Source organism: Diceros bicornis, chromosome 2 (assembly GCF_020826845.1).
Source record: "Diceros bicornis minor isolate mBicDic1 chromosome 2, mDicBic1.mat.cur, whole genome shotgun sequence".
Classification (NCBI taxonomy): Eukaryota; Metazoa; Chordata; class Mammalia; order Perissodactyla; family Rhinocerotidae; genus Diceros; species Diceros bicornis.
The window spans coordinates 11621985-11893850 of record NC_080741.1 but is presented as its reverse complement, the minus strand read 5'-3'; the positions used below and the strand labels follow the sequence as shown (position 1 = coordinate 11893850).

Below are 271866 nucleotides of genomic sequence, written 5' to 3'. Positions count from 1 at the left end.
GGAATCACAGTGGTTGATTGCACCTACCCTGGGGCCAGCCGGCCTAGGTTTGAATCCTGGATCTGTCACTTACTAGTTGTGAGACCTTGGGCAAGTTGCTTGATTTTTTTTGGCTTCAGTTTCCCCATCTCTAAAATAGGGTAATGATGCTAATAATAGCACTACCTTTCAGGGTTGTTGTGAGGCTTAAAGAGTGTATATGTACGTAGTGTTCAAACAGCGCCTGGCACAGAGTTGGTGCTCTATATTTATAAGCTATTGCTGTTATTATCGTTGTTAGAACCTCTGAACATCTCAGTGTGGTCCTGGCTCTCTGCCCCTGGCCACAGGGAAGTGGCTTGACCCAAGGCCCACAGACAGAGGCCTCTCCAGATTGTATGACTGAGAGCAGTGAGACTCCCTGTCTCCTTTGCTGAGAGCTGTGAGCTAAGTTCCTGGGACTCAGGTCCGAGGCATGAGAGAAGGAGTAGGCTCGAGGCCCCGGGGACCCTCTGCCTCCGTCAGCTACCTTCACCTCTACCCGCCCTCCCATGGGATCAAAAGAGCCTACTGCTTCCCATATTCACTGTTAGAGGTGGGGTTCAGTCACTTGTATCAGAAGCTAGTCTTTTTTTTTTTTTAATAATTTTATTTATTTTTTTTTCCCCCAAAGCCACGGTAGATAGTTGTATGTCATAGCTGAACATCCTTCTAGTTGCTGTATGTGGGATGCGGCCTCAGCACGGCCAGAGAAGTGGTGCATCAGTGTGCGCCCGGGATCCGAACCCAGGCCGCCAGCAGCGGAGTGCGCGCATTTAACCGCTAAGCCACAGGGCCGGCCCTCAGAAGCTAGTCTTGACTGGAAGTTTGCCTGATGAAGACCTGGTCTAGGTCTGTGCAGAACGGCTCTGACTTGCCCCTGACATGATTAAAAATGTAATGCTCTGGATCACTGTGACTCTTGAACTAATTTCTTTATTATTTGTTCTATAGTTGGAACGAAATGAATGATAATTCCTTTTGTTAGAATCTTGAAAGTTGCTTTGTTTTTTTGTTTTTTTTTTTGCTGAGGAAAATTCACCCTGAGCTAACATCTGTGCCAATCTCCCTCTATTTTGTATGTGGGTCACCACCACAGCATGGCTGTCTACGAGTGGTGTAGCTTCATGCCTAGGAACTGAACCAAGCCACCGAAGTGGAGCAAGCTGAGCTTAACTACTAGGCCATGGGGCCTGCCCCTCTGAAAGCCTTTTTTTTTTTTTTTTTTTTTTTGTGAGGAGGATCAGCCCTGAGCTAAAATCCAGGCCAATCCTCCTCTTTTTTAGCTGAGGATGACCGGCCCCGAGCTAACATCGATTGCCAATCCTCCTCCTTTTTTTCCCTTTTTTCTCCCCAAAGCCCCAGTAGATAGTTGTATGTCATAGCTGCACATCCTTCTAGTTGCTGTATGTGGGACGCGGCCTCAGCATGGCCGGAGAAGCGGTGTGTCGGTGTGCGCCCGGGATCCGAACCAGGGCCGCCAGGAGCGGAGCACGCACTCTTAACCGCTAAGCCACGGGGCCAGCCCCCTGAAAGGTTTTTAAAGTAGTTTTTTTTTTCCTGCTATTAAAAAGTAATACAAGGGGCCGGCCCCATGGCGTAGTGGTTAAGTGCATGCGCTCTGCTGCTGGCAGCCCTGGTTCGGATCCCAGGCATGCACCAAAGCACCACTTGTCAGGTCACGCTGTGGCGGCTTCCCACTTAAAGTGGAGGAAGATGGGCACAGATGTTAGCCCAGGGCCAGTCTTCCTCAGCCAAAAACAGGAGGATTGACACGGATGTTAGCTCAGGGCTGATCTTCCTCACAAAAATAAATAAGTAAGTAATACAAGGTGAAGCAAGGTTCATCATGAGTTAATAATTGCTAAAATTCAGTCATGGGTACGTCGGGGGGGCTATCAATTTTTTTGTCTTTTTGCTGTTGTTTTAATTTTTCTAAAACGGAAAGTTCAGAAAAAACACATGTTCATTGGGCAAAATTAGTAAAAAAAACTAAACACAAAAAAGAAAATACCTATCATTATCTTGAGATAAGCACTGTTTATATTTTGGTGGATTTGGGTGGATATGTTTAGTGGACTGGTTATATATTTGGGGTATTTGGTGGAAATATCTATATTGGTTTTTAACCACTCTGGGGTCATTGTATACATATTGTCTGATAATTTGTTTTTTCATTTAATAATATATTGTAAGCATCTTACCATGCCTAAAAAACTCCTTGTTAATCATTTTTTATAATTTCATTCCATAGATACACCATAATTTAACCAATCCTCTGTTTTGATTATCAACACTTTTCCAGTTTTTTCTTATTATAAACAATTCTATAATGAACATCCTTGCAGCCATCCTGCAACATCCTTAAGTATTATTTATCATTGCCCTAGGATAAACTCCTAGAAATAGAATTGTCCAGAAACTCCTAGAAACCTAATTTTAAGGCTTGTGGTAAATATTGCCACATTGACCTCCAGCAAAGTTGCACCAGGTTGCACTCCCATGAGCCCTGGGTTATGATCTTCCGATAAGCTAATAGAAGACTAGAAGCACTGAGGGACTGCTGGCCGGCTCCCCCTCAGCCTCCCTGTCACTGGGTTACCACGTGTCCAGAACAGGTGCTGCTTGTATGCCCACGTATTTCCATCAGGAAAATGCAGCGAGTGTAATTCTAGGCTGTTAAAGTCTCTTTAGACCTTATCTGATCCAACTCCCTCATTTTACAGACGCGAAAATTCAGCCCCAAGATCACACAGCCAATTCAAAGCTTTCTGGAATTTCTATGCTACAGAAGAGCTGTTGTGATGTTGTAGCCCTAATGACAGTAACGTTAACTTCTGTTGAGCTCCTACTCCACGCTGTCCATTAATTAATCACTTGATCCTTCTCCAGCCCTGTGGTGTTGGCATCATTTTATCCCCATTTTACATTTAGGTTCAGGGCGCACCAAGAGGTGAACTAACTAGATAAAGTACACACAACAAATACTTTGAAGATCCCAGGTTCAAATCCAGGCAAACAATGTTCAAAACCCAATTTTTGTGTGTGTGTGTGTGTGTGTGAGGAAGATTAGCCCTGTGCTAACACCTGTTGCCAATCCTCCTCTTTTTTGCTGAGGCAGATTGGCCCTGGGCTAACATCTGTGCCCATCTTTCTCTACTTTGTGTGGGATGCCCCACAGCATGGCTTGATAAGCGGTGCATAGGTCCATGCCCAGGATCCGAACCAGTGAACCCCCCGCCGCCAAAGCTGAGTGCATGAACTTAACGACTACGCCACCGGGCCGGCCCCCAAAACCCAAATTTAGCCACAGATTATCAGCAGATCCCTTATTTTTTTATCGTGGAAGGGAAATTTAATCTACAGTTCCTTTCAGGCCAGGCTGGTCCCTAGCCACTTCTCCAGGAGCACATCTGGGACTGGAATATTGTCCCTGCTATTCTACACCCCCTCCTACCCCCACGCCTGTCCCTCACCTCCTCGTAATGGAAGGATTTTTATCCTACTTCATGTTTTTTAAACTTCTTTTCTGATTGATGATAGAAACTACTATTCTTGAAACAAATCCTCCGGATAGAGCCTGAGGGGACAATGTTTGCGATTCCTCTCTCCTTAATTTGGTCAGAGGTGGATGTCCACACTTTTAGCTCTTCAGTAGTACTGGAAATGCAAGACACGCACCAATTGTGTGTTGTGAACAGTTACTAATGAACAGCTCTTCCTGGGGTCTTCCTGTCAGAAGAAACGAGTCCTGGCTGCTCCTAGATTATTATTTGCTTACAACAATGAAAGCGCTCACAGTAGCAATGAGGAAAAACTTACTGGGCCCAGAAACAATGTAACTTGCAAATAATCTCCAGGTCTCTTTGGAGCAAACCAGGGGAGAATTTTAAAAGTTCTTTCCTCCTCGTGTCTTCCAAGGTGGCAAAACACGATGAATCGCGTTGCCTGGGCAGGGGCAACCGCCACTCGGTTGCAGGGCTGCCGCTGCCGGCGTGTCCGCAGCGCTCACAGGAAGGGAAGGCAGAGGCAATTGTAATAAAAGTCCTCCAGTTCAACCCTTTTCCCCGTTCCCGGCACTAACCTACATTTAGAATCCTGCAAGAGAACGTGGTCATTAAAGAACAAGGCAGCCGCCAGCAGATTACAATCTTATAATCATATTATTTTTTTGCCAGAAAGGAGCACTCCACCTCATGAATCATCCAACCACTATTCTTTGTTTGGCTTTTTCTCAGCTCGTTTCCTTAGTTCTATCGATTGCCAATTTTTTTTCTGCTTGAGGAAAAACCTCACTTCAAGTGACTCCCCTGTCTCTGGTGTCTCAAAGCCTCTGCCAGCAGCACAGCCCACCCGAGGGAGGGCGTGTCTCAGTCATCTGGAGCAGAAAGGAGCGGTGGGTGACAGGCTCTGTGACGTCTGGGGCTGCGAGCTGGGGGACAGAGAGCCTGGACACCCTTGACTTTCTCCAGGTCATCAGCAGAGCCGGCCACACAGCTTACAGCCACGGGGTGGTTGTGAAGTCACCTACTTCTGGTAGAAGCTCAGAAGGCAATTTAGGAAGCGAGGCTAAGAAGGCAGGATAGAGAATATCCTGGATAAACCAGCCAAATTGTCTTTACCTATCTATGTGTTCTGGTGGGCTGTTCTAGCAGATCTTAGGGGTTAGTAATTAAACACTATTGTTTCTGTCAGTGTGCACAATGTTATCTCCAGCACCCCCCATTACAAGAAATTGCTGATTCTTCTGTCAGGTGAGGCCCGGTGCTCCCAGGCTCTGACTCACTCCCAGGCTCTTCTTCTTCACTCTTTTCTCTCAGTCTTCACCGTCACCACAGAGCTTCATTTCAGTCCCTGCCCATTTTCTCTTTCCTCGGTGGTTTCATTAGGATTTCTCAAAGTTCTTGAACCTGCGTCAGCCATTTTTATAATTTGAAGCTCTCAAAATTTTGAACAAGTAAGTAAACATTCAGAAACACCTCTCAGAGGTACAGGTGACCCTCACAAACATTCCACGCTCTGCGTTGAATGCGGAGTAGGTGACCAAAGTTTGACTTTAAGAAGCATGAAGATTCTAGGCTGAATTCCAAAACGAAAAAGTAAATAATGAGAGTCTTTTCTTATAAATGGTCGCTGTTATTAATAAATTAAGCAGGCTGAAAGACAGTAGAGAGAAATGGATAAGCTTGTGGACTCCAGAATCAGACCTGCCTGGGTTCAAATCCCACCTCTCACCAGCTATGTGACATTGGCCAGGTTACCTAAGGTCTCCCCATCTGCAAAATGTAGGTGAGCAAAGTAGCATATCTCACAGCATTGTTGTGACAATTAATAATGTTTTTATAATTAATTATTAATTTAATAGTAACACATCGTACAAAGTACTTATAAAAGTGTATGACACATAGTAAGGAAGTGTTAGCTATTAACGTTTTCAGAGGATCACAAGATCCAGGAGAATGTGAATGATTTTGCTAATGAAAGTCAATCCTTTGTACGTGGAGTTTTCCCAGAAGATGGGCTCATCCTTGCCCCCTTAAATTGATATGTGCTGCCAGCAGATCCTGGATATCCTCGAGTTTGTGTTAACAATTCCATACTTATTAACAATAAATTCTGATTACCAAAGTTTGGCATAACATTATAGATATACTCTAGGCTTGATTGGATGTGCCAAGTAACTTCCAGGTCAGTATTCCCAGGATTTTCCCTTTATTCTCCCATGTCCTAGGCTTGGGAGTGGTCTCCATAGGTCAAAAGGTGAGGTCATGATTTCCTCTTTTCCTCCAAGATGTAAACCAAGTTTAAAATTTTCCCTTGGGTACACAGACACACACACACACACACACGTACACTTGTATAATACCGAACAGTTTATGAAGAACTTTCAAATGTGCTCTCCTTTGATCCTTGGAATAACACTTTGAAATAAGCAGGGCAGCTACTCTTACCTCATTCCATGCATGAGGAACCTGATGCTTAGAGAAGTCCAGGGACTTCATAATTCACCCACCACTCCCCTGTGGTTATGTGAATTTTCGCATCTGCTTGGCTGGTCTGCGCTCACTTTTCTGCCTAGCATGCCTCTCCTCTTCTTCAAGGTCAGCTCAAAGTCACATCTTCTGTGACATGCCTTCCTACTCAGCCCATGCAACTGCTCCCTCCCCTGAGGTCCCTCAGGAAAATTCTATTACAACATGTTGAGGGAGGAGGTGCCAAAAAGCCCAGATTTGAATCTCTAGTCCTCCCCTTGCTGGTTGGGTGACCTTGGGCAAGTCCCAACCCAACCCGGGCTCTGTGTCTTCTTGAGTAAAATGAGGGTAATATTTCTACTGTTTATTATCTGTGTGTGTCAGGCACTTTACAAATTAGCTCCTTTATTCCTCCCCGAAGCCCTAGAAGGACGGTTATTCTACTCAACTTTATAGCTCACTCAGGCTTAGACAAGGTTTGACCCCAGGCTTTCTGACTCCAACCAATTTCTTTCTAATAGATTATCCTCCACCTTTTAAACTGGAGCGATTCTCTTGTGGTTCCTGCTGCCCTTGTCTTTGAGAAGGTTGAATAGGTAAGGATGTAAACACTCTGTGACTCAGTGGTTGGGTTGGTCTCCTTCTTTCTCTGCCCTGTCACACAGTCTTGACTGTCGTCCTCCAGAGCATTCTAACGAGGTGCAGCCTCAACGTCCTGGATGTACATCACAGACAGACATCACAGAGAGAGAGTGTTTATGTCAACTGGTGACTGACTCCAGAAAATACGGACCACCCTTAATCTTTCTAAACAGACGCAGTCACAATTTTTAAACTGTGAAAAATAATATACATACCTAAAAATGGACAAAACAGAAAATACGAGCTTAAAAAATTGTCATAAAGTAAAACCCCACGTAACTACCTCCCAGGTCAAGAAACAGCTCATCACCAGCGCTCAGAAGCCCCGTCGTGCCTCTTCCCAATCATGACCTCCGCCTCTCTTCTACCAGAGGTAACCACTACACTGACTTTTATGGAAAGAGCTTCTTTACCTTTCTTTACAGTGTACTGCCCAATAAGCATTCCTAAACAGTATAGTTACATTCGTACCTGTTACTGAACTTTCTATAAATGGAGTTAGGCAATATATATTCTTCTGGGTCAGGTTTTTCTCACCCAACATTATGGTTGTGAGAGCCATCCGTGTTCTATGTGAATGTAGTTTATTCTTTTTCATTGCTGTATAGTAGTCTATTGTGTGAATATACCACAATTTATTTATCCATTCTACTATGAATAGATATTGGGATCCTTCCAGTTTGGAGCTATTTTGAAGACTCCTAGTATATTGAATCTAATGGTGTTTTTCACTAATCCACAGGAGTTTCCTATCTCTTTACTGTCCAAAAATGATACTTTCTCCCCAACACCTGCTACCCCATCCCTACCACTTCATCTGCTGTTTAGCTTGGAGATGTCAAAACATTACAGTACAAGCTGGGAACCAAAAGCTATTGAAGAAAAAGGAGGTCAAAGACTTTCCGGAGGCCTCCCTTCCTTTCTGCTTCAGATTTGACTTCTGATAACAATAGTAATAACAACAAAAAATACTTAAAAGCATGAAAAGAATTCTTATTCATTTCCTCCAAGTCTTGGGGGGAAACTGGGGAGAAAGGGCTGAGCTTGTTGGAATTGCTAGTAAGGCTGGGCCCAGGTTCTTAAAAACCTCCAGAAGGGAGGGGGTCCACTTCTGGGAGGGGAGGGGAGAAGAGGCTGGAGCACCCCCTGCTGTCTGGGCTTCTGCTCCCATGTGGGGCTCAATCCACAGAGAGCTGTCAGATCACTGGTGGGGGGAGGACAGCGAGGCGCTCATTCTAGCTGCAGGCCGTGCCAGAAGCTGGTGGGGCTCTGCTGGGCCGTCGGCTCACTCCATCCACTTCGCTCAGAGAAGGCGGGCCTGGGTGAGCTGGAGGGAGGGTCGCCTTTCCTGCTCATGCCAAGAGGTGCCTAAGTGAACTTCACCACAGTATGTATCTGACCTGCTGGGCTTCTCACTGGGGAGGTCAAATGCAGACGACTTGAAGTAGTTTACAGATGTCAAGGCTTCAGTAGAGTAAGATTTCCTTACAGGGTCTGAACCAGCCCATGAATCTCTCTTCTCAACTTGAAGTTGCCTGGGTCATCTGATAGAGAAGCCATCCAGGTGCTGTGGTTTTATTTCAGATTTCCATTGTTTCAGTGTATCAGACTTAAACTTTTCTGACAATACATTGCTGGCAGAAACATAATTGGTACTGTAGAGGGTACTGCCTCTACCCTCTAGGTCCTTCTGGCTGGTCTAAAAAATAAATTGGCATGAGACAGAATAACAGGAGAAAATCAAACAAAGTTTAATAACATGTATACGTGGGAGAAACCCAGGAAAACTGAGTAACTCGCCAAAATGGCGGAATCCCACCACCTTAAACACCATCTTCAGCTAAAGACAAAGGAGGATGTTGGGGGGAGTGGTTTGGGACCTCAAAGGGGAGGAAGGCAATTTACATGAAGATGGAAAAGCAAATGTTTGATAAACAAATGTTGTCTGGGCCATCTATAGACAATATAGGAAAGAAAATTTTAATAAAAATGGGCTTAGCAAGGATCCTCCCAGGCTATCATACCCAGAGTTATCTACGGTGATGTCCTGCCCTGGGGATAGGGCTTTTATCTTAAATTCTTTTAGGCAGTTAGGGAGAAGATCCAAATTTCTTTCAGAGTCTCTTGTCCTTAAAAATAACCAAGCCAAAGAGACACATTTTGGGGTGGCCAATTCTGATCCCCCACAGTACCATCTGTCTGGAGGCTATTTGATAATAAGAATCATAAGGCTGGAGGGCCAGCCTGGTGATGTAGTGGTTAAGTTTGCTTGCCCCACTTTAGCAGCCTAGGGTTCACAGGTTCGGATCCCAGACGTGGACCTATGCACCACTTATCAAGCCATGCTGTGGCAGGCATCCCACATATAAAGTAGAGGAAGATGGGCACAGATATTAGGTCAGGGCCAATCTTCCTCAGCAAAAAGAGGAAGATTGGCAACAGATGTTAGCTCAAGGCTAATATTCCTCACCAAAAAAAAAAAAAGAATCAGAAGCCTGGAAAAATGTGCTTTCCCTTTGACCCAGCAATTCTACTTCTAGGAAACCATCCTAAGAGAATAATCAGACAGTGGACACAAGAATATTTATTATGTATTGTTTATAATATGGAAAAACTGGAGACAACCCAGACAGCCACAATAAGCAACCAGTTAAGTAAATCTCCATACATTCTTATAGGAATGGTATCAAAGAATGTTTAATAGCATGGAATGATGTCAACTCATATTATAAAAGGATAGTTCATGGTATCATCCCAAAGCGGGAAAAGACTGAAAGGATATACGTCTTCATAGAAATGTATCTATAGATTCACATGTAATTACAGAATCAGTATGTACTATATGTAATATCTTTAAATCTTTATTTTTTTTATCGCAAAAGTAATACATGCTCATTGAAAACATTCAAAGGTCTTTATTAGGCCACTCCTTGGAGGTAACTATTGTCAACAGTCTGGTTTATTTCCTTCCAGACCTATTTAAATTTTCAAGTGCTTTACAATTTACAAAACAAAAAATCTCTTAATTCTCACAATAACCCCTGTAATGTAGTATTTTTATTTTCCTAATTTTTACAGCTGAAGAAACAGACTCAAAATGGTAAATCTGGAACAACATCACTATTTTCTGGAATACAAAATGGACATCAACATAAAGAGACGTATCCTTGGCTGGTCCTGGACCACTTTGAAGTGTCAGTTCTTGCGCCCTTGGGAAATTAGATTCGGAAGAGACTTTCAAGGTGATGCCCTTCAACCTCTTCATAGTGCAGGAGTTCCCTCTGCTCCCTTCAGAGAGGTGGCCCTCTAGACACTTCTTGCATATGCTCAAAGACAGGGTCTCTGCTTTCCAAGGGAGCCTCCTTCACTTCATGAAGCTGAGATCTACCCACCTGCAACTCGAACTCCTGGTTCCCGTTTCTCGTCTGAGTCCAGGTCCTAAATCGGTGAGTCGTGGCAAACTTAGCAGAGTATTTACCCAGAGGGCTGGAGGCAGCATTCTAAGAGGAGAAATGTAATCATGATGAAGGAAAAAGTTGCTAGACCAGAGGCTGGGCCAAGGGTCAGGTTTGAGAGCCAGCTTCCAGGCCCTAAGTAGAAAATGAGTCCAATGAACTGGGGGCTGAAGAAATAAAAAACCAGTTCAGAAGTTGCCTGTGTGTTAGGGCAAGCATGCTGGTGTTAGACTGCCCCCAACATCAAGCCCTGTGTAGAGTTGGGCTAGACACTCTGGAATGATACAGAAATGCACTCACTCTTCCACATAAGAGCCCTCCAAATATTTGCACCCCCCATCATGACTCACCTTGATCTTCTCTTCTAAACACCCTGCAAGGATCTGATGTTCTTTCTCAACCAGTTAATATTTGTAGGTATATGGTGCATTGAATCTTTTCCCTATAAATTTGGTTTTAATTAGCCATGCTCACCAATTGCTGGAATAAAGTTCTATTCTATACTTTGTTCATTGGGGGTGGAGCACAAGGGACTTTACTTGCATTAATAAGGGATGGTAGGTATCTGAGCATTTGTTGTATTGTTCTTCATAATCTTTGTGTCGTATTAAATATCTCACTAAAAAGACCTCAAGTCTCCTTAGAGGTTGTGAGAGCTCAATTTCTTCCACTCACACGCAAACTACCATGCTAGCTAAATGACAGCCTGGTAAGCTTCCTTCTTTCCTGGGGCTACAAAGGAATACACTTCACACTCTAAAGGCTGGACGGCCTCCACTTCTAAGGAAAGCAGATTCTTTAATGAAACAGCTGGTTGACTTTTAGGTCTTGTTCTTTCCTTGAGCTTCCTCCTGATTTAGTGTATTATAAGAAGTTAGTTGATTATGCCAAACCATAGAGTGAAATATTTGATACTGAACACCAAGTGGTCCTTTCCCCTCCATATACACACACACACACATACATCTGCCTGATGGGCAGTATCCAAATGAGATTCAATATCTTAGGTTGATAATATGGCAAGATAGAAAATTCCAAGTTACATTCCTTTTACAGATGAGAAAATAGAGAGTATGAAAGTTAATATTGTCCAGTTTAAATATTCTAGTCCCTATATTTCTGATCTAAAGCAGAACACCCTGAAGATGGAAAATGGCCATCAACCTAGGTATGTGGGGTCTTGAAGACCAAAAATCCTCTAAAGAGTGTCTTGATTGAAACCACCCTTTTGCTCAAGATATAGACTAGTAACAACAACAACAAAAAGATATATGCTAGTAACATAATACTATTACAGTTATAAAAAGTGCAGCTTTCAAATCATTCATTGATTCATTTGTTCATTCATTCGATCCTGAATGATAAAGAGCCAGCCGTGCACAGATCTGGGAAAGAGCATTCCAGAGAGGAAACAGCAAGGTCTAAGGCGCTAAGTGCAATTGAGCTTGAGAGTTCCTGAGAAAGCAAGGGGCCAGTGAAGCTAGAGCATAGTAAGGGGAGGGGAGGAGAGGTAAGAGATGAAGTCATAGGAGCGAGCAACTGCACATAGGTCAGGGGAGAGGTCCATACTGGAGATATAAACTTGGAACTCACAGCAAACAGGTGGTATTTAAACCCCTACTGAGCATGTTCAGAGCCCTGGGATACGTCACCCTTTAGAGATTTGGAATGATGAGAGGAGGCAGAGGAGGAATGACCAGAGTGATAGGAGAACTGACTGGAGTCTCAGAAGTCAGATTAAAAAGAGAGAGTGATCCTGGTGTCACACGCTGCTGAAAACGTTTAGTAAGAAGGAGCACTGAGAAATGCCCAGTGGATTTGGGACCACAAAGGTCCTGGGGACATTGACTAGAGCTATTTCTGTGGAGGAGAGGAGATAAAAGCTTGGCTGGAGTGGATTCAAGGGAGGAGAGGATGTGCAGACAGAAAGTATAGATAACTCAAGAAGTTTTGCTGAAAAGGGGAGCAAAGAATTGGGGCTGGGGTCAAGAAAAATTTTCTTTTTTTTTAAGATGAGAGAAAGTGCAGTATGCTTGCATATTGATGGGAATGATCCAGGAGAGAGGGAAAAGCTGGTGATGGTGCATATACCCAAGAGAAATGAGGGAGTTCGTCTACCAAAAGACACATACAACAATGTTCATAGCCACATTATTCATAATAGCCAAAAACTGGAAATAACCCGAATATCTATCAGTAGTTTTCTGATTATCTGTTGTTGTGTAACAAACAGTTCCAAAACTTAGAGGCTTAACATAACAATATATCAGTATTATTATATCTTATGGGTCCATGGGTCAAGAAATCAGACGGGGCAGAGTAGAGACAGCTCATCTTTGCTTTACTATCTCTGGGGCCTCGGCTGGGATGACTTGAATGTGTAGGGGCTGGGAGGACATCTCTCTTTTTCTACCTTCAGCCTCTTCGTGGCTAGCTTGGGCTTCCTTGCAGCATGTTGCCTTCAGGGTAGTAAGTCTTCTCAAATAGTAGTTTCAGGCTCCAAGAAGAAGGAAGCAGAAACTGCCCAACCTCTTGAAAGCTAGGCCTGGAATTAGCAGAGGCTCACTTCCTCCATTCTGTTGATCAAAGCAGTCACAGGCCAGCCCAATTCAAGAGGACACAGAACCCACTCTCAATGGGAGGAATGACAAAGAACTTGAGGCCATCTTAAATCTGCCACAATCAATAAAATAGGTAAATAGATTGTTGTACACTCCTACAATGGAACACCGCACAGCAATAAAAAAGAATGAACTACTGCTACCTATAGTGAGTGAAGTCCACAGACATAATGCTAAATGAAATGCCAGACAGGAAAAAATACATTCTGTAGTCTCCATTCCATGTTTGTTGATGGGGTGGGGGTGAGAGTCAGCTCCCTGTAGTCATTCAGGTCCTGGGCGCTTTCTATGGCACCTCAGACCTGGGGCCATGCCTTCCAATACTGAGCACTTGAAATGTGACTTGTGCAACTAAGGAACTGAGTTTTAAATTTTATTTATGTTTAATTAATTTAAATATTTGAAAGAATGTTTGGAACTATTTGGGTATGTCCATCTACTTTATGAAATTAAATACAGATCAAGAATTTTTTATGATAATTTACCACCTGTTGATATGTGTTAAAAGTATAAATCACACACCAGATTTAAAAGAAAGATGAAAAAAGAATATAAAATGACTCTAATAATTTTTATACTGATTGCGTGTTGAAATGATAATTTTTTATATATTGGGTTAAATAAAACGTATTGTCAAAATGAATTTCACCTGATTCTTTTTACATTTTTTAATGCAGCTACTAGAAAATTTAAAATCCCATGTGTGGCCCTCATTACATTTCTACTGGACCACACTGTTCTAGGGCTTTGTAACCCTCCGCTGGATCCTCTCCATCTTGCTGGCAGATAATGAGAGAGAGAGAGCAAGCCAAGGCCTGCAGGGCGGTTTCCATATTCCTTTGGCTCTCAGTCAAGATGCCACACCCAGCTGCAAAGAAGGAGGGAAATAGACTTTGTGAGCAACAAGCTGGCCTCTAGCACAGGGAGTGTGGAAGGACCAGATCACTGAAGAGAGGCGGTTGGTTGAGTTGCTTGCAGGCAGGGTATGGGCAAGATGGTTCAAATGGGTTTTGAAATTACCATGAATTTAGAAAGAGTGACAGGGAACAAAAATCTTCAAGATCCCCAGGGTCTACAGTTGATTTGACAAAGAGGAATGTTTAGAAATAGAGTCTCATAACATGTGCTTCAAAGCTATGAGCTGTTGAGGAGAGAGAGACAATGATCTTGAAGCAGCAATCGGGAGACATGGGGACACCTACCCACCCCGGGCCCAGTGCTCCAGGGTGTGTAGGGGAGATAAGAAGAGCTCCTCCTGAAAGGGTTTCTGGGGAAGTAGTATCTTTACCAGAGACTAGGGTTCAGTGTGGGACCTTTAGCAAGTTATTTAACCATTCTGTTGGAGGTTTCCTTATCTTAAAATCAGGACTATAATTGTACTTATCTCATAGGGTTGCTGTATTAAATACTAAAATACCTGTAAAGTATTTATCATGTAGAAATGACTGTATAAAATAATTTCCTAACGTACTAAAGTGCACTGTCTCTCCTTTGTTCGTATCTTCTCCCTTTGTGTTTTTACTCTCCTTTGTGTGTCCTACATCTGACCTTGCCCTCAGACAAATGAAAGCAATCTGTTAGCTCTGCCCTTGTTCTGGGACACGATTCACTAGCAAAAGTCACCAGTTCCATGTAAATTGACATTGCCCTTCAGAAGAAAGGGTCAGCTTTGACATGATGTAAACCGATTCAGTTCTAGACTATAGTTTGAGAAAGGAGCACACATTTCTGCTATAAATAGAATAAAAATCTCATTTTCAAAAGGAAAAAGCTTTGTGTGTGAAGAGGGAAGTCCTGGGAGGAGGGTGTGGCTCCCTTCCAGCTCACAGTTGATGACATTGCACAGACTTTTTTCCTATTGCCTAATATGGACTTGTATATAAATGGCAAAATGAGAAAAGATGTTGGGCAGTCCTTCCAAAGTTCCATTTTTTTCGTACCATTTCCTGAGCAGTACCCAGAGACTCAATGGCTCCCATTAATGTCGTCTATAAAAAGATATCTAGGCAGAACCTCTGGCATAAGAACTAAATTAGTGCTCTGTATTACAGTTTGCTTTCCAGAGGGGACATCCCACAAATCACTCTTCCAATCTAACACCAGAAACTAAAGAGTTCTTTAGAACTTCCTCTGAAATGTGACTATGCTAGGGGACAGCTGCTGGTCAAAGGTGCAGGCGAGGAAACGAGGTACTGGATTCTTCCGTCCCATGGCTTGATAAGAACAGCAAAACCCGGCCTATCAGTCAGAAAGCTTCATCCTGTGCATAATTTTTAAACAATCTCTTATCAGTTACTTGGTCTGGGAGAGGGGGAATCTGACTCTTTGTGACGGTTTGTGAGTTTCCTTCCACTGAGTCTGGTATGCCAAGGCACTCTGCCCACAAGCAGTGGGTAGGTCTGCCCAGCCTGCACCATCCACCCTCACTGCTCTGCACCAGGAAGCCACAGGCGAGTCTCAATCTTTTTTTGTTTTTTTTGTGAGGAAGATCAGCTCTGAGCTAATAACCATGCCAATCGTCCTCTTTTTTTTTGCTGAGGAAGACTGGCCCTGGGCTAACATCCATGCCTATCTTCCTTGCCTTTATGTGGGAGGCTGCCACAGCATGGCCTGACAAGTGGTGCATCGGTGCTCGCCCGGGATCCGAACCCGGGCCGCCAGCAGCAGAGCACGCGCACTTAACCGCTAGGCCACGGGGCCGGCCCCCACGAGTCTCAATCTTAAAAATCAAAACTGAATCCAAAAGTTCCAGGCATTTCCAGAACATGAAACGTTTTTACTTACTAATTTTTCAAAAGTTTCATTTACATGGTACTTCACATAAGTTTTCATCAAACCCCTGTAAGGCAGGTGTTCTGGTCTTTATTTCACAGAGGAGGGAGTTGAATCTTGGAGCAGCTCTGTCTTTCCTAAGGTCACATGGTGTTAAGAAGGGAGCAGAGGGCCAGCCCCCTGGCTTAGCGGTTAAGTGTGTGCGCTCCGATGCTGGCGGCCCGGGTTTGGATCCCAGGCGCGCACCGACGCACTGCTTATCTGGCCATGCTGAGGCCGCGTCCCACATACAGCAACTAGAAGAATGTGCAACTATGACATACAACTATCTACTGGGGCTTTGGGGGAAAAATAAATAAATAAATAAAATTATAAAAAAGAAAAAAAGAAAGGAGCAGAGGGGCCGGCCCCGAGGCGTAGTGGTGAAGCGCAGGCGCTCCGCTGCTGGCAGCCCAGGTTCACATCCTGGGCGTGCACCGAGGCACTGCTTGTCAAGTCATGCCGTGGCGGCATCCCATATAAAGTGGAGGAAGACGGGCACAGATGTTAGCCCAGGGCCAGTCTTCCTCAGCAAAAAGAGGAGGATTGGCATGGATGTTAGCTCAGGGCTGGTCTTCCTCACAAAAAAAAAAAAAAAAGAAGAAGAAGGGAGCAGAGGCTGGATCAAGCTGGCCCTCTGATATCCGGTCCTGTGTTCTCAAACCATGCCCACCCTCTCATGATTAAAATCTAAACTAAACCAAAATGAAATTAAGTACTGCTTCCTCATCTAGCTAATTTTATCGCAGAATCACTGTGAGCAGTGATTCCGAGTACGTGGCACCCACTTTCTCCACTAGACAGCAGCCGCAGCCACTAGCGTCTCTTGGGTCCTCTGAGATATTCTCTGTGTGTGAAACCTTAGGTGTTGCGTATCTAATACAAGTGGAAGAAAACTGTACATGCTGCTCTGCACGTTTTTTTTCTGCTTAATGTTTTCTCAATCATCCCTGCATGTTAGTTACTAGTAATTTATACAGTGTGTGTGAGGGGGATCTATTTCTGAGCCTGATCATTAAACACTTAAATTCAAGAACCTGGCCATTGATTCCTCCTCGTCATGCTGAAAACTCCATACCAGTTCCCTATTACTTAGAAAATCCCATCTAAATTTTAGCCAAGAATTCACAGGCCTACATAACCTGGCTCTAACCTGCCATTCAGAGTTTATTTTCCTGGAATCCTGTATAAAACTGTCTGCCCTCTCCAGATTGTGCTCCCTGCCCTCCCAACCCACAGCTTCCTAGTGAGCTACTTCCTAGACTTCAGGGCCTCATTCCAGCCCAGGCTCTGTCAGTGAAACTCCCTTGACCTCTGCAGCTAAAAGAGATTCCTCCCTCTTGTGAATCGCAGCAGTACTGATGGTTTGAGAGCTAACATTTATTGCCCCATCATCTTATCTTGTCAATAAATATTTGTTAACCGAATGAGTATTCCCAATTGGATTGTAAAATCACTGGAGATGCGTAACTAGTTCTTTATTTCACCAACATGATGTATCTGTTTAAAGGGAATGTGTTGATTAATTGACTGATTCCTCCTCTGGTATTTGCTGTTTGCACTCCAGAGATAAACCCACCACCCTGGCTCGGGAGCAAGAGCTGGGGGAAACAGTTTGGCCATTCTGGTATATCTGATAAACAATGGTGATTCTCACTTCCATCAAGGTGATTCTTTCTAAGAGCTAATGGTGTCTGTGGCCTTCCATTCTTTGGGTTGTTATACAAAGAGACAAATGAGATCCTTCTTGTTCACAGTAATGCACTGTGCACCTCTCTCTGGAAAATGGAGACCTGTGGCTATTGTCCTAGCTATCTGTCCTGTGTTTGTCCCCTTTCTGACCTTTCCATTGATTTACTGAGTCCAATGACTTCTGTTTCATTGCTTTTGTTTCCCTATGTGAAGGATTCTACTACAATTAATAATTTCATTAGGAATTGCATTAGAAACAATTTAAACATGGAAAAGAGAAATACAATAGTTGATTGAAACACATCAAATCTCAGAAAATCCAGGCCGGCCCCGTGGCTTAGCGGTTAAGTGCGTGCACTCTGCTACTGGCGGCCCGGGTTCAGATCCCGGGCGCACACCGACGCACCGCTTCTCTGGCCATGCTGAGGCCGCGTCCCACATACAGCAACTAGAAGGATGTGCAACTACGACATACAATTATCTACTGGGGCTTTGGGGGAGAAATAAATAAATAAATAAATAAAATTAAAAAAAAAAAAAAGAAAATCCAGAAGTTCACAATGACAAGAGAAATCCAGGGAAAAACTCATTTATCACCATTTGAACCAACTATTTACTTTGGAAATGGGTAACTAAAAGGAAAGAATTAAGCGTTTATCCTGCCTTTCCAGCAGCAACTCTATTGCAGAAACCAAATGGCTCCAGTTGAGAAGGGAAAGCTCTACTTTACAGAAGAGTCATGTTATACTCCCTAATGAAATTATTGATTCAGGCAAGGACTACCAATTGTTAAAACCTCTATGGATGAGTACTGGTTATTCATATGGCACCAAAGTGATAACACTTGGGTTACTTTCTGGTCATAAGAGATAAAAATATAACAATATAATGGAGGCATCAGGCTGTTCCCACCTTAACCTAGTGGTCATCTATACCGTTAGCAGCAGGAATGGTGAGATAACCAGCTATGATGTGTCTTCTGATGTGATACAATATGAAGTACACAATTTCATGTATATTGTATTCTAGCCAAAAATGTTTAACTTGAATCTAACCAAATGTTTATATCTAACTTATTTACATGAAATATAGAGGATATAGGGACAAGGTGAACAACAATATGGGGAAGTCAACAAATCTAAAAGGTGGCACATTCTTTAGAACAACTGGCTTGGGCTCTTCAACAAATCAGTGTAATAAGAAAAGGGACTATTCTGGGTTAAAAGACAGTTTAAAAACATAATTAAATGGAATGTGTGGTTCTGAATTGGTTCGTGGTTTGTACAAACCAACCATAAAGGGCACTTTGGGGCCAAAACAAGAAATTTGAATATAAATTAAGTATTAGATAATATTAAGAAATCATCATTAATTTTGTTAGATGTGAAACGTCATTTTTGGCTATATAGGAAGATATTCTTTAGAAAGGCTTACCGAAGTATTTAAGGCTGTGTCAGGAGTTTAGAACAACAAAGATTTATTTCTCACTCACACTACATCACCATCCCAGGTCAGCTGCCACTCTCCTTGTCATCGTCAGTCTGGTATGCAGGCTGAAGGAGCAGCCCTGTCTAGGGCATTGCTGATCTTATTGCAAAAGGAAAAGAAACATGATGGAACCACACTGTAACTTAAAACATGGGCTTCACTTCCATTCATATTTTATTGGCCAAAGCGAGTAGCAATGCCAAGACTAGCATCAATGGAGTAAGGAAGTATAATTCTCCCACAGAGTGAGGCAGTAGAATTATTTAGAAACCCGTGACAATGAGAACAAAGCGTCTCAAACTCTGAGTCATACATAGCAAAATTGTTTCTCAGGGAGCAAATTATAATGTTAAATCCAGATGTTAGAAAACAAGAAAGGTTGAAAATAAATGAACTTGGCTTTCAACTCCAGAAACTAGAAAAGAAATAACAAATAAACCAAAGAAGGTAGAAGGAAGGAATTAATGAAGATAAAATAGATAATATGAAATAGAAAACCAAAAACAATAGACTTAATTTCTATGTTTTCACAAGATCAAAACATAGAAAGCCTTTGGCAAGTATGACCCAGAAAAGAAAGAAAGCAAAAAGACACAATAACATTAGGAATGAAAATAGGATGCAGAGATTTTTAAAAATTTTTAATGCTATGTACAAATTTATTCCAATGACTTTAAAAATCTGAACCATGGGGAATGACTTTCTAGAAAAATACAAATTACTGAAATTGACTTGAGAAATAGAAAGCCTGAGCTTACCAATAATAACATAAGAAATAGGTGCAAAGATCTGCCTTCAAAAAAGAAAACAAGTCCACATGGCCCATAAGGTTGAGTACTACCAAGACTTCAAGGAGGAGATAAACTCCATATAATCTGAAATGTCACATGGCTTGGTAAAAGGTAGAAAGCTTACCAACAGAGATTATCACCTTTAGTTAAAGATACCATATGACTAAGTTTTGGTCAATGAGATGAAAGAAGAGTAGCATATGTGCTTTTGCAAAAGGTTTTCTTCTCCAATATAAAGAGGGATGGTGAGGACACCCACCTCCTCCCTCTCTGCTTGGGGACATGGACTGTGGATCTGCTGCCACCATCTTGTGACCCTGAGGGAACACATGGCTGACCCACTGAGAGTAAGATGGGAAGAACTTGTATTCTCTATGATGTTATTGAGTGCTGAACCAACTCTGGGAACTCCTACAGGAGAAAAATATCTTCTTGCTGTATAAACCACTTTTCTTTGATTTTTTTCTTACGGGCACCTGAAAATACTCTAACTAAAATCTGTGAGCTCTCTCAAACTTTTACAGCCTAAATACCCCAGATAATATCAATGGTTTCAGAGCCCAGAAGAAGTTCAAGAACTTTACAGCTCATTTTGCACGTGTTGGTTTTCCATAATCCTGGTACTACAACTAGATACTTCCATATACCATTTCTAAATGGAATTTTTTCTTTTAAATCCTGTACTACAGTCAGTCTATTGAATGGTTTCAATTACAAAACAGAGACAGAAACCCCTGTCTTTAAGAACAGATGCTTCAAACAAGTTATCTGCAAAGTTGAAGCACATTTTTTTTTTTTTTTGCTGAGATAACCTAGAGACAAAACAGAATATATCAATGTTTTTTCCCTCCTGTTTTAAACAGCAAAGATGATTATGGCAACTGTTATGACTATGATCCTTAATGTGTAAGCTTTTGATCTCTTATAAAAACTGAAACGGGATGCTTGACCAGATGGCCGTTACAGCAGGTTCACATTCTATTAAAATGTTTGCACTGGTTGTTGTCCATGTCACACTGATATCTAAGCTTCCTCCTGCTTATGTTATGAGGTGTTAGGTGACTGTCCAGTTTGCTGAGCCCATCTTATTCGTGTTCCTGTCAGCTGATATAATTTGATGTTAGCAAGTTAATGAGTTGTTTTCAGTGAGATTCAGAGCATTCAATAATCTAATAACTCAGGTAGGAAATTTTCTGCTTATTAAAAATTAAAACTAAGTGAAACATATGTCACAGACGAAAATATTAACACTCTTACCCCTGTGTTAGGCGAGTGAGTCCGTGCTAAGGAAGAGTGGAATACATGCAGATGGCACAGACACAGGAGTTCAGGACTCAGGCTTAGACAAATCTAGCTACTGGAGGGAACAGAGGACAGTAATCTCACTGAGGAACTGGGAGGGAAATACAATTACTAGGGATTTAGGAACAGAGCAAAGGTCAGCCAGGAACAAGATGGTGAGCAGATATTTGGTTACTAGAAACCCGGAAACCGAGGTCAAGGCAGTGGCAGGAAAGAGCCAGAGCAACTCCATCCTGTGCCGGTGAGTTTCTGACTAGGGCTCCGGAGGCCTCCTGCCCGCAAGTATTGTCCTGGAGTTGGAGGCAGTGCTGAGCCTGGAGGTGGGAAGTGGAGGTAGTTAGGAGCCAAGCAAAAGCTCCAAGACAAGTTCATTACAACAGACAAACGAACTGCTTCCTCAGAATCTCGACTGCAATCAGAAAAGGCTGACAAACTACCACTACGAGAAGACCCATTTATCTCCCGAGTCTAAAAGGAGCTGAAAAAATTATGAAGTCTTGTGTTTAGTGTGTGTGAATCCCCCTCCAACCCCCAAGTTTGCTGCAGAAATCAAAACACGTTCACTTTAGAAGGTGGCTCACCCAAGAAGTCCAAAGTGCTTGACATCACCCAACCAAGCCCGTCTTACAAAGACTTGCAAGTACACATTTTGCCCTAACTTCCAAAGTGACTGCTTGAGGATCAGCTCTATTTGTAAATCTGGGGACACAAAAGGAAGTTAATCTCTGCTGGCATTAGCCTGTTTGAGATGATTCATCCCTAAAGGCCACGGGTAGCAAGTGGAAGTGTGAGCTCAAGAGCCATGCTCTTGGGGGACGTCCTGCAGAAGAGCATGGGGCCAAGATTCGGACTAAAGCTTGGATTTGAGTTTTCTCCTGGCCAACTAGCATTTCTCTTCAACATAAGATCCCACCTTTCTTTTTCTCCCATTTTCTGCCATTTTCTCTCTCAACAACACCCAAAAGACTTCATTAAAATATTTACTGTAGACATAGAGTCAAATCTTGGTAAGAATCAGAGGATGCCTTATTTCCTACCATTTTGCTGAGTTGGGTCAAAAGCCTGCTGTTGTCTTTCTCTACTTTTCCAATTTGTCTTCTCTTTTGCATTTCCTCTCCCACCTTCCAAGTTTACTTTAGGTCTGCCTGCCCTCAAACAAGGGCACTGGAACAAGTTCCACAGTCTACACTAGGGGGATCAGAGCATCTCGTTGAACACCAAAACATTTCTTCCTCCTAGAAAAGGAAACATAAATGGATCCTCAGGGTCCACAGATTTAGTGAGCTAAAAAAAAAGGAGAGAGAGAGCTGTGCCCAACACTAGTACATAGTACAATCACCAGGCCCTCCCTCTATTCATGATATCCTAGATGTGTAGCAACTTCATTATGTTATTTCAGAATGCTCTGTAAACAGGGCAGGCACAGTGAAAGCATGGTTGAAAACATTTCAGTTGTACTTGTCTCTCATGTTCTGCACATGTTTTCCCAAAGGCTGCTTTCTCAAAGGGAGCCTAAGAGACCTTAATCATCTGTTATCTCTCTTGCTGCTTCCTGCTCAGTTAGTGGGAACATCCAAAGTATATGAACACTTCCTGTCCCTTCCTATTTTGTATAACCTACATGCTAGAGAGATTAAGTTTTCTGATCTAACTCCACCGGGGACTTGGGTGGCATTTGGGAACTTAAGTCCAACCACTATATGCTGTAACTACTCCTCTCCTCAATTTAGGTAAGGGGTGATTTCTCCCAAGAAGTAGAATTTGCTTGTCTTTCCTTAGCCTTTCAGAAAAGTAAGATTGTTTCAAATCTCACTGTCACATCATAATATTATTGTACATCTTATATCCAGATGTGGATCACTTACATATCTTAATGATCATATAGCCCAAATGTTCTTAATGGGCTTGAAGGAGTCTATTAACTCCCCAGTTTGTGAATGGTATAGCCAGAATGGTGCCTGGGTAGGGTATGTGGATAGTGGGATGGCTGTTTTTCTTCCTTTCCCAGAAACCTGAAAATGTAAGGAACAAGCCCTAAAAATATGGAAGTACTTGGGAGACCGGTTTTCCTAATCTGTCTCATAATTCTGCCCCCAGTCTGAGATCCAGTTCTCAGTGCAAGCCCTTAAAGGGGAGCCTAGAAACGGAGTGCAAAAGAATGGACTCAAGACTTCACATGTAGTGAGCCCTGAAGAAATGTTAGTTGAATGAATCACTGAATCAAGAATGACTCTAGGTTGAGATGCTAGTTTTTGAAGGCATTTAAATAGAAGGTTGTAGGGCCAGCCCCGTGGCTTAGCAGTTAAGTGCTCGCACTCCGCTACTGGCGGCCCTGGTTCGGATCCTGGGCGCGCACGGACTCAGGGACGGGACGCACTGCTTGCCTGGCCATGCTGAGGCCGCGTCCCACATACAGCAACTAGAAGGATGTGCAGCTATGACATACAACTATCTACTGGGGCTTTGGGGGAAAAATAAATAAATAAAAATTAAAAAGAATAAATAAATAGAAGGTTGTAGAATTTATCTCCCTTTTCCGCTTCCTAACACTATTCCAAATTTCTGAACCATGTATTTGAGAGGAATTGACCCCACCCCCAGGTCAAGAGTGGACTCTCCTGGGCTTGACCCAATCAGCATATCCCATCTCCCTGGCCTTCACAGTTGGTTTAGGACAAACACAGTACCCAAGTCAGTGCAGTGGGGGGCCAATGAGAGGACATTTGGGAGTTTTATTTAAGCTATTGAGGATGCTGAGTCTCTCTTTTCTGCTGAATTTGAACCTGGAAGTATGTAGGCCCAGAAGCTTCTGGAAACCAAGCATAAGGTAATGGAACCAATAAATGGAAAGCAAGAATCCAGGATTTCTTTACTTCATTTAGGCCCCAGGTCAAACCTTTCCTGAAGCCAATAACCTCTGGACTTTAAGTTCACCTATAAGTTCTCCTTACTGTTTAAGTCAATTTGAGTTTGCTTTCTGTTTTCTTGATATGGAAAGATCATTAATTAATATAAGCTTATGTGATTTGCAGAAAGTTGAAACACAGTATGCACTTATGGGGATTTCCTAACTCCCAAACCATCATTTAACCAAGAGACCGTTTTCCTCATAATATCCCCAGTGAGGCAGAGTTATATACTGTATACAATGCATTAGAGATAATGAATCTGTGTAAAAGTATTTAATCTATGGTCATACAGTGAGTCGGTTGCAACACAATAATTAGAATCAAGGAACTGGAATTCCTACGCCCCTGGAGACAATATCAAGTCTCTTAGGAAATAATGTTGCGATATTGCCTAAAGTGACGTTTACATTTTTCCTCATGTTCCTCTTGGTCAGATTGTGACAGATGGTTCCTGCTTAAAAGAACCTAGTCACTTCTCTGACACAATTATTTTCCACTAAACAAAACAGCAAACTGAAAGGAAAAGAGATTATTTAAATAATGTCAGTTATGTATTAATACTTTCAGATAACGCAGTTCTGGCAACTAGAAAATTGGATTCAAGTTTTGAATTGCTCAAACGTTGCCCTAGGAGTTGTCTGGCAAACACACCAGAAGCCCACAGCTTATCTGAATAGAGAGAAATGAGTCCTGATTGCCATTTGTGAGACATCTTTGTTCAAATAAAGATGGATTATGGAAAGATAGGACTACTATTCTTTTATCCCACATTTCCTTATTCGTAGGATGCCCTAGACTTCGGGATATGGAAAGTATTTTGTTTACTATCATTATTCCTGACCTCTGAGGAGCAACATTTTTTTATTCATAGAATTTCTGGAGAATCATGATTTTCCAGGTTTACGAAAGCCCATTTTTAAATAATTTCTTTTTTTTCTGCACTGATATTTTTGATGGTGAGTTTCTTTTTTTTTTTTTAAGTGACAGTTTTTTGGGTGTTTTTTGAAGAAGATTGGCCCTGAAATAACATCTGTTGACAATCTTCCTCTTTTTCTTTTTTCTCCCCAAAGCCCCAGTACAGAGCTGTGTATCCTAGTTGTGGGTCCTTCTAGTTCTTCTATGTGGGATGCCACCTCAGCATGGCTTGACGAGCCATGCGTAGGTCTGTGCCCAGGATCCGAACCGGAGAACCCCAGGCCACTGAAGCAGAATGCACAAACTTAACCACTGCGCCACCAGGCCGGCCCTGATGGTGAGTTTCTGAGTTAAGAAAACCACACAGTATAACAGAAGGAAGGTCTCACCAGGAGGTGAGTGTTCTTTGGTAGCTTCATGTATGTCACTAACTTTGAGTGTAGACTAAATTTCTCAGTCTCTCTCACCTGTGAACAGAGAGGCTTAGACCAGCTGATCTTGAAGGTCCCTTCCCTAGAAACAGAGCAATCTCTGAGCAATATGCTTATCTTACTACAATATCAAGAGGTATAATTTGAAATTACATATTATCCATAGCTTTTAGTCCTTCATGGAAACAATTAGAAATAAGTTGTCGGGTTTAGAAAGACAGTACTCATGAAGGATTCTTGATTAGGGAATCAAATACCTCAAATTTGGCAAGAGCATATTTTAAAAAAAGGCCCAGGGCTAACTTTTGATATTCAGACACTATGGAGGTTTGCTGTAAGACAATGGTTAAGTATGAGACATTATTCTTAAGTCGGCTTTGCCCTTGTACAAAGAAATTCTTTTCGGTCCCTCTTTAGTTAGTGTCCTTCATGACAAAATAGAAAAATTGTAGTATGGATTACTTCAGCATATTACATATCCAAGGGGCCTGATTATTTAACAGATGTCTTCATGTGACATCCTTTTTGTTTCAAATTTGTGTTAAATTAACAGGCCGCTTTGTAACAGATTAAACAAAAGTCAACCAAAACTCACTGGAGACTGAGGGCTTAGCCCTTTCTATGATTGAAAATAGTTTTGAGTTTTTGACAGAGCTCTGTGGGGTTTAAAAATATTTTTTTTTAGTTAAATTAAGTAGAAAAACCAATATAAAACACTAAATGTATGGTGTATAACAGGCCATAATTGCAGTTTTGGCTTCATTTGCAATTTTTTAGTGAAAAGAGCATATTTTAAGTTAAGCCATATGAAATTGCTATCTTCATAGGTCAAAATTTCATTTGGTTTCACCTAATACCTTGCAACTCATTTATTTAAATGTTAGTTCTTACCCTGTTACTGAAGAACTTAAATCTTCCTTTAAGGAGGAAAAAAAAGTTTGCAGTTGGGGATTGTGGGTCTCAGAGTTTGTAATGGGAGAAGCCAGTTATACTACAGTTTTTTTTCCCCAACCATTTAATATAAACTACCAAAGTAGGCCGGCCCTGTGGCTTAGCAGTTAAGTGCACGTGCTCCGCCGCTGGTGGCCCCGGGTTCGGATCCTGGGCGCACACTGATGCACTGCTTCTCCGGCCATGCTGAGGCCGCGTCCCACATACAGCAACTAGAAGGATGTGCAACTGTGACATACAACTATCTACTGGGGCTTTGGGGGAAAAATAAATAAATAAAATTAAAAAAAAAAAATAAACTACCAAAGTAGTACAACATGTACTAAAAAAATATGGTTTTTTTCCTTAAAATCAAGCAGTAGAAAAGAACTAAAAATGAATATTACACATATCCTGTCCCCCGTCCCACTGGAAAAACATACATGACCTTCATTGAACTCCCTAGATGCCATCACTGTAGATCTTCCTTAGCTTTATCTCACTAGGTCACCACTATGATCCGAATGTTTGTGTCCCCCAAAATTCATATGTTGAAACCTAATCCCCAAGGTAATGGTATTAGGACTTGGGCCTTTGGAGGTAACTGGGTGATTAGGAATGGGATTACTGCCCTTATAAAAGAGACTCCAGAGAGATCCCTCCCCACCTTCGGCCACGTGAGGGCACAATTAGAACCTGAAAGGGCTCTCCACCATGTTGGCACGCTGATCTTGGACTTCCAGCCTCCAGAACTGTGAGAAATAAATTTCTGTTGTTTATAAGCCACACAGTCTACGGTATTTTGTTACAGCAGCCGGAACAGACTAAGACAGTCACTCTCTCCTTAGCTCTAAATAATATATTTATATATCTATTTTTTTATTTGTCAGCATTAAACACTATGAACTCCCTGCCAAAGAAGATGATCAATGAGCCATTTATGTCCTATCTCCCACTTCATCTTCCATTTCATATTTTGTTAGTCAAAGTATTATTTTTAGTATTAATAATACATGGTGTTACTTAGTATTTACTTTGTTTTTCTACTGGTTTTATTTATAACTTTAAAGAACATACTTAAACCCCCATTTCCAGCTCTGCCTTTAAAACTTTTTAACTCTTAACATCTCTTACCTCCTTATCTCCTCACCATGTAAGAAAAAGAACACTTCCTCATTTCCATTCAACTTTCTTCCTCTGACTCTCTCTCTTCTCCATAGACTTCTTGACTTCTGTCAACTGCATCATTACTTTATACTGTCAGTTTATAACATTCAATTTTGTTCTACGCATGGTCCTTCAGTTGACTCTAAGTCCTGAAAGTTGCAATTACGCTATTTTGATTATGTAAATAGTATTCACTGTAGAACAAAATGCATCAGTTAGAATAGAAAAGGTAAATCTCAATCACTGGCCCTGTGCCAATAGAAAGGATGCTCCACAAACATCAAGATCAAATAAGTACATTTTCAAACACTTCATTAGTTGCTCAAAATAATACCACACTTTAGTTTGCTTTATATTTGGAACACAGTTTTGGGCTGTTTTTAATTGCTTTCTATTTTCCTTCTTAACAAAAGAAGCATATGCCTTCATCGTATGACTAAATTTATCCAGAATCTTAATTCCAGTCTCTGTGGCATGGAATCCACTTTCTGCTTGAAGACATTCTTTTCCCTTCAAAACCAGTTGCTCTCACGCCCTGCTGTACAGCTGTCATTCTAGGCCTTCCCTTCATTGCACTCCAGGGTTAGGACTAGTGTTTCTTAGATTCCAGGTTTTTCTCATTCTTGGATTCCTTTTTCTTTTCATGGGTCCATCTTTAATGGACTTTTTCAGAAAGGATTTTTAAGAGGAGGACATGTCCAAACATGTCTTCGTTTTATCCTTACAGCTGAGTGATAGCTTGGCTGGGTATGGTATGCAGAGCCTCAGAACTCTGAAGGCGGTGTTCCACTGTCTTCTGGCACTGACTGTTGTTGATGAGAAGACTGGTGCCAATCAGACTGTTGTTCCGTTGCAGTTGACCTGTTGTTTGTTCTCTGGAAGCTTTTAGGATCTTCTCTTAGTATCCGACTTACCATAAAATCACAAGGTCATGGTTAAGTATGAGTCTATTTTTATTTATTTTGCTTGGAACTCAGTAAATTCTTTCAGTCTGAAGACTCCTATCTTTCCTTAACTCTAGGAAATCTTCTATTATTTCTCTCATTATTTTCTCCCCTGCATTTTCTTGTTTCCTTCTGCAACTATCAGTGGAATACTGTCCCTCCTGGATTGACCCTATATAGTCTTAGGACTTTCAAAAATATTTCTTTTCCTTTGTCTTTTTGCTTTACACTTTGGGAGATTCCATTGACCTTTTTGTTCACCCCTTATGTTGATTTTTTTATTTTAGGAATTATATTTTTAATTTCCAATAATTCTTTTTTGTCTCTGATTATATATACACATATATATGATTTTACATATATATATAAAATTTATATAGACATATATTTGCGCTATTTGTATGTATATTTATATATATATATATTCACATATATATATGTCATCTCAACTTGTTCTTGTTTTATGGCTACAATAGCTTCTCAAATTTTCCAGATCACTAATTAGAATTAAAAAAAATTCTCTTGTGTTCCCAGAATTGTTGTTTCCTATGAGGTCAGCTTTTTTCTTTTTTTAATCGTTTTTTTGAAAATATTAAATCTATATCTTCTTTTGGTTATTTTTCAACTAAGTGAACCAGAAAAATGCATCAGGAGAATTGCCTATCCTTTGCCCTCAATATTTAAAAACTTTCTATTACAGAAAATTTCAAGGATATACAAGTAAACAAAGTATAATGGACCCCACGAACCTATCACCCAGCTTCAATAAATATCGCCATTCTGCCACCCTTGTTTCACCTATGCCTCTGCCCACTCCTGTAAATTTTTATAACGAAATTATTAATTAAATAATCTTTCACATTGAGTTCGTCATTTGAATTTATTTTTCATTTAGCAAATTATCCTGTTAGATCCTATCATACACTTTTTCATAAAACATCTAACACAGTGGATGACAGTATTAAAAATTATAACAATAGGAAAAAAATGGTTCATTTAATTTAAGATGATCAATAAGGCAAGCATCTGCCCTTTAACATGCGAAGGATGTAGAGATGCTCTTTGCTAAAGGATTAGTAAAAGCATTCAATATTCAAACCAATGTGTGGAAAAGGACATTTTCAGTGAAGAGGAGCATGTAGTCACGACTGGGTTTCTCAGATACAATAAAACGCCAACACAATTATAGCTGCTGCTTGTGGGGCAGGACTACTTCCAAGGAAATCTTAATATCTATTCTCTGAGGGACAAATGATGGTCTTTCAGAGATCCAATACCATAGTCACATCAGTTATAACACCAAGTTATAAATAAGATGCTGCTATAAGAACTGAAATACTTTTTTCTGCACACGACTCGAAAATTCAGGAATAAACTAAGAGTTTTAGCAAATTAAGAGCCAAAATATCTTGTTTATCCCCATAGAATGGAAAATGGATTCTACCGACTGGAGAATATACTCAACCAGTGGTCCACAACTCTGTCTCTCATTCTGCCTCTTTCAGCTCTGTGATATGTCCTCACAACTCCGCCATCCTTCACTGCAGGGGCAGTACTGGCTGGTGCAGGAGATGGCTATTTGAATCCATGGGCAGTTGTTTGATAGTCTTTTGACCATGGGCGAGTTACTTAATTTCTCTAAACCTCAGTTTCCTCATTTACAAAATTAGGGAAACAATACCTCCTTCTTAGGGTGTTTGTAAAGATTAAGAAATAAATTACACTAAGCGAGAAGTAGAAGGCCTAGGACTTCAGTATGTATAAACAATCATCGTTTTTATTACTGTGGAATTCATAGGTATCCTCTACAGGTAGTGTAGCCAGATTTAGCAAATGAAAACACAAGATAACCAGTTAAACTTGAATTTAAGATAGACAAGAATAATTTTTTTAGTCTAAATATGTGTCAAATATTGCTGGAATATACTTGTACTAAAAAATTATCCATCGTCTATCTGAAATTCAAATTTAAGTGGACAGCCTGTATTTTATCTGGCAAAATAACTTCTCTTTTAAAAGGGAGCCTTGGGTCCCGCCCCGTGGCTTAGTGGTTAAGTGCGCACGCTCTGCTGGTGGCGGCCGCGGGTTCGATCCCAGGCGCGCACCGACGCACCGCTTCTCTGGCCATGCTGAGACCGCGTCCCACATACAGCAACTAGAAGGATGTGCAGTTATGACATACAACTATCTACTGGGGCTTTGGGGGGAAAAAATTAAAAATTAAATTAAAAAAATTAAATTAAAAGGGAGCATTGGGTATAGTGAAGTGAACTGCAGAGAATAAAGCTGTGATTAAATTTGATATTTCACCTGCTCATACTCAGTAGGCCAACATTCCCCAATACACTCAGGATTTTTTCTTCCAGGTAGTGTTCAAGTATCACCTATTAGAGAAACAGATAGTTCCCATGTTCTGGAGGAGAATGTAAAATTTTCTCTGAACTGAAATCTGTTGGATCTAGTTACTATTCTAAACTAGGCATGGATTTTGAAACTACTGACTGAATTATATTTGTATTTAAATCCTTATTTGGAAAACCACAAAGTGCTAAATATGAAAGTCATATTAATGACTACTAAAAATATACAACTACAACTCTCTGACAGCATTCAACATCGTTGGAACACTGTTTCATAATGTTCTTGTTTACTACATTTTCTTTGTGTGCCAAGTAATTACTTCTCAAAGTGTGCTTGTTATTAGCACACACACACAATAAATAAAGCAGATGGGTTTGTATTTTATTTCAAACTGACTCTATATCTTCCCTCTCATCTAAACTAAAAAACCCATTATCAACTCCACCACTATTTTAGCTCTCCTCTGATTTGTAGTCAGATTTTTAATGAGATAAAAATAGTTAACCACTTCCATTCCTAAGGTCTGTTTCAACCTTGCTTATGAACCAAAGAAGCGCATTCTAGTCTGCTTGCACAATGTTGTGCTATTTCTAATACTAATTTTATGCCAAATTTTACAAAATGCTTCTACAAATCTTTTGATGTCATTGGCTCAAAAAAGTAACTGGATTTTGCTTATCATTTCCAAGGTCATAATTATAAATTTAGCTTTCCCAAGCGGGGGGGGGGGGGGCCGGACCACTTTGTAGTAATATATTCTCCTATCTCTTTTCCATCTGCGAGAGATGTAATTCATAATTCCTTGCTTTGATAAGCAGTGAGGAAACAAGAGAAATGCCAGAATTTCGTTATCCATTTACTCCTTTAAAAAATTGCAGGCTGTATTTAAACTTCCAGATGGATTAAAAGGCATCATTCCAAACAAGATGCATGCTACATTTCTTCATTCATATCTTTTTTATTTGCTAATAAAACAGAGGCAGTGCTCCATTTCTTTTTTCTAAAAAACGCACCTTTTGCCTAAACTCCTATTTAAGTCTTTTCCTGCTGTCGCCCAGTCGCAGGGCACTTCAGCTCCATCTCGTGTAGGAAAACGTTGACTGCGCCCTCACCTCGACCAAGGGAAGCATCCACTACAGTGGAAGAGACAGAAGGCCGGTGACATTATGTAGACCTTAATACTAAACGAAGAATTGATTTCCTGTACATTAAGAGTCTGAGTGCCTGAGAAAAAGCAGGTCTTTTCGCTGCCAGGAATCTCAGGAAAGCATGTATATTGATTTCATTGACAGTCGCAACTAAATCTGGAGAAAAATTATACTCCATTTAGTTACTGGCATATTTAGAATGAAATTCCCGTTGACCCGAGATTCCTGGTTAAATCCGTCAGAAGAGCCGAGCGAGGACAGTCTGAGCGCAGTACGTAATACACTAGCATACACGGCCGAGTGTCTTTTCGTCACGTCATAGAGCCCAAAGGACAACGCCCGGAGGTGGTCTGGGAGGCAGCACGGGCAGAGGGAGGTGAAGGCCCCTCCCGGGGCAGACGCCTTGGGCAGAGCCGAGTCGTTTCCGTGCTCTCCTCGTCCCGTGCCGCCGCAGGCAAGGAGCCGGGGGTGGGGCGCCGGGCCCGCCTGCCGGCAGCATCTCCCCAGAGTCCTCCTCCTGGGAAACCTGCTGGTCGGGGACGCCCACCTTTCGCCTCTTATTATAAATTTGCTTTTTAGTAAGCCCTCAAGATCTCCTAAGCTGCTAGGTGTAGCCTTTGCTTCCCGCGACCGAGGCAGAGGCGCGCGGAACGTCCCCCGAGCGGGGCCGGGCGGGGCCGGGGCCGGGGGCGGGGCGTCCTCGCCGAGCGGGCCGCGCCGGGCGGCGAGGGGGAGGCGGGCGCGGCGGCGGCGGCAGCGGCGGCGGCGCCGCGAGCCGAGCGGCGCGGGGATTGGCTGCGGTGGGCGGAGACGTCAGGCTCCCGCGGCCCGAGCGGCCGCCCGGCCCGGCGCGGCGCAGTCGGCTCCAGCGCGCACCGCGGCGTGGAGGTGTCCTCGGCTGTGCCGCCTTCCGCCGCCGGGCTGCGCTGCCAGAGCCGGGACGCGCCTCCGCGCTCCTCGCCGCCTCCACCCCGCGGGCGCCGCTCGCCTCGCCGCCGGCGCGGACAGCATGACGAAGAAAGAGAAGAAGTCTTTCAGCCAGTGCATGGCCGAGTGGAAGCTCTTCGTCTACAACCCGACCACCCGGGAGTTCTTGGGGCGCACCACCAAGAGCTGGGGTGAGCGGGCGGCGGGGCGCCGGGCGGGGCCGGGGGGACGGGGCGGGCGGGAGGCGGCTCCCGGCGCGGGGCCCCCGGAGCCGCCGCCGCCCGCAGCGGGGCTCGCCGCCGGCCTCCACGCTTCCCCGGGCGGCGGCGGCGGAGCGGCGCGGCCCCATTCATTTTTCGCGGGGCGGGCGGACCGCGCGGGTTCCTTCCTCCGGGCCCGGAGTGGGGCTCACGTGCTGCCCGGGCCTCCCGCCCCGAGCGGCGCCGGAAGCCGGGGACCCCTGCCCGGAGCCGAGCCCCGAGCGTGCGGGGGCCGAGCGCCCGGCCTCCTTGTACGAGCGCGCCGGCCGGAGAGGCCCTGGCGGAGGCGCCGGGCGCGCAGAGCGGTCCGGGGAAGCCGGCCCCTGCCCCGTGCCCGCGGAGAGGAAATTTCCACTCCCGCCGCTATCTTGTGACTCGACCACGCTGCCACCCCAGCCGGTCGGAAGAGCGCGAGGGAGGGTTCGGCGTGTGGGGTGCATGAGTGTGCGGCGGGGGGTGAATCACAAGTCTGCGGGGCTCGAAAATGCGCTTAAATTGGGGCAGTGAAAAACCCCTGAAAAGGTTGGTTCCTCCCTAATTCCTTTTTAATTGCAGAGGTTTTCTTTCTTACAAATATGCTGCTTTGGGGGAAAGTAAATCCTGTCTGAATGGCACAGTTTTCTTCTGTGCTCTCAAGACGTGTGATGGTTGTGTATGTTAGCAGTTTTTCTATGCATGAGTTCTTTGTTTTAAGAGAAATATTCAAACCATCCACCAGTGTAGTGCGGCTGCTTTAGGATGCCTCCTTTTTCCGAAAAATTATATTAACGTCTGAATAAGGACTAGTGCTCCTTTTTTTTTACCTTTATACTTAAGTAAACTAACTTTTTTTTTTTTTGCCTTTTGAAAAATGTTTTGTCAGTGGGTCTTTATAGACCTTTTCTTCTTAGTGAGAATAAATTTCTAGAGTTGAGAACTCCTTGTGCACGACATTTTTGAGAGAAGCATGGAGAGAGTAAATTGGCTATGACTCAGAAAATAAACTTGCTGCTGACTGAAATCGGCTCCTCCAGAAGGGAAAGGCGACTTCCAGTCCCGTCACAAGCTGAAGGGGCCTCGGAGGTTTTGTGAGTCCAACCCCCACTTCGGAGATGAGAAAAATGAGACCCAGAGAGGTTGTGATTTTTGCTTTGTGTACAATTACATATTCCACAGAGCCAAGAAAAGAACCCAATTATCCTTTAATCCTAGTCCAGCGGTTGTATTATTTTACAGATGCTTTGCCTAACTGCATGGTAATCACTCAGGATTTTTATTTAAATAGCTGTCTTTTGGGAACCCACTGGTGTGGTAAGGAAATAAATCTTGCATCCAGAGTTAAATGGGGGAAAATGGTGAACAATTGTTATTGTTTCTAGAGTGTACTAACTTTTTGCTGAAGGATTTTTTGAGTGGTGGAGAGGGATTAATTTCTGCAGATTACCTTCCTCAGTGCCTCCTCATTTCCAGTGATGAGGATCTTCACTTTGTGTTAGAATGACAGTTCTTACTGCAGGCAGTGCTCTCTTTCTGACCTTGTGTTGTATGATGTGGTTGTAGAGATTTGATTTGGTATATGCATTTTAAATAGATAACATGTGCACAAATTATCAAAGTATAAGGCCTGATATAAGGGCAGGAGGAGTAGTACAAGTAAGGTTGGGAGTAGTTTTAGAAGGATTAAGGCAAGACCTTTTTTCAAAATGGAAAATGAGTATTAGTCTTATCAACAAATAGAAAACTCCTGTGTTTATTGTAGTACTAGTAAGCCAGTGCAGAATGGCATAAACAGGTGAAAACTCTCCATAATCCTCTCCCAACTGTAAGAGCATCCTTCCCAGGATATGTGGGGGAGTGATGGGTGGAGGCTGAAATGCCTACTCAGCTGACGAGGTCCTGGACCCTGGAGCATGCGGGTCTGCCTGGAGGAAGAGTATCTTGTTCTGATTCTCGAGAAGGCACTGTATGGGCTAGCTGCCTGATCTCATCACCAGAGATTCCTACTATTAGTATTTCAGTATATATCTAGGCAGACTTAAGAAATGTGTATAACATTAAATTTTTTTTTCTTTTTTTACAAGAAGAGTGCATACAGTAAGCGTTGCTTTATAATCTTTTGAGGATATTGTGGGCATCTTCCCATGTTAATAAATAAAGATCTATGCCACTTTTAATAGCTGACTGGTGTTCCATTGCATGGTTAGATGTACTATGATTTTTTTTTTTTTAGCAAACAAGTTTATTAACTCATGTGTGCATGGGAGATAATGCAAGGAAATATGAGTAACTCCTGATTTTTTTTTAACTAGTGCATTATTATAGGTACTGGTCCCTCCTCTTCCCATTCCCTTCACCCTTGCATGTACATTTTGGCAAATTTATTTCCTTGACATAGGTTTCTGCTGGTGGTATTTCTAGGTGATGTATGATTTATGTACCTTTTATGTTTTGAAAATGTTAGTGCCTTTTTTTTTTTTTTTAAAGAAAAAAACTCATTTGTGGGACTTTTTTCTACTTGCTTTTGAATTTAATATAGGAGGTGGTGGTGGTGAGGGGGATTACATCTTTTTTTGACCTTGAAAAAGTTGCTAGGTCTGCTGGTGTGTACAGAAAGGCCTTCTCTACCTCAAGGATTTTATAAAGACATTCCTTTAAGATGTTTCCTGATTTTATTTTTTACATTCAAGTTTCTGGTACATTGTCCCATTTAGCCTGAGGTTCCTCTCCAAGTGCATTAGATATATTAAGCACACGTATTTAAAAAGCAATTTTGCCGTTTACATTTGGGATAAAGTGAAAATACTTTGCCTTATGTAAAATAGCTGTATAAAGGTTTTGAGGAGCTTCTTGTATATTTGGCTGATATCTTACACTTGGTTACAGCAGTTTCAAAATGCGTACATGCATATAATCACCTCATTTGATTTTCACAGCAGCCTTCTAAAGCACGCCATGCTGGTGATCGTAGTGTCCCCCGAGCTGGTTTCTCAGGCTGAACAGTAAGGACACATTTAGGAGTAAGTAGACGCCATTTATGAAAACACAGGACAAAGAAAATTTACCACCTTGCAGCCGATGTTGCAATTAAACCTAAATGCATTCAATACAGTGAGAGCCAAAGAAGCTCAGAGATCCTCTAGCCTTATTTAAACTGTAAGTAGTGGGCCCTGTGTTGCAATTAACATTTTTAAAAATAATGAAATAGTATAGCAGAAATATCAGAGTTTGTTCTACCTAAGAAGTTTATTCTAAGGAGAATTGTTGTTCCTGTGTTGCAACTTTTCTGTATTTTGTATGTATAGATATCCTGATGTGAAATGTATTTCTTATTGTGGCTCACAGTGGCAAAAAGCTTGAAAACCGCTAAATCTAGCCCCATGCCCTCATTTCGTAGTTGAGAAGATTGAACCCACAGATCTGATTTATCAGTTCAGTCACTCAGTTAGAGATAGACTCCTTGGCCTGCAGACTCCCTCCAAGCCAGAACCTTTGTTTTTTAAACTAAGCCATGACGTGATGTCATTTAATGACATCTGCTTGTGGGTTTCTTTGGAGTTCATTATCTTAAGGTTATCTGTCAGTAGATGCTTTATATTAATGTTATCTTAAAACTTGAGTTACGGATTTCCAAGCATAGTCAGGATTCTGGACCAAAACTATTAACACCTGCTTTTTGTTCATGTGCCTTTTCTTTTATTATAGGTCCATGAAGTGCCATTTTCTCAGTCACCTGCTCCCATTCTGGGTCATGCCTCAGTAAAGGCTCTGCTTTGGAGATCAGACTCCATCCCACCTTGGGTGTCTGACTGTAGGGGAGAAGGCAAGTGTGTTTATTTTCCCAGTATCACATAGTTTTGTAAGGTGTTGTTCTTTGTCCTGTGGAGTGTGACATATTAAAGAAACTTTACAAAAATATGCATCGTTGGGAAAGGAACAGGACTTGCCTTACCCTGTGTGCAGGCTATAAATGAAGGTCAGTGGTGGGTGTGGCGGCGGCGGCAGCAGAGGCCTACTGAGCCATCACCCAGCAGGAGAAGCACTTCTGGACTGGTAGTGGAAGGGAGGGAAAGGGGTAAGTGTATGTGTTGTGTTCCAGATGCCATTGTAACTATGCGAGTGTGTGCTTTACTATCGTTAAAGCACAGCCTCCCCTCACCCCGGAAATAATTTGATTTCTTTGAAATTGACTTGAATTTATATGTGTAGAATTAAATTAGTTATATTAAAAGAAGTTTAAAAGTCTCCTGTCTTTAGTAACAACTTTTCCATGATTTATCATCATATTTGATTAAGGACCAATCATTTAACCTTGATTATGTAATAGGAGGAAAAAAACATTTAACTTTGAAAGAAATTATTTCTAATTATGCATTCGTGACATGGACTTTAAAATCACCTGTAATCTTTAACTACTTAGAATAACTACTCTTAACATTTTAATAGTATTTTTCCTTTATATAAATAAATTTTTTTTAATGTATAAATGAAATTTAAAAATACACAGATACCTAGTTTTATCACTTAACGTTTAAGGGGAATGGTTTTTATTCCTCTGCCACCTTCTTAGAGGTTGATGTGTTGGGGGAGTCCCTGGCCTTCTCTGTCACCTCTTTGGGGACTGCCCACACTTCCTGCTAGAACTTGTGTATTCTGTTGGCTTTAGTTACTGTCTCCATGGTGAGACTCCCACATCTGCATCTCTAGTCCATGTGGCTTTTTTGTATTCTTATAACCAACTGCCTGTCAGAAATCTTCAGTTGGGTGTTTCATAGGCACATCTTCATGCAAATCTCTGTTGTCTTCAGGGCTCCTTAGCATGACATACAAACTCTTTATCATCTCGCTGGTTTATTTCTCTCCTGTCACCTCTCTCTACCGTTCCACATGGTTCTCTCCTGCCCCTTCTGGGCCTGTTTCCTAACATCTGAGTCTCTTCCCTTCACCTTGGCCTGGCTATTCAGCTGTCAGCTTTGATAGCCTGATCTCTGGCAAACATCTTTGAACCCCTCTTTGCCTTTAGACGGGGTCAAGTGCTCCTATGTGAGCCACAATACCTTTTTTTTTTTTTTTTTGTGAGGAAGGCTGGCCCTGAGCTAGCATCTGCCAATCCTCCTCTTTTTGCTGAGGAAGACTGGCCCTGGGCTAACATCCATGCCCATCTTCCTCCACTTTATATGGGATGCTACCACAGCATGGCTTGCCACGCAGTGCATCAGTACACACCTGGGATCCGAACCAGCGAACCCCGGGCTGCCGCAGCAGAGTGCGCACACTTAACCGCTTGCGCCACTGGGCTGGCCCCAACAATACCTTTTTTTTTAATAGCATTTTATGTAGTATGATTGTTGCCCGTTTACTAGACTGTAAGCTTCTTATTCATGTCTTACTCATCTTTGATTTCCTAACACCTAACCTGATGCCTGGCACTGGGTAGGAATGTAATAACAATTGGTAGAATGATCCAGGGGTATTATGAAATGTTCCCGTTTAATTAGTCTTCTGCAACATTGTTTTTAATGTCTTTGATGGTATTGGTGCATCACAGTATAAAGATTCCCCCGATGTTTGGGCATTTTCCTTTTTTTCCTCTCTTTTTCCTCCAGTACTGTGGGTTTTCATAGAAGTTCAGTGTTGGGAAGAAGTTTCCACTAACTTTCTCATGGGAGACTCAGCTGAGTTGGTGACATGCCTGGGTCGTGCATCTGAAGAGGATGACAGAGCAGTGTTATTATCCAGGGCTCCTGCTTCTTAGACTGCGCTTATGCGACCCTCATGAAGGCCTTTTTTTTTTTTTGACTTACCTGCTCTCAAGTTGAATGAGTTTATTTAACTGTATTGTCCTCTCCCCTAGAGGGTGCTATTACTAGTAATATTTCTGAGTAGAATTCTCTAACTTAATGGCCTCCCACATCTCCTGTTTAAATTGTTACTGAGTCATCTGTGGAGCTGGCTTTTGTTTGTGAATTCTGTGTAGTATTTTGCTGATACCCTGGTGAGGTCTGGCTTTGGAACTGACCCTCGTCCAAGGCATAAGGTACTTTTCTCTTGGCAGTTTCTGGCCCACGAAAAGTGGCCCTTTATACCTGTACCCCAGCTCCATACTGCTGTAGTCATTTCCTGGTCCCTTCCTATCTGTTATTCTTCTCTTTTTTCCTGAATGTGTATTTCCCAGGTGCTGGTTGCCCCTGTTTTCTCTTCATCTTCATTCCAGCAGTCTCATAAAACAATTGCAAAGATCACTCACAAATTTTACTTCTCAATTAACATCTCTGAGATTCTGGTTGCATCCTGCATATTCCATAAACCCGAGAGTGAGCCTTAGCTGTCTTAACTAGCTCTCTAACTCTCATACCTTGTGTGTCACCTGGTAAAGAGAGCTCTTGCCCCTTCCGCCACTGAGGTTCTGAGTTGCTCCTATATTTGCAGTTTTTGAAAACAGTGTCCTTTCTGTCATTTGGGCTCTAAACCTGGCCAAATAGTGCCAGTTCTACTTCCACACATTGCTTGAATCTGTTTGTGATTCACACCCTCATTACCCTCATTACCACTATGCAGTTAATTCAGGAATTAACTTCTTCTGACCCGCTCACCACTCCCCTGCCCACCCCCAGGATCTTGTGATAGCACACATTCAGAGGGAGCCTGGGGTGCTCATTTTTCCTGGCTTCATAACGCTAACCACCTGTTTCGAATGTCATAGCCCTTAACAGCCCCACCAACCCTGTCCTCATTATATCAGGATCTGGTAGGACCTTTTGTTATAAATTCTCTGATTATAAAACTTAAGGTGCTGACCGAGTGGCACAGTGGTTAAGTTCGTGCGCTCTGCTTCGGTGGCCCAGGGTTCGCAGGTTCACATCCCAGGCGCAGACCTATGCACCGGTTGTCGAGCCATCCTATGGTAGGCATCCCACATGAGGTGTGGAGGAAGATGGGCATGGATGTTAGCCCAGGGCCAATCTTCCTCACCAAAAAAAAGCCCCACAAAACTTCAAGCACCAGATGAAGAGCTGTTGTAACTTTTTCAAAGTTGTTCCAAGTTCAAATAGACCATTGGCTCTCCAGCTTTTATCTGCTCCTTTAAAAAAAGTGTAGTGTTGTTCACTCTGGGGAAGCTGAGCTCTTAACATCCTGATGCATCCCCAGAAAGATCCGAGGAATCAGTTGGCGTTCTTGTGACCTAAACCAGTGTGACCTCACTCCCATCGTGTTATTTCTAAGGCTGCAGCTTTGATCATGCTACTCGCCATACTCTAAAACTGTTTGGATCCCCACTGCTTTCAGAGGGTTTAAATAAGTTCCAGACAGGCTGGCATTCCAGGATTATTATATATCAGCTTAGAACTAAGTTTCCAACCTAATAACCTATCATTTCCCACCTTCCTCCTCATACTCCACGTGTCATAGCCATAGTGGTGTATCTTGGGCCCCTTGGTTTGGAATGCCCTGCTCATTCCCTCCTCCGTGCCCCTCATTCTCTGCACTGTAAATTCTTCCCTCCTCCACAAACCTAGCTTGAGTGCCAGCTCTGCCATAAGCCTTCTGTGATATGCCTAGGGGAAAATAATACCACCTCCTGTAACACCTACAGCCATCCCGGATTATAGTTTATGGATGTTGCTCCTACTAACTGGATGTTCTCACGAAGCAGGATTTACATCTGCAGTTTATATCCCTACAGCGTAGCACATAGTAAGCATGTGCTATTTTTCTGATGAACAAATTGTCATTTAATCAGTTTCAGCTTGTGATTCACCTCTTCCTTGGGCTAAAGTTGAGGGTATTGTGGGTTAATTAGTATAGCTCCACACTGTGAAAGTCTTATTTCTGGAGATACTTGTACATAAAGGCATAGTTCCCTTTAGCTCACCATGATTCTGTTTCACTAAACTTCTAATTCATTTTGAAGTTTCCAGATAGGGCGTCATAGTCGAAGTGAGCCTGTGGGCGTATGTATTTTCACTTGATGAATCTTAGAAGTATACCAAAATGTTGAAGATGACCGGACTAGGACTCGGAGTATAGACTAAACTCTAGTTCCACATCTCCATCTAGGCTTAGATTACTCATTTAAAGTCTCTTGGTCTTAGTTTCCTCTGTAAGAAAAAAGTTGCATGAGATAGTTTCAAATGTCACTTTGAAATGAAAAACAAAGCCTATATAAATGCTTTAGAACAGGAGGCAGGGCCGGCCCCGTGGCTTAGTGGTTAAGTGCGCGTGCTCCGCTACTGGCGGCCCAGGTTCGGATCCCGGGCGCGCACCGACGCACCGCTTTTCCGGCCATGCTGAGGCCGCGTCCCACATACAGCAACTAAGAAGGATGTGCAGCTATGACATACAACTATCTACTGGGGCTTTGGGGGCAAAAAAAAAAGGAGGAGGATTGGCAATAGATGTTAGCTCAGAGCCGGTCTTCCTCAGCAAAAAGAGGAGGATTAGTGTAGATGTTAGCTCAGGGCTGATCTTCCTCACAAAAAAAAAAAAAAAAAAAAGAACAGGAGGCAGAAGGACCAGATAATATTTTAGGCTTTGCCAGCCATATGGTGTCTGTTGCAAGTACTCAACTCTGCCATTGTAGCTTGAAAGTGGCCACAGACAATATGTAAACTGCTGGGCCTAACTCTGTTTCAATATTTTATTTCTAAAAACAGGCAGCTGCTGTGGTTTGCTGACCTCTGCTTTAGAAGTTAGAGTTAGTGGTCAGTGTAGGCTGACCCAAGAAACCTGAACTGGTCTTAAATGGGATGTGGACTCTTGGCTTTGTTCTTTTCATATAACAAACGTAACAGCATTGTTTGGATTTTTACAGTACAGATGTGGATACAGTCATGAGTTGCTTAACAACGGGATACCTTCTGAGAAATGCGTCATTAGGGGATTTCGTCATTGTGCAAACATAATAAGAGCGTATTGAAGGGGAACAAAATTTGCCACCCCGAAGTGTGTCTCTTTAGCATGAGGATTATTTTAGGCTGATTATTATTATTATTATTTATTTATTTATTTATTTAATTTTTTGGTGAGAAAGATTAGCTCTGTGTTAACTCTGTTGCCAGTCCTCCTCGTTTTGCTGAGGAAGATTGGCCCTGAGCTAACATCTGTGCCCATCTTCTATTTTATGTGGGACTCCTGCCACAGCACGGCTTGATGAGTGGTGCGTAGGTCTGTGCCCGGGATCCGAAACCGAGAACCCCAGGCCGCCAAAGTGTAGCAGGCAAACTTAACCATTACACCACCAGGCCAGCCCCAGGCTGATTATTTTTAAGAAACAAAAGACTCAAAAGTTTTTCTTGTTACTCCCCCTTAGCTGCCTGAAAGAATTCAGATAAATAAACCTGTCTCAGGAAGGGAACTATCACCTTAGCACAACATGAACTAGGTGGCAGACAGGCAGGAACCTAGAAAAGCCTGTTTGTTGGGCTCCCCTCTGTGTTCTTCTGTTTCTGTGTGGCCAAACACTTGTTTTCCAAACGTTTGCTCCTTTTCACCTACCTGTGAATTGCCTTCCTTCCCTTTGAAGTCCCTGACTCTCCCCACCCCCAACATTTCTTTTGTCTTTAGCTGAGGATGGTGTTTATAAAGTGAGGGCTTTAGCCATTTTGGCAAGTTACTCAGTTTTCCTGAGTTTCTCGCATGTACACATGTTATTAAACTTTTGTTTGTTTTTCTCCTATTAATCTGTCTCATGTCAACTTAAATCTTAGACCAGCCAGAAGAACCTGGAAATGTACAGGAAAATTTCTTCCTCCCCTACAGTACTTAACACAAACCTAGATGGTACAGCCTACTACACACCTAGGCTATATAGTACTAATCTTATGGGACCACCGACCTGTATGGGGTCTCATGACCAAATGGTCGTTATGTGGCACATGACTGTAATCAGTAAGTCCACTGTTATCCTCAGCTTCTTCTCTGGTAACCACTGTCAACTAGAATACTTTTTAAATGTAATATGTGATATATCCACTTTGGATAAAGGTCTGGCAATTTCTTTTTTTTTTTTTTTTCCCTTTTCTTTTTTGTGAGGAAGATCAGCTCTGAGCTAACATCCATGCCAATCCTCCTCATTTTTGCTGAGGAAGACCGGCCCTGAGCTAACATCTGTGCCCATCTTCCTCTACTTTACATGGGACGCTGCCACAGCATGGCCTGACAAGCAGTGCATCGGTGTGCGCCGGGGATCGGAACCAGGGCCGCCAGCCACGGAGCGCACGCACTTAACCGCTAGGCCACAGGGCCGGCCCCTGGCAATTTCTTACAAAAGTACCTACCCCATGACTCAGCAGTTCTACTCCTAGGTGTTTACCTAGGAGAAATGAAAACATATGTCCACAAAATAGTTGTACAAGAATATTCATAGTAGCTCCAAACTGGAAACAGCCCAGGTGTCTGTCAGCAGGAGAATGGATAAACAAACTGGTATGTCCACACGGTGAAGTACTACTCAGCGGTAGAAGAGCGAGCTATAGATACACAAACACTGGTGAATCTCACAATTAGGCTGAGCAGAAAAGAAGAATACATGGTATGATTTCATCTGTATGAAATCCTAAAATAAGCAACACTAATCTCTGCTGGGAAAAGCCCAGAATGGTGTTTGTCTGTAGGGCAGTGGGCGTGGAGCTTGGCTGGGAAGGAGCGTGAGAGACCTTGGTAGGGTGGTGGTCATGTTCCACATCTTGGTCTAGGGGTTTTGAACGATACAGGTGAATGCACTTGTCAAAACCCGTCTGATGCTACGCTGGAGATTTGTGTATTTCACTGAAAGTTTTTTCCCTCAATTTTAGTTAATATGCATGCTGAAGTGTTCAGGAGTAAAGTGACTGACATCTGCAACCTGAAACGCATAAAAAATAGATGGTGAATAGATAGGAGATAAATATAGTAGAATTTTAACTGTAGAATCTAGGTGGCTTTATGCATGTTAATTTACATTTCATTCAACCTTTCTGTGTATTTGTAAATATTCCTGATTGAATGTTGGAGAAAAAATACACGAATACATTCATGTGTTTCTCTTGACTCCTTCCACCAATCACGGAGTCTTTCCTACAGATGATGATTATCTGTTTTCCTACTAGTCCTTTTTCAATGCATTTATATATGTGCATGTCTGTATATGTGTGTGTGTATATATATATGGACTATGTAGGAATAAGTAATTTTCTACTTTTACATGAATAACAGGAAAAAATGTATGTTCTAGCACTTGCTTTTTTTTTTTTTTTTGCATTTAATATATCTGCTGTGTTTCCATGTGTATATATAGATTTATCGCATTCCTTTGAATCATTGCATGATATTCCATGGTGTAGAGAGATATATCCAAGACGTATATATCTCTTTGTGATGAATATTTAGATTCTTTCCAGTTTTTCTCTTAAAAGTTGCTGCAGTGTGTGTGTACAACTGTTTATCTAGGGTAGACACTGAGAAATAGAATCAGCAGTTTATAATATATGCTTATCTTTGTATTAATAGATTGTTCTCCAAAAAGGCTGTCCCAGTTTATGCTCCCACCAGCCGTGGATAAAAGTACCTGTTTCCCTTCAACTTCCTGAGCGTTGGCTGTTACCAGTCCTGAACCGTGTTTGTCCGTTTGCTGGGTGCTGGTGTCTGGCGGGTGTCACTGGCAGTGGCAGTGTCTCTGCTAACTGCCCTGCGCGCATCTTCACGTCTGCTCAGTCTGCGTTTCTTCGCAGTCACTTGCTCGTCTGCTTGCTCTCTTTGGTCTCTTAACTCTCTTACTTTAAAAATCGCACTTGTTTTAAGTTAACATTATCATAAATTTAACCATCCTTTGTGGCCTGTTTCTAATCACTTATCCCAAAATATATGGAATAATCCATCATTTCCTCACTGATGTGAATTGCCAACTTTGTTACATGCACAACTCCATTTCATATGGATCCTCTCTTGGATGTTGTGTTGATCTGTCTCTCCTGTCCTATGTCATGATCACACTAGTACGTAAGCTCTATATAAGGGTTTGTAAAATAAAATAAATGTGTGAAATTTGTGTGAGGACTCGCTATCCAGTTTTGGTATCTGGATAGAGCTAGCCCTATAAAAACCATTTAGGTAACTTATGGAGCATACAAAAAGCATAGTTTATGTATAGAAAAAGAGTCTTCCTTGAAAATTGGGAGAACCAACTAAAGCCATTTGGACATGGTGTCTCTTTTAGGGGTAGAGCTCTGTTTATTTTTTGTAAAAACTTCTGATTTGAAAATGTTTCTTCTCCTAAAAATATCATCTATTAATCTATTTTCAAATTTACTAATTGAAAACTGGTTTTAATGATCAAATTAAATGATTTAGATTTTTGATTTTTTTTTTGCATTTTTCATTATTTGTACTTTTATCTTAATATCTCCTACTTTCCTTGAATTTATTTTATTTTATTTTTATTTTGTTTTGGGGGTAGGAGGAAGAAGATTGGCCCTGGGCTAAAATCTGTTGCCAGTCTTCCTCTTTTTGCTTGAGGAAGGTTGTCACTGGCACAGCTAACATCTGTGCCACTCTTCCTCTATTCTGTATGTGGGACACAGCCACAGCATGGTGTGAGGAGCATTGTGTAGGTCTGCACCCGGGATCCGAACCCGTGAACCCTGGGCCGCCGAAGTGAGGTGCACGAACTTAACCACTACGCCACCAGGCTGGCCCCTCCTTGAATTTATTTTAGTCTTGAATTAAAAACCCAGCTTTTTTGTTAGTCTTACTTGTTTTTAGTGACTGCGTTTAAGGCTATGGATTTTCCTTTGTGTTCTGCTCTGACTACCTTATTGTTGTGAATTTTGAATATTTCCGGTTTTCTTGTCTTTTAATTCAAGGATTATTTAGAAGTCCATTTTCTAAATTTTTGTTTTGATTTCTAACATATTTGATTTCAGAGGATGTGGAGAGTTTTTTTATTTAGATTTTTATTTTGTTTTGTTTTTGTTTTTTGTACTTTGTCGTGGTCAGTTTGGGGCAATGTCCCAAGTTTGTAAAGAGTATATTTTCTGGTGACTATAAAGTTCTATTAGATAATTGTTAGTTGTGTTTTAAAAATACTTACTGTCGGGGCCGGCCCGGTGGCGCAAGCGGTTAAGTGCGCGCGCTCCGCTGCAGCGGCCCGGGGTTCGCTGGTTCGGATCCCGGGCGCGCACCAACCACTGCTTGGTAGGCCATGCTGTGGCGGCGTCCCATATAAAGTGGAGGAAGATGGGCACAGATGTTAGCCCAGGGCCGTCTTCCTCAGCAAAAAAAGAGGAGGATTGGCGGATGTTAGCTCAGGGCTGATCTCCTCACAAAAAAAAAAAAAAAAAATACTTACTGTCCTTTTCATTATTGTTTACTCCATCTGTGGATTTCTGGAAGAGGTATGTTAAAATCTCTACATGATTGTGATAAATTTTGTAAATCTCCTTTTGTTTTACATATTTTAAGCCACTTAGCATCACGAAGGTTCATGGCTGTTATGCTGTATCTTCTTGATGTATTTTTATTTACTTCTTATTAATACAAACACCTTTGCCCTTTTATTGCTTTTTGACTTGAATTTTAGTTTGCTTGCAGTAATAATGCCACATCTACATTTCTTTTTGTTAGCCAAGACCTACTTTATTTTCCACCATTATGTATTATAATTTTAGGTTTTCTTCTATAAAAGCATTTAGTGGATTTTAACCCACTTTGAGAATGTATTTTATTATTTGACTACTATTAAATTATTCCTGCCATATTAATTTTGGAATTTTAATGTGATATTAAATTTCAACATTAAAAATTTTAACTTTATGTAAAATACAAACTAATCTAGTGACAAAAGGAGATCATTGGCTGTTGGAGGATTTGTGGATCGCAAAGGGACACAGGGAACTTTTTGGAGGTGACAGGAATGTTCTGTGTCTTTAGTGTACTGGTTATTTCACACAGGTTATGCAACTGTCAAAACTCATTGGGATTGTGCACTTGAAATCAATGAAAGTTATTGTGTGTAAATTATTCCTCAGACCTGATAAGGAAAAGAAATTAAAATCAACAGTTACCTTGGGCCGACCTCGTGGCGTAGTGGTTAAGTGCATGGGCTCTGCTGCTGGTGGCCCAGGTTCGGATCCTGGGGCGCACTGATGCACCGCTTGTCAGGCCATGCTGTGGCGGCATCCTATATAAAGTGGAGGAAGATGGGCACAGATGTTGTTAGCCCAGGGCTGATCTTCCTCACACACACACACACAAAAGTCAACACTTACCTAGATGTTCCCCAGTAAGTTTTATTGGTTTCTTTGGTCACCATTGCTTTATATATTTTTCCTCTGTCTTAGATTTTGGTGTGTGAGCTTTGTCCTTTTTTCCGAGTTAGACAGATATTATATAAATAAGTTTTTCTTAAAAAAAAAGGAAAGGAAATTAAGACTGTAGCTAAAACTCAAATTATCCTTGACCACATCCCCAATCGTAATCCCAATCCCAGTCCCCACCTCTCTTATTCAGAGGGAACCACTGTTTATGAGTTTTATTTGTAAGTTTCTGGTCTATTAACAAACACTCTATATGCATGTATTTATAGAATTCTGTAACTCTTTTGAGTGTTTTAATTTTAAGCATGTGGTGTGTGTATCATTCTGAGGTTACTTTTTTCCACTTGGGGTTTTTGTGATTTCTTTCATTCCTTTTTAACTACTGTTTATAGTTTTCCATTATGCATTATGTTTTATTTATTTTTTGCTGTGTTTGAGGATAGTTAGGTTGTTAGCAATTTTTTGCTATTGCTCTTCAATTTTTTTGTATTCCATGACCAGTTCTTTTCAGGTAGGATTTGAGCGTAGTAAATTTTCTGAGTCCTTGTATGTCTGGAAGTGTCCTTTTGTTTTCTTGGTTGATTGATTGTTTAGTTTACCATCATTTCTCCTCAATTTGAATATATTGTTTCACTTTTGGCTGGTGAGATGTGTCAGTCATATTTCTCTGTCTTACGTAAAATCTGTTTTATCTTTTTAGAAGCTTTAAGAAATTTTCTGTTAATTCTTAGTATTCCGAAATTTTACCTGTTTGTGTCTGGGTAGAGAACGTTTTCCAATCTTTTCCAATCTAGACACAAAATTTGTTATTTCTTTGAGCATTCTTCCCCCTCCTCCCATTTCTTGTGGAATTCCTATTAGATTTGTTGATTTTCTGGTTCTGTCCCCCATGTCTCAACAATTTCCAAACATTCCCTCTCTGTCTTCTTGCCCAGTGTTGCAGAATACCTTGGCTTGATCTTTTAGCTCACTGAATTTTTCTTCAGTTTGGCCAATTCTGTAGGTTAGCTCTTCTAAATTTTTGTTTTTTTAAACAGCTTTATTGAAGTATAATTGACATACAGTAAACTGTACATATTTAAAGTGTACAACTTGAGTTTTGACATATACTCATTTATGCATATACATATATTGTACTATGAAACTGTCACTCTAATCAAGACAGTGAACGTATTCATCACCCCAAAATTTTCTCTTACCCCTTTGTAATCTACCTCTCTCCCTACCTTCCCAGTCTCCAGGCAAAAATAGAACTACTTTTTGACACTTTAGATTAGCTTGTATTTCCTGAAATTTTAAATACCATAGAATCATGTAGTGTATACTCTTGAGTTGGGAAGGGGCTGACTTCTTTCATTCAACACAATTATTTTGAGGAATAGTTCATGAATAGTATTCCATTGTATAGATATACCAGAATTTATTTATTAATTCCTCTGTTGATGTGCATTTGGGTTGTTTGCAGTTTTTAGTGATTACCAATAAAGCATCTATGAATATGCATATGCCTTTCCCTTGTGAACATGCGCTTGCAGTTTTCTTGGTTCAATAGCTAGGAATGGATTGGCTGGATCCTATCATAGGTGTATGTTGCTAACTTTTCGAAAAATTGGCAAACTGTTTTCCAAAATGGTTTTGTGTTGTTATCTTGTACATTCCCACCAGCAGTGTATGAGAGTTTCAGTTGCTGCACTCCTGGGCCATCACTTGCAGTGGTCAGTCTTTAAAATGTCTAGCATTCTGGTGAGTGTGTGATGGTAGCTCATTGTTGTTTTCATTTGCCCTTCCCTGATGACTAGTGATGTTGAGCACCTTTTCATGAGCTTATTTTTGCAATCCTTACATCTTTGATAAAGCATCTATTCAAAACTTTTGCCATTTAAAAAACATTTATTTTGTTTTAACAGTTCTTCAGATAATCGAGATGCACGTAAGTCCTGTGATGGTTATATGTTTAGCAAAAATTTTCTCCCAGTCTTTGGTTTGCTTTTTAATTTTCTTAAGTGTCTGGATTTTCCCTTAGTTTCTTTTCCAATTCAGCTTATCTACTAAGTTTTTTTCATAATCGAATATGAAATCTGATTTTTAAAAATTATCCTTTCACCTTCTACTCTGTGTTTTAATTATACTTATGATTTTTTCCCTTGTTCTATTTGCTGTTATAACCCAGTTTTTTCGGATGTTAGTTTACTTTCTTTGTTGAGTTTGATACTTTATTGGATTAGTTTTTTCTCAAATGTTTGGTAATTATTGGTTCTGTGCTCCTCTTCTTTGTATTTAGACTTCCCTGTCACAGCATTCAGGGATGTAGGTAGCATATGTAGCCAAGAGCTGGTCTAGGTATGGACACTTCTTTAGGTTTTCACCAACCCATCTAGGACATTGCCCAGTTTTTCATTGCCCTGTGCTCTCTGTTCCCACTTCAGAGTAGATGCTACTGCTACAAGTCATTGCTTGGCACCAGGGGGCATGTGTGTACTGGCAATAGAAGCAAGGTTATACTGACCTGCTGTGGAGTCATCTAGTGTTTGACCCAGAGCTCCCTCCTGTTCTCCATCTTTGTGAGCCAACTCACTTATTTCTGGGAGGGCTTTTCTGATGAAATCCCTTTCCTTCCTCTCCCTGCTAGGGACAGTTAATACTTTCTCTGTTTTTTTCCTAGCACTTGATATCTGTAATTCTTTGTTTATATGTCTGTCACATGTGATAACTAAACCCTTGGAGAGAAGGAACAGATCTTATTCTTGTCACCTAGAGTAACACCAAATGCTTGAATGATATGTTATTCAGAGAATGGGAATTTTGATTACAAAAGGCAACAACAGCTTGAGGCTTCCAGGGAGAGCAGGCCAGGTTGGCACCACATGGAGAGGTACCGGTCTGGGTGTTTATCTTATTGGTAGGTTAATCTTTGGCAGGTTATTTAATCTTATTTAATCTTTTTATACTACCATGATTTTAATAAATATGTAAAATGTGAGTGCATGTGTATATATACATATATATTTTTTATTATAAAAACAGTACATGCTCATTAGTTTAAGAAAATTCACTCTTTCAATGGGGAACAAATGGTGTTTTAAATAGACAGTACAACTGGATATCCACATGCAAAACAGTGAAGTTGAACCCCTTGCTCATACCACCTATAAAAGTCAACTTAAAATGGATCAAAGACCCAAACAAAAGCTAAAACTATAAAATTTTTAGAAGAAAACATAGATGCAAGACTAAATGACTTTGGATTAGGCAGTGGTGTCTTAGATATGACACCAAAAGCACAAGCAACTAAAGAAAAAGATAAATTGGATTTCATCAAGAATAAGAACTTTTCTTGGGAGCCAGCTGGTGGCATAGTGGTTAAGTTCCAGGGCTCTGCTTTGGCAGCCCAGGGTTTACCGGTTCGGATTCTGGGTGCGGACCTATGCACCACTCATCAGGCTATGCTGTGGCAGCGTCCTGTGTACAAAATAGAGGAAGATGGGCACAGATGTTAGCTCAGGGCCGATCTTCCTCACCAAAAAAAAAAAGATTAAGAACTTTTCTGCTTTAAAGGACACTATCATAAAAGTGAAAAGACAGTCCACAGAATGAGAGAAAATAATTGCACATCATATATCTGATAAGAGGCTTGTATCTCTAATGTAGAAGGATCTCTTAGAAATCAAATAAAAAGACAGCTCAGTTTAAAAATGGGCCAAAGATCTGAATAGGCAGTTCTCCAAAGAAGACACAGTGGCCAGTAAGCTCGTGAAAAGATGCTCGACATCATTAACCGTTAGGGAAATGCAACTTAAACCCACAATGAGATACCACTTCACACCCCCAGGATAGCTGTATAAAAAGACAGTAAGAAGTGTTGATGATGTGGATGCATTGGAACCCTGCTGGGGGGGATGCAGAATGCTACAGCTGCTTTGGTGAACAGTCTGGCACTTACCCAAAAGGCGAAACACAGTTACCGTATGACCTAGCAATTCCATTCATAGGAGAATGGAAAGTAAATTTTATCTCAATAAAAAGTTACTTTTAAAAATTCAAATATACAACAGATTTTAAACTTGTGCTTGTCTATATAATTGAGTTTTTAAAAAATGTATACCTGCCTCTGCCTTGAATTTTTTAAACTAAACAGAAAGCTATTTTATTTACCTGAGGAAGTAGTTTCTAGTCATCAGAATTCTCTGAAGAGAGGCACAGTCTTTCTAGTATCTTGGTACCCTCAGGTAATTAGGAAGTTTGCAGGGGTAGGGAGTTAGATCAGAGGGTCTTGAAGTGTGTTGAGTGGGTGTGTATGTCCAGGCCTTCATGAAGCCTAATGACTCCCCCCGTGCCCAGATTGTATGTTCATGTTATATAAAGAATTTGGGCAATCTTTGTCCGAGGTTCCTGGCACAGAGCATCTAAAAACCCGTGGAGTTTCTGTGGGGCCGGCTCGGTGGCATAGTGGTTAAGTTTGCGCACTCTACTTTGGCAGCCCGGGGTTCATAGGTTTGGATCCCGGGTGCGGACCTACGCAACGCTCATCAAGCCGTGCTGTGGCCATGTCCCACATACGAAAAATAGAGGAAGATGGGCACAGATGTTAGCTCAGGGCCAGTCTTCCTCACCAAAAAAAAAAACCTTGGAGTTTCCTGAGTGGTAGGAGTGTCTTTATTATGCTAATAGACGACTCATGGTGGGCCCCTAGATAGCTTCTGTGGGGGCTGGTCTCCAGAAAGACCAATCATGTGATCAGAGGGTTGGGACTTTGAGCTAGTCTGACTCCTAGGGAGGGAAGAGCGGGGGGCTGGAGATTGAGCCCAATCATGTGGCCAATGATTTAATCATTCCCACATAATGAAACTCCAATAAAAACTCTAGACACTGAAGCTTAGTGGAGCTTCCAGGTTGGGGACCACATGAGTGTGCTAGGAGGGTGATGTGCCCTCATTCCATAAGGGAGGGCGTGGAAACTGCATTTCCTCCTAGACCCCACCCTGTATGTATCCTGTTGACCTTAAACAAATAGCCAGTTATTTCTCCAGCAAAAATGAGTTTATTTGTGATCAACAAAGAATTGCAGTGCAGGATCTGCAACCACAGCAAGCCACGTGCAAATTCTGAGCAACAAAAGGAAGAGAAACTTTATAGAGGGGAAGAGGAAGTTGGGAAGGCTATTGTGAACAGAGTCCATTGGAGGAATTGCGAGTTCCAAGTATAGTGGCTTTTCATTGGCTAAATTGTGACACTCCTCCTGGTCAAGAAGATGAAGTTTTTCTTCTTCCTGTTGAGCTCTGCCTTCGGCATAGGGTGTGAGAGCTCCCCCTTCTGGCCTCCCAACTTTATTTTAAGTGAGTTTTCTGTTTTTTCACAATCCTTTATAACAAAACTATAATCCTAACTAAGTATAGCCCTTTCCTGAATTCTGAGTCATTCTAGTGAATTGTCAAACTGAGGGGGTGGTGGGAACCTCCCAGATGGGTAGCCAGTTGGTCAGAAGCTGGGGTGGCATCTGAAGTGAGGACATTCTTGTGGAGGACAGAACTCTAACTAGTGGAGTCGGCTACTCCAAGTGGTTGGTGCCAGAACTGAATTGTCACCTAGTTGGGGCTGAAACAGAGTGGCAGGACAGGACCCATTTCTCCTCCTGGGTGACACAGGGTAAACCTTGGCCGGGTTTCTTACTGCTTAGTTTCTTTTATAGAGTCCACGTGAATCAAACCTCATTTGTATAAAAACATTTTTTGAGAGTAAAATGCAATTGATTAAGTTAAGCTTTAAACTTTAAGTTTGGCCTTAAAGCTTAGTTGCAGTATTTCAGAAATGTTTCTAGTTTGTTTTTGGCCTTTTTTCCCCCCTGAAGAGTTTTGTTTTTATGTCATCAAATCTCTTGACTTTTATTTTCTTTTCTAAAATGTGAATAACTAGGTAGATACTACTGTTACTCCTTTTTTCAGGGGGGAGTAGATTAGGATGCTGCCCCAGGTCACAGTGGGAGGGTGGCCAGGCCGGCATTGGAGCTGGAGTCTGGCTCTAGCATAGCCTGTGCGTATAACCACCATGCTGCACGGCCTCCACCACATCTATCCTACCACTCGTCCCCTTACCAACAATATGACGAGAGGGAGGAGAAGGGTCCACAGATGGGCTTGTCAAGGAACAGAAATGGAGAGAGAGGAGGAGCGTCAATTTCTATGTTAGGGAGGGGCAGAAGTTTTTCGGTGTTTGATGGTTGTTCTAGTATGTGCCCTAGGTCTCAGAGTGAAAGTATAGAAGTAGCATTGTTGTGCCTCTATGCTGTTAGGACCACAATGTGCTGATATAAAAATGTCAGAGCATTAAACTTTTGGGTATTTATTTGAGTAAACATCTGTTTTTACCTTCTGGTGTTTTTTCTTAGTAGGAGAAAGGAGGTTAAGTTGATAAAGTATTGCTACCCTTGTGAGTGGTCTTTCATATAAGATATGTATAAGTGAAGTTAATTTTATTTTTTAAATATTAGGTTTGCATCTTGGCAAAAGTATCTTATACAAGTAGGAAAAACTCGCTTCAGTGCTGGAAATCACTTATTTACTTGTTTTTACAATCCCCGCATTCAAAATTGACTTAATGGCCACTAGTATATGACATCAGATTTGGGACACGGATATTAATTTGTGTGTCTATTTTATGACTGTAACTCTTTACGGAAAATTTTGACACTTTTTCATTGTGTATTGGTTCTTTGGAAAGTGTATTTGGATACAGCTTGCTCATGTCTGCTATATGTTTATTTGCTTTGTAACTGTTGTTATAAATTCCATTTACATTATTTTTCCTGGAAATTTAAAATCAAATTTTGAAAATGATACAAGAATATTTTGAGATGACTTAAAAACACAGCTAAATTATTAAACTCTTAGCACTTTTGTTTCAAACTTCTTCAGTTTAATATCTACCGCATCGATTGACAAACTACTGTGGCCCCAATCCACGTGTTTTTGTAAGTGGAGTTTCACTGGAGCTCAGCCCACACTCTTACTTATGTATTTGTTGACCCTGGTCTGCAGTGTGGAGGATTTTATCCGTTAGTTCCTACAAACATCTAAATCGGAAAGAATCGGTTCTCGCCTGTGTCTCATTCAACTAGCCTTTGCTCTTTGCATGTTTCATTTCCCTCTGTAGTCAACTGATCGCTTCTTTGAGACTGGTCTCCCTTTTCTTTCTCTGCAACAGAATTGCTGTGTGTGGTAGGGAGTGATGCTGTCTGAAGTGACACGCTGTCCTGCTTTCTTCCTTCTGTCCCTGTTTTGGCCTCCTGGTAATGGGGGCGGGGGAAGGAGGGAGGTATACTAGTCTAAATTAAAATGAAATTGCTTTAACTATTTCCCCTTTACTTGAAAAGGAGGGGATAGTTTCCTGGCTCACAATTAAGAAATAAAAGTTATCTAGCTTTTGGCACAATGTGTTTTGAGGTCATAGGATCAGAAGAACATTGTAGAGCCTGCTCCCCAGGAAAAAAAAATGGATATATTCAGAAATACATTATTACAGAAATCCTGGAAGCTCTGCAGTTAATCCTTCCTAACCGTAGATTCCGGGTTAGGAACCCCTGCTCCAGCCCCTGCTAGGAAGAGTCGGGCAAACAAAAAAGTAGGTTATTGGGCCGGCCCCGTGGCTTAGCGGTTGAGTGCGCGCGCTCCGCTGCTGGCGGCCCGGGTTCGCATCCCCGGCGTGCACCAACGCGCCCGTTCTCCGGCCATGCTGAGGCTGCGTCCCACATACAGCAACTAGAAGGATGTGCAGCTATGACAGACAACTATCTACTGGGGCTTTGGGGGAAAAATAAATAAATAAAATCTTTAAAAAAAAAAAAAGTAGGTTATTAAGACTGGGAAATAAAGCTGATGTTACCTCTGGGGAATTAAATGTTCTTCACTCTTGCTGTATCTGGAGATTTGTTTAATATTCTTTGATCAATTTTTAAAAATTTAAATACCAGTATGTGACTTTAACAGTATATTCTAACATGTAATCCTGATGGTGACCACTTCTGATGTTAGAATTTGGATATAGACACTTAAGAAAAATAATTGATTTTAGTTATTCCCAAAATAAATCACTGGCTTGGGATAGATCTATCTTACTGTTTCCGGATTGGGAAGGAAAAACAATTGAGCCCTGGATGTTGCCATCTGTCGGCCACCTCCTGCTGGTGCCTTCTTAGCAGTGGACTTGTGCAGTCTCGTTGCTGGTGTGCCTTCTTCTGGTCCTGTCCTCTGTTCACTCCCGCACGAGCCTTCCACTCGACCAGTTTTCTCAACTTCATTCATTGAATACCATCATCATGGTTTGCCTTTTCTGTACATTTCCTAGCTATTCTTTAAATCAACTCACTTTATAAAACTTAAATTTATGCAAATAATTACTGTCTGTGACGTGGGATTGATTGATGTACTAATTCTTTTCTATTTGCCGCTTAAAAGAACGTGTACATATGGGAGTTTTGTCCCACCTAAAGTCATCTTTTATCTTTCTCAAGGGCATCAGGTCCGTTTTGGGAAACACTCCCCTATGTGCTGGAATTTTAAAGCTCTGACCTTCAACCAGAGTATGATCTGTGGAAGCTACTTGTACTTGGAAGTATCAGAGGAGACGAGGGGTCACGGATGGGTGGGTGCTACCTGCTGAAATACCCCTTGCTTGGGCAAATTCATATCATTCTGAATATGGATAAATTTGGCTGTGTGCATGGCAAAGCTTGAAATTCTAGCCTTGCAATAGTTGGTTTGTTTTTTTAACCTGGCCACACACATACGTGTCTACACGTGTGCAATGTATGTGTATATCTCCAAATTTCATAAGTTTTGTTTTCTTTTACAGGTTTGATCTTGCTTTTCTACCTAGTCTTTTATGGGTTCCTGGCTGCACTCTTCTCGTTCACAATGTGGGCTATGCTTCAGACTCTGAACGATGAGGTTCCAAAATACCGGGACCAGATTCCTAGTCCAGGTAATTCTGTTACAGTTAACATGGCTTTTAACAAAATTGGGTTATACTTTATCTTCCATAAATCTGTTTTATATAGCAGACAAAAGATTGTTAACCTTGAGGTTAGGTAATATGGAAGTTTAGATTTTTGTTTGTTGTTTAATATTTATATACTGATATAAAGACCTCTAATATTTACATACTGATGTAAAGACCTAGACTGATAAATCTTGAGTCTTTTGCCATGAGTAAGCATAAATGAGTATTAAGAATTCTAGTGAAGCCAAATTTGATCAACGTAGTTATAGTTATGAATGGTGTTTGTGAATATTGTGTAGCAATTTCAGTTTGCCCCAAGTAATTTACTGATAAAGTGTATGTTTCAGTTCTAGCTCGGGTTAGAGCCTTGGTCTTGTAAAATACATGCTTCATGGTTTTAATTGCTTAGGGTGGAAGTGGTAAGATATTAATAGTGATACATCAATAGAGAATAAAATGAGTATACTCTTAATATGTTTAATTCTTCTGTATTGATTGTCTTAAAAAAAATTCTCCAGGATACTGGAGAATATACTTTAGTGCAGAAAAACTAACTGAAACACATTTTTAAATCACATTTTCTACCTCCTGATTACTGATTATATTCTTTTTAAACAGTCAGTCTTTGTTTTTGTTTTTTTTTTGTGAGGAAGATCGGCCCTGAGCTAACATCTGCCAGTCCTCCTCTTTTTGCTGAGGAAGACTGGCCATGGACTAACATCCTTGCCCATCTTCCTCCACTTTATATGGGACGCCGCCACGGCATGGCTTGCCAAGCAGTGCATCGGTGCACGCCCGGGATCCGAACAGGCAAACCCCGGGCCACCGCAGTGGAGTGCGCACACTTAACCGCTTGCGCCACCGGGCCGGCCCCAAAACAGTCAGTCTTTGAATACCAGCTCTACCTTCATTATTGGACATGGCCCTTATCCTCAAGGTGCTGGCAGTTTTTATAGAATAAGATAACAATAATGTGCAGAACCCAGTGTATATAATTCCCAAATTGGAAACAGCTTGTTGAGATGATAGAGAAGGGAAGGCTCTCCGTGGAGGAGTGGCACTGGGTAGCAGGCAGAGTGGAAGGCAGGCCAGGGAAGGTGGAGTGTAACAGGGGGTTCTGTCTGGAGCAGTGGGTCTCAGTCAGCGGCAGCTTGTCCCCCAGGGGCTATTCGGCAGTGTCTGGAGACAGTTGTGGTTGTTACAACTGGAGAGGTGCTACTGTGAGTAGAGGTCAGGAGTGTTACTGAGCATCCTGCAGTGCTCAGAACACACACACACACACACACACACACGACATCCAGTCCAGAACGTCAGTGCGCCCACACACACACGCGCGACATCCGGTCCAGAAGGTCAGCAGTGCCTAGGCGAGGACTTGTGAGTCGTATCAGCAGCCATACTGCACTGATTTCCCCAACCATTTTTCATTAGAACAGCTTGTTGTAATGGCCTTTCCTTTGTTTGCAGCTAATATTTATCTAAACATCAGGAATAACTCTCTTTCTTTTAACTCTTACTTTGTTTGACCAAGTATTAGAGACTAGCTGCATGCTGCTTTTTCGCTCGTCTTTCATGGTAGCCCTGTTCTTTTCTGCATAGACTAATTCTAAGATAATTGTCTTTCTTGCTACCAATGTGACTTTATTACTGTTGAACATGATCTGATCTATTTCAGAAATAATAAACTCTGTTTATAATTGCATGAATAATATAAGCAGTAAAATATGTTCCATATATTTAAGTAGACAATTTTAAACTGAGTTCCTTATTTACCAAGTGTGTTGTAGTACTTAAAAATCATATCATTAGTTTAAATAAATAAATATATATGCACACACATGTATAAATATTAGATGAATATACATTAGTTTGTTAAACGTGATTTTCTCTTCATAAAGGAATTATGGGTAGTTTTTTTTCTTGCTTATATTTTCTCAGGTTTTTTTTTCGATGACTATATTAGTTTTAATTTTAAATGGCATCATTTCCATAACGTTTGTGCCCAGTAAAATAAATGCTAGTTTGAAATTGGTATGTGTATTAACATATGTATCCATATAACATAAACACATACTGCCAATCCACACCCCTACAAACGTGCCTGCGCATACATACGCTCTCGTACCTCACTGGTTTCCACTGGAAGGAGATGAGAGTTATTTTTTTTTATTTTTATTTTTTGGGGAAGATTGGCCCTGTGCTAACATCTCTTGCCAATCTTCCTCCTTTTTTTTTTTTAAATTCTTTTTTCTCCCCAAAGCCCCAGTACATAGTTGTGTATTGTAGTTGCAGAGTTGTAGCTCTTCTATGTGGGATGCCGCCACAGCATGGCTTGGTGAGTGGTGAGTAGGTCCACGCCCAGGATCCGAACCGGTGAACCCTGGGCCATTGAAGTGAAACACATGAACTTAACCACTGCACCACCAGGCCTGCTCCGAGATAAGAGTTATTGTAGTATTCACATTCTATTGCTGTTCTTGGTTTGGGGGAAAGCCAAGACTTTATTTGGAGGAATTAAGTGTACTGTGTCAACAGTGCAGCTGTGCTGCACACCCTTGCCGTGGTTTTTTTACATAAGAATTTCAGACAGGCTGTCAAGTAGCAGGTCCTGGGGCTCCAAGAGCATTGCTAGGTGAGATCTATGAAGTAACCGGTGTCAGAAATTCAGTTTTGTATGTTCAGATCTTAATACAAAGTTTTTGCGAATTGAATCATTTAGAAATTGCCTTAGGGGCCGGCCCGGTGGCTTAGCGGTTAAGTGCACGCGCTCCGCTGCTGGCGGCCCGGGTTCGAATCCCGGGCGTGCACCGACGCACCGCTTCTCCGGCCATGCTGAGGCCGCGTCCCACATACAGCAACTAGAGGGATGTGCAGCTATGACATACAACTATCTGCTGGGGCTTTGGGGGAAAAAAATAAATAAATAAAAAAATCTTTAGAAATTGCCTTAGAAATTAGTCATGTAAAGGAATGTAATCTTTTTTATAAAGCATAGATATATTCATGTTTTTCTTTAAAATTTCTTCAATTTAGAAATCTGGATGTTTTATGTTGAGTTTTCTTTCAAGTTGAGTTTTTTTTTTTTTTTTTTTTTTTTTTTTTTTTTTTTTTTGTGAGGAGATCAGCCCTGAGCTAACATCCGCCAATCCTCCTCTTTTTTTTGCTGAGGAAGACGGCCCTGGGCTAACATCGGTGCCTATCTTCCTCCACTTTATATGGGACGCCGCCACAGCATGGCTTACCAAGCAGTGCGTCGGTGCGCGCCCGGGATCCGAACCAGCGAACCCCGGGCCGCCGCAGCGGAGCGCGCGCACTTAACCGCTTGCGCCACCGGGCCGGCCCCTCAAGTTGAGTTTTTATACAGTAATATCCATGCTGCCTTGATTCTGTTACTTTTTTACTTGTAGTTTATTACATCTTATTTCTGCTATAAAACCTTAAAAACAATTTCAGACATATACAGATGGTTAAAGGTTTTATTCCTACTTTAAATACTTTTATAAAAAATCGTAAGGTTACCATTGCTTTTATAGTGATTTTACAGTGGATGGAGTGGTGAGGAATAATGGGGTGGGGGTGGGCTCACCCCAGTGAGCTGGTGTGTTGATGTGGGTGAATGGGGCGTGTAATCGGAGGCTGTGTTGTGCTGTGTGTAGAATAAGATGTGCTCTGCCATTTAGGAACACTGTTGCATCATATTTGGGTGGTACTGGATCTAGTTTAACTCAGGAGCCATGCAAATCAACACAGACAAATACAGGGTTTGAAAGAAAGTGGATCTGATTGAAAAAGAGTTAGATGTCTGTGAGCAGCAATTTTAACAACTAAAACACCGCTTGTTATTTGTATATTTTCAGATTCAATGCAAGGCATATCATGTCTAATAACTTTGATATGGGGAATGTTGAGAGACTAGTGAGAATTTTAGGATTGTTTTTAAGCCTGTATGCAAGGCTGAATTAATAATCTAGATCTAATGCTTTTTAAACAAGGAAAGCTTATATTAAAGTTGGAAGCCAGATTATGTTTCTTACAGATAAATATGCTTGCATTTTGTGTTCGTAAACTCATGCAGTGTGTTCTGTATAAATGGGTGTTGACTCCTGGTATGAAATTGTTGGTGGTTATACTCCAAATTCAGTATGTGAAAATCACATTTTATTATAGAGTGATGTTTATTGTTGATGGCAGAATATTTAACCATTGAGTTAAAATTGTATAGGCCTCTTTCATCGAATAAGGTAAGCTTACTTTATGAATGGTTCCATACAGTTGTAATCTGAATGACAAAAGTGCTTTTAGACCTTGATTTGCTAACAGTTTTCTCCATCTATTAATGGCAGAGGGCAAAATCTAACGATGTTTGATAGAAAAATGATTATAGAAAGTACAAGGTAAAACTTGCATCTTTTTAAGTCAGGAACAGAGCAGTTATAATTAACTGTAGGTAATCAGTTAGAGTAGGTTTCTAAGTGGTAATGTCTGAGGTGATTTTGAAGACTTGGAGTTCTCTTTAATTTTAGATATACTTTCATAATCAGATAGAAGTGGGAAGTTCTTGATAATTTAGCATACCTGTGAATACAACTTTCCATGTAATTTACTGAGATTTGCCTTTCAGGGATAAGAGTAAGGAGAAGGAAAGAGAGAAGGGAATTTGCTACAGTTAATTTCCCCCTTTTTCTTTTTTGTCCTTATAGGACTTATGGTTTTTCCAAAACCAGTGACTGCGTTGGAATATTCATTCAGTGTGTCTGATCCTGAGTCCTATAAAGGATATGTAGAAGATCTCAAGAAGTTTCTAAAGTGTAAGTGTGTTTTCTCAGAGTAAAGTAAAAGATTTTAGTTATTACAGAAACTAGTACCAAATTATGATGACTTTTATTTATTTATTTTTTGTGAGGAAGATCAGCCCTGAGCTAACATCCATGCTAATCCTCCTCTTTTTGCTGAGGAAGACCGGCTCTGAGCGAACATCTACTGCCAATCCTCCTCCTTTTATTTTCCCCCCAAAGCCCCAGTAGATAGTTGTATGTCATAGCTGCACATCCTTCTAGTTGCTGTATGTGGGACGTGGCCTCAGCATGGCCGGAGAAGTGGTGCGTCGGTGTGCGCCCGGGATCTGAACTCGGGCTGCCAGTAGCAGAGCGCGCGCACTTAACCGCTAAGCCACGGGGCCGGCCCTATGATTACTTTTAGAAACATCATTCTTAGAGTTTGTTTTCCTTTTTCTTTTTTTTTTTTTTCCCTTGTTAAACACAGTCAGCTGAGAGGACTTGTAAGTAAATTTTATGATTGGTCGTGAGAATACTCTAACTTGTGGCGAGACATTGGGATCTAGGCCTAGTGGTCATGATTTGAATTTTCTGTCTATCCTGTGATAAGTACGTGATTAAGTTCATTGAGATTGTAACATTTATATCTGCATAAAAACGAAAAGTATTTGGCTAATAGAGCAAAACTATATTATATAAAACAATGCCTCTGAGTATTTGGATCTTTTGGGTTCAATGTAGTGCTTATGGGGAGGGGGTTAAGGAATGGTGTTTCTTAAACAAATGTCTGTGTATCAGTCGTGAGTTTTTCAGAGTTACCAGTTTGTAATGCTTTCTAATAGCCGTCCTAGCCCAGTTTTTTCTCACATTTTGCTTGGCCTAACTCCATGGTATTAACATTCCCATGAATAATCGTCCAATGCCCTGACCTCCTGGTTCCTGATCACCTCATGTCTTCTTCAGCCACGCATGCCTACAGTGGCTCCTGAGAACACGTGGGCCTCTGTTGCCAAAACCACCACTCGAGGCTTTCCTGACACAACCTTCTGTCCCTCTAGTTTGCTTAACTTGCCCTCCGTATTCTTCCACCTCACTGGGACTTCTGGCTCCCTGGCCTTTCATCTTATCCCAGCCCTGACCCCTAACTTCCCTTCTTAGCAAGCTTATTAATTCCATGGTTTTCATTTCATTTTTACTCTTGCCAGCACTCTAAAATCCCTTGCCTCTCAGTCTGTTTGTTGTAAACTTGCAAAGGGATAAATCCATATAATTCTCCTAAATGGAGCCATATAATTCCTGGGTGAAGCTCTTCCTTTGAGCCTGCCCCCTGAGAGGCTGGGTACTCCTGAAGGAAGACTTCCAACAGGACTAATGAGCTCTATGAATACTTGATCACCTCCCTCCAATAGACCTGCTCTGCTGCCCGACAGTCCTACTAAATTTCTCTGGATAATTCTCGGAAGGGAGTATTTCCAACCTCAAACTTCTAACCCCTGACCCTTTCCCCTATAACTCACTTCATATAACCTGGTTTCCTGCTTCAAGAGATAAAGAAGCACTGATGTGTGAACTCCCCTGGTCTCCCCGTTACCAGTAAGCAAACCCACGGTTACAGCCGTGTTGTCTGTGATGCTCCTCCTGCTCTGGTGAGGGAACTGCTGCCCTTCCTCTCCTCTCAGGCCTCCTGTACCTGCGTGCTTTGGCTCTCCGCCCCTCTCACTGTCTTGGAAACATTACAGTCGGAAACATTACATTATAAATATTTACTATTCCTCTCATGTATATTTAGCTTCTCTCTCTCTCTTTTTATTTATTTTTTTATTTTGAGGAATTAGCAGTCAGTTTTATTGGGCTCAGACCAGGAGTCCACGGGTCTTGACCTCTGTGTATTTGTCAGTTTTCCTCTCCGTGTTCTTTTCAGCCTGTTTCTGTAGTCTGATGAGCTGCTGTTTCTTCCGGTGATGGATCTTGGCCTCCTCCTTCCTCTTCTCCTCCAGAGTTGCTGTAACTACCTGGTACTTCGGCCAGCCTCATGAGCCAGGTGCCCTAGGGAGGCAGTCTGTCGTGTAGGCTTCAGACACACCACCTTGAGGGCAGCAGGAACCACTGTGTGCTTTTTCTTGTCATAGGGTGGTGGGATCCTTCAGATACTTGAGGAGGTGCAGGGGGGCCTGGCCTCGCTTGCTCTTGTGGGGTGGCATGCCTTGCATGGTCCGCCAGAAGATGGGGGCGGGGGGGAATCGGAAGTGGTAGAAGCCGTGGGATGGGTTGGTGTTCATCTGCTTGCAGAGGAACGCCAGGTACTTCGACTTGTTTCTGTAGAAATTGCCAGAAACGTTGATGCCCTCACACTGCACCACCATCACCTTCTGGCCCAGCAGCACTTGGTTGGGACAGTTGGTACAGACGGCCCAGAAGACGGCCTCAGCCATCAAGACCAGGACCTGCCCCTCCGCCATCTTCGGAAGCCGCCCAGTCAGGAAGGAGCCTCTCTCTGTACTGGGTCCTTCCTGTCAGCATGCAGAAATCCTCAGCTCGCTCCTGTCTTCAGTCAAAAACCTCTTTTGATCCTACATCGTCTACTAGCTATCTTCCTAAGAAGTCTCTTTCCTTTGATAGTTAAATATATACTTATTTTTTTTTTTTTTTTTTTTTTTTTGTGAGGAGATCAGCCCTGAGCTAACATCCGCCAATCCTCCTCCTTTTTTGCTGAGGAAGACGGCCCTGGGCTAACATCGGTGCCTATCTTCCTCCACTTTATATGGGACGCCGCCACAGCATGGCTTACCAAGCAGTGCGTCGGTGCGCGCCCGGGATCCGAACCAGCGAACCCCGGGCCGCCGCAGCGGAGCGCGCGCACTTAACCGCTTGCGCCACCGGGCCGGCCCCTTAAATATATACTTATTATTTAAATAATTTAAAGATGTTTTTGTGAACGTATAATCCTTGGTTTAAAAATCAAATAGTAAAAGAAAGGTCTATGATGAAAACAGTGGTTTTCTGCCCTCCTCCTTCCTATCTGCAGTCCTGTTAATTTATTTAACACACAATTTTTTTTGACGGCCTTCTTTGTGTCAAGCACTCTTCTAGGTTCCATCAGTGAACAAAAGAAAAATCTCAGCCTTCATGGAGCTTATAGTCCAGTGGTGTATTAGAAGGTAGTAAGTGCTGTGGAGGCAAATAAGATAGAGAAGGGAGATAGGGGGAGTTGGGAAGGGTTGCAATTTTAAACAGGGTGGTCCGGGAAGGCCTCATTGAAAGGGAATGCTTGAGGAAAGATCTGAAGATGAGGGAACCAGCCATGGAAATACCAGCAGTAGGTGCAAAGGCCCTGAGGCTTATGGTGTCCAGTGTGTTCAGGGTTCATCAAGAAAGCCATAGAGGGGCTGGATGGAGTAATGCAGGGGGAGAGTAGTAGGAGACAGAGGTCAGGGCATTAAAGGAGGGCCAGACTGTGTAGGTCCTTAGAGGCCATTGTTAAGTTCTTTGGTTTTTACAGTGACCAAGATGGAGATTTTTAAGCAGAGAATAATATGATCTCACTCATATTTTTAAAGGGTCACTCAGACTGCTTTTTGAGACTAGACTATGGGGAGTGGGACAGGGAAGCTAGTGAGGAGACCGTTAGAGTCATCCCGATGAGTAGAATGGCAGCTTGGCAAGGGAGGCTGTGAGAAATAGTCTGATTCTGGATACATTTTCAACAAGAAATAACTTCATGCTTTTGAACCTTTTCTTACAGTATTTTTCTTCTGTATCTCTAGATATTATACTTTTCTGCTGGGTGTTGATGTATCGCTTTTATACATTGTCTTTACTTCCTGCCCCGATGGATGAGGATTTAGCTCACATGCTCAGACCTTACCCCTTCTCAGTTCAGTAGTAATTGAATTACTATTTGTTGTTTCATTATTGGTGGCCTTTTTATCCTTAGTCTTTGTCTTAGTCTGTCATCTACAGACACTCTCCTTTGACTCCCTTATTTGTGTACTGTTGTTTGAGGTAGTCTCTTGAGTCCCTTTTTTCTGGAAAACTCCTTCCTAGAGCCCTTCCCTCCAGCTGTGGTCTGTGCTGGTCACTCCTTAGGCCTTTACCACCCAGCTGTCTTTTCGGGACTTTTCATCACTTTCTTGAGTTAGCTCCACTGTTTCTTGGCTCCTGACTTCTTTTTTCATAATTTACTCCCTAGTTTTCATGGCGTATATTCTCAAGTAACTTTATAAGAAAAGATACATGAAATGTATATTTTGAGTCCTTGATTCTAAAAATGACCTAATTCTGCTTTATAGGTGATAGTTCAGCCAAAGATAGAATTTTAGTTCCTTTGTATTTGCCTTTTTCTCCTCTGCAAGGTTGATTTTTTTTAATTTTTATTTATTTTTTTATATTGTTTCTTTATTTTTTTTTCCCCCCAAAACCCCAGTAGATAGTTGTATGTCATAGCTGCACATGCTTCTAGTTGCTGTATGTGGGACACGGCCTCAGCATGGCCGGAGAAGGAGTGCGTCGGTGCGTGCCCGGGATCCAAACCTGAGCCGCCAGCAGCGGAGCACGCACACTTAACCGCTAAGCCACCGGGCCAGCCCGATATTTTGTTTTTAAATGTGTTTCCTTTGGGTTCTAAAATTTCTCTGTCTTGGTTTCAGTCTCTAAAATATCACTTTCCTGGGAGCTAGAGGGGTCTCTGATGATGAAGACTTAGGTTCTCCAGGTCAGGGAAATTATCTTGTTATTACTTTGATAATTTCCTCAACTCGGTTTTCTGGTTCTTCAGTTGGGTATTGGATCTCTTGTTTTCCTGTCCTTTTCTGTTTTTACTTTGTTATACTTTCTGGGGGATTTACTTTAACTCTTTAACGTTCAAGCTTTTTTCTTGTAACTTTCAGTTGTCATTGTTGATTTTTAGGAATGCCTTTCTCATGTTTAAAAGATACAGTCTCTGGTTAATAGATACATCGTCTTCTCTTTTTTTCCCACGGCGGATACTAATTAGAATTTAAAGTTTTATTTTGCTCACTTTGTCTCTTTCCTTTTGGGTCTTTTTTTTTCTGTTAATCTTGCCCTTTTTCTTTTTTGGTCTTTCCTCAAGGGTGTGGGTCTCTGGTTACCCTGTCTGAGATCGGTGACCTTTCTGTGTTCCTGTCGTGCCCTGGACAGGGGGTCTTCATACTCTGGCCATTCATCATCCAGTTCCTTACACTTAGCACGATTTTGTGTAGAAGTGGAAGCTGGCATGATACAGGACTGGTCACTGATGGACTGACCTGTGTAACTGAGTGTATGCAGTAGAAGTCCTTGGGAGAAATGGTGAAGGCCTTGAATATTTCCTGCAAAATGATCTTCATGATTGTGCCACAAAAGTCAAAAAGGAAGTGAGGAATGTCATATGGTACTATTTTGTTAGAAAAGTTTACCCCTAACCTCCAAATGCCTGAACCATTCTTTGCTTTTAAATGAGTACATAGTTCCCATGATATCCTAATTTTTGCTAAATATAAGATGAAACCAAAAATTTTGACTATGAATATATTTTTCAAAGTGAAGATCCATGCTTCCTTTTAAACGCATTTACTTTGTTTTTTTAATAATTTTATTTATTTATTTATCCCCCCCCCCCCGAAAGCCCCAGTAGATAGCTGTATGTCATAGCTGCACATCCTTCTAGTTGCTGTATGTGGGACGCGGCCTCAGCATGGCCGGAGAAGCGGTGCGTTGGTGCGCACCCGGGCTCCGAACCCGGGCCGCCAGCAGCGGAGCGCGCGCACTTAACCGCTAAGCCACGGGGCCGGCCCATCCCTCTCCTTTCTTCCCCTTCTCCAAGTTGTAACCATTCTACTCTCTATCACTTTTGCGTCTATCTGCTTACACCTCCATCTCTGCTAACAGTAACTCATAGGTACTTCTTAGCGCTCAGCAGTGCTGTGGTCCCCTGGGCAAGGGCTGGTGTAGTGCTGTGAGGATCTTAGACATGACGGCCATCGTCTTGACTACACTGTAGGCTCCGTATGGCAGCCGCAGTGCCTTTTCATGTCCTCGCCATTGTGTCTGTGGGGCCAGGAGCATAGAGGGAGTGCAGATAATGCTGTAGCCATGGCTGACGCCACCTGATGGTGACAGAAGAGATTGATCTGTAATCCAGTTGGTTGAAATGCAGTAAACTTTAGAGCACTCGGTAGCTGTTAAAAGTTAAAGGGGGGCCAGCCCCGTGGCTTAGCGGTTAAGTGCGCGCGCTCTGCTGCTGGCGGCCCGGGTTTGGATCCCGGGCGCACACTGACACACCGCTTCTCCGGCCATGCTGAGGCCGCGTCCCACATACAGCAACTAGAAGGATGTGCAACTATGACATACAACTATCTACTGGGGCTTTGGGGGAAAAATAAATAAATAAATAAAATTAAAAAAAATAAAAGTAAAAAAAGGAACAAACTTAACATTCTTTCCAAAATATTATCTGGTAATTAGCATTGCTGTTTCTGTCTTTGAAGAAAGTTGTCCAGAGGATGATAAATTCCTGGTTGTCTTTAAGATCTTTTTTGGCTGATCCATGCACACATATACATTTCCTTTTTAGCATACGATTTAGAAGAACAGAAGAATCTCACAGTCTGTCCCGATGGAGCCATTTTTGAACAGAAGGGTCCGACTTACGCTGCATGCCAGTTTCCTCTTGTCTCGCTGAAAGCATGCAGTGGTGTGGATGATCCCACGTTCGGCTACTCCACAGGGAACCCTTGTGTTCTTGTGAAGATGAACAGAGTACGTACATCTTTTAGTTCTGCTGCTGCTTTTCTCTAATATCCTCTGTGAAGAAGCTGGCGACTATTTATGAGATGTTATCTCATTTGCACATAGCTTACATAAAAGGCTAGCAGTGATATGAATTGACCTTTGGAAAATTAATACATAAAAAAAACAAGATTGGTTCATAAATTAATCTTATCGATTAATGATTGGAGTGAAACAGCTTCAGCTTTTCCCTTTTGGAAGTAGCTACGTGCATTTAGGCAAGATTAATGCACCAAGGGGCCAGTGTTCTGGTTGTCATACCCAAAGCATGGCCTGTTTAATGCGCAGTGCTCATCTTTGAATCCTGCGTCACAAAATAATTTAAAATTCCGTGGCAAATCTATAAAGTTTTGGCTTATTTAACTTTTTCTGAATATTTAATAGCAAAGCCTAGTTTAATAATATGTGTATAAATAATTAAATAATAGAAATACAAATAAAGTTGCATTATAATGAGCTCAGTGGGGTGTTGCAGTTGTAGCCAAAGTAGGAGCATTTTGTTATGTTGTGCAGAAGAAGTGTCTGAATTGTACAGGCATTAGCAAATTAAGAAGCTAATGTTCTCCACGTGTTAGTAATAATGACTTGGGTCATTGTGCAGAGGAAGATGTTAGGGAAAGTGATCCCTAACCCCGGTGCCTTGCTGCTTTCTAAATGTTGTACTGCAGAGCTGTGTTCTGATACATTTATCCTGTTGAGGCCTGCAAGGTCTCCTTTGGTGTTTTTGTTTTGTTATGTTTTGTTTTTTGTGGGGAAGATTAGCCGTGAGCTAACATCTGATGCCAATCTTCTTCTTTTTGCCAAGTAAGATTGGCCCTGGGCTAACATCTGTGCCCATCTTCCTCCACTTTATATGGGATGCTGCCACAGCATGGCTTGACAAGCAGTGTGTTGGTGAGCGCCCGGGATCCAAACCTACAAACCCTGGGCCACCGCAGCAGAGTGTGCGCACTTAACCGCTGTGCCACCGGGCTGGCTCCTGCAAGGTCTCCTCTGAAGAGTGAGGTCATTCTGAGTCATTTACTCAGAGAAAAGGTAGTTTCTTAAACAGGTGTAGAACACTCAAGATCACGAGTTCAGGTATCACTAAAGTCACCATTGATAAGCAAATTGCTATTACCATCTCTAATAAAAGTAAAACTGAAGTCTTCCGAGGTTGGCACGGCTAGATAAGGAGTTTCCCTGAAAGGAGAGCCAGCTGGACCCTGAAGTGCCCAGGCTGACACCCCTCCAGCCTCTCCTTCCTTTCCCTCCCCCATGCACAGTTTCCTGATTATCACATCATAATCTAGAGATCATTCTGAAACATTGCCTGACACATAGTAGGTGGTCAATAAATGATTAGTAGGATGTTTCAGCAAGACTTTATTAAGAATTGAGTCCAAGGGGCAGGCCCTGTGGCCTGGCCTAGTGGTTAAGTTGGCATGCTCTGCTTTGGTGGCCTGGGTTTGGTTCCCAGGAGTGAACCTACACCACTCGTCAGCAGCCATGCTGTGGCAGCGACCCACACACAAAATAGAGGAAGATTGGCATGGATGTTAGCTCGGGGTGAATCTTCCTCAAGGAAAAAAAGAAGAATTGAGGCTGGCCTCAATTGAGGCTATGCCTAATTGGCATAGTGGTTAAGTTCACATGCTCTGCTGCGGCAGCCCGGGGTTTGCAGGTTCGGATCTCAGGCACGGATCTGTGCACTGCTCATCAAGCTATGCTGTGGTGGCATCCCATATACAAAAAAGAGGAAGATGGGCAGAGATGTTAGCTCAGGGGCCTATCTTCCTCACACACACACAAAAAAATAATAAAAATTAAGGCCAAGAGTAATGTGAAACCAGATAATCTAGTTTGTCAGATGAATTACGTGTCTTCACTTTAACAGGGCTGCCTTTTGTACCCCAGCGTCCTAGAGGTATCTTCAGAACATCTCCATGCTGGAAAATCTATTCCCAATATAAAGCCAAGAGAAGTTCTAGTTTCTCCTCCCACAGGACCATCCTCTGAGTTTACGTTCTTTCGCAGTGTGTCCTCTGTGAATGGCGAGGGTCTGAGATTCTGCTTGCTGATAGGGGCATGGCTCTACAGGGCGAGACAGGAAGGAGATGGCAGGCACACACAGGGGTCAGTAACGAGATGTGCAGACTGAGTGTGGCAGGGGTTCAATCCCAGTGTAGTTTGTTCCACCGTCATTACATGGGCAAGGATGGTTAATTGCTGTGGATACTATTGTTTAGGTTGCAACAGTGCTTGTCTTTTGGGAGAAATGTTTACATTTTACAAACATTCACATGTAAAATGCATTCAAATTCAAAACACCAGAAAATCCTCTCACGAAATAGGTGGATAAATATATGTTACCATTCATACAGAGTCAGTTAAATTAATTACATCCATGGAAGTAGCCTGATGACATAGTGAATGTTGCTGTGAGAGTCGTAAAATGGGATTCTTCCCCCTGTCTGCATTTTGTGGAACAGATAGACGTGAAATACGGTGCGGCTCTGTGGAAGCTTTATGCAAACAAATGCTGAGGGTTGTGACCTAATATATTTTCATGAAGAACAGTTTAATTATTTCTTATTTCCAGTAATGATTTTTTTCGTATAAATAATGAAATTTAAAGGTTTCTGTTTGTTTCTTCTTTAAGGGTAGCAGAGTGTAATACTGTGTTTTGATCAATTCTTTGGTAACTGATTTATTTTCTAAATTGCCTGAAGTACAGTAATAACTATAATTATTATATATATTATTATTATATAATAATTAGATAGCTAGTTGGTAAGATTATTATATCAAAAAGTCCATTCTAATCCTCTAAAATAAAATTAAAGCAAAAGGCAGATGTAATAGGGACAGAGTCACTGTTCATCCCAACCCTCCCACCTGGTCCCCAGCAACAAAGGAGGGGGTTACGTCGTTGTATACATTTGTGATGTTTCAGTTAATCCATATTTCTTTACCTTAGATAATTGGATTGAAGCCTCAAGGAGAACCGAGGATAGAATGTAGTTCGAAGGTTAGTATTCAGAAACTAAACCAACTTCTGTTAAAGCTTTAGTGTATCTTAAAAATACTTTAAAAGTCTAATGAATTTTTGTCATTTTTTCTTCCCTGTCACGTTTTTAAAGTCCTCTGTAGTGCCATTCTTAGAAGAACGAAATTCCACCAAACTTGGGGGTTGCCCTTCTCTGTTTGCTAATGATAATACAAAAAGACTTGTTTTCCATGTCCATTTGGTTTCGCACACATCCCCTTTACATTTACACATGCCATATTTCATTGCTTCTAAGATTCATTTTTCTTTCCTAGCTTAACACTGAAACTGGGGTTGGCCTTATAAATGGTGTGTCTTAATAGTGTATCATGAGATTTTTTTTGTATTCTTAATAGTACGTAAGTTGATGTACATCAATGGCATGTGTGATTTAATGAAACATGGTACGTTTTCCTGCAAGAGACATTCTTTTTCTCTCCTATCTTTATTTTTTTCCAAAGTGCTATATGGTTTTCATCTCATAACTTCTTTTGTTTTCTCTCCATGCTGCAAGTGCAACTAAGACAAATATGTAAATGATGGGTAAGAGTTCTGAGGAGAAACTGTTAAGTTCTACATTTAAAAAGATTTAATGAGAAAAATATTAACATTCCACAACTCCAAGTGTATGTCAAAGGTATTTTAACATTGAAATGTTAATTTAAATCACTTCTAAAGTTATTTGTGAAAAAATTGTAATTCCTTATAACCATGAACAGATTTCTTACTTGGGCAGGAACTTCTTGCTAAGTGGTTCTCAGATTCAGTCTTGCGTTAGAATCACTTGGAGGGCTGGTTGGGTCCCATTCCCACAGTGTCTGACTCAATCGGTTTGCGAGGATGCCCAAAATTTGCATTTCTAACTAAAGTTTCCAGATGACGGTGAGGCCGCTGGTCTGGGGCCACACACAGAGAACTTCTGCTTTAGAGTGTCCTCATTAATCTCTTTTGAGTACTTATTCACTGTTTAGAGCAGAATAAAAAGCCAGGGAGTTTGTGGTTTCTCATTGGATTGTGTGATCACAGGCAGTTCATTTTATCTCATTATCTGGTGAGTGGATACAGTCTTAAAAGAAACATTATGGCTACAAGATAACATTGAGAAAAAGTATGGAGTGACTCTTTAGGATCCTCCTTGGTTGCAAGTCTTCCAGTAGAAAGTTCCCGAGGCGTGGGTGCTGGGCCTCAGCCGGGCAGAAGTGCTCATTTCATTGCAGTGGACCCCCACGTGGGAGCTTTTGCCTTTGCCTGTGAGTGGACTACATAGATGAGCTTGGGATGGTGGGTCTGCTCAGCCGGCACCACTGAGAAAGGAGAAAAACACACACGCTTTAGGCCAGAAGGGCAAAAGCTTCACCCTTTCCTAAGTTTTCGATTTTCTGTACCTTTGGCCAGTACAAACAACTTCATGTAACTCTTCCTTATGGTTTTAAATGGATTTTCTCATTGTGCATCTATTATGTATCCTTTGCTTCTAGAATAGTTGGGGGAAGTGTTACTGAAAATTCCTCGTCTAATGACTTGGAATTCAGTTTGCTGTCCCTTTTGCTTTGAAGAATTACATGTAAAGCACTTAAAATAATCAAAATAGATGGGGGTTTTGTTTATTTAGCCATGGAATGTTTTTGTTTTTAGAAAAACAAAATTGCGTGTGAGAAGAAATGTTTGTAAAACTTTGCATTTTACTCCTAGGCTAGTCACAAAGGAGTAAGCAAATGGAGGCCGTAGTTGTGAAGGTGTCGCTCTGAGAACAGATGGGACCATTTACTGCTGTCATTACAATTGCTGTTTTCCATTAGATTTGTCTCTATTAAGTGTTCTTTAGTTTAAATTCTTTAGTTATTTTTTATGTAATACATTTGTCTCTTACTTTGTCTTTTACTCTTAAGTTTGATCTACTTTAATAGCTTTTATATAAGTTAGGAGTCCTGAAAATACTGATGACAGAACATGCTCTTAGCTGTGGCCTTTAATTTATATTAAAGGATGGTTCCTGCAAAAGATGTAATATTCTGGGGCCGGCCGGGTGGCGCAAGCGGTTAAGTGTGCGCACTCCACTGCAGCGGCCCAGGGTTCACCGGTTCGGATCCCGGGCACGTACTGACATCGCTTGGCAAGCCATGTTGTGGTGGCGTCCCATATAAAGTGGAGGAATATGCGCACGGATGTTAGCCCAGGGCCAGTCTTCCTCAGCAAAAAGAGGAGGATTGGCAGATGTTAGCTCAGGGCCTATCTTCCTTACCAAAAAAAAAAAAAAAAAAGATGTAATATTCATATTTGTCATTAGTCGTTTTGATATTTCATTTTCTTAAAAAATGAATCATGTTCATTCAAGAAAAATTAGAAAAATGCAGAAGAAAAAAGCTGGTAAATGCTATCCAGAGAGAACCACTGCTTAGAACATTACCTTTATGGGTGATGGTTGTATAAAAGAAACAAAATTCATGTATGCTTCACCCTAAAGTGTCTGATTGTTATCCAGATGTGCATTTTGATATTTCACAATTTTCAGATGTTTATTTTCACAGAAGGTATAAAATATGAGTTTAAGTAAAAGACTGCCAACATTATGGTTTAGGTACAAACCAAGAGAACAGTTAGGAGTCTGTCACGCCTGGGTGACCTTGAGCTTGTGACCTTAACTCAGCTTCAGTTCCCCTGTCTGCAACTGATCCCACCCACATAAGGGTTGTTAGACCTAAATGAGGCAAATATAAGTTAAATGTGGTATCTGGCTGGAAATACAAACTGAAGTGCTCAATAAACTGTAACCCAAAGAAAACCTCTATACATTTTGGGGAACATCTCTGTGTTTTTGTGAATTAAGCTCATATATTAAGGAAAAATAGGTGAAACAAAAGCAATTAATGCAGAAAAGCACTTATATCCAAGAGATTGTTTTTTCCTCTGATATAAAATGCTGTTTTAGACTTAAAACTCTTTTTTCTTAATTAAGGAGTAAAATGTGGAATGGTGTTTGGACAGTGATTGTCCCCCCCCCCCCAAAGCCCCAGTAGATAGTTGTATGTCATAGCTGCACATCCTTCTAGTTGCTGTATGTGGGATGCGGCCTCAGCATGGCCGGAGAAGCGGTGCGTCGGTGCGCGCCTGGGATCCGAACCCGGGCCGCCAGTAGCGGAGCGCACGCACTTAACCGCTAAGCCACGGGGCCGGCCCAGGACAGTGATTCAAAAATGACTCCTGCGGTTTCTCTGGCCTCATCTCCTGCTCTTTCTGTCTCTCTTTGACCCGGATCATCAGAACCTGTCCTTTCTGTGGGGCGGCATCACTCTGTGCTTTGTGCTGTCTTGCGTGTCGCTTGTCTGTGTATTTCTCTCAGCCCGTGCATGTGTGCTACTCGTGATGGTTAAATGGAATAAGCAGAGTAGGACTTCTCCTTAGAGATTTTTAGTTTTGCTATAGTGTTTCATGTGTGCTTTCAAAAATAGGCATTCATTTATTCAAATCTAGAATTCAAGCATTTAGTCATGTTTTATTTTAATTAGTGCTATGGAAACTCGCCACTGGTTTTAATCATTGTTGTCTCTTTGTTATCTAGTATGTGTTAAAGTTATAGTCATTAAAATTAAGCCTATTTGGAATGTGTTACATAAGAATTTTCATAAATTGCTTATTAAGAATATTAGAGATAACTAATAGCATGAATGAATTGGATCGTAGATAATGATTAAATTTGTGTGTTTATCTTGTTTACTAGTTTTTTAAATACATGGAATGTAATTCCAGTAGACTCATAATATTTTTAATTGATTTACATGTGCTCATAAATTTATTCAAGGGAGATGTGGTATTTAAATTGGTTAAGAAAGGTTTTGCCTGGAGTACCTTAAATTTTCCCTAATAGTTTTTGTCGTTTGCATCATAGTTCCCACTCTGGTTGCCGTTATCGTGGTTTTTAATCACATGAGACTTTTGGACCTGCTGCCTCCCAGGCCTCAGTGCTCCATTCCGGGTTATGGCAGCCATTGCTTTCAGTCTGGAAGCACAGTATTTTATTCATTTTAGGGATACATTGGTCCCAAGCCTATGGGTGCATTTCTGTCAGTGGCCGGAAAACCGGCATTTGGTAGTTGGAAGGCAGAGACGATGTTAACAGACGGTCGTGGGTAGATCTGGCTCTACGCTAGAAGGGGCTCTCGTGGGGAAGCATGTAGGGTGCATCAGGAAATGTGAGAAGAATCGGGGTAGTTTGTGTCAGAGGGTCTATATCAACATGAGCAAGTCTCTTCTCAAACATACACCTGTGATTAATGCAGCGGGAGCAGCGAGGCCGTTTCCCCACACTGTTCATAATCAACACTGCTTTGATAGAAACACATCTTTGTAAATTGTTTTCTGTGACCTAAAAAGGGTTTCTTTTGCTTTCAACTTCAGGGTGAACAAGCCATTCTATCAACTTATCCATCTAATGGAACTATAGACTTAAAATATTTTCCATATTATGGGAAAAAACTGCACGTAAGTATTTAGAAGTTCTTAAGTGGTTGTGACTCCTGGGAAATTGGCACATCTGTATTAAAATGTCACTTGTCTGGGGTGGTAGACATCCTGTGTAACGTGTGCATCATCTATTCTGGTATTTAAATACAAATAGTGATGGCAAATAGATATCCCACATCTACAATTCGAAACAGAAAACTCAAGCAGATAAGTTAAAGGATGATTAGTTTCAAAATACCATTTTCTCTTTCATTATTTAGAATGTGCTTATTTAGAGAATGTAGAGAAGTAGTAAAGAAAAAGCTTGTTACCCAGAGATAACTATATTGTGGGGTAATTTCTTACATAGTTAAAGGATGATTAGTTTCAAAATACCATTTTCTCTTTCATTATTTAGAATGTGCTTATTTAGAGAATGTAGAGAAGTAGTAAAGAAAAAGCTTGTTACCCAGAGATAACTATATTGTGGGGTAATTTCTTACATAGTTTTTCTTTAAGTATATGTATGTAAATAAATCATTTTATAAAATTAGGATCATACTGTATATATATTTCTAAAACTTTTTATTTTGAAATGATTTCAAACTTAAAGCGGCTAGAATAGTACAAAGAATTCCTGTAGCCCCTTCACCCAGATTTCCCAAATGTTAATGTTTTACCTCATTTGTCTTATCAGTCTCCACTGATACATAATTTTTTCCCCTGAACCATTTGGGACTGAGTTATAAACATGGTGCCTCTTTACACTAAATGCTTGAGTTTTATTTCCTAAAAGTAAGGGCATTATCTTATATAATCATAATATGGTTGCCAAAGGAAATTAACATTGACACAGTACTATTATCCAAACTACAGACCTGGTTGAAATTTCACCAGTTGTTCCAGTAATGTCCTTTATCACAAAAGAAGAAGTGTTTTCCTGGTCCAGGATATCACATTGTTACATCTTTAGTCACCTGTAATCTGGAACAGTTCCTCAACCTGTCTGTTTCATGCCCTTGTACTCTTCAAAAATGAGTACAGGCCTTTTTTGGCTTATTTTGTTTTATGTTCCTCAATTTGAGTTTGTCTGATGTTTTTCATGATTAAATATAGGTTTTACATTTGGGGCAGGAATGCCTCAGAAGAAATGTTAGGTCCTTTTCAGAATAGCATATCAGGAGGGACATGAAATTGATTGGTCCCATTAATGGTGATGGTAACCTTGAACACTTGGTTAAGGTGGTGTCAGCCAGGTTTCTCCGCTGTAAAGTTATTCTTTTTTTCCTTGTTAATCAGTACGTATCATGTAGGGAGCATACTTGGAGAGTATAAACTTCTGTTTTTCCCATAGCTTGAGCATTTGTTGATTCTTGCTTCAATCAATTACTAATGTATTGGATTGTTCCCAAATGTTTTCTAATTCCATCTTTCTTATCCTATTTGCTAGTTGGCATTCTTCTCCAAGGAAGAGCTTTTCCTTCTCTACCATTTATTTATTTATATCAGCATATTCTCATGGGTTCTTCTTTAATTCAGGGGTTATAATCTGTTATAATATTATTTATTTTGGTGCTAAAATTGTCCCAGGTTTGGCTGGTGGGAGACCTTCAGGCTGGCTTCTGTGTCCTTTTGATGTGCTCCCGTGATTCTTTGAGTGCTGTCTTACTTTCTGGCACCACAAGATATTCCAGGTTCATCTTACCCTTTTCCTGCCCCATCCCAGGAATCAGCCCCTAGTTCCTTTTGGTGAAGAATTGTATTTAGAAACCACAGTGATTGTTTTACTAAGTTACACAGCAATCATAAGTAAAGATATAGGATACCTAAGTAACATAATCAGTAAGAGGTAGTTCTTATGTGTATTTATCAAACATAATAATATATAGATAATATAGTACAATACATATCCTTCTCAAGTACACCTGAACAGTCACAAAAATTTATCATAAAAAATACATCCCACGGGGCCGGCCCAGTGGTACAGCGGTTAAGTGCGCACACTCTGCTTTGGTAGCCCGAGGGTCCGCACGTTTGGATCCTGGGCGCACGCTGATGCAGCGCTTGTCAAGCCGTGTTGTGGCAGCATCCCATATAAAGTAAAGGAAGATGGGCACAGATGTTAGCCCAGGGCCAATCTTCCTCAGCAAAAAAAAGAAAAAGAAGAGGATTGGCATCGAATGTTAGCTCAGGGCTGATCTTCCTCACACACAAAAAAAAATCCATAAGTTCCATAAAGTAGAAATGTATTACAAACAATACTTTCTGATCACAATGCAATAAAACTAGAAGTTATTAAAAGGGCCCTTCCAAAAGAGGAAGAGAGTGGAAACCTTCTATTAAACAACTTGGGTGAAAGGGGAAAGTCACGCCAAGATTATAGAATATCTAAAAAATAATGAAACACAACATAATCACAACCTACAGGATACATTTAAAGCAGTGCTCAGAGGAAAATTCATAGCTATGAACACTGTTATCAATAAAAATTAAAGTGAAAATAAGTGAATATCCAGCTTCCAAAAACAAATAGATCTAATTAATAACAAAAATCTTGTTTTTTTAATTTTACAGAATAAACCAACTTCTGAAAAAGTGTAGATGAAGTTACTGTAGAATCTGAATTAACGTGTTTTCCTTTATTTGCCAGGCGAGGTATCTGCAGCCATTAGTTGCTGTCCAGGTGGCCTTTAATGCTACCACTGCTGGGAAGGAAGTAACAGTCCAGTGCAAGATTGATGGATCACCCAACCTAAAAAACCAGGATGATCGAGACAAGTTTTTAGGACGAGTTGTGTTCAAAATCACAATGCGTGCATAGTAGGAGTTAGGGTATCTCCACAGAGTAAATGTTGTGTTGTCTGTCTTCATTTTGTATCAGCTGGACCTGCCATTCTAGAATTATGAGACCACCTTGGAGAAAGGTGCGGTGATACATGACACTGGGCTAACATCATGTGCTTCCAGATTATAGTGTTCAGTGTCCTCGGAAGCAACTCCCTATTGCCGCTGCTGCCTTCGAACCAGCGTACCGTTCCAGATAGGGACCGAGAACACCTGATGCTCATCGTGTAGAACAGGGGGGTCTTGTCCTATTTCTTTGTGGTTTTATTCCCGAGCGTCTAAAGCTTAATGTGCTGTGCTATGTAAATATTTTATAGATTTAACACTGGTTAACTGTCATATTTTGATGCCAGCAAAGTTTTAGGGCTAAAATGGTACCTGACCAACATCAAGTGACTTTATAGCTGTGAGAAATGTGGAGTGGAGAAGTTCTGTATGTGAGGAGGAAAAAAGAAAATAAAAGTGGATTTGAAATGTCTTGGATTTTTTGTAAAATTATTTTTTACATGCCAAATTAGTCTGTGGATCTTTTTGATTAAGAGCACAAACTTTTTGTTGTAGAACATGTAAAAAAAAAAATAGTGATGGGATTATTTTTAGTGCTGGAACTGTATCTCTTATAAAGTATTTTAGACCACAGATGAAGCACAGCATTTTTAGGTTAGCCAATATGAGTATCTACTTAATTTTTTATGAAATTAAATTCATAAGATTTAAATTGTACAATAGTTTGTGAAATATCTTGTTACTGCTTTTATTTAGCAGACTGTGGACTCTAATAAAGGATATAACTTGTGAAATATAAAAACTTGGAACTTATTCAAAGCTTCGGACCAAACAGTAGAGTTTTATTTCCACGTTCTCTGATTAGTGTCATGGAGTGCCTCCTCCCTCAGCCTCAGTGTCTGGTATGAGTCTTCACCATCACGTGAGCTGCCTTCTCCTTTATTGAGAAAGATGTGCCTCCGGTATGATCTGGGGGTTTTTTGAAGCCTATTTTTTGTTGTTACTCATATTCTTGAGGTTTTCTTTCTGTTGGTGCAAGCCAGGCGGGGGGGACCCAACCCAGCTGGCTCGGGGTGGCTGTCTGGAGAAAACAGGGGTGGGCCTCGGGGGCCCAGGTGCAGCGTCTACACTTCGGCAGTGAGCACTCAGCCCTGTTGAGACCTCTGCTCTTTGCTCTGTCACTAAGGTCTTAGTGATAACAAATTTTCATTTTAGAAGTCTTCTTTGCAACCGAAGAAAATAATTCTTGAAGTTGTTACTAAAGCAGACCTTTTCTGGGCTTTAGTTTTCCTGTCTCCCGTCTCTTTAGAGTGTAAAACAAGGAGGAGAAAGTGCTGTGAGGCCAGGGCAGTGTCATGGGCCGCAGCTAGCCCATGTGAACAGGTCCTCAGCAGCTGTCAACTTTGGCTTGTGTGAAATCCATATTATTAAGTATTTGATTAAATTTGTATTTTTGTGTCTTTTAAAGTATAATATGGATGGAATTTCTGTTTTTAATTTTATTTATTTATTTTCCCCCCAAAGCCCCAGTAGACAGCTGTATGTCATAGCTGCACATCCTTTTAGTTGCTGTACGTGGGACACGGCCACAGCGTGGCCGGAGAAGCGGTTCATCGGTGCGCGCCCGGGATCCGAACCCTGGCCGCCAGCAGCGGAGTGCACGCACCCAACCGCTAAGCCACGGGGCCGGCCCAGGAATTTCTGTTTTAATGAGCTTAGATAAAAGCAAACTAGTTCTTAAAACATAAGAATTGAGATATCCAAATTGGGGGACTGGGTTTTGGAGAGAAATAAAAATGGGACCTACACGTGAATCACTAAATCGTATTTGTGCCTCCTTGGTTCAGAACTTCGGCGTCACTCAACCCCTTACTGCCCTGTGACCTTAGTTGACCTACCCAACTCTTCCTGGCTCTGTTTTCTATTGAAATTAGGGGATTTTAACACTCACTGTTTATCACAGGCATGCTATGTGCCAGGTAATGACTGGCCAGACTCGCAGGATATAGAGATGAAAAGACATGGTCTCTTGAGGATCTTAAACTGGAAGGGAACAGGCTCGACAGGATGTGGTGTGGTAATTACGGGAATGGCAGTTAACGGGCAAGGGGCCGAGGAGGTGGGGGAGGACTGGGTTATTCCCAAGGCCCCTCTCCTGTCTGAAACTTAATTTCGTGAAAGGTCTCGAGAGGAGGGTGAGAAGGAGCTGGATCTGTATGGGACAGATGACGAGTTTGACTAGGAATAAAGGGAGCCCTGGACGCAGTCTGAAGCTGCAGAATGTCACCAGGCATCTGGTTAACATGCAGATTCTGATTCCATAGGAGAGGTTCTGTATATCCAGCCACCTCCCGAGTAATGCCTGTGCTGCTCACTCAGACCAGTGGATAACAAGGGGCCACAGGACTAAAGACGAGCAGCTTTGGATCCTGGGCAATGGATCTGGCACTAGTTTGATGAGTGGATGGAGGAGATTCAACTGTCAGTTGACTTAACAGCTGATATTTAAAATTCAGCAAGTATGTTATATTCCTCAAGGACAATTGTGGGTTAGTTCCTTAGATCTGCAAGCTGTTTCATACTTGGAACTTGTTTATACGTGAACTGTCATTTTGATCACCTAAGTGGGTGCTGGGTGACAATGATTACAGTGTAGTTCAGTCTGTCCCACTTGGGCACACAGGCTTTCAGCCTCACCCTGTGTCATAGTGTCTCAGGGTTCTCTGTAGAGGATACTCTCTCTACCTAGAACTTGTGTGGTTTGTCCTGTAACCAGCTCAGTTGTCCTTTCTTAGTGATAATTGTCCCGTGCGGGCACTGGTGAGATAAGAAAGGCTCGTTTGCCCTCTTCACAAAATCCAAATGTAATAGGGCTGCCTGTCACTGAAGGTGCAGCCTGTGAGGAGGACTTCCCAGATTCTATATAGAGTCTGCTGGCGGAGATCAAATTCAGATGGAATCCATGATCATTCATTTTGGAGGGAGGGGTAGGCAGAACTGGCTTTAAATTCTGCATTTATACTGATTTCTTAGAAATCTAAAGCAGATTATAACTTCTGAGCTGCAGTTCTCTTAACTGTAGAATGAGGGTCACACCAGCCTTAAGGGTTGCAAGGATTAAATGAGAAAATAGACGTACCGTGCCAACATGTAGTAAACGTTTACAAATGTGAGTTTCCAGGGGCTCGCCCTTCTCTTGAGGTGACGGGTTTTCAGGAGTGTTTCCTTCCCGGTAATGAAGCCGTGTGTAGCTGCAGTTTTGCTGTAGTGTTGGGGCTGTGATTGTTCATCACTCAGAGAGGGGCGTGGTGAAAGAAGGGGCTGACATTCTTTCCCGTTCGCCTGCAGCTTTGTGTGGAAGGAGGGCGTCACAAATAGTGTGTCTGGAACAGTCGGTCCATGTGGAATTTTTCATTTCTCTTGGCTTTTCTTGCTTTAAGTAAAATTGTCAGGTTGGGGTTTAAAGACGACTGAACGGAATTGCTCAGTTGACTTCAGAGTTTTCCAGATCCATTGGTTTCCACATCGAAGGAGGCATGTTTTGAGCAGCGTGTCCTCGTGTGCTCCTCTCTAGGCTGAGCCCCCGGGTGGGCCGGAGCTCGGGAGGGGAGCAGCTGTTCACAGGAAGGCTTCCTCCACGCTCTTGGATGCACAGACACACCAGGCCTGACTAGAAAGCAGTGTGTCTGGTTTTTGAACAAACCAGCCAATCTCCTCACATCCCAGTGGCTGTTGTCCTTCAAATACTGTTCAAATAAAGGGGACTGTTTTCCCCTTTATACCAGTTATGCTCCGTGTGTCAGCCTTTTTTAGGAATGATTTTGGGGTTTGCTTTCGGGAGCCCAGAGCTCAGTGTGGGACCATTGTCAGAAGGTGGCAGGATTTGTCCATTGAGGATGGGCTTGCTTTTTAGAAACCATCAAAATTCACTTGGGAGCCAAGACTGGTAAGGGCTGGTATTTAAGCGTGAAAAACAGAAACCAAACATGAATTGATAAGAGAACGTCTTCTATTTTTTTTTTCAATTTTTATTTATTTTTCCCCCCAAAGCCCCAGTAGATAGTTGTATGTCATAGCTGCACATCCTTCTAGTTGCTGCATGTGGGATGCAGCCTCAGCATGGCCGGAGAAGCGGTGCGTTGGTGCGCGCCCGGGATCCAAACCCAGGCCGCCAGCAGCAGAGCGCATGCACTTAACCGCCAAGCCATGGGGCCGGCCCAAGAACGTCTTCTAGATCAGTCTTCTCGGATTTTTTGTGTGGCCTTGGGATAACTCTGAAGGACCTTCATGAGAACAGATTAGATTTGACTGGTGACCAACCAGCTAGTTGACAGGCTATCATTCTGGATTTGTTTGAAGACACGACCATTCTGTCCACTCAACGATGAGCCTCTCTGGAATTGGAAGAGTGTGCAGTCCTGCTGGTGGCCACCTGCCTGGGCAGAGACCCTGAGAAAACAGGAGGCTGGGCTGCAGGCCTCAGGTGAACCTGGGGTTGTGCTGAGCCCCGGGGCCTCCTGCCGACCCTCATGCTTCCAGTTCTGTGCCGCAGGTCACAGTCCCGGGACTCTGATGCAGGAGCCGAGGGAGAGTGAGGGGTGACATGAGATGGTAGGCATGGGTTGCGTATTTTTGGATATTAGTCTTGTGCCTTGTGGTTCATCCCTCTGGGTGGCTGAGAACAGCTGGGGATGGTGTGGAAAGGGATGGACTTTCTGCAGAATTAATGTGCACCCTCAGAGAAGAGCTCTCCTGGGCTGGGAGGGAATTGAGATGTGTTGAGAGATGGCAGGGTGGAGGGTGGGCAGTGCTAACTGGAGTGAAACAGGGCCAAGGAGGAAGACCCAGATGGGGTGCGGCAGGTGAGAAGCTGATAGAGACAACCAAAATTCAGTACCCTTCTAAAATGGTTAATCCCAATTCGGACCTGTTGCTGATGAAATCATCGTGGTAGGCAGAATTTTCACTCTCATGACCTTTGCCTTCTGGTGTCACACCTGTGGTTATGTTACATCACGTGGCAAGAGGGACTTAGATGAAATTAAGATTACTGATCAGTTGACCTTGAAATAGGGAGATTATCCTGATATCCAGGGGGCCGATATAATCACGGGAGCCTGAAGCAGAAGTGCGAGTCAGATCCAAGGCATGAGAAGGACTGGACACTTGCTCTCTTGAAGATGAAGGGGGCCGTGTGGAAAACAGAAGGAAATGACTTCTGCCAACAGCCAGCGAGTTTGGAAGCTGAATCTTCCCGAGGCCTCCAGAGGAGAGCGCACCCCCGCCCCCACCGGGCCTGCAGGCTTGTGAGGCTTGAGTGGAGCACCAGTGGAGGACCCAGCGGAGGACCCAGCGGAGCCACACGGGGCCCAGACTGCTGACCACAGAAGTGGGAGATGGTAAATGAGGATTGTCTGAAGCCGCTAAATGTGTGATAATTTGTTATGGTAACAAATATAAAACTAATATGGTCATTTTCTCAATGAAGATTATATACTCCAACCCAGTACTTCTCAAACCTGATGTGCGGATAATCCATCAAGGAATCCTGTTTAAAATGCGTATTCTGGTTCAGCGATGCCTGGGCTGGGGCCTGAGAGTCTGCGTTCCTGACAAGCTCCCGGGTGCTGCTGCTCCGAGGGCCACACTAGAGCACTGGGCTCTTATGTACCATCGTGGTCAGTGCAGCGGCTGAAATTCAGAGCCAGGACAAAGGAGGGAGGAAATGGGGATGGAGAGAAGAAAGGCCTGGGATGGATACTGTTCAGCTGCGAAGCATCATTCACACGGGTTGAGAAGGAGAGGTGCCCTGTGCTGATGGGCCCTGGCCCGCAGCCGGACTGGACCACCCTGCACAGCAGGCAGGCCTGGGTACGGATGGGTGTTTCGTGTCCTTGGTTCTTTTCTGTGGCCCTGTGGGAGGACAAGGGCCTGCAGCCACGGATGGCATGCTGCAGGCCTGACAAGGTCCCTGCCAGCATCCCCTTTCCCCAACTGAATGGAAGGCAAGCTTCTGGAGGCCACCAGCTAGGAGATGAAGGGAACTGAACTCAACGAAGAAAACCGTGCAGGGTTGCTATCAGTCCTTAGTGAGAAGAATGGACTCATTCATTTAAAAAACCTGTGGACTGAGCACCCAGTGTGCACTAGGCGCTGTACCTGGAGCTTGGGATCCCCTGGGGATCAGAATAGGATCCCTGCCCTCGAGGAGCTTGCAGCCTAGCAGCTGCAGCCAGACCACAGCTGCTTCTGGTCGGCTCTGGGTGCTGGCTGTCCTCGGCTCCTAGAGGAGGCCGTGGCCTCTGGAAGCTCAGCACTGAGGCCAGAGCGGGTTTGGCGTGCTTGCCCTGCGCTGTGCCGGCCTTCAGTCCCCTGGTGGGCTGCCCTGGCCCTCAGCCAGCACTCAGCAGGGCTGGGGAGCCTCTGTCCCGGGAGACATGTTGGAACTGATCTTAAACGGCTCTAAGCCCACAGCCACCACAGGGATGGCGCTAACCCCGCCCACACACGGTCTTCAGGGTACTTGACTCGCACTTCAAAAATACTCCAAGATAGTAAAAGACTGTAGAAGATTCTGTCAGATCCTTAACAAATAACTCCGGTGGACGAGAAGGTTAGCCTGTGTAGCAAGCAGGATTTAAAAATCCATGTTAGTTGGAAAACAATAAATGTGATGTTTACAGGAGGGTTGCGAGTATAAGAAACAGATATAGGGTTTAAAAGTAGTGCAGGGCTCCTGGAGAACCTCGTGGCGCTTTGATGGTCGTCCAGATCCCTGGGCGCAGCAGCTGTTTTAAAGAGGGACCGTCCCAGAATCCCTCCAAGGGAGTTTGTTAATGAGGCATCCTGAGGAAGGTGGTTCCATAGCACAGACCCCAAGCAGCAGCCAGATTCAGGGAGCCCCAGACCTCCGTGCAGCTTTACTAGAGGAACCCCAACCAGTGGCTTCCTCCTGTGTTGCAGAAACTGCAGGTGCAAACAGCAGCCCCTGGCCTGTTTTCTCTTCACGGTCTGAAGGAGTCTCCATGGATGTCTTTTCCATGATGGTCCCTCTGATCAGGGTGGTCCAGGGCCACGCGGGAGATGGTCACAGGCTGTTCTCCGAACTCCTGTCACAGAGGCCAGGTGCAGACACACCAATGCAGTCTTTAGTGGTGGCCTGGCACCCCTTTAACCTCTCCATGTTCCATGTCACCACCTTTTGTGTCTCCTAATTACAGGGCCTCTGAAATGAGCAGTCCTCTGAGGTGGCACTCGTGTCCACTCGTCCACACGTACTGCCCAGCTCCGACTGTCCCCCTGCCTGCCAGGAAGGCGCCTCTCTCCACCGCCACTGTCCTGCCCCAGGGACATGTGGCTCAGAGCTGGCCCGCTCTGTGCGGAGGCCTGTCTGGGTGGTGGCCCTTCGCTGGTCCGTGCTTCTCTGTTCCGTCCAGACTTGATCATCCGCCGAGGGACTAAGTCTGCGAAGTGTGTATGCCCTCTCAGCTGTGACTGTCACTCCTCAGGCGCAGGCCCCTCACTCTGATGGCCTTTGGTCTCCTCCCCTCACTCCCACATCCCACGCTCCAAGTCACCCGATGCACGCGCACTTGTCTGTTGTACTAACTTTTGGCCATGTTAACTTTGCTCTCGTTCTTTAGGGATTTTCCTCAGAATTTAACATTTTTACGCAGGGCTAAGCACTTTCCCATTTGCAGTTTATCCCGAAATGCCTGTGAGGCAAGGAGGCCAGAGTTGAGGCTGCCACTCTACAAGGATGGAGACAAGTTCAGAAGCTGAAGAGCAGCCCAGCGCCCTCCGGCCTGTGAGTGGCGCCCGCGCTGGAAGCTCAGGTCTCCTTCGCTCCAGATGTGCTGTCCCGTGAATTCCAGCATTCCCACTCGCTGTTGAAAAGTGGGCATGTTTTTATGAGCACCCTCCCCGCCCTCTGGGGTTTCTTCTTCTCTGTCTTGGGCCATGAACTTCACAGTAGGGACTCTGTGACCCCAAAACAGTGTTGCTCCCAGAACACAAATGCTTTTGCTTTTGAGGGTCTTCTCCAGCACGACTGCTCTGGTTAAGTGGGGGTGTCCATGGTGTCTGCCTGCCCTGACCCGTTCCTGCTAGGCCCACTCACAGCACTTTGCTGGCCCCCACCTCATCCCCGTGGTCCAGGCAGGGCTGCTGCCCTGACCTGTTTCCAGGGGTGAGGTCTCCCAGGCCGAGCTCATCTGCATATGTTCTTCCCAGCCACGCTGGTGGGCATAGGGGTGGCGTGTGAGCCAGGCCGGTCCGAGGAGAGTGCATCCCAGGGCTGGATAGAACACTGGTCAGGAGGAGCACGGCTCCTGGGCAGGAGGGCGCTGAAGAGTCCTGCAGCTGCTGGTGACCATCTCGCCACCATGTGGAGAGAGGCTGCCTGAGGAAGAAACCCCCGGGGTCGAGAGGTAGGTGAGAGGCAAACCCAGGGGACTTGCTGGCACAGCCACGCCAGTTTCAGGCGCCGTCTGCTGGGAGCCCCGATTCCGTGGGACACTGCCCTCCTGGGAGAGGCTGGTGGGAGCGACAAGGGCTCTGCTCTGGGCCTGAGCTTTTCTATCCTGTGCAACTGCACAGATCTTAGCACTGGACTCGTTCCCCTCAGACCCCAACTGGCTGCCTCCCACCCACACCAACTCCGTGCCAAATGACAGACAACCCGTCTGACCTGGGTTGGTTTGTATAACTTAAGCCGGACACTTACCAGATCTGCAGATGCCTTGGAGGGGCCTAGAGTGGATCTGTCCTTCAGAGCACTATCTGGAGTAGACTGATTAGTTTAAATCCTTCCTCTGCCCCTTGTTCCAGCTGTGTGACCTAGACAATAGCAACCTCTCTGTTTCTCAGAGTTTCTGTTTGTAAAACAGGGCTAAGTGCTCAGAATAGTGCCAGGCAATTATTGCTACATGTCATAGCTATTTATTATTGTTGTTAAAGAAGATTAGTTATTCGGGAACATATTCTTTCTTTCTTCCCTGCTGTGCTTCCTGCTGTGGCCGCAGGAGTGCTCACTGGTCCAGGCACATCCTGCACTCACCACCGCGGCATCTGGACCAGCGACGGCACTTCAGCTTGGGAGACTCGCCTGGGGTTTGTGGCAGTTCCCCGGGTAGAGGAGCAGCATCTTGCCCAGTCAAGACTAGTCACTAATTCAACTTACAAACCAATGGCTCAAAGAGTTTCGCCCCAAGCGAGGTGCCTCCTTGGCCTGTGGATATACCCACGGGTGCCGAGGACAGAACAGGCTCTGTGCCTCGCCCAGGCGGCCTTTCAGATGGGCTTCTGAGTGCGTGTCCCTGGGCTCGGTTCACCTTTTAAACCAGGGATCTCGAACATGACTGTCTTTGAGCTTAAGGATGGGGGCGGGGTAAATGTTCGACAGGCCCCTAGAACTCTGGCCGGAGCCAGGGCCTGACGCCCTTGTTGGCCCCTCTGGCATTTAAGGCTTTTCCCTCCCTGGACACAAAGATCGGGAGGGAAAGCTCTCTGGCTGGAACTCGGGGGTCGAGATTCTCTCTGTGCCAGGGACTCGGTGCCTCCATGACCCGGGACAGTCACTCACTGCGTCACTGCTCTGGTTCCTCCTGGGGGACGTTACAGAGACTCACGAGCAAGGCAGCGGGAAGTAGGACGGCCTTCTTCAGGTGGCTCTGAGTCACCTGTTTTTGACTATATAAAGTCATTCCCAACCAGGCTCACTGGCTTCTTGGGGTAAGTGTTCTCTTGTTTACAGCTGCCTACCCTCAAGTATGGAAAAATCTAGTGGCTGCCGATTAGAACAAGCATGTTAATGGCAGCGGCGTGCAGACAGAACTAGCTGGTACTGGACTGGGCCTGGGGCGGATGAGGCCGCTGTTTCCATATCTGAAACACGGACCTTATTGGCTTGGGACTATTCAAAGATACGCAGCCCTTGTATTTCCATACATCCTGGCTTACAGAAAATAAACTACCAGCCTTTCTGGGGGGAGAGAAAGGGTACAGCACGCAGGGACCTGGGCCGGTTGGAAGAGCGCAGAGTTGGCGGGCCAACGCCGGAAATGCGAGCCATCAGGACGCAGAGGCAGGGACGAGGAAGGGCCAGCGGCCCCTCCTTCTGCCTCCCCGAGAGTCTGGTTTTTATGCTTGGATTAGCTATTTGCTACTATCACCCAGTTACTTCCAAAGCCGGGCAAATGCCTCATCTTTGCGACTTTTCACTCTCCTCCATCTTGTCTTCTCAACTCAATCCAGCAGAGACGAGAACAGAGGGTGGTCAGAGGCCACGGTTTCAGACTTAGCCAGGCTTTGGCCAGATCACTGTGTTGAAGGTGAGGGCACTATTTGGTTATTCAAGACTAACCAAAAGGTAACATACTTGAAAAGAGTGTATAGTTCACTTATTCATTCATGCATTCATTCATTCAATAAAGACTGAGAATCTATCACTATATATCAGCTACTGGACCAGGCCCTGAATTTACAAAGATGAAAGTCCATGTATAACAAACAAGTTCCTGATTGTAGGTTATTTTCAGAGAATTTCTGATTTCCATGAAACAAAGATTTTCACTGGTTTCCCTCACACCGACAGTGCAGCCTCAGAATTCCCGAGCGGGGCGGCCGCTGCCTGTGATGCGTGAGCCTCTGGGCATCGGCCTTTCCTCCCTCCTTGTCCAGGCAAACGGTTCTCCCACCACCCAGGATGTCTGCTGCCTGTGGGGAGGGGCAGGCACAGAATTTCATGGGAGGGAGGGAGACGGGTAATGGTGTGCAAAGTCCACCCCCTACTGTCTCCTTCTGACAGCATCTCTGCAGGAAAAATCTGTCAAGGAAGTTAACGGACTGTCAACTGCAGAGTGGGTTCTGATACGACTGCTTGAACATGACAAAATCCTACAGAAAAGTTGAAATTTTGTTACAGGATTATGCATAGGGATTACTTTATGGGATCTGGACTGTGTATATATAATGCACACATGTGAAGAAATGTCAACTAAAATTTCTCGAATGGCAGCTCATCCAAAGTCAGCAAATGAGTAGATTGTGTTAATGGCTTGTCTTGTTCAATCCATGAATTTATACTCAGCAGGACTTGAATCAATCAGGGACTCCTAGTGCAGCAATTGGTATTTACTGAGTCTTGCAAATAAAAACCCAAACAAAACACACCACCACAAAGGAGACTGTGCTCCTGTTGACCAACCAGGCGGCTGATGCTGGAGTTTTCGTCCCCTCCCTCAGTACCCACAGGAAGAAACAGCACTGCGTGCCCTCCAGCACCTCCAGGGCCCACAGGGCTGATGCCATGTGGGTGTTGCAATCTTTCATCTCTGTGCTTATTCTGCCCACGGTGTATCTCCCAGACTTGCTCTCCCGTCCGCGTCCGTCCTTTGTCACGCTGAGTGGGAATGGTTACAGCCTGCCCCAGCAGGCACCGACCTCCCTGGCCAAACCCCAGCCCTGCGCCTTGCGCATGCTTTTACCCTCCAGGCTCTGAGAAACCTTTCAGAAGGGATTCAGGGTGGGGAGGAGATGGGAACTCTCTCCTCAGCAAGCTTGTTTCTTTGGCCAGGCCTGTCTCTAACCCGCACAATGTGTAGACAAGTTTCCCGGGCGCAGGCCTCCCAGGGGGGTAGCAGCTGCCCTTGCGATAGTGTCCTTAACCAAGTACTTACAGAAATGCTTTCTGAGAAACTGTCTCTGGAAGCCCTGGGGCCGGTGTTGTCCATTACTAAGCACTGTCTGTCTCTGAAGACAGAGGCCTCCTCTGAGGGTCTTCCTCCAGGATCCAGGTGAGGAAGCCAGAGCCCTGAGACTTGAAGCTACCCGCCTTCTCCGCCCTGCTGCCAGCATCTGAGTCACGCAGTGGTCACAGTGGCAGGCAGCCCTCCTGCTCCGCCCCAGCTTGCCTGTCAGAGCAGGGTAGGAAAATGGGAGGGATACTAACCCCGTGTGAAATTGATGATCTGTGTCTTTTTACGTGCCTTTAGTCTGACTTTCAAGAGGGTCCACTGGGCTTGTGTTTGCTTTTTGTTCTTAAAAATAATTTCCGAAAGTATTTATTGAAACAAAAATTTGTCATTCTGGTTCCTGTCTTTATCTGTTTGTGCGTGTGTGTGTGTGTGTGTGTGCACGCGCGCGTGTGAGGGAGATCAGCCCTGAGCTAACATGCCAATCCTCCTCTTTTTGCTGAAGAAGACCGGCCCTGAGCTAACATCTATTGCCAATCCTCCTCCTCCTTCCCCCCCCCCCCCCTTTTTCTCCCTGAAGCCCCAGTAGATAGTTGTATGTCATAGCTGCACATCCTTCTAGTTGCTGTATGTGGGATGCGGCCTCAGCATGGCCCGACAAGCAGTGGGTTGGTGCGCGCCCGGGATCCGAACCCTGGCTGCCGGTAGCGGAGTGCGCGCACTTAACTACTAAGCCACAGGGCCGGCCCCATCTTTAACTGTTAATTGTGACTTATGAACTGAATTTTGATAAACTTGAGGAAACTGTTCATCTTTTAGATGATCATAAGATGGGCTGGCACCCTGCGTGGAACAGCCCACCACCGCTCCATCGGCCAGAAGGCCTTGTCTCTGCTCCTGCGACCCATCACAAAAAGCAGGTATTCCAAGCACTTTTTTTGTATTCAGATTGAAGATCCAATACAAATCTTTGTTCACTGGTGGTTTAAAAACAAGTCTATTTATTTATTAGCAGAACCCGAAAATAATTCCTGTGGAGGTGGCACCTTTCAAGACTGTCATTTTTGGGCTTTAGCGCACATTCTTCTCACGATTTCTGATTGAGTTTTGGCTTTTGCGGCCATGGCCAAGTGTCAGGGGGTGAAAGAAGAAAATCTCCTGACCTTAGTCCGGTAGGTGTCAAAGTACTTGAGGCCCCGTGAGCAAGGTAGGAGGTAGGCAAGCAAGAAGCAAGTGGGTGGGTGACAATCACTGTGCCCAAGCGGCAAAAATGTCAAAAAGTGATTTGCATGAAAGTGAGACAGTGGTTATGACAAGCTCTACTTTGCATTAGTCGGATCGGTTTCGACCACCCAGACACAGGCCTTCCCTCCCCACAGTGCGTCTTATATGAGATTTTCTGAAAGCAAGTTTCTGCAGGAAGCTCTCGGGAAGGTGGAGCTGGCAGTAATCAAGGAGCCCCGGGCATCTGGCAATCGTCCAGGAGTAACAGCTGGCTCCCTCCTCACAGGTGAGAAAGCGGGGGAGGAGCAAGGTGGCTTTGGGCGTCAGCAGCAGTCGGAGGAGCCACAGCTCAAATGAAGACACAGAAATGGAAGAAGTAGGGAACTACAGAAGCAGTTCACCTGTCAGAAGAAAGGGGGAAGAAAGCTGGGAGTAGCAACTGAAAAAGGCGATTGTCAGACGGTTCTGTCCCCTGAAGAAGACTCTTGGTTAAGGCCGTCTTCCCTCTGATGCTTTGTCGCCTCAGCCAAGCCCAGCTCATCAAGAAGCTGGGTATTGAAGTAAACAACTCCTTGGACTCTGCGGGCATCTTCCCTGGTCAGCAACGTGTCCCAGCGGCTGCAGTGATGGCTACCATACCAATGACACTCCCAACAGTCCTTCACAACATCCCCCATGTGGCCACAATAGCAAAAGCAGTTTCTCATGGCCAAAGGATTCAGTGGTTACTCCCATGGGTCCTTGGACACATGAACCAAATGGCTCTAGGAAGTGGCTACTATGGGACAGAAGGAGCAAAGAGGACATACCATACCAGCTTGGGCTCACCACTCCAGGAAATCCCTGGGAATAAGAGAGTGGGCACTGCTCCCCACTCCCCACTTCAACACTGGACATGCCATACCACCACCATTACTTATTGGTCTATTGAGCTCAAGTGAGAGTCTTTATGGGAAGCCACCTTCCTTCCTGGACATTAACATTCAAGTGAGTGCTTCCTTAACCATTTCCTACTGTCTCTTCATTACCTGTTCCTATTCGATGAGCCTCCAACTGCTCCAAACCCTTCTGTACCTTCTGACTGCCCACGTGCCCACCATGCACCCTGCTCAGCTTGTTGCAACACAGGAGATGGCATCGAGGGATCCCACCTGTCCCCCAGGAAGGCAGAGATTGCTTAAGTGGAAGGTGCTGGGGGGCTACTGTGGCTCCTGAGGCCAGGTGCAATTCCGTGTGAGGCCTGGGAGCACGGCATTCTGTACTCATTACTGCAGTGGTTCTCCCTCCCGCTGGGTTGATGTAAAGGGACGATAAGAAGGCATCCTCCGTAAATATTGTATTCAGGTCAATCACTTCTGGGACTGTAAAGACATTATTTTTTATGCTATTTTCTAGAGTATCCTTAAGACGACGAAAAACCATAGGTCTCTAACATAGAAAAGCTTTTAAACATCTGACATATTTCCATCACAGGCGGGACAGATGGCGTCCATGTACTAGAGTGCTCTGGGGAGCACCACCTGGAAAGTAGCGAGGGAAGTGGGACGGGGCGGAGGGGAAGCTGAACCACGATGCCGTTGTCAGAGGAACTGCCAATTCCACAAGGAACTCTGACATGGGGATGGCCCTTCAGATGCCCCCAATTGGGGCAAGGAGGCTGGGCATTTGCACCCCTCACTGGCTGCGCATGGGTGTAACCTCGGGTGAGGCTGTTCCCTTCTGAGGACAATTCCTGGGGGAGGGACTTGGCTGGGGGGAGTGTCTCAGTCCTAAAGGAGGGGGGCTGGGTAGGGCACCACAATATCCACTATCCCCCATCAGCCCACTAATAACGAGACCGACGTTATTTTAAATTATTTATTTTTTCTATAGTACATCTCATTCAAATCATAGAACAGTCTGATTGATACATTTTTTTCTCAGGCACAACTTATACTCATTTCACATGCTTTTTTTCTTCTTTCCTTCTTTTAATCTTACAGGATGGACAAGGATACTCACACTTTAATGGACAAAAAACATCACTGAGAGTTTATTAAAAATACAGCTTCCCAGGCCCCACTCCCAGAGCTTCTGAGTGTCTGGGGCGGGTCCTAGGGATGCAAAATTTTAAAACTCCCCCCATTGATTCTGCTGCAGGTGGTCCTTGAACCATCCTTAGAGGAACACTGCTTAGGACTTGTCCATTATCTATTGGAAGCAATTTCAGAAAATCCAGGAATAATTAAGTATACAGAAATAGCTCTTCTATAAAATTTCCATATAAAAATAATGGTATTTATTTACAAAGTTTGAGATGCTACAAAATAATACATCATATTAGGTTAGGTACTTCCATCTAATAAAGTCTACATTAGGCAAGTCAGATGTGGTGTTTGCATTTTCTCCTTATTTCTCTTGTTTAAACTGGTTAAAGCATGTGGCACCATGATGTTTTCCTTCATGCATAAAAAAGCAAAACTATATTTCCTGGAAATAAGACCTAACAGCACATGATCAGAATAAAGCATCTCTAAATGAAAAGGTGAACAAACTGGTGATTTGGGCTCACAGCCTTTCTCTTTTTCGTCCACGAGTCAAGCGTGGTGGTAAACCAAGTACCTCGAGGAACTCACAGTGTTGAACCGCGGGCCTCAGAGCTCAGGCCTCCTGAGCAGCCCGTGCAGTTGGCTAGTTGGTAGTTCCATTTTTCAGGACACTGAAGGGTGGAACCTGTCATGGTTCTACTGTGAAAAACAGAACTGCCAGTGCTCAGAGAAGCCTTCCAGCAGAGAAGCATCTGGGTCCTCAGTGACCTTTTGGTATGAAAAAAATCCTTGACCCCAGTTGTGAACAAGTAAAATCATGAGACCACTTGTATATCAGACAGTGCCTGGCATGTTGAAGATGACGCAGGGTAAGTCACAACATGGTGAGTTTGAAGTGACAAACTGACGGGTTTTAAAACCCAAACATGATCTGGGGAAGCTTCCTTGCTGAGACAGACATGGACAGAAACAAGCTAACGTGGCACAGAAGGGTCAGTTGGTAACAACCTCTCAAGCCCCCTACCAAGGACCACTGTGCATGACAGTCCTTGCCCATGGAGGAATGAGTTTCTTCCCAGGTGTGACTGTCTACACTTGAGGTCCTCTGAGTTGAGAGCGGCCCAAAGCTGACACCACAGCCTCATGCTAGGACTCATGAGTGGAGTCCCGTTTCTGCTCCTTGGCTGATGCTAATCCAAAAGCCATCTGGAAGGATTGTGGTGAAGCCGTGGTTTCCAGGAGGCAATATGGCCCTTACAAGAAAAATAATTCTGGGTTGTGGTGCAGACTCTGCCAGACAGGCTGAGGGACATTAGGCAAGCCAAGCTTTCAACTTGTTCCGTGTTTTAAATGAGTGGCAGGGAGAGATGTTCTCGCCCATTCTGAAACCTGTGATGGAGATGGGCTGAGTCCTACCCCTACCTTTCAGCTACATTGGCTTCCAGTGCAGCTACAAGCAGGGAGGACCAGAGTCCCATCTGCTGGACTAGCACGGCGTCAAGGTGGCATTGAGCCCTACAGGCCTTTTTGTAAAGCAAAGGCTATGTAAGAATGGCACATGATCTTACCTTGCCTAAGAGAAGAGCTGCATGGACTACACGGTACATGAACACATTTGCTCCTGTCCCCACACCGTGGTGAACGGATGGCTGCTGCCAGTTAAGCTCCTGCACTTGTCAGGGACTCCTGGTGTGTAACCGGAGGGCCTAAGTTTTGCGTCCTTCACTTTTTCTTCCTTAGCAGAGCGTGAGTGTAGATGTATGTGCGAAAACTGGATCCCAACGGTTATCCAGGCATAACTTTTCAGAGATATCTGGATTATGGAGGGGGGCTAATTCCTGAGAAATATTATAATTTGGGTGGACGTTCGGCTTGAACTTTTTTAAAAAGGTAAAATCTTAAGCAAACTTTGGTCTTCTTCTGAGTAACAGTGTTTGGCCTGAGTGGAAATTAAATGAACTGAACATTGTACAGACCGTGAACTGGAGGCAGGGAGGCCCTCACATGGCATGGTGCAGGCCCCTGGCACACACCATGGGTCTTCAATAGACAGACATGAGGATCATCAGTGCTTGGGGACATTGCTTTGGGTGCATGAAGATGAGGAACCTATTGGGGACAAGGGGCCTGAAGTAGTCTTTCACTCCACTAAAGCCTGACCATACGCAGAATAAAAGAATAAAAGATTACCTTTTATGTATCTAATATAAAAAGTCAGTCTTTATGTATCCAATAACTTGTAAAAACTAGAAGAAAACACCTAGAAAAGTGATTACTTTTTTTATGGTGTAGGTTCAACTGGAAGGTAACCAAGCTAATAGTGAGAACTTCATGGGTGTTAGAATCTTCTCTTGGTTTATGGGTACTACTGGTAGCTAAGTTTGGTTTTCTTTTAAATCTTAAAAATCCTTAGCTGACTCCAAAACGTATGCTTAAAACTGGAACAGTGCGGCCCCTGGAACTGAGCAGACTCCAAGTGCGTGTCATGCGACACACACCCGTCTGTCAATTGTCTGACTCAGGACAAATGTCACCTTCTCAGGGGGCCTTCCCTGGCCACCCCCAACGTAGCCTTTCCCCCATTGTCCCATTACCCTGTCATTTTTTCCGTACCACTGATCAATCTGAATGTTCTCTGTCCTGTATTCACTCGAGTACTTACTGACAGATTAACTCTACATTCACCATCCAAGCCCCACTCCATACTTACCACTAAGGCAGCACAGCCTTAGGGTCTACCTCACAGGTTTGTTGGGTAGGGCACTTCTTTTATATGCCTGAGGGGAGGGAGCGAGATAGGTATTTAAAGGGCCCTTGAAGAGAATCACTGATGAAGCTAAACAGGCTTCTCTCTGGCTGCGGTTATGGTAGAAACAGCTGAGGCCGCTCCCCTCCTTTGCTAACCCTGCCCCCAGCAAGACCCAATCCTCTATGTTCTGATGTCACAGGGGCCCAAGTTACATCTGTACTTGGAGCAATGACCCAAGTAGCCAACAGAGCTGTGATTTAGCAAAGGGCCGACTTACAGATGTCTGCATGGCTAACCTGAACCACCCCTTTGTGAAGTCACCCCTTTGTGAAGTACCTCCATTTGAATGATCTGATAGGGGCTAATTTGTGTTTGAGGACCGACTCTGGCATTATTTTTCAAGTATGGCAGAGTATGGTTACAACAAGAAAATTTTGCTGGCGAGGGGAGTTATTCTCGTTCATCCTGGTAAAACGGCAGAAACTACACAGTGTTCTCCCCACCACTTTTATACAGAATTCAATTGAAGGAAACAAAACATGTGGTCATCTTCTGTACAGTTTTCTGCGGCAGTGGGCAGCGCTGAGGTGAGGAATCAGCGTTAGCGCCTCCTTTCCTGCCCCTCCCCAAAGTCCTCCGTGATCGTAAGGCACAGTTTAGATCAACACTCACTGAGGCTGCTCTTGTTGCCTGTTGTCACATGCAAGGTCAAGAGGAGACAGATGCACAGTGCGGACGGGAGAAGGGAAGCCTGGCGGGCCCTGGGTGCCTTGAGCGCTGCCGTGGACCCTGGCAGGGTTCCCCTTGCCACTTAGGGGTCAAATGTGGCCAGCCACCTGTGCCAAGTGCTAAATGCAGCAAGGGTTTACTGACTCAAGGACACTACGCACTTGAAAGGGCAACGGCTAAACTGACCCTCAGGGGGAAAAGGCCTCTTGAGCTCCCCAGAGTGTGACCAGCACCCTCTGGAGGGGTGTCTGTGTGTGTCTGTGTGTGCGAGCATGTCCGTGTGTGTGCGCGTGTCCGTGTGTGCGCGCACGTGCAAGTAACCCCAAGTGCTACTCCTATACAGAAGCCTGGATGCTGTAACCACGATTTCCTAACATGTTTTCACTTTGATTTCTATATGAAATTCTAAGTGCTGAACTTTAGACCCAGATAAATCTGTTTAGGGGAGATACAGAACAACAACAGGATTTATCTTTCTAAACATCTTACCTAGTTTTCTCCTCGGGTAAGGCTTTACACCGGCGACGTGCAAGGTGACCACAGTGTGACTACTAGATGTCCTCAGCAGCAACCCAAACACGTTACTGAGGAACGGAGGCCACTGCCCATCAAACACCACAGACTCATGGCTGGGACGGCCAATGATGGGGCACCAATAATGATAAGAGTCTTTGGTTGCTTTTTTTTAAACCATATTTTATCAATTTAAAGCACTATCGCAGCAGAGAGCGAGAGTAGAGAAGGGAGGGGGTCCCAAGGGCTCAGGCGAGGATTCTGCTAGTCGGTAGAGGAACGGTCATGATTAATGCACCTGTCGTGAATGCTGACGCACAGGTCTCGGGACCCGGAGTACAATATTCTCGAGACTAAAGAGCCAGCTGTCACTCTTGGCCTCTCCAGGTCCCTGCTGAGCCCCCTTCAAGTACAGGGATGAGAAAGGCTGGGGTTAGTAAAGGAGGCAGCAGCCTCTTGAAAGACAGTTTGGAGGGGAATCGGGTTTTACCAGACTGAGCAGGTCAGAAATGTCTCTTGAGGCCACGGGGACCCGCTGTGGCCTCTGCAGTGTTTTGGACTCCTCCCACCTGCCCACCTAAGAGGGGTGCCCCAGAGACTCAGGCTGGACAGAATTCTCTAAAAACTGCCTCTCTCTCTGCCCCCCGTGAACACGCTGAGTCTGCACTATGGCTTATTTCTGACACAACGAATTTTGTCTCAAAGAACTTAAGTAAAGTTGTATGTTCTTGTGTATTAGTTTTATGACCTTAAGAAAAATTGTAGGTCAGCCAAATCTTTCACCTCCAGCTCACTGTAAGCAGAGTGGCAGAGCTTTAAAAAGGCATCATAAGGCACCCACACTGTCCCCATGGGATTTAGAAAAGAACCAATTTGGGCCAAGCTCGGGGCTGGGCCCACAGATGCTAGATGCGTAAGCTAGGGGACATCCCAATGATTCAAGTCAAAGATTCAGAGTCAACTTTCCATTGTTATTTTCTCCTTTGCAAGCCCTTCCTGTGAAATTAAGTTGGGGTTTGGCCGTGGTGGCAGATGTTTCCACACCCCCTCTTCAGAGGGGCAGTAACTGTGGACACACCACTGCAGTGTTCTGAGCCGCATCTTTGGCTATGAAATAACATACTATTCACTGCACTACTACAAATCCAATGATTTGGAGTGTTCAACATTTTTTGGTGTTTCTATGAAACACTCAATATCGAGTTAGTCTGAAATGCGATTTACCCAGGAATAAACCCAATAAGGTCATTTTGATTAATGAAAATGTACAAAAGATGACATGTACAGGAAAACATTGCTGTTCAGGTTCTTGAAATAGACTTTTAAGACAAGAGTAATGACATTTGGTTCATTTTCACAAATTGCACACTAGGTGAAATCATACAATTACTGCAGGGAACTGTAAGCAAGCAATTCGGTCATAGGAATTTTTTTGTTTTTGTTTTAAATGATAAAGCTGTAAGAAATGCATAGCTTTGATTAAAACTATAGATACAAGTTCCTTCTCTGTAAAACTCCAGATTTAGAATGCTGGCAAAAGGCAGTGCTGGCAAAGTATTTAATGCACGTGGAAATGCTATTCTATTTTGGCTTCCAGAAGTAGCCCTAGAAAATTCTATGCACCACTGCATTGGCTAATAATGATAATTTCAGTTTTACTATAAATTATTCTAAATGTCACTTAAGTACTTAAGAAGTAGCGCTCGCTCCTTTCTAGAAGCCGTCTAAGGCAGCTGATGCGTAAAGCACCTCGACTAGACTTTCAACTAGTTCAGCAGTTTAATCTGTGCTCCTTTGCCCACAAGGATCGCCACCTACACCCACCCTGTACAACTCCCCCACTAGGAACTGTTCAGGGGCATCTCCGCCTTGTAAAGGCGACCCAGGCAAGGGAGAGAACACGAGAACCCAGACCACCCAGAACTGTTCACGGGAGCAATCTCAACTCTACGAAGGGTTACATGCGGGGGGACGCAATGCTCCCCCTCACGAGAGAAAACTGAGCTTCACTCATGCTGCCAGTTCTTCAGGGACCATCCCCTCTATCACCTCAGAAAACACGCTTTGTTTGCGGTGTGATCTATGCTCCGTTGTTCCGAGTTCTCATTCACGCTATGGTAACCTTCATCTCTATCATCTCAGCCTTCGTGTGATTTGCTTATTGTGTTTCCCTAGTTTTCACTGAACACACAGTGCAAACAAAGGCAAGGACTGAAGCAGTCATTTCAAAAACAAGAGCTCACACTAAAAACACACATGAGCATCAATACTAAAACGTGGGTCTTCTCCTGTCTTTATTCTGGGGAGGAGGAATCTTCCTCGTCATCTTCCTCATCGTCGTCGTTGAACGAACAGGGGGTCTCACCTCGGGACTCAGAGCAGTGAGAGGCTGCACTGCTGGACTGGTGACTGTTTGGGGCAAGGAACTGCCCCGTTGCTAAGGCCACTTCAGCATCCAAGCATAACCCTTGGTTTACACTAGCAAACAATTAAAAACACACAGGCTCGTTAACGTGGCATGTTTAAGCTTTGTAAAACAGAGGAATAGAAACCTGGGGAAGGAGGTGCCACTGGTGAGCTCAGGGCCTGTGCCGGCAGTGACTCGCGGGCTCTCCCCCCAGAAGGGTCAGTGCTTTGTGGCCTGCCTTTCTAGCCCTGAAAAAATACGTACCTTGATTGGGACAAGGTGGCACCAGTGGTCAGGTCTAAATTTGAAACTGACTGGGTAGAGTTCAAGAGTAGCCCCTGATTTAACCAGGCAGGTCCTGTGGAGATATCTACAGAAAAAACAAAAACAGAAGGTGTAGGCGCTGCAGGTTCTGTATCTACTACTGCCGCAGCCTGAAGGGAACACAGACCCGAAGGGGAGGAGCCTGTTCTAAACCACAGCAGACAAGTCCCCTGTCCTGGGAAGAACCCACGTCCTCTTCAGCTTGGAAAAAAGAAATTTCTAGAACACAGCAGGAAAACAAATACAGGAAGGTAGACTACAGCAAGAAAGAATTCAAATTAAACCAATTACAGACTCTTTCCCATTCTTTTTTGTTTTCTTTTTTTTTTTTTTTTTTTGTGAGGAAGATCAGCCCTGAGCTAACATCCATGCTAATCCTCCTCTTTTTGCTGAGGAAGACTGGCTCTGAGCTAACATCTATTGCCAATCCTCCTCCTTTTTTCTCCCCAAAGCCCCAGTGGATAGTCGTATGTCATAGTTGCACAGCGTCCTAGTTGCTGCATGTGGGACGCCGCCTCAGCATGGCTGGAGAAGCAGTGTGTCGGTGTGCACCCGGGATCCAAACCCGGGCTGCCAGTAGCGGAGCGTGCGCACTCAACCGCTAAGCCACGGGGCCGGCCCTCCCATTCTTTTTTCTTAAATAAGACCTCAAGAGGGCAGCTCTCTGAGTACAGTGACAGCTGTACTATTCCTGGACACCTGCTGGCCTGCCCACGGAAGACTCTGACTGGGGTGTTAACAGCCAAAGCCAGGACTAGGTAAAGAGAAAGTTCAATCAGAAACATCTTAGGTAAGAAGGACACGTTTTTGCCAAAACCTCCAATGCACCATCTTTTCAAGGGCCCTCTGGTGAACTCAGTGCTATTACTCATCAAAGATTGATTCATTTTCCTGGTAGCCTTTGCTTTATAATTCAAACCAGCCCTTATTTTGAAAGGTCACATACAGTCAGGTTTTTAATGCGGGTTAGACAGGCATTACTGTTTTAGTAATCCTTTGGGTATATCCTTGCAATCTTATTTTCCGTATTTTCTATGCATATACCATATTTTTCTATCACAACCTTGATCAATTCTTATTGTAATTTTACTTGTTTAATACTTGTCTCCCTATCTAGAATGTTAGCTCCATAAAGGCAGTGACTGGAACATATAAGATCTAAATGTTACTGAACGAAAGAGCACAGTCTCTTTCAACAGTGAGTCTACAAAATAGGTGGTAGATATGTTACAAATACATGCCTAAAATTAAATTCTTTGACTTTCATTATAAGCTAAGGACAAATGTATGCTCAGAAAATATAATTTGCCAAAATGAGCTTTTACTACATTTAATTGAAATAGTTTCTTTTTTTTTTGCACAGTAACTACAAAACTATGTGTACTGGGATTGGAAACTCTGCTATCCTGGCACTGTCGGACCAAGTGAGAGGCTTCCCATGTAGGAAAAAAGTAAACTGAATGACTACATTAATTTTAGAATGGTCTTGTGAACCTTTTTCTTCACAGGCTAAGGCAGCTGTGAAAAAAAAGAACTTCAATTCTAAGAAGAATAACAGACTTTAAATACACTAAATAAGAACAAGTCTGTACAAGATAAAATTAAGCCAGAATCCTGTGCTGAATATTAATTAGTATATATGGAAACTTTCCGTCAGAACACAGCTATTTACTTGTTTGTGAGCATTTGTGAACATTAGATTTTCTTTTCACAATGGCTTTGAAAAGGCTACATTTCTTTCACATTATCATGGGATCCACACAGTGGTTCTCACAATCTTATTCAAGAGCCATTCTGTCCCTTTGCACACTAAACGCACACGTTTCTTCTTTTGAACTAACCAGAAAGTCTGTAGCCCCGTCTGCAAATGAAGCCACGAGGAGATCAAAACCACAGAGCCTGCCTCATAGCCCTGAGCCTTTTCACTGAGAATAAGCTAAAATAAAGTTCTGGTGATTTATTGAGGAAGCCCTTTATTCAGACCCTGCTGGACTGCCAGTACGACTGGGCTGCTAATAAAACAGCAGGTCCTGCTCTGGGAGAGAGTGGGGAGGACGGGGCGGGTCACACTTGCAGGAGGTGGATGGTGCCAACTGAAAAACTAAACCCCCTAGAAACCAAATCTCAATCGACAGACTTGTATTGTAACCAAAAGGCCAAAACCATAAAACAAAACAAAATAAAAACTACTTCTTTGCTTATATTTGATTTAATATACCTTAGAAACAATATTAAAATGCCTTTAAAAAGTGACATGAAATTCTAGGTGGTAGTATTTATAAATGAAGGAAACTGGCAAGAGCAAAGGCAAAAGCATTGTTTATATATCCAAATTATATATGCAGAATATAATTATATGCCATAGTCTTAGGGATTAGGACAATCATAAAGATTTCTGAATTAGTGAAAAAAAATCTGACTTACAGAACATGCAAAACATAGTGTTTTTGTTTTCAAGTATACTCAGTGTATTCTTATAACGCATAGTAAAAAGACAAATAACCAAACCAAAATGGCAAAATGAGCATAGGATCTGAAGAGACATTTCTTCAAGAAGATACACAAATGGCCAATAAGCACATGAAAAGATGCTCCACGTCATCAGTCATTAGGGAAATGCAAGTCAAACCCACAGTGGAACCCCACCGCACATCCACTAGGATGGCTAGAATAAAAAAGATGGACAATGACAAGTGGTGAGAAGGATGTGGAGAAACCGGACCCTCCAATATTGCTGGTGGGACTGTAAAATGGTACAACTGCTTTGGAAAATAGTCTGGCAGTTCCTCAAAATGTTAAATATAGAGTTACTATACAACCCAGCAATTCCACTCCTAGGTATCCACTCAAGAGAAATGAAAACTTATGTTCACACAAAAACATGTACAAGAATGTTTACAGCAGCACCATTCATAATAGCCAAAAAGTGGAAACAATTCAAATGTCTTCCAACTAGTGAATGGTAAACAAAATGATAAACAACATGTGGAATACCCTTACAATGGCAATAAAAAGGGAGGAAGTACTGATACAAGCTACAGCATGGATGAACCTTGAAAATATTATGCTAAGTAAAAGAAGTCAGTCACAAAGGCCACATATTGTATGATTCTGTTTATATGAAATGTCCACAATGGACACATCCATTCTAGCTTAGTGGTTGCCAGGAACTGGGAGGAATGGGGGAATAGCGCATGACTGCTAACGCATACGGGGTTTCTTTTTTGGGGTGATAAACATGTTTTAGTATTAGATAGTGGTGATGACTGCACAACCTTGTAAATATACTAAAAACCACTGAATTGTACACTTTAAAATGGTTTATTTTATGGCATGTGAATTAAATCTCAATTAAAAAAAATTACAATGATACCATTTCACATCCACCTGACTGGGAAAACAGAACACTTCCACTTTGTAGGCAAGAGTGTAACTTGGTAAAATCAAATTGAAAACCCTTGGCATCATTTGGTAAAGGTGAAGATGCACCCGCTTCTGACCCAGCATCACTCTATACACCTGCACAGGGTCACTAGGGTATAGTTAAAGGAATGTTCAAAGTAGCACTGTCTTTTAATCTCAAGAAACTGGAAACAAAACTAAAGGCTTATCATCAGTAAAATGAACAAATGCATTGTGAGACATTCATATAATGGAATTCTATACAGCAGTAAAGTGTATGAATTACAGCTACATTGAATCATGTGGACAAAGCTAAAGAACACGGTGTTGAGCGAAAAAAAAATCAAATCACCAAAGAATGTACATATCACTATGATTCCATTTATAGAAAGGTCAGAAGTAGGCAAAACTAAACAATTAATTGTTTCTAGTTTACTTGTCTGTGTTTTTATCCCAAAAGAAGAGCAAGTGATGATGAACAAGAAATTCAAGAGAATGGTTACATTCAGAGGGGTGGGGACGGGTGCAGAATCGAGGGCGGGCTAACAGTGGACTTTAATTTTCTATGAGAAAGGTTTTAACAAGTTAGGATTTGACATTTATCAGGGAGGACATGTGAGAGCATTAGTTAACATACCTGTGATATAACCTTCTAGAGCCTTTGGCACCAGCGATTTAGCAAGTTTCAGATCCTCCAGAGAGCACTTGCCTGATTCCAGGCCAAAGGACATCCCCATCCGCTTCAGCACTTCTATGTCGTCATGGATCTCAAAGGTGTTGTCAAAATTAAAAAGATATTCAAACCTGCGTCAGGAAACACAGTTAGGATGGGGTTTTTTGTGGCATTGGGGAGGTCTCAGTAGTTCTGTGCTCTGCACTTTACATACAAGAATGAGGGCCCGCGTTGAGCTATAGTACTAGAAACTGTTACCGTTTAGAGCAGGAAGAGACATTCTGCTGTGTTCAGGGCAACAACGTCTCAAATAAACCACTTCCCAATTAAAACAATTTTCCTGTGACAGACAACAGAAGTCCATGAACTTCAGTCCTCATCAGGCTGTTGCAAACGGGAGACAGACATTTTGGTCTAGATCCAGTACTTCTCAAAGCTGTCTACAGCTTTGTCACAAAAGATAAAATAGCAAGAAAGCCTTTCCAGTCATGAAAGCCTTTCCAGTTTAATATATGACATCTCTACTACGAATTGGCCTATTAGGTTTGAAGAAAAAACATTTTGGACGCTTACTTCATTTTCACGAGTCAAGTGTTAACTACAGCATACTTCAGATACGCAATAAAGGGCAGACTTTTCACAAACGAACCAATCCCCACATCTTGTCTTGAGGGCCTAAGGAATGAAATGTCTTAAGAAAAAAGTGTCACATGTAACATGAGCACATTTCCAAATGTTCTTGAGAAGTACCAATCAGGATGCCCAGCTGCCCTCTTTCAATAAAGAGTCCACTGTAGCAAGAGACAGTCCTTGTGACCCCTAGGCCAGCCCTGGGCACCTTCACCCCCAGGCCTCAGACCCGCAGGGACACAGGGCAGGTGAGTGTTCTGGGACAATGGTGGTTTACCTTGTCATGAAATTCCCTCTACTAAAATCATGTGAAGGTAAAACGTTTTATGCTAGATCTTAGATCAGGGCAATTGTTAGAATTTAAAGCAAAATGCCATTTTTATTTGAAGTATATGAATTTGAATAAAGTACATCAACAAATTTTCAGGAAAAAACACAAAACATCTTAAGTGTGTGGCTGCCACAAGGATGATTCCAGGCATATGTTAAAAGCAGATGGTTTTGTGACTTTAATCCTCACTGTGGGAAAGCCTCCTGGCTAACTAAGGTGAAAAGACTACATCACCAAAGTAACTAATAGACAGGCTTCAGGACCTGCCTTGACTAACGAGCTCCTACAAGCTGCTCAGAGCCGCCTCCTCTCCACTCAGCGGAGGGCCAGGAAAGGGCCTGAGTCAGTAACCCCCAAGGATGGAACCTTCCAGACCCCAGCCTGGGGTGAGGAGAATCCTTAATTCCCTTAGGCCATTGGTTCCAATTTTCCTGCTACTCTTTTTAGACTTAGAAGACTAACCAAAGAAGAGAATTTAATAATTCCCCACAAAACAAGAGACTAACTAGACAGAGTAACTACAATTCTAAGTTTTTTTTTCCTGCAAATATGTTATCTATTCTCTATAATTCTCAGTTTTATGAGAATATGTTAACAGTCCTTTCAGACATAGGTTTTTGCAAAGAATTTGCAAGTGTGTGAATAATGATACAGACATCTACCATTTACTGACAACTGGGCTGGGTCCTTTACGAATTCATCTGTAACATTCGAAAACCAGCCAGTTAAATACTACAATTCTTACTTTTACGGAGGAAGGAATGAGATCTCAGAGAGGTTAAGAAATTAGATAGCTAGAGGAAGGACTGAAACACACATCTTCTGACTTTGTAGCCTGCATGGTCCCTACTATTCTAATTGTGTCTGTAGTCTTAATTTTCAAATACTTTTGAAATTCCTCCTGTTTTTCGTCTTTTTTTTGTGAGGAAGATCAGCCTATGCTAACATCCGCCAATCCTCCTCTTTTTTTGCTGAGGAAGACTGGCCCTGGGCTAACATCCATGCCCATCTTCCTCCACTTTATATGGGACACCGCCACAGCATGGCCTGACAAGCAGTGTGTCGGTGCACACCCGGGATCTGAACCGGCGAACACTGGGCCGCTGCAGTGGAGCACGCGCACTTAACTGCTTGTGCCATCGGGCTGGCCCCTCATCTTCTTTTTTTAATGCCTTCTTAATTTAAGTGACCCAGAATCTCTGTATGCAATCAAGACAGACAGGGAGGTACCACTGCCAGAGAAAAGAGCGGGAAAACAAGAGATGGTACAGCCCAAGGGTAATGCTACAGCTCTAAGGGAACCTGAGTTCCCGTCTCCCTGGGATAGTCCCTGGGCTATGCCTGTGGTACTCATGTAATTACTGAGACCTTTTTTGCTTTCAAATGTATCCCAATTCAGATGATAAATTATATGCTGACTCCTTGTAACAGCAGCTAATGTTTATAAAGTGCTTGCCTTGAGTCAGAGCCTTTATAGGCAATATCTCACGTAATCCTCACAACAAGGCTAAGAAGTGACAGAGGCCCTGGTATCATCCTCATTTGTTCTTCGGAAAACAGAGCTTTGGAGCAAGTAAATAGGAGAACCACAACCCACACTTGGGTCTGTCTCACCCTACACCCTATATCCTTAACTGTCTCATGATACTGGTCACAGCTTGGAGACCACTGCTGTTTCCATGAAGGATAAAATAAATTATGAATGAATTCTATATTTTAAAAGCTGCTACTTCTCACTTGCTATGATGAATATTACCATCTATCTTAGTTAAAATGTTCAAAAAAGTTGGTGGGCATGTAAACTGGTGCAGCCACTATGGAAAACAGTATGGATGTTCCTCAAAAAATTAAAAATAGAACTACCATATGATCCAGCAATTCCACTTCTGGAAATATATCTGAAGGAAACAAAATCACCATCTCGAAAAGATATCTGCACCCCCATGTTCACTGCAGCATTATTTACAAGAGCCAAGGCATAGAAACAACCTAAATGTCCATCCACAGATGACTGGATAAAGAAAATGTGGCATATGTGTAAATATATATACCACAGAATATTCAGCCATAAAAAAGAACAAAATCCTGCCATTTGAGACAACACGAATGGCCCTCGAGGGCATTATACTAAGTGCAGTAAGTCAGAGAAAGACAAATACTGTATGATCTCCCTTACATATGGAATATAAAAAAACTGAACTCATAAACACAGAGCACAGATTGGCGGTTGCCAGAGGCAGGGGGTGGGTGGTGGGTGAAGGGGGTCAAAAGGTACCGACTTGCAGTTATAAGATAAATAAGAAAAAAAGAACGCAGAGAACACATCTAGCATTTTCATGTCTGTTGATTCATTAACAAACAAAAGCACACTCAACTACAATAGAGCAAAACCGAGAAATAATTGCTTTAATGCCACATGTTGATCTAAAATATTTCCACAATAAACTGTGATAGTGACTCACTAGTGACCCCCCCTTGTCCCAGACCCTCATGGATGGTCTACTGCAGCTACCTGCCCAGAGTTACCACATCCATGCACACCCACGCACACCATGGACCGGGTCCAGGCACCACTACGCATATTACACAGGCAGCACAGTGCCCGGCACAGGGCAGGGGCTGCAGAGGGTGAGTGATGAAGCGCACTAGCAGATAACAGCACTCCAGGTTTGAAAAGGTGTCTCATGTGACCCAGGGAGGCCAGCTTTGGAGGGCTCAGACCATGGAGTACACCCTTCTTTATTGTGCGAATGACAGGAATCTGTCAGCAGAAGGCCAGCCCTGCCTCTCCCCACTCACTTGTCACTGGAGATGCTGCAGTCTATGACTGTTTTCCTGCTTGTGTTGATGATTATAAATGGCAGCTGAATGGTCGAGTTCAGAGCTGGAGGGCCCTGGTTCTGCTGTTCATTTTGCCGATTTCTCTGCACCAGGTTTTTGAAAGCGATTTGCTGTAATGACCAATAAAATGAACAGGTCATTTAATGTGGATAAGTGAGTTGGAATTAAATGAATTAAGATAAACACATTTAAAATATAGTTTAAAATTAGAGCGTTTAAAGAGGCTTTCCACCTGAGTTAATTAAAACATTTAAGAAAAAGATTAGAATGATCCAACTCAATAAATATACTTCAAGTGAAAAAATATACATTTAAATGGTGTCTAACATCATCTTAATGAAAATAATGGGACCCATGGTTTCCATTATTCATAGAAACAGGATCTTACAAATCTGGGAGGGAGTCCAGTGACACCTGCGACTCTTCTTAGAGTGACACACAGAGAGTGACACCAAGTGAACTTTCGTTTTCCATTCATCTAACACAGACTTCTGCGAGCTTAGGGTTAAATAACCCTTTTAGGGCCGGCCCCGTGGCTTAGTGGTTAAGTGCACATGCTCCGCTGCTGGCGGCCTGGGTTCGGATCCCGGGCGCGCACCGACGCACCGCTTCTCCAGCCATGCTGAGGCTGCGACCCACATACAGCAACTAGAAGGATGTGCAGCTATGACATACAACTATCTACTGGGGCTTTGGGGGAAAATAAATAAATAAATAAAATTATTAAAATAAATAAATAAATAAATAAATAAATAAGTCTTTTAGATTGTCTAGCCCAGGGATATACAAACTATATAAAGCCACAGAACACTTTCTTCAAATGCAATCTTATGGGACACCTACTATATAAAGCAGATGAAAGCAGCACTGCTCTGGCGGCTGCAATGGGGCTAGGAGTCCTGAACCCTGCCAGCTCTCCCTCATTCCCCGCTCTGGTTCCTAGGGTATCTCTGCAGAATTCCTCAGCATCCTTAGGGCACAGTTGGAATCTGGCCCAACCCTCCCCCAACCTGACATCTTCCAGATAAGGAAACTGAGGCTTAGCACTGATTGTAACATTTATCAAGGCCTGGATCTTTATTTATACTGAATCTTGCTGCTACTTTTAGTTACAACCATTAGTCAAAAGTCAAAGAAAGTGACTGCGCCCCGCCTTTACTAAGGCAAATGTGTCATGGAATTCCATAGCTAGAGAGACCTTACGCAGCTCAAGTTTTTCATCTGCTCATGAAACAGACACTGGTTTTTAAAGCTCCTGAATTCAGAGCCCCTCATTCCCTTTCATCAGCTTGTTACATCTTCTTACCCAGTAGTGATGAAGTTATTTTCTATGTTTTAGCAATCTTATCCTAGGATTGTTTATTTTAGGTTCTGGGCCTTAACTGAAGTTTGATAAAGATTATTATTATCTTAAAATGGCTGAGTGCTATCTCCCTAGAAGGTGACATTTACTCTTAAAATGCACAAAACAAAAGGGACACCAATTTATTCTAGCCCTAACAGTATGTCCAAAAATCACTATCCAATATCAATCACTATAAAAAAAACTATCACTATCAATACTATTATCAAACTTTACTTAAGTTATACTTCTTCATTATTTTCTGCTGCTAAAGAACTAAGGCTATCTTGCATTGCTTAATTCACTTCATATTGGGGAAAAAATACGCTGAAACTGTAAAACTAAGAAGAAGAATGAAATGTTTGAATTCTTCTGCCTGCCTTCTCTTCCCTCCTACTAGAAAAAGTATCTGGGGAGATGCTCCCAAACTTTGCCCAGCTTTGTGGCCCTAGCACCAGGGGAGGGCCTCAGTATGGGAAGGATATAAACAGTGATAAGAGTTCTTATATATTTATGATTCACTGTTTAATGCTGTGTACATTTAATAGCATCAAAGATTATTCAGGTGAAGAAAGCAGTAATAACATACTGTTATTTTGATAGTTAAAAAAAAAAATCACCTCGCATTTGTTTTGGACTAATTTCCTTATTTGTTGCACTTTGATTTCCTTCAGCCTTTTGTTCTTTTCCAGGCTTATTAACATCTATTTCAGAGGCTGAACAGCTCTGGAAAAGGCTTAAGGGCTGGAAAAGGACAATCATATAGATAAAAGTAGGGTATCTGGATTATCTGCAGGTATAATCTACTCGCACCATTCCTCCCCTAGTTACCAAGGACAAGAGAGCTGGTGACATGGAAGTAAAGCTTACCTGTGTCATGTGATGTCAGCGAGTTGTGATATTAACTTGTCAACAAATTAAGCTAGCTAAGCCATGGCGAATTATTAGTGTTCAAGGACAACTTGTTTAATTTTCTTTCTGTGATAACTTCATAAATGTTATTTGATGAAAGGGAAAAACAAAACACTGGGAGGATACGCTGTGTGTCACCAGAAGACCATAAGTCACCATTTTCAGTTAGACTTGGAATTTCTTTTTAATGTTTAGAGATACCTACTCTTATAAATATTGATGGGTAGGTTGCCCCTCAGTTGAAATCTTCTATAAACATTTGGTTTGAGAGACAGTAGAGGAAAAGAAATTTAGGACTTAAAAAAATACAACGTTCCTTGTATATAGATGAGCAGGGGAAAAATATTCAACTTCATTCTTTGTGCTGGCCATCTAGAGATGGGAAAGTCCTGCACATATGAGGGCCATCTTGCCCAGCACCATTCTTTCTGATAAACAAGCAGATAACTACAGGCACACTGCTCAACATATTTTTTTTGTGTGTGTGTGAGAAAGACTGGCTCTGAGATAACATCTGTTGCCAATCCTCCTCTTTTTGCTGAGGAAGATTGTCCCTGAGCTAACATCTGTGCCCATCTTCCTCCATTTTGTATATGGGATGCCACGACAGCATGGCTTGATGAGTGGTGCGTAGGTCCATGCCTGGGATCCAAACCTGAGAACCCCGGGCCACAGAAGTGGAGCACGCGAACTTCACCACTACACCACCAGGCCGGCCCCCAACAGCTTTTTTAAAAATAACATATGCCAAAAATCAAGCTTCAAAACGTTCCATGAAGGTTTTGAGGAAATGCGAGGCAGGCCAGCATACAGCTTAGGGACGGTGAGTTGGTGGGGAAATTCCACAGATACCTGTGCAGGGACAAGAGAGAAGCAGCTGGGGGAAGGCGGTGACAGTGTAGGCGGGAGAGGCGAGCACCTGGCAGGTCTATCAGAAGGCAGAACTCCACAGGAAGGAGCACAGGAGTAAACTGTCAGCTTCCAAGTTTTTTTTAAGCTGCAGAACACTCTCTTTAAATAAAATCTTATTTGGGAATCCAATATGAGAAATACATAAAATGCCTGCTCCAGCGGTAGCTCCTGAGGTAGGTACCACAGTGTTCAGTGTGAAAAGCAGACAGAACACAGCAAGAAAGAAAGAAACGTCCTCATCAGGATGGAACATCCCCCCCGGAGCTTCCTACGCTCGGAAAGCTTCTGCTCCACCTGCCACAACTCCCCTGCCCTGGTCCTGTTTCCTCCCTTCCTTCCTTCTCAGATCCTACCCACATCTCTGGAAGGGCGAGGTGGTCTTCTCTGGCCTGATTCACACATGAATGTGAAAGAAAAACAAATATAAGCATCTAGAAAGTGAAAAATAAAAATCTGGAATATTTAAGAATACTTAAAATATTCTGTTCATTAGATAAAGTATTTTAGAAAAACACCTGCTACAATATTTGGTAACTTATTGCTACCATTACTTCTGAAAAGTGGCTTACACCAAAAATTACACAGGGCCTACAGTTGTCCAAATCAGAGTGGATTTTATGATGGGTTGAAAGCATTTCATATAAAGACAATCTGCTGATGAAAGCAAAAGCATCAAGATGCTCTGGCTCACTTTACAAAGTTTTTCTGACTGGACTGAAAATGGCCCCACTGTACTGCTCAAAGTGAATTTTTACACCAACTGCAATTACCAAAAATAGAAAAAAAAAGTCCATCTACCCTGTGATTTTACCTCACATGATTTCATACAAGGGCTCTATTATATTTTTAAAAATCATCCAAATCCTAGGCAATTATCCAAAAAAGTATAAATATACGGATCCTTATTACACTATAAAATTTAATTTTCTTAAACAGAAATGCGTTTTAGATTTTGGTATTTCTACAAAGCTTATTGAATCACTTCATATTATTCTGTCATTTAATAATAAGTGTTACAGGTGGATTTGTTTTACTCAAAGCACCTAAAATTAGCCTTACTTCTTGATATTCCAAATTAGGGCTAAAATAAACACACCCAAAAAGACTCCTGACAGTTTCTGTTCAGAATAAGGACAAGTGTCCACAGTAAACTGTTGCATAATAGAAGTCACACATGGGCGGGTGAGCTGCTGTGGGGCCCTGATGATGGCAAAAGACAGAACCATCTTATAAGGCAGACGACAGGGTCGGCGACGAGCCCGGATGTCGGGGAGCCTGCCCGAGTGTGGTCCCACCAGACACTACTCAAAGGCACCCAGAGTAGAAATACTGACTCTAAAAGCAAGTGCGTGGTGAGGCAGAACACAGGTGGGGAAGGTAATGAGGCCATCCCCCGCATCTTTACCTGAAGGAGAAGTTCTTGCAGCTGGGCCCGCTTCTGCTTTATCCGTTCCATCCGCCTCTGCTTCTCTATCTTTAAAACACAGGTTACGAAATAACATGAGCATACGTGGAGTATAAAGTACTGCTCACTTTTCAGGTCCTAATTCTGAGATATCAGGAATTTTCCTTAGAGAAACTCAACCCCATTTTAACTACCAACATCAATAAAGGCAAATCACACCTTTTGTGGGGTGGAGGGTGAGGTAATCAAGCAAGCAAGACAGCAGAATTGTGCCAACTGTTATCAATAATGAAATCCACTCACTTAACGAATACTTGGTATGCAGTACCTGTTGCTATTTATTACTCAAGGTCTAATCAGAGTAATAGATAACATATAGTGAATACTCACTCTATGTGCCAGCACTCAACTCAGCATTTACACACAGTATCTTAACTCATCTGCGCAAAACCCTACGAGGTCAGTACTGCTACCCATTTTGCATGTAAGGACAGGGAGACGTAGAGGGTTAAGTCACTGGCCAAGGTCACACAGCTAGTGAGTGGCAAGAGCCAGAACTTGAACCTAAGCCGTATGGTTCCAGAGACCCTATTATTAATTATTCTGCTGTATTACCCTCCCCACCAAGAATGAGGTAAGATCTCACTTAAGATCTCAGTTTAACTGACTTTTAAATGGGCACAGCTGCTAATACAGATAGCCTACGTAGTCAATACACAATTCCTATCTGCAGTAAGAAATATGCTTATGGGACAAAGTTCTCAGCTTCAAACAACTATTATTTTCCTCTTACAACTACCTAGGAAACAGATATTAGGGTCAGAATTTCCTTGTAGATGAGCTCCTCACTGTCTCTTTGGGCAAAAGTCAATGACATCAAATAAGACATTTTTCTCATCTACTCCAACAGAGTATTTCTTATTTGCTCCCTACCTACTCTAGTCTGCATCAGAAGTTTCCTCTCATTGTTCCTCTAACTACTACCACACTTTAATCCTAAATCACTCAAGATTCACTGTAACATCTGTGTGGCTTTCTACATTTGGAAACATGTTGTAGGATGCATCTGAAGCTGTGACGGCCAAGCCCTACCTGCCCTCAGGCCCCACATCCAACCAAGTTGTACTGATTCCACCTCAAAACCCCTCTCCAACCTCACTGCCAACGACCATCTTCAATCCACCCCCTCAATTTCCCTCCTCATCTTCCTGCCAGTTCAACCTCCAACCCACTGGCAGAGTGATCCTTTAGAACACATCCTATCAGCTCTCTTCTTCATAATTCTTCAAGAGCCTCCCACTGTTGATAGGATCAGGTCCCAACTGCTTAGCACTTAGAAATCTACCCCCCTTCTCCTTGCTTGTGCTCTGGCCACACCCGGCTGTGGGCATGCTTTCTGATGCCTGCCTCAGCCCATGCAGCGCCCTGCCTGGGAGGCCCTCCCTGCCCTAAACCACCTGGCAAACTCCTACTCCTCCCTCATGACTGAGCACACGGAGGTTTTTATCTCAGTAAAGCCCTCCTTATCTCCCTTTCCAGAGAATCTGTACACACTTTCTTCATAGGAATAATCGCTTTTTTTTTTTTTTTTTGGTGAGGAAGATCAGCCCTGCACTAACATCTGTCACCAATCCTCCTCTTTTTGCTGAGGAAGATTGGCCCTGGGCTAACATCTGTGCCCACCTTCCTCTACTTTTTATGGGACGCTGCTACAGCATGGCTTGACAAGTGGTGCACTGGTGTGCGCCCGGGATTGGAACATGCGAACCCCAGGCCACCGCAGTGGAGCGCACACTTAACTGCTACGCCACTGGGCTGGCCCGGGGAATAATCACATTTTTGGTAACACCTTTTACATTTCTCCTTTCCTCAAGTAAAATGAAAGCTCCTCGGGTTCAGAGATTTTTGCCTTGTATAATCTTTGGTTAAGCACATGGTAGATGCTAATAGATTTTTGCTTATTGAGTCTTTGTTGTCAGCTTAATAATACTGGTAACTAAAATGATCTTCAAATTCCACTCTATCGAAGGAGAGGAGGACACTGCCACTGTAGTATACGAATAACATTATTCTATAACTTCTGATCAATGTCTGGTTCCTCCCTCCATCCACAAGTATGATAATACCAAATAATTTTTTATTTGCTCTGGGGGAAAAGGGACCGAGAAAAACAGGAAATCAACCATATTTATCTCTATAAGCTATATTTAACCTCAGTTTATTACATTTATAGCCATGACAGTAAAATTACGTCAAACCAATTTAGAAACAGTATGTCAGGGCACATGCTCATTTAGGAAAGATTTTCTATAACGATTCAAGTTAACAGAATAAACAACGCACACATCATCTCATAATTCATGTAAGCTGAACACTCTATCCATTCTGACACAGACACAACTGAGACACCATTCTGTTGCCTCCGATTCTAGAGTCAAAGGTGAAAGTTTACACACAAGAAATAAACAGCCAGCTTGACCCATTTTCTAGGGGGGTGCATTAGCAACCATTTCATCAAATAAGATACCATTTCTATTACATGAGTCACCAGAAATTTATTAGGCGAGAGCTCAGAATTAAATTAGAATAAAATAAAGATCTTCTCTAAGAACAGTAAAAAATTAACTCATTTAATTTCTATGTCACCCATTTCATCAGGACATCAACCAGACTATGCCTCTCTAAAGCTCCTTCCAGTTCTAAAATTCTACATAGAAGAGTCTGTTTAAAAAAAATGACATAGTATTCATGAACAACTAGGAATATTTTAATATTGTGACTGTATTTCTAAATTAAAATGCCTCTGATGTAAAGTAAAGCAAACTACTATCTATAAACAGATTTTCCTCACTTACCTCCAGGTTTTGACATTCCTGAGCAGAATTGGTAGGTAGGCCAATCCACTTGATTTCTTTTTTTTCCTTTGAAATTATGTTCATTGCCATTAGCACATTTAAAGCATCATAAACTCTTCGCCTAATGTTCTTCTGGTCATAAGCCTGCTAAAAAATATTTTTATTGAGTGATAAATTTTAAGGGTTAAGTTATAGTCACAGGATATTAAGATATTTAATTAATAATATTATTATAATATCTTCAAAGTGCTGAAAGAATTCTATACTCTATGAAAAGATCTTTCAAAAGTAAAGATGAAATAAAGATACTTTCAAATAATCTAAAACATAAAACAATCTAAAAAATAAAAATCATGTTACCAACAGTTCTTTTCTTTTTTAATATTTAATTTTTATATAGCCAAGAAAGTGTTTTTTATTTTTATTTATTTATATATATATTTTTTGGTGAGGAAGACTGGCCCTGAGCTAACATCTGTTGCCAATCTTCCTCTTTTTGCTTTAGGAAGATTGTCCCTGAGCTAACATCTGTGCCAATCTTCCCCTATTTTGTATGCGGGACACCGCCAAAACACGGCTTGACGAGTGGTCTGTAGGTCCGCACCTGGGATCTGAACCTGTGAACCCCAGGCCGCCAAAGCGGAACACACAAACTTAACCACTACGCCACTGGGCTGCCCCCAAACAGTTCTAAATTAAAAAATACTAATTGGCTTTCTTCAGGTAGAAGAAAGACGATCTAAGATGGGAGCTTGGAAATGTAGGATGGAATAAAGACCAACTCAAGGTAAATACGTGGGTAATTAATACTCACTGTATAAAATAATAATGCCTGTGAAGTCTAGAACAGATACAGAACTAACATACATGACAACAACAGTATATATATCAGAAAGGGGTTATGGAGTTAAAGTGGGCTAAGGCCTTGCATTGTTTGGGAGGATATTAGACTTTGAAAAGTCCAGAATGCATGTTTTAAGCTCTAGGTAAACAGTGCTTCTCAAAATGTGGTCCACAGACTAGTGCTAATCCACAAACTGTTACTGGTCTACAATGAAAACAGCAGACCTTGCACCAATGTAATTACATAGATCATTAAGAATGCTGTTTAGTTCAGCTGACTTTTTTTTCGGTAGTAAGACTTTCTCAATGAAGGAAACTATATTAACTTACATTTCGGAAAAAGCCCCTTATCTTATTGTGGATGGGCAGTTCCTAAGAACAAAATGCAATCAATCAAATGCCATGATAATAAAGGATAGTGGAGAACACTGATTCCATTTAAATATAGAACTAAACTTAAATAAATGGGACGTTTAAGTTATAGAACTGAATGTAAATATTAGAAATCCTGACACTGTAGAAATAATGATAATACAACCACAGGTAACAGGCGGAGGCAACAAAGTAGGCCGATTTCCTCCTCTCGGATATTGGAAGGAGTATGGATTCAAAGCAAATGAACTAAGTAATAATAGAGGTTTGGGCACAATACATTTATTTAAAGCCATAAAAACAACTATAAAAATACTATTCTTTTAACAACTACCACTAACATATTCAATCTGTGCCCTGTGGTAGAGGGGAAAGATGGCAGATGAGAGTAAATATAAGCACATTAATTTCTTTTTTCCTCCATAATCAACAGATACTGGTCTACAGGTGAACACTCAAGAAGCAAAATATTGAAGTTACTTAAAGTTATAAAGATAACTAATTAAAGAACTACAGACTACAAACCTTCCAAATTATCAGAAAAATAACACAGCAGTGAATAAAGAGAAAAAAATCCAACCGTTGCTTATATCCAGGGGTGGGGATGGGGGGTGGTTAGTAAAAATGTATGCTAGACGTTGAAAAGTGCTAAAGTCCACATTGTAGTGACATCCGAGTGAAAATTAGATGGAGGGGAGAGAGAAACCATATGGATCCCTAGCAAAGAGTGTTCCAGGCAAAGGAAACAGCAAGTGCAATGGCCTGGTAAGGAGTATGTCTGGCATATCCATGAAGTGTGTGGCTGGAATGTAGTAATTGGGGGAGCACAGGGTAGGAGATGAGACCAGAGAGGCAATGGTGGGCCAGGACACACAGGGTCTTGTAGATCATTCTGAGAACTTTGAATTCCACTCAGAATCAGAATGCTACATACTTTCAAGTGCCCAGAGAATGTTAAAGGAAAAAAAAATCGCCACATAATGGCTCACAAGGAAAATCTCAAAGCAATCCAAAAAAACAGAAATAGTTTGACTCACAATCTCTGATCATAGATAATAAAAGTAAAAATTCATAACAACAAACAAAAATCCCTATCACCTGGAACTATAAGAACTCTCTCTCATGCAATTCTTAGGTAAAGAGGAAATTAAAACCAAATTTACACAATATTTAAAGAATAACATGATATCGCAATCAGTGGAATACCACTAAAGCAGCACACAAGAGGAAAAGTCACAGCCATAAAGATTGTCATTACCAAACAAAAATAATGAAAGTAAATAAAGTATACGTCATAGTCTACGTGGTAGAAAAGTAACTTCAGGAAAGAGAATATTAAATAAAGACAAAAACAAAAATTAACTACAAAACAGGAGGTCAGTACAAACAAAGCCAAGAGATGGTTCTTTGGGAAAAATAATGGCAAATAATTTTGAGAACATGGATGAAATGGAAGATTTTCTAAGAAAACATAAAATACCAAACTGACTCTAAGAGAGACAGAAATTCTAAACAGACTAGTTACCAAAGAAATGGAGAAAGCTCTCTAAGCTCTCCCCGGCCCAAATCACCAGGCCTAGATCACCAAACCACCTGTGATTTCTACAAAGTTTCAGGAAACAGAAACAGACATCCAATGCTATTGCACCTGTAGGGGAGTAAGGAGAAAGAGAAAAAGAAGGCCTCTAAACTCGTTTGATAAAGCCAGCATAACGCTACTAATCAAAACTGCAAAGACGGTAAAAAAAAAAAAAAGAAAAAAAAGAAAAACCCCACCAATCTCATTCATGACTATCAGTGTAAAAATCCTAAATTTTCAGGAAACTATCCAGAATTTGATTCAATTCAACATCCATTTCTGACTTTTTTTAATTAAGAAAAAAGAAAGAAATGTTCATTTAAAAAAATCAAGTTATGGTTGCTATCATCTCAAAAATAAAACCTTTACCATACTAAGGTGGAAATACTATAAATATTTCCACTTAGGTCAAGAATTGAAGACTCAACATGACTAGAGTTACTATTATTATTTAATATTGTTGTGCAGTGCATATAGTACGATTACATTTAAATAAAATGCAAACTGATCAATAACGATAAAAAACAAATCAGCAGTTGCCTGGCGACAGAGGGAGAGGAAGGGATGGATTGATTACAAAAGGCCAGAAGAACCTTTTGGGAGTGATGGAAATGTTCTGAATCTTGATTATGGCGGTGGTTCCTTAGGTGCACACAACTGTCAAAACTTATCGAATTTTACACTTGAAATGAATACATCTTATTGTATGTAAACTATTGCACAATAAAGAAAAAAATAATTTCATAATTTAATTGTACACTTAAGATGTGTTTCCCTCCTTGTACGTAATTTTACCTCCATTGGAAAAAAATGATGATGATTTATACGTGCTAAAAAAGAATCCCCAAGATATTTTGTTAAGAAAATAAAATTAAGAATGCAGCATGGGGGCCAGCCCGGTGGTGCGAGCAGTTAAGCGCAGGCGCTCCACTGCATTGGCCCGGGGTTCGCCGGTTCGGATCCCGGGCACACACTGACACACTGCTTGTCAAGCCATGCTGTGGCGGCGTTCCACGTAAAAGTGGAGGAAGCTGGGCATGGATGTTAGCCCAGGGCCAGTCTTCCTCAGCAAAAAGAGGAGGACTGGCAGATGTTAGCTCAGGGCGGATCTTCCTCACAAAAGAAAAAAAAGAATGCAGCACGTCGGCCCCGTGGCATAGTGGTTAAGTTCAGCATGCTCCACTTCAGCAGCCCAGGTTCTCGGGTCTGGATCCCAGGCATGGAGCTACACCACTCGTCAGCCATGCTGTGGCAGCAACCCACATACAAAATAGAGGAACACTGGCACAGACGTTAGCTCGGGGCTAATCTTCCTCAAGCAAAAAAAAAAAAAGAGGAAGACTGGCAAGAGATGTTAACTTAGGGTGAATCTTCCTCAGCAAAAAAAAAAAAAAAAAAAGCAGCATGCAAAGCACAATCACATTTGTGTTAAAATAAAAAAGGAAATAAATTTTATTATGGGCACGCAGAAAGAATTTCTGGAGAAGAATCTGGTAATAGTCAATATTATCTTTTTTTTTTTTTTTACCATCTTTGGGAGGTAGATTATGGTCTGTGGTGGACATACTTTTTAATATATACACTCTTTGGTACAACTAAATTTTTTATAAACATGTTCATGTCTTATTTTTCAATTGAAAACAAAATTTTTTCAATTGAAAACAAAATAAAATAAAATAAATAAATTTCTTAGACATAGAAAAAACACTAAAAGATACAGAAACACATCTAAAGTCATTCAAACATAAAAAGTATGTTAAAAAAAGTACGTTCTTTCAGTAACTCTCAAATTATATTTAAAAAATACTTGTTCATCTTTATGTTTAAATAAATCATAAAAGAATCCTTTCCAAAACAAAAAATCAACAACAAAACTCCCCAACAGACAATGTGAAACCCTCAAGTAAAGAAGCTGAGGATTCCCTAGTACGTCTGAGTCCTCAAACTGCCGACACAGACCACCCGAGAGGTAGACTGCCGCACCACTCATCACAGTCAACGTCACGTGCGTGATCTACCTACCGAATCAGCTGCCAAATGGTTATTTGAATTGGTGAACTCGGACACCAGCTCATCAGCTACTTCATTATATGACGTTGTACCTTTCCGCTGAACTTTCTCACACACTTTCATTGAAAAATGTCTCAAGCCTTTTCCATTTTTATCTCCTTTTTTGCTTCGTTTACTAAAAGAGAAAAAAAAATATTTATACTCCATTACACTTATTAAAGAGACTTCCTTCACAAAACTATAAAATAATGTAAGAGAGTAATTTGATTTTTGCTTCAAGTGGTAAATTTTAAATTGAATTAGAGATGAGGAAATGTTCTGAACTTACTTTCTGCCTTAAAAGCCCAATAAAGTATGAAGCTAGAGTGCTTTTCTACGCACATCATTCATTTAATCAATAAATATTTACTGACTAGTTACTTACTGTTATATGCCAGGCACTGTCCTAACACTGGGAATAAACTTGTGAAAAGAACAGACAAAAACTCAGCCCTCGCAGAGTTTACACACTGGTCAATATTTATCTTTCTGTATTCTACATTTGCTTCAGTTCTTTTTCACCTAAAATTAAAATTACCACTATTCTCAGTTTCATTTATCTACTCAATTTTTAAATGGAGGCCACTGGTATTAATAATGGATCTAACTCTTCAATTATTTTAAGTTTGATTAATGCCTAGGCCTAAACTTTGACAACTTAATCATTAAAACTTTCAGAGATTCAGGGGCCCGCCCTGCGGCATAGTGGTTAAATTCTCGCTCTCCGCTTCGGTGGCCTGGGTTTTGCAGGTTCCAATCCCAGGCGTGGACCTACACACCGCTTATCAAGCCATGCTATGGCAGGCATTCCACACATAAAGTAGAGGAAGATGGGCAAGGATGTTGGCCCAGGGCCAATCTTCCTCAGCAAAAAAGGAAGATTGGCAACAGATGTTAGCTCAGGGATAATCTTCCTCACCAAAAAAAAAATTTTCAGGTGTTCAGTTTAGTTCTACTATCTGAGTGCCAAGTATATGCCAAAAACTGTATTAGGGACTGAAAGCACAAAAACAATAACTGAGGCAACACCCTTTCCCTCAATATGAGTTTTGGGGAATGGGAGAGAGAGCAAACAGACATATAATGACAGATCTAATATACCAATATAATATAATTCCAATATAATAAGGTAAGTGCCAAGTCACAGTTATTCATAATGTTCTACGGGAACTTGGAAGAGGGATATCTAGTCTAATCTAGAGAAGGAAGACTTGCTGGAGTAAGAGTCAAGTGAAAACACTCGACAAAATGAAAAGTCAGGGCTGGCTCTGCGGCCGAGTGGTTAAAGCTGCGTGCGCTCCTCTTTAGCGGCCTGGGTTCACGGGTTCGGACCCTGGGCGCGGACCTACTCCACTCATCAGCTATGCTGTGGAGGCGTCCCACGTACAAAATAGAGGAAGAGTCACATGGACGTTAGCTCAGGGCTGATCTTCCTCAAGCAAAAAAAAAAGGAAGACTGGCAATGGATGTTAGCTCAGGGTGAATCTTCCTCACCAAAAAGAAAACAACAACAAAGGCAACTTATGGAATGGGAGAAAATATTTGCAAACCCTTTATCTGATAAGGGGTTAACATCCAAAATATCTAAGAAACTCCTACAACTCAACAGCATAAAAACCAAATAACTCAATTTAAAAATAAGAAAAGGACACAAATAGATATTTCTCCAAAGAAAACATACAAATGGCCAACAAGTATATGAAAAGATGTTCAACGTCACTAATCATCAGGCAAATGCAAATCAAAACCACAATGAGGTTTCACCCCACACCTGTTAGGATAGCTACTATTAAAAAAAAAAAAAAAAAAAAAACCCAAAATAGCAAGTGTTGGTGAGGATGTGGAGAAATTAGAGCCGTTGTACACTGTGTGGGAATGTAACATGGTGCAGTCACTATGGAAAAAGGTACGGAGGTTCCTCAAAAACTTAAATAGAACTACCATATAATCCCACAATCCCAATTCTAGGTATATATCTGAAAGAATTGAAATCAGGATCTCAAAGAGGTATCTTCATTCCTATGTTCACTGCAGCATTATTCACAATAGCCAAGATATGGAAACAACCTAAATGTCCACAGGTAGATGCATGGATAAAGAAAAAGTATAGCCATACAATGGAACATTATTCAGCCTTAAAAAAGAATGAAATCCTGCCATATGTGACAACACGGATGAACCTGGAGGACATTATGCTAAGTCAAATAAGCCAGTCACAGAAGGACAAATAATGCATGATTCCACTTAGAAGAGGTATCTAAAACAGCCAAACTCACAGCAGCAGAGAGTAGAATGGTGCTCGCCAGGGGCTGGGGGGAAAGGGGAAATGGGGAGTTGTTGTTCAACAGGTATGAAGTTTCAGTTATGCAAGATCAGTAAGTTCTAGAGAGCTGGTGTACAACAGAGTGCCTACAGTTAACAATAATGTACATTTAAAAATTTCTTGAGGATAGATAGATCTCATGTTAAGTGTTCTTACTACCATCATCACCACAACAAAAAAAAAAAGAGAGCTAGCCAAGTGCAGGGAGTTAGGAAGGGCATCCAGGCAGGAGAAGCAGCACCAGTAAACACATGGAAGGGTAAAACAGATGACAAATGTTGAAAGACTCATAAAGAAATGGTGCAGTATCACCAGATATAAAGTGCAAGGCAAAAGACGAGGCAGAAAGGTAGACAAGGGGCCAGGCCTCAAATGCCATGCAGAGGAGCCTGGACCTTAGCATATTTCATCAGTATAATTATATTCATTTTTAAATTACTTACATGTTCTACTCTGTTATGCACATTATGAAACAGACACTAAACGTACTTCTCAAAAGAATGAGGTAAGGACAGATATCTACTTTCCTTTTCCACTTTCCCAAAGATTCACCTGTGCACTCACTGTGGGCACAGACTACTCCTGAAGTACTGTGAAACCACTAAATGGTATTAAGTGGAGGAGTGGCATGGTGAGATTCTCACGTAGGCAGGGACTCTGGCTACAAAATAGATGATGGATTTATGGGTAGGGGGGCAAAAGCAGAGAGAGGAAAACCAGTTGAGAGGCTACTGTAATAGCCCAGGCAAGAAATGATGAGTCTTAAAATTGGGGCATTTGGTAGAGTTGGATAAAAAGAGATGGACTTGCAAAAATTTTAAAGATAAAAATGAGTAGAACTAAGTGATTAACTGATGTGGATGGTAAGGAAGAGGGAAATGGGAGAATGACCCTTAGAAAGAGGGGTCATTTACTGAGATGAAGGAGACAGGAACAAGTTCAGGAATTCCACTTTAAACCTCCTCCTCTGCACTGTCCAGCATCTAGGCAGAACCCACATGTAGCTACTGAGCACTTGAAATGTGCAAAGTCTGAATTGAGATATGCTGTAAGTGTAAAATACACACTGAATTTCAAAGACTTGTGTGAGAAATGAATGTAAAATATCTCATGAGTAAGTTTTATATTAACTACATGTTTTGTTTTTTGTTTTTGTTTTTGTGAGGGAGATCAGCCCTGACCTAACATCCATGCCAATCCTCCTCTTTGTTTGCTGAGGAAGACTGGCCCTGGGCTGACATCTGTGCCCATCTTTCTCCACTTTATGTGCGATGCCGCCACAGCATGGCCTGACAAGTGGTGGCTCGGTGCCCGCCCGAGATCCAAACCTGGGCCGCCAGCAGCGGAGCACCCGCACTTAACCGCTAAGCCACGGGGACGGCCCCTTAACTACATGTTAAAATATATTTTAGATATATTAGATTAAATAAAAGATATTATAAAAATCAATTTTACATGTTTCTTTTTACTTTTTTTTTTTGTGTGTGTGTGTGAGGAGGACCAGCCCTGAGCTAACATCCAATGCCAATCCTCCTCTTTTTGCTGAGGAAGACTGGCCCTGGGCTAACATCCATGCCCATCTTCCTCTACTTTATATGGGACGCCGCCACAGCATGGCTTAACAAGCGGAGCGGCGGTGCGCACCCGGGATCCAAACCGGCGAACCCCGGGCCGCCGCAGCGGAACGTGCGCACCTAACCGCTTGCGCCACCGGGCTGGCCCCTCTTTTTACTTTTTAAATTGGCTATTAGAAAATTAAAAATTACATGCAGCTTGCATGACACTTCAACAGCAATGATATTGAGTTTGACATGCCTATAGAACATCCAAATGAATATTTTCAACAGATAGTTGAATATCTAAGTCTACAGCTTATCGGAGAAAAGTCACAAACCTATCAACATGTGTACCCATGCCAACCTCCTTCCTACTAGTCTCAGGGGAGTAGGTATCCCTCTTCCTTTTCAAGCCCAACTTCCTTTTTTAAGAAAACAGCTTTATTGAATGAAATACAATTCACACACCACAAACGGCATCTTTTTAAAACATACAATTCAGTGGTTTTTAAGAGTTTTGCAATCATCACAGAATCTAATTTCTTTACCCTAAAAAGAAACCCTGTACCCATTAGCAGTCACTCCTCATTCTCCCTGCCCCCAGCCGCTGGCAACCACTATTCTACCTTCTGTTTCTATGGATTTGATTATTCTTCAAAGTCAACTTTTCAACTTGAGTTTTTCATCCAGTTTTTCTGTTTCTGTATTGTTTCGTCTCCCTGAGCTGTCCCATACAGTGTTTTTTTTTTAATATACAACCTATCACGGAACCTGAATCTGATCAAGACTCCAGATCCACTACCAGTTCAAAGGAAATACGAAGGACAGAAGAAGATAGTAAGCTACAATACACAGACGCAGTAAGCAAAATGCCTAGCATTTCTCTTCAGGACATAGAATGTGGTTTTTTCAACTAATAAACAGTAAGGGAAAAAAGGAAGAAGGGAGAGAGAAAGGGACAGATACTGAAGGCGAATCTATAGATTGTAAGAGACATATCAATTTATTTAAATCCTGATTCAAACAGACTGTAAACGCACACACGCATGCATGCACACACACACACATGTATACACACACACACACACACAGACAAACAGTTATGGGGAAGTCTGGGAAGACAGCAAGAGCAGCATAGTTTTCAAACTCTCCAAATCCCCACATAAAACCAGACAGAGCAAACAGATAGCAAAACTAAATCCTCTTGACAACATTCCAAGACTAGATGACAAGGTATCCTCAACAAACCCAGAATACAAACTACCATCAGCCAAAAGGCCTCACAGTAGTGCCTGTGTGGCAGAAAAAGAAATACTCAGTGGGGCTGCATCTAATGGAACTCAGAACAGGATAATCCCAAAATAGCCAATAAGAATATACTAGAAAGCACAACAGGCCAATTTGAGAGCAGTAGTTGAAATAGAAGGAGTTTTGCCTGCTTCAATATCAGCTGAGTGCAAGAGGTCCACAATAAAGACTGAAGAGGTTACAATAATCAAGCCTGTATGACTCCCATAGTTGATATTCAAGAGAAAATGACAAATATTGGAGGTAGGCAAAGAATATACAGACAATAAGAGTATCTGAAGAAGAAAATCAAAGCGAAGGAACAGAATAAATACTAAATGCTATATAATTCAAGAAAATGTTCATGAAATAAAAGAATAAAAGAAAATATCAACTCAGAATGACAAATACCAAAACATTCTATTAAAATTACTGAATTTCAAAGAAAAAGAATCCTTTAGGCAGCTAGAAGGAAAGAGTATCAGATTTTTCAACAGCAAGGTATTATGCTGGAAAAAAATAAATATATTTAAAGAAATTGAAAGAAAGTCTAAGCCAAGGATTTTCGTCTCCAGCAAAACTGACTTAATTCAAATATAAATGGTAAAAACTCAGGGATTACTACCCCCGTGAGCTCTTCCTGAGGAAACCACTAGAGAACAAGCTTCAGACAATCAAAATGACTAGAGAGACATTGACATAAGACCTGGGGAGTATTAAACATATAGTTACCAGTAGATGTAAGACTAAATGAAGGCTAAAACAGAGAGAATATAGTATATAAATGGTTATATGCTCCAACACTGTGGATAAAGTATGACTACTAAAAAAAGGTGGAGAGAACGGAGAAAGCATATGCAAAAAATTTTTTAAATGTTTTCAGTAATCACAGTAATGGTAATATTAGTATTACTATTTGGGACTGTTGAGCATGTAATGTGGGAAAAAGCCAATGAGCAATTATCATATACACTAATTCTATCATCCTTTTTAACCTCTATGTCCTTAAAAATCAGGATTCTCAGTGCAGAAGAAAGGAGATTGAGATGTAATGGAGAAGAAGTTTAGTAAGACCTGAATTGGAAGTATCAATATGAACTGATGAAGTATTATATCTTCATGTGTGTGTATCTTAGTTCTATCCATTTAAAGGGACTAGATAAAATGACCAACCTTGTAGCAATGAGCATCCCTAGCCCCCAATTAGAGCTTGACACATAATTCTCCCTAAAGGAAACCAGGGCTTCTTAGAGAAATGGCTGATTCCAAGTATTTGGCAGGAAATGTACAAGATGAACTTGGAACATCTTGTCATACCAGATAACAAAGAAGCTCTCAGAGACTACTAGGGTCACGTCAAAAGGACTGAAGAGTCACCTGGAAGAAGCTCCCACTGGCCAAAGATGAAACAATTTAAGCTTCAATAGTGATAATAATTGCAACGTATGAAACCCATTAGATATGTTTAAATGCATGAATTCATTATGATATTTTTAAAAGGGAAGACTTGGTCAGCTTTGGAAGAAGACAGAAACAAATTCATTATCTTGAAAACTGGTCAATAAAGGGAAGGGATCAAGCATTTATTCTGCTTTCCTGTATTTGTTGTCAAGTAAACAAATAGAAGAGCAGAAGTGTCTTTATATAGAAGTAGTACCAGCAGTAAATGAAAAGGAAATGCAGAATTAGAATAACACTAATTGCAACCAACAATGAATTAATAAATATAAGCATTAAGCATCAGTGGTGCTCACATCATAAAAAGAGAGATCACCAAACTTTACGTGCCTTTTAAGGGAAGAACACACTACTATCTATAGTTTTGCCGAAGGATCAAACATCAGTCTGATAACACCTCTGATTCTTACTGCCAAACTACAGGAAATACAGACAACAGAGGAATATGTTGAGATGCACATGAGTATGCAATTGGCAAAATCTAGACCGAGGGAAATTCGATGGGTCAGATAGCCTAGTTCCTTCAACTAAAGTAGATGAAAAATAATGGGACCGGGGGAAATTTCTATATAAAAGACATATCAAAGTTTTTCCTAATGGGCAAGACGAAAATGTAGTGCCAAAGGATGCACATTTAGATGATAAAACTATTTAAACATGCAAGGATGTGATTACTCTAAATATCAGGATAATGGTTATCTATAGGGGGGAGGGAGGATGATGACTGGCATGGTGCACATGGAGGGGCTTCCGGGGTTCTACTTCTTGATCTGGTGATGGTTACAGGAGTATTTGCCTTAAAGTAATTCATTAGTCATACATTTGCTTTTTGGTGATTTTCTGTATTTTATTTTACAAAAAAAAAATTAGAGTAAACAAACAAAACGACACTTGAGACAACTAGAAATTTAAACACTAGATATTTGATATTAAGGAATTATTGTTAATTTTCTTAGGTATAATAATAATATTGTAGATATGTTAAAAAAGGAATCTTTTAGGGGCTGGCCTGGTGGCGTAGTGGTTAAGTTCATGCGCTCCGCTTCGGCAGCCTGGGGTTCGCAGGTTCGGATCCCAGGCATGGACCGACGCACTGCTCATCAAGCCATACTGTGGTGGCATCCCACATACCAAATAGAGGAAGATGGCCATAGATGTTAGCTCAGGGCCAATCTCCCTCACCAAAAAAAAGGAGTCTTTTAGATATAAATACTGAGATATTTATGATGAAAATAGTTGGATGTCTGGGATTAAAATGAGAGAGTATTTACAAAATGAGATACGCCATGAATTGATTATTGAAGTTCAGAGATGAGTACAGAGGAGGCTCATGATATGAGTCATCTACTTTTATCTTTAAAAATCTCTGAAATAAAGAGATAAAGAAAGAGACAAAGAATGGTTCGAGCATCCCTTTGATTATTTACAGAGGGTTAGTCCTTAGCCTCACAGTTTCCTACACTGAGCCCAGCCTTCTCAGGAAGGGGTCTTTACACAGCACAATACCATATTAATGCAAAGGGGAACTCAACATGTACAACACATAACTCTGGATCCTACTCAGCTCTCATCTAGATGAGTGACAGCACCATCCATCCAATCACCCAAGCCACAATCACCAGATTCACTCTATGCTGTTCTAACTCCCTTTCTATCTAATCAATTTAATTCTATCAAATCTAATCTGATTCAGGTCTTGTCCTAAACAGCTTTTGAATTCAACCTCTTCTCTCTGTTCCCACTGCACTAGTTCAGGCCCTCATAATCTCTCAGAATATAACTACAGCCTTATAACTGTTCTCCTCTCTGCTGTCTAGAGGCATTCCAACCCTTCCTCCATACGGCCATTATGGTGATCTTTCTACATAAACCTGATCGTGTCCCCATTCTGTTTAAATCTGGCGTTGGGCGTAGCAGTAAATATTTACTGAAAGTTGCCAGTCACTGCTCTAAGTAATTTCATTTTTCAAAAGAATCCACCAATTCTTGTTTGCTACATACATTTCCACACAAAGCCCACTCTATGCTGATCTGTCCTTGGAGTTTGGTGTATTTAGATACAAATGGCTAGTCACACATAAATTTATATAATTAGTACAAGTGAGGTGACAAAAGTAAATTAAGAATGGCTAGAAATAGGAGCACAGGAGTTATTTTGAAAGAAATATGTTGTGTATGAGGTTTTATATTTATGCTAAGAACTGGATAATGGCTTAAAGTAAATAAAATTCTCAACTCAGTGTTTACATACTTTTTAAAAGCCAAGGACAAAGCAAAGTTGCTGTTTTTCATGTAGTTCTACATCTTTTTTTAAGAAGGAGCAAAAAGATAATCATAGGGTAGTTTTGGGTGATCACTTGGCTAATTTCCCCTCTACACTCATATATGGATAATATTTAAAGGAAGAAAGTAAATACAGCCCTTAAATAGGAACAACTAGACTTTTAGCAACTATTAAATGCTGTGAACATACTCCTGAAACACAGATATAAGACTATTCATGAGTTTTATAAGATTAGTTCAGTGCATTAATTGATGATAAACTTGAAGAAAACTGTGGTTAAATATCAACATTGATCAACTATTTGTTAGCTATATATTTTGAGCTAACTCTGACCTACAGCCCCCCTCCATCTGAAAAATGGCAATACAAATACACGTCTCACCAGGCTGTTGTGAGGATTAAATGATATAGCATGCACACAACATATGGTACACTCTAGGTGATTTTTCTCTTAATGAACTGCTAGAATTTTCATGAGCCATACAAAACTGAAGTCTACTATTCAACACTGGCTGAATCAAGAAATTAAGCTTGTTCTTTGGAAGGGTGGTAGAGGATCATGCCAAAAATCCAATCAATGTCAGTCTACATTAAAATTCAACAGAAGTTAGAATAGCCAATACCTACAGTGCACAGATAGGAGATTTGGTCTTGCAACCGATTCTATAAGCCACTTCTTTGAAAGTTTAGTGAACAACGCCTCTAGTAAAAGAACGTTAAAAGGTAAAAAGCTACATAAACAACTCAACTCAACAACAACAAAACAACTCAGTTCAAAAATGGGCAAAGGACTTGAATAGACATTTCTCCAAAGATATACAAATGGCCAACATGCACATGAAAAGATGCTCAACATCACTAATCATTAGAGAAATGCAAATAAAAACCACAAGGAGATACCACTTCATACCCATTAGGATGGCTATTATAGGGCGGGCCCCGTGGCTTAGCGGTTAAGTGCGCGCACTCCGCTGCTGGCGGCCCAGGTTTGGGTCCCGGGCGCGCACCGACGCACCGTTTCTCCGGCCATGCTGAGGCCGTGTCCCACATACAGCAACTAGAAGGATGTGCAGCTATGACATACAACTATCTACTGGCGCTTTGGGGGGAAAATAAATAAATAAATCTTTAAAAAAATAAATAAATAAAAATAAAGGATGGCTATTATATTAAAAAAAAAAGAAAAAAAACAAGAAAACAAGAAAGTGTTGTGAAGATACAGAGAAATTAGAACCCTTGTGCATTGCTGGTGGTAATGTAAAATGGTGTAGCCACTGTGGAAAATAGTATGGCAGTTCCTCAAAAAATTAAACATAAAATTTCCATATGATCCAGCAATTCCACTTTGGGTATATACCCAAAGGAACTGAAAATAGGGAATTGAACAGATATTTGTATACCTATGTTCACAGCAGCAATATTCACAATAGCCAAAAGGTGAAAACAACCCAAATATCCATTAACAGATGAATGGATAAACAAAATGTGATATATGCATATAATGGAATATTATTCAGCCTTAGAAAACAATAAAATTCGGATACATGTTACACCATGAATGAACATTGGAGACATGATAAGTGAACTAAACCAGACACAAAAGAGTAAATATTGTATGACTCCTCTTATACGAGGTACCTAGAATAGCCAAATTCATAGAGAGAGAGAGTACAACTATGGTTACCAGGGGCTGGGGGAAAGGGAGGTGGGGAATTATTGCTTAATGGGTACAGAGTTTCAATATGGGATGGAGAAAAAGTTCTGGATATGGATAGTGGTGATAGTTGTACAGTAACTTATTTCTTATTTTCTCAGTGGTTCTTTCAGTTTTGAATTTATTTATGTTTTGTTGTCTTTTATGCGTAAGTTTAGATGGTTTCATGGCTTCATTAGCCAGTATATCTCCAGAAAATAAGATGCTGTCATTTAGCATTTCATCATCAATTATGGCTAAAAAAACCAAACTTAATATATGCGGGATCACACTGCTGAGCGAAAGAAATATAAACTCTATTGTTCTTCATTCTTTAAATCACTTCTCTTATCACATTTGGTTTACTACTACTGCCATAACATTCAGAAAAGGTATGCCTTTCTTGACAAAAATGCTTCAGAAAATGAGGGTTAAAAACAGAATAATACAAAGTTCACTATTCCAAGTTAGCTAATAATTTTAAATAATAAACTTAAAACCACATTTGTTTAAAACAAAAAACTAAAATGACTGCAAAAATGCTACAAAAATAAATGCCAAAAAAATGCCGACATTTTCATAGATCTTCTACATGCTTTTGGATTACATTTGACAAATTAACCCTAAAATGTCAAATGCTACAAAAATTAACTCAAAATGGATCAAAGATCTAAATGTAAGAGAAAAACTATAAATCTCTTAGAAGAAAATACAGGTATAAGTCTTTGTGATCTTGGATTAGACAATGGTATTTATAAGATATGACATCAAAAGCATAAATAACACAAAAAAACCAGATAAACATAAAAATTAAAACTTTTGTGCTTCAAAAGATACCATCAAGTAGGTGAGAAAAGGCAACCCACAGAATAGCAGAAATTTTTTTCAAATTATACATCCGATAAGAGACCCGTATCTATAATACATAAAAAACTCTTACAACGAATAATAAAAAGACAACCCAAAGGATCTGAATAGATGTTCTTCGAAGAAGATATGGCCAATAAGACTTGAAAAGATGCTCAACACCATTAGCCATTAGGAAATGCAAATCAAAACCGTAATAAGATAATATTTCACATCCACAAGGATGGTTATAATAAAAAAGATAGATAATAAAGTGTTGGTAAGGATGTGAAGAAAGTGAAACCTTTTGCTAACGGGAATGTAAAATAGTACAGCCACTCTGGAAAACAGTCTGGCAGTCACTTAAAACACTAAATAAAGAATTACCACATGACTCAGCATTTCTACTCCTAGGTATATATCCAAGAGAAATGAAACATATATCCATACAAAAACTTGTTCACAAATGTTGATAGCAGCATCATTTATAATAGCCAAAAGGTGGGAACAACCTAAACGTCCATCATTATAGACAAAATGTGGTATATCCATACAATGGAATATTATTCAGCAATAAAAAGGAATGAAGTACTGATACATGCCACAACACAGATGAACCTTGAAAATATACTAAATGAAAGAAGCCAGTCACAAACTCAAGCAAGGCAGTGGTTCTGTTTCCTTGAGATCAATTCTCCAAATTTCAGCCTGGGGAACAAATGTCTTCGGTGTAACTTCTAAGTGTGTGGAGAAGGGATGGCAGGTAACGGGGATCTGAATAGTTAGGAAGGTTCGGCTGGTGCTCCTTATATAGTCTTCATTTCATTGCCTGCATTACTTACCCCACTAATTCATTCTTGCTTCTTATACTCGTCAACTCTAAGCCTGGTACCTCTCCAGGTCAACGCAGGGGAGAATGGCTTCCATCTCCAGTTCTCACTTCTTCTATGCATATTTTGGGATGTGGATTTCTCTATTTTCACTTGTCATTCATTATAATCACACCAGTATTCACATTCCAACTGGAAAATCTATACCTCTACCACTTTTTACAGCACTTTTAGAGATTTATTTCCTTTTATTATTTTTTACACTAAAATTTCAATAGGATCTTAGGGGTTGGGGGTATAAATGTGGGTGTTCACTCCCTCTTCTTAAACTGAAAGTTCTCTATTTAAATCTTAAATAAACAGAGTTTATACATTTTCTTAGAACCTGCGCTCTTTGAAACACCAAGAACCTCTTTCCAAATAACACCAAAATTTGGCTATAGAATGTAAACACTATGATCTCTATTAGTCCATAAGTCAAATAAAGGAACCAGTAGGAACCATTCTTTACCAAACAAAATCAAACTGAGAAGTTAAAAATTAATTAAGAAAATAAAACCACTAATATACTATAGTTTGAAAAGTATGTTACATTTTATTAACAATTTCATTTGAAGTACTCAAAAAATCGTACCCAAAGTCTAAAAGAAAGAGAATTTATTTTTCCAGTTACTTAACTAGAATCCACAACCACTGTCTTTTTATGTCTTCCCAATAATAATTTATTGTTATTTACAAAACTAATATGAAACTAAAATTTGTAGTATAAAACAGTATATCCCAGGTATAAGCTCTAATAAATGATTTTATTTAAATAAGGAATCATATATAATATATAATAAAAACTTCATTTCTCATTAAAATGAGTCAACCAGAATATTTAAATCAGCAAAATAATTTAGTAATTTAGTAAAATAATTTAGGAAAAAACCCCTCACTTTCCTGCAAGTATGTATCCATTGTGTGTGTGTATGTTGGGGGGCGGTTTGAAATGAGAAATAAATGTTTATTCTTCATGGATCTTCACTCTCTCTCTCGTTGGGTCATGTCCTTCAGGCCTGTGACCACTTACACACTGATGACACTACATACATACAAATGATATCATCACTCGGATAACAAACTCCTCGAACTTCATATGTCCAAAATAAAACTCAACTCCTCTCCAAACCTACTCTTAACTATAGTAAATGTAAATGGCATTAATATTCACCGGGCTGTTCATGCAAAAAAACAAGAGCCATCTTTTATTTCCCCCTTTCCTTCACCCAATTTATCAACAAATCCTGTTGATTCCACCTCCAAATTTATCCATTTTTTTCCCAACTCCACTGCCAAGCCACTGCCAAGCCACTGCCCCCTGCAATAGCCATGTAACTGACTTCTCTGCTTCTGTTCTTGTCTCCTTCGAATCTATTTTCCCCTCAGCAGCCAGCATAGATTAGTTCTTGTCATTTCCCTGCTTAAAACTCTCTTTAGAATAAAAACCATCTTCTCTACCATGACCTACAAGGTCTTTCATGATTTGACCCCTGCCTACCTCTCCATCCTCATCTCTTATCACTCTTTGCCTTTCTCACTATCTCCAGGCCACTGTGCTTCCCCAAATGCACCAACCTGGTTCCTCTTTCAGGAGCTTTGCATTTGCCATTCCCTCTGCCTAGGATCCCCGGGCTCCCTCACTTAACCTGGGCTATTTACAAGCGTGACTTCTTTGCATTCAAATGTCACCTCCTTAGAGACGCCTTCTCTAAGGCAGCCACCATCCTTCCAAAACTTTACAAATCACTCTCCTTAGTTTTTTTGCCCACCACCTATCACAATCTAAAATTACCTTATTTATTTATCACCCCTGCCACCAAATATAAGCTCTTTAAAGGCAGAGATTTATCTATGTCATTTATTATTCTCTCCAATGCCTAGAACATACCAACACTTAGCAGGTATTCAAAATATTTGTTGAATGAATGAACAACTTCATAAACATCATTGTAGCAGTACAGATATTAACTATACTGATTTTGATTATTACTATTAGTTTATTATAGTTTAAATTATATTAGTTTATCAAAAATTATTGGTTCATTATAAATAGAACTGTATTTAACCGTATTTCAACAGAAAAAAAGATATTAAGATTATGTGACTCCAAAGGAAGAATGAAACACCACTGTGCTAAATCTTATCCATTCAGGACAGGATTAAAGAAAAACACACGTAGGCTGCAGCCACTGCCCGTGGTGCACCCAGGACCTTCCCCCAACAGAGGCCCCAAAGCGAAAGGCAGACCTATCTGGAAGAGATGCATTTAGAAGACACCACTAGATTCTGTCCAAAGGAAGAAAGAGAAAGTGAACAAACATCTTTCAGGACCAAAAGCCCAGGCAAGACCAGAGAGGGGGCTTTGGCAGCTCGTTCCATAAGCTCTTTGAAAAGAAGTCCAGTGGATCAGAATCAGGGAAAATCTGAGAATCCCTCAATGGATCCTTCACCCACCAAACAAGATTTCTTCAGAAACTGATTTGCTCTTGCAAATGACTATGACCAGGAAACAGCTGTGTAAAACATACTTAAAAAGTGGTACGATGAGGATAAAAAGCTTGTATATATCTGTGTAGGAACATATATATACATCCCTGAAGAAAACTAATATAAATACATATGATACTAAATCAACATACAAGACGCTGAAGAGATGAAGTAATCTTAATATTAATCTACAGTTGAGAGCTGGCGTTTTGAACCTTAACACCTGGGAAAAGGGAAACAAAGACTTTTCACAGCATTACAGAAAAACAGTAAATTTGGAGGAAAATACACATTTGTAAGAACGTACACAAAAAAAGAAAACCACACGTAGTAATCTTTGTGGTTTAACTGGGGGGGTTGGTGAGATTCATTACAGAAAAGTTTTATTAAAAAATAAAAAGAGGGCCGGCCCATGGCTTAGCAGTTAAGTGCGCACACTCCGCTACGGGCGGCCCGGGTGCGCACTGACACACCACTTCTCCGGCCATGCTGAGGCCGTGTCCCACATACAGCAACTAGAAAGATGTGCAACTATGACATACAACTATCTACTGGGGCTTTGTGGTAGAAAAAAAGGAGGAGGATTGGCAATAGATGTTAGCTCAGAGCCAGTCTTCCTCAGCAAAAAGAGGAGGATTAGCACAGATGTTAGCTCAGGGCTGATCTCCCTCACCAAAAAAAATAAATAAATAAATAAAAAGAGAGGGGCCCGCCCAGTGGTATAGCATTTAAAAAGTTAGCGCGTTCCGCCTTGGCAGCCTGGGGTTTGCAGGTTTGGATCCTGGGCACAGACCTATACACTGCTTATCAAGCCATGCTGAGGCGGTATCCCACACAGAAGAACTAGAAGGACCTACAATTAGGATAATACAACTATGTACTGGGGCTTTGGGGAGAATAAAGAAAAAAAAAAAAAGAGGAAGACTGGCAACAGATTAGCTCAGGGACAATCTTCCTCAAAAGAAAAAAAATGCATTAAAAAAAAAACAAAGAGAATAATAAAAAGCACTAGGAAAAAAACCCACTGAACCAAATGCAGAAAGGGAAAGTTGAATCAAAGGCTATACCAACAAATTTAATCTAGCACTTTTATATGTGATCTTTAGAGTTCTCCCTCTTACGAAGGAGAGTAAAAGGATCTTGTTTTGGGGCCAGCCTAGAGGAGCGGTGGTTAAGTCTGCGCGCTCTGCTTTGGCATCACAGGGTTCGCGGGTTCCTATCCCGGGCGTGGATCTACACTGCTAGTCAGCCATGCTGCGGCAGCGTCCCACATACAAAATAGAGGAAGACTGTCACAGATGTTAGCTCAGGGCCAATCTTCCTCACCAAAATAAATAAATAAATAATAATTTAAAAAGAAAGATCTTATTTTTTATACTGTTTGTAATATGTAGGTGCCACCAATCATAACCATTTTAAGGCCTTAAACATTGCTAATACATCTATAAGAACTTGTACTGCTGCTGCTTCCAAGGATAAACACTAGGAAAGGCCAGTATGAGTTAGAAAGAGGAATTTCCATTAGAAAGAAAAGAACATTTCGCCATATATTTCTATATACTACAGTAGTTCCTCAGACATGATTTTATCTGTTCAAAACAGTTAAGAACCAAGAAACAAGCAACCAAGGCCACCAAGGAACTAAAGCAGAGCCAATGTCAACGCAAGAAAAGACGCATTCTGTATATATAACCCCAAGCTCCTCACTCAGAGCCTATTCACTTTTACTACAGACTGAATTCTTACACATTTAGCCATCTAGTTTCTCAGTGCACAGCAAATCAGAGACAGCAAACTAGAGAATGGAGAAGACAGAAAACTATTACATGGAGGGCAGGTGACCTAAGAGGAGAAAGAAGACTAAAACTCCATTGAAAAAAGGAATTACAAAATCTCAGAATCAAAAATAAAATGTAAAAAGCATAGCTGGCAAGGTTTTATTTAAAATACTAACACTCTTACAGAATTCAATTGCCCCTGAGACTGTGTGTCTTATTTTAATGTAGTGTAACGTTAGCATGGTACCTAGTAAAGTGGCTTGCATGGAATAATGAACTTAAGTTCAAACGATGACCCTAAAGGGATAGTTTTTAATCCTGGAGTTTCTCACTTGGTAGGCATTTATATTTTAGTCAAAAGACCACAGGTAATTCTGATGCACACTGAGAATTGAGAACCACTGTCCTAATGGTCTAAGGAAAGGTTATATAATACTTGATATATTATTTAAGAAAGAAATGAGAATTTACTATGATCTTTAAATGTGTTCAATAAAACTTGTTTTTAAAAAGTTTGGGCATGTTGGGGTAATGTGGAGAACACTTCATCTCCCAAAGGAGGGAGATGGCTAAATGACACACTACCAATAGCCAATCTACTCATGGGACAATTATTTTGAAACCCCACACATATAATAAATTTATGTAATAATGAGTGAAGTAGAATACTCAATGTGGAATGAAATAATGGTGGAAACTCAATGAAGGTAAAGTTATGTGAAGAAAAACATCTCATTACTTCAACTAGAGAAGAGTCTGGGCACCAAATCCCTCTCTACACGGTAATATCTCCCAAACAAAATACTCACACTCATACTCACCTTTCTGAAAAATCAGAGTCTATAAATTCTCTAGCCCGTTTCCTATCACTAAAAAGAAAAAAAGATAGCATAAAAAGAACACATATATAAACACAACTTTATTTCATGAATAATTTATTGTAATGTCTAATTCCACACTGAATATATCCAACCACAAAGACTAAGAAATGTAAAAGATATGTACATAAAATGAAATCTTAAATTTTCTCATAGGACCAAGAAATCACAACATAACAGTCATAGTTTGAAATGAGCTCACTGAATCTTGAGGGAGGAAAATATTATAGATTTACAAAGGAGAAGGCACAGAAAAGTTTTATTCACTATGAAATGACTGACTACCAAACACTAGACAATCATACCACCTCCAATATAAAGCACAGCTGGGGCTGAAAATATCCAAACCCTGGTCACTTCCACAGTGGGCAAAGGCCTAGCCGGCAGAGGTTTGGTTTCCATGTTATAATCTCTCATGGCTATGTAGAAGGCCAAGGTAACTTTTAGATTTACATGAGAATGTTCATAAGGACTAAATAAAGGCCATGGGATTACAGGTGATTCTGTAATCTCATCTCATTAGATAACGGAAAGGTATGTATACATATGAAACTCTTCTGTCTCTCATGTGTGTGTATATATATGTGCATGTGTATGTATGTATGTGAACATGTATTTGGCTCAAAGCACTTTGCTAAGATTATTTCATTAATTCACTTAATATCCTTGAAGCAAGGAGATTCTTACTCAACCAAGATTTACTGTCTGCTTGCTAGAACTCACAATTCTAAGTCAACCACAGAACGACCAGTGCAGTATGCCACCATGGAAATAACTTCTAAAGTGACAAAATGAAGTTTTGAGTTATTTCTCTTACTATTTCTTTTTCTTTTATGGAAGGAAGAGATGCTAAAATGATAATGGGTGGAGAAAGGTTGGGTAAGGGTATTTTAAAGGCATAGAAGAAACACGTAAAGATTTGATACTAAAAGTGGCAAATGAGTAACATAAAACGGATACTGATTTAATTGCCCAGTGTTTAAAAAGAATCAAGGGAGGGCTGGCCTGGTGGCATAGTGGTTAAGTTCGGCGTGCTCCACTTTGGCGGCCCAGGTTTGTGGGTTCGGATCCCAGGCATGGACCTACACCACTCATCAAGCCATGCTGTGGCAATGACCCACATATAAAATAGAGGAAGACGGGCATAGACCTTAGCTCAGGGCCACTCTTCCTCACCAAAAAAAAAGAAAAAAAGAATCAAGGGAAAACTTAATGAAAATTTTAACATATTTGGTCTTTTTTTCCTAGTTCCTTTTCTGGTTTTTAAGGAAATAAGAATGTATAGGAAGGGGCCGGTCCCATGGCTTAGCGGTTAAGTGCACGCACTCTGCTACTGGCAGCCCGGGTTCGGATCCTGGGCGCGCACCGACGTACTGCTTCTCTGGCCATGCTGAGGCAGTGTCCCACATACAGCACCTAGAAGGATGTGCAACTATGACATACAACTATCTACTGGGGCTTTGGGGGAAAAAAGGAGGAGGATTGGCAATAGATGTTAGCTCAGAGCCGGTCCTCCTCAGCAAAAAAAGGAGGATTAGCATGGATGTTAGCTCAGGGCTGATCTTCCTCACAAAAAATAAATAAATAAATAAATTAATTAAAAAAAAAAAAAAAAGAATGCATTGGGGAAATTCTGAGAATAGCCAACATTTAATATATAACTCCTTTCTTATGTTTGTTAAAACAATATAAAATATAATTTTTACATCTCCAAAGCAGCTAAATGTCATAATCAAAAAAGTAGTCCTCTTTCAGAGCTGAAAAAAGTCAGAAGACTCAGTTACAAGTTATTGTATTGTTTTTCTGTTTAAAAATGGCTGTTCCACAGAGGATGTATATCTAAGACATAAAGTGAAATAAAATAGGTGGTTTAAACATATTAGTTTTTAAGAACTAGACTAACAAAACAAGAAGTTAAGATAGTGAGAAAAAAAGGTCAGAACTTAAAAAAAAAAAAAGGTTTTTATAAATGATAATGTGCAACAACAGTCTTACCCTGGGACCCAACCAGTAGCTTCTGCTATGTGTGTCTGAGTAACCATTGCTGGTGCAGGGGTATATGGACTCCCAATCAGAACACTTCCTGAACTGGTTAGTCTCTGTGGTGTGCTTATAATCTGTAAAGTTATTAGGACAAATAAAATAATATTAGTTATTAAGAAAAGCATACAGGCAGAAAATACTGTTGACTGCTAACCTACATACAAGGAGGAAACGTTATTGCATAAAATGCACTTAATACCAATCATCTAAAATATGAGCAATACCTTTGATTCACTTACATCCTAGGACCTTAAAGCAAAGTATCTTGAATGCTGACATGAGGTCACAATGCAGGTTTCAGCAAGTAAACAGCAATTTGGAAGGATTAAGCTGGCAACTGACAATGTTTTAAAAATCAGAAAAATGAAAAGCTATCTTTGAAATTATGGAACCTAACTACAGTTGAGTTTGACTGACTAGAAGTAGGGTAACAGCACATCAGACCTTCAAAGTCTATTATGTATGCAAAGATATTGTACAATTTGGATTATGATATATACTTTTTTTTTTAAAGCTTCACTTTTTTTTTTTAATTTTTATTTATTTATTTTTCCCCCAAAGCCCCAGTAGATAGTTGTATGTCCTAGCTGTACATCCTTCTAGTTGCTGTATGTGGGACGCGGCCTCAGCATGGCTGGAGAAGCAGTGTGTCGGTGCGCGCCCGGGATGTGAACCCTGGCCGCCAGTAGCAGAGCGCACGCACTTAACCGCTAAGCCACGGGGCTGGCCCCTGATATATACTTTTTTTTTTTTTTTTTGAAGAGCATTTCCTCATGTCCTTAAATATTCTTCAAAGACATTTTTCTTTTTAAGGTTTTTTTTTTTTTTGTGAGGAAGATCAGCCCTGAGCTAACATCCATGCTAATCCTCCTCTTTTTGCTGAGGAAGACCGGCTCTGAGCTAACATCTATTGCCAATCTTCCTCCTTTTTTTCCCCAAAGCCGCAGTAGATAGTTGTATGTCACAGCTGCACATCTTTCTAGTTGCTGTATGTGGGACATGGCCTCAGCATGGCCAGAGAAGCGGTGCGTCGGTGCGCGCCCGGGATCCCGACCCGGGCCGCCAGTAGCGGAGCACGTGCACTTAACCACCAAGCCATGGGGTGGGCCCTTCAAAGACATTTTAAAGACTGTAAAACATTCCATCATGTGGATTTATTATTCCCTATTGTGATATATATATATGGATATTCAATTATTCAATCTTATAAATAATGCAGTGATAAACATTTTTGTGTAATCATCTTGGTCTTAATTTCTATTTCCTAAGGATAAACTCCAGAAAAAGAATTAATGGAACTAAGAATACGGACTTTTAAAAAAAGTTCCTTGATATTGTGTTATCAAATTGCTTTCTAGGTCTTACAATTTTCATTGGTGAATAGAACATGTTTTTTCCAAAAACGTTTATAATAACTAATACAAAAAAAAATTTGGTATCCTAGTAATATCTTTAAAAGTATTTTCTTAAAAAAAGATAAGAGCATGCTCTAGTTAATGGAGTACTAATAAAACAGGTTTAGGGCCGGCCCTGTGGCTTAGCGGTGAAGTGCGTGCACTCCACTGCTGGCGGCCCCGGTTCGGTTCCCGGGCGCGCACCGACGCACCGCTTCTCCGGCCATGCTGAGGCCGCGTTCCACATACAGCAACTAGAAGGATGTGCAGCTATGACATACAACTATCTACTGGGGCTTTGGGGGAAAAAAATAAATAAATAAATAAAATTAATAAAACAGGTTTGGCCTATGAAGGAGTTGCTGGGCACACAGGTGCTATTTCTGTATAGTTTTGAAGTTTTCCATACTAGTAAGGTTTTGTTTAAGTCCCAATTAAGAGAGAAAAGCATCTATATGGACATATAATTTTTTATTGACAGTTCTTAGAACAAAAGAAATAGTTCTAGTTCTCTGCCTTATGTAAGTCAAAATGTTAATTAATTTTTGTCTCTGATCAAATGAAACCTGTTTCTGCAGCCAGAGTCTAAGTTGAGTCATTAAGTCAGTTGCTAACTTGCTCCATACTGAACCAAAGGGAAGGATTCATCTGCATTTCAGGCTCAGTTCAGACTTATTAAAGTCTACACAACATTTATTCATTTACTAAATATTTAAGAACTGTAGTTACCTTCTGTTTGTGCTTGGCATTATGCCACTCTGGGGCTAGGGCACTACTACTATATACAAAGGCTCAGGAAATAATTTTAATAAGTTAATTCTATAGTTAAAAAAATAAAAACGAAAGACAATAAATACTGACAGATGTCTGGAGAATTCTGATTCTCTACAATATGCCAAGGACCATTGAACAAGGCATTCAGAAGCCTGCCTCATGAGAAAATATGAATACTAGACAAGGTGTTCATATCTCCCACCCCTCCACACATCCCACCCCACCTCTTCACCTCCATTTCACTGCAAGATCTTTAACGGTAAAGAGAGGGTTTGCAGAGCCTAGCACAGCTCTAGGAGACACCTATAGGAAAGGCTCAATAAATATATACTGAACTGAGACAGAAGACCCAGCTTTTAAAATGATGGGAAAAAGCAGTTTTTTTGTTCACTGATATGCTAAAAAGGATTATATAAAATACAGTAAGAGAATACTCTACAACATAAACAAAATACAAATACTCTACAGTTCTCATCCGTTACTACATCACACATTCAAATGTCCTCTAGCATTCTGACCTTGACTGTGAGAGCTTAAGAAGGAAAATTTGAGTATTTGATCAGTCTCTGGTCTACTCTATTCCTAGAACAGGAGTCCACAAAGCAATTCTCAGCATTCTGACTCACCCTGGAAACAGACTGCATTACTTGTGCAGTATTATTCCTAAGGAGTTCCTTTTCTATATCTGCTATTAGTAGTCTACAGGCTCAGTTTTACCCGATTTAAAGGGCCTTGTGAAAAAAAAATAAAGAAGAAAGGAAGAAGGGAAACAGGACATAGAGAAAAACTAGTTATCTTTATTGAGAATGACTTTGGAAACGAATTGCTATGCTCTAGTTTATTTTTTCTTCCTCAGTGTCAGATTGTCATCTGATTTTCTTCGCTGATCTGAGAGTGATTTGCAATACTCTGTTCCTTTCTCTTAGCACAGGGCCTAGTACATAGTACAGCAGTCCTCCCTTATGCACGGTTTCACTTTCTGCAGTTTCAGTTACCTGCGGTCAACCTCAGTCCAAAAATATTACATGGAAAATTCCAGAAATAAACAATCCATTAAGTTTTAAATTGCATACTCTTCTGAATAGCATGATGAAATCTCATGCTGTCCTGCTCCCTGCCACCTGGGACGTGAATCATCCCTTTGTCCAGCGTATCCACACTTACAGCTGTATATGCCACCCACCTGGTAGTCACCTAGTAGCTGTCTCGGTTATCGGATTGACTGTCTGGTACCACAGTGCTTGTGTTCAAGTCACTTTTATTTTACTTAATAATGGCCCCAAAGTGCAAAAGTAGTGATGTTGGCCATTCAGATACGCCAAAGAGAAGCAGTAAAGTGCTTCCTTTAAGTGAAAAGGTAAAAGTTCTCAACTTAACAAGGAAAGAAAAATAATCATATGCTGAGGTGGCTAAAAGCTATGGTAACTTTTATTACAGCATATTTTTATAATTGTTCTATTTATTATTAGCTATTGTTGTTAATCTCTTACTGTGCCTAATCTATAAATTAAACTTTACCATGGCTATGTACGTATAGGAAAAAACACAGTATATATAGGGTTTGGTACTATCTGCAGTTTCAACCGTCCACTGGGCGTCTTGGAACGGATCCCCCGCGGAAAAGGAGGGACTACTCTAAGTCCTTAATAAACGTTTCCTGAATGAACAAATTGGAGGGATGATAGATGTGAACTGGAAAGACAAGTTAGAAGCTCATGTGAGATGCGATGAGTTCCTAAACCAGGATGACAGTGAGCCTTAAGAAACAAGACCAAAACAAGGGCTACAGAACTGATCAACCACTAAATATAGGAAAATCAGTTTATATAGATGATGAGCCAGATAAGCTTATAATACTGAACTTTAAATTTTGAAATCCCAAATTAAAATTAAGAGGTAACAACATACTTCTAATACTCAGTTGACCTGAAAAGGGAAATGAGCATTTATTTTAAATTTCAGTACCCCCCCCCGCAAAAAAAACTAAGGCATCCTTAATTAAACGTAATCAGGTAGTTTGACAATGGACAACAGGTTATGAAAATCATACAGCAATGGAAGCTCATTCTTAAGACTTTTTGCCCTCAATCAATATCTCTTATGTACTACTGCCATCTTCAGTAAGAAAAGCCAAGAGAGCGTCTGTACTCTGAAAGGAAAAACAATTTATAGAATTATAAAGTGTTATATGAAAGGATTTCATTATTGAACAAAATTTTAGTTTTCACGGTAAGAAACATGCAGTTTTTAACCATGTTAAAATAAAAATAACCATGAGATTATCTTATATAGATAACCAGATACTTATAAGAAAAGGGCAAGGGGCCGGCCCCGTAGTGTAGCGGTTAAGTGCGTGCGCTCCGCTGCTGGCGGCCTGGGTTTAGATACTGGGGGCGCACCGATGCACCACTTGTCAGGCCATGCTGTGGCAGCGTCCTATATAAACTGGAGGAAGACGGGCACGGATGTTAGCCCAGGGCCAGTCTTCCTCAGCAAAAAAAAAAAAAAAAAAGAGGAGGATTGCATGGATGTTAGCTCAGGGCTGATCTTCCTCACACAAAAAAAAAAGAAAGAAAGAAAAGAAAACGGCAAGTATCCTATACTAAAACAGTTATCACTAAACTAGTTTCTATAAACATGGAAAGCAACTCAAAACTTTTTTCTTAGGGCCTTTTGAAATTTCGACCATTAAGATCTGGCTTCCAAAGAGACATGAAATTTAAAGGGCAATAGAGAAAGATGATTGTAGGAAGCAAATGGTTAAGGTTTTATCAAGAATTTTCTAACTAAACAAAAATTTTTTAAAATCATGGATGACAGATTGAAGGGACAATGTTCAAAAGAGACAAGCAAGAGAAGAGAGAAATGCTCTAACTGGGGGTTCTACAACAATTAGGAAATCAAAAAGAAAACTCTGATTCCTGCCTAAGAACTCACAACTGCAAAAGGCACCTCAGAATTAGGGAGACAAATTAAGGCCTTGGGCTGGCCTGGTGTAAAGGAGAGCCCCAAATCTCTCCCCCTTCTTCTGCCCTTTGTTTTGCTCATTCTGAGGTTTGCAGGAACTGGGCAGGGAGGATACATGACTACTCATCACTATCAGAACTCAAGTGTGGAAAGGCTCACATGTACATTGGTTCAAAGTGACAACAGGAAGAAAAATCATGTTTCCAAAAGAGGAATTCAAATGTGAGCCACAGCAGCATCACTAAATACCAACAGGAAATAGTCTCTCAAAATACAGGAGCACTATAAGAGCCAAACTCATAAAAGTTCAGGTATGTTTGTTTAATTCTGATGTTTATATAACCACATTCCAAATTAAAGACTTCAAAGCCAGGTGCCTTATCTCAGCTGCACTTACTGTAGTGGGTGGTGAGGGGCACATGCTTAGCAAATGTTTGAAAACATACCTTGAACTACCTTGAAATGGGGACACTGACCTGAGCTTAAGTCTCTATGAGGTTTGGAGCTAGATTACATTCTTCACATAGTTACAGTAAATTGTGTAAGATCTTTAGCTTGAATTCTGCAGATGATTAACAGTCCTCAAGTGACCAAGAAAAATGTCATGTCTAGAATGTCTTAAAATCTTAGACTTTCTTAAACCATTAAATATGTTAAAAGATATTTTTGTCTAAATAATTTCACATTTCACATAGTCCACAGTACTGGACACTATGAGCAAAATTTATCCTTATTGCTCCACAGATGAGATGTAAGCAAAGACAATGAAAAGTTATCATTCCAATGTTTATGTACTTTTGCTAACAGTGGGTAAGGTCATTTAAATTATGTATAGTTTTTATACCTAATTAGGTATAAAATTAGGTATAAAAATTAAGTATAGGTATACGAGTAGTTCTATGCAACTTTGTTTATAAATAAGGCTTTCTAAAAGTGCTATATACACTTCAAGCTCTAGCATAATTCAGAGGAACAGTTAAATATTTTCCATTTTTCATCCATTATTTCTACTGCTAAAGATTAAAATGAATCGGCGTGTTGTCTTTCCCCAAATGTCCTTTAATCAAAGAGTTGAAAATTAATAGCTCTAGATACAGATTAAGTGTTGGGTCATATTCAATTTATATGTGAGTACACAGTTTAGGGCAGTAAAGGTCATTATATAAGAAAAAAGAAAAAAGGAAGAGAATATAAAACATAACAGATTTCAAATCAATTTAATTAACCAAAAACAAGAGAACCTTCACATAAGAAGCAAAAACCTTAACATGACACATCCAGAATCCACAGATCAAATACGTGAAAACTAAACACTGAAGAGCACAACGCCTTTCTTTTTCTCAAGACTTAATCAGTTATATTCAGATAAAAACAAAACTTTTTTAAAAAGTGATTGAGATAAGAAATTAACTGGAATATTTAACCAAGCATCTTGAGTACAATTATCCTTTAAATTAGTCTTGCCTAAGCAAAGTTGCAAATTCTAAGATCTGATGATTTTCTTACCATTTGGGGTCCAACATTCACATTTATTGGTCCTAAAGTTTTTGGTAAAATCTTTGTTGGTGAGTTGGTGCTGGAAACTGGAAATGCAACAAATGAAATGTTACCTGAAATGATATCAAAACACGAGGTTAAGGTTCTGCAATATCAAGGCCACCTTCTATCTATCTGTACATCCATGGTCCTAACCCCAGTTTTGCTCAAGTGATTTATAATTATCTTAGTAAGTAATTTATAAACCTGAATGCTTACTGAAAAGTCATACTAACAACTGCTTTGTTGTAGTGAATATAATTAGTTCTGCCAAATAGAAATCTATAAAATAAATGGTTCAGTCTACTCGACAATTAACTACTAGATTTTCAGTTGGTTTTTTAGAGGGAAAAATATTTAGAGAATATGTAATGCAAATCATAGTTTATATCAGAGTTGAGAAATCCAGTTAGATCTTTATTAGGCATCATTGAACCAAAAAAAGGTATGAAATATAATACAAAATATTTATACTAAAAGTTAACATGTTTTCTTAATGTTGATTGGTAGTTTTTTGAGGTTTCATCATAATAGAAAAAAAAATATGATGCTACTTAGTGATGTCGGAAATTGTGGGATCTGTACAGTGTCTTCAAGTGATTGCAACACTTCAAATTTCAAATTAAGTTAGCAAAGTGCTACCCCCAAAACAAAAAGCCAACCAATAACTTTCTGAACTACCGTTATCAACAACTTAACTCCTCAGGAGGAACTTCAATCTATCAATGTTTCTCTTAGAAGATAACAACATAATCTAACATAACAAAGAGGATCAACCAGGGTGTATCTGAAAGAGGGTCAATATTGAAAACTCTGGGGAAAAACCAACATTTAAGAGCAGGACTAGAAAGACACCTCCTTCCTTCTCAGTCTCCTTCGTCAGATGGTCCCCCTTCCTTAGCTCTTCTAAAGCTTGTCCATACTCCTTAATCCCCTTCTTTTACTTCCTAATTCTCAACAAATACTCATACCTCCTACAGTAAGGAAACCAGGCCATCAGGCTAGATTACAACTCTTGTTCCTCAACCTGTGAAATTATCTGCACTCTCATATATTTTTACATATATCACTGAGTGGAAATTCTCATATCTATTACTTCTTTCCTATCTACTCTGTACTTCCTGTCTCCTCAGGAATCACACTTATCAATTATCTACTCTCTCTCCTGAGTTTTCAACTCTACCAGTGGCTCCTCCCCTTCAGTTTCTCTCTCTACTCATTTGCTGTGTATCATTTCCCCTCAGTATCCACAGTTTAAAATCAAATTCTTTATCTTTCTCATGTTCACTCAGCAAGGCCTGGTACCCAGCTCTGCTTCTCCTTCATGTTCTCAGTCTTGGTACATGACTGAGCCTTGGTATATGATCATCATGCACCCAGCAACCCAACCCAGAAATAATGAACACCCTCCTCATTCGACTGACACCATATCCTGCTTGTTATCTCCTCACCCTGCTTCCTAGCGCTGGCACTTGTTTAATTGCGAACTTTATCAAACCTGGTTTGAATACAGTTACCCTCCAGCTCAGCGGTTCACAACTGTAGCTGTGTGATGGAATTATCTGGGAAGCAATAAAAAATACCAATGGCTGAGCTCTACCCCCCGAGCTGCTGATATAATTGATCTGGAGTGAACCTGGACATCAGACTGTTAAAAGTTCTCCAGATGGTTCCAATGTACACCCAGGACAGGGCACCACTGCTCCAACTGGATGTCCTACTTCAAATAGCTTTCCTAGCCCCTCCACACATCTATAACAAACCAGCCTTTCCACTGGTGAAACTGTTCTGGACACTCCCTTACTTGAGGCCTTCAAAGACTCCACAGCAGTTCCTAAATGCCTCTCAGACTCCTCAACGGGGCACAAAAGTTCCTGTTTTGAAACCTCATCCCTGCCTCCCTTTCCAGCTTCATTTTCAGCTACTCCCTCCAAATGCATCCTACACTCCCATGAGATTAAATCTTTCACAGCTCCAGAGAGGCCCCAGTCCAACCACCCCGGCTTTGACATACACCCTTCCTTCTGCCGGGAAGCCTCTCTCTGCTGGGACAACTCCTACCTTCTAGCACTTCAAAACGGTATTCCATGCCATTTTCTGAGTTACTACTATGTGCCAGAGTCTAGGCTTCCTATATACACATCATCTCATTAATGCTTAGGACAACAGTGTGAAATATATTACTACTGACTCTACTTTACACATGAAGAAATAGAGATAGAGTGAGGTCAAATAATGTGTACAAGGTCCCACAGCTAGTGAGGGCCATAGCTCCACCTCCAAAGCCCATGCTCTGTGTGTCGCCTTCTCCTTAAAAGCTGTCCCCAGCCTCTGTGTCTAGGTCCTGGATGCCCGGCTTCTTGCCTTTCATAAACCTAGCTTCATTCACTTGTGGTTCTACTATAAGTGGGCTACGTCTCTCAGCTTTGTACCCTAGCACCTGGTTCAGGCCCTGGCACAAAATAAGTACACAAAACTATAAAAACTGTTTGACTGGCATAGATTGGAGCTCTTCCTTTCCCTAACCTGGATGCCATACTTCCTATAACGCAGCCTAAATTGCATATCTTGTTACTTTTTAACAGGTATCATATACTGAGTTTGTTTTTAAAATAAACTGAACAACTGGTATTATCAAATAGTTTCCTTACTCTGTAACTGTGCAATTGATTTTTTTTATATAACACGTATACCTTATCAATTGCTAAAGATTACGGTTATTATCAATACTCCCCTTGTTTAAGAATCCACCTAACTGGAGAATAATAACCCACGATTCTAGTGGAGGGAAGAGCTTTGTAATTGGTAGACAACATGCTGTAAACTCAGTCCCAGGCAGGAGAGGAACACACCACAGATCCATGTAAGGAGAACACAACCCTAAAAAAGTCTGGCTCTCAGATGGTTTTTGAAAATGACCTTAATGCTGCTGAATGTTTAAGATAAGATCATTTCTTATACAGTGTTAGAAGCAAAAGTCAAAAACTTCTTTTTGCTTAAGTATTTTTTTAAGCAAAAAATACTTAAGCAAGAAACACAAAGATAATTAAGGTTAGGGAACAGATTGACCCTAAGTTTAAACCTAACACTAAAGGAAAATTAGGAATATAAAACTTTGGTCAAAAACAAAAAGAAAAACATCATTAAAGCCAGAATTTAGAGAGAACTTAATAAATTTGACAAATTGATTCTAAAGTGTATCTGGGAAGACTAAAGGCAGAGAACAGCTAAGAAAATTTTGAAAAAATTTGGAATAATGGGGAAGAGGGGAACTTTGGCCTACATGATTTCAAAATTATTACATAGCTAAAGTGATTGAAATAATGTGATATCAGCTAAGAAGCAGATAAAGAAATTGATAAAACAGGAATTAAAGTCCAGAAATTGCTTCATTTATATACGAAAATTTTATGTACAGTAAAGGTAGCAATTCAAATCGATGGGGAAAGTGTGGATTACTTAAGAAATGTTGTTGAGGGGCTGGCCCGGTGGTGTAGTGGTTAAGTTTGCGCACTCCGCTTCGGCGGCCCGGGGTTTGTGGGTTTGGATCCTGAGGGCGGACCTACACACCGCTTATCAAGTCATGCTGTGCCAGGCGTCCCACATACAAAGTAGAGGAAGATGGGCACGGATGTTAGCTCAGGGCCAACCTTCCTCAGCAAAAAGAGGCGGATTGGCAACAGATGTTAGTTCAGGGCTAATCTTCCTCACCAAAAAAAAAAAAAAAAAAAATGTTGTTGAGACAAGAAATTGTCCATTTCGATAAAAGAAACCTTAGATTTCAATTTGTCATCTCGCACAAAAATAAATTCCATAAATATAAAATATTTAAATATAAAAATTAAAACCATGAAAGTATTAGAAGAAATATAATTTTTTTATAATTTAGGAATGAGGAAGGCCCTCCCAAGCATGTTACAGAGTTTAGAAATCTTAAGTGAAAACAGACTGACAGATTTGACTACCTAAAAATAAATATTTTCTAAATAGCAAAAGACTCAATATACTTAAAAGACAAATCTCAGACTTAGTAAACAAATTTGCAACACATAGGCCATATGGAACAACAAAAGATCCCGAACAGCCAAAGCAATTCTGAGAAAAAAGAACAAAGCTGGAGGCATCATAATCCCTGATTTCAGAATATACTACAAAGCTACAGTAACTAAAATAGCATGGTACTAGCAGAAAAACAGACACACAGATCAATGGAACAGAATCGAGAGCCCAGAAATAAACCCACACAAGAATCTTTGGGTAGCTAATTTTCGAGAAAGGAGCCAAGAACATACAACGGAGAATGGAAAGTCTCTTCAATAAATGGTGCTGGGAAAACTGGACAGCCACATGCAAAAGAATGAAAGTAGACCATTATCTTATACCATACACAAAAATTAACTCAAAATGGATTAAAGATAAAGACTTGAATGTAAGACCTGAAACCATAAAACTCCTGAAAAAACATAGGCAGTATGATCTTTAACATTAGTCTTAGCAGTATCATTTTGGTTTTTTTTTGCTGAGGAAGATTTGCCCTGAGCTAACATCTGTGCCAATCTTCCTCTGCTTTTTCTATGTGGGTCGCTGCCACAGCATGGCTGCCAATGAGTAGTATAGGTCCACGCCCAGGACCCAAACCTGGGCCGCTGAAGCAGAGCACACCAAACTTAACCACTAGGCCACGGGGCCTGCCCCAGCAGTATCTTTTTGAATATGTCTCCCTCAGGCAAGGGAAACAAATGAACAAAAATAAACAAACAGGGCTACATCAAACTAAAAAGCTTCTGCACAGCAAAGGAAATCACCAACAAAACAAAAAGACAACCTAACAATTAGAAGAAGATATGTGCAAATCATATATCCGATAAGGGCTTAATATTCAACATATATAAAGAACTCACACAACTCAACAACAACAAAAAAAAACCAACCTGATTAAAAAATGAGCAGAGGATATGAACAGACGTTTTTCCAAAGACGATATGGGGATGGCCAACAGGCACATGAAAAGATGTTCAACATCACTAATTAGTAGGGAAATGAAAATCAAACCACAGTGAAATATCACCTCATACTTGTCAGAATGGCTATTTTTAAAAAGACAAGAAATAACAAGTATTGGAGAGTATGTGGAGAAAAGGGAACCCTCCTACACTGCTGGTGGGAATGTAAAATGGAAAACAGTATGGAGGTTCCTCAAAAAATTAAAAATAGAAATACCACATGATCTAGCTATTCCACTTCTGGGTATTTATCCCAAGATCACAAAAACACTAATTTGAAAAGATGTATGCACCCCAAAGTCCATTGCAGCATTATTCAAAATAGCCAAGACTTGAAAACAACCTAAGCGCCCATCAACAAATGAATAGATAAAGAAGATGTGGTATATATACACAATGGAATACTACTCAGCCATAAAAAAGGCAAAATCTTGCCATTTGCAACAACATGGATAGAACTTGAGTGTATTATGCTAAGCAAAATAAGTCAGACGGAGAAAGACAAATACCATATGGCTTCACTCATGAGGAAGAGAAAACAACAACAAACAAACACATAGATACAGAAAACAGATTGGTGGTTACTAGAGGGGAAGTGGGTGGGGAGAAGGTGAAAAGTGTAAAGGGGAACATTTGAATGATGACAAATGGCAAGTAGACTTTTGGTGGTGAACATGAGGCTATACAGAAGTCAAAATATAACGATATACATCTGAAATTTATATAATCGTATAAACCAATATTACCTCAAAAAAATTTATTTACTTAACTTCCCACTTATAAGTCAATAACGATAAGATAATACCTCAAAATAAAAATAAGCTGAGTCCATGAAGAAATATAAATGTCAGTGATCACATGAAAAAATACTAGTTTTTTTGTGTGTGTGTGAGGAAGATCAGCCCTGAGCTAACAGCCATGCTAATCCTCCTCTTTTTGATGAGAAAGACCAGCTCTAAGCTCACATCTATTGCCAATCATCCTCCTTTTTTTTTTTTTTTTTTTGTCCCCCAAAGCCCCAGTAGATAGTTGTATGTAATACTTGGTTTTAATAACAAAAAAATTTACACTTAAGAAAGAAAAAGAAACCTTTTCATCTACCACACTGAAAACGATAAGTAAGTTTGATAATGCCCTGAGTTGGTCAAGATGTGGCAAAACAGGTACATTAAAAAATATTTACTTGGTACGTACTATATGTCAAGTACTCATGCTAAGCACTACAGATATTCAGTGCAAGGGACATTGTCTCCTGAACTCAAGGGGCTAACACACTCTCTTGGTGGAGGGAGTACTGAAGAGCCTTTCCAGAAGGCGTTCTGACAATGTTATTAGAGAGAAGTAATGGGACCATGTGTTAGAGTACAAAACTTTAAATAAGTGCTTTAAAAACAATTATACACATTTTAAAGCCTCTTTCCACCTCAACAAATATCCTTTCAATTGCCCTCCGTTGCCTAAGTGGCAAGCTGATCCCTGGCTCTGCAACAACATCACAATTAATAATGGGCATACCCTCTGACCAGCAATTCCTCTGTTGGATATGTATCCTAATAAGCTAAGCAGATAAGAACAATTATACATGTCCTGGGATTGCAACATTGTGGATAAAAGCAAAAACCTGGAAACAACGTTAATGTTTAAACATCTTTTGGTACATGTATATGACAGAATATTATATAGCCCCTAAAAAATCACAAGTACGTATTGCCATGGAAAAAGCTTGTAAGACAATATGATTAGTATGATTCCATTTACCTTAAAAACTACATACACACCTAAGTTTATATATGCATTAAAAAGTCTGGCAAGAGAAACAAATTTAATAGAGGTTAGCTCTGGCAGTAGCATGGAAGAATGTTTTACACTTTTTTTTATTATTTGAAAAAAACTTTTATGAACATGTATGCACTTGCTTTATATTCTAAAAAGCTACTGCCATTCTGAAGGAAAAAAAAAAGAGAAAGAGCAAGAGAGAATTAGCCACAGCTGCTAAAACAAGATGAGGATCTATAAATGAATTATCTGTGTTTTATAGTTAGTAAAAATGAAATCTGCTTTAGAAGCCGTTAAAGGGGTTCCACTGGGATTTCAATAATTGTAATATACAGAAACAAAAGCCATGTATTTAGACATAATTTACTTTCATCAAATCAACTAGTTTCTGCAGCAGAAATATAATTTTTTTTTTTTTGCTGAGGAAACTGGCCCTGGGCTAACATCCGTGCCCATCTTCCTCCACTTTATGGGACGCCGCCACAGCATGGCTTGCGCCAAGCGGTGCGTCAGTGCGCATCCGGGATCCGAACTGGCGAACCTCGGGCCGCCGCAGCAGAGCGCACGCACTTAACCACTTGCGCCACCGGGCCGGCCCCCAGAAATATAATTTTTTTGACTCAAAAGGACATATTTAAATAGGTTATGAACATCCATTCTCCCAAAATTTCAGCCAAGTTAGGAGAAGTAAACCAAACCAAGTCTAAACTTTCATAAGTACCTGGCCTTCATTCACAGCTTCTTGGTAACAGGGGCCCGACATCGTCCAGAAGCCCATTGCTGGCACTTGATGTATTTATTAAAAACAAAAATTTAAAGACCTGCTTGCATTTGGGATCTGGCAATTCCCTGAATTAAGTAAATGAGATCAATCATCTAGGGAAAGTGGCTAGGAAAAAGAGGTAAAAACTTATGCCAAATCTTGGCACAGGCACAAAATTTTGGCTCAAATTTTATTTCAAGTTCTTGAGTAACTGGAATCTTTCTGTTTTCCATTTGGAATTGTCTAGACACCAAAGATTTCTTTCACTTATAACTCTTTAGGGGGTTCCAGTTACAGTTAAGCAGCTTCAATATGTCCAATTAAAACGAAAGATTCAGTCACATAATTGTGGTTTGTCTACATGATACCAGTATATTTTTTCACAGGACTGACTTTCTGGAAACAAAAATTTTTTTTTTGCCTGAATTAGCTTTTGGAAAAAGCTTCTTCACCCAAGTCTCTATCACATCCTCCTAGAAGAACCAAATTAGTATCTTATTGTAGGAATGAATATGCCTATTTTGTGGGTTTATAAATATGTCAAATCAGAAGTAGTTGTATACCCCACATCTACAGGGTTCAACTTTGCCAGACAAGCTAACCTACAGCCCTAAATAAAAGTCAAAAAATGACCTAGATTGTGGTGCTACACGTGTCTGTCAAACTCGGAGAACTCCAAGCTAAAAAGGGTTGATTCTACTACAGGTAAATTATAGCTTAATAAAAAAAATGATGAGAAAAAGTGAGCCAGGCAATCTCATATTTATTAGTCAGAGGCTAATTACAGATTATACAATCCTCTTGCTTTTCCACCTCTGTTACCTCAACTGTGGCTATTTTTTTTAATTTATTTTTTAAATAAGGTAGCTCACGTATTTGTCTAAATTACATCCCTCTAGCTACCATCTCTTTTAAAAGTCTCCCACATCATCGGAGTCTTTCCCTCTCTGCTGGACCACTCATACCAGCATATAAGCACACATTATGTCTTTCATCTTAAGAACAAAAAACAAAAACAACTTTTCTTAGCCATGCAAAGCTCTCCAGGTACCAACACATTTCTGTTGCCCTCTACGGCAAAACTCACAAAATCAACATTTGCTGTCTCCACTTTTCCATTCTGTTTTTCTTGAACCCACTCCCATCTCCCCCGCACACCTTCACTGAAATAGTTCTTGTCAAGACGGTCTCCATGTTGCTAAATCCAATGGTCAATTCTCAGCCTTCAACTTACTTTAACCTACCAAGAATATCTGACATTTTTTTAAAATCACATCTTCCTTTGAAATACTCTTCACTTGGCATCCAAACCACCAATCCCTCTTGGTTCTCCTCCTAACCCACTGGCTTCTCTTTCTCAGTCTTGGTTGCTGGCCCCTCCTCTCTAAAAACATTCTGGAGCCCCTTAGTTTGGTTCTCCAACTCCTCTCTGTCAAGTCTTCCACACTAGGTGATCTGATAGTTCCCGTGTATATTTCTCCAGATTAAACCTCTCTCCTGAACTTTACATTCATATATCCAGCTGCTATTTCTCATATCTCTATTTTGATGTTTAATAGGTCTCTCAAACTTAACATATCCAGACTCTAACTCCTGACTGCTCCCCATCCCACCCAGAAACCTCCTTCTCCCACCTCTCTCTCCATCTCAGTAAATGTCAACTCCATTCTTCAACTGTTCAGACCAAAAAAGATCACCGTTGACTCCTCCCTTTCTCTTATATCCTACATTCAATCCATTAATAAATCCTGTGGGCTCCACCTTTAAAACATTTCTTGAACACAACCACTTCTCACCCACTCCACTGCTACCTCTCTGGTATAAGTCACCATCTCTTGCTCGAATTACTGAACTATCTTCCTGATGCACCATCTGCTTCCACATTGGGCCCACCCCACCCCACCACCCTATTCCCACACTGTCCAATACAGTAGTCGCTAGACACACGTGGCTATTAAACACTTGAAATGTGGTTAGTATGACTGAGGACCTGAATTTTAAATTTATTTAATTTTAATTAATTTAAATTTAAAAACGGAAGCAGTATAAAATAGTTTCCCATTAAATACAGCTTTACTGTTTTGGTAGTGCTGCATTTTACCTCAACTTTGAAAATTTAGCATCTGAATTGAGGGCCAGCCCTGGTGGCCTAGTGGTTAAGTTCAGCACGCTCTGCTTCAGTGGCCCGGATTCAGTTCCCAGGTGCAGACCTACACTGCTCTATGAGCAGCAGCCATGCTGCACTGGCGGCCCACATACTAAAAAAGAGAGGAAGACTGGCATGGATGTTAGCTCAGGGAGAATCTTCAGTAAAAAAAACAAAATTACCATCTAAATTGAGATGTACTCTAAGTGTAAAATACACATCAGATTTTGAAGGCTAAGTACCCAAAACGTGTACAATATCTCATTAATAATTTGTTTATATTGATTACATGTTGAATGATAACGTTTTGGATATATTGGGTTAAATAAAATCTATCATTAAAATTAATTGTACCTGTTTCTTTGCACTTTTTAAAATGTGGCTACTAGAAAATTTAAAATGACATAAGTGGCTCACATTGTACTACTGGACAGCACTGTTCTATCACCACACAGCACTCAGAGTGATCCTGCCATGTGAAGTAACTCTCTTCAAGCCTTCCAGTTGGCTCTGCATCCGTCAGCGAAAGTCCTCATGATGGTTTACAGAGCGCTGTGTCACCTGTACCCCTCCTTTCTGACCTCGTCACCTGTCAACCTCCTCTATTTCATTCCACTACATTCACCCAGGCCTCTTGGTTGTTCCTCAAACCACACCAAGCAAATTTCTGCCTCATGGCCTTTGTCCTTAAAGTTTCCTCTGCCTGTAACTTTCTTCCTCCAGATATCTACGTGCCTTATTTCCCCACTTCCTTCAAGTCTGTGCTAGTTGTCACTCCATCAGAGATGCCTGACCACCCTACATCAGCACTTCCTAACTTACTATGATTTTCACCAGAGTACTTATCTCGGTATGATACATTCCATATTTATATTGCTTATGTGATTATTATCTGTCCATAGCCCACTCACTCTCAGAATGTTAAGTTCTACAAGGACAGCGGCTTCATTATCTCATTCACTGCTCTATCTCCAGCACCTAGCACAGCGCCTGGAACATAGCAGAGTTCAACAAATATTTGTTGGATGAATGAACGAATGGATGGATGGGTAAATGAATTTCTGAATGTTTGCATGGAAGCATATGATACAAATGAATGAGACAAGAGTGTACAGTGAAAACTGAGTCTCCTGCCATCCCCACCCACCACCTCATCATTCCCTTCCCTAGTGACAGCTACTGGTGCCAGTTCATATATAACCTTCCAGAAATATTCTAGGTATATACAAACATATATGCATAAATATCCTTTATTCCTTACACAAATGATTGAATACTGTATCAGTTTGCATGTTGCTTTTTCCCCACTTAATAATACTGTATCTATCTTAGATCTCTTTCCATACCTGTATATGTAGTTTTGCTTCAATATTTACTTTGTTAGCTACACAATATTTCTTTTTACGGTTCTAGCAGTTTATTTATTGAGTCTCTTAGTAATGGAAAAGCTTTTAGTATTACAAGCATTATTAATAGTAAAATCTTTTATTACTACAAATAATACTGCAATGATATATGTCTACACACACTGGTTATACCAACTGGCTGCACCAATTCTCTCTCCCTTCAGAAATCTATGAAAGTGTCCATTTTCATGTTTCCTTATCAAGTTGGTGTATTATCAAACTTTATTTTTGTCAATTTTTAGGTTAAAAATAGTATCATATTTTTATTTTATTTTGGTTTCATTATTATGAACAAGGCTGACATGTTTTGTTTAAAAGTTATCTCAATTTTCCTTCCTGAGAATTATGCCCATCTTTCTATTGGCTGTTGGTGATTTTTAATTGGTAGATCCTTTTTAAATTTAAAGGAATTTAAATGAACAAGTGTATTCTTTGTTTTACCTGCTGCAAATATTCTTCCCAATTTGACACTGGTCTTTTGCTTTTATATATGATTTTCTTTGCACATTTTTAAAGAATGTAGTCAATTTTATAGTTCTTTCTTTTTATGAGTTTTGTGTCATACAAAAAAGGGTCTGGGGGCCAGCCCGCTGGCGCAGTGGTTAAGGGTGCACGCTCGGCTACGGTGGCCTGGGGTTCACAGGTTTGGATCCCAGGCGCGCACCGACACACCACTTGTCAAGCCATGCTGTGGCGGTGTCCCATATAAAGTGGAGGAAGATGGGCACGGATGTTAGCCCAGGGCCGATCTTCCTCAGCAAAAAGGAGGAGGATTGGCATCAGATGTTAGCTCAGGGCTGATCTCCCTCACCCAAAAAAAAAAAAAAAGGTCTGTATATTTAAATATAGAAATGAAGGAGGTCAGAGAAACTGTAAAGTTTATTTATTTATCTTTAATAATTTGCACCCTGGAGGTGCACGTTATACACGGACATGCTATATTTTACTTATCTTACAGGTTTGGCATTTCCTGTTCTTTGAAATTAATTATCATTAGTTATATACTAAGATTATATCAAACATCTCCCATGTTTTCTTCTAATACTTTAATGCCTTCATTTAAAATTTTACATCCTTAACCCATCTGGAATTTACTTGATGTGAGAAGTGAAAGAACTAATTTTTTTTTCCCAGATGGCTACTTCTAATGAATAATCCACTCCCCCTCCCCCATGCTGATATGAAATGCTATCTTGATCGTTTATTTATTTGGGTCCATTTATTGACTTCCTATTCTGCTCCACTGATCATTTATGTGACAGCTCACATGCTTTACTTCATTCATGATTAACACTTCCACCAGAGAATAAACAGAGTCAGAAAAAGAAAGTCGCAAGCATTTCTTTCCTTCCCATACTACCCTTTTAACTCTTTGTTAATAACTGTTGTAAAGAACTATCAATCAGTTTCAAATATGGTACTAATGAGGTCAAGTCATAAGTCGGTTCTGGAATAGGCTGATGCATTCTGCAGAGAGAAAAGATTCCACAATCTTAAGACTGTATTTCTAATTTCTCCAGCCATCTAGAAAGCAATATATCTCATTGAAGACAGAGTGGACTAGGGAGAAACGACATGGATGGCTCGGGGATATCTATCAGCTTTATTTCAGACCCAATAGATCAACAGCACTATCTTCATAAATGAAACACATATTAATAACAAAATTAATTTGAAAAGACAGCATACATCCAACTGGAAATACCAAACCCATAAGATAAGTAAAATATAGCATGTCCATGTATAATGTGCATGTCAGGTTTAGGGGGTAAAGGTAAATAAATAAACCTTGCAGTTACTCCAACTTCCTTCATTTTTATGTTTGAACATACTCAGATCTTTTTTTTTTTTAATATGTTTTCATTCTATTAATAGCTAGCTACTAGTATAGCTATAAGTGCATTACCTATCTGCACATGATAACACTGCTATGTTCTATTTTGTTGCATTTGTACTCAATCATGTTCAAAGTTCCTAAGATTAAATCCGAATCACCATTACTAAACTTTTTAACTTGGGTGACCACAACATCGCTGTAAATGAGAAGGGTGAGAAACAGAAGGTAAAAGTTCATGACATCTCCAAAGTATAAGGGTTAAAGTGACCTAGAGAATCTTCCCCTCTGTATGTGGTTCCAAAACGGAAATCAAGCATCCTACGGTGCAGAGATAAGGAAAGAAGATCCGAAATGCACATTCCTACTTATCATAGGCATGGAAGCAAAAGCCCGGGTTTTTGCAGCTGTCAGAACACAGGACTTCTAGGATTCCCCCAAATGGACGATCTTAACCAGAATCTTTCCTGAACCAAAGAAAGGATCCTTGAAACGGCCATAACAAGAAACAGCTCTATAGCCCTAAGGGCGTACTCCTAACGGGTCAATAAATCTTTTATGTCAGTCTTTCCTACAGACTGTCCCTAGAGGATCAAATCTGTTCTCTCTGCTTTGATAAGCATTTTCACTTGGAGGACACCTTTTAAAACCATTAGCTAGCTCCCTCTTTCTCTAGTATCCAGAACCATAAATGCCCTGGATTCCTCAAATTGAAAGGAGAAAAAAATTTCTTTCTCCATCTTCCCACATGCCAGCATTTAAACAATGCCTCTTCATTTCTTAAATGAACTCCTTAATTCAAGATCTGGTATCTGGAATATTATAATTGTTTTCTGTTAGTTCATCAAACCTCAAAGCTAAAAGATCTGAGAAATCATTTAGTTCATTCTCACTAGGTTTCTTTTGTAGGACCATTCCCTTTCAATATTCTTTTAATGTCCATCCAAAAGCATTTACCTCATTACAGGTTTGATCCTGCTGCTTTCTCACTGCTTCTTTTCCTTTAGTCAAAACATGTAATTTTGTCCTTTTTCTATCACCTTGGTCAGTCAAGGAAACTTTTTAGTTCTTAATTTTCTCATTTCTCTTCCATCTGCTTAATTAGGATTTCCCATTTTTGGATAATATATCTTCTGATTAATAATTGAATAAGCTTGGCCTCAAACAACTTGGTTCTTCCAATCCTTCACAGCAGTTCTCCCCAAACACGCCTGGTCATGATGCAAAGGGGGTGAGAGGAGCAGGAGAGGGTAGGGTCCCCCTTATTCAAAATACACATTCCTGGGCTCCACTGGACACCTAAAAAATCCGAAACTAGGTGGGAATGCGTATTTTTACCAAGTGCCTCAGATGATTCTTATAAGCAGGCAAGACTGGGAAAGATGCTTCAAGCTCCCTTTTCCTCTATGTTCAAATTAAGGAAGTAATGGAGTATAAGTGGACTCTTTCTACCACACTTATCTCTACTTTCATTTTAAAAAGAGAAAGGGATGGGCCGGCCCCATGGCTTAGCGGTTAAGTGCACGCGCTCCGCTCCTGGCGGCCCGGGTTCGGATCCCCGGGGGGTGCACCAACGCACCGCTTCTCCGGCCATGCTGAGGCCGCGTCCCACATACAGCAACTAGAAGGATATGCAGCTGTGACCTACAACTATCTGCTGGGGCTTTGGGGGAAAAAATAAATAAATAAAATTAAAAAAAAAAATTATAAAAAGAGAAAGGGCTGAGTGATCCTTATTTCTTCAGTCTCCGGTTCTTAAATGTTATATCTTTTCAATGGTTAGCCTATTTTCAACCACTACTTTTAGCACCACTACCACAGCCAATACACCCACCAGATGGCACGGAAACACTGTTTGCATGCCTAGTAAAAGAGAGTGAGAGGAAAGCAGCACATTTTATCTTGTACCAACAGCCAGTGAATGGCTACAGTAGATCAAGGCAGCTGGGTGCATCCACAAGGATCAGAATTTATGAATGTGAGAATATCCAAGGGCACTTAATTGGAAATCATTCTCAGGAAGAAGCCCACAACCCCTCTGAGATGGTAACCTGCCCCAGAGACTGTTAACAAATAAATCATTTTAAATTTACAGTCAAGAGAGATATTCTTCTAATACTTACAAAAGGTGGCAATGACTACAGACAGATCTAGAATTAAAAAGTTGCCTTCTTAAAAAAAATTTAAAACTTTAGGACACTTAAATGCAAAGACCACCCATGAATTAGTTTCAAAGCAGTTCTTTTCCTTAGCAAACAAAAAAGGGGATCATCATATTCCATAATACCATACTAAGTAGCTTATTCAAAACTGCAATGTTATCGACATTCTTATTTCAACATGTTCCACTTGAGAGCTATTACTGAAGTTACATTTAAATCATATTGCAAAGAGCAAGAAATCTGCTAGTTAGACATCAATATTAACATCTTTTGTACTAAAATCTTATCCATTAAAAGATTTTGCAGGGCCAGCCCGGTGGCATAGTAGTTAAGTTTGCGCACTCCACTTTGGCGGCCCAGGGATCGCAGGTTCGCAGGTTCGCAGGTTCGGATCCCGGGCGCGGACCTACACACTGCTCGTCAAGCCATGCTGCGGTGGCATCCACATACAAAATAGATGAAGACAGGCACAGATGTTAGCTCAGGGCTAATCTTCCTCAGCAAAAAGGGGAAGACTGGCAACCAATGTTAGCTCAGGGCCAATCTTCCTCACACACACACACACACAAAAGATTTTGCAAACTTTTATAAATAAGTTCCATGGGTCTACTTGGCACACAGTAAGGGCCCAGTTAGCAGTCTCTTCATTTTTCTGTCAGAGAAATTGCCAAGAGAGTTGACAAACTTTGCACCACAAGTGAGCAAATGCCAAAAACAAAGCCCCCTGCTGATGGTCTCCCTGCTGATGGTCTCCCTGCTGATGGTCTCCAGCTTTAGGTCAAGATCCAAAAGTTCACCTGAAAATTCGTTGCTTGAAACTTGGTAGAAAGAAATACATAATGCTATTACCCAACAGGTTCCTGGATCCATTTGCAAAACAGCGTTAATTCATTATATACTTAAACCACAATACTCATACTATTTTACTTGCTCCTAAACAATGTAAAAGGTTTTCTTTTCAGAAAAATATAGGCATCAGGCAAACCTTCCCCCTGACCTCCACCCCAGAGATAAAAGATTTCTAGGTTGCTGTTAATTGTTTCTAATTGCCTACATATGTGTAAGGCAGCGAGCACGTCTAAATCAGTCACTCTTGAGTATCATGACTTGGAGAACAATGAATAGGTAAAGCTCAGATTCCCCCAGACCTCAGTTTTGTGCCGAAGAGTTCATATATAAGGCGACTGCAGGTACTTCACTCCAGAAGTCTTCGTTCAGTATACTGCTCTCAATTTGAAGGGTTAATAGTCTCAATTATTTCTGTATTGTTGTTGCTTGATGCTGTTTTCCTTGTTAAGTAACTTACTGTCATGCCTACATTTATAATCGTTAAGTGACACACATGCCTGATAACTACAATCTAGGATGGTGTCATAGTTATATATCACATGTGGGGCCACCAACTTTTTTTAGGGCTGTCTAGTCCATCAAAATTATATATTCTTTGGCCAAAATTGTAAAAGTTCTTTTTGTGTGTGTGTGTGAGGAAGATCAGCCCCGAGCTAACATCCGTGCTAATCCTCCTCTTTTTGCTGAGGAAGACCGGCTCTGAGCTAACATCTATTGCCAATCCTCCTCCTTTTTTTTTCCCCCAAAGCCCCAGTAGATAGTTGTATGTCATAGCTGCACATCCTTCTAGTTGCTGTATGTAGGACGCGGCCTCAGCATGGCCGGCGAAGCCGTGCGTCAGTGCGCGCCCGGGATCCGAACTCGGGCCGCTAGTAGCAGACCACGCGCACTTAACCGCTAAGCCACAGGCCCGGCCCTAAAAGTTCTTACTGAAGTCAAACCTAGAGTTGGTAAATTCATGTTAAACTCCGTGTAAGTTATTTTACTTATCTTAGAAACTGAGAGGAAAAAAACTCAACTGCTACATGTTGCTATTCCATAAAAAAAGCAAAATGTACATAGATCAATTTTAGAATCTTATCTTAATCTTAACTAAAACAATGATCTGAAAAGCTTCAAAATCTCTAAATTCTGTCATCATTATTTAAAGGAAAGAAAATCTTCAGGGAGGTCCACAGAACTTAGCTAAGAGCAAGAGAAATTTTTAATAATCTCCTTGAATGTTGATATCTTTTTCAGTCTTCTCCTTAGCTCAATAAAATGTTTAGAAAAACATTTAATGTTTGCTCCATACACAAATTTTGAACTATGGTTCAAGGAATTTGGGGACTATTATACTAATTTTACAGTGTAGGGTACGGCAAATTTTTAACAAGTGCCTAATATGTGAAAAATCTGGTTCTCAGCACTGGTTTTTCAAGAGGTAACTTGAAGAAGTGCATCAAGTTGTACTTTATGCACACTATACAAGAGCATAGAACTTCTCTTTGTGTTACTTGTAAGAGGAAAGGCTTGTACTTTACTTATGAATTCCACAAATTCAAAAACTATTTTTTTATTCTAACTGCTTTAATTACATGCATATTGCTTCCAAGCTCTTCCTTCCTACTCTTCAGCAGATAAACATTCCCCTCTTTCCATCAGCAACCAATCTACGCTTACTCTCTTTTTAGAGGCAAACTGCAACACGGCACTTGAGTTAAACTCAAAATATTTCTCTCACATTTCTTACTCAGGGATCTTTTGGAATAAATCTCATGCTTCTCACTGACGATAAAATGATCTATTATATGCCAATGATGTTTCATATTGCAATTTCATTTTGAGCTTTAGTATCTATTGTGCAATTAGAAACTTTTACAACCTAAGTATTCCTTATATATTTTTATAATGGCTTAGTTTTTTTTTTCCATAACACTCTATGTGATTCAATGATCGTTTTTTCCATAACTTACTTAAATGCACTAAAATTAACTTTCTCACATTTCCATTAATTACACATAATTCTTTAAGATTAAAAAAAGACTCTTCAAAAGATATGTTACTCTATACTGATTCTCAAATTCTGAATGTAAAAGAATAAATTTAAAATGACTAAATTTTATTTATTCACTGACTAAGTCAGATTTATGACCTCCCCTCCCCATTCTAGCTACTGTGAATTTTGAATGAAACAACCTCAATTGTAACAGAAGAAACATCTGTTGCTTTTTTTCTTCATCAGGGCTTTCCTAACTGAAAGAAAGGCTCTCTGCCTGACCTCCTCTCTCTCTTCCACTCCCCCTCCCCACCCACACTAAGTTCCTTAAAACTTTTTAAAGAAAACGTATTATTTAAAATTTTATTGTATCTATATAAAATGTCACAGTTTATCTAGAAACATTCATTTCCTTATTGAAGTTCAAAGAATGAGTAAATGTTATATACATCAAAAACAAGAGACATGGCTGGTAGAATATTAATTGTAACTAAAATGCAGACTTCAAGAGTATACTTGAAGTGATCAACTCAATCAAGTTGTCACACATTCCAGGCGCATTCGCTATTGTTTAGGGTTAAGATTTTCTTCACAGTACCCAGATTCATACGGGATCTTGCATGCTATATTTTCTTTGCCAATCCAACGCTAACATAATGGCAGTCACCACCCCAAGAGGCAGACACCAAATGGTGCCACCCACACTCTCACACTGTGCTCATAATAAACCATAAAGCAGTGGAATGCACCGGCCCCTTTATGAGCAAACAATGCCTGAGCTTCATTAGAATACAGCTGACATTTTCAAAGCACAAATACTTTTAAGAAAAATGTACCAGGAAAAAAAAAAGGAATGAAACAGCTATAAAAGCTGACACATTTTTTTAAGTGTCAGGTTTATTCCAAAGATCCTGAGGAAGCATATTTTGCTGCTGACAATTTTAAAGTTTTCATAAATGGAAAAAATGTATAGTTAAGGGCAAAGTTTATTTTATTAACTACTGGGAAGAAATGAAAGTAAAAACTATCATTTGAATTGCATTCACAAGTAATAACCATGAAGTACCTTGAAAATTATTCATTTCCTCAACTGCTCCCTTAGTTCTTGAACGAAGAAAACTGAGCTCCAGAATTACTTTCACATTTTAATTGATTTATATAAGTAACTGAGTGATAAACTAAGCTTACTCTACCCCTCCCCCCCCAACCCCCATACCCTGTAGTTTTCCTGTCTGCAACAAGCAAGAACGTCTTGAATTCAGCGTGCTCCTGGCTATTTACCAATTTAACACTGCTGCTATTGAAAGAATATAAAATAAACGCTGTAAAAACTCACCGACCAGTAAGAAACGAAATGATCTCTCTTACCTGGTCTAAAGAAGCATGCCTCTCACTGCAGTACCAACAACACTCTACAGTCTTTGTTACCATTCAGTGGAAACTTGAGACTGTGTCAGACATGAGCAATCGAGCTCAGAAAAGCTCAATTTAAAATACTTCTCAATAAAACTAAAAAGATGCTCAAGAAAACTGTTTAGTTAACTGGCTTTCAAAAGACATATGAATACTGTCTAACACAACAAAGACACTTCAAAAGAAAGTGAAAGTGCAGGTCTTAAGAGACGAAGGAACCTCTTTATGTAGTATCTTGCTTTCTTATTAAAGGTTGCTTTAAAAATATGCTTAAAATAAAATGGTGAAATGATAAAATGCCTAACGCCAAACTAACATTTTTCTAAAACATCACTTGAATTTTAACTAGCTAAAAAATAAGATTAAACTTACTCAAGAAACCTACATAATTCGAATTATACATGTCAGGTTATTTGCTGGCTCCAAAGCAGTCACAAAGTAGACCTTAATGGATCTTGAAAGCAGAGCAAAAGCACCAGGAGTTTCAGGAAAAAAAAAAAAAAAGAGGAGAAACTCTTGAAAAACTGGTTGGGGCTTTTCGACCTGTAATAACTGTCCAGCTCTTCTGGGAGAAAAAAAAAAGTCCTGGTCCTGCCCCCTGAGATAGGAGGCTATGCTTCAATGCCAAAATGAATGACAGGCCCATTTCTGATATCAACAAAGAGCAGCTTAGTTGTGCTCGATTTTTTTTCACTTTCCCACATAGAAGTTCTAAATTTTTCAGGTTAGTACCTTTATATCTAGGGTTAAGTACCTTTCTTCATATTCTCAAGAGAACCCAATTATGTTGTCCTAGTTTTTCAAATGATTAATTAAAAATACATACCTAATTATCTTATTCAGTTTTTCCTAGGTAGGAAGCTGAACAAAAAGATGACCTCTTAAGTTGCTTTCCAAATCTATCCTTTGCAATATCAGATCATCATATGACTAATTATTAATATTAATATCAGATCATCATGACTAATTATTAATATTAATAAGCTGTTCCTGCATCCTGATATGTGGGCATAAAGAAAAACAAAATGTAGGTAACAAACATAAAAAAAGGGTTACAGAGATTATAAAAATTTTTTGGGCCGGCCCCGTGGCTTGGTGGTTAAGCGCTCGCGCTCCGCTGCTGGCGGCCCGGGTTCGGATCCCGGGCGCGCACCGAGGCACCGCTTCTCCATCCATCCTGAGGCCGCGTCCCACATACAGCAACTAGAAGGATGTGCAGCTGTGACATACAACTATCTACTGGGGCTTTGGGGGGAAAAAATAAATAATAAATAAAATCTTAAAAAAAAGACATTGTGGTTCATCAGAACCTCAAAGTTTAAAAAAAAAGATTATAAAATTTTCAACTAGCTAGATGTAAGAATAATTTACTAAAGTACATGTCTATGATTATATAAATGCAAAGCAATAAATACTTCAACCAACTACATCTATTTACTGAATGCCTATCATGAGCCAGGCACTACTTTGGGCTCTGGGGATAAAGCAGCGAACAGAGCAGACAAAAGCCAAACAAAAACCCCTGTCTTCAGTGAGCTTACAAGTTTATATCACAGTGCCCTGAGAAAACAACTCTCCCAGATGACCAAGGACCTTTCCCTCTTTGATTAGTTACCACCTGATCTGAAACACACCCCTATGAAAGCATGTCTTGACAACACCTCCAGCAGGGCAAGGATTCTGTGCTTTGTTCAGTGTTGTACCCCGGTGTCTAAAACAGCGTCTGTTAGTCACTCAAATAAATATTGAATGAACTAGATCAAAGAGAGCTTTTCCTTGGTCAAACCTTTCTTTGCAAACAATGTACCACATATTATTACACTTACCTGCATACAGAGATATGTCAAAAATGATATAGAACAGGATGTAATTGGGTTGCAAATATATATTAGCTTAAGATTGAAAATACAACCTATATGGCCCTGTATCTTTTCAGATTCTAAAATCTGTTTTCACTATCAGATGTGAGGTCACTAAAATATTTGAGTAAAGGAATCAGTTAAAATTTTATACATTAAGTGGACTATCAGATTTCAGGGGAGTTTTGAATTAAAAATGAAGAGACTTGGAAATTACACAGCACCCAATCAGTTTTGTGTATTAAAATTTTATACGTTTACATCCATTTATATATCCATATTTGGAAATAATTTTAAACTCTCCATCCTGCTTCTCATCATTCTTGATCATCTTACCAGAAACTACACAGAGAAAATAAGTGCACACCTCTAACCTGTCAGATCAGCAGAAGTGCTCCCCGATGCCACCCGAGGCAGGATATTAGGAGCTAGATATGGTCACACTTGCTCTGTTACAGTCTTAAAACAAAAGGAAATTAAACTTCCCAGTACTCAGGTACACACACCATACTTCTAAATAGCAGAGCATTACCCCTCACTCCCGGCTCCCTGAGCCGGACAATGATTACAAGTTCAAATATAATCTACCTGGAATATTCACACATTTAGCGTATGTTCTAACAATAAATCTAACAGCAACCCAAAGTCAGGAAGATGTGTGATGACTGAGGTCAAGTAATGGATAAAATAGTGGGCCAAAGGAGGATTCCACTGTTCCGCAGGGGCAATTTTTCTTCTCCCTAACCATTGTTCCTTCTTTCCTTCCACAAATACTGACTGAGCACCTACTATGTATCAGGCACTGACCTGGCAGCAAAATGACCTGCTCCTTACTGTCTACTCCACAGATGTCACCTTAACCCCCTGTCTGTTCTTTCATATGCTGCCTTCTCCCTGTTTGCCTTCCTTGCCTGTGCCCCTTCTCCAGTCCCAAATTCTTCTCTCACACTGCCCTTCAATCTACTCTCAAGCCTTTCTCAGCAAGCAGCATAATCACTACCTTCTGTGTTCCTTTACAAGTGTGTGACACACTGTGGGGAAATTCTGAGACTTCCCACTGGCATAATAAAATGCATCTTATATAGGCCCTCTCAAATAATTCCTCCTTAATCTTACACAGGAAATCCACTTAAGCATATTATTTATAACTACTGATTATCTAGAAAACACCAAAGGGGGTAGGCATTCTCTCCCCCAGGTTTATAAGCTAATTTATTTGGACTAGAGTTTGTTATGTTTATTGGCAACCTGACCAAACATTAACCACATTTTACAGATACATATATGATTCTATAGGCAGAAATGACACTATGATAGCACAGTAATAGTCTGTATCTGCCCCATGCTTGCTAAATATATCTACCAGATCCATATTATTAGGGAATGGAAATTAGCATAGCTAATAGACTTACCAAACTATATTTATTCACATTTTCAAGTATAATGTCTAATCTTGCTGACGAGGACTACACCTAAAGCAAAGAGTTCCTGCTACCACTTGCACGGAGAAGTGCTGGTTTCTCAAAAATATCCTACAGTAAGTAACTTCACCTTTGCTCACTCCTCTTCCTTTTCCCACCTTAACAGACATTTTTCTTTTTTTTTTTTTAATTGGTTTATAACATTGTAAAAATTTCAGGTGTACATCATTGTACTTCTATTTCTGCATGGACTACATCATGTTCACCACCAAAATACTAATTACAACCCATCACCACACACATGTACCGAATTATCCCTTTCACCCTCCTCCTTCCCCCCTTCCCCTCTGGTAACCACCAATCCAATCTCTGTCCCTATGTGTTTGTTTATTGTTGTTATTATCTACTACTTAATGAAGGAAATCATACGGTATTTGACCTTCTCCCTCTGACTTATTTCACTTTGCATTATACCCTCAATGTCCATCCATGTTGTCACAAATGCCTGGATTTCATCGTTTCTTATGGCTGAGTAGTATTCCATTGTGTATATATACCACATCTTCTTTATCCATTCGTCCCTTGATGGGCACTTAGGTTGCTTCCAAGTCTTGGCTATTGTGAATAACGCTGCAATGAACACAGGGGTGCATGTACTTTTGCAAATTGGTGTTTTCAAGTTCTTTGGATAAATACCCAGCAGTGGAATAGCTGGATCATATGGTAGTGCTATCCTTGATTTTTTGAGGAATCTCCATACTGTTTTCCACAGTGGCTGCACCAGTTTGCACTCCCACCAGCAGTGTATGAGAGTTCCCTTTTCTCCACATCCTCTCCAACACATATTGTTTCCTGTCTTGTTAATTATAGCCATTCTGACGGGCGTGAGGTGATATCTCATTGTAGTTTTGATTTGCATTTCCCTGATAGTGATTTTGAACATCTTTTCATGTGTCTGTTGGCCATCTTAACAGACATTTTTCAAGGTTGAGTCCTTGATGCTCCTTACTTCAAGATTTACGTTCCCTCTTTGGAGGACATTATCCATTTCTATGACTTTATCACCTCTATGTAGATGACTACAAAAATATATACTTCTAGCCCTAGCCTTCTCTGTTCTCTCTGCTCTAAACCCTTATTTACAATTGCCTATTGGACATCTCTGTCTATATGTCCCACAATCTCAACTCAATTTCTGCAGTATTGAACTCCTTGTCTACCTTCCCAAACCAGCTCATCCTCCTATGTTCCCCCTCCTTGTTAAAGGCATCACCATCCAGAACAGAAAGTGATTTTCTATCCTTGCCTCTTCCTTACCATCCAAATGTCTACACTGCTTCCAGTTTTTTTCTAAAACACACATAAGGGGCTGGCCCCATGGCGTGGCAGTTAAGTGCATGCGCTCCGCTGCTGACGGCCCAGGTTCGGATTGGGGCGCACACCGACGCCCCGCTTGTAGGGCCATGCTGTGGCGGCGTCCCACATAGGGTGGAGGAAGATGGGCACGGATGTTACCTCAGGGCCAGTCTTCCTCAGCATAAAACAAGAGGATTGGCATGGATGTTAGCTCAGGGCTGATTTTCCTCACAAAAAATAAATAAATAAAATAAAACACACATTATTCTCCTGGTTTAAAAACAAAACAAAAGAAATAAGAAATACAACTTCCAAAGACCTCCCAACGTCTAAAGCTACACTGTCAAAAGCAGTGGTAGCCTTAGCCACATGTAGTTATTTAAGTTTAAATTGATTAACGTTAAATAAAGTTAAAAATTCAATTTCCCAGTTGCAGTAGTCACATGTTAAGTCCTCGAAAGCCATATGTGGCTAACAGCTACTGTACTGGATACTGCAAATGCAGAAAATTTCCATCATTGCAGAAAGTTCTATTAAACATTTCTGGTCTAGACAATAATAGCAAACTACTTAAGACAGAAGTCTACATTTTCCTCAGTCTGGCCCCAATCTACCACCTTTCTAACCTTACCTTCTACCAAAATCCCTATGCATGCTTTAGTCACAACTGAATCAGCGGAGCCCAAAGAGTCAAGCTGAAGGCTTTACAGGATGAGGGAGGCATATGCCAGTACTTCAGAGAAGGATCTACGGGAGGGGAAGAAACCAAAGATGCTGGAGAGGACAGAAACAGCTCACTGAAGCCCTCAAAAGTTAGGAGGGGACGGAACTTTAGACATAAGATTTTAGCCTTCGAGAAGGAATATGGTACAGTGGAGAAAGCAAGAGCATTGGACTCACAACGCTTCATCCAATTTCAGGTATTAGTTTAGCGATAAGGGATAGAAACTGAACTCAAACTGGTTTGACTTGAAAGGAAGTTAGTTGGCTCAACTGGTCATAGAATGCAAGAAAGGGTTAGATAACCAAACTAGGAGGGTCAAGGATGCAACTAGGTCTCAGGAACTCTAAGGTTGCCAGGACTGTGCCTGTCAGTCTCCCTCCCTCTGTCTTTTACCTCTGATTTCCTCTCACGTCAGCATCATTCTCACTATAGATCAGTATTCTTTACGTGGTGGGAAACATGGCCACTGATGTGTCACTAGTTTTATATCACAGATTCCATCAACCCTCTCTCTCACCCTAGGCCTTAAAATACCAGGAAGACATCCATTGGCTGAACTTGGGTCAGGTGCTCGTCCTGGCCAATGCAATGTCAAAGTGATGAGGTGCTGGGACAATCAACTGTGGCCACAGGACAAAGAAGGACATAATCACATAAACTGCAGTATGGAGGCAGATGAGGAAGAATTGGTGGAGAAGTTTCTGGGTATCTTGCAGATGGCCACTAAAATCACTAGCTGAGTCATTTAAATATAAGAGAGTAAGTGATTTGCCAATAATCTAGTAAGAGGTAAACTCAAGATTTAGCTCTGGGTTTTCTGACTCCAATGACTGTATTTTTTTTTTTTTTTTGTGAGGAGGACTAGCCCTGAGCTAACATCTGATGCCAATTCTCCCCTTTTTTCTTGAGGAAGAGTGGCCCTGAGCTAACAACCGTGCCCATCTTCCTCTACTTTATATGGGATGCCGCCACAGCACGGCTTACCAAGCGGTGCATCGGTACGCGCCCAGGATCCGAACCTGCGAACCCCGGGCTGCCAAAGCTGAGCGCACGCACTTAACCACTTGTGCCACCGGGCTGGCCCCCAATGACTGTACTCTTTTCATTAGAATATTCTTAAATTATCAAGGGATTTGGGGGTGAGGGGGTGTTATCCATTTACCTCTTTAAGGCCACACTGTTCACTTTGCAATAGATTCTTCTCTAAGCAGCAAAGACTTTTAGCTTTCAAACTTACTTCCCTCTTCAGAAACTTCAATTTTTTCCTCTCCACTGGGTTCACCTTAATATTTAAAATGCAGAGATCTTTCCATTCTAACTGCTGTCAAACTAAAAACATCCTCCTTTCCATCTCTCTTTAATCACCTAATTTTTTTTTTAATTTTTATTTTTTGTATGTGTGTGAGGAAGATTAGCCCTGAGATAACATCTGTTGCCAATGCTCCTCTTTTTGCTGAGGATGACTGGCCCTGGGCTAACATCCGTGCCCATCTTCCTCTACTTTATATGGGACACCGCCACAGCATGGCTTGACAAACGGTATGTCGGTCCACACCCGGGATCCGAGCCTGCGAACCCTGGGCTGCGGAAGCATAGCGTGCAAACTTAACCGATACACCACCAGGCAGGCCCCAATCACCTAAATTTTTAAAAGTGTGATATGTATATCCACTATCTCACCTTTTTCACTATTAATGATATTTCAATTCTTCAAAAATGCACGAAGTACCTCCTACCTGATAACTACTGTGCAAGGCATTAGGGATATAAAAATAAGAGGCATAGTCCTTACCCTCAAAGAAACAACCTAGTTTGGCTTCTCTCCAACTGCTCAAATGCAACTGCATGTCTAAAGTAGACAATGAGCTCTGCCTTGATAAATATGTATGTATGATTGTAAGTATGTATGCTTTTAAGGATGTATGCTTGTCAATACGTAAATATGTATGTATGCTATGTATGTAAGTAGGCTTATGCTCTATAACTTTGCTATTTTTGACCTTGCTGATCTTACAAATATCACCTTCTTAAAACCATTAAAACTATTCGCTCTTGGCTTTTGTAAAGACCACTTCTGTTTCATCCCTACCGTTCTGGACTGGTTCTTTTATTTTTTTCTCATTTCTTGTACAGATATTCCTCGACTTACAACGGGGTTACGTCCTGATAAACCCATCGTAAGTTGAAAATATCGTCAGTTGAAAATGCATTTAATATACCTAACCTACTGAACATCATAGCTTATGCATAGCTTATGCATTATAGCTTATGCAGAACACTTACATTAGCCTACAGTTAGGCAAAATCCTCCAACATAAAGCCTATTTTATAATAAAGTGTTGAATTTCTCATGTAATTTATTGAACATTGTACTAAAAGAGAAAAACAGAATGGTTGTGTGTGTACAGAAGGGTTGTAAGTATCCCAGTTGTTTACTCTCATGATTGCTACCCAAGCATCTCAAGAGAGGATGGCACTGCATACCACTAGTCCAGGAAAAGGTAAAAACCCAAAGTACAGTTTCTACTGAATGCATGTCGCACTTGCACCACCATAAAGTTGAAAAATCATTAAGTCGAACCATAGTAAGTCAGAGACCATCCGTATTCTAAAAGGCTCAACCAAAGTCCTTTGTTCTTGCTATATTTTGGCTTTAGAAGGTGATCAGCCACATAATTTATTATACAAAGTGGGTTAATAATTGAGAGTAAATGGGGGCACAATATTAATAATTATGCTGAAATCCAAATGAAGCTGTTTGGAAAAACAAGAATATATGGATTCCTGCTTAAAGACCTTCAATGGTTCCCTTGTCCAAATATTTAAGCATGGCATACAGAAACCTTTTTAGAACTAATTATCTCATAGATTAAACATCTACCTTTTTATGGCTGACTCCCAAATCTACCTCAAAGCCTATCTTCACTCAGTACTCAGAGTACACTCAGACTATATTATGTCTAGTGGAGTCTCATTTGACTGTCTTTCTCATCCAACAGCAATCTTATTACTTCCCCCTAGTCAATAGTGCCCAGAAACCACTAAGAAGCCCTATTATTCAGATGAGAAAATGGAAGCTTACCAATATCAAATAACTTGTGTAAATGCTACTAAGTGGTAGAACTATGATTCTAATCCAGTTCTTCTCAAAGTCCACACACTTAATGACTGTGGATATTAATTATATAGATATAAATTCAATGAGTTGATGTAGTGCTCGCTTCGGCAGCACATATACTAAAATTGGAACGATACAGAGAAGATTAGCATGGCCCCTGCGCAAGGATGACACGCAAATTCGTGAAGCGTTCCATATTTTTTTTACAATGTTATAAACCAATGTTACTGCAATAAACAAAAAATTAAAAAAAAAAAAATGAGTTGATCTAATCAAAAGGTTTACTAACATCTAATATTATTCTCTATGTCATATATTAGTTCATTAACACCAAAAAACTATTCCAGATGGAGAAAAAAAATAAAGAAAATCACTTGAGTCCCCTGCCTAAAAATCTTTGATGGTTCTCTCATCAAATAGATCACATTAGGCCCTTAATGATCTGATCCAAAATTGCTTTTTTTTTTTTAATAATTTTATTTATTTATTTTTTTCCCCCAAAGCCCCAGTAGATAGTTGTATGTCATAGCTGCACATCCTTCTAGTTGCTGTATGTGGGACGCGGCCTCAGCATGGCCGGAGAAGCAGTGTGCCGGTGTGCGCCCAGGATCCGAACCCGGGCCGCCAGCAGCGGAGTGCATGCACTTAACTGCTAAGTCATGGGGCCAGCCCCTCAAATTGCTTTTCAAGGCTCATCTCCTACAACTCTATTACTCCATTATCATTTCCTGAATAGTCCATGACTTGTACTGTTTAGTTCTCAATATTCTTTACCTGGTAAACTAGTACTCCTCCTCCAAAACCATAAAATGTTACCTCCTCAGTTAAGATTTTCCCATTCTCCAAAGCAGACCTGGTCCTATTTTGAGTTCCCACAGCACCGTGGACATACATTTATTACCATATTTATCATATTCCTTTGTAACTTACATGTCTGTCACTTTCAGTAGTGTGTGAATTGTTCCACAACAGGTTTTTGACTCTTCAGCCCTACTAGTCCATCCCTGTGCCCTTCCTGTCTAGAAAACCATGTAGCACACAGTATGTACTCAAACAATATCTATTAAACAAATAAATGAATGAACAAGTGTCCTTTACTAATCAAATAATCTTCAGTAGCTTCTCATCTGCTAAAAGAACTCCACTGACCACAGAAGAAATTCCAACTACTTTGGCCTGATTTCCAGGCTCTTAATGATTAGACCCAGATGAATTTTGTAACAAACAACATTCCATTACTAATTCCAGCAACTAGCTGCCTTCTCCATTAGTGACCTACAATTTTCTGTAATGGCTTCCCAAATACACCAAAGATATTCCTGTAGTCCTGTCTTAAAAACTCACGTAGGGAAGAAGATTCTGGGAAGACATCAGAGTAGGAAGCACCAGGAATCTGTCTCCCTATCTAGACAACAAGTGCACTGGCAGAATCTGTCTGATGTAACTATTTTGGAACTCTGGAGTCTACTGAAGGCTTAGGACGGCCAGGGGAAGACTTGGATGGTAAACTGCAGTTCATTTCAGTCAATTTATAACTGGTACCATAGTAGTAGCTACCCATCCCCCAACCCCAGCCACACAGCAGGCAGCTGTGCACGTTCCTGGTGCAGCTTGCACACAGCATGTGGGATCCAAGGTGGGCAAAAAGGACCCTGTCCTCCACACATCAAACATCTGTGCCCACACAGGGGATTGCTGCTTCTGATCACAGAGGTGTAGACAAAGAACCACAGCCAGCTATGGTTATTGTACCTCCTCCCATTGTTGCAAGCCCCACCCCCTCTGGCTGGAGTAACTTCCAAGGGATTTAAAGGACTGGCACCCTTCCCTCCTTCTTTCATTTTTCTCTTTTTACCCTTTTGGGAGCCAGGCATTAAAGACTAGAAGGTTTAAAAACAACTGCATATACAGGAAAAATTAGAAAGTGACCACATGTGCCCAAGGAGAGGCTCAAAATAGACCTGAGAGGACCTTAAGTTTACACCTCAGGCTGATCCTCAGCACAGAGACAGCCTATGACAATTAAAAAAAACAAACAAACAATAACAATTAACGGCAAACCTTTGAGGAAGAGGGACATTCTGATTTCCAGAGCTATTGCATTATTAGATTCAGACATCCAGTTTTCAACAAAAAATAAGAAGACATACAAAGAAACAGGAAAGTAGGGACAATTCAAAGAGAAAAAATAAATCAACAGAAACTGTCCCTGAAAAAGACCTGATGGCAGATATATTATACAAAGACTTTAAAACAGTTTTAAAGATACTCACAGAACTGTAGGAAGATGTGGAGAAATTCAAGAAAACAATGTACAAACAAAATGGAAATATCAATAAAGAGATAGAAAAGCTAAAAAGAAACTGAAAAGAAATTCTAGAGCTGAGAAGTAAAATAACTGAAATGAAAAAATTCGCTAGAGGGATTCAAGGGCAGATCTGAGCAGGAAGAAGAAAGAATCAGCAAACCTGAAGATAAGACAATGAAATTATTAAGTCTGCAGGACAGAAAGAAAAAGAGATTGAAAAAAAGTGAACACAGGCTAAGGGACCTTTGGGATACCACCATGCAGACCAACATATGCATTGAGGGACTCCCAGAAGGAGAAGACAGAAAGGGGCAGAGAGAATATTTGAAAACTTCCAAATTTAATGACCGACATGAATATAAACATCCAAGAAGCTCAATGAACTCTAAGTGAGATGAACTCCAAAAAACCCACATGAAGACACACTAAAATTAAACTTTCAAAAGATAGTCTTGAAAGCAGCAAGCAAGAAGCAAATCATCACATACAAATCATATATCTGATAAGGGATTAATACCCAGAATATATAAAGAACTCCTAAAACTCAACAACAACAAAAAACAAACAACTCAATTCAAAAATTAGCAAATAACTTGAATAGACATTTCTCCAAAGAAGATATACAAAAGGCCAATATGTACATGAAAAGATGCTCAGCATCACTAATCATTAGAGAAATGCAAATCAAAATGACAATGAGGTATCACCTCACACCCACTAGGATGGCTTCTATCAAAAAAAAAGAAAAAACAGGGGCCAGCCCGGTGGTGTAGTGGTTAAGTTTGTGCACTCCGCTTCGGCAGCCTGAAGTTCACAGATCTGGATCCCAGGCACGGACCTATGCACTGCTCATCAAGCCATGCTGTGGCATCATCCCATACACAAAAATAGAGGAAGATGGGCACAGATATTAGCTCAGGGCCAATCTTCCTCAGCAAAAATAGGAAGACTGGCAACAGGTGGTAGCTCAGGGACAATCTTCCTCACCAAAAAAAACCCAAAAAACAAGTTTTGGCAAGGATGTAGAGAAATTGGAACCGTTGTGCACCATTGGTGGGAATGTAAAATGGTATTGCTGCTGTGGAAAATGTCAATTCCCTAAAGAACTAAAAATAGAATTACCATATGATTATGCTGTGTCAGTTCCACTTCTAGGTATATATCCAAAAGAATTTAAAGCAGAGTCTTGAAGAGATATTTGTACTCCCATGTTCACAGCACCATTATTCACAACAGCTAAAAAAATGGAAGTAAACCATGTGTCCATTGACGGATGAATGATAAGCAAAATATACATACAATGGAATATTATTCAGCCTTAAAAAGGAAGGAAATTCTGACATATGCTACAACATGGATGAACCTTGAGGACATTACATTGGGCAAAATAAGCCAGTCATAAAAAGACAAATACTGTATGATCCCACTTATATGAGGTACTTAGAGTAGTCAATATCATAGAAACAGAGAGTAAAATGGTGTTTGCTAGGGTCTGGGGGAGTTGGAAATGGGGAATTATTGTTTGACGGTATAGAGTTTCAGTTTTACAAGATAAATAGAATTCTGGGGATGTCTGGTATGATATTGCACAATGTTATGAGGTATTCAGTACCACTGAACTGTACACTTAAAATGGCTAAGATGGTAAATTTTATGTTATGTATATTTTACTACAATTTAAAAAATTGAGGGGCCAGCCTGGTGGCCTAGCAGTTAAGTTTGAGCGTTCTACTTTAGCGGCCCAGATTTCGCGAGTTCAGATCCTGGGCATGGACCTACTCACCAATCATCAAGCCATGATGAGGCAAGGTCTTACATAGAAGAACTAGAAAGACCTACAACTAGGATACACAATTATGAACTGGTGGCTTTGGGGAGAAAAAAGAAAAAAAAAAGGAAGATTGGCAACAGATCTTAGCTCAGGGCAGTCTTCCTCGAAAAAAAAAAATTGAAAAAAAAACCCCAAAACTCATGTAGGAGTGAGGACTGAGGGTATATGAGAAATCTCTGTATCTCTGTTAACTTCCACTCAATTTTGCTGTGAACCTAAAACTATGCTAAAAAAATAAAGTCTATTAAAAAAAATTAAAAAACACAACCCAAACAGCAGTCTTGTCCAAAATGTCTTTCCTCCTCTTCTTCACCTCTTCAAAGCCTACCCACTCCGCAGCACTCAGTAGCAGTTCTACCTCCATTGTGAGTTTCTCTTACCTCTTGAGTCTAACCTAACCTCCTTCCTCAATTCCTACATAAAATACATTAAAATATCAAGACCAATATAGCTAAGATAAATTAAATATGTGTTATAAGAATAACTTTGGTACAATCTAAATTATAATAACTTTAAATTGCATGATAAATTCTTAATGAGCTGTTGTCAAAATTTCAAAATGAAGTTTGTTCATTCAATCTACACATACTTACTGTTTACAATGTGCCCGCCATTAGGAGGGAATCTAAAAATACACTAGTGAAGGAAAAGATATAATCCCTAGCCTCAGGAAGTTACAGCCTAATGGAGTAAACACTATAAAGAAGCAAACAAATACAAAAATATCAATTGTGTTCACTGCTATGAAAGAAGCTAGTAGTCATTACCCCCTGGGAAGCAGTAGTACATGTATGCTCTTTTAGATAAGGTGATCCAGGAAGATCTATCTCAGGGGAGTGATATTTAAGCTGCAACCTGGAAAATGCAGAGGTGCCAGCCATGGAAAAAGTAGGGAGAAGAGCATTTCAGACAGAAGAACAGAACCATGAAAAGGTTCACATAACACCCATAACTAAAAGCAAAGCAAACAAATTGCAACAGAGGAAAATAAAATATGCATAAGGGAATGGTTTTGGAAAAAAAACTAATTTACTAATTTTGTTTATTTACACAAAATAGTAGAAAGAATCCATTTCTTATTTTCTTATCTGGGGCTACAGCAAAGAACACAGGGAAAGAATCAGAATCATGGATACCATTCTGAGCAGGACACTAAAACAGAACATGAGGATTATCAGACCTCAATAAATATCCTCTAAGCACAATCATGAGTGCGTAATATTCCACTGTACAGACGGGTCATATTTTATTTCCATATAAATGAATATTTACACAGTCTCCATATTATGTAGCAAATACCTCCACACACAAATCTCATTCTTTTCTAATGACAAACTCCCAGAAGAGTTTCTACTGGGTGAAAGAATGTAAACTATTTTAAGGGGGTGGATATGTACTATTACCAATTTGCTTCCCAAAGTGCTTGTGCTGATTCACACTCCCACCAGAAGTAGATAAGAAGATAAGAATAAACAGAAGTACAGGCAGAAGTAGGTATGAAAGGAAGATACCAATTTCTCACACCTTTGCCAACACAGGTCATAATCCCAAGAAAGTCTTTGTTAATTTGATAGAGGAAAAAGATTTTGTTTTCAAATAGCTTTTTACATGCTGTGCAAGATACTGCACATGCACATTGAAGAAAAACTGCAAAATACATAAAAGTACATAGGAGAAAAAATCATTTACAATTTTAACACCCAGAAATAATTATAATTAATGTTTTATATACATATATCGAGTCTTTTTCTATGCTACATATTTTTCTTTTTCCAAAAAAGGGGGGATGGGGATCATATTACTCATGCTGGTTTAACTTTTTGAACTTAATAAGTTGTTTAGTTTATACTATCTACAGAATACCACCACATAAGAGTGTCACAATACGGTTATTTTTCACACTGCTTCCAGTTTTTCATTCTTATCAACAATGCTACGGTAAACATTCTTTGCTAAAATCTTCCCACAGATTCTTCTTTAATTAGGATAAATCCACAGAAGAGAAAATGCTGAGTCAGAGCTTGTATATTTTTAAGACTTTTGTATGTACTGAGCAAATTATCCTCCAGAGAGGTTGTATCACTCTGTGAGCTCCTACACTCTCCTCTACTACTCCAAAGGTGGGTATTAACAAACAACAAACAAAAAATCACTTTCCTAATGTAACTGGCAAACATGGGCTATTGTCATTTAAATTTGCATTTTGATTGCTGGTGAAGTTGACTACATATTCATATTTTTACTATCCATTTGCATTTCTTCTGTGAATTTCCCATTCTGCTGCCCTGTTTTTTTCTTGTAATGCCAATATTTAATTTATTTATTTGTATTACACTTAGTTATCATGTTTACCAATCCTCCCCTGGTCTGTGAATTTCTCAGATCTGCCTTGTTTTTGATGACCCCGACAGTTTTGAGAAGAACTGGTCAGATATTTTGTAGAATGCCACTAAATCTGGGTTTGTCTGATGTTCTTCTCATTGTTAGACTAGGGTTATATGTTACTGGGAGGAAGTTCTCATCACATCATATCAAGGGAACATGCCATCAGCATGACTTATGACTAATAAAGTTAACCTTGAAGGTCACCTGGGCAAAGTGGTGTTTTCTAGGTTTCTCCACGTCAAGTTACCCCCCATAAGGCTCTCTTTGGAAGCACCTCACTAAGTGCAGCTCAAACTCAAGGAGAGGCTGGAGGCTTTAAGCTCTACCTCGTGGCGGGGTGTGGGGGAGTATCTACATAAGTTATTTGGAATTCTATATGGGAGACTTGTGTTTTCTCCCACATTTATTTATTCAATCACTTCGTTATATGAGTATGTACTCATATATTTTTATTTTATACTTTAGGTTAAAATCCAACATTACATTATTTATTCTTTTGCTCAAATTGTTCCAGTTTTGGCCATTGAGAGCTTTTTCAGGTTGATGCCTGTGTTGCTTTGGCATGCTCCACCATTTTGGGTTTTTTTTTACTATTTCCTTACTTTCTGGTACTACAAGACACTCAGGTTCATCTTGTACATATCCTGTCCCATATCCAAATTAGCTATTTTTCCAAGGAGCCTTGGATCCTTTTATTGGAGAATAGTATTAGAAACCAAGATCTGGGTGGTGGGTGACATTGTTTTTAGAAAACTCTAGTAATATTTGATTGAAACAGCATTACATAATTTTTTCTTCTTTTTTGTCCAGGGCTGCACAGCTGGTCAGTGCCTGAGTTGGAATTTAATTTCTTAGCCCTGGCTCTTCTTTTTTTTTTTTTTGGTGAGGAAGATTTGCTCTGAGCTAACATCTGTTGCCAATCTTCCCCTTTTTGTGCTTGAGGAAGATCAGCCTTGAGCTAACATCTGTGCCAATCTTCCTCTATTTTGTATACGTGTCACCGCCACAGCATGGCTTGACGAGTGGTGTTAGGTCCGTGCCTGCGATCCAAACCTGTGAACCTGGGCCACCGAAGCAGAGTGCCCCAGACTTAACCAGTACACCATGGGGCCGATCCCGAAATGGCATTACATAATTTTTATTTGCTTTGGAAAGAACTGTCAACTTTAAAATACTTATTTTTCTCTTCCAGAAATATGGAACGCCTTTCTTTAATGAGCTGTCTTTTATGTTTCTTAGTATATAATAAAACAATTGCTTTTTCTGTATATCACAGCAATGATAATAATTTAAATGACACTTGATATTTTCTCCATCTTTTAATGCAAATGTTCCAGACCTTACAAAGTCTCCAACAGCCTACAAGAATTTCTGTGAGCCATTAGAGGCTCACAGCCTTTTAATGTGCAGCCTTGGCTGCACATTAAAATCAACTGGAAAACTTAAAAATCTCATGTCCAAGTCACATCTCAAACCAACTCCATCGGAATCTCTGAAGATGGGATCAAGGCATAAGTAGTGTTCTAAAGGTCTCAGGTGATTCCAATGTGTATCTAAGCTAGAGAAACACTGCCTTACTCTTTTACTTGGTCTCATTAAAAGCTCTTTCCCAGTAAGTATTGCTGAGTAATGCTGCCTCCACTAGGCACAGATCACCTCCCCCTTCCTCTGCAGAAACACTGGGCGTCCATGAAATGCCAAAGCTTCAAGTTTGCCTTTTTCGAAAGGAAATAGAAATATTCTTTTGAAATAAGGAAGAAATTGCTCCCTTACTATATTACCCTATAAGAGATATACATAAGCAGTGCTGCTTGTGACCTAACAAGATGATTCTTGTTAAATTATATTTTAAAAGATAATTGTTTTGTTATTTTCATAAAAACTTATACCCACTCTACTCTCATAGGTTTTACACATGACTCAAATAGGTCTGGCCATAAGACAAACCCTAGTGACTACCACCACGCAATATTCAGAATCATTTCCCCTTTCTAAAGACCAAGATTTTTCTTAAAGGTTCAACCTCTTTCCTCCTCTTAGGAACACTGAACATAATCTAATCACAGCAACCTCAAAACCCAAACCTAGCTCAATTCCTGACTAACTCAATACCATAGATAAATGGCCTAACAGAAGAAGTATGCCCATTTCCAGGTATAAATACTATTTACTTTCATCTCTGTTGTTCTATACAAGATGTCTGGCATTAAATAAAAATTACGACATACACAAAAGGGGGGGAAAAAACCCATTGCAAGAGATAAAATAATCAACAAAACCAGACTCTTATATGACCCAAATGTTAGAAATATCAGACAGGGGCTTTAAAATAACTATTTCAACTTTTCATTATTAGATGGAAGAAATTTTTTTCCTATCTTTAATCACTTTAAAATATAATTGAGAGTCTAAACCAAAACAGTAACAATGTATTATAGAGTTTATAACTATGTAAAAATAAAATGTATGCTAATAATAGCACAAAAGATAGGAGAGAGGAAATGGAAGTATACATGGTATGGTATAACATTCTTTGAAAGTAGACTGTGATAACTTAAAGATGTCTTAGAGCAAATAAAAATAAAAAACTTAAAAAGAAATATAACAAATAAGCAAAGATAAAATAGAAATAAAATGGAATCACACACAAAAAATATTCAATTTATTCAAAATAATTCAACAAAAAGAAAGAAAAGGAACAGAGAACAGATTGGACATATAGAAAAAAACTAGCAATATGGTAGATTTAAACCCAACTGTATCAATAATTACAGTAAGGGTACATTATCTAGAGATCCTAATTAAAATACAGAGATTCCCAGAATCTCTGTTATATGTTACTTTGTGTTATTTTCTTTTATAATTATGTAATACCTGTCTTTATCCTTGCTAACATTCCTTGTTCTGGGAAAGTAAAGCTGTCCATGACTCCATGGAAAGAGGACAACCAGGAGATCCACATTCGGTACTTTTCTGGACTGCGCCCTGTGTGCATTTTTGCTTGACTGATTTTAATCTGTATCCTTCAGCTGTAATAAACCATAACTATAACAGCTTTCAATGAATTCTGTGAGTCCCTCTAGAGAATTATCAAACCTAAAGGTGGTTTTGGAGACCCCTGGACTTGCAAGTGGTGTCAGAAGTAAGGGCAGCCTTCTGTGCCCTGCTCCCTAACTTTGCAATTGGCTAACTTCACAAAGTCCTTTATCTGATATATATTTTGCTGCTGTATCTAAAAAGTCATCAACAAACCCAAGGTCACCTAGATTTTCTCCTATTTTTTTCTAGAAGTTTTATCTTTTTATGTTTTACATTTAGGTTTATGATTCATTTTGAGTTAATTTATGTAAAAGGTGTATGGTCTGTGCCTAGATTCATTTTTTTGCATCTGAACCTCAATTGTTCCAGCCTCATTTGTTGAAAAGACTCTCTTTTCTCCATTGAATTGGCTTTCCTCCTTTGTCAAAGACCAGTTGACTATATTTGTGTAGGTCTCTTTCTGGGCTCTCTATTCTGCTCCATTGATCTATGTACCTATTCTTTCACTAATACAATACTGTCTTGATTACTGTAACTTTATAGTAAGCCTCAAAATCAGGTAGTGTGAGTCCTGGACATTGTTTTTTGACCCAATCTCAGTCTCTATCTTCTAAACTTATATGTTAATGTATCCATCTTTATTCTAATTACTGATAAGTTGGTCTTATATTCTATCACACTTTATTATTCTTACTTCTCTTTAATATGATCTCCTTTATTTTCTGTCCTTCGCTAATAACACTGTAGACATTTTCTTTTTCCTAATAACACCGTAAATATTGTTCCATTGTCTTTTTTATTTAGTAGTAAACAAAAAATCTGTGCTTAGTTTTTTTTATGGATTTTTGTGGCAGTCTCCTTTTCACTCCTTGCCTGGAAGCTTACAGTATATCTTTTAATCCTCCTCAAAATTTTCAACCTGATATATCTAGTATGCTCCATGTATCAGTGAAATCCTTTAAACTGTAAACTTAGGTCTTTCTTAAGCTCAAGGATGTTGTCTTCAATTTTACCTTTGATTATTGCTTCTCTTCTATTTATTATTCTCCTTTATCAGGAATACTATTTACCTACATGTTCAGTCTTTATTCTCTGTACCTATCATTTTCATCTTCTTGATCCTTTTCCACTGCTGCATTTTGGAAGACCTTCTCCAACTTCTCCTCCAGATCACTGACTTGAGTTTCAGCAGTGATTATCTTTTGACTCCTTCATTGTGGATTTTAACAGTACATTGAATTTCTATCTATCTATCTATCTATCTATCTATCTATCTATTTATTTATTGATTTATTTATTTCCCCCAAAGCCCCAGTAGAGAGTTGTATGTCATAGATGCACATCCTTCCAGTTGCTGTACGTGGGACGCGGCCCCAGCATGGCCGGAGAAGCAGTGCGTCGGTGTGCGCCCGGGATCCGAACCCGGGCCGCCAACAGCGGAGCAGGCGCACTTAACCGCTAAGCCATGTCGCTGGCCCTCAATGTCTTTATGAGTTTTGAGGAGTCTTGAAGAAATCTTAAAATGTAGAAAACTACAAAGAATGATTCAAGATCCTTTATAATCGTCCTTATTTCCTCTAGCTCCAGGGCCTTGGAGTCAGTCTGATTCAAATCTGAGACCTACCTCTTACTAGTTGTATAATCTTGGGGAAGTAATTTAACCTATTTACTTCAATCTTGGGAATAATCATTTAATTAGACTTAATTAGCTAATTAACAAAGGGTTTTAATACAGTATCTGGTACTCAATAAATATTTAGCTATTATTACTATAATCTTCGCTGATACCTCAGCTGGTTCCCCTCTACGTCAGTCTGCTGTCTTTTACACACTACTTCAGATTCATTAAATAATCCTAAGATTTTATTTATTTACTTTTCCCCCCAAAGCCCCAGTAGATAGTGGTGTGTCATAGCTGCACATCCTTCTAGTTGCTGTACATGGGACGCAGCCTCAGCATGGCTGCAGAAGCGGTGCGTCAGTGCGCGCCTGGGATCGGAACCCGGGCCACCAGCAGCGGAGTGCGCGCACTTAACCGCTAAGCCACGGGGCCGGCCCTCATTAAATAATTCTGAGAAGAAAGCAAATACTACGTAATATTACCTTGTTTCTTTCTCAATTTTTTCCAAGTATGATTTTCCTTTGTGTCTTAGGTATAAGATTTCCTTCTTTTATTTTGCAGAATGTCTTAAGCCCAGGATGGCTCTATAAAAAAATCCTGTCAATTATTTGAAAGCTGAGAAAACTATCCAGGTTTGGTGCTTGCTAAGAAAAAAGTTAGGTGAATTCTAGTTGGTTTCTCCCCTTTATTATCCACCTGAGTATTATGTGACTTTAACTCGCAGTTCTTAAGTTAGAGAAAAGATTGATTCACACAACTCTTAGCCAAATTTCTGGTGTTAAGCAGTCAGATAATAATATTATGGCTCTCATCTATTTTGGAGATTAAGGATCTCCTCAAGGATCTCATTAAAATTATATACTTTCTCTCTAGAGCATAGAATTTTGCTTACCAGTTTAGTCTGTCATGCCTTGAAGTCAATTCGTGGATTCTAGGTTAAGGATCCCCTAATTTACTATGGCTCTGATGAACTAACGAAGACTCTCCTGATCCTGTTGCCTTGTTATATGATGTATGTGACTGGTAATTTCATCCTGGGTACTTTGAAGCAGAATATAGTTCTTCCCTAGTCAAAAGTAAGGCCTAACCAAGAGTTGTTTAAGCTGGTGACTGGTACAAGGGAGTCCATTAAACTGTTCTCTTTACTCTTGTAAATATTTAAAATTTTCCATAATAAAAAGCTTCATTTATGTGTTTATTTGAAGTAGGGCCTGAAAAATGCATACCACTCCCAAGAATTTTCTTCTCTCTGCCCCTTCCTACTACTACTCCCTTCACATCTGAAAATGCACCATAACCAGCCCACATCTGCCTCTGCCTTTACAGAACTGTGGTCACCAAGGGAAGTAGAGAGGTAATGATAAGAAAGATGGGAGGGAGAAACAGAGCCCTGGATGCTGCAGATAGCAGTTGCAACATCACATGCAGCAGCTGCCAAGTTTCTGGTTGGCAAAGACCCCACTTCTTTAAGTTGTAGATATGTAGTAGAGATGGGGAGAAAATCTACCACTTGTCTGCCTGTCCCTGCCATTCTGTCTCAGGGATCTGTCTTTACTTGTACTCATAGAAAATCCTTCTGACGCCTGGCATATTTTAATTTATGTTTATAGCTTCTGATGCTACATGTAAATCTGCTTCTCTGTGCATTTTCAACTACCTGACCATGGGATAACAGAGGAGATTAAGTTGGGTCCCACTAGCTGGCTACCAGCAAACCCAGGCTTCCCACAGCTGAATTCTTGCGGTTCAAAGGTCTTACAATAATCTGGCTCATGTTCAACCTGGGAACAGCAGATAAGTGGAAGAAATAGCTTCTGATCTACTCTTGCCTCCCTTAACTCTCAACCACACCACAATTTCACATAAACAAAAATATGCTTATTGATATTACTGAGCATATAGAATAGAGCACAGTCAAAAAGCAAGTATTATTGTCTCTCAAGGAAGCTCTAATCCACCTTAACAATGTCAAGAAACTGTCAATAGATGTGAAGTTTAAACCAAAGCATTGTAGCAACCAATTAGAAATATTCAAGTTCCTCCACAATAAAGTGCACATGATAAAACTTATAAATTAGTGAGCTAACATACAAACTATGAGAGACACTCTCAAAATAAACTGAAAAGTAAGTTAGCACACAAATAATATTAAAACCAATTAGCATAACGAGGTGGATTGAAATTACTCAGAGGTACAGTTCTTTAAACTCCGGGTCTGGTCAATAATGTTCCATGTCACTCAAAGATTTCCTGATAAAGACAAGAACACAGAGCAATGTGTTTAGAAGACTGACTCTGATCTGAAAGACGTGATGTGAATTGTCTCTACCACTTGGGAAAGTTAGTTAACTGCTCTGAGTCTCAGTTTTCTCATTTCTAAAATAGGTGTAATAATAGTATTTATCTTGCAAGGAGGTTGTAAGGATTACATGAAATAATGAATATAAAAAGACCTTAGGGGCCGGCCCCGTTGCTTAGCGGTTAAGTGCGCGCGCTCCGCTGCTGGCGGCCCGGGGTTCGGGTCCCGGGTGGGCACTGACGCCCCGCTTCTCCGGCCACGATGAGGCCGCGTCCCACATAACAGCAACTGGAGGGATGTGCAACTATGACATACAACTATCTACTGGGGCTTTGGGGGAAAAAAAATAAAATAAAAAATAAAAATTAAAAAAAAAAAAAAAAAAACAAGAGCTTAGCACACAGTTCCTGGCAAATAGCACTCAAAACACACAGACTTTTTTCTTTTTTTTCTTTTTTTTTTTGGTGAGGAAGACTGGCCTTGAGCTAACACCTGTTGCCAATCTTCCTCTTTTTGTTTGAGGAAGACTGTCCCTCAGCTAATATCGTGCCAATTTTCCTCCCTTTTGCAAGCGGGACGCTACCACAGCATGGCTTGATGAGCAGTACATAGGTCCGTGCCCGGGATCCAAACCCGTGAACCCCGGGCCGCTGAAGCAGAGCGTGCGAACCCAACCACTAGGCCACCACCACTTCTCAGGCTTCCACAACAGACTTTTCACAATAAGTAAATCAACCCCTTCTTTCAGAGTGTTAATCCCCTGAAAATGCTGAAATAACACAAGGTGGCAACTAAGGTCAAAAGGCACTTCAGAAAAAGAACCAAACAAACAAAAGGAAACAAAAAACAAACAAAAACATTCTAAGTAAATTACAGACCAATATCCCCCAAAAATTCTAAATAAGATTTTAGCCAACTGAATCCAAGAATATACAAAAAAGATAATACATCATGCCTAAGTGGGGTTTATCTGGAATTCAATGTTGGCTTACCATGAGAAAACCAATCAATGTAATTCACCATGTATCAACAGAATAAAAAAGAAAAACTACACTACCATCAGGACAGATACTGATAAGGTATTTGACAAAATTCAACAATCTTTCTTGATAATAACTAAGCAGACAAGGAATAGATGGGAACCTCCTCAATGTGCTGAAAGGCAACTACAAAAAACCTATAGCTAAAAATGACATGTAATGGTAAAAAACAGAGTTATCTTCCCCCTAAGATCAGGAACAAGACAATGATGACCACTGTTGAACAGGAGTCTCAGCCAATGCAATAAGTCAAGAAAAAGGAAAAAGGCATAAAAATAAGAAAGGAATAAGTAAAACAGACAAAATGTTGGTCTATGTGGAAAATCCTATGGAATCTATAACAATTCACTAGTAGTGAGCTTATTAGCAAGGTCACAGGCTACAAGGTAAACATACAAAAATCAACTGTATTTCTATATTCTAGCAATTAAAAAAATCACAGATTGAAATAAAAAAATATAATTTATAATACTAAAAATATGAAACAGTGATAAATTTAACAAAATATGTGCAAGGCCTATACAATGAAAACTACAACATTTTGCTGAGACAAACTACAGAAGATTTAAATTAATGGATAGATAAACCATGCTTATAAATTGGAAGATTCAATATCCTTAAGATGTCAACTCTTCCCAAATTTATCTACAGATTCAATGCAATCTCCAATCAAAATCTCAACAGGCACTGCTGTAGAAATTTACAAGCTGATTCTAAAATTTACATAAAAATGCAAAAGACCTAGTATACACAACACCTCTGAAAAAGAACAAAGTTGGAGGACTTACACTACCTTGAAGACTCAATATACAGCTATAGGAGAGTTTCTCGACCTTGGTACTACTGGCATTTTGGACTGACTAATTCTTTGTTATGGGGAACTATCCTGTCACTGTAGAATGTTGAGCAACATCCCTGGCCTCTACCCCTACCAGCAGCAAAGCCTCCACCCCCGAGTTGTGACAATCAAAAACGTCTCCAGACACTGCCAAATATCTCCTTGGGGGGGCAAAACTGCCCTTTGTTAAGAAACACTGAACTACATTAAGTAGTGTGTTACTGACATGAAGACAAATATTTAGATCAATGGAACAGAAGAGAATCTAGAAACAGACCCTCAACTTATAGTCAATTGATGTTTGACAAAGGTACAAAGCAATTCTATGGGAAAGGATAATCTTTCCAATAAATGATACTGTAATGATTGGTTACTCATATGCAAGAAAAATAAACTTCTGGGCTGGCCCCATGGCTTAGCGGTTGGGTGCGTGCGCTCCACTGCTGGCGGCCCGGGTTCGGATCCCGGGCACGCACCAACGCACCGCTTCTCTGGCCATGCTGAGGCCGCGTCCCACGTACAGCAACTAGAAGGATGTACAGCTATGACGTACAACTATCTACTGGGGCTTTGGGGGGAAAAAGAATAAATAAATAAAATCTTTAAAAAATAAATAAATAAAAATAATAATAAAAATAAACTTCACCCCTCACCACACTCCATACACAAAAAGTAATTCAAAACTTATTAAAGACATAAATTTAAGAGCAAAAACTATAAAACTCTCAGAAAAAAATATAGGAGAAAACAGTAATCCTAGCTTAGGCAAAGATCTCTTAAATAGGACATGAAGCACAAACTATTTTTTAAATTGATAAATTGCACTTTAAAGTACAAAACATGTTTGCTCTTCAGAGGTATTTAGTGTTAAGAAAATAAAAAGGCAAGCTACAGGCTGAGAGAAAATATCTCTAAAATATATACCTGATAAAAGACTTGCATCCAGAATAAGATAATAAAACAAACAACCAAATTTAAAAATGGGAAAAATTTTTAAACAGTTACTTCATCAAAGAAGATATGCTGACAGAAAACAAGCACAAGAAAAAATGCACAACAGAATAGTCAGTAGAGAAATGCAAATTAAAACCACACTGAGATACCACATAAACCCACTTGAATAACTAAAATGAAAAAAGACTGACTATATTAAGTGCTGGCAAGGACGGAGGGCAACTACAACTCTTATACATTGCTCACAGGAATACCAACTTGTACAGACACTTTGGGAAACATATTTGGTGATTTCTTATAAAGTTAAACATACACTTACCTATGACCCAGCAATTCCACTCCTAGGTCAACCTTAGAAAAATGAAAATTTACGTCAACACATAAGCGTGTATTTGAACGTTCACAGCAGCTTTATTCATAATAGTCCACAACTGGAAACAACATAAATGTTCATCAACTCATGGATGGATAAACAAATTGTGGTACATTCATACAATGGAATACCAGTCAGTAATAAAAAAGAACCACTGATACCCACAACAGAACAAACCTCAAAAGCATCATCCTAAGTACAAGAATCCAAACACAAATGATTTTAATAAAATATCCAAAAATATTCAACATGGCTAAAAATAATACTGATTTTCAGTAGCTTTTTTTGGTTATATGAATCATTGGCACTTACTATCTTTTGTTATTTAACTTATATGTCTAGTCTCCTCAAATCAGCTACAAACCCTTCTGCTATAGGGGTTATCGTGTATCTCTGTGTAGCACTTCACAATACTAATAACAGCATCTCACATTTGTATATCAATGCACAGGCTCCATAACTCTCATTCAATAAAACAACTGCAATGTTGTACACATATTGCAATGGAGTCAGGACACCTGGGTTCAAATCCCAGCTGCCTACATGGCTGATCTGTGGTAAGTCACTTAACCTATATGAGACCCACTTTCCTTATTCATTAAACTGAAAAGCTTGGGGGTAGAGTGGGGAAAGACAGTGTTGTGGACATTGGGGTGGTACAACCAGCAATCCTAATGCATGTGAGGCCAGTAAGGACAGAAACCTCCTGAGAAGCAAATAGCCAAAAGTTACACTTGAACTTGATTTTTCAGAAGAACCACAGACTGAAAAAGTGGGATCTCATGAGCCTTCTTATCTTTTGGGTTTTAAGCAGAAGATATCAGAAAAGTTACCACAGGGATAACTGGTTTGTGGCAGATAACTAATCATAGAAACATCTATTTTGATCCTTCAATGTAGCATCCTTCTATCACTGGGAATAGGATTCAATACGCACAACATATAGAGAAAATCAGCTATTTTAGACTAATATAAAGCAGGTTAGTTTTACTCTTCTGATGTGTGGTTGCCATAGTAATCCATGTCAGTAAGAGAGAAATCACAGGTTTAGATATTTGGTACACGTGCTTGGCTGAGAATGTACAATTGGCAGAATTATGAATGCCTAAAACTCAAAAGCCAGAATCACAAGGAATTACAATCTGGTAGGGCCAAGAAGCTTCATCAGGGATTCGCTGGGCACCTACCATGTGCCAAAAACAGGCCCTATGCTAGGCAAGGTCACATGTTTTACCATTGAATCTTCACAAGAGCCCTTATGAGGCAGCTGTTTTAGAGACGATTATTATTATTATTGCTTGAGAGCTGAGACAACTGACGTTCTGAAACACAACTAAGTAATCCGCCCAAGCAGTCACCATTAGTATGTGACAAGGCTAAGATTCAAACTCAGAGTTAAGTGACTCCATGTTTTTACTGCTACTTAAAACCTGTTACCGTTATATAAAAAGCTCAGCTTTCAATTACTGAAGCTAGCACAGTTCCTAGAAAAGAGCAGGCTCCAAACTCCAAAAAAAAATTTGTGTTTTTCTTTCAAGGTAGACAGGAGGCGGACATCACCTAAGGCAGGCAGCAAACAGGCATCACCTCCAGCTCTCACTAGAGAAATTAAAGCTTACATATAACGTGATAAAGTAAGTTTCTGAATGCTGAAATTCCTAGCCCTTCATCTACATTAGCATTCCCATGACACTCATCATGAAAATGATGATGATGAAGAGGAAGAAAAGATGGAGGAAGAGAAAAAGTACATGCAATTATAAGACCAAGTGTTTTCATTCTTTGAACAGCCCACACATATTTATTGAGTACCTATAAAGGTCAGGCACGGTACTTGGCACTGGGGCTCTAACAGTGAATAAAATAAACAAGACACAGTTCCTGCCCATAGGGAAGTTTCAGCCTAGTGGGAAGATACTGACAACTAGACAATTAAGATATAGTGCAGTAGTACAGAAATGGGACAGCACAGGGTACCGTAGGAGCACAAACAAGACATACTAAACCCAAAGAGGATGGAAGTAGGGCTACAGGACATCCAGTTAAATTTGAATTTCAAATAAACAATGAATACTTTTTTAGTATAAGTATGTCCCAAATACTGTCCTGTATTTTTATTTGCTACATCTGGCAATCCTAGGTGGGGATGATATTTAGAAAAGTGTCTCACAGGAAATGATACCTAAGATGAAAACTGAATTACTACTTGCCCCCAACAAATTTGGATCCTGAAAATGTATATTAGTTGCTGGCTTATGGAGACACCCATGTGGCAAGGATCTGAAACCTCCTGACAGTAGCCAGTAAGGAACTGAGGGCTCTTGCCAAGAGCCATGTAAGTAAGGCATCTTGGAAGCAGATCTTCCAGCCATAGTCCAGCCCTCAGATGACAGCAGCCCTGGCCAAGAGCTTGATTACAATACATGAAAGGCCTTGAGGCAGCTAAGCCACTAGCTAAGCCACTCCTGACCCTCAGAAACTGTGTGAGATAATGATGTTTGTTGTTTTAGGCTGCTAGGTTTTAGGGTAATCTGTTAGGCAGCAATAGATAAGTAATGCTCTGCCCATTAGAGGAATTCTGCGTCCGGTAGGCATGGGCCTAAACTAGTACCCCAACATGCTCATTCACTGCTGAGACCAGCCACGATTAGTGTGGGTGGCCTCAGCAAGAACGAGGTGGTGGATCCAGAGAGGCCACAGCTGTTACTGTCAGTCAATTATGCCTCCCACCGGAAGGAAATCTGCATGATGTATTTCCATGACTGCCACAGGATAACAAAAAGCTTATTAATGACAGCATATCCTTTCTGAAACAAAATAATTAAATAAGACCTTTTTAAAAAAACAAAATAAAATTACTTCTCTGAGTTCAGCTTAATCACTTGAGAGAATTGTGTGAAAACAGAAATACAAGCAAAATAATAGAGAAAATAGCAGAGCTAAGAAAACACCAAATCTTGGATTAGCTGTGGCTCTCAGCTTGATTTCATGTGTGCTAAGAACTGATATGACTCTGTCAACCAAGAAAATAATTTGTTCCTGGGTAGGTTGTTTTGACTCTCCCATTCAGAAAGGAACTTCTGAAATATAAGGATAATGTGCAACTGAAGAGCTGTGAACTGTGGTTAATCAACTAATCCAGAATTTCTAAGAGTACTTTCATGAAACAATTTAAGCATTGTGAATTCCATAAATTGTATTATTACAATAGATTAAGTTTGAGTTAAAGTGATTACATTCCAACTATCTAATGTGAATAGAAAAATCTCAGAGAGAGACATTTCCCTTCTTTTCCAAAAATACAAGATGAGTTGGAAGGGAACAGGTTAATAACTGTGAACTAAAGATGGCTGCAGGGAGATGCGAGAAATTTTCTTTGACTACAGCCCCGGACTCAGCCTCTTGGCTTTATAATAAAGTTTTCTATCCAAACCATCTCCGAGTTCATGCTATTACAATGTATTCTTCCCCAGGCCAGTTCAATACTAATTGAGCTGAGTATGTGTTTATAGCTGGAATCCTTTAAGGTCTGCGTTCCAGATAAATCAGATGTCACTTTTCCCCTATGGCCTGCAAAAGAGTCACAATTATCTTACAAGATCTCCAACTTAAATTTCATAGAAACTGAGATAAGGACATTGCCTTAAAAGGATTACATCTCTAGGATAGTATAATTCACTAATCTAACCCTTATTTTCTAGAAATTTCTATGTAAATTAATATTTTAAAGTATTCTATTTTTAAAATATCCAATTCATTTAAAAATTACCTTCGTATACCAACCCTAGATATTAAAAGAGAGAACACAGTGATCAAAAATATAAAATCTAGAATTAATCTTTGAATTTGAGTACCTGACATTACAGAATAAAACTACAGTTATTCAACCACTTTTCTAAAGAATTAGGTAGCAGTTTTATATATCTGCTTTGACCAACTATAGAAAATTGATACACATATTAAACAAAGCCCTGAAGTTTCAGGCCTAAGGCCCATGTATTTTCTCTGTAGCTACTCTAACACATATGGTTAAGATTTCCAACGGCTGTATCCAATGTTTCTTAACAACTGGGTTGCTTCATAGTGAGGTTTAAAGATCTGGAACCAAAACCCAAAGAAAGCTTTAAAAACTGGCCAGCAAAATAATCAACAATTTCTAGAGGATTAGCTGTCTTTTCTAACTAAACAATACTCTATAAAATTTTGTGATCCAGAGTAGAAGAGAGTTGAGAAAAAAACATTCAACACAAAACTCTTTAACATCATCTGGGATAACAGATGCTACTCAAACACAGTTTCATTGTCCCTAATCTCTCTGCCTCCGGCTTTCTTTCCTCATATTTGGAACTTCTCCCATTTTCCTCCTCTTACAGCATCATTTTTTTTCTAGTTTTCTTTGTTCGTAAGTAACCAATACATTTTGTAGAACTTCTTATTTCACTGATACATCTTAATTAATATAAAGATAATACTAACTCTGTTTTTTATTTTAATGGAAAGTTGAATAGTTAGATTCTCCCAAAATTAGAACCACACACAAAAAAATCCCTAAAACGCATAATACTTCCAGTGATTTCACAATTTTACCTTTCTCCTTTCTGACTTGTCCTTATGGGGTTATCTTGAAAGAAAGTTCCACTTTGAAAAATTTCACTAATAACTTTCTCTTATTCATCTCAAATACCCTCTTCTAAACTAAAGTCCCAAAATTGGAGGAGAGGGGACAAGTGGAAGCTCCAACAAAAATCTGAAGAGAAAAACTTGGCAGCAGAATTTTGTCACTGTTCCATCCACTCAACAAACAGATATTAAGACCCTATGAATTGGGCATTGTGCTAGGTACAAGTCCTACTTTGTCTTAAAATACCAAGGCTCATAAAATTATATATATACGTATATATAAATTAAATTACATATTTATAAATTTATGTATATATAAAGTTGTTTTTTTTGTGGAGAGTTTTTGAACTGTTTTGTGCTTTCCACCTTGTTGTAAGGACTCAGACAATGGGAAGAAGGGAATAAATTCTGAGAACTACACATGCAGAGTCAGGAATAAGGGTATCAGTGGATAAAACAGAAAGAAAACCAAGATGTTAAGAACAGTTCAAAGTTATTAGAGCTCTAAAAGTAATACAAAAGTCTGTGTAGTGCTTTATAAATATTATTTTATTTGAGTCTAGCAATGTTCCTGATTATAATAGCCAATAGAGTCTATTAACTTACTTATTTGTTTTTGCCAAAAAATTTAAATGTGTCCTGAAGGATTTTCATACGAGAACATATCTTCAACTTTATAACTGAAGTCAATAGGAAAATAAAATTCAATTACAAAAATGCACTTGAGAAACTCACACCAAATCTCATTAGATGTCATATTATAGGACATTGCAGTCATGTGAAGTGTAACGACATTTGGATCAATGATGAACCACATATACGACAGTGGTCCCATAAGATCAGTACCATATAGCCTAGGTGTAAGTGAGCTATACCATCTACATTTGTGTAAATATACTCTATGATGTTCACACAACAACAAAACTGCCTAACGACTCATTTCTCAGAATGTATCTCCATTGTTAAGCGACACAGACTGTACTGGCAAGGATATGAGCAACAGGGAATCTTCATATACTGCTGGTGGCAGTGTAAACTGGTATTATCACTTTGGAAAAAGTTATCTGGAAGTATCTACTAAAGCTGAACACATGTATACTCTGACCAAACAACACCAATCCTAGGTAAATGCCCTACAGAAATGCATGCACATGCTCACCAAAGGACATGCACTAGAATGTTCTTGAGATCATTAACTGTAATACCCCAAAATTAACAACTACTCAAATGCCCAATAACATTAGAATGAATAAATCAATTATGATTCATTCACAAAGTGGAATATTGTATAGCAACGAGAAAGGATCAGCTACATAAAAATGGATGAATCTCATAAACATAATGTTGAGGAAGAAAAGCTAGTCATGAAAGAGTCCTGCGTGATTCCATAAATAAAGCACAAAAACAATCTATGCTGTCAGAAGTCAAGACAGTAGTTACCCTTGAAAGGGAGCACAAGGCATGCACCTGGGGTGCTGGTAATATTCTGCTTCCAGATATGAGTGCTGGTTTGTAAAACTTGTATATATACTTTTCTTTATATATTTTCACTAAAACTTGAAATATATATACACATATAAATATATAACATGAACATTTTCATTATAAAAGTAATACCCCTTTATGGATACAGTATAAAATACAGAAAAGAACACCAAACATAATCTCATTTTCTAAAGATACACGTAATTTGACATATTTCCTCATTTTTTCTATAAATTTCACAGTTAAGAATATATAATACATATATAATTTTACTTAAATTTGAGCAACATCACTACATAAAATAATTATTGTGTATCAAGCATTTTCTATCTTTAGAATGTTCCTCTTCATAAGCAAAATTTGACTATAAAATTAGCAATCACATACATACATAGGCAATTTACTTTAAAATCATCTAGTAATACAATTCTGTGTAGGAGCTACTATTTTTCCTATTTATAAATAACACTGATAAATATCTCTGTTTTGGGCCGGCCCTGTGGCTTAGCGGTTAAGTGTGTACGCTCCGCTGCTGGCGGCCCCAGTTCGGATCCTGGGCGCACACCGTCGCACTGTTTCTCCGGCCATGCTGAGGCCGCGTCCCACATACAGTAACTAGAAGGATGTGCAGCTATGACATACAACTATCTACTGGGGCTTTGAGGGGAAAATAAATAAATAAATAAAATCTTTAAAAAAAAAAAAAATCTCTGTTTTTGTCTTTATTAATCATGCATCAAAATTTACTTCCTTAGGATAGATACCTAGAGGTAGAATTACAGGAGCCAATGTTTTTGCATCAAAATTAGTAGAAGATAAAATACTGCTGTAACATGAAGACAGAGGTCTGAAAAGGCAACAAAATGGATGGCCTTGCCTCCTTTCTTCACTAGTCTTTTCTTTGAGACAGTGCTTGTTCGCTGGTAGAATCCCTCAGTAAAGCAAAAAAGTCTGTGGTCTGAAAGTCTAAAGACGCGTGAAGCTTGATGACACCTCAGCATTAGACACATAAAAGGTACTGGAAAAAGAAAAAGTTTTCTGAATTGAGTGAAAAATTTTCGGCAGGAAAATCAGTCTGATGCTACCTGTTGGTTCATCCCTGCTTCTTCTATATACCATTGGAACAGGAGTTCTCAAAGTGTAGTCCGGGGCAGCAACATTAGTTTACCTGGGAACTTGTTGGAAATACAAATTCTCAGACCCCACTCCAGACCTACTGAGTCAGAAACCCAGGAGGCAATCTTTAGAACATGCCCTCCAGATGATTCTGACACTTGCTAAATTTAAGAACTACTGGCCTAGAGAATTCTAAATCTCCAGGCATACTAAGAAAACATCACCTTTATTAATCAGAGAGTGGAAAAAAGATGACTAATTTTTTTCAAACTATTAGTCTAATTGCTACCTTACTCATCTGGGAGGTTGAGGATTGAGGACCTTACTGGTAGATAAATGTTTTCATCTTCTGTTCTACTTCCTTTAGATTTGTGATTTACATGTCTGCAATGTCAGCCATGCTATTTTTCATACTTGAATGGGTTCCAAATGGACTCACTAAAGGGGATGTAAAGGACGTCACTGAAGAAAAGGATGATAAGAGAGTTCCTAGCTTATTCTGTGATATGCATAAAATATTTGATTTAATTAGTTTCACAGACAGAAAATGAAAGAAGTAATTTGTGTTACCAGTAAATCCTGGTAGCAATTTCCTTTTACTTCAAAATACAGCTTGAAATTAAATGTATTCAGGCTGGGCTTTTTCAATAATTTAATCAGCAACTTGCAGACATTTTCTACATGTTTAATGCAATGATAAAGGCTTGACTATCAAAGAAACAATGAAGAAAGTAAAGGAGAAGAGAATTAATATTTTTTTGAGCACCTACTACAAGCTAAGTATTTTGCATAAAGCTTTACATGTGAGGGTTAAATGAGAAAATATAATCCCTACGAGGTAGGTACTATCATCCTCGTAACAAATGTGAAAATCTGACGAAGAGAGATTTAGTAAATTTTCTATGTTACCAATTGCAGACCTAGTAAATATAAATAGCAAAACTGAAATTTGAAGCTGTGCTTCTGTGGTTCCAAAATTTGTGCCTTTTCATATCAAGCTTACTTTACAACATCAAGCAAAACACAGCACGTTTTCATTAGAGTAAATAAAAAACTCCTCAAGAAATAGATACAGTTAGTAAAATTTTAGCAACTTTTAACAGTTTTCCTATTTAGTATTTTTTAAAGATACATACAACTTTAAAAAAGAATATTTTAGCTACCATTTTTATTTACTATGTAATTTATAAAGAAGAGGAGGAGAAACCAGGTTAAATGTCAGAATGGGCAATTTAATCTCTTCTGAATAATAAATATTTGCAATTTAAACTGCTAGATTTAATTTTAAAAACATTGTGTTGGCAACAAAGCTGTTCCAAAAAAAAGGTTGTATAACATGTTTTTGGATATTTTGCTTTTTGGTTTGGCAACTCATGCAAATTTTATTGCAGGTGGGTCATAAACAAGACAAATTTAAATAAGGAAATTCAAAAAAGAAAACATTTAAGAGGTTGATTTTAGAACTAAATTCCAATTGGCAATCAAAATTATCTTCTTCCCTTAGTGCAGTGGGTTTGAAATTAACCAGTACCAACAGTTGTTACCAATGGCTGTTACCAAGTGTAAGCAAGATGGCTAGCTCAAGTTAAAGGTGTGCAAAGGTTTCCTTCCGTGAGAAGACAATGGGCCATATGAGAATAGGAAATAAAAACAGACAATTAGATTAACTCCATCTTCAAAATACTAAGCACATAAGAAATCACATACATAGAGACCTTTTCATCTCAACAGTATTCTACTCTTGCCAACTGAGTTACAAGCTGATTCACTGAAAATTAATTTTGAAATAATACAGAAACAAGATTGCAGATATCCTTTCCTCCAAAAAGAAGATCAGTTTATCCCCTTTCATAAGAAACAATAACTGGTTATTTCAAGAACTATAAAAAATAGGTATCATCACATCATACTCTTTATAATAAAGTTAATTTAGACGAACTATCAGAATAGAGAATTAAAATTCACATTAAAAAAATGACAAAAAGCCATTTTTTTGTGGCTCAGGTATAACACACTACATTATCAAAACTATTTCTAAATCTACAACATGCAATCAAAACACAGAGCAAAGTTATGTAATTCTACGTAACCACAAATACATTGTGAAAGCACTTAACAGGAAGATAAAAGATGTGGTAACCAAAGTCTATTTTAAAACACTTTAATTTTTTCCTTTATTTTTTGTTTTAAATCAGGAACTCCTTAAATTTTATTTATAAAAGGTAATTCTTATTTAATTTTAATATTTAGTTATTTAATATGGTAAACTAAACACTATTACTTAAATAAAACATCTTGTAGGTAAATACAGGAAAAATACAAAAGAGAAAAAAGATCAGATGGCACAAGTCCTTCAGGAAAAGCAAGTTACTGGAATGAACAGGTCAATAAAACTATTTGTAGAATGGGAGAGTTGTCTATTTTCAGATCATTAAGATATTTTTAAATATCCTGAAACCAAACCCCAATTCAAAAAGCAAAGCCAGAACCATTCACTGTGTTAATTAAAATACAATCTCTTACTAAGCCTAGCACAGTAAGAGAGGCCAAACTCACCCTAATATGACCTCAGATTTAGAAGGCTGCCAAAGAATTTTTATAGAAATAGCAACCAAATGTCACTTATACCTACTGTCCAAAGTAATATAAAATAAAACAAAACCTTACTAGATATTTCAGGGCTTAAATCTGTGAAGTAAAATGCAAAAAAAAAAAAATAATATGGGCAAATGTTAGTAGCCTTTTTAATTAAACGTACAACTCTAAAATATATAAACTACTGTATTTTTAAGATTTTGAACACTGAAATAATCTTGTAACACCAATTGCCTACCCTTTCACCTTTCCAACTCCTCTTAAATTTCTCATCAAGAAAGTGTAATTCTCACATTCTCTTCTTGGCAGAAACGTATTATTATGGTCCCTACAGGAAGCCATTCCAGCAACACTTTTGGTAAAACTCTGAATTCCTTCTGTTCCTACCACCTTGCCCACAAAATGCTTCCTTCATTCCTGTTCCCAGGCTGTGAAGATCTGTTCAAAAATGTTACAAAATCTGAAACAATTGATTCCACATGAATGTATGTAATCTAACCTCAGCTGGTTCCTTGCTGCTATTTAGGGATTCCAGAATCATCTCTAGATTATAAAGGATTCAAAATAGTACAAAACAGGCTCTAACCAACAATATTCTCCAAATGGAGAATTTATGAGCTTCTCTCATAATTAGGCGGTGTTTATCCAGGGAATTCAAAGTTGGTGTGACATGTAAAAATCAATCAGTGTAATTCACCATATTCATGGGCTAAAAATACCCCACCATATAATCATTGCAAATAGGTAAAGAAAAAACATTTAACAAAATCGAGCAACCATTCATGATCAAAACTCTCAGAAAACTAAGAACAGAAGAACTTACTCAACCAGATAAAGGGCTGCTAAGAAAACTCTACAGCTAACATCATACCTAATAATAAAAGACTTGATGCTTTCCTCCCAAGATCAGGAACAAGGCAAGGATTTCTGCTCTCATCATTCCTATTTAACCTTGAAAAGGAAGTCCTAATCAGTCACAATAGGAAAGAAAAAGAAATATAAATTGGAAGGGAATAAGTAAAACTCTCTTTATTCATAGATGACATGATAATATATGTTGAAAATCCTAAGGAATCTATGCAAGAGTTCATAAGGTAGCAGGCTACAAGATCAAAGTACAAAAACCAATTGTATGTCTACATACTAGCAAAAAACAACTGGAAATTGAAATTAAAAATACCATTTATAAGGAAAAAAACTCTTGGAATTATTAAGCATAATTATAACAAAGTAGCAGGATACAAGGTTAATATATAAAAGTCAACTATTTTCTTATAAACTAGCAACGAATAATTGGAATTTGAAACTAAAAACACAAGGTCATTTACATTAGCAGCAAAAAATGAAATACTTAAGTATATATCCAATAAATATGTATAAGATCTCTGTGGAAGACTACAAAACTCTGATGAAAGAAATCAAAGATCTAATTAAAGAAGAGATATTCCATGTTCGTGGACAGGAATAATCAATATTGTTAAGATGTCAGTTATTCCCAACTTGATATACAGATTCAACAAAATCGCAATCAAAATCCCAGTAAGTTATTTGGTGGATATCAACAAACTGATTCTAAAACTTATATGGAAAGGCAAAAGACTCAGAATAGCCAACACAATATTGAAGAAGAGTTGGAGGGTTGTCACTACCCCACTTCAAGACTCTCTGTAAATCCACATTAATCAAGACAGGGTGGTATCAGCAGAAGAACAGGAAAATAGATCAATGGAATAGAATAAAGAGCCCAGAAATAGACTTACACAAATATATTCAATTCACCTTTAACCAAGGAGCAAAGGCAATTCAATGGAGAAAGGACAGTCTTTGCAACAAATGAGGCTGGAGCAACTAGACATCCACGTGCAAAAAAAAGAAAAAATGAATCTAGACACAGGCCTTACACCTGCCACAAAATTAACTCAAAATGGATCACAGACCTAAACGTAAACCACAAAACTAGAAGAAAAACTGAAGAAAACCTAAGTGACCTTGCATTTGGCAATGACTTTTTAGATACAACACCAAAAGCATGATGCATGAAAGAAAAAATTGATAAGGTGGACTTCGTTAAAATTAAAAACTTCTCTGTGAAAGATACTGTTTCTCTACCAGCAGATAACAAATGTCAACAGTCCTTGTGTATCCTTACAGGAAACATGGTGTGTGTATTTGTATGTGTATGAGTGTGTCATTATTCCTCCCTTCCTTTTAAAAAAATGGTTATATACTCAGCACATTGTTCTGCACTTTTCTTTTAACTTAATAATGTGTTTTTGTAGATCATTCCATACTTGTACATAGCTTTCTCATTCCCAGTTTTACATCTGCATAGTATTCCATTATATATATTGAACATAATTTATTTAACCAGATCTTACTGCTGGATTTACACTATTTCCAATATTTTGCTTTTACATACAATACAGCAAGACTAAGCTTTATTTCCCAAATTTACAAGTGTATCAGTAGAATAAATTTCTAAAATTGGGACTGCTAGGTCACAGGAAATGTGAATGTTAATAAATATTATGAAATTGCTTCCCATAAAAGTTGTACTAATTTATGCTCCCAGCAGCAGTAAAAGAAAGCACATGTTACCCTACATCCTTGACAACAGTGTTTTATCAAACTTCTTAATACTTGCCAATCTTACAGAGTGAAAAATGCTACTCCATGTAATTTTAAATTACACATGTTTTATGAATGAGGTAGAGTATCTTTTCATCTGTATAAGAACCATTAACATTTTTTCCTGTGAACTGTTATTATTCATAAGTTTTACCCATTTTCTAAAAATTGGATTGTTGGTTTGATTGTTTCTTTTATCACTATAGAATAGTCCTCTTTGTCCCTTTAATGCCTTGAGGCTTTTAGTATATTTTATTTGATATTAATATTGTTTTGCTCACAGTACATCTTTGGCCTTTTCTTATTTTCAATCTTTCTTAGATTTAAGAATTCTGAATGTATTTTTAGTTCCAAAATAACTTTTTCTGCGTTGCAACTGTATCCTCTTGAGAGTCTTCATTCCTTTTTCTTCCCATCACAGCATTCTCTCATCTTTTCCATTAGTTCTGCCTTCATAGGAGGAATCTGTTTGTTTTTTCAGTGATATTCCCTCTTTTGAGTTGCTGAATTCCTTTTAACTGGTCGTAACTTGAATAGCCAAAAGCTATTGCAATATCTTGCATTGTGTAGAACTGGCAGTCAGTATAAGATAGGCACACTTTAAATCCGATGTGTAAGCAAAGAATGAGCTGACAAAGTGAAACTGCTCTGCTGAGGATAAAAAGGAACAAGTGGAGGACATATGACAGACCTCCTCTACCTGCAAGGACGTGAACAATACATCCCACAAGTAAAACTCTCCCACCAGCTGCTGATCAGGCAGCTTCCCAGGCTGCATATAGCTTGCAGGCAAGTATGGCCTCTTTCCACATGCCAGAAATACCCAAAGGTACAGCCTACCCAATAGCATGAGCCTCTCAGATAATTGAGGAATCCCTGACCTTCACCAAAGGTTATGCTGGGCTTTCAACACCATAGATAATGAAGCCCTGAGTTACAGTATTTTTATCTTTCATTTTTCTTAATGCATTATTACAAGATTTATGACAAGAATATACAAATAGTCAAATGCTTTTAAATCCTCTACTACTCCCCTTGTTTTGACTGAATATAATTACCTTGCTTGTTTTTATTTTAATTAATTACATAACTTTTAATCCTCCAACTCTTTTTTTTTTTTTTTTTTTGGTGAGCAAGATTAGCCCTGAGCTAACATCCGATGCCAAGCCTCCTCTTTTTGCTGAGGAAGACTGGCCCTGGGCTAACATCCATGCCCATCTTCCTCTACTTTATAGGGATGCCTCCACAGCATGGCTTAACAAGCGGTGCGTCATTCCACGCCTGAGATCCGAACCTGTGAACCCTGGGCCACCGAAGCAGAACGCACACACTATGCCACTGGGCCAGCCCAAAACCTCCAACTCTTAGATAGAGTCTGGGAATGTTAGGGGAAAAGAAGCTCTTGCAGTCCAATGTTTACTGAGTACGAATAACTGTGCTACACACCAAGCTAGACTCTGAGGACAAAATTATAAAAAAGGACTCTGCCCTCAAGGAGCTCACAGTCTAGTAAAAGAAGAGGACAATCCTATGCAGAAATACAATATAATGTGATAAGGACAACAATAACAGATGTACAGGGTCCAAAGGTTAACACAAAGGAGGCACAGTAACAAGGAGGTACAGAGGAATCATGGTTAGCTAGATTTTAAAGAGTAAAAAGGAACTTGCCCAGTGGCCAAAGGAATTATAGTTAGAAGGAAGGACATACATTCTTTCAACAAAGTTCCCAGCTTGGGACAGATACTATGGGATAGATACTTTGAAATACCTGTCCTAGAGATACAGTGATGAATAAGACAAAGTCTTTGACTTCACGGAGTCAGGTGAGGACCAATAAGTAACCAGTAATTAAAGTACAGTGTGATAAATGCTACAACGGGGATAAGGGAATACAACAGGGATATTGGAGGCTTACGAGCCGAGTGGAAATAAGACCTAAACTTAGATGTGAAGAGATAAACAGAAATTAGCCAGATGAAATGTATATATATCAGGAGCGGAGTGGAGGACAGTGTCAGGGAGGCACGGCATTCCAGGCACAGAGAAAAGCACACAGAAAGGCAAAGAGAGACAGAGAGACAGAGAGAGAGAATGTAGTTCAATGTGGCAGAACCATAGCTGTCTGAGATAACACTAAAGATGAAAGAAAGAACCATATCATGAAGGATCTTTTAAATTGGAGTTTGGGGGCTGGCCCCGTGGCTTGACGGTTAAGTGCGCACGCTCCGCTACTGGCCGCCCAGGTTCGGATCTCTGGTGCGCACCGACGCACCGCTTCTCCAGCCATGCTGAGGCCGTTCCCACATACGGCAACTAGAAGGATGTGCAACTATGACATACAACTATCTACTGGGGCTTTGGGGAAAAAAAAAGGAGGAGGATTGGCAATAGATGTTAGCTCAGAGCTGGTCTTTCTCAACAAAAAGAGGAGGATTAGCACGGATGTTAGCTCACGGCTGATCTTCCTCACAAAACAAACAAACAAACAAACAAACAAAAAATTGGAGTTTGGACTTTATCTTGAGGGCAATAAAGAACTATTAAAATGTTTTGGTTTTTTTTAACGTGGAAAGACTCTTCAGATTTGTGTTTGAGAAAAAATATGTAGCTATAGTACAGTGAATGAAATAGAAAGAGAGAAATCTGGAAGTAGAACAACTGCAATAATCCAGGAAATGGTCTATAGTAGTCTGAACTAAGATAGCAGCAACGGAGATAAAGAAAATAGGTAGGGGCTGCTGAGAGATTGAGGAGGTGAAATCAACAAGCCTTTTAAGTGATTGGATTGGGAGTAGAGACAAAGAGAAAGGAGTCTAAGATGATGCCTCAGTTTCTGGTTTGGGCAAAGGGTGGATGATACTTCCCTTCAGTAAGATAAGGAAAAGGGGAGAGCAGGTTTTGAGATGTAAAATAATCACTTTAATTCTGGACAGATTGAGTATGAGATGAATATAAGTTATTCAACGAAGGTGCCCAATAAGCAGCCGGATATTCAAAGAACTCGAGACAAAGGTTTGGGCTAACGGCATAGATCTGAGAATCATCCATGTACAAAGCAGATGATAACCAAAGCAGTGCAAATAGATGAAATTGCCTGGGGAGAACGTACAAGGTGAGAAGAAAACCAAAGACAACACTCCATGTAACTCTAACATTTAGAAGAGAAACAGAGGCAGAACTAGCAGAATATACTGAAAGGGAACAGCCAAAAAGGAATACGAAAATATTAAAAGAAGAAAAGAAGTAAACACTTACTGAATACTTACTATGTGTGAGGTGCTAAGCGATTTTATGTGCACTACCTCATTTAATTCTTGTACATCCCACGAGCAACTTACTATTATTATCTGCATCGCTGTAGAGGTGCACGTTTTGGCTTAGAGAAATCAACTTGCTCAGGTTTACACACTTGGTTGGGTGTAAGAAGCGCAACCAAGATCACACCCTAGTCGGGCCAGCCCTGTGGCTGAGTGGTTAAGTGCGCGCACTCCACTGCTGGTGCCCGGGGTTCGGATCCTGGGCGCGCACCAACGCACCGCTTGTCCAGCCATGCTGAGGCCGCGTCCCACATACAGCAAGTAGAAGGATCTGCAACTATGACATAAAACTATCTACTGGGGCTTTAGGGGAAGAAAAAAAAAAAGATCACACCCTAGTCCTGCAGAGCCCTTGCTCTTAACTGCTACCCTGTTCTGCCGTCTAAGCAAGACTCAAAAAGTCTGGTATCACAGACACAAAGGAAAACAGTGGTTCAAAAAGAACGACACCATCCCAGTAGCCATGAGCTCACCCAGCACCAAGATCTTGGTTTCTAATAACTTTTCCCATTAAAAGGAATCAGGACTCTTTCAAAAAATGGCTGATCTGAGGAGTAGGCAAAAAATACGTGAAATCAGCCTGGAACATCTTGTAATGCCAAAAAGTAAGGAAGTGCTGAAAAAAACAAAACCCACAATGAGGGGGATATGTCAAAGGGAAACAGAAAACCAACTGAAAGCTCCCAATGACTGTAGTTGTAATAATTTGAGCAAAAAACAAATAAAGTAGTTTTGGACTATAACCAGAGTATAAACTAAATATCCATGAGTTCATACTAATATAAATAAAGGATTGACTACATAAATAAATAAATAGCGGAGAAGAGACAAATCTACGGTGCAAAAGAATCCCAAGTAAATTATATCGATACTCCACCCCTCAAGGAAGTAGAGCAAACTCTCCACTCCTCAAATGTGGGCTCCACATAATGACTTTCTTCCAAAGCCTATGGCATGGACAGAGGGAGGGGGTAAAGAGTCCCTTCACAGTAGGGAAACACGACAAACACTGCCTCAGCCAAGCGATCAAGGCTTACATCAACAATGATAAGTCAAGGTGATAATATGTACTCCCGATACACTGTGATGAACAGGGCACTTTATCTCTGTGGTCTTTCTCTCAAAAATCCATAACCTCAATCAAGAGAAAAACATCAGAAAAATCCCAATTGAGGGACATTCTACAAAATACCTGACCAGGACGCCTCAAACTGTCAAGTTATTAAAAACACAGAAAGTCTATCAGACTGTCACAGCCAAAAGGAGGCAAAGAAGGCATGATCATAAAATGTAATGTGGTATCCTGAATGCTTTCCTGGAAAAGAAAAAGGATATAAGCTAAAAACTAAGGAAATCTGAATAAAGTATGGACTTCAGTTAATTATAATGTATCAATATTGGCTCATTAATTGTAAAAACTGTACAAGACTAATAATGTAGGATGTTAACAGTAGGGGAAAATGAGTGAGGGGTTTATGAGAACTCTCTATACGATCTTTATAATTTTTCTGTAAACCTAAAACTGTTCTAAAATTAAAATTTTATTTTTTAAAAGAGCAGGTTAATGGTGTCAAATGCTGATAAACAAAAAACAAGACGAAGACCAAGAGCAGCTTCAGTGGATTAGTGAAGTCTAAAGCCAGATTATTGGGCAGAGGAGTGAATGAAAGTTGAAAATGGGATTGTAAGTGTAGAGTTTCTTCCAAGAAGTCTAATAATGAGGGGCAGAAGAAATCAGAGCTGGAAGTAGACACTGAGTTGAAGAAAGTTTTGTTTTGTTTTGTTTTAAATCAAGGTATAATTCACATACCCCAAAATTCACCTTTTAAAGTGTATAATTCAGTGGTTTCCAGTATGTTCACAAAGTTGTATAAACATCACATCTATTTCTAAAATATTTTCATTACCTCAAAAAGAAATGGTAAAATTAAAGAAGACCTAAACAAATGGAATATGTTCATAAATAGGAAGATTTAGCATTGTTAAGACGTCAATAAAACCCAAGTACCCTATAGACTCAATGCAATTTCTATCAAAATCCTTTTTTATTTCTTATTACTTACTTTCTCATTTTATTCCACAATCTAGTTATTCTTATGCAAAACGATATGTTATTCTGTTACCACAGTTATTCCATCATATTTTTAACAATTTAGAAGGCCAAAGAAGAAAGACAGCAAAGACATTACCTTGCTCTAGACAATTTCTAAACCACTTTCCCTCTTTCTTAAATTTTTATTTCACAAGTCACACTTTTCCCCATATTTTTCTGACTGTAAAAATAATGCTTATTCATAAAATTCTGGACTAAATGAAGGGACAAATTATTTATAGTCCCATTACTGATTTATTCTATTCAAGGCATATTTTATTTCAAGCTATTCCCCACTTAGAATTATACATACAGTTTGTATCTTGACTGGTTTATTTGTCATAAGTATTTCTCTATGTTGTAAACAATACTTTTAAAATCTAATTTGTCTATATACCATAAGGTTGATTATGACAAAAAATAAAACAAAATATATTGTTTCTTTAGGCCAGATTTCCAGAAGAATTACTAAATCAAAGAGTATGGCTGTTGATACGTATATCCAAAACCTTTCCAAACAAGTTTTAGCAGTTACATATCCAAACTCATTGTATCTTTACTGTATCCTGTTTAGCACAGCATTTGATACTTTTTTTTTTCTTTGCTAATGTGTCTATTTATTTATTTTTTGTGTGTGTGAGGAAGATCAGCCCTGAGCTAACATCCATGCTAATCCTCCTCTTTTTGCTGAGGAAGACCGGCTCTGAGCTAACATCTATTGCCAATCCTCCTCCTTTTTTTTTCCCCCCAAAGCCCCAGTAGATAGTTGTATGTCATAGTTGCACATCCTTCCAGTTGCTGTATGTGACGCCGCCTCAGCATGGCCGGAGAAGCGGTGCGTCAGTGCGCGCCCGGGATCCAAACCCAGGCCACCAGTAGCAGAGCACGCGCACTTAACTGCTAAGCCACGGGGCCGGCCCACTTTGCTAACATGTCTGTAAAAATTTTATTCTAAAAAATTCTAAAAATTTTTCACAGGAATGGAAAAGCTGATCCTCAAATTCACGTAGAATTCCAAGGGTCCTAAACAGCCACAACAATCTTGAAAAAGAAGAATCAAGTTGAAGGATTCACACCTCTCAACTTTGAAACGTACTACAAAACTATATTTAAACATTATGGTACTGACATAGAGAGAGACATACAGACCAACGAAATAGAATAAAAAGCCCAAATTAAACCCTCACACATATGGCCAATTGATTTTGGACAAGGGTGCCAAGACCATTAAATGGGAAAAGGGCAGTCTTTTCAACAAATGTTTCTGGAAAAACTGGATATCCATATGCCAGTTTGATGCTTATCTTACATCATATACAAAAATTAACTCAAAATGGATCAAAGATCTAAACTTAAGAGCTAAAACTATAAAATTCTTAGAAGAAAACATTGAGAAAAGTCTTCATGACACTAGATTTGGCAACCATTTAATGGATATGACACCAAAAGCACAGGCCACAAGAGAATTGGATTTCATCAAAATAAAGAACTTTTGTACATCAAGGATACTAATAAGAAAGCAAAAAGACAACCTACTGAATGGGAGAAAATATTTGTAAATCATTTATCTCATAAGGGATTAGCATCCAGAATATATAAAGAATTCATAAAACTCAACTCCAAAAAACAAACAATCCAATTCAAAAATGGGCAAAGGACTTGAATAGACATTTCTTCAAAAAAGATACACAAATGGCCAATAAGCATATGACAAAATGATCAACATCACTAGTCTTTAGGGAAATGCAAATCAAAACCACAATGAGATATCACTTCATACATACTAAGATAGCTATAAAAGAAAAACAGTGCTGTCGAGGATGTTGAGAAATTCTAACTCTGACGAAACCGTTGGTAGAAATGTAAAATGGTGCAGCCACTTCACAATGATGTAAACAGTTTGTTGGTTTCTCAAAAGGTTAAACATAGCACTGCCATATGACTCAGTAATTCTACTCCTAGGTATATACCCAAAAGAACTGAGACCAGGGACTCAAACATATATATATGCATACCAGTGTTCACAGTAGCATTTTCACAACTGCTAAAAGGTGGAAATAACCCAGGTATCCATCAACAGAAGAAAGGATATCCAAAATGTAGTATACACATACAATGGAATACAGAATACTATTCAGCCATAAAAAGGAATGAAATTTTGATGTATGTTACAACATGGATAGACCTTGAAAACACTGTGCTCAGTGAAATAAGATAGGCACAAAATGGCAAATATTGCATGATTCCACTTATATGAGATACCTAGAAGAGGCGAAATCAAGAAACAGAAAATAGAATAGGTTACAGGGGCTGGGAAGAGGGGACAAATTGTTTTCTGGGTATAAAGTTTTTGCTGGGGATGCTGAAAAGGGTTGGGTATAAAGAATGGTGATGGTTACATTACACCACATTGTGAATTTATTTAATGCCACTGGATTGTATACTTACAAATGGTTAAAATGATAAATATTGTATTATGTATATTTTACCACAATAAAAGAAATGGTAACTATTAGCAGTCACTCCCTAGCCTCCCTCCCCGCCATCCATCCCCGGCAACCACTCTTCTGTGTTTTGTCTCTATGAATCTACCTATTCTGGACATTTCATATAAAAGGAATCACATAATATTTGGCTTCTTTTACTTAGCATATGGCTTCTTTTACTTAGCATAATGCTTTCAAGGTTAATTTATGTTGCAGTATGTATCAGTACTTCATTCCTTTTTATTGCTGAATACTATTCCATTATATAGATAGCCCACTTTTTCTTTATCCATTCATCCATTGATGGACATTTGGGTTGTTTCCACTTTTTGGCTATTATGAATACTGCTGCTAGAAACATCATGTACAAGTTTTTGTGTGGATATGTGTTTTCAGGTCTCCCGGGTATAGTCCTAGGAGTCCAAATGCTGGATCATATGGTAACTCTTATGTTTAACTGTCTGAGAAACAGCCAGAATATTTACCAAAGAAGCTGCATCATTATACATTTCCACTAGCAATATGTGGGGTTTTGATTTCTTCATATTCTCTCCAATACTTGTTATTATCTGTCTTTTTTATTCTAGCCAGCCTACTGGGGTGAAGTGATATCTCACCATAGTTTTGATTTGCATCTCCTTGATTACTAATAATGTTGAACATTTTTTCATGTGTATATTGATCATTGGAATATCTTCTTTAAATCCTTTGCCTTATTTTAAATTGAGTATTTATCTTTTTTTATTATTGAGCTGCAAGAGTTCTTTGCATATTCTGCATGCTAGTCCCTTATCACATATATAATTTGCAAATATTTTCTCCCATTCTGTGGTTTCTCTTTTCATTTTCTTGACAGTGTCTGTTACGGACTGAATGTACCCTCTCAAAATTCATACGCTGAAGCTCTAACCCCCAATGTGATGATATCTGAAGGGGGGCCTTTGGGAAGTAGTCAGGGTTAGACGAGGTCATGAGAGTGGGGCCATCCTGATGGGATTCATGCCCTTATAAGAGATATCAGAGAGCTTACTCTCTCTCTTTCTCTCATGTGAAGACACAGCAAAAAGGTAGTAGTCTGTTACCCAGGAAAAGAGCTCTCACGAGGAACCAAATGGGCCAGCACCTTAATCTTAGACTTGCCAGCCTCAGGACTCTGAGAAATAAATTTCTGTTGTTTAAGTCACCCAGTGTATGGCATTTTATTATGGCAGTCCAAACTAATACAGTGTCCTCTAAAGCACAAAAGTTTTTAATTTTGATGAAGTCCAATTTACTTATTTTTTCTTTTGTTGCTTCATCTTTGGTGTCTTATCTAAAAAAAAAAAAAAAAACCACTGAAGATTTATGCCTGTGTTTTCTTCTAAATGTTTTATAGTTTTAGCTCTTACATTTTGGTCTTTATCAGTTTGAGTTAATTTTTGTATATAGTAAGAGACAGGAGTCCAACTTATGGTTTCACATGTGGATATCCAGTTGTCCCAGCACCATTTTTTGAAAAGACTATTCGTCTCCCAATGAATTGTCTTAGCACCCTTGCCAAAAATCAATTGACAGGGCCGGCCTGGTGGCACAGTGGTTAAGTGCACGCACTGTTTTGGTGGCCCAGGTTCCGCAGGTTCGGATCCTGGGTTCACACCAACACACTGCTTGTCAAGCCATGCTGTGGCAGCGTCCCATATAAAGTAGAGGAAGATGGGCATGGATGTTAGCCCAGGGCCAATCTTCCTCAGCAAAAGAGGAGGATTGGCGTCGGATGTTAGCTCAGGGCTGATATTCCTCACACACGCAAAAAAGCATCAATTGAACATAGGGAGCCGGCCCAGTAGCATAGCGGTTAAGTTCCTGCACTCTGCTTCAGTTACCCAGGGTTCACAGGTTCAGATCCCAGGAGTGGACCGACACACCACTTGTCAAGCCATGCTGTGACGGCATCCCATATAAAGTAGAGGAAGATGGGCATGGATGTTAGCCCAGGGCCAATCTTCCTCAGCAAAAAGAGGAGGATTGGCAACAGATGTTAGCTCAGGGCTAATCTTCCTTGGGAAAAAAAAAAATCAATTGACCATAAATGTGCACTTATTTATGAACTTTCAATACTATCCCATTGATCTGTGTATTTATCCTTAAGGCAGTAACACACAGTCTTTATAAACTATAGCTTTATAGCAAGTTTTGAAATCAGGAAATGTGTCCTCCAATTTTTTCTCCTTTTTCAAGATCATTTTGGCTATTCTGGGACCCTTACATTTCCATCTACATTTTAGGATCAGCAATAAATGGTACCACAATAAGTATCTTTTTAAATCACTTTCTAGTTCTGCTTCTGGTATGACCATTTAGCTCCTACTGAACCAACACTCTAGCGGATAACAACTCTAAATTCTGGATAAAACATAAAAAATAAGTATCTCAAAGCAACACAAAGAGACCAACAGAATTGTACTTGTTTAGCCAGGTGAGTTTCCTATTTTCTATGGCTTTTAGCCAGAGGGGAGGCACCAGTCTGTGCTATGCACTGTGCTAAAACAACCACAGAAAAAACAGTCTTACTGGCTTGAAGAACTAAGCAACAGAGTTTGGAATAAACATGGTTGCTGAAAAGGGGGGAAACTAGATGGAGAGACCCAGACAGGGAAAACTCCAAATCTTGTACATAAACTCTGTCTAAATCTTTGACTGACTCCTGAACCACACATACATGGGGTAGATTTTAAGAATCCCAGCTAAGCCTAAAAAATTTTTTTAACTAAAATAAGATTTGAATTGCCACTCCACCACAGGCAAGACAAAGTTTGCAGTTAGAATCCAATGAAGTTAAGTGCCTACTAAAACAAAGAGAACAACACTCTTTGGAAGAATAAAAACAAGTCCAGAGTCTTTACAACATATTTATAATGTCCAGGATATGTTCAAAATCACTTAACATATGAAAAAACAGGAGAATGTGACCCATTCTCTAGGGAGAAGGCAACCAATGAATGTGACCCTGAGATGACTCAGATGTTGGAACCAACAGAGAAGAATTTTACAGCAGCTATTACAACTACACTAAGGATGTAAAGGAAAACAGTCTCATAATGAACAAAAAGACAGGAATTTTCAGTAGAGAACTAGAACCAAATGGAAATTCTAGAACTGAAAAATGCAATATCTGAAATTAAAAATTCATTGAATAAGATTAAAAGCAGAATGGTGATAACAGAAAAAAAAGTCAACTTGAAGGTAGATTAATAGAAAATTTCCAACATGAAGAACACAGGATTAAACGGGGAAAAAATGAACAAAACCTCAGGACCCACAGACCAATACCAAAAGAGCTAACATACATGTAATTGAAGTTCCAAAACGAGAGCAAAACAAAAGGTAGAAAAAAATTTGCAGATATAATAGCCAAAACTTTCACAAATGTGGTGAAAGATGTAACTTTAGAAGTTCAGTGAACCACAAGCAGAATAAATACAAAAAAAAAAAAAAAAAACCCCACATCTAGGCACATCATAGTCAAATGCTAAAAACCAAAGATAAAGAATTATGGTTTCAGGGCTGGCCCCGTGGCTTAGCGGTTAAGTGCGGGCGCTCCGCTGGCGGCCCGGGTTCCGTGCACTGACGCACCACTTGTCCGGCCATGCTGAGGCGGCGTCCCACATACAGCAACTAGAAGGATGTGCAACTATGACATACAACTATCTACTGGGGCTTTGGGGAGAAAAAGGGAAAAAAAGGAGGAGGATTGGCAATAGATGTTAGCTCAGGGCCGGTCTTCCTCAGCAAAAAGAGGATTGGCATGGACGTTAGCTCAGGGCTGATCTTTCTCACACACAAAAAAAAAGAATTATGGTTTCTTGTTTTATATTTAAGATTACTTCCCTAACGCAGACTCTTAAAAGCTTAATTACATGGCCAAAAGAAATCAACATTTTAAAATTTCCTCATAGATATTGCCAAATGGCTCCCCACCAAAAAATATCAGTGTGGCTGAAGCATAGTGGGTACAAATAAGTGACAGAAATAAGAATGAAAATATATGCAGGGATATAATGTAGTAAGGAGTTTGGGACTTTATTCTATTTTAAATAGGAAGTTGTTTAAAAGGTTTTAAGCTGGGAAATGACCCAGTAACTGTACTTCTGAGTATTTATCTTAAGAAAATAAATCTAAAGAAACAAAAACTTAGCTGACTAAAGACATTCATTGGATGTTCAACAACATCATAACTGCACAGATATAGATATATATATATCTATGCATGTGTATATATATTTCATGCATATAAACAAATACACATCATATATATAAAACCACCAACAAAAAAAGACTTAAATATCCAGCAATAAGAAAATGGGAAAATGTTTAATAAATTATGATTCATAAACACAATGAAATAGTATGAAGCTTTAAGAACAGTATTTACAAAAACTATTGAAATATGGAAAGTGTTCTTTGCAGTTGGTCAAAAAAGCAGAAAAGAAAATTAGATGTGTACTGGCTTTATAACTATAAAACATAAGTCTATGAATAATGAATAAAAAATAATATACAAAAAAGAAAAGGTTGGGCCGGCCCGGTGGATTAGCGGTTAAGTACCCACACTCCGCTGCTGGCGGCCCCGGTTTGGATCCCAGGGGAGCAGCGACGCACCGCATCTCCGGCCATGCTGAGGCTGCGTCCCACATACAGCAACTAGAAGGATGTGCAGCTATGACATACAACTATCTACCGGGGCTTTGGGGGGAAAAAATAAATAAATAAAATCTTTAAAAAAAAAAGAAAAGAAAAGGTTATGTTAGGGTGATAGAATTTTTTTTCTAATTTTCAAAATTTTTTATAGTATCATTGCTACATTATCATTTCAATTAAGTAAAATACTTTTCTACATTTTACTTCCAATACAATTCTCATCTTGGGTCTATATTAAATATTAACTGATTTTCATCAATTTAAAAAATAATTAAAAGAAACCTCTTTTCCAAATCCTGTTGGTTTACTTAATCTGGATTCCTTCTGCTGCCACCAGCCAACAGCTCGAAGAAGATAATTTTCTTTTTAAACAAATAGCTGTGTCTAAACCCAACTTCCCTAGCCCTTGCCTCTTAAAGGATTCCCTGTCTCCCTCTTCTCCATCTGTTCTATAAAGTCAAACAAATTGAGTAGGTTACACTCTACAGCTAAACTTGAGTGGTATCATCACCACACCTTCAGGGCTGACCTTATGACCGTCTTTCTTACCCTTCAGATGCCTAGTCTACCATCAAAGACAACCCCTCTCACCTAAACCCTCGTTCTTCTTTCTTTGTCTTCTGTCTTTTGAAGGCTTTTTTTCTATGTCACCCTTCTACTTTGTATGACTTGGCATCCACTCCCTTCTTATTTTGAAGATCACTGCATCATCATTATCCCCATCCCACTACTAAATATCACAGTTCTCCGTATCTACCAAGTTTGTGGTTCCCAGTTCCTTCTTCTGACCTGAATATTACCTTATATTAGAGCAGAGATTCCCAACTTCATGTTGTGAATAGGCTATGGGTGTACTAAGATACTGATTTCCTCAGATCTTTGTGGTAGCCAGGAGTGGCCTGAAGCAGCTGGAGCTCCTGGCTAGCTTACTCCTGAACTTAAGCAGCCTCCTCTGTTTAGCCCTAGCGCATCCGATAAATGTTATCATCTTCTATGTATGCCATCAAGTGAAAAAAAAATTGAGAAGCATAAAGGACTTCAGTAGTCATTTCTCCAAAGAAAATATACAAATGGCCAATACGCACATGAAAAGATGCTCAAAATCACTAATCACTAGGGAAATGCAAATCAAAACCACGAGATACCATCTCACACTCATTAGGACAATGACTATTTAAAAAAAAAACAAAAGAAAATAACCAGTGTTGGCAAGGACGTGGAGAAACTGGAACCCTTGGGCACCATTGGTGGGAATGTAAAATGGTACAGCTACTGTGGAAATTGGAATGGCAATTCCTCAAAAAATTAAAAATAGAATTACCACATGATCCAGCAATTCCACTTCTAGGTATATACCCAAAAGAATTGAAAGCAGGGTCTTGAAGAGATATTTGTACTTCTATATTCATAGCAGCTTTATTCACAATAGCTAAAACATGGAAGCAATCCATGTGTCCATCGACAGACAACTGAATAAGCAAAATGTGGTATATACATAAAATGGACTAGTATTCAGCCCCAAAAAGGAAGGAAATTCTGCCATACACTAGCCACAACATGGAGGAACCTTGAGGTCATTATGCTAAGTGAAATAAGCCAGTCACAAAAGACAAATACTGTGTGATTCTACTTTTATGAGGTATTTAGGGTGGTCAAAATCATAGAGACAGAAAGCAGAATGGTGTTGCCAGGAGCTTAGAGGAGGAACGAATGGGCAGTTATTATTTAACGGGTATAAGCTTTAGTTTTGCAAGATGAAAAGCGTTATGGATATGGATGGTGGTGACAGTTGTACAATATGAATGTACTTAATCCCACTGAACTGCAAACCTAAAAATGGTTAAAGTGGTAACTTTTATGTTATGCATATTTTACCGCAATAAAAGAAAATTCAAGAAAATTGAGAAGCCTCAAGGCTTGAAGTATCTCTTTCATTGCTTCATAATATATATTTAAATTCTCAGAATAATTCTGCAGACTATTATTATTATTAAGCTAGATATTTTTATACATGTAGTTCCCCCTCATCAGCAGGGGATACGTTCAAAGACCCCCAGTGGATGCTTAAAACCGCAGATAGTACCAAACTCTATATACGCTATGTTTTTTCCAGTACATGCATACCTGTGATTAAGTTTAACTTATAAATTAGGCACAGTAAGAGATTAACAACAATAACTAATAATAAAATAGAACAATTATAACAACATATCATAATAAAAGTTACCATAAATCTTAGCAACCTCAGCATTTGATTTTTTTCTTTCCTTATTAAGTCAAGAACTTTCACCTTTTAACTTGAAGCAATTTAAGGCTTCACTTTGGCATATCTGAATTGCTAGCATCATTACTCTTGTACTTTGGGGCCATTATTAAGTAAAATAAGGGTTACTTGAACACAAGCACTGCGATACAGCGACAGTCAATCTGATATCCAAGATGCTACTAAGTTACTAAGGGGCGGGTAGCATATACAGTGGGGATATACTGCACAAAGGGATGATTCATATCCTGGGTGGAAGGGAGTGAGATGGCACAAGATTTCATCACGCCACTCAGAATAGCACGCAATTTAAAACTTATGAACTGTTTATTTCTCGAATTTTCCATTTAATACTTTTGGACAGCAGCTGACCATGGGTAACTGAAACTGCAGAAAGTGAAACCGTGGAAAGCGAAACCTGGGATAAGTGGGGACTACTGTACTCAAATAGAGATTTCTCTAGCCTTCTCTCCAGAGTATATAGCCTACCTCTCCAAAGACATACACCCTTTGAGGAAGCTGATGTTTCTTTCTCTCACAGCTATTTGTATTGTAATGGCATACATTTTGTTCCCACCTTTTATAATGAAAAATTTCAAACATACAAAAGAAGAGAGAACGAGAGAGAGAGGAATAATGAAACTCCATATAGCTATCGCCCAGCTTAAACAATTAATCAACTCACAGCCAATTTTGTTTTATCTATAATTTGTTTTATCTATCTATAAATCTGCTTTACTTTTTCTTCCCCCAGTGGATTATTTGGAAGACAATCCCAGACATCATGTTGTTTCAACCATAAATATTTCAGTATGTAATCTCTACATACTAAAAGATACTACTGAAAGATACTGCCAGTGTCCTGCATAAATTCTTGTACTGGTGGGCCAGATTTCTGATATAAGCATTTCTCCAGTAAACCATATATTAGTCACAGGAATTATATATATATTAATCCATTCAACCATACTTCCTTACAAGTTAAACTACTAAAAAGTAGGGCTCTCAAACAAGAAAATCAAGAAGAAAGTGGCTTGAATAGCTAGTTTCAATTATAACAGGATCATTGATCAAGTATGGACTTAGAGACCTCTCAGGAAACAGACAGAGAAAAGTCACACTCACATTCATACTCTCTCCCTACCTCTCAGAGGCAACTGACGTTCACATGATACAAGTTATTTGGTATACGATAACACAACACAGTAATATAATTATTATTATACATAAAGTAATTCATGTAACTGCATATTTTATAAAACAAATGCAAAAACTAGCTCAATGTAGAAAACTTTTATTCAACTGTCCTTACCTTTTGTTGGACTGAGATTTTGATCTATAAATCCTCTTAGTTCTGCATTTGTGGAACTCAAACCAACCTAAATAAAACAGTTTAAAAAATTAAAAATAGGATCTTAAGTATTATGTGATCATATAACAAGCTATTTTATACCTACCACCAGAGGTCCATATCAAATATTATATACAGTCGCATAAAAATGAATTAATTATATCAACTATAGGAGTAAGATTTTTAAAAATGTTGCCATATTGCTTGAAATGGGGGAAAAAAAAGAATTTCCAGATCAAGATAAAGATTAATGAAATAATGTTACTTATAGTAGAACTGAGATCTATAGATTTTACTGACGGTTTTTTGAAAGCAAGTAATGTGGCAGCCGTGAAGCTGCCAATAGATATACCAAAATTCTACCCTCATTGCTGCCCCTAATTTTTACTGTTAATCATCACTGCCTATAACGCCTTTCAGCATTAGTACCTGTAATGGATCAAATAAAGACCATTAATACCACAACACAGAGTTGAGGTCAACAGGCCTCAAGTGCAACTGCCCAGGTGTCATATTCTGGCTCGTCAAGCCTACTACGTGCGTGACCACGGTCACATAAGCTCTTTATGTCTCGGTCTTCTCATCTGAAGATTGGAGGGTGCTAGAAGTACTTATCAATTCAGGTTGTTAGAAAGATTAAGTAAAATAATCCAGGTAAAGCATAGAGCACAGTGCTTGACATGAAGTGCTCAACCCATGTTAACATTTATTACTATTAGTATGATACTTGAGGGACTACTCATAGCAGGTATGTTTATAAATTCACCTTTAGACAATTTATTTCATTTAATGTGACGTCCATGGGACTACTTGGAATTATAGAGCTAAATATGGTAGCATCATCAAACACAGTTTTAAAAATTTATTACAGGGCCAGGAAAAAAAAATCTTTCATTTTTTAAAACTTGACACAAAGCAAGCATCCAATAAATGGTTCTACTGTTACTATTATATTATTATTTTAATCCTTGTAGATTTGTGATCTTGAAACATCAATGCTAATTTGGTACCTCAAATATCCTTTCAAAGTACTACCACACTGAAAGGATTTTAAAGCACACAAAGCTTTATAACTTTATATGTGTACAGTTGACTTATGTTTTTAAACTACCCACTGCTTTAACATTATATATTCTTCATAAGCACTCCTTTGATACTTTACAATTTCATAATGTAAGAGCTAATTATTTCATTATTTGGTAATTCAATGCTCTACTAATAGCTGTTTCTTTTTGTCTTATGTTAGAAGAAATATTTCTACGTATGGTTCAGATCATGAAAAAGTAATTCTGATGCCTATCTTTAGCATCTAATATTAAATTTTTACAACAGCAGCTGAGATGAAGACATCTAAAATATAGCTTCTTAACTCTATGTAGATAATGGTGCAGATATTTAATTCTGTCTAGTTTCTTATAAGTATTGTTAGAAATAAACCCTTTGAGACAAATTACCACCACATGGATCTCCAGAGTGGTTCACAAATATTAATGTTAGTGTTCAATGTGTAAATGCCAAGAGTTTACTGTGGTATCACTAACATGCCTTCCATTTCAAAACTCTTCTGCTATAAAAAAAGAGGAAGAGAAAATTTTTGTTGGTGTTCTACTATAAAAAGAAAGCAAAGAAGGGAATATATATATTATATATATTCCATGCTTAATACAATGTGACCGTTTAAATACATGTATTACAATAACTTCAAAAATATCAGTTTACATCTTTTTGTTATTATACAAAGATAACGGCAAAAACCTCAACCAAAACCACATATTCACAGTCAAGAGTTCACAGTTACTGGATTACTGTTATGTTTAAACACCTGCTCTTAATATCCAACTTCTGCAGAGTAAGGCAGCAAACGAATCTGGAAACTTTTTAAGCAGTTGTACACCTGCAACTTAATAGCCAACAAATTATACTCTAAAGGTCAATTATAAGTCAATATTGTACGCGAATTTTGGTCTCATAGATGGAGGTATTTGCATTTAGAGCTTATATAAATACTACTAAAATTTATTTAATTAAAACTTCAAAGTGCATTAATTTCTGCTTTCATAAACACTTTATAGTTTAAAGACTCAAAGAAAAAGTAGATTATTTGATAGAAAAAGTTGACTAGGAAAGGCATTTAAAAATATTAGCTATTCTTTTCTTACTCTTTTTAAAAAGGATCTTTCCATAATGTTTCACAGAGCAAGAGAAAAAAGTGAACTCATTTTATGTAAAATTTTTCAACTAATAAGGTCCTAGAAAAGTTTTCTATCTGGATATTCAAAAGCTGTGCTGCATACTCTAAGCAGTCACTAAATATCTGTTGAATAGAAAACAGCCAAGCCCAATTTTTAAGAATCAAACCATATTCCCCAATAACAGCAATATAATTTCACTGATATTTAACATTTCAGATTGACATAACTGAAAGAAAACAGGATTCACAGTGAGATGACCTGTGCTCCAAGTTCAGCTCTACCATTCACAAGAGAGGGGACCCCGAAACTGTCACTACAAAATGAGGATGACAACAGCTATGTGTACAACAAACTCCAAGAGCTCTCTGGATCAAATAAAATAATTTTGTGACCATGTTTGTTACTGGCAAAGCAATATTCCAGTGTGGGTTGTTATTCAAATGGCAATGGCTTTTAATACAAACACTGACACAGAGAACTTATTAAAGAGAAATTAAAATGACCAATAAACATACAGAATACCACTTTGATCTAATTAGTAATCAGAGAAATGTAAAAAATCACATACCATTTTTTGCTGAGTATATTGAAAAATATTAAAAAGAAACTAAACAGAAATGGCCCTCTCATACACCACCGGTAAATATATAAATTGGCGCAATCTTTCTGAAATGCAATTTAGCAATATGAATCAAAAGCTCCAAAAAAGCACACACACTTTGGGCTAGTAATTTTATATGACTTTGCCTCATGGAAATAATCCAATGAGTAAGCAAAAATAAACAAAAAAGTTAAAAAAAAAAAAAGGAAATAACTTAATGGCCAATATTAAGAAACTGGTGTAACGTCTATATAATAGATAACATAAAACAGCATTTAAAATGATGTTGCAGAGATATCAAGATAAGAAAAGACCATCATAAAGATTAAGTTAAATAGTAGGTTACAAAACAGTATGACCTCATTTTTATTAAAAAACATATAATATATATACATTTTGGTTTATATATATACACATTTGTTTATATACCTGATGTCTTCCTAGCCAAAATTTTGCTGATAATCTCTAGTCTAGTTTCTTTTCTTTACTTGTATTTTCTAATTTTTCTGTAATGAGTATTATGGCTTACATATTTCTTAAAAGATTCTTTGACAGGGAAAAAAATTATACCTCAAATTATCTTTCAAATTCTTTATTGTATATTGAGTGAGCTTAAGTTAGAACACACCTGCATTTTCGGTCTAGAAGAGTATCACTGGATACTAGGTACTATTTGATAACAATTTTATCCCAGATACAATGAATATAGTGCCAGCTCTGCAGAAGTCCTTTTGCAAAACGATCCATCCCACAATCCATGTAGTTGCGGAAGGAGCCTCACTTGTGCTATAGCAGCAGAAGTGGACCCATGACCTAGACCTGGCCATTTACGGTACCCCACTATTTTCTCCACACTGGCTTGTCTAAGCATGTGGTTGGCCAAGCAGGGTCAACCAAAGCTTCCCCATGGAATCTGAAATACAAATGCTAAAAAAGACAAGTTCCTTCTCGTCTTCTGAGATAAGCACTATAAGGCCCATATAGGCCATTATGCCATCAGATAGAGCCAAGAGACAGGAAAAGGGAGACAGAGCCCTGACACTATCACTTGATCCCCCGAATCCAGATGTGTTTGAAGCCAGAGCAGAGCACTCCAGACTTTTCAGTTATGTGAATCAATACATTCCACTTTTTGCCTTAAGCTATTTTTTTTCTTTTGTGAGGAGATCAGCCCTGTGCTAACATCTGCCAATCCTCCTCTTTTTTTGTCAATCCTCCTCTTTTTTTGCTCAGGAAGACTGGCCCTGCGCTAACGTCCATGCCTATCTTCCTCCGCTTATATGGGATGCCGCCACAGCATGGCTTGCCAAGTGGTGCGTCAGTGCGCGCCGGGGATCCGAACCAGCGAACCCTGGGCCGCCGCAGGGGAGCGCGCACACTTAACCGCTTGCACCACTGGCCGGCCCCTGCCTTAAGCTATTTTGAATAAGCTTTCTATCACTTGCAACCATAAGAGACCTAGTATGGCATGGATAAGGCAAAAGTAACTCTTCACAAAAAACTGTTCTCATAAGAGAAATGCAAAATGAGAAACAGAAAATAAAGATGTAAATATTTGAATATATGTTTAATGATGCGTCCATAGACCTGGGCAATCTCTTCCACATCTACGAGTCACTTCTCACACTGACCATCCCTCCTTGAAATACTTTCTTCACTTGGCTTCCAGATCAACACGATAACACTGCTTCCTTCCTTCTTGGCCATTCCTTGAGTCTCCTTTGTGCTTCAGCTCCTCCCCAGATATTGGAGAATCCCTGTGCTCAGACCTTGGTCCTCATGTATTCTCTATCCATGCACATACTATAGAATCCACTGTGTTAAAATAATTTAATATGAAATGACTCCAAAATTTCTATATCCAGCCCCAAGCTTTCCCCTGAGCTCCAGAGTCATTTACCAAACTGCCTAGCCAATATCTCCATCTGGATGTTTTTAGATCCCTCAACTTCAATATGTTCAAAACAATTTCTGAGTTTGCCACAAAATCCTGCACTTCCCCAAGAGTTTCTCTCCTCGTTAAACAGCATAGCCACTACCCAGTTACACAAGCCAAATACTGAGAAGTCTTCTTCAATTTCTTCCCTGCCCCTGTATCCTAATTACTCAATAAGTCCTGACGGCTGTCCCTTCAAACACATCCTAGATCCAGCCACTTTTCCCCATCTCCAACATCATTACCTCAGCCCAAACACCATACCCTACTGTCTGAACTACTGGGATAAGGTACCAAATGAGTCCGCCACCTCTGCTATGCCCCTCTTCAGTCTATTCATTCAGTAGCCAGAACAAATTTAATGTTAAGTCAGGTCATGCAACTATCCTCAAAACCTCCAAGAGCTCCTCACTGACATTTAAAATCCACACCCCTCACCCCAGTCTTGCAGGCTCCACACGGTCTAGCTCCTGCTTTCTTTCTGACTTCACCTCCTGCCACTCTCCCTCGTTTACTGTGCTCCATCTATGAACAGGTCATCTTGCTGGTCCTTAAACAGGCACACTTCCTCCTGCCTCTATCTGGAATGCTCTTTCTCCAGATATTCACACGGCTCCTTCTTCTTGGATCAAGACTCAAGAGCATTTCTCTGTCTAAACGTCATTTCCTTAAGAAGGACTCTTCTGAGTACCTAGCTGAAAGCTTTCCCTCATCCCCATCACTCTTTCTCCTCTTACCCTGATTTATTTTTCTTCAAAACATTTATCACCACCTGACATTATCTATTTATTTATTGTCTTCTCTCACTACACTACTCTAAGCCCCAAAAAGGCAGGAGCCTAGAACAGTGTCAGGCACATATGTTTGTTGAAGAAAGGCAAGAGGGGAGAGAGGAGAATGAATTCCCCATGGTGTTGTAAACCGGTATAATCCTTTCAGTACGTATCTTGACAAAAGATGTTAAAAGCCACAAAAATGTTCTTATCTATTGCAGAATGGATAGTGAACTTGACTGGGTATTTTTAGACAGCCTATTTCAATTCTTTCCCACAAGCTTCAGCCCAGTCTGAGGCTTGCTCTCCACTCCCTCACTCCAGGGTATCAGAAGAAGGTCAGCTCATCACTGTCCCTCTCCCCCTAGGCTGCTATAGCATAAGGAGAAATGTATTGCCCACTGTCTGATTTCTCGCAAATATACAAACAAAATAATAGGAGTATAATTACCACTGGTTCAAATGCTTTACGTTACTTTAGGGAAACAACTTTTAATATAGCAAACTGTAGGGCCGGCTCCATGGCTTGGTGGTTAAGTGCGCGCGCTCTGATGCTGGCGGCCCGGGTTCGGATCCGAGGCGCGCCCCGAGGCACCACTTCTCCGTCCAACCCGAGGCCGAGTCCCACGTACAGCAACTAGAAGGATGTGAACCTATGACATGCAACTATCTACTGAGGCTTTGGGGGGAAAAAAATGAATAAATAAAATCTTTAAAAAAATATATATAGCAAACTGTATATAAGGCTAGGAAGATTATATTTGATTCAAGGCACATTTTAAGCCAAAGTATCTTGTTGCTCAGGGTAACTTTTACATCCCCTTTTTTCCAAAGGAGAGAAAATCAAGATAATATCCTGAAAAAAAATTCCCAATACATGGACTAAAACTTTGCTTCTTCTTTTCTCCAAACAGCACTTCAACAAATATACACAAGAACCTTGGATTAAAACAGACTACTCCTGATAATTTATCCTAACAAAATTAACTAGATGATAATGCAGCAAAATCTATATCTGCTTACAGCTACTAACGCATGTTAAAAGCAAGGTTAATAGTTGGAAAATAGAGATAAGTAATAAGGGGTTTTTTAAATGCCATTCTTTAGATGTATAATGGGTAGTACTTGGAACTAGCTGGCTCACAAGGAGATCTTTTTACGCAATATAATGGTTGCTTCTCCTGGTCATAACTAACTAAACCAAGAGTGGGTATCAGACTCCAGCAGTGCCAGAGGTCCTCCCAAGGAGACTGAAATTGGAGCTGACATAGGATGCGTCAGGCTGCCTCCCTTCCTTCTTTCACTCTTCTCTCTCTCTGAGCAAGCTGGTTCTGTAACATGTAGACCAAGATGCTGACAGGAGAAATGCAGAAGATGATTTGCAGAAAGACAGAGTAATGAAGCAGATGCACAGAGACAAGCAGAGATGACAAATGAAAACCAAATATTGCTTCAATTCCTGGTAGATTTCAAGTTCCTGGACTCAGATCTTTATGAGGGCCCACTAAATTCCTACTCTTGAATTCCCTGAGACATCCCTGTATCTTTATAATAAATTCCCTTTCTGTTTAAGGTAGCCTAAGCTGGTTTCTGTTACCTGCAATCAAAGATTCCAACATAATAATTCGGGAACATTAGATCAATTATAATAAGTTATTTCCCTATGTTGTAGTATTTATTTTCTGGCATAATCCTTCACCATAACTGGAAACAAATCCACTGATACAGAATAACAATAAGAATATAACTTGAAAAGAAGTAGATTCAGAAATGACAGTCTTGAGCAGAAGAAAAAAATGGAGTAACTTCTCCAAAACATCTAAGGTCTACTGTCCCCTCAGTAACCATCTCATGGAGGACAGCAAGCTTCTTCTGAACGTCTGAGTATACACCTTTCTCTGAGTAAATCCAAAAGAAAAAGAATGAGCCAAAGAAAACAGTGATTTTCTCAATAAGGCCAAGTAACTCTCCAGCAAGTACCAAAACAAATTACAGTACCCAAAAAAAGAAAGGGGTGGGAAACTTTCTGGAGATAGCAGTTTTGCACCTGTTGAGAAGGAGCAACTTGTCAGTAACTTACAAGAATGCTACCATGCCCACTAAGGTATAATATTCAATAGCATTAAAGTTTACCATCTCATTCTTTGCATAAACAAAAACAATTACGAATTAATTGTTTGGCTAATCAATTGTTTGAACTGATTAATCAGAACAGAGAAGAAAATATGCATAGGAAAAAGTACAACTTACTTTAAAAATACTTACATTTAAAAATTTACAAATACTTACATTTTTTGCCGTCATGTCAAATTGTATTCGATTTAAAATTCTGAAAAGCCATTAAAAAACAAACAAAAAACAAAAATAAAAAAATTTCGTCTTCGATAATTCTTTAAAAGATCATCCTGTTAAAGGGGGGAAAAAAGAGGGAATAGTAATGTAATAATAATAACAATAATAATAGGCAACATTAATGTCATTTACTACGTGACACACACTGTTCTTTAAGTGAATTACCTAAATTAATCCTCACAACAACACTATGAGATATGTACCATTTTAATCCTCATTTTCCAGATAAAAACTGGGGTTTAGATATAAATAATCTGACCAAATCAACTCAGCTAACAAGCAATAGAGTTTGGGCTTCGAAATATTATACCATGTTGCTTTAGATAATTCACTGAAAGAAATGCCAAGGCTTCTTGGAGAAATAGCCAATTCCAGGTCTGGGGCAGGAAATGTACGAGATAAGCCTAGAACATTTTATTGTACCTAAAGTAAGGAAGGGCTCAATGATGGAGACATACCAAAAGTATACAAGAGCCAGCTTAAAGGGCCTACAACTGGACAATTTGGGACAACTGAGCACCAAAGTATATACTGATAGTAACAGATTATAACAGACCATAAATCCACTGAATAAAACAAAAATCCAGGAGTCCACTGTGATAGAAACAAATAATGAGGAAGAAGAGAAAGCTCTTCTTTGCAATACAATGCCAACTAATAAAGGAATGATGCAGTTAGAAAACCACCAATTAGTAAACATCATAATAATAACTGATTAGGCAAGAATGATCAATAGATGCTAAAACCAGTGGATGAACGTTGGTGAGAAAAAGGATATTTACACAGTCTTGAAATATCTCCCCCCAAAATACCTATTAATTCAAATTTTACAGGGAAGAAACCTGGCATACACCATTTTAGCCAAAGTGATCAAAGCTACCATATGACCACCACCAACGGGACAAACCAACACTGGATCTCCTCAAGTGCACTGAGATGAATATAATGTCACTTCTGAGGTATTTCCACCCAAAATGCATAATCTAAATCTAATCATGAGGAAATTTCAGAGAAACTCAAATTGAGGGACATTCTATAAAATAATGGCCTGAACTCTTCAAAAATATTAGTGTCATGAAAGACAAAAGAAGCTTGGGGGCTGGCCCGGCGGCGCAGCCATTAAGTGCGTGTGCTCCGGTTTGGCGGCCCAAGAGTTCACAGGTTTGGATCCCAGGCGCGCACCGATGCACCGCTTGTCAAGCCGTGCTGTGGCAGCGTCCCATATAAAGTAGAGGAAGATGGGCACAGATGTTAGCCCAGGGCCAGTCTTCCTCAGCAAAAAGAGGAGGATTGCCATGGGATGTTAGCTCAGGGCCGATCTTCACAAAAAAAAAAAAAGGAAGCCTGACAAACATTCCAGATTAAAAAAGACTGAAGTCACATGAAAATTAAATTCAATGCATGATCCTGGACTAGACTCTGGACCAGAAGAAATAATTCCTATGAAGACCACTATTGGGGGAATTGGAGAAATTGAAATAGGGTCCACAGACTGGATAACAGTATTGCTTCAGTGTTACATTTCCTGCTTTTGATCAGGGTACCATGGGGTATTTTTAAATGAGCGTCCTTGTTCTTAGAAAAAATACACCAAAATATTTAGGAGTGGACCGATATGATAGCAGCCACTTACTTTCAAGTGAAGAAAAAAATATATAATCTGTATATAGAGAGAAAGTAGGAACGATAAAGCATGTGTGGCAAAATGCTGACAACTGGTGAATCTGAGTAAAGGGTTTCAGGGACCCTTTGCCCTACTTTTGCAACTTTTCTCTTATTTTAAAATTATTTCAAAATTGAAACTTTAATAAGACATTCAAGAGGAAGGATAAAATAAAACTTCATTTTGAAAAGACCATAAATAATGGGGGCTTGAAAAAATAGAGGCTCCAAATGTCTGCTTTATATGCTAGAATGTGAATCTACAGGTAAAACTTTGTGGGGGAAAAAAGATGTTTTTGCTTTTCAATAAAACACTGAGTTTGTAATTTTTCTTTTCTTTTTTTTTTTCTTTGGTGAGGAACATCAGCCCTGAGCTAACATTCGTGCTAATCCTCCTCTGTGCTGAGGAAGATTAGCCCTGAGCTAACATCTATTGCCAATCCTCCTCCTTTTTTTTTTTCCCCCAAAGCCCCAGTAGATAGTTGTATGTCATAGTTACACATCCTTCTAGTTGCTTTATGTGGGATGCGGCCTCAGCATGGCCGGAGAAGCGGTGCGTCGGTGCGTGCCAGGATCCCAACCCGGGCCGCCAGTAGCGGAGCCCGAGCACTTAACCGCTAAGCCACGGGGCCAGCCCTGTAATTTTTCAATGATAAAGAAAATATAAACATGAATAGATCTTGAGGGTATTATACTAAGCAAAATAAGTCAGAGGGAGAAAACCAAATACCATATGATTTCACTCATATGTGGAAGATAAAACAACCACCACCACAAACAAACACACAGACACAGAGAACAGATTGGTGGTTACCAGAGGGGAAGTGGGGTGGGTGAAAAGGGGTAAAGGGCACATTTGTACGGTGACAGATGCCAACTAGACTTTTGGTGGTGAACATGATGTAATTTATACAGAAATTGATATACAATGATGTACACCTGAAATTTATATAATGTTATAAACCAATGTTACCTCAATAAAAAATAAATTAAAAAAAGAAAATATAAATTAAAAAATTCAAGTAAGATCTGAACTACAACTATGATTTTTGCTTTCCTATTGTAGCTGCAGATTTGTTCACAATGTCTATCGTGACCTAATATGAAAATTAAGTTCATACACTAGAACTGTTTTGTTTTAGATTTATCAATTATTTGTTATTTCCTCTTCAGTATTATAAATATGAGATAAATAATAAAGCACAAGTTCCTGGTATTCCATTCACCAAACTACCTGACATATTAAAACTGAGAATTTAAGGCTAAAATGTAAGTATTTCAGGGGCCGTCCTGGAGGCACAAGTGGTTAAGTGCGCACGCTCCCCTGCGGCGGCCCAGGGTTCACCGGTTCAGATCCCGTGCACACACCGATGCAGCGCTTGGCAAACCATGCTGTGGCCACGTCCCATGTAAAGTGGAGGAAGATGGGCATGGATGTCAGCCCAGGGCCGATCTTCCTCGCAAAAAATAAATAAATAAAATAAAATATAAGTATTTCATTTTGAAGATTAATATTTTAACCAAGCTTGATGTTACAGATCTACACAGAACTCTGTACCTAATAGATATGAAACATCAAAGAGACGCTTAAAGAAAGCACATATTTACAAAATTTGTCCACATACAAAATCACCAAAGTAGCAACAAATTTCCAAGACATAATTCCACAATACAATTAAATTAGGAATTAGCCATTTTTTAAAAAGTTAAGTCATATATTTAGAAAATAAAACTATATTATTGCACAAACAACCCATGAATTAAAGAAATCTGAAATATTTAGAACTGAACGACAATGAAAATAGTAATAAAAAATAACAAAATATTTAGAACTAAATGACAATAAAAATAACAATAAAACCTGTAAAGTGCAGCTGAAATAGTACTTAGAGGTAAATTTATATTTCTTTTCATTCATTAATCAACCAACTTAAAAGCTTAAAAAGATCAGTGGGAACTCAAAGAAAGAAGAAAAGAAAGAGCAAGAATTAATGAATAGAAATAGAAATAGAAAAAAAGTCAAAATAATAACTAGTTCTAAGCGTCCTGCTTGAAGTAGGCAACTAATAAATAAAGCAGCAGTGTTAGCAGAGTGGAAAGTGCACGGACTTTTTTTAACTTAGGCTCAGTCTCAGCTCTGACACTCAGTAGCTATGTGACCTTGAATAAGTGACTTAACCTCTTCGAGCTTCAGTGTCCTCATCTGAAAAATAGGTATACTGAGTTTTTCAGGGTTATGTTAGGAGTAAATCAGATACAATCGGTCTAAGTGAAAACCATTAGATCCACCAAGTCAATGTGCCAAATGTCCTCCAATTTACATGAACACCGAACACCCCTAACCACAAAAAAATTCAATTTTAAATATTTTTAAGATTACCTTATCACCTACTAAAATGTAGTTATAACAAAAAACAATGAAGTCTTTTCCATCCCAAGTACCTATTAAATTTTAGAAATCTGCTATATATCTATCTAAGGCAGATACTTTTGCCTACCTAATATCATTTCCTCTTCTTCCTTAGGAGAAGGTGAAGGTGGCAATCTGCCCAACTAAAAATACATTCTCAGTCTCCCTCTCAGATGGGTTGACCATATGCCATAATTCTGGCCAATGAAATATAAGCAGACATTGTTGGGCTAGGCTACCAGATTCGGCTAGTAAATGTCCTTTTTCCCTTCTCCCCATTTCTTCATCTCCAGAGTATGGTTGTAATGGCTAGAGCTGCTTGTCTCCACGCATCTGCTTCATTACTATATTCAGTATTCAATACAGTATTATATTTCCTAAGGGCAGGGCCGCTGAGTGGCACTGGGTTATTCACGCAAATGAAATAAATAGAATGTTACTATTTCAGCACACTATAGCAAGAGGCTACCAATAAAAATACTGCTTAGCCACATTAATGAGCTTGACAAAACAAAAAGTAATTTTGTTCAGTAGTCCCTTCCTATCTTCTCATCAGAGCTACAACTGGAAACTCTCAATGTTACCTAAATGATAAACGTTTGAAATAGACCCAAAGTGCAAGGATTTCTTGAGCAAATTTACCTTAATGTCTCTGTGCCTCAATTTCTTGATCAGTAAAATAGTAAGAGTATATCTACTTGATTAAATGAGTCAAGACATGGAAAATTATCAGGACACTGCCTAGCACAAGGTAAGCACTCAATCAATGTTAGGGAAAAAAGCAGTTTACTGATTTCTCATGACAAATAAGGTTTCTTCCTCCAAAATAAACAATACATAATTCCCACATACTAGAAGTAAAAAATACTATAACATAAATCCAATTTAAAAGAGAAAAAAATAAAAATGTTTAATTGTGGTTAAGAAAAACTCTTCTATGGGCCAGCCCCGTGGCTTAGCGGTTAAGTGCGCATGCTCAGCTACTGGCGGCCTGGGTTCAGATCCCTGGCACACACCGAGGCACCGCTTCTCCGGCCATGCTGAGGCCGCGTCCCACATACAGCAACTAGAAGGATGTGCGACTATGACATACAACTATCTACTGGGGCTTTGGGGGGAAAAAAAAAAAAGGAGGAGGATTGGCAATAGATGTTAGCTCAGAGCCGGTCTTCCTCAGCAAAAAGAGGAGGATTAGCAAGGATGTTAGCTCAGGGCAGATCTTCCTCACAAAAAAAAAAAAGAAAAGAAAAACTCTTCTAAAATTAATAAGCATAGGCAGTAACACCATTCATTAATTTATTTATTCATCTAGGAAACACTGAACGTCCACTATGTGCAAGGCACTTATCCAGGCACTGGAGACACCCTAGTAGATGAGAGAAACAGTAAGAATAAATCTTCAAACATAATTTAAATTATATAAAATTACATTAAGTACATGTTATAAAAAGAAATGGGATTGTGATAGAGATCTGCTTCGCTCAAAAATGAAGAAGTATACTTTACTGACTCTGAGCAAGTTTATAACCTTTTAATTAAAAAATATACATTTCTAACTATTTTTAAAGCTTTTTTCTTTCTTGTACATTGTCTTTAATCTAAAAATTATGTGCAATATATGACTTAAACCAAGTGTCTAGAAAGTAAATAAACACGGCACGGAATGTTTCAAGAAATCGCCGTCTTGGGCAGTACTGGTGACTCTCAAAGATAAACCGATGCATTATGTTTATCCAGACTCAACGACTGTACACTCTCCCATCAGCACACTCTTCTGTTGGTTAAAAAAATAAGTCGGATTTCTTCTTCCAGCTTCATGAACACATTATGTCAAGCTCAAAAGTCAATCTTTGTGACCTCACCATCTGCCATGATCTCTTGTCAGTTTCAGACAAAGCAACTCCCACAGATGGTCTCAAAATGCAAGCCCTTTTCCTTTCCAATCACAATTTAACAGCTCTGGCCACAAAGCCTTTTAAAATGCTACAACATTAATCAAAATACAGGGAAGAAAGCAAAAATAATCATGAATAAATTTGTAGAATTAACATCACTTGAATCAGGGTTTGTAAAGACTTTCTAACATTGCTGAAAAAGATGCTACTAAAAACTAAATTTCAGCAAAGACAACATATTTAAATAGAAGACATTACTATTTTAAATACATGCTCATGTTTCAAAGTTTGGAAAATATGCAAAGCAATAAGAAACAAATATCAGCCATAATCCCACCTCTCAGAGGCAACTACAATATGTTTTTGGCATAACTTTCTTCAGTATTCTCTTTCTGCACTCTACTTTTGATAAGTGGTATTAATTAGAAGACATTTTCACAGAAAGGGATAGTACATAACTTTTTCTTAGGTGATGAGCATATCTAGGCACTCTCCTAAGTGCTTCACATGTACAATCTCATATAATTTATACCACAACTCTATCAGGTAAATATTATTACTGTGTGCATTTTACAGATGACAAAATTGAGCTTTAGAGAGTTGAAGTAATTTGCCCAGTTAACCAACTTTGTAAATGGCAATGCCAGAATATCAACCCAGGATCTCACACCAACAGACATATTTTTAACTACTATGCTAATTTACAAAGTATATCTGACTTGAGACACAATAAATATATCCTCAAAATATAACAAAATATGTAATTACTACTATAATAAATCCATATAAAAGGAAAACTTACTATACCAAAAGAATCTTTCAAAATTTCATATAGGACAAGTCATATACCATTGGGTCAGGTTTAAATCTTTTTTAGTTCTTTTTTTAAATTTCAATATTAAATTGAAATTTTCTTTATTTTTTTGAGTAGGTAGTAAACTCCCTCATTTTTTTTTTACAGCTACATAATATTCCTTTACATGTTATACCATAATTTATTTCACTAATCCCCTACTGATGGACATTTATTTCCTAAGTTTCTAATCTGGTGGTAGTAATTCCATTTTAATGATTCAATCCTTACTGCCTGATCTGGTCTCTGACTACCTCTCCAGCTCTGTGTTGAACCACTTGCCCACACCCTTCTCTGGCCTTCTGTCAGTTCCTCAAAAACATTCCCCTCCTGCCTCAGGGCCTCTGCACATGCTGTTCCCTCTGCCTGGAACTTTCGCCAATGGTTAGATCTTCTTCCTTCAGATCTCTTCTCAGATGTCACTTCCTTTGGGAAAACTGTCCTGCTCCCACTACCCAGACTAGGCCAGGGGTCTCTACTTACTGCTCTCACACTTTTTCCTTTTATTGCACACATCAGGTTGTCGTTATCTATTTATTTGTGTGATTATCAGCATGCGGTCTGTCTCTGCCAATTAACGTGTAAGTTCCATGAGCGCAGGGACCCTATCTATTTTGTTCACTGTTAGATACCCAGTGTCTAGCACATGGTTGGAACTCAAGTAATATTTGTTTTTTAAGAAATATTTATTAAATGAAATATATACTCAATATTTTATTTTTCATCATTTAATAACGTATGATAATCCCATTTAATATGACTTGGTAGCAGAAAATGAAATGACACAAACATTTAACATATTCACATATCTGGAATGTCACTAAGCTATACAGCAGAATTTCAGCGTCACTTTCCTATCATGAACAAAAAGTGTTTTGAAGCCAGCATTATACCTGTGTTCATTAATTAAGAAAAAAAGTTATTATGGAAAAAACTTATAATACAGTGTATTTAATTTCACTAGTTTTTAAGGTAAAAAAAACAGTTTTGTTGTTAGTGCTATGGAGTCGATTCCAACTCCTAGCGACCCCGTGCACAGCAGAGGGAACCCTGCTCGGTCTTTCTGCGCCATCCTCTCACCTTCCAGCGCTATATTAGACAATGCTCCTCCGCTGCTACGCACAAGGTTTTCACGGCCAATTGTTCGGAAGCAGGTGGCCAGGTTCTTCTTCTTAGCCTGTCTAGTCTGGGAGCTACAGTGAAACCTGTCTACCATGGGTGACCCTGCTGGTATTTGAAACAACCTGTGGCACAGCTTTCAGCATCACAGCAACGTGCAGCCACCACAGAGTGACAACCGACAGACAGGTGGTGTGGGTCTCTGACTGGGAAACAAACCTGGGCACCAGTGGTAAGGGCACTGAATTTTAACCACGAGACCCCCAGGGCTAGCTGAAAAGAACAGTAGGCGAGAGTAACATTTCAAAACCACTTTTATTTACTAAAAGCTGCTCTTCCATAGAACCACTGACATTGTACACTTAAAAGAAAAAGATAATTGCTTTAATACTCATTGCTCACTTCTTTAAATTAAAAAAAAAAATTTCCAGATTTACTTGTGCTTTTAAACCCAGGACTCTCTACAGTGATAAAAACTGGTTAATACTACAAGCAGTCAATAACAACTTTTAACAAAGTCTTCTACATATGTGCAGTGAAATAAAAAATAATATTGTCTGAGCATTACTCATTTGTCAATCAATAAATACGTCTTGCCTGCCTGCTGCATGTCAAACACTAGGCTGAGCATTAAAGAAACCATGAGAAACAATGACACAGTCCTTGCCTTCCTGGAGCCTGCATTTTCACTATGAAGGCAGGCATTAAACAATGAATTTCACAATTAACTCCTTAATGACAATTACTCTAAGTGCTACTACAGAGACAAAAAAGATGCAAAGGAAACACGTGAAATAAAGGCCTGGGGCTCTGGGGGTTTTAGAGACGATTTCTCTAAGGAAGTGAAGGTCAAGATGAACTCAACAAACAAACAAACTGAGTAAACCATTGGCAAAGAGAGAGGGGTACATCCCAGCCAGAGGGAGCAACGGGCGCAGGAGAATGTGCAGAGGAAGAAAAGCATATGGGAAATTCCAGGAATGAAGGAAGATCCATGTACCTGAAAACAAAAGGCCAGAGGGAGGGCTGCTAAGAGATGAGGGTGGAAACCAGATCATGCAGAACAAACTTTGTTTTTTTAATCAGGTTAGTGGGAGCCTCAGAAATTTTAAGTAGAGAAATGAACATCTGAACCAGAGATAATAAATTATATTCACCAAAGATTAAGTAAAAATTCTTTGCGTGGTAATTCTTTAAAAACCAGCAATATCAGCTACATTTATAATTTTTTAGTAACTGAAATGCTCACTCATTTTTTGACTACATCAGTTAAGTTTATATTCACCATCTATAATCCATTTATCTAACAAACAACCTTAACCACACTGGAACAAAACTCAAAGCTCAGAAATAAGCAAAAAAAAAAAAAAAAAGTCCCCAGCTCTCAAATTAGCTTTCACAAAACCCATGCACTAGTCAGTAACTGAAGTCCTCAGGCCTTCCTTCATCTTACTGATGTTATTTAACATAAAATTCTTAGTCAATTTGCTTATCTTGATTGGTGTGAAGCCAACTATACTCAGAGAAGATGTGGTAATAGGGAACAAATGGGTTAGGTAATGTTATAGATGAGCACACTGACAAAGTAATTGACAAATGCAGCTTAATACTAAAGAAAGATTAGACATAGAATTATATTTCACCAAGCAAATTCACTGAAGTAGAATTCCTCCCTCATTCCTTGGCAAAACTGGATTAATGACATGTTCCTATACATGCTTCTACAAGAAAACCTAAAGGATACTTTTGTTTCAAATGTTTTCATAGATCATAACATTTATTACTTGTTCTTAATTACTGAAAACAAAAGCTAAGAGGGAAAACTTATTTCTGCCCTGTCCAAAGAAGCAACATTAAGAAGAGATCACCCAAATTTAGAACAAAATCACATTTCAAGATCCTGCCAAGAATCTAACAGAAAAGTTCTTTTACCAGGCAGTACTACCTAAATTTTAAACCATTAATTCACTTATGCACAATGACTACACGGATTAGATCAACAGTTGCACATATGCTCATTAGCACAGTCTCATTTCCAGATCAACGTAGCTTTAGACTAGTAATACAAAGGTTAAGACAGCGTTACTTGATCCATCACAACAGGCAAGATGAGTTTTTAAAATATCATGAGTATTAATATAAATTTACAGAGTACTGTACAAAGAACTAAATAAGCATAAAATGTTTGATTTACCTAAGAGTCCAAGAAGACAAAAATGCAGGCAATCAAAAAGAAGCAATTTGTGAAGAAAATAGCACGATTTCTAATTCTCATTTAGAATACCACTGTACTTATATAAATACCTAATCTATATTCAAATGAAAATGAAACAATTTTATAATCAGCATCATAAGAGTTATTTACTACGTAATTCCTCAAAATCTCAAAATAACCCTACAGAATAGTTATCATCTCCATTTTACAGGAGGGAAAACTGAGTCAGAGAGGTTAAATAACTTGCCCAAGGTCATAGAGAAGCAAAATTTACAACAATGTTTAGATAATGAGATGTTGCTATACACATGTTCCATGACATCAAAAAAGATGTTCCAAGCAGTTTTCATTTTAAAGTAATTTAAGATTTTTAAAACATTATATGTTTAAAAGTTTGTGTTACTTATAAATGCTGAAGAATATAAATTAAGTATTATATAGTTTTAAATGATCTAAAAGAGACTTCTGGAAAAATGGCAGAATATAAGAACATTTGTTTTATTTGCATGAACCCCTATTCACTTAAAAAGAGCTATAACTTTTATTTTTAATTTGATCTAGTTAATACATTAACATTGGTAAAAAAATTTAATTAATTAAAAAAAAAAAAAAGGAGAGGAAAGCCAGAAAGTACATAGGGTGCACAGCAAAATGTCATTGTTCCCCCATCTGCCTGCTTCCCACCTCCTCTGTCACACCTCTGCACGGACAGTCACAGTACTTATGTTTCTCATGTATCTGCCCCGGAGTTCCTTAAGCACACAGAAAAAATATGAAAACATTCTAGTTTTCCCACTTTTAAAAAAGCTGAATATTTAGCTCTGTATCTTGCTTTTTTATACTTAACATAGCATTGAGATCTTGCCAAATCAGCAAAAAGAGTATCTTCGTTCCCTTTTACAACTGCCTAATATGCTGTTATATGAATACAACATTATTTAACTAGTTCCCTTGTGTTGGCATTTGGGTTTCCAAACTTTTGCTATTATAAACAATGGTTCAATGAATAATCCTATACATATGTAATTTTGCATGTGGAATTCTTAGATCTAATGATATATGCATTTCTAGAGATATTGCTAAATTGTCCTCCATAGGCATTGTGGAAATTTGCACTCCAACCAGTAGTATATACAAGTACTTGTTTCTCCAGAGCCTCACCAGTACAGTGTGTTTATCAGTGCGTTTATTCAATACGTTTTAAAAATGGCATTTGCTTGCAATTTTATTTTGTTCTTCTTTTTCAGAGTTTGACTATCATTACTTGTATACTTTTCCATCTGAACTTTGCAATATGAATCTCCAGTTCCAGAAAGAAAACAAAACACACAAAAAAACACCTGTCAGGGTTTTTATTGGAAAAATGTCAATCCTCCCTATATTAATTTAATTTATAAGTTTCACAGTTTCAAAATGTTGAATCTCTTTATCTAAGAACATAGCATATATTTCCATTTATTCAAATTTACTTCTATATCCTTCAGGGGTATATAAAATATTTCCTTATATAGGTGTTATGGGTTGAATTGTGTCCCCCAAAAAGATATGTTCAAGTCTTAACCCTTGGTACCTGTGAATTGAGACTTATTTGGAAATAGCGTCTTTGCAGACCCTATTTCCTTAATATCAAGTTAAGATGAGGTCATACCGGAATCAGGGTGAGCCCTAACCCAATATGACCAGTGTTCTTTTTTTTTTTTTCTCCAAAGCCCCAGTAGATAGTTGTATGTCATAGTTGCACATCCTTCTAGTTGCTGTATGTGGGACACCGCCTCAGCATGGCGGGAGAAGCGGTGCATTGGTGCACACCCGGGATCCCAACCGGGCCGCCAGTAGCGGAGTGCGCGCACTTAACCGCTAAGCCATGAGGCCGGCTCTGACCAGTGTTCTTATTGGAAGAGGAGAAGAGATACACACACAGACACAAAGGAAACTCACACATGGGAAGCTGGAGGCAGAGACTGGAGTTGTGCTGCTACCAATCACAAAATGCCCGGGGCTACCAAAAGCTGAAAGAGGCCAAGAAGGATTATCTCCCAAAGGCTTCAGAGGCAGGATGGTCCTGCCAACACCTTTATTTCAGACTTGCAGCCTATAGAGCAGCAAGAGAATAAATTTCTGTTGTTTTAAGCCACCTAGCACGTGGTACTTTGTTATGACAGCCCTAGGAAACTGACAATAAGTTTTATACATTTCTTGTTATAGTTATTCCTAGGTATTTTATTTTTTTGTTTTTGCTTTCTTTTTAAGCAAGATTGGCCCTGAGCTAACACCTGTTGCCAATCTTCCTCTTTTTTTTCCTTTTTTCTCCCGAAAGCCACAGTACATAGTTGTATATCCTAGCTGTACGTCCTTCTAGTTCTTCTATGTGGGACACCGCCTCAGCATGGCTTGATGAGTAGTGAGTAGGTCCCTGCCCAGAATTTGAACCAGCGAACCCGGCGCTGCCGAAGCGGAGCGTCAGAACTTAACCGCTACACCACCAGGCCAGCCCATTGTTTTCTTTCTTTTTAGCTGGTTGTTGTCCTATTATACATGGAATTCTCCATCATATCTTCTAAGCTGTTTGTATATAAGAAAGTTATGCGGGCTGGCCCCGTGGCTTAGCGCTTGGGTGCGCGCGCTCAGCTGCTGGCGGCCCAGGTTCGGATCCCGGGAACACACCCACGCACCGCTTCTGTGGCCATGCTGAGGCCGCATCCCACATACAGCAACTAGAAGGATGTGCAGCTATGACGTACAACTATCTACTGGGGCTTTGGGGAAAAATAAATAAATAAATAAATAAAAATTTTAAAAAAGTTATGAATTTTTATTTATTAGTTTTATATCTCACTACATAACTGAATTCTCTTACTGTCTGTAGTAGTTTTTCAGTTGACTCTTTTGGGTTTTTCAGATATAAAATTATAAGAAAATAGAGATTGTTGGACCTTTCAGGTTTATAGAACAACGGAGGTAGCCTAAGTATAAATCTCCCCCTCAGTCCTTTCAAACATACATAAAATAAGCAAGAAGAATAAATAAAACCCACACAGAACTCATGCCTTCAATAGTATCATTACTAGGAGACAGAGATCACAGCAACCTTCAAATTACCTACAAGTAGAGGGAAAAAAAGAAATAAATTCCACAAGCAAACCCACTACCTACCTTTCTGCAAGCCTGTGGAGGCAGACAGTGAGTGAGAGGAGGCTAAAAAGACTCCATGAAAAAGAGCAGAGGGATACAGAGGACTTAGAGGAAGACAAAATCGCCCCCAGAGAAAGAGTAAAACAATAAATGCAAAAATACTGAACATAAGTTAGGACTTAATAGTTCATAGCCCTAGTGATGTGAAAACATCCAGAAACTGCTGGATCAGCACTGGTAGCCTCTGAGAAACAGCGCTTCTAGGGGAGAATCAGGTATACAGAAATAGAGAAGAGATGGTACTTCTTGGAGACGATGCCACGAATGGAATAAAGACAACAAGAGGGGGAAATTAAGGATCCCGTGGAAATGAAACAGAAACGAGACATACCAACCCTTCCTCTACCCACTCCCTCAGCATCAACACACAAATTCATAAAAGAAACTGAACACAAGTGGAAGACTGACAGAAGAACTCTCAAAATAGGAACTCTGTCCACAAAATGAACAGACACAACAACAACAACAACAACGTAATTGTTGGCCCTCCAGGACCAGTTCAACTGACCCCATCTTATCAACAGAGTAATTAAGGGTGGTTTTTCAGGAACTGAGACCCCTTGTCCAGTTCAGGACAGTTGAGACCACCAACCCATCAACTGGGCCTGCACAAATGCTCAACAAGTGACCTTTTTGACGTCAAGAAGCTAAAAACTTCCCTCTCAGATCATGGTAACACCACCATTTTGTGACCATGCATCCAATGAAGAGGCATGAAGCTTGACTACACTTGTGCAGATCATCAATTACCTCACCTCTCCTTGCCTCCAATCATCTATTCCCACACTTCAGACCATCTTGCCCCCTACCCCATAAATATCCCTGAGTCCCCATTTTCAGGGTGGTGGATCTGAGATTGATTCTCCCACCTCCTCGCTTGGTTGCCTTGTGATTAAATCCCTTCTCTTTGCAAACTCGTTGCCTCAGTGATTCGCATAATCATGTGGCAGGCAAAATGAACCTGGTTCAGCAACAACAACAACAACTGTAGACTATGTGCCTACAAAAGTAGTGCAAAAAGTCAGAAAAATACAAATGAAAGCTTTTCTGTTAATGGTTTTCTCCCCCCAAACCAACATGAAGTTGGAAAAAACTGTCACACACACCTCACACTGAATTAAATAACCTCAAACAAGAATATGCAAATATGAAAAACATCTTGAGTCAGAAATATAAAAAAAAGGGCCGGCACCATGGCTTAGCGGTTAAGTGCACGCGCTCCGCTGCTGGCAGCCCGGGTTCGGATCCTGGGCATGCACCAACACACCGCTTCTCCGGCCATGCTGAGGCCGCATCCCACATACAGCAACTAGAAGGATGTGCAACTATGACATACAACTATCTACTGGGGTTTTGGGGAAAAAAAAAAAAGGAGGAGGATTGGCAATAGATGTTAGCTCAGAGCTGGTCTTCCTCAGCAAAAAAAAAAAAAAAAAAAGAGGAGGATTAGCATGGATGTTAGCTCAGGGCTGATCTTCCTCACAACAACAACCAAAAAGAAATATAAAAAATAAGAACCAAAATAGACAAAAACAGAAAGAAATTAAAAAGAGTTGATTGAACTCCAGAAAGAAATAGAAGAGACAAAATCACATAAGAAATGAAAACTAAATTATAAGGCACACAAAGGAGAACAGATTTTAACAAAAATTTGATAAAGGATGTTGAAGAAAAGCAAGAAAACAATAAGGAGGATGAAAATGAAATAAAGAAAGAAGCAAAAGGGTCAGAGAGAAATTGGTTGAAGTGGATGACAGGTAACGGAGGTAGAACATTTGTATAACTGGTGTCCCTAACGAAGAAAATCAAAACAATGGAACAGCACTAATACTAAAATTACAAAATGAGAAAAACTTCCAGAAATAAAAGACCTGAATCTACATGTTGAAAAGGCCCTACCAGATACTTGGGAAAATTGACCCAGAATTATCAACTGTGACACATATCCTTGTAAAATTGTTTAAAGAAAAAAAAACTTCAGGGCATTTGGGCAAAAAGATAAAATAATTTACAAAGGCAAGAGAATTAGACTCACATCAGATTCCTCAAAAATAACATAAAAGGCAAGATAACAGTAGAACAGCATTTTCAAGAAACTTAAGGAAAGAAAACGTAAATCCAGGATGTTCTATCCTGCCAAGCTGTACTTCAAGTTTCAAGGACATCAAAAAAACAGTTTTGGGGGTAAGCTCCTGGACATCAGTCTCGGCAATGATTTTTTGGATTTGAAACCAAAAGCAAAGGCAACAAAAGCAAAAATAAACAAGTGGGACTACATCAAACTAAAAAGCTTCTGCACAGTAAAGGAAACCATCAATAAAATGAAAAGGCAGCTACTGAATGGGAGAAATATTTGCAAATCATATATCCTATAAGGAGTTAATATTGAAAATATATAAAGAACTCATACAACTCAATAGCAAAATTTTAAAAATCTGATTAAAAAATGGGCAGAGGGGGCCGACCCAGTGGTGTAGTGGTTAGGTTCACGCACTCCACTTCGGCCGCCTGGGGTTCACAGGTTCGGATCCCAGGTGTGGACCTACACACGGCTCATCAAGCCATGCTGTGGTGGCGTCCCACATACAAAGTAGAGGAAGATGGGCACAGATGTTAGCTCAGGGCCAATCTTCCTCACCAAAAAAAAAAGGCAAAGGCACTGAATAGACATTTTTTTTCAAAGAAGACATACAAATGGCCAACAGGTACATGAAAAGGTGCTCAACATCACTAATCATCAGGGAAATGCAAGTCAAAACCACAATAAAATATCACATCACACCTGTTAGAATGGTTGTCATCAAAAAGACAAGAGAGGGGCTGGCCGGATGGCGCAAGCGGTTACGTGCGTGCACTCCGCTTCGGCGGCCCGGAGGGTTCGCAGGTTCGGAACCCCGGGCACGCACCAACGCACCGCTTATTAAGCCATGCTGTGGCAGCATCCCATATAAAGTAGAGGAAGGTGGGCACAGATGTTAGCTCAGGGCCAGTCTTCCTCAAGAAAAAAAGGGGAGGATTGGCATCGGATGCTAGCTCAGGGCTAGTCCTCCTCACACACACACACAAAAAAGACAAGAGATAGCATGTGTTAGTGAAGATGTGGACAAAATGGAACTCTTGTACACTGTTGGTGGGATTGTAAATTGGTGCAACCACTATCAAAAACAGTATAGAGGTTCCTCAAAAATTTAAAAATAGAACAACCATGTGATCCAGCAATCCCACTTCCAAGTATATATCCAAAGGAAACAAAATCACTGTCTCAAAGAGGTATCTGCACCCCCGTGTTCCTTGCAGCATTATTTACAACAGCCAAGACAGGGAAACAACCTAAGCGTCCATCGACAGATGAATGGGTAAAGAAAATGTGATATGTATACAACAGAGTATCATTCAGCCATAAAAAATAAGGAAATCCTGCCATTTGCAACACGAATGGCCTCTGAGGGCATTATGCTCAGCGAAATAAATCAGAGAAAGACAAATACTATATGATCTCACTTATATGTGGAATTTCAAAAACTCAACTCATAGAAACGGAGAACAGATTGGTGGTTGCGGCGGGGGGGGGGGGGTGTAAATTGGGTGAAGGTGGTCAAAAAATAAAAACTTCCAGTAATAAGACAAATAAGTTCTGCGGATGTAATGTACAGCATGCTGACCACAGTTAACAACACTGTATTGTATATTTGAAAGTTGCTAAGAGAATAAATCCTAAAAGTTCTCGTCACAAGAAAAAAGTGTTTTTCACTATGCGAGGTGATGGATGTTAACTAAACTTACATGTCGTCAGCAATATATACGTACATCAAATCATTATGTTGTACACCTTAAACTCATACAATGTTATATGTCAATATATCAATAAAATTAAAAAAAAAATTTGAATATGGCAGAACTCAGGCTATACTAAGGAAGTGTGCCCTTTCTGAGGAATCTGTTAGAGAATGAGCTTCATCCAACCAAAATATGCCTGGGAAAATTTTGCAAGAGGGCTGACAGTGAGCATTTTATACATTCAATTGTAGAGATAAAACTAATACACAATTGGTGTCATGGAGTGAAGAACAATATGTAAATATTATATGTTCTAAAAAGGTAGACAGAACGCAACTAAAAACTGGAAGGAGAGACGAGAGACAAGGGGGAAAGTAGAATAAGATCATGGACTGTGATATAGTTAATAGGTGGAAGTCAACAGAAACTATTTAAAATTGATAGCAAAAAGTTAAGTAAGAAAAAAGGAGATTAAGAGCACTATAAAAAGTATTAACATAACTGTCCTATTAGAATAAAAATACAAACCTTCCTAAATACCAAAAAGAGGTGCTTAAAAAAGCAAAGAGAACATATAAATAAACAGGAAATATAACACAATACACACAGTAATAACAAACAGTACACAGTAGTATAAAGTACATAATATTCTGTATGTATGCCTTATAAGGGTTGACTGAATAAATGATACTTACATCTGAAAGAAAATACAGAAAACACCAACTGTCTTAAATCCATTCCTTTGAAAAGAGAGAGGGAGACTAGCATGCAGGAAGTTTCCTGCAGAGTGCTCTTAGGAGACATACCTGTAAGTACGTGAAGGAGGCAGAATTGGGAATGAAGAGAAACTAGCCCGATGAGGTTGCAACTAGGGCCTCAGTTGATATTACATGGCGCTCTAGAGCCGGGGTGCCCTTCATAGTTGTCCCAAATGGAGGCAAGTTGGGTTGGATCTTGCATCCCTGCAGCACCCAGTTAGTTCTCTTGGGACACCTCTGGGAGGGAGCATAACCTTGGGCAAGACAGTACCTTGAGCCAAGGGGAAAGCCCAGTAAGGGATGCAGCTGTGAGCCATCAGCCTGAGTAGGTGGAGAATGCATACTCATTACAAAGACAAGGTCTGGGCAGAGTACCATAGTATCTCCTATGATTATATAACAATGAAAATTAATGAATTGAGTAACATGCCACAATATGGATAAACCTTGCAAAGGTAACAGTAGGTTAAAAAATACATATATAACATGATTATATATATTTACATAGAGTCATGGAATGCAAAATAATATAATACATACTGCTTAGAGACATACACGTAAGAGTAAAAATATAAGAAGCACATGGGAATTACAGATACCAATTTCCCCTCTCCATGTGAAAGACGCGAAAGCATTATGTTGGGGAACAAGAAAGGCTTCAGCTACATGTTGGACTGTATACGCAGAGTTATAGGTTACAATGGGGGTTCACTGTATTAGTCCACATATTTATTTGTATATCTCAGGTATAACAAACATTTAAGTTAGAAAAAAGAAAGAAAAGAATAACAGTAACAAATCCAAGATCTGTCTTTTAAAACAATAAACTGATAAACCACTAGCAAACTTAATCAAGAAAAAAAAGGAGAAAGCACAAATACATAGTATATGAAAAATAAAAGGGAAAAAATACCACAGAACCAAAGGAAATTAAAAAAATCATAGAACTACTTCATTTAGCCTGGAGCAAAGAAATTGAGAACCTGGATAAAATGGATGATTTTCCAGGAAAATATAAGTTACCAAAACTGCCTCCAGAAGAGACAGAAAATCTACGCTGACAAGACACCATAGAAAAAAATAAAATTTTGTCAAAGGGTTGCCTATATAAATAGCAGCTGGGACCATACTCTTTTATAGATAAGTTTTATTAACAATTATTAATTTTAACTATTAATGCTTTTTAATCAAATGCTAATATATACTTTTAAAGGATCTGATAAGATTGAATATGCATTCATTATAAAATATAGCCTAAGTTCTCGTTATAAATATTTGATAAAAGAGAAATTGGTGAATACTTCATGAGATATTTTATAAAGAATGCACATAGAATTTTATCAAATGCCCTTTCAGCATCTATGTATATATTTTCCATTAAGTATCATTAAAGAAACAGTCCCATTAAGGAAAAAAATACGAAGAATGTCTATTATTACCACTCACCACTATTATTTAACATTGTTTTGCAGACACCAGCCGATGCAATTAGACAAAAGAATGATAGAAGTATATAAAGTGGAACTGAAGAGGTAAAATTAGCATTATTTACAGATGATCATGGCTTTTTACAGAGAAGCCCCAAGAGAATCAGCTGGAAAACTCTTTCAAATAAGGAGGGAATTGAGTGATATGGCTGATTACAAAATTCATACTCAGAAAGTAGCAGCTTTCTTTCTTTTTTTTTTTTTTTTTTGTGAGGAAGATCAGCCCTAAGCTAACATCTGCCAATCCTCCTCTTTTTGCTGAGGAAGACTGTCCCTCGGCTAACATCCATGCCCATCTTCCTCTACTTTATATGGGACGCGGCCACAGCATGGCTTGACAAGCAGTGCGTCAGCGCACGCCCGGGATCCGAACCGGCGAACCCCGGGCTGCCGCAGCAGAGCACGCGCACTTAACCACTTGCGCCACCAGGCCAGCCCCAGTAGCAGCTTTCTTATATATAAAAAATATGTCTTCTAATAACTAGGTAGAAGAAATAATATAAAAAATCACCCCATTTTCAGTAGCAAAAAGAAAAAAAAAAAGGAAGAAACCCAGCAAGAAATATACAGGAATAAAAAAAAAACAAATGGAAAAAATGCCAAGTTCTTGAACAACAAAATGCAAAATCATAACAATATCAACTGTCCCCAAATTAATCTACGAATACAATGAATCACAATAAAACTGACAATATCTTTTCCTTCTAATGAGATCAACTGATTCAAAAGTTAATATGGAATGTTAAGACCAAAAACTATTAAACTCAGAAGAAAATATAGAGCAAAAGTTGTACATTGGATTTGGCAATGATTTCTTGGATATGACACCAAAGGTACCAACAACAAAAGAAAAAAGAGACAAATGGAACTTCAGGAAAATTTTTAAATTTTGTGCATCAAAAGACACTATCCACAGGGTGAAAAGGCAACCCACAGAATGGGAGAAATTATTTGTAAATCATTTACCTGATAAGGGGTATATTCAAAATACATAGAGAACTCTTAAAACTCAACAACAAATAAACAACCTGAATCAAAAATGGGCAAAGGACTTGAACAGACATTTCTCCAAAGAAGATATACAAATGGCCAATAAGCACATGAAAAGATGCTCAACATCACCAATCATTAGGGAAATGCAAATCAAAACTACAATGAGACACCACCTTATACCCATTAGGATGGCTATTATCAAAAAACAGAAAACACTCCTCAAAAAATTAAGACTAGAACTACCATATGATCCAGCTATTCCACTGCTGGGTATTTATCCAAAGACCATGAAAACACGAATGCATCAAGATACATGCACCTCTACGTTCATTGCAGCATTATTCACAATAGTCAAGACTTGGAAGCAACCTAGGCACCCATCAAGGGATGAACAGATAAAGATGTGGTATATATACACAATGGAATATTACTTAGCCATAAGAAACGATGAAATCCAGCCATTTGTAACAACAGAGATGGACCTTGAGGGTATTATGCTAAGCAAAATAAGTCAGAGAGAGAAAGTCAAATACCGTATGATCTCACTCATAAGTAGAAGATAAAAACAACATCAATCAATCACATACAGACAGAGATTGGATTGGTGGTTACCAGAGGGGAAGAGGGGAGAGAGGAGGGCAAAAAGGATGATTAGGTACATACGTGTGGTGGCGGATTGTAATTAGTCTTTGGGTGGTGAACATGATGTAATCTATACAGAAATCTAAATATAATGATGTACATCTGAAATTTATATAATGTTATAAACCAATGTTACTGAAATTAAAAAAAAACAGAAAACAGTAAGTGTTGGAGAGGATATGGAGAAACTGGAACCCTTGTGCACTGTTGGCGGGAATGTAAAATGGTATAGCTGCTGTGGAAAACAGTACGGCAGTTCCTCCAAAAATTGAAAAGAGAATTACCATATGATCCAGCAATTCCATTTCTAGGTATATACCCAAAAGAATTGAAAGCAGGGTCTCAAAGAGATATTTGCACATCCATGTTCATAGCAGCATTATTCACAACAGCTAAAACATGGAAGCAACCTACGTGTCCATCAACAGATGAATGCATAAGCAAAATGTGGTATAAACATATAATGAAATAGAATTCAGCCTTAAAAAGGAAGGAAATTCTGATATATGCTACAACACAGATAAACCTTGAGGACATTATGCTAAGTGAAATAAGCCAGTCACAAAAAGACAAATACTGTATGATGCTACTTATTTGAGGTACTTAGAGTAGTCAAAATCATAGAGACAGAAAGTAGAATGGTTGCCAGGGGCTGGGGGAGGTAGGGGACAGGATTGGGGGGTTATTGTTTAATGAGTATACAGTTTCAGTTTTACAAGATGAAAAGAGTTATGGATATGGGTGGTGGTGGTCACAGAACATTATGCATGTACTTAATGCCACTGAAGAACTGTACACTTAAAAATGGTTAAACTGGTAAATTTTATGTTATGTGTATTTTACCACAATAAAAAAATATTGTCTTTAATGCACAGAAAATAAAGTAGGGGATAAGCAAAAAAAAAAAAAAAAAGTTTATAAGGAAAAATAAAAGCAAGAATATCCATACAAATGCTAGAAACATATAGTAAAGATTAGCCCCATCCAATTATTAAAACAAGCTATAAAGTTACAATATGTAAATGAAAAAGCATATATGGACCAGAAAAACAAGTCCAAGAATAGACCTAAATCCATAAAGAAATTTAGTACTATGTAACAAAGCTGACACTTCAAATCAGTGGGGTATAAATGGTTTGGGTAGATTATTCAATAAGTAGCGTTGGGATAAGTAACAATTGAGTAACCATCTGAAAAAAATTAGCTGGAGCCATAATTTACACCTCAATCAAAATAAATTCCAGATGGATCACAGAATTCAATGCAATTTTTGAGGTACTATAAGAAAACATGGGAATTAGATTTTTTAATCTCCGTGTGTGAAAACTTTTCTAAATATGAACTCAAATCCAGAAGTCATCAGAGAGAAAAAACTGATACGAGTACAAAATACATATATATATCTTTTTTTTTTTTTTTGCATTTAAAGAAAACACCACAATGCAAGTCATAAGAAAAATCAACTGGAAGAAGTATTTGCAATTCACATTAAAGAAAAAGAGTTAATATCTATCCTATGAAACCTCCTATAAATAAAAAGAACACTAAAGGTCTAAAGAAAAATGGGCAAAGGACATATAACAGAAAACAAAAATGGCTTTTAAACATAAAAAAATATGTTCAACCTCTCTCATAAGAGAAATACAAAATAAAGTTGTAATATATAAGATCAAAAGTATTGATACCAGTACACTGTATTGAGAAGGGTAAGGGAAAACAGACTTTCTCATACTTCGCCAGTAGTAAGGTACACTCTTCCTGGAGGGTAACCTCACCATATCTATACAAATTATAAATGCATATATCCTATGAGTTTTTTCTATAGAGTCATGTGAAACCAGATATATACAAGGATACTCACTGTGGTTTCATTTCTATAGCAAAAGATAAGACAAATCCTACCGTTTACCAATAGTAAACTGGTTAAATAAATCACGCCTAAAAAAAAAGGAGGAGGGAGCTCACTGTGTACTGATATGGAACAACCTCCAATAGAAACTGTCCCGTGAAAACAAACAAGTTACAGAGAAGGGTGTGTAGCATACTAGCATTTGTATAAAAGGACTAACTCTGAGGCAAAGGAACTGGCTGGATATACGGCAAAGAGTGGAAAGAACGTTTCTTTTCTTTTCTTTGATTGACTTTAATGAAATAGTAGGATGAGCTACTTACATCCTATATACATTTTGTATTTTATACCATGAATACCAACTACCTATATAACACACTAATTTCATTTTTTTAATCCTGTATTTTCCTTTATATAGAAATAATACTTCTGTTTTTATAATACATACAAGAAGAAATAATCATCTGAGCTAGAGAGAGACAGGTATGGTTTTTGTAATATTTTAGAAGGAAGCCTCTCCGGCCGTCCCCGTGGCTTAGCGGTTAAGTGCACGCTCCGCTGCTGGCGGCCCAGGGTCGGATCCCTGGCGCGCACCGACGCACCGCTTCTTCTCCGGCCATGCTGAGGCTGCGTTCCACATACAGCAACTAGAAGGCTGTGCAACTATGACATACAACTATGTACTGGGGCTTTGAGGAAGGAAGGGAGGGAGGGAGGGAGGGAAGGGAAGGAAGGGAAGAAAGGGAAGGAAGGAAGGAAGGAAGGAAGGAAGGAAGGAAGGAAGGAAGGAAGGAAGGAAGGAAGGAAGGAAGGAAGAAAGAAAGAAAAGAAGCCTCTCTTAGGGAGCTTGAAAAGACCTAATTATTACATTGTAATCAAATCCTGTGTAAAGAAAAATCTTTTTCTACAATAGGCTAGAGAACTAAATAAGACCAAATTCACTAAATCTGACACATAATGCAAGTTAGCTACATGTGAGATTACCAGATAAAATTACAGAAACCGTTTTTAAAAAGCCAGAAGATGGCGATATTACTTCATTAAAGTCTCACTGGTACCACTATCTAAGACCCTCGTCCCTTTTATTAACAAACTTGTTTTTCCTCTTCTTCATGTCTCTCTCGTCGCCCTTCCGCATTCCCTCCTATATTCACCCACCCTTCTACTCTTCACCCATGCTATGAAACTGAAATAAATATTAGTGGGAAAGGAAGGTAGAAGAAATTCTTGACTATAACGTAATTAAAATATACTATAAAGTTTTTTTGTTAAATATGAGCACACAGATTTATATCCATTCTCTCCTGAAACTACAATAAAATGATGCTAAAAAACTAAAAAAGGATAAACTCATCAAAAAACATCCATACATATATAACATGAAAGGAGACAACAGCTGATGAGAGACATAAATACAGTTTTTTGAAGCTAGATAGAGGATTGCTGAATAGTAATTGGCTTGGTAAAACAGAACAAGCCAAACCTATGCATATGAGGGTGGGGGAGCATTTGAAACCAGTAAGAAGCAAGCCAAACAGAAAGGCTTAAGAATCTGAAGATAGGGGGCTGGGTTGGGGCTGAAAATATGAATATTGGTTGAAAGTCTGAATAAGGAAGTTTTCACCCAGAAGCCTTAGGATGTAGTCAAGAAACTGCCTCTCCTGCAAGAGACAAGTGGTTTACCTTCTTAAGACACTAAACCAGACAGGATGTAGAAACCAGGTACCCACAAGGGTTGTGTGTCACATCATACCACAAAGAGATTAAATGAAGATTCACATGCTGAACAGTGACCCCAGCCCTCTTCCCCAAATCAGCTTCCAGAACAAAGGCCCATCAAGCAACAGACTAGGAGATTCCTCCATGGGGAAGCTGACCCAAGAAAAAAGACCTACAATCCCTCAATCACCCTTTGCTAAGGTCTGCAGTTAGCAACTCCCCATGGACAGAGTTTTTACTCAGCTTTTTTCTGCCTCACTCTTGAATATGAACAGATGGCCAAAGATTACTGAACAATTGAGGAAAGCCCCTAACGTGAAATGAAGAAACCAAATTAATAAACCAGGAGTAGACAAAATTAATAAACAAAATAGAAAGAAGGAAGGCAGAGAGGGAGAGAGAAAAAAAGCAAAGGAAGAGTAGGAAATCTGCAAAGTAGAACAAAAAGTTTTTTAAAAAATGAAAAAAACTAGAACACTAATCCAGAATGTCCAACTGAAAAGGAATCCCAGAAAAGGAAAAGAGAAAAAAAGGAAAGAAATTACACCAAAAAAATGACACTTTGGTTTCTGGCAACATAGTGAACTAAATGATCGGTAAACTTCACCTTAACAAAACATCTAGAAATGTTGGATAAATTTTTTAAAATATTGTCTCAAATGCTGAGCTCACAAGAAAACAAAATTTTCAGCTGCCATGCCAATCAATATAAATAACCAAAACTTTTGGCTTTTAATGGCCTTAGAGTGACAAGAGACAAAGCTTCGGGAACCACACGAAGTAAAGAGTTGGAACTGAGGCTCCCACCCCCTTTCACAGATTCTCAATGAAAGGATGGACTAGGGAGGGGAAAAGATCAAGCACCAGCAAAGAAAAGATAAGAAAATGTCTCTAGCTCCAGACTCTGGAAACTAGGGGAAAAAAGGATCTTCTAAAAATTCTCAGATTTAGATTTTTATCACAATGACTTCCAATAAAAAAATTTAAAAAGAACTTCACCCAGACACAACGAAACACTAAAAATAAAGAGATCTTAAGAGCAGGCAGAGAATGACACCAAAGGTACAAGCAACAAAAGAAAAAACAGACAACTAGGACTTCAAACCCAACATCATTAAGTTTCTTCCTGTTTTCTTCTAAGAGCTTTAGAAGTTTTAGCTCTTAAGTTTAGGTCTTTGATTCATTTGAGTTAATTTTTGGATATGGTATAAAATAAAGTCCACCTTCATTATTTTTTATGCAGATATCCAGTTTCCCCAACACCATTTGCTGAAAAGACTGTCTTAGCATCCTTGTCGAAAATCACTTGCCCATATGTGCAAAGGTTAGTCTGGGCTCTCTATTATATTCCACTGATTTATATGTCTGTCTTTATACTAGTACCACACTGTTTGATTACTGTAGCTTTGTAATAAGTATTGAAATTGGGAGGTGTGAGTCCTCCAGCTTTGTTCTTCTCTTTCAAGACTGTTTTGGCTTTTTGGGGTCCCTTGAGATTCTACATGAATTTTAGGATAGATTTTTCTATTTCTGCAAAAAAAATCATTGGGATTTTGATAAGGATTGCATTGAATCTGTAGGTCACTTTGTGTAGTACTGACATTTTAACATTATTAAATTTTCCAATCCATGAACACAGGCTGTCCATTTATTTGTGCCTTCTTTAATTTATCTCAGCTATGTTTTATAGTTTTCAGTGCACCAGTGTTTTGCCTCCTTGGTTAAGTTTATTCCTAAGTATTTTATTCTTTTTCATGTTATACAAAATGGAATTGTTTTCTTAATTTCCTTTTTGGAATGTTCATTGTGTTAGTGAATAGAAATGCAACTGATTTTTGTGTGTTGATTTTTTATCCTGCAACTTTGCTGAATTTATTAGTTTTAACAGGTTTGTGTGTGTAGAATCTTCAGGATTTTTACATACAAGATCACACTGTCTGTAAACAGAGATAATTTTGCTTCTTTCCAACATAGATGACTTTTATTTCTTTTTCTTGCCTAATTGCTCTGGCTAGGACTTCCAGTACTATGTTAAATAGAAGTAGTGAATGCAGACAGCCTTGTCTTCTCCCTGAACTTAGAGGAAAAGCGTTCAGTCTTTCACCATTGAGTACGATGTTAGCTGTGGGCTTTTCATACATGGTCTTTATTATGTTATTATAATACTATGTTATGTTAAGGTAGTTTCTTACTATTCCTAGTTTGTTGAGTGTTTTTATGATGAAAGAGTGTTGACTTTTGTTAAATGCTTTTTGGTATCAACTGAAAAGATGGACTTCTTAATAAATGGTGCTGGGTAGTCATTTTGAACAAGATAAAATTAGATCCATATCTCACATCATACACAAGAATAAACTCCAAAAGGATTACAGATCTAGATGTAAAAAATGAAGCCAGGCAGCCATCAACTTAACTAAGTGACAAAGGTAAACATCACCAATGATACAACACAACGACGTGATGAACTCCTTGAAATGATGTCCTGTGAAAAACAGAAAGACACAACACCCTTTTTTGTGGTATTTTTACCAAAAATGCATAACTGCTCTCCAATCATGAGACCACACTGGACAAACCCAAACAGAGGGACATTCTGAAAAATATATGATCAGTACTCTTCAAAAGTGTCAAGGTCATGTAACAAATAAAAACTGAAGGCTGTTAGAGAATCAAGATGACTAAGGAGAAATAACAACTAAACGCAATGTAGGAACCTAGATAGGATCCTGGAACAGAAAAATATCATTAGTGAAAAAATGGGTGAAATTCAAGTAAGGTTTGTAGTTTAATTAATAATATACCAATGTTAATTTCTTGCACTTGATAATTATACTATGATTACGTAAAATGTTAACTTTAGGAGAAATGAGCTGAGGGATACAATTAAACTCTTTGTACAACTTGTGTAACTTTCCTGTAAGTCTAAAATTAGTTCAAAATAAGTTTTTAAAAAAGAAATAGAGCAATAATTATACCAGTAAGGGTGATAACCATCAAAAGAACTAAAAGTATATGTCGTTCAAGGTGGTTTTACCAACTCATGCTGTTAGAAGTCAGGCGAGTTCCCTTGGCGAAGAGGGGTTCATGACTGGAAAGGAACACGAAGGTGCTGGTAACGGTCTGTTTCTGGATCTAGGGTGCTGGTTATACAGATGTTACCTAGTTAGTGAAAATTAAGTGCAATTTTTAAAATCTATCATTTGTCAGTAAAAAAGCATTTTTTTTTAAAACAGTTTTACTTCTGGAAAGTGGAACTAAAAATGTGAGGAAGACTTTTCTTTTAGAAAAGTTTAAAATTGATAACAGCCAAATACTAATACAAGAAGTCAGAAAGGAAATCTTGAGACCCTAGGCCCAGAAGAATCCAGAAAACATAACTGGCCTACTTTATTTCCTCATATGTAGCACTTGATCTCCTACACTGCTCTTGAGGAAATGTGGGATTTGTGCAAGATAACTAAGAGCTAAGACTAAAAGCAGATCACATAGGGAGTGCCTTAACACAGACCGATCAGACACAGTGCGAGTCACACATGGCAAACGCTAGAAAACGTAGACTGTGAGAGCTTACAATACTGGACATAAAAGTTTCACCAAACACAGACTGGTTACTTAAGATAGATGTAGATTAACTGTGCAAAATTCATCCAAGTCGCTGTTAGTCACAACATGAAAAACTGCTTCATATTCTGCCTGTTGTTACAGGAAGCCTAATAAACAACAACCAGTGCACTGAGAATTACTCTACCCTTGAGGCAGTTATGATAAAAAAAAAATCAGAAAAAGTTTTACATGAATTAGTAAGTCAAATTAATGTAATAGTTCTGTTTTCATTCAAGGCCAATCTGAGTCAAATTGTTTCTTTCCAGGGTGAAATACCAGAGAGAATTTTACACACATAGGAAGAAGTAAGTCAGAGGCTTCTGATCCTAGGATAGATAGACAGCCAGTCTGAGCTCTGCTCAACAGTTTGTCAGAATGCTTCAATATATACCTAGCGTTAAAAGTAAAGAGAAAATCCTTTTGTGCTATATTTTCTAGTTTCATGAAAAGACATGTACTATTATTCTTATTTTCAAATACATTTATTTTCTTTTTGCATGTTCAATTTACCGACATAACCCCAGCCCTGCTGACAATCACGTCATGAGCCACAGCATCTCTGACCACGAAATACACGGTGCTCCTCTCTATGGCTACCACAAACACCGCCATACTGTTTGCTGTTATATTTCCATTCTTCTTACTTTTGGGAACCCCTTTAGCTTTTTTCTCTTTTTTCATCACAACTTTAAGATTTTACATCATGTCATTATACTCATCTTTTTTAGCCTACATATATTTAATTTTTGAACAAGTCAAAGGATATGTGGCACATAATATAGTCCTTACAATAAAATAAAAATATTTATGTTACAAAGAAGTTAGATTAACATCTTATCTAGGTATGTACTTGTTTCTATTCGCAGTAAACCAGATAGATTATAGATTCACATAGCTTATAATCATGATTTAACCAGTTAACTGAAATATACCTCTATTTAAGACACCACATACAACATTACACAAAAATAGTCTATTTTTTAAATTATGGTAAACAGTGATGTTGCTGAAAGGATGATCAACCACAAACAATGGCTAATTTTCAAATCACTCACTCATACTTGAATGAATTCACAACACTCTAAAAAAAAGCAGAAACTATACTGGAAAGACCCAAGAAGAAGAAGCTATGAAGATTTTAGGTTCCTGTATGAATGCTGAAGGCCTAAGACAGTATTTTAGCAAGGCAATAGAGTGCAGTGGCTAACACTAGAGTCCTACAGACTCAGTTCTGCCATTACTGTCTTTTCTGACCCAAGTAAAGCAACTCGTGTCCTTATCTATAAAGCAAAAGAAAACAAAACCTATCTCATACACTGTTGGGGAGGATTAAATGAGAGCCTTATCACACAGTAGGTATTGGGTAAAGTAAGCCATTAGAAATTCATAATGAATGCACAGTACTCGGATTATGGATCTTTATTTTCTTACTTAATCCTAGAAAATATGTTGTGGTCTTTCACATTTCATAGGTTAGGGAAGAACAGCCTTACTCTAAACAGGATTTCACTTTTGTTAATGAGCTGCTTATATTAATAGAATCTCTTACTTTCTTTACATACTATGATCTCTCTCTTGGAATTTCGCCCATTATGGGGAAGAAGGGTTTTTTATGTAGTGACCCCTTTCTAAAAAGTCTTTTCCTTAGCGTTAGTTTCACATGCTTGTGTTTACTATTTTGGTTTCTTGAAATTTATTCTCATTTTATGTCACTTATGTTAAGAGAGGCAATTCAATTGTATTGAACTCTTTCCCCAGAGCATAACTTCAACTAGGAAACTAATAACTCAGAACAGATCTTTTGTCGAGTTGTAGTATCTGACAGTCCAGATTATCCCAAGAATACTACTGGATCTGATCAATAACAATAAAAGAAAATAATTTGACTTGGGAAGAGGGAATACTCTTTATAGTTCTTTCAGAGAAAGCTCATTAATAAAAAACATTTAGCCACTTGTACATTGTAATTAACTAGTTTACTAATTAAGTCACTAAGTCTTTGCTCAAATTTGCTAAGGTCATTGGAAGAAGTTATAACTACTAATAGATCTAAATCATTCTGATATGAATTAGAAAAGAATCCAACATCTGCTAACACCTAAATAAATACTGGTACCCCCTAATGGAAATGTATGCTACAGCATATCTAGGTTTAAAATAACTCACTGATGGTACTGAATTAATTTCAGTAGTGAATTTTTCTTTGACAATGTTTTTGCATTACTTGTGTCCACAGTAATCCTGCCTATTTACAGCTGCTTTGCTGAGTTCCAGTTCTGAAAAGCTAAAACTGGAAAGAAGCAAAACATCTCTATAGAAACCATGAACTTCTAATATTTGAAATTTAAACAGCTGCATCTACTCCAATTATCTGAGCTTCATTAAAAAAAAAGGGGGGGGGGCAGGACGGGCGGCGCAAGTGGTTAAGCACGCGCGCTCTGCTGCAGTGGCCCGGAGGTTCGCCAGTTCGGATCCCAGGCGCGCACCAACGCACCGCTTGGCAAGCCATGCTGTGGCAGCCTCCCATATAAAGTGGAGGAAGATGGGCACAGATGTCAGCCCAGGGCCAGTCTTCCTCAGCCAAAAAAAAAAAGAGGAGGATTGGCAGATGTTAGCTCAGGGCCAAACTTCCTCACACACACCAAAAAAACTCTGAATAATGATTAGCATTTTGGTAACTTCATTGAAATCAGATGATTCTCTGTCTTTTGCTATTTCATTTTTGCGATTTTGACATAAGCTTAATAAGTTACCTTGTCTGAAGTTTTTATTATGACAGTACAAAGACTTCAAAAGATCAACAACACTCGTGATTCTTTTTCCATAAAATAATCAAGGAATTTATATTGTAATTGGTTTTTATTAGATAAGAATGTATATTGCAGGTTGGCCCCAGGGCGTAGCGGTTAAGCGAGCATGCTCCGCTGCTGGCAGCCCAGGTTTGGATCCCGGGTGCACACCCATGACCACTTGTCAGGTCATGCTGTGGCAGTGTCCCATATAAAGTGGAGGAAGATGGGCAGGGATGTTAGCCCAGGGCAAGTCTTCCTCAGCAAAAAAAAAAGAGGAAGATTGGCATGGATGTTAGCTCAGGGCTGATCTTCCTCACAAAAACAAAAAAAGAATGTAAAGCGCCCTTACCCACCCTTTCCCAATCAAAATAATTCTCTTATGAAAGTCTATCCAAAAAACTACCTATTTAAAAGCTTTTCAAAAAAGTTTTTCAAGATCAAAAACAGTTAAGTACTCTTGGAAAACCTTTCTAAAATAGTTTTCTGACCATTGTTAATGGTTAATTGTTAATGGTTATTGTTAATCCTCCATAAATTATTTTCTCTAAAGATGTATGTTTAGTAATTATCTTTACATCAACTGTGATATAGTATAATGTCATGGAGAGCATAAACTTAATGGCAAAATTGTAGGCAGATGTTAACATCAGCAAGTATTCTATTGCTTTTCATATATAATGATGGAATTTTTCACACAGATTTTCAGTTTATGTTTCTTAGAATTCCTGCACAGGAAACGTATTCTGTTACCTTTGAATACTGATTTGTTCAACTTAAAAATACATCATCACTATGCTCAATTTCCTACTTGCAAAGACTTTTTATAACTAAAAATGTATCAATTAGTGCAGAATTATTTGACAGTTTTTCCAAACTTTTGTTAACCTAGAAATCATTTCGCCGACTGTCTTTTGTTAGTTGTGCATGTTCTTACAGCAACTGCTCATCATTGTCTCTCTCTCTCTCCTTTGAATGGTATTTAATAAATCCTTCTCTTTTATAGGTAGTTTTTATCACCACCACAATTTTAAGGATGCTGTGAAGGAAAACTTAATAGATTGATTTTGTGTGTGTGTGTGTGTCTTATACTTTTACTAACCTTATTTAAGCTCTTTTTTTTAATTGATGTCATAATAGTTTATAGTATTGTGAAATTTCACTTGTACATTACTATTTGTTAGTCACCATATAAATGCGCCCCTTCACCCCTTGTGCCTACCCCCCAACCCCCTTCCCCCTGCTAACCACCAAACTGTTCTCTCTGTCCATGTGTTAGTTTAATAGATTGATTTTTTAACTTTCCACTCTGGAGTGGACTGTAAAAGAGAAGTTAGTGCTTCCAGTTTTGATTAAACATTTTATTTCGGCAGTTTTGAAATACATACTATTTTCCCATAGTTATATGCTTGTTATTTTACAATTTGATTTAACTTAAATAGAACTGAATTGGTCACTTTAACAAACTCATTCTTCAATAACAACATACTCGGCTCTTTTTAAAGTAAAATGGCATCTGTTACATAAACTTATCATGCTTTTGAGTATTAAAAACAAAAGAGGTTTGGCTTCTCCAAACTACTTTCCCATATTCTATCTTTCCCTGCACTTAGAATTCTCTAAGGGCTGAGGCTATTTCATGCCCCTTTGTCCTGTACATAGCAAGCACTCCTTATCCGTCTGCTGAGTGACCCACACAAAGACCAGCTGGTGGGGAGTCATCATTTCTCTGTGCCTACTATCTGGCTGATGGTTCATATCACCCCTAAGAATAAGCAAGGTCAAAAAAAAGGCTTGAATTTAAAAGGATAGTAAACAGAAAACAGAATGCGGGAGTTGGAAAGTACTCAAAAATAATAATCTAATTAGACCATTACAGATTATTCCAATAGGGAAGAAAAGACTTCAAAGAAATGCATCCATTTTAAAAACAAAGATGACTCTGGCTGCAATGCTTAAGGACTGGCAACAGAAAAAGATTGGAAGAAGGAAGGTCAATAAGAAGCCATGATTGTAGTCCAGAAAAGAAGGAATGGAGGCCCAGACTATGGTAACAACAAAGGAACGGAGAGAAATGGATGTGGATTACCTTTTGCTTCAAGCATCTCTATCAAGAAAAATTCTCTTCAGATTGGACGGGATGAGACAAGCATTGGTATCCTGCCCCAAACGGGCATTTAATAAATCTAATCAATGAATTAATGGAAACCAAAGCTCAACATGGATGAGAAGATTGAAGGAATCTCTAACTGCTCTAAGTAAACCTTCAACAAGGTCTATTGCTCTAGAGGAAATCTCCATGTAGCTGTTGGTAACTGTTCAGAAACTATGGAGAACAGGAGAGGTTGCCAGGAGACCGATTACAGGAAAATGTAGTACTGCTGTTCAAAAAAGAGAAAGGGGATCCTGCCAACTATTGATCAATGAAGTTAAATGTAACTCTAGACAAGATTCTAGAATCATTACTGAGAGAAGTTTGTGAACATAGAAAAAGTAGTAACCAATATACGCTACTGGAAACCAGTATAATTTCATTAAGGACAAGTAATGACAGATTAATGCTCTTTTCCTGACAGTTATTGAAGTGACAGGGTTTATAAAATGAAGTACTATATAAAATTATCTGGGTTTTAGGAAGGCAGTCGCTCAAGTTCCTTACATTTTCCTTGTGAAAACTTGGAAATATTTCAGGTGAATAATGCTAAATTAGCTGGATTTCTAATTGGCTGAACAACTTGAATCAAAGAATTAATGAGTGTTTTTTATCAACCTTAAGAGAGGTCTCTAGGGGCCAGCCCCATGGCATAGCAGTTAAGTGCGGGCGCTCTGCTGCTGGCGGCCCAGGTTCGGATCCCAGGAGCCCACCGATGCACCGCTTGTCAGGTCACGCTGCGGCAGCATCCCATACAAAGTGGAGGAAGACAGGCACAGATGCTAGCCCAGGGCCAGTCTTCCTCAGCAAAAAGAGGAGGACTGGCATGGACGTTAGCTCAGGGCTGATCTTCCTCACAAAAAAAAAAAAAAAAAGAGGTCTCTAGCACGGCAGGCACTCTGCTCTTAGTCTTACCTAGTCAACATTTTATTTAATAAGATCTGCATGAACACAATGTCTGTGTTATCAAACTTATAGTTTATCAAATCCATGGATAAATAAATAAGCCTATTTATTGGATGACCAAATCAGGTTTTTTATAATTTTTATTTATTTATTTATTTTTTTCCCCCAACTATCTTTTGCCAAGTAGATAGCTGTATGTCATAGCTGCACATCCTTCTAGTCGCTGTATGTGGGACGCGGCCTCAGCATGGCCGGAGAAGCAGTGCGTCGGTGCACGCCCGGGATCCGAACCCGGGCCGCCAGCAGCAGAGCGCGCGCACTTAACCACTAAGCCATGGGGCCCAAATCAGGTTTTTTAAAAGTCAACAGACAAAATTTAGTACAGATAAATGTAAAGTCCCACCAAAAAAATATTCTATTAACAAGTTAGAAGAGCATGACTTAAAGAATGGGGAGAGCATGGAAAAAACAACTGAAGAATTTTGGTTAACTACAGAATCAATAACAATAGGTAACACACATAGCACTTAAATGCCAGGGACCATTCTAAATGGTTTACATATATGGGTTCATTTATTCCTTATAACAACAATCCTACAAGATGGGTACTATTATAAACCCCATATTCTCGAGAAAACTGAGGCCCAAAAAGTATATACATAATTTACTCAAGGTCATCCAGCTAATAAACTATAGAGCCAGGATTTAAACCCAGGCAAGCTAGCCCCAGAATTCATCTTCTTAATCAGAACATGATTATGAATTAACAATGTGATGTGGTTACCAAAGAAGCAAATCTACTCTTTTCTTGGGGGCCCAGGGGGAGAGACTGGCCATGAGCCAACATCCCTTGCCAATCTTCCTCCTTTTGCTGAGGAAGATTGGCCATGAGCTAACACCCATGCCCATCCTCTTCTATTTTATACATGGGACGCCTCCACAGCATGGCTTGATGAGTGGTGCACAGGTCCGTGCCTGGCATTCGAACCTGTGAAGCTCGGGCTGCAGAGCGCGGGAACTTAACCATTATGCCACCAGGCCGGCGCCACAGCAAATCTCCTCCTAATCCTAAAGCACATGCTTTAAAATCAAAGAGGTGACTTACGGTCTTCTCTGCTGGTTAATATCTAACTTGGGGTAACACGCTTTTAAGAAAAATATGGATGAACTGAAACAAATCCACAAATAAGCCATCAGTATTGTGAGGAGGCTCAAACCAAAACAACAAAATCAGGGGCCGGCCCGGGGCTTAGTGGTTAAGTGTGTGCACTCCACTACTGGCAGCCTGGGTTCAGATACAGGGCGCGCACCGACGCACCACTTGTCTGGCCATGCTGAGGCGGCGTCCCACATAGAGCAACTAGAGGGATGTGCAACTATGACATACAACTATCTACTGGGGCTTTGGGGAGAAAAAGGGAAAAAAAGGAGGAGATTGGCAATAGATGTTAGCTCAGGGCCGGTCTTCCTCAGCAAAAAGAGGCGGGTTGGCCTGGATGTTAGCTCAGGGCTGATCTCCCTCACACACACACACACACACACAAAAAACAATAACATTATTAAAAGAGGTTCAAGACTGAAAATATTTTGTCTAAAGAAAGGAATCAGTGGAATATAATAAGTATCTTCAAATATTTGAAAACTGACATATAGAAGAGACAGAACTAGAACCAGTGATGATACAACTTCTAGTTCAGTAAAAGGAATAATTTTATAAAAATTAGAGTTGTCCAAATATCTTCGCCTCAGAAACTACGAAACTGAATCTTCTCTCCAGAAAAATATACAAGTGTATATAATTTTGCATAAAATTTCCAAGGTTTCACAAATCTACTTTTAAATCTCTTCATGCTTCATCCCTAGAGTCATGTATCCCAGATTAAAATGGAAAGGATTCAAGTGTGAAGAAGAGGTGAGTATATTTAATAACCTTTAAAATTCATTACAACCTAAAATTCTATGACCCAAAAAAAACTCTCAAGTGTATGCTTTCTAGTTTGTTCTGAGATGCATTATGATACCTATTGCTATAAGAGTTTAAAATACAACAAGGTCAGAAGGAAAGTAAAGTCAAGTTTGCCAAGTGACAATGTAAACTGATTACTAGTAAGTTCATAGATAGTATGGCTTATTACTTAACCTTTAAAAGAAACACACCTAAGTTTAAAAATAAAAAATAAGATGCTAATGTACTACCCAATACCTAATATTTAATGCCCAAATTAGAAATTTCTCCCTCTGCTTTTAAAACTTCATCTTAAACTCTCCCTTTCCATCCTTTGTTCCTGTTAAGATAGACCAAGAAACCATGGACTAGAAGTCATAATACTTAGATTCTAATATCTTTGCCATGAATTTAATTTTGGCTTAGCGTGTTTCCTTACTTTGTTCTAAAAACTTTCATACATCTAAAAGGACTTTAAAAATGGTGCTTTGTAAATATACATAACTCATGCATTATGTATAAAACATAAGTTATCAACAGCAAGAAAACAAAGCCAGTCTATCATGTTAAAAAAAAAAGCAAATGTATATTCACATTTCAATTCCTAATTATAAAAAGCAATATTTGAATCCTTTAGTATGCATTTTAGTGTATAATTTTCATCCACAAATACTTTCCACATTAAGGATGAACATATCTGTACATCCAATTTCAAGTTGTATTGAGAGGACACAGCTGAGACAGTTAAGAATTTTGGCTGCAAGGGAAAAACTTGAAGGTGCCAGTTGGACTACATACTTAAAAGAGATGGGAGGGGGTTAAAAGACTACAAAATGGTAATATGAAGTATTATATACTTGAAAAACTCCATTTTCTCTCTTAATTAGACAACTAGAAATAAAGAGAACTCAAAAGTAAGAGTTGAATAAGTCTTGAGCCTTTATTAACAAATATAAGCACCACATTGCTGAAACTGCAGCTGTACTGCCAGAACAGTGCCACAGACACCATGTCTGCCATGGGACTAGACTCTAGTTCCAGGCACAAGATGTTCTAATAAATAACAAATGCATGGAGAGCCAGTACACAAGGGTGATAGACTCCGGGGTCTGGGCATTTGATTTTTCTCCTGGTGCTACCTGAGAAGGGACACTGCTATTAAAGATTTATTACAGTAATAGGGCAGTGATAAAGCTTTAGCTAAATTATAGGCTACCAATGAAATGGAAAAGCAACAGGCAATATCAGACCACCTAAATTATTTTATATTTAATTCTGAACAGAAACAGGGTCATGATTACACTGTATAGAAGACAGATGAATAACTTCACCTATATTTATTAGGTGAAGATGATTTCAGGCCATTAAGAGAAAATAAAAGTGGCCCAGAAAAAGTCAGGCTATAGAAGTCAAATAAAAAAACACAAAACTAAGATTTGAGGGAGACAGGAAAAGGAAGAGAATGAGCTACTGACTTACTAAAAAGAGAGCAAATAAGTGGGACAGGGAGTCTGAGCCCTCTGAGATAGAATGAGGAAGAGAAAAGTATTCAAAGGGAGCTTCAGCAGTGAATATGGAAGGGACGAGCCTGTTAACTGTTTCAAAAGAAAAAGAGAAACAATACAGGGAACTTTTCTAAACCAGCATTCACGGTAGTCAATAATAAAAACGCCTAACTCATGCAGGGCACTTAATACGTGGTGAGCTTTGTTCCAAATGCGTTCCACAGATTAGTCCATTTACTCCTCGCAACACCCCGAATCGGTACATACTATTTTACAGATAAAGAAACTGAGACCACACAATACAAGGGAACACAAGCTAGTACCAGAGCTGAGCGCTCATTCACTTTGTTGAACTGTCTCTCTGTGAGATCCTGCAAAAACCTTTCTACTTTTTTTTGTAGAGAGGGATCTTAGCTCTCTGGAACTTCTCAAAGGAGTCTGGGCCCACAAACAGATCCTCTACTTTAGAGAGAAGTCCCCCTATGGGGATTATGAGGTTCTTACAAGCGCACCAAGCTGTGGAACCCTGAAAAACACCTAGTAGAGACAGATGTAGGCGTGTGGGTCATGAAAGGGAGAAAAGCCAGAAGACCAGACTTAGAAGCCATCCTTCTGCCCTGAAGACACCGAGAAAGTAGAAAGCAGCTCTTCCTCTCTAACACGAGGCATGACTCAGGGACGTCGCCTGCCCCCAGTGTGCTGTGTGTGTGTGTGTGTGTGTGTGGTGTGGTGTGTGGGGCTCTCTTGTTTCCGACTCCCCCTCCAGACACGCATGGGTTACTCGGTCAGGCCTGGGAGAACGCGTGCGAACAAACAGATGCGAGTCGGGGTGACATGGGGGCCCCGAGGCGCAGGGAGGGTAACCTGCCCAGGAACACGCCGGGCCGGGTCCAGAGGCCCTGGCCCCGGGCCCGCGCCCCCGCCCGGCCCTTACCGCCGCTCGGCTGCAGATGACGAGGCGGCCGCGCAGGGCTGTTCTTCCGAGCCTGGGGCGCGTCCTCGGGCCCCGCCGCTCCTGTGGCGCCCGCGCTTGGCGGCGGCCCGGTCCCGGGGGACTCACACTCGGGCCGGGGGTGGGAGATCCGCGGTCTGCCCAGTCGAGGCCCTGGAGTTCGAGGCCCCCGGACGCCGACCGGGCGCGCGCCCTCGGGCCTGCCCAGAGACGAAGGGTCAGGGCGCGCCCCGCGTGCCGAGCTGCGGCGGCGGCGACTCCAGCCCAGAGCGCTGGCGCCTCCGTCCGCCCTCACCCAGCCCAGCCACTGCCCCGCTTCCCCCGCGCGAGCTTTGGCGGCGGAGCAGCACGGTGAGCGCCGATTGGCCTTCGGGATGAGTGACGTAAGGCGCCGCTCCCCACGGATTGGTGGGGCCAGCGGTGCGTGCAAGGAGTAAACAAACCCCGCCCCTAGGCTCCCCACAGAGAGGAGGGGGCTGAGAGGTGAAGGGGCGGGGTCTCGCGCGCTCTGCCCAGCCCCGGGTTACCCACCCGAGAAGCTTCATGGGTCTCCCGAAGGGACCGCGCCAGCCCTCTCCCCAGCCGCCTCGGGGCGGGCTACAGGCCTGAGGCCTAAAATTTATAGACACGCCCTTCCCCTCCCTCCCCCGGGCTTGGGTGGGAATCTTGACTTTTCCATCCATCCGCATCGCCCAAGCCCGAAGCAGAAAAACCCCGTCTCTCTCGGAAAGAGGGGAACAAGAGCGGTTACACCTCGGTCCCCAGGCCTTTAGATGGGTCGCCCGGGAGAGCAGGGAGGAGGAGGATGGGGACGAGAGACTGTGAGGCCACGTGTGGGGCCAAGTGTGGGACACCCTGTAATTATTCAGATAATGGGTTACAGACCACTAGACGTGGGTTCTTCAACACCTACGCAAATAAGATCCAAACCGGCCGGGTCACCATGTCACGTGGAAACTTAAAAGAAAATCGCAGCCCACACCCCCAAATACCTGTCCATTTAGTTAAATATTAAAACATTTTGTCTATTAATTATGTGCCTGTGTGAAAAATCATGTGTGAGCTTACATTCTAGTTGGATGGGAAAGACAATATGAAAAAGAAATAAGCAAAATATAAACTATGTTACATGCTGATACGTACTATGGGAAGCGGAGAGGATGTTTGAGGGACTGCTTGTCTCAAATAGGGCGCTCAGGGAAGGCGGCAGAAAAGGTGCCATTTAAGTAAATACCTAAAGGAGGTGAGAGAGTACCTTTGGACCTTTCTCTGGGGAGGGGTGGAGAGACAGTTTCTGCATAATTGTACATAGATAAAGTCCTAGGAGTTCAAGAATGCCGAATACTCCTCAGACTGATTCAAAAATGCAAAAGTGATTACATTTTCCAGTAAAAAGCAATAAGATTTATTTAGTTTCCAAAGAAATTTTGTTAAAGTTTCAGTTTAACGAATACTTTTCAGACACTCTAAGCACAAAGATACAAAACTGAGCAAAACAGACAAAACCTCCACCCTCAAGGAACTCGGTCTAGCAGGGGAGATGGATTGTAAACCACCTCAGGACAATGTATAAACAACCATAATAAAAGTAGACACAGAGCGCTTGGCTAATGGAGGTAAGAGGGGTGGATGTTACTAAGCAGTTGTAACTCTCTCGAGATCTCTCTATCTATGAAGAAAACTCAGTACTAAATTTTGGAGTAAGGCCATGGTTATTAGGGATTCTCTAACCTATTTATAAGTTTCTAAGGTGAGAGTCTGAAGATAATATTAAGTTGAGCCATATGAAATTGCTAATATTTGGCAATTTTCATATGGCTCAACATACTCTCTTGAGTTAATATGAGGATTTTGCTATGTAATGCATATAGTAAGTGTTCAATAAATGATGGCAATTGTATGATCATTCGATAATATTGCTTTTGAAAAAAATGAATTAAAAGTCAGTCTTTCCTAACACCTTCCAACACCACTAAGTAAAATGGGCAGTGAAAGTTTCAAATTTTCCATGTACTGGTTTGATCTAGCTGTGAATTTCCATGACCTAATCAGGGTATGCTGTAAAAGACACTAAATGCTAGTTTCACAGGAGGCCAAGAAATTCAGAATAAGAAACAGCTTGGTTTTGAAGCCAAAAACTGAAAATTCTCCAGAACAGAATAAATTGTCAAGTTGCTTCAGGGAGAAAAATTCATGTAAATCAATTTTTCATTCCCACTCACAGTTCCAATTTAGCAATTTGCACAACAGTCAGCTTTCTCTCTTCCTTCTCATTTCCCCATTAAGGGATCTTATTTCCTTTGAAAAGGAAAATAAAGCTTCCACTATCTCCAATGCCAGAGAGTAGACGTCTGAAACATGACGGAACAGTTACTGATTCCGCGAACTGTTATTAAGCACTTATTGTATGCCAAGATCAGCACAAGGCATTGGAAATACAAACATAAACATCCAAAGAGCGCCGTTCATGGGTATCCCTTGCGCTTGGAGCAATCCCCCTGTTCACCCACACCTTACCTACATGTGCCTTCTCATCCAAGCTTAAACTTTCTCCAGAGAAGCTTCCTCTGACTCCTCATCTCCAGCTCTTTTCCCATAAAATTTTGTTTTTCTAACGTTCATCAAACTTGTGATTACTCACTTGGTATCTGTATCCCGTTAGACTATAAGCTGCTTGAGATTCGGGCCAGTCATCCTACTCACTACCACATCCTCAGTGCTTAAGAGAAGCTCAGTAAGTTTTTATTGAATGGAGGGGAGTGCCACAGCCCAGCACAGCTGGAAAGAGGAGAGAAGCATAAATAAGTGAAGTCTCTACGTATAAATATGCGGGTCAACAAAGAAAGGGATCTGAAAGAGAGAGATCTGTCACAGTTCAACCTGAGGAATTTCCATGTGCTGCCCCTCTCCTGGAGCTGGATGTTCTTTCTGTAGGTGGACCTATAGGACTCCTGGACCAGCGCCTCTCAAACTGTAACGTGCACAGGAATCCCTGGGAGATCTTGTTAAAATTCAGACTTGGAATGGGTAGGTCTGAGGTGGGGTGTAGAGTCTGCGTTTCCAAGAAGCTCCCAACTGGTGCTGGTGCTACTTCACCAAACACCACACTTTGAGTAACAAGGTCCTTAGTGAAACCTTTTTATCATACAAAAAGATCTGTAATTGTCTGGACAATTGCCGATATGACTTTTTTTTTTTTTAAAGCATCCTGTTTTCACAGCTAATCCATCCAGTGACTGATAAAAGAAAAAACACTTAAGAGAAAAATGTGTTAAATCAAAGCCTTGTCTTCCAGAGACAGTCCTATCATGTGGAGTTTAATCACATTAATAGGTAGGGCCAAGTAGAATCAAAGCATTGGAATTTCCTCAGCAAGGGACACAACCTTCTCCTCCGTTCATTTCTGAAATGACTTGATTAGGGCAGTAGAAGGATTTCACAGCCATCCTTAATAAAAGTAACCTCTTCTTAATATCACACCCAGGAGCCGGCCTGGTGACTCAGTGATTAAGTTTGCACACTCTGCTCCGGCAGCCCAGAGTTCGTAGGTTCAGATCCTGGGTGCAGATCTACGCACTGCTCATCAAGTCATGCTGTGGCGGCATCCCATATACAAAATAGAAGATGGGCACAGATGTCAGCTCAGGGCTAACCTTCCTCAGCAAAAAGAGGAAGCTTGGCAAGGGAAGTTAGCTCAGGGCCGATCTTCCTCACCAAAAAAAAAAAACCAAACAAACCTAAAGTCCTTTTTATGATAAAATATTTTATTCATCCTAAAAATAGAAAGTAAATGTGAGGTAAAAGGAATAAACACCTTATGTGAGGTATAAGGAATAAAACCAGGAGGACAAACAGGTCTGCAGGGAGGAAAGGTTGAGTTTCTTTCTAGACACCTAGAGTCTGATGTGCCTGTGGGAGGGACCTCTGGGAGCTGTCCCATGGGCAAGCAGCCGGTGCTCAGGAAAGAGGTCCAAGCACACAGGGGAGTCGGCACCAGTTCCTGCTATGGGCTTGGAAGACAAGATCCATTATTTCATCTGTCTCACAGCTTTGGCAGGGCTGGATAATCCCATTGTACAGCTGAAGCTGTTATCAATCCCAGGACTGGACTGGATCCAGGCCTCCTGATCCTAGCCCTGTTCATCTGGCAAGAAGACCAAATCAGGCATCAGGGCTATCTGGGATATATGGGTGGGTGGGCAGACAGGAGAGGAGCTTAGACCAGGCAGCTTCAAAACCAAGTAAAACAAGTTAGCTATTCTTCTGGTTCTAACTGTCATTCAGGGGATGAGGTCTGGAAGACAGGAGGGAAGCACTGGGTTCTGGGACGAGGGAGGAACCGCCAACCACTTCTGTTCACCTCTGTCCACTGCTCTTTCCTTGCCCAGACCTATGGAGAAATGGACCCCACCACAGCAGCCTTGGAGAAAGAGCATGAGGCGGTAAGCAGGGCTGGGGGTCCTGACTGCGGGCACTCCCTGCCCCCTGCCTTCCTTGCCCCAGCTGAGCCATCCACTGCCCTCCACTCCCACCTTGCCCACAGGTCATCAAGGTGACGTATGTGGACAAGATCCACATCGGAAATACGAAATCAATGCCTCCTACTTCTCGCTGTTCCCTGAAGACTATGGGAAACAGTCCCAGCTCCAGCTCTGTGAGCAATGCCTCAAGTACATGAAATATGAGAAGAACTACTGTTTCCACTTGGTGAGGCTGGGCTGGTGGGCCTGGTGAGAGAGGTGGGCGTTGAGGCTGAGGGCGCCTGAGGCAGCAGCACAAGGAAAGAGAGATAGGTCCAGAAGAGTCGAGCACAGGAAAAACTGCCCATGGGTGGAGAGACCTGCATTCCAGGCCTGGCTTTCTCTTTGCGGGAGTGACATGGGCCATCTTGCTGTCCCTCCCTAGGCCTGAGTTTCCTCTTCCGTGGAATGGAAACAGCAATGCCTGCCCTCACCCTCGCTGTAGTGATGCTGGAGTGCCCCCTTCCTTGTCCTCATTAGACTATTACATACTTTGAACTAAACATCAAAACCAAACCTCATCCTTTCTTCTAATAACTCAATGTTTATCATCTTCAAATTTCCTACTACGGAATGATACCATGGGCTCAGAGACGGTAAGAGGCTCCACTACCGTCAGAGACTGGAATCTAGACTGTCTGACTGAATCCTCCACCATACGGATATCGCTATATATGTGTGCGAACCCAAAGCAATGAACAGAGAAACACTAAATAAAAATGGCTTTAATAGACAATATGCATAGATCAATCATTCACTGTTTCATTGTAGTTTTCCAAGTAATTTTAGATAATTTTCAGAAGAGATTTTTAACAGCTGCTAGGTTAATTCCATCATATTAGTATTTGAAATTATCTTTTCTCCAGTTATTTAAAATCTTTCTAAATATTTAAACATACAGTATATTTTCACAACAAATTACATCATCTTTTTCTCACCACAAAGAGTTAACCCTCTTCTCTAGTAATTTCCCTTGTGCAAGAATGTAGACTATAGAATAATAAACCTAAACAGGATCTAAAGAGGCAGGGTTACAGAAAATCTTTCTTCTTTAACCATATTAAGCCCAAGTTTACCTTGAGCCACAACTATAGTTAACATATGCTTATTTCTCTGTGACCTTCTTAATGTGCAGAAACCCAAACAGGAAATAGTATTAAATAAGAATTTCCAGGTAAAATTTAAAAACAAATCCAAAAATTAAAGTAGACAAAAGGTAAGGGAAAAATTCACATACACATGAAAAATATTTCTATTGCAATGCATCTGAGATTTTACCTATAGATCTTAACAATGGTTTATGAGGTTCTCAATGACTATTTAATAAAACTATGAAATTCATAAAGAACATCACAGAACTAAGATTATGAATTTATTGATGCATATGAATTGGAATTTATATTAACTGTTTTGCACAAATAGGAAAATTTCCAATTAATTTTCCACTAAATCATTCTGAAACATTTAAACAAATCAGCTTATTTTAAATTAAAAAGATTATAAACATTATGATAGCTATGTACAAAATATATATTTGTACACTCTACTTAACATTCTAAGTAAAGGTATCTTTGAAATTTTTTGGCTATTATACAGTATTAGTACCACCCCACATAATGAGTACAGAAGGAATATGAGAAGCTTTCTGCTCAGTACATTATAAAATCATGTTCAAATATAATATACATTTTGCCTACAAGGATTTGAAAATGCTACTTAATGACTTCTCAAGTCATTGGACTAATTTTTAAAAAGTTTAAAAAAAGATATTTAAAGATATGGCTCATTTAGAAAACAACCCAATTAGCAAATGGGCAAAAGATATGAACAGATAGTTCACTGAGGAGGATAAACAGATGGCAAAAAACACATGAAAAGATTTGACATCATTGTTAATTAGGGAAATACAAATTAAAACCACAATGAGAAAAACACACACCTATCACAGTGGCTAAATAAAAAATTGTGACATCAAATGCTGGTGAGGATGTGGAGAGACTGGATCAGCCACACATGCTGGTGGGAATGTAA

The 271866-nt window shown here is 39.8% G+C and overlaps 2 protein-coding genes, 1 non-coding gene and 1 pseudogene across 11 annotated transcripts; 2 read left to right on the top strand and 2 right to left on the bottom strand.

Moving 5' to 3' along the window:
* Positions 1 to 32479: 32479 nt before the first annotated feature.
* ATP1B3 (ATPase Na+/K+ transporting subunit beta 3) lies at positions 32480 to 78393 on the top strand. Its single transcript, XM_058551871.1, has 7 exons — positions 32480 to 32715; positions 55896 to 56024; positions 60743 to 60850; positions 67389 to 67573; positions 70563 to 70613; positions 75027 to 75110; positions 77722 to 78393. Exons 1-7 carry the CDS (start codon positions 32607 to 32609, stop codon positions 77890 to 77892), a joined length of 837 nt encoding a protein of 278 aa, XP_058407854.1. The 5' UTR covers positions 32480 to 32606; the 3' UTR covers positions 77893 to 78393.
* On the bottom strand, positions 62658 to 63198 carry LOC131412243 (large ribosomal subunit protein uL13-like; annotated as a pseudogene).
* A 14288-nt stretch (positions 78394 to 92681) lies between the features above and the next one.
* On the bottom strand, positions 92682 to 265601 carry TFDP2 (transcription factor Dp-2). 9 transcript variants are annotated; one of them, XM_058551805.1, is made up of 13 exons: positions 265298 to 265601; positions 226830 to 226945; positions 219000 to 219066; positions 145880 to 145983; positions 139191 to 139312; positions 137139 to 137186; positions 119707 to 119869; positions 114891 to 115034; positions 112036 to 112104; positions 107423 to 107574; positions 103627 to 103793; positions 99528 to 99633; positions 92682 to 99334 (listed from the first exon to the last, which is right to left on the bottom strand). In XM_058551805.1, the coding sequence occupies exons 2-13, from the start codon at positions 226842 to 226844 to the stop codon at positions 99151 to 99153; spliced, it is 1341 nt and encodes a 446-aa protein (XP_058407788.1). In that variant the 5' UTR covers positions 226845 to 226945; positions 265298 to 265601; the 3' UTR covers positions 92682 to 99150. The 9 variants fall into 9 exon arrangements, with proteins under 9 accessions (XP_058407788.1, XP_058407780.1, XP_058407804.1 ...); XM_058551797.1 differs by having other exon boundaries at positions 114891 to 115037; positions 265298 to 265599; XM_058551821.1 differs by lacking the exon at positions 226830 to 226945 and adding an exon at positions 201093 to 201187 and having other exon boundaries at positions 114891 to 115037; positions 265298 to 265597.
* On the top strand, positions 173813 to 173919 carry LOC131421505 (U6 spliceosomal RNA). Its single transcript, XR_009223882.1, has one exon. It is a non-coding gene; the product is annotated as a U6 spliceosomal RNA (small nuclear RNA).
* Positions 265602 to 271866: the final 6265 nt, after the last annotated feature.

Excerpts from the sequence above, each read along its gene's own strand:
- ATP1B3 (XM_058551871.1), top strand. The coding sequence starts at position 32,607 with ATGACGAAGAAAGAGAAGAAGTCTTTCAGCCAGTGCATGGCCGAGTGG. Across the intron at positions 56,025-60,742 it reads GGACCAGATTCCTAGTCCAG|GACTTATGGTTTTTCCAAAA; the intron begins GTAATTCTGTTA and ends TTGTCCTTATAG. Across the intron at positions 60,851-67,388 it reads TCTCAAGAAGTTTCTAAAGT|CATACGATTTAGAAGAACAG; the intron begins GTAAGTGTGTTT and ends TTTCCTTTTTAG.
- TFDP2 (XM_058551797.1), bottom strand. Across the intron at positions 107,575-112,035 it reads TGCAAGAACTTCTCCTTCAG|CAAATCGCTTTCAAAAACCT; the intron begins GTAAAGATGCGG and ends TGGTCATTACAG. Across the intron at positions 99,335-99,527 it reads GCCACCTTGTCCCAATCAAG|TGTAAACCAAGGGTTATGCT; the intron begins GTACGTATTTTT and ends ATTGTTTGCTAG.